At 42.7% G+C, this 288,358-nt stretch overlaps 2 protein-coding genes across 4 annotated transcripts; both read left to right on the forward strand.

Moving 5' to 3' along the window:
• Positions 1 to 6,849: 6,849 nt before the first annotated feature.
• On the forward strand, positions 6,850 to 243,297 carry NHS (NHS actin remodeling regulator). Of its 2 annotated transcripts, XM_035114638.3 has the most exons (9): positions 6,850 to 7,716; positions 220,517 to 220,669; positions 224,418 to 224,551; positions 228,387 to 228,449; positions 230,583 to 230,775; positions 235,200 to 235,331; positions 236,606 to 239,581; positions 239,984 to 240,110; positions 241,097 to 243,297. In XM_035114638.3, the coding sequence occupies exons 1-9, from the start codon at positions 7,260 to 7,262 to the stop codon at positions 241,731 to 241,733; spliced, it is 4,872 nt and encodes a 1,623-aa protein (XP_034970529.2). In that variant the 5' UTR covers positions 6,850 to 7,259; the 3' UTR covers positions 241,734 to 243,297. The 2 variants fall into 2 exon arrangements, with proteins under 2 accessions (XP_034970529.2, XP_088523893.1); XM_088667767.1 differs by lacking the exons at positions 6,850 to 7,716; positions 220,517 to 220,669; positions 224,418 to 224,551; positions 228,387 to 228,449 and adding an exon at positions 229,068 to 229,206.
• Positions 243,298 to 248,926: 5,629 nt separating this feature from the next.
• BEND2 (BEN domain containing 2) lies at positions 248,927 to 265,761 on the forward strand. 2 transcript variants are annotated; one of them, XM_035114642.3, is made up of 12 exons: positions 248,927 to 249,083; positions 253,377 to 253,538; positions 254,038 to 254,183; positions 254,720 to 254,788; positions 254,946 to 255,020; positions 255,288 to 255,392; positions 256,034 to 256,811; positions 257,550 to 257,750; positions 258,573 to 258,694; positions 259,165 to 259,357; positions 261,464 to 261,667; positions 262,698 to 265,761. In XM_035114642.3, exons 1-12 carry the CDS (start codon positions 249,071 to 249,073, stop codon positions 262,865 to 262,867), a joined length of 2,238 nt encoding a protein of 745 aa, XP_034970533.1. In that variant the 5' UTR covers positions 248,927 to 249,070; the 3' UTR covers positions 262,868 to 265,761. The 2 variants fall into 2 exon arrangements, with proteins under 2 accessions (XP_034970533.1, XP_088523894.1); XM_088667768.1 differs by lacking the exon at positions 248,927 to 249,083 and adding an exon at positions 249,286 to 249,447.
• The last annotated feature ends 22,597 nt before the right edge of the window (positions 265,762 to 288,358 follow it).

Genomic DNA, 288,358 nt, shown 5'->3' on the forward strand with positions numbered 1-288,358 from the left:
GTAAGGTCCATTCAACTCTCCTTCAAGAGGCCAAACCAAAGTGATCATGGCAGTTTGCTTTTAAAAGTACACTTCCATTTTTAAACACCAAACCTAAGAAGTAACAGGCAACATGTGGCTAATCATGTTCTAACAACATATATATATATAACCTATATTATTTCAAAATTTTAAAAGCAAAGGCATGTACAAGTGAAAAGAACCTTCTGCATGGCATCTCCCTCCCTGCAGCCTTTTTCTCCCAAGTGTTGTTCTTTTCATCAGGATCAGTTCTAATGTCAAAGTCAGGTAGGAAGAAGGTGGCTGAAGAAGGGGGGGGGGGAGTTTGGATTTGAAATCCCGCTTTATCAGTACCCTAAGGAGTCTCAAAGCGGCTAAAAATTTCCTTTCCCTTCCTCCCCCACAGCAAATACTCTGTGAGGTGAGTGGGGCTGACAAACTTCAGAGAAGTGTGACTAGTCCAAGGTCACCCAACAGCTGCATGTGGAGGGGCAGAATGAAAGAAAACAGTTCTGCTCTCCTGACCTGAGCACCTTTATTGCTTTTAAAACCCTTCCTCAAGGATAACTTGGAGACCGGGAGATGAGTAAAGGTTTAAACATCTTAGAGGCCAGAATATTTTTCTGTGGCAGAAATGGGGGGACGGGGGGATATATACATCAGGCTGTATTATTTAAGCTGTAAAATAGGAACTGATTAAAAAACACCATTTGAGCCTAAGTATCAACTGCTGATGATATTTGACATCTGCTGATGTCTATTTATGGCCCATTTGCTTGGAGTGCTTCTGCATCTCCTAAAGCAGGCTTCCTCAACCCCGGCCCTCCAGATGTTTTTGGCCTACAACTCCCATGATCCCTATCTAGCAGGATAGGGTCAGGATGATGGGAACTGTAGTCTCAAAACATCTGGAGGGCCGAGGTTGAGGAAGCCTGTCCTAAATTGTTGGACGGAAAGTTGGGATCCTTACAGAAAACTAAACCTACAGCAGCTGTTTATAAATGTTCAATGGATTTTGGTAAGGTAGAGGTTCAGGAACGTACAGAGGTCTGGGGCAGGGAAGTAGAAGGTCTTATATAGCCTAAACTATGGCAGTGATTGACAGAGCGCTTCGTACAGTACAGGCAAAGGCAGGAAATGAAAACCAAATCCCAGATGTTTGAAAGGATAAATGGAGATGTAGGCTCACTAATATTTTAGAGTTCTCTGAAAGTATCAACAAGTTTATAGACAGAGCTGATCCAATTGACAATGTGTAGTACTTTAGACTTCCAAAAAGTTTTCACAGAGTACCTTACTAAAGATTCTTGATTAAGCTTAAGAGTCATGAAATAAGAGGAAAGATCCAGTATAGATCAGTAACTATTTAGAAACAGGAAGTCAAGAGTAGGACCCTCTCCAGATTGGTGATCCCCCCCCCCCCGATGTATTCAGCAGCATGTTCTAAACACAGTAACAGCACATTAATGGTATTGGATTGTCCACACATTGATTACTTGTTCTGAAGTGCTTCACCAGCATTACCACAGTAGGGCTAGGTAAAGGTAAAGGGACCCCTGACCATTAGGTCCAGTCGTGACCGACTCTGGGGTTGCGCGCTCATCTCGCATTATTGGCCAAGGGAGCCGGCGTATAGCTTCCAGGTCATGTGGCCAACATGACAAAGCCGCTTCTGGCAAACCAGAGCAGCACATGGAAACGCCGTTTACCTTCCCGCTGTAGCGGTTCCTATTTATCTACTTGCATTTTGACGTGCTTTCGAACTGCTAGGTTGGCAGGAGCTGGGACCAAGCAACGGGAGCTCACCCCGTCACAGGGATTCGAACTGCTGACCTTCTGATCAGCAAGCCCTAGGTTCAGTGGTTTAACCACAGCGCCACCTGGGTCCCCTGGCCACAGTAGGGCTATAGTGTAACAAAAGCAAGACTGAAAAAAAATCAACAACCCAAGTACATTTGTGCTCTAAAAAGTGACAAGATTTCAGCAGGTTACAGGATGTAATTTGCTTGGAAACAGAGCAGAAACAATTTGCAGGCACCAGGAGTATTGAAATCAAGAGTTTTGTATGGACTTCCCAGTAACATGATGAGCACCGATAGTCACGAATGTACAATAACAAGGATATTGGGACCGGTCCTAGGATTAGATGGACAGTTCCGCCAATAGAAGCGGAATGTAGGAAGTAGAATACCCGAGGGGGCCAGTGCCTTTTACCTTGTTCATAAATGATCTGGAGTTAAGAGTCAGCAGTGAGATAGTCAAGTTCTCTGATTTTATACCATTCTCCGGACTGGGTGAATGGACAGTAAAATGCTAAATGCAATTCAATGTAAGCTGGTGTAAAGAGATGTATATTGGGGCAAAAAAATAAATCCTAATTTCATATATGTGCTCATGGAATCCAAACTATCAGTGACTGACCTTGGGGCCATAGTGGATGGCTTGAGGAATATGTTGACATTGTTCCTCTCTCATAATATTAGAATACTTAGAAAAGGCAAAAAAGGTACATAATTACACAGTGCATATGTTTACACCGCCTTGAGCTTCTAGGAGAAAAGGTAAGTTACACATGTAATAAATAATTTACAGTGGAATTTGTTCCCCCAAAATGTAGTGATGGCTGCCAACTTGGACGGCTTTAAAAGAGGATAGGGCTTTCATTGGCTACCATCCATGATGACAATGTTCTACTTGGGACCTGCTTCTGGGTTTCCCATGGGCACCAGGTTGGCTAATGTGAGAAAGGATGCTGGACTAGATGGGCTTACAGTCAGCAGGACTTACATTCTTATCAGAATTGGCACAAGCACCCTGACCTTGTGATGGAAAAGAATGGTGACTTCCTATCCAAAGACCCATCAAGACTTCAACATCTTTGGCTTTATATCTATCAACAGATGTAGGCCCACAATGAAAACAAATTAGGAAAGTCTGGTGGTGTTTTTCTGATTAATTCTCATTGACTTTCAAGGAATGAATTGAAAATGATGATTATGATGATAATAATAATTTATTAATAATAATTTATTAATACCCTAGCCACTCTGGGTGGCTTCCAACAAAATATTAAAAATACAATAAAATGTCAGACATAAAAAAACTTCCCTAAACAGAGCTGCCTTCAGATGTCCTTCTGAAAGTCAGATAGTTGTTTATTTCCTTGACATCTGATGGGAGGGCATTCCACAGGGCAGGTGCCACAACCGAGAAGGCTCTCTGCCTGGTTCCCTGTAACTTTGCTTCTCACAGGGAGGAAACCGCCAGAAGGCCCTCGGAGCTGGACCTCAGTGTGAATGAATGAATGCTCTAACTTGAAATAGCCAAGAATCTACTGTTAGTAGCCACTGACTGCTCCTTTACTAACTTGCTCCTTTACTAACTTTACGAAGGTGATATAGGACCAGGCCATAAGGAAGTGACTATTGCATGTGAAACATGTGCCTTTACCTTTAAGAAAGACCAAAGCACTCCAATTTCTCTATCCCACCTAAATCTCTCTTGGGTTCTCTACCCAGGCAGCCATATAGTAGCAAATTTCTTCCAAATAGTAAAGTTAATGTTCTTCTATCTTGGGCTGTTCCTTTTCTAGAGCAAAGTAGGTGGGAAATGTATAATAAAATAGCACCAAATTATCAAATGGGTTAATATATTACTCTACATTTTGCTTTACAGAGTGTCCTGTTTCAATTTATTGTCTCGTAAACAGAAATACCTTGGACTGGAGAAGCTTCTGTGAGTATACAAATCTGTTTCTTGGCCATAACAAACACATTTGAGATATTTGAGATACTCAGATCACGAATACATGTGAATCCTTAAGTAAGAACCAAAACACTGTAGAGATGGGGAAGCTGTAGGCTTCAAGTAAGTTGCTGGACTACAACTTCCATCACCCCTGATCATTGGACCCACAGGCTGGGGCTAATGGGATTTGGAGTTCAACACTATCTGGCTAGAGCAGGCATCCCCAAACTTTGGCCCTCGAGATGTTTTGGATTACAATTCCCACCATCCCTGACCACTGGTCCTTTTAGCTAGGGATCATGGGAGTTGTAGGCCAAAACATCTGGAGGGCCGAAGTTTGGGGATGCCTGGGCTAGAGCAATGGTTTCCTATTCCTGCATTAATAAATGAGTCAGGCCTTGGTGATGAGTTGGAGAGCTCAGAGAGCAATGAGGAACATTACCAAATTAAACAGCTGGTGCTCAGTTCATTAAAGAAACTAAATCAAAACCATGCCTAAAGAAAGTATAGAAAAACACAGCCTTTCAGAATGCATTCATTTTAAAATAATGATTCCAATTTACTGTAGTCCTAAGAGGCCAAAATGGTCCAAATCTGACTTGTTTAACTGCTGGTTTTCTAAAAAAAAGATATTGAACATTTTTGGGAGGGTGAAGGAGGGGCAACTACCACCTTAACTTATATGCACAGGAGGATGAAATGTCAATTCCAGGGTGGATAATGCCCCATTAAGAAAATATGAATATTACATAAGAAAATATGTACATATGAAACTGAAAAAGCAAAGGCTTCTGGGGTAAATGCTATGGTTTTTAAGCCAAATGGCATTAGATGATTTTTCCAGGTGCTTGCCTGAGCAATTATGTTTGGATTTTGGAGATATACAGCTTCCCTAAGGAGGCTACTGTTTTGGTTAGCAAGTAATAGTAATAGAAGCAATAACAGAAGTTACCTCTTTCTTCCCTGCACTTTTTAGTATAGTCATATAGTTAAAGGAAGCGTCTCTGTTCAGTGGCAGGATGCTGGGGGCAATGGCAGGCGTGTGTGCGAGTGCAACTTCAAGCCCTGTGTGTGGACTTTCTGGAAACAGTGGGTTAGCCATTGTGGGAATCCGAATATGGTGCATAAGATGGTGGGCCAGTTTTGGTCTGCCAGGGGATCCAATTTGGCCTGTGGCTCAATTTTTCTTAAACCATGCCCACTCACCCACCAGCTGAGATCATAGGTGATATCAGCTGATGGGCGGGAGGGCAGAATTTAACCCTGTAGTGGCTGTGTAGTCCTTCTAGCTCAGCTTTGTCTGTATTGACTAGTAGTGGCTCTCTGGGATTTCAGGTAGGAGTCTCTCCGTACCTGGAAATGCCAGGGATTGAACCTGAGATCTTCTCCCCTCAGAGCAGCTAGCTGCTCTACCACTTAGTTGTGGTCCTTTGCCAAGAGGTGCAAAGATAACATCTGTAATGCAGAGTTGACTCCCGACCTTTTGCTGCATCAAATGAAATTGACAAGATGGTGAGCCTGTCTCCTTTGAGCCCAGCCAACTGGGAGTTGAATCTGACTTGGTCAGGCTTGTCCAAAGGACAGACTGTATAGCACATGCACAGCTGACAGCTCTGTCCTCCAACACCTTCCCAACATTTCCTGCTCCCGGCACCTGAAGTACTTGCCACGCTCTGGCAATGATAGGGCTGGGCCTGCAGGATCTGTGCAAAGGATACAGACCACCTAGAGAAAGAGACGATTGTAAGTGCATACCTTGTGTTGCATTTATTTACTGCATTCATATTATAGCCTGCCTTTCCTCAGTCATTAAATCCACTGTATGTGTACAGGGGCTCCCAAGACAATCTCCCATCTAAGTTAGGTACTGACCAGACCAAGACCTGCACAACTTAAGCAAGAAAGCAATGCCAAATGCCCACAGGTGCATCTGTGTGTGTGTGCATAAAGAGGGGACTGTGCAGAAACTAGTGATCATTTGCCCATTTTGTCTCTGCAGATCTATGGTCCACCTGCCAGAGAGAGACTGTTTCAAACTGCTGCCATGTTTTGACCGTAACCTGGAGACTTGTCCCTAGTGTAATTACTACAGGGCTTGCATTCAGGATTAGAACCTTCAATCCAGTTATTTCATTGGCTTTAACTGGTTTATGAACTGCATCAAATAAGGCAACAGCCAAGTGAGGACCAGGGGATCCCCGAGCATCAAAGTCAGCAGCATCTTCCTGCAAAATAGGCCAATGAAGAGTAGCCAGAATGCATTCAGGGGAAGCTGAAACAACTTTGCATTTTATCTCCCACATGCTTCTCCAATGTCAAAGGACATCGCCTGTAATTCCTACACTGCGTTAAACTTACTAAATTATTCATTCTGAATTATGCTCTCAGATGCTCTTGTCCTTCTGGAGAAGGTCTTTTGAGAGTCCCAGGGCTGAGCGCTTTCCAAGCAATCCCTGGCTGCTGATTATTGACATTGTGCTGTTAATTTGCAAAGTGTTTTAAGGTACTCAGCCTGTTCTTGTGAAACTAGCCCATTTGCCAAACACCACTCACTGACTCCATGGAAGAGAGGTAGGACTTGACTGGTCTCTCCAGCTTGTGATCCTAACCCTTTGGAAGTCAGGAGCTTGGGAACTCCAAAACATTAGGAGGGCACTGAGTTGTCAAATGCTGGCGCAGGGCATGAACTCAGCCTGCAGTTCCTCCCTGGGGAAAAAAAGACTGCAGCCTTAAGCAACACAGTGGCAATCCTAAGGAAGGACCTCCTTTCTGCTTTTCAAAAACCCCTAGCTCTGCGCACACCTCTCCTCTCCGCTCTCTGGGAACATCTCGAAAGCGATGATGTTTCCCTTCAGCTGCCAAACTTCCAAAATCCTCCCTCCAGCTCCCAAGTTCTCATCCATTGATGGTGGTAGTCCGCCAACTAGCCAACCAACCAACCAGGCGCTGCGCGGAGCCTGCAGTGACCCCTCGCGGTCGCGAGGGGGAATGCCTCTCGGTGCCCGCCGCCGCCTCCTTCCCTGCGCCGAGTGGGTGTCTCTCCCTGCCTGCCTACTCTGCTCTGCTCCTCCTCACAAAAGAGCGGCGCGGGTTCCTTTCTCCGGGTTTTCAAGGCGCCCTGTTAAAATCCACCTCTCGCGCCGAAGGCTCGGGCTGCGTAGCGAAGCGAGGGGCGCGCAGCAGAGGAGGGAGCTTGCCGGGAGCAGCAGCTGGAGAAGGAGAAGGAGGAGGAGAGCGAGGCGGCGGCAGAGGAGGCGGGTGGGAAGGAAGGAACTGAGCAGCAGCGAAGGTGGCCGCGGCCGCTTCCCCGGACCCCGCGCGGAGAGAGATCATGGGAGACCCGGCGCCTTCCGATGCCGGCTGCTAGCAAGTGACGGGCGCTTGGGCAGAGGAGGAAGCCAGGCGAGTTTGGAAAGAGCCCGGAGAGACACACTCGGCGCCGGGGACGCGAGGGCGGCAGCGGCTTCTTCGGTGGGCGAAGCGCGGCGCTCGCCCAGGGTCTCTCCCCAGCCATGCCTTTCGCCAAGCGGATCGTGGAGCCGCAGTGGTTGTGCCGCCGACAGCCCGTCGCCTCGGTGCTGGACGAGGGCGCGGGTGGCGAGCTGCTGCCGCCGCCGCCTCCTCAGCTGGGGACCAGCCCGAGAGAGGAGCCGGGCGAAGCGGCAGCGGCGTCGGCTGCGACAGACGAGCCGGAGGAAGAAGCCGCGGGGCTGGCGGTGGTGCTGCCGGCCGATGGGCAGGAGAAGGAGGCAGCGGCGCTGATGGTGCTGGACCTGTGCTCGCTCAGCAACGTGGCTCTGTCGCGGATCCTCCGCCAGCTCTCCGATGTGGCCCGGCATGCGTGCGCCCTCTTCCAGGAGATCGAGGGCGAGATCCAGATCACCCAGCGCAGGGTCCGGGCGCTGCACGGCAGGATCGGCGGCGTCCAAGGGGTTATACACAGCCTGGATCCCAAGCAGGAGGCAGTGCGTAAGTGGAACCTCTCTCTGTGTGTGTGTCTGTCTGTCTGTCTATCTATAGAGCTCTAGATGCGCCTCTCTCCTTCCTTCGTTCCCCTTGGTGCGACCTTAGCGGTGGTTCACCTTGACCTCTGGCCACTTTCACATCAAGGCGGGCCTGATGGGAGGAATGGGGGTGTTTAAAGGAGAATGGATCTCTGGGTGGCTTTTTTGGAGGGCGGAGTGGCGATTTGCTTGAGGTGGCGAGATTGCTGGCAAGGAAGAGGGGTGATCCCCCAAAATTGTGGCGCTCGGACACTTTGGAGGTGTGGCCCTGACATAAATGGAGGTTGTCGAGTGTATATACAACAGACACACACCCCTCCCAGTGTTTATAGCTGTCCGTGAAGCTGCAGCTGCAGTGTGTACCGAACTTTTTACCCCTCTCCGGGGGAATGTAAAGCAAAGGGAAGGGTTTTCCTTGGTGGGGTGTTTTTTTTGGGGGGGGTAGGTAAGTAGGGGGGGGGAGGTTGCGATTGAACTGTGCGTAAAGTTTAGGGGTGTGTGCATTTGGAGAGGCTTTCTCCAGGACGCGCTACTGGTGTGGAAGGCGCCTTCGCTGTTGTTTTGGTTGGAGAAGCGATTTCCTTGTTAAAACGCCGTGGGTGGTATGGAGAGGAGCCGCGTTGGATCGCCTCTTCCAAACCTGCTCTCGCCTCCCCCCCTCCCTCCCCACCTGCCTCGGGCTCCACATTCCCTTCCGTGCGGGTAGCCGAGCCCCGGGGCCCTGGATATGCCTTTACCGAGCAGGATCGCGCCAACCCGAGTGATTTTCTGCAGGTGGAATGACTGAGCGGCGGATAAGGCGAAGGCGCCTGGTCTGATAGAGGGGTCGGGTAGGGAAGGCGGGAATCAATACCTAATCGCATTTGGAAGTGAAAGAGGAACGGAGGAGGGGATCTAGCGCTGGAGGATAAGCAAAGGGTTCCGGGCGGGGGGAGCAGGCATTTTTCAGCTCGCGACTACTCCCTGTGCAGCGAGCGATCTGCGTGACCCACTTTTCTCGCTGATGCTGGAGACTTAGGGGAGGGGGCTCCTTCGCAGCAGGCTAGCTCCTTCTGCCTGTGCGTGAAGGCGTGAGTCTCCAAAAGCGGTTTTTCTCCTGTGTACAGAATGGACACGCAAGGTGACCATTGCCAAAGCTGATCTCCGTCCCTCGTTACTTGGCTTCCCGCTTCGCCTTCCGAGGCAGCTCTTCGTAGTTTTTCTGTGAGGTTGCTTGCCTGGTTGCTTGTCTTGAAGTGCCTTCAAGGAGGTGATGATGGAGGGGGTGGGGCAGCTTTGAGGGATTCCTCAGGCACGTCTCTGCATCTCTCTCTCTGATTCCCCTCCCGCTTAGATTCCCCCACGAAATTCCCATTCGCCACCACCCTCTTTAAGCTCTCCCCATCAACCATCCTTTGAAGACTTGAAGTGGTGCCGGGTTCATTGCTAAGGCCAAGGTGGGTGCCTTGATCTTGGGCGAGCGACTGGCTGGCAACTGCCTTAAGGAGGGATCTCTGATGTTGTTTTGAACTGAGCTGGTGGCTCCCAACATATGTGTTCATCGTTCACAGCGACAAGAGCAAAAGGCAGGCACAGGACCTCCAGCTGTTGCCAACATCTGGATGTGGCTTGCAGAACAATTGATACCTGCAGGTTGGGTCCTCATTGTGGATCCTCCTTTGCAGCAATTTCATGCTATTGGTTTTATCTTTATAGAGCAGGCTTTGGGTCGACGTTATACACACAAAACAATGATTTCCTCCCCACCCCCTTTTGTAAAGGAGCATACTGTATCTGCAGAATGATGATCTGGGCTAGATGATTGTAGCTCTTGCTCTTGTAATTGTCTATAGCCATGGTGATGAAACACAGGAGGTGAGTCTCCACTGAGAGGTACCAGGGCTGTCTTAAGCATATATGGCGTCATGGTGCAAAGATCCCTCTAGTGTGTCTCCCCCCCCCCCCCCGTTTCCCAGAGTTGAGGACCTTTTTTCAGGGAGGGAACACCAGCAGCGGCAGAGGAAGCCTCTTGGGACGGGACAGCGCTGCCGGCGACTGTGGGGCTGAAAGAGGCGGCCTCAGCTGGCTGCTTCGTGCTGTGGTGGCCACGGCAGGTGGAAGCCCTGGGCTCGGTGCTGCTTTGGCGTGCCATGGTGGAGGCGGGTGAGGGTGGCAAGCGGGCCAGGGGAGCTGGCCCCGTGGAGATCCACAGCTCCTGATGCCCAGCTGAAAGATGAAGGCGGCAAGCAGGAGGGGCGCTGTGCATGCCTGCACCTCAACCCGTTGGGCGAGCGAGCACACCGAGTGAGCGGAGGTGCATGCGCCGCTCCCGCTGAGCATCGGCTCATTTTTTCCCTTTTAGCCTTCTTCCGCCTCACAGAATTTGGCTCCTGTAGGCGAAAAGGGGAAAAAAACCAAGCCGATGCTTGGCAGGAGTGGCGCACCCCGCCCCAGCTCACTCAGCGTGCTCATTCGGTGTTCCCCAGACTATTGCCTGGTGCCCTCCAGAACTTGGCGCCCTGCACCACTAGTGTCTATGGGTAAGACGGCCCTGAGAGGTACAGAAATCTGTACTTGAGTTCCAGGGCTGCTTTCCTGGCTGGCAGCTCCACACTTCCACTCTGTGGCCACAGGCAGTTTGTGGCCATTCAATGAAAGGGAAAGCTTACACACACACAGAGAGAAAGAAACCCTCCCACTAACATCAACTGTTCAAGGGGCTTTTCCTGACCTGAAACATCAACCAGCATGATCTGAGGAAGTGCAGGTTCTTTGTGTGCTAATCAGCAGAATATAATTGAGCATTAATGTAAGGCAGATAAGCTGGGCAAGTTGATTAGAGCTTCAGGCTCTGCTTTGTAGTCTTGCGATGTGGTACCATAACAAATGAGAACTAGCCTTATTTTTTTAGCTCTTTGTAGTGCCACCTAAAGTCTTTGCAGGGAATATATATGTACACAACAAACTTAGGTTGGTTTCATACCAGTTCAAATGGTGTTGCTTCTCCCAAAGATCTGAACATTCTCTGTTGAAGATGTCTGATCCAGAACTATGGTGCCAAGGGACCCCTGGGCAGAGTGACTGATTTTCATATCCAGTTTATGCTGCAACTCAGTGGTAGAGCATCTGCTTTGCATGCAGAAGGTCCCAGGTTCAATCCCTGAATTCTCCAGGTAGGGCTGGGAGAGAACATTGTCTGTCACCTCTATCAGCCTCTATCAGTCAGTGTAGACAATATTGAGCTAGAATAGCCCATGGTCTCCTGGGCCATAATCTAACACTAAGCCAGTGGTTCTCAAAGGGTGTGGCAGGTGAGGATGGCAAGTGTGGTAGGCAATATTCAAGGACAACTAAAGAAACAATTAAACATTTCAGAGTAGTATATTGTAGTATCAAAAATTATTATTATTATTTTTATTTTGTAGAATAAATAGAACAACTGCCAGAAGTTTCCCCCCCTGTGTTTTCCCATTGTATTTCTTATCAATCAAAAATTTGGTGGGAGAAAATTTTTATTCTGAAAGTGTGGCCCAGAGAAAACAGTTTGAGAACCACTGCTCCAACTATTGCACCACAGTGGTATTTAACTACACGCACACACCATTTTTGGGATGGAGTAAGCTGCCTCCTTTGTATCTTAATGGAGTTACACAAAAAATGGAAGGGTTCCCAACTCCCCAAGCTGGAGAAGAACTCTTTTTTTTATGGACTGTGGTAGAAACATACATAGCAACACAGCATCCATTTTTAAGTACAGTATCACAAATGGTAGGCAGCCAGAACATGCTGTGAAGTGACTGTGTCCAAACCTGATTCTTCTGGCACATACGGTATAACATGGGTCATCATGGGCCAAGGAAAATGGAAATGAATCATGTCTCACCAGCAATACAGCTGGGAAGGAAACACTGCCATATCCTCCCTTTAAGGATACCCTAGGCCAGCCTTTGCCATCCTGGTGCCCTCCAGATGTTATGGCTTATAATGCCATTGGTCCCAACCAGTGGCACACTCCAGATGTTTGGAATGACTACTCCTATCAGCTGCAGCCAGCACATTTGTACTGGGTGAAACTGATGGGAATTGCAGTCCAAAACATCTGAAGGGCATCCAGCTAGTGAGACTGCCCTAGACTCTCATACCATATTTTTCCTTGTACAAGATGTTGATTTTCGCCCATTTTTTTGTCAAAAATTGGGGGTCATCTTATACATGGATCTATACCAGGCATCCCCAAACTTTGGCCCTCCAGATGTTTTGGATTACAATTCCCATCTTCCCCGACCACTGGTCCTGTTAGCTAGGGATCATGGGAATTGTAGGCCCAAACATCTGGAGGGCCGCAGTTTGGGGATGCCTGATCTATACAGTACGTCTTGGGTGAACTGGTGGCTCCTGAGTCACCAGTGCTGTGGAGCTGGTTGGAGAGGCAAGATGGTGCCAAGGCGAGGAGGGAGCTTGGCCATGGTTCCATCAGCTCTCACCTGCTGTGCCAAAGCGTGGGGAAAAGCTCAACCACTTTGGGGGGGGGCGATTTTTCCAAAAAAAAGCTCAACTCTTTGGGTGATTTCCCTAAAAAACTGAACAACTTTAAAATACTGATTTCTTAATTTTGGGCTCCCTAAAGTAGGGTTTGTCTTATACATGGGGTCGTGTTATACATGGAAAAATGTGGTATATTTCCAAATCCCCACTAAGTGCATGTTTCCCGCTAAACGTCCTGTACTATAAAGTTGTTTGGTTATCTTTCCCAAGGCACTGAGGAATAATGTTTTTAATTGAAACTGCAAACACACACTCTCCACCCCCCCCCCCAATATTTTTTAAAATGTGTTATTAAGTCATTAGATTGTCACTGTTGCTGTAAAGACAATTGGTGCTATTTCACTCCTAATTGCAGCACAGGGAGCTGAGAATATTTCTTTTTTAAAAACAAGCAGTGCTGCTGAGGATACTTAGAAATCTAGTAGTGCTATATTTGAGCCCTCTCCCTCTCATACTGAGCACGTAGTTAGAAAGATTTAATTAGGAAAAATTAATTCTTATTACTGTGTGTCCTTGTCCATGCATGTTAAGGAATGCACATGTACGATACGAACACTTGTTCAGATCTTTAGTTTGAGTGACAGTGTGAGATGGGACGAATTATACACTTAAACAAGGGGCAGATCGTAGTTCAGAAGGGGTATGCTGTTTCTTACAAAACAGAAAGATCAATTAACTATAAAGGCCTGCTCAGTACCGGGGCAGCAATTATTCGGCTAAATACAGGCAGTGATAATTACACGATGGTCGTGATACTAAATATAGGAAGGAGAGGATGGTGGGTGCTCGATAGGTTAAGTGTAGAGCTGAACCAGGCTAGGTAAGGAAATTTGGGGTGCAAGTACACATTGCTGCAAAGCAGCACAGGTACCTGCATGAGAAGTGAAAGAGAGGAGCCGGGTGCAGATAGTGCCTATTCCAAGGCAAGAGGAGTGGGGAAAGGCTTGTCTTCAGGTGGTGACAGTGAATCAGCAGTTGCCCTCAACACTCTGACACTGGTGGTTGCTTGGAACTGCTCCTTGTGACTTCCCAAGCCTGGTTCTTGGAGAACAAGGTGCCTTTTTGGTGAACAATTGGGGAAAGGCTGTGATGGAAGGCTGATGATACCTTGGGCCCTCATAGGCTTCCTTGAGCTCAGTATGGTACGAAACTGCTTCGAATGCTTTGTGTCCTAACTTTAAACATGTAAGGAAATAGCAAAGATGTAGAGGATGGAAGGGATCACTAGGGGAAGGAAGTAGGAAGGGCAGCTAAGCTAACTAGGAGGGAGGAAACAGACCAGCCTCCTGTTCACCACGACTGAATGAACTGGGCTTGGCTATTGTACGACTTAACACTGAGGGTTTTGAAGAGAAACCTCTTGGAAGCTTTGCATTCAAGGGAGGGTTTTCTTCCAGAGCGAACAAAAAAGAGAAGGTGGATAAGGTGTCTGGAATATTAGTGGACCTAAACTTTCTTCCCATGGTTTCTGAGTGCAGAAGTGTGGAGTGCAAAAGCTGCAGTGTGCAACATATGGGTGTAGTGGATGATCACATGTATTCCCATGATGTGTCTACAGTACTGTTGGCTTGCAGTATATCAAGCGTAGAGTCTGCTCTGGTAGGGCTCTGAATAATGTTCCTTGAAGGGTTTAATTAGGTTAGGAAGCAGGTAAAGAGGAATACATTTGCTTGTCTTGGGAGTCTTGGGCTACTGCGCCTAACTGGCCAGAGTCTCTCCTTTTGATTGATGTAGGTCAGCCTTTGCCAGTCTGGTGCTGGCTGGCTCTGATGACAGTTGTGGTCCAGAATTGAGATTTTCGCGGCAAGCTCAAAATGATACTCTCTCGATAACGCCCCATCCAGGCAAAAGACAAGCGACCTTGAAATGGAACCTGTCCATGATTATATTCACACAGTAATAATAGCTTTGACCTACCTCTTCCTTTCCCTACCTGCACCAGTTGTCTTATTGAAGGACAGTACAACATAGCTTAATGCGACTTCTAACTGCTGCTCCCCTCCGTGCTGAACTAATTCTATAGAAATTAGAAATAACTAGCTCTGTTTGGTCAAAGGGAGAGCATGCATCTAGCTGTCATTATATTGTCATAGCAAGCCCATCAAGAATTGGCTTGACCTAATTTATTTACCGGTCAGAGTATTAGGGCTGCCTTTCCTTTAATCCTCCCAGTGGCTGCCCATCCAAATGGTTGACACGGAAAGAAAGCAAAGGGACACGGTGCCATGCTCTCTTTTTCAGTGCACAGCTGGGTCTTGTCTCCAGCCACATGTGGATTCACCATTGTGCTAAGTAAGCAATGGAGTGTTTCCCCAGTCGGAGGAGAGGTCCTGCTCTTGCAGTGCATCCCTCCTAGATGTGCCTCTTTTCCTACAATGGGAAATACAGGCTGTGTACACACTCCCATTTACTCTGCATCCATTGTGCTCCCACTGCTGGTTTGGCAAGCAGCATTAGCCACATTCCATATCTAACCTGTTGTTTCTTAGGAGATAGTGTGTTTGGATGCATTTTCCTCCAAACCAGCTTTGATCCAAACTGAGAAAAAGAATGATGTAGCTGTGTTTTAAAGCTTATAGCATGTACACAGTTTCTGTCTCTGAGCATCATTACACTGAACTTCTAAGTAGGAACAGGGTTTTTGGGGGGAGTGGATGGGAGGTTAACTAGTCATGTGAAAAATGAGTTGGGTTGATCCATAGGTGGTTCAGCAAGTAGTGAAGCACTAGCAAGGCTTCAGAATAAATACAACTCAACACTCATTTTAGTACTGATCTATACATGCAGAACAATTCCATAGTACAGTGATCCCCCTCCCACCCGGACCGTAATATATCATACTGATAGCAGGAGACAACTAAAAACAAATCTGTGATCATAGAAAACTAGGGTGTCTGAAAGAAAGAGGCTAGGCTCAAAGCATATTCTCCATGATATGTGTGAATTTTGTTCACAGGAAGGATTTTACTTTGGTGGGTGGACATTCAAACCGTGTTCGCTAGCCAAACCTACTTGAAGGTTGAATGGCCCTGTTGAGAAACATCAAGTGATTCTGCTTCCTGTGTATTTACATATTTAGCATCTGTGAAGGAGCCCCTGGGAATGTTTGGGCTTAGCCCTATTCCCTCAACATTACCCCAAGCACCAGCAAGTGCACTCCAATTGATGGGTTATCAGTGTCATTCAGAAAGAGACTTGTACTTCTACATGCATAGGCTTTCGAATATGGGGATGGTAAGCCTGATCCATTAGACTTTCTCTCTCTTCAGAGAAAACCTTATACATGTAGAAGATACCCCCTTAAGACTGATGCTGATCATTCATCATCTGGGTGCTTGTCTGACACATACATCATTGCTTAGGGATGACGGGACCCATACAGCCCCATTCCCCGGTCCATTCTCATGCTTGGTAGTAAAAGGTTCCAGACCCCCTTCAGCACTTTGTGGCAATGTAGTAAATGTGGCTTGCAGTGACAGAAATTTGGATGGGAGAGTGGATACTTATGACCCTGTCACACGGTGAAGATTAAGGACCACAACAACCAAGATTAGAGCAAAGACATTATTCTGAGAGTCTTGGCCAATTCATCTGACAGTATAACTCTTGGAGCATTGGGTAATAAACATCCATGGCCTCTCTGCAGTTCATAACCTCCATTCATGAAATGGTATCCACCTGACCTAGGTCATTCCCGGGTCAAATGGAGGAGATGCTGTCAGTCATTGAGGATGCCTGATTTATATGCATGCCTTTCTGTCTTGTATTTAGTGTCTTGATCCAAGTTGGCTGTAGTTGAAGCTGGAGAGGGATCATGCCCCAAAACCTTCTGAAATTGTTCATGCAAATAAGATGACACTAGTGTAGCCAGTTAATGATTGAAGAGCACCTCTATTTTCCCCCTGAGTTGCATTGTGTAAAGCAGCCTGGACAGAATTTGTATCTTTTGTACGCAGTAAATAAACAATGATATTGTCAGTTAAAGAGTTACAAAGTGAGGAATTTGCTGGAGAAAGTTTTCCTACAAAACTTCTTCTAGGTAGTTTCCGAATCCTCCTGATTCCACATTTACTTTGGCTCATCCCTGCGTTAGACTGGCCTGGGGCAGGTTTCAGGCCTGTGAAAGTGACTTGAGGATTACTTACAAAACATCCAAATGAAGAACATAGCTGTAATACCAAACTACTAGAGTTGGATTTAATTAATTTTAAAAACTGACAAGATAAAGCTGCCTAGCATAACAATGTTAACTTAATGCTATGATTTTATTTCCAGCCTTGTCTTTCCTGTAACAGACAAAACCTCATAAAGAACTCATGGCAGGTTTAGCTTGTTTGTTTATTTTTCCATTTAAACTTGAACTTTCCTTTTGTACTGAAGCCGTTTCCCTTCTTTTATATTAGGAGTTTGGAAAATCCACTGGACTCTTCTGAGCCAGAAGATTAAACCTGAAAGACATGGGGAAAGGTTATTGATCCGGAGCAGGAGAAAAACGTATTTCCATCCGACCCCATGCAGACTCGGGGGTGGGGTGGGTTTTGTGTCTGTGAGGCTTTCTGCCCAGGCACATGTTGTTAATATAATTCTTTTTAAATGAAGGTTTTCATTTTTGCACATATTGAAGTCTTGCTTGCCAACTTTCCTGCTTAATGCTGGCAGTATTAAGATTTTCTGAAGTAGGCACTAAGGTTTATCACCAACCCAGACCAAAACATCTAGAACTGAATATCTGGGGTCAGCTGAAGGCCATGCGGGAAAGTGGCTGCTGCTGCTGCTGCGCTACCGCATGAATTAGCTGTTAGACAAGGAGGCTGAGCAGCCTAAACTAAACCCCGCTGTGCCTCCGGTCCCTTCAGGGCCTTTTAAACCTTCACTGAAGTCCCCTTGAGGCTCCAGGAGGGTCTCCTTGTGAGCCATGAGGTCTCTCCCACCATTTCCTGGTTTGATTTAATTTCCTGGCACCGCATGTATACATGGTCGAGTGCAAATAGAATACATGTAAGTAGGGGTGGGGAGGATACCTGTGCACCAGGGCCGGCCCTACGTGCAGGCTGGGTGGTGCAGGGCACCACGGCGCCGGCCTGCCAGGAGGGCGCCGCGAGCTGCGCCCAGCTGCTGGCCAGCCGGCCGGCCGGCCCGCCTGCCACGCAGCAGCGCCTGTGGCAGCCGCGCTGCACACGGCGCCCACCTGCCCGCCGCGCTGGGAAACGGGGCGGGAGGGCGCCAGAGGGATTGGGTGCACCACGGCCCCAGGGGCGCTTAAGACGGCCCTGCTGTACACAATCAAAAGAAGAAGAGGGTGCAGACTGTAGCTGCTTGAAGTGTTTTAGTTGGCATATGTGTCTGTCATGTGTGCCCCCCCCTTACAAAGTGATGTGTGAAACAGCCTGAAGGAACTAGGGAAAAACCTTCATTGTTTTTAACTGTGTGAAAATGTTATAACCTGCAATACTTTGCTGAGCAAGTTTCTCTCCCTTTCTGCTGTTGTTGCTGGATTAAGAAATAAATACTCACGGGATTTCTCTTGCCCTGCTAACTTTCCCATGGCCTAAGCCTCCACAATGTGTTCTACAACTCCTGCAGGGACACAAACCCCAAGGATGAAATATGTCACCCAGCGTGTCCTTAGTTATAGCCCATGGTGATTTTCAGAAATAGGACCACAGAGTTGCTGTTTATTTGGGAATGCTGTGGACCTTGGGTGATACCGAGTGACATTTTCCTGTCTTCTACATTGCCAGGAGTATTAAAGTTACAATAGTCAGGTTGGGACATAATTTGTGAAGATGCTTTGGGCTTTATGCTTCAGCCCACAGTGTTATAAGAACCTGTCACTGCTTCATACCAACATAAGTGAGAAAAGGGATTCGCTGTGGTACAGCACGTGATAATCCCACGAGCAGATGCATATGGAAAAATGATGTTGGAACTGCTTTTGCTACTGAATTTTGACAGGATATTCTTCATGGATTTTTTCCATAAAGTTGCATGTATAATCATATATAATGTATGTACAGGGAACAATTCAGAGGAATTAGACTAGAATTTAAATTCCTTTTGGCTGTTAGAAATATGATTTCTATATGATTTATGGCTGCTGTAAAAAGCGATTAAGACTAATATGCATGAACATGCATGTTGTAAATTGTTTTCATAATATCACTTCTTATTTCTGTCTTTCGCAGTATGATTCATTTACAAGACTGTTTAGAGATAAATAATCTCAGTGTGAGAAAATGTAGTGTGCAATTTATCATGTGACTGCTATGTTGTTGCTAATAGAGCAAAATGGGCTTTGGGATTATTTTCACACATAGTTTGCATGAACCGAGACTCTCCCTCCCTTTCTACAATGAGATTATTTTTATACAGGAAAAATGTGACGTAACACACAATGTTGGTGGGATGCCTTTTTCTAAATAATAAATGCTTTAGCTTGACTTTCTGGGAGAAATTGGAAAGGAGAAATGTCTGGAATATTTCCAAAAAACTATTGTTTAGTATGAGCTGGGGCTGAAGGAATGGACTATTTGGGGGAAATTGTGAATATAAAACGTAATTGTGCCTTTCAAGCTCTGCTCTTGTTCAAGTGAATCGGATTTTGTTGACATTTCTTGCATAGTCTGTCTTGTGATTTATACTCCAGGGATTCGATTGTGTCTGGCCCTTAACACAGGTATGCAAAGGTGTGGGTGAGAAAGGAATGGGCGTAACAAATCACTTCGGCTCTGTGAAAGAATGGGATGATCTAAGGTGGCGGGGGGGGGGGGAGGTGTGTTCAGAAAAATGGAAGAGTTTCCCAAATGAGAAGCTGTGATTTTGGATCTAAATAACTGTGTTGACTCATGAAAGGGACTTGTGCTAGCCCTGTGGAGTTTCTGCTACCCCTCTTTTCAAATTGCAGCTTCCCTAAGTTTCTAAAGCATCTTGCCATGCCGTGAGTGGAGCAGAAACAATTCCCATTCTTGGGGAACACGTTGCACTGTCTCAGAGCCTGTTTGTGCTATTCCAAACACATTCCTTACTGCTCTGGAGACTGTAATGAGCCTGGCTGCCCAGATCTCCTTGCTCCACCCATTTTTATGTCCTGTCCAATGATGACATCTGACAACTGTCAGGATTACCACTCCCATGGCAATATTTGATGGCCATGTTATGATGTCTAAAGAGGAACAAATGCCATTGATTCCATCAACTTTTTTTTAAAGGCAGGCTTCTTTCCCAAAAGCTGTGCTTTTATATCCTCTAACCAAATGTGAATATAAAAACTTTCCGCTGGAACTGCATCAGCTATTAAACCCAAGCTATTAAATGGAGAAGATGAACTCTCTCAGCATATATGAGTGGTAGATAGGCTGCGCATGATGCGGTCTTTGATCCCTTTGATGTAATTAGCATGAAGCAAGATTAGCAGTGTTTCTAATTGCTTCAAGATTTGGAATTTTATACACAAATTCCTATGTGTTCAAGGGGAGACGATGTAAGGAAATTATAAGTGTATAATGTGCAGAGAAAGGGCAAGTCACAGGGTTTCTGTATGTCGAAAATAGTGTTTTGCTGATAGTTAATTTGGTTCGCAGCAAATATGTATATATACTTGTAATATTTCAGAGCAACTAAGTAGGTGCATGTGGACCATGTTTTAACTTGGAACTTTACATGGTCATGTAGGACACAACTATATTGAGACTGCAGTGCTTATCTACCAGTAAGTCCCACAGAACTCAATGGAATGGAACGTATTGCTGAGCAGACACACACAGATGGGGTAGACAGAGTTAAGTGTTGCTGGATCTACTTTGTTTTGACTAGAAACCCAAGATCTACCAACCAGGAGTGACCAGCTGCATGCCCACAGCTAAGAGTTGAAAACAACAGGATGCCTCTGAGCCTAGAACCTTATATTAGGTCACAGAACTGAACTGAGGTCACATCCCTTTCCCACGAAGGTTAGCCAGATTAAGGAAGAAAAAAAGTTACTCTGCTGTTGTTAAACAACTAGGAGTCGGAGACCTTTGCCGATCTACTGCAAATCAAACGAAGATCTACCAATAGATTCCAATCTACCCTCTGCCCGCCCCAGTATATGGGACTGCAGTGCTACCTGTTAAGTAGGAAGCCACCTTACCTTGGACTGTTTCACTTTTGTAGTCTAGCATTGCCAACTCTGACTGGTAGCAGCTCCCTAGGATTTCAGATTTTCACTACCAGCTTACCTGCTGCTTTTAACTAGATGTGCCAGAAATTGAACTTAGAACTTTGCATGCAGAGTGCCCCACCTCTGAGCTAATAGTTAGCTTCCCCAATAGTTGTTCTTCTGTTCATCATAGGGGGCCTAGCTATATATTATGTCAATTGATGTGGTTAGCATTCACATGAGTTGTTTGATATTGAACACCAGGGATGTGTTTGGTGGGTGTCATCGCCTACACCACAGGGCATAGGGAGGAGAGTTTTAAGTCCTTTGTCTCCAGCCATGATTTCATTAAATATCTCTGCCAATGAGAGTTTCTCCTCCTCCACAACAAAGCTAGTTGTGTAGTGGGGGAGATATTGCAAGATCACAGCTTGATGCGGACAACCCCCCCCCCCACTTGCCTGATACAGAATTTGTAAGAAAAATCTCACCACATGTTTGCGGATCATGCTGCCAGTGTAATTCTAGTTAGGCACTCAGTTTGTCACGTTGTTAAACTTTGTTTTATCCAAGTTATTGGAGAAAAAGCAGCTGTGAATGGAAATCAAGTGGTAATCAGGTGTCTTTTAAGGGAAAAGTATGTTTCATGCAAGCTTAGATTTGTATTTCACTTCTAACCACCTTCTTTACCGGAAAGTAGACCCTGGTGAATTCAATAGAATTTTCTCCCTAGCAATGATTGCCTACTATTGTGAGTTTAAGCGTGCTTAGTTGGGAGAATCATTCATCAACTTCATTCAGTTGCGTGGAAATGTGCTTAGAATCTGATTACAATTAATGAGTATGGTAGACTGTAAGGGAATATTTACTTACGAGTGCTGTACTGGGCAGCCTTATCCTGTGCAATGTACATCTGCACTGGTTATGGTGGTGCAAGCAGCAACGACCTCTGCTGAAGCAACCTCCATGGTCTAGCAACCTCCCTGCCACTCTCCCCAAGCACTTTCCTATAGTATGTGTTTTCATTTACCTGTTTGTGTCATCTGTAGCAGTTCACTCTTCAAGCACCTGACGGTAGTGGATCTTGAAGCCAGGACTGTGTATGTTGTGGGACGATGGGAATGTCTGGCTGGAGCAGTGTCCCCTCTTGGTGTCCTACCCAGGAATCTCTGAAAACCTGGGGCATAGTTCTCTGCTGGTGTGGGCAACATGGAACTGAAATTCCCCTTGGATCTGCACAGCAGGAGTATTGGCAGATGTTCATTTTCATAACCCATGGTTTTGCAACTCTCCATTGTTTGATTAAAAACAGAATTTCTGCTTCACCTATTAGTGCTAAGCTGAGATTCTTTGAAAGTGGAAGGCCTTGGCCAATCTAGAAAAAGTCCAAAGTGCTGACTTATGATGAAATATAAACTCTCTGAAATAGTTTTGTTGTTGTTATAGTCAGATCTTTACATTTGTAATACCGGTAGGTGCAACAGTAACATTTTCCTTCTAGTCAGGGCTTATTGAAAGGTTTTAAAAAATGAATGATACATCTAACCACCATAATTTTCACTACAACCCTTGGCTTATGATACTGTTGGCTCTTATGCCGTGAAGTCCAATGTAGTTCTCTTTTGCACATACTTGGCATCAAAAAGTCAATAGAAATCTCTTGCTCAGATTTGTGTAGGTTTTGTATGTGCAACCTTCTGCTCGTATCGGGGCTACAGCATATCCTTGTGACATACGGATATGCTGCCCCTGGTTTCCTCTCGGTCTGCTCTCTCCCCTCTCCCCTTCTGAAGACCCTTTCATGACACAGTTGCTCTGCTTCTGAACATGAGTATACAAATTCTGTTGGCTGTTGCTGTTGTAAGTCAGGGATTCAGGCTATATCATTGCACAAGGTGATAAGGTGAACACAGAATGGGGTTGTTGGGCTCAATCCATTAAAAAGGTTGCAAATTAACAATGTGGTCTGAATTGAATTATTATTATTAATTATTATTAAAAAGCTGATTATTGTCTGTCTTCTAATGCTCTCACAATCCATTTATTAGAAGGTGGATTGATCAGTCTATATCTGGTCCATGCTAACTTCACAGCATAGGACCGCAGTAGGCTGGTCTGTTCTGGTAATAGAAATGTGGAAGTCAGCAATAAAACACAATTGTCATATTAAAAACTAGGGTAGAGCCGTGCAGTGAAATTTTGCAACATAATGTTACAGTTTCGCATTTCCATGTGTTCCATGCCATCTGATAAATGGGAACTTGATTATTATTATTTTTTTAAAGTTGCTTTGGTGTCATTTGCACACTTTGCGGGTAGTTTGGAATAAAAGAAATGAGGTTATATGGCTACAATTAGGAAGACAGATTTTCTGGCTCTTCTCACAAGAAGAGGAAAAAGAGTGGGGGGGGGGTCCTCAACAGTCGTCCATGCTTTGGAGTGATCCCTTTGGATAGGTGTGCTAATTTCAAATAGAACAGAAAGATCTAAATTGATTTTCATTTAGGGGTGGGTTGATCAGTCTATATCTGGTCCATGCTAACTTCACAGATATTCATTCATGTTAATTTTGTTCTGTCCCAATTCCACATTAATTTGCATTGTTTTTTTTAAAAAAACCCTGAAAATTCATATTCAAATACTGATATTTTCTGGTACAATATATATGTATACATGTATAAAATATCTTTCAAATATGTCATTTATAAACATTTTATCTAAAATGCGAATTTCAACACACTGTGGTTCCTTTCCTTTTACATCTGTACCATAAAATGTTGGTGAAGTGCAAAATTGAACAGATAATTATGTTCTGATCAGCACATTAGTTCTGGAGATGCAGAGCAGGCCAGTTCATGCACTGTAATACACAGAAATCAGTTTTGTTAGTTTGGGGGCTGTAGTCCCCGAGAGCATGTGGCATAACCGATTTGTTAGTCTTTGAGGTTCCACAGGACTGCTTGTCACATTACTGTGGATATTCTCAGCATTATTCAACAATGGCTTTGCCTTCTGCTAGTCTAAATGCAAACTGGGCACAATCCCACAGAGCGGTCTGCTGCGCCATAGAAACGAATGGAAAAACTTATGCAAATACACGTGTCCTCTTCGTCTCAGTGCAGCCTGACTAGCGGAAGTTTCCACGGTTTAGTTTTGCCAGCTCCTCGTGATTTTTAACATCAAGTAATCTCAAATCCTTTATATTATATTTGTGTGTGAGTGAATAGACATTCAGCTTTCATTTTTAGGGCTTGCTAGTTTGGTTATCCTCTGTTTTCTGTATGCGTCCTTCTCTTCCCCACCTGTACCTATTCCATCTGTTGCCATTTTTTGATCTCAAGATGAAGGAGCATCAGTTCCTCTGATTTCTAAGTGCCTCCAGTTCTTGACATGGAGGTGGTTAAGGTTTGAGTGGCATGACTGACTAGTTTCTTTTGTTAAAAGTACCAAACCTACAATAGGTTCGAATCAAGTCCTTCTCTGTCTTTCAAATGGGGATTATTTAAAGACAGTGTAGCAACTAGCTGGACAGCTTTGGGTAATATAAATAGCTGTTGGATGTGGTGGGCTCCCTTTTGTGGCATGTATTTTTACTAGCACAGTCAAGTACATTTTCTTGTTGCCTAGAATGGACACACAGGGCAATGTGGCTTCAGACAGGGAGGACTTCCTGTCATACCTGCTCTGGAGCTTCCTCCCCCTGTGTGTGACCAGGTAGATGCACGTAACCCTAGCTGGCCAGATAAAAGTGCTGGCCACGCAACCATCTCTCTCTTCGGCTCTTACTCTTACGCTTGGACTCTCGCTCTCCTGGCTCCTGACTCCTAGCATGGCTCAACCTTCACGTAGGATGGAGCCCACAAGCAGAAACTCAGACTTCTTTTCACTGTAACCACAAGATAAAGCCTGCCTTCATATCACTGCTGTGAACTGAATGTGAGTAAAACCTTTTTCTTATTTTTAAAGAAGACTGTATTGTGTTGCTATTATTTTAAGAGGGAAATAAAGGGGAAATTTACCAGGAACAATCCAGACTAGAGAAGCCAGACTGGATTGCTTAATTAAAGGGTTCTAACGAATCATCAACTGGCTTCCAATAAGTTGCAAAGGGAATGTGCTCTGCTGTTTACTCACTAGAGTGAATGAGGAGGGATAATATCAAAACAATATATCCTCTCCTCCCTTCCTTATAACATTCCCACACCTTTTTGGAAGGAAGGACATACATTTGATGAATTAAATCCAGGTTCAATATAGAGCACTGACATGCCACTGGCAAGCCCCTCCTCATGCTAACTACAATGCAGGGCTCTTTTGAGGACAAAACAGCAGCTGCATTTATGCTACTCTGACCCCTTGCGCAAAGAGCAGGGTGCACATGTGCTAAATAAAACTATTCCTGAGGCCAAAAACCTGAAGTTTGAACTTTGGAGGCTTGTTCATGGAGCCATGAATCTGTAAAGGGTAACTAAACTCAAGAATTAGCTCCTTTTCCTCCCTAGTGTTTATTACAGCATATAATCAAGGCTGGCCTAGATATGCAGAATCATTACTGGTGTTCAGCAATGTCTCCTCCTGGATGTAGTGTGATCTAAGTACAGTTATATTTATTGATTAAAGTTTTTACACCCTGTGGGCTGTACTAGATTACATTGAGTTAGAGTGCCAATTTAGACTAAGCACCAAATATACCCTCCCAAGTATATTTGAGCAAATAAAATGCTAAAATAAAGGATTGTTCCTGAAACTGCCAGAGTGTAAGATGAGTCTGAGCTATGGATCTTCCTTTATCCTCCTTCCTGTGCCGTGTACCCACTGAAAAGCCTCTACAGAGGGGAGGGAACCTACTGGACTTCAGATTGTGTCTAACAGGGGGGCCTTGGGAGGAGAGTTCCCTCAAACCTGGGAATTGTTTCAGGCAATTTCATGCAGGATACTCTGGCCTGCTAAAATGCAATTCTGGTTTTGCTACTTCTGGAGTTGGCCAACAGTGTGGTTTGATGTGGTTTATGAGGCATTTCCATGCATTTGATAAATGCACGTTCTGCTTTTAGAGGATTTCTCTAACCTTGGTTCTGAAAACTGTATGGGATTCTGACAGTCCTGAATTCCTTACCTTCTACTTATGTATGTGTTACTTTTGCAATTATAATTTGCACAGCCAGTTTAGGGATTAGGAAGAATTATAACTCTCTCTCTACAGCTCCTGATTCCCATCTATGCTAATTTTTGTGCCTTGATTGAGTGTACTGCCCTCTTGAAAACAGGAGAGATGGAGCCTGTGAAACTGCTAGGGCTAAGTAAAATGCCCAGAGGTGGATGAGAGAGACTTCCTGGCCATAGCAATACTTTTGAATTGGGATTGCCTGAGTAGTGCAGTGAGCTGATTGGCCAGAGAATGGGATAGTGATAGACCCATGGGTGACATTTCGGTTAAAGTTGAAATAGAAGGATATGATTGGGGCTGTGGGGCAGTGGGACAGAAATAATGTGGCTTTGAGATTCTGGAGGAAATGGTGTGAAGCTTTCTATGTAATGAACCTTAGCAAAGAAATATGCAAGCACCAATCAGAATGCATTTAGATGCATTAGTTTGTTAGCCTGCATGGTACCAATCACTTCTTAAGAGTCTCTCTCTATGGAACTGAGTATACTCAGTGGGTTACCACCTCTCAAGTGGCAATGGTGAATTTTTTATTTTTAAAATAGCCATGTGTTTCCAGTTACTGCATTGCCCTAACGGGTTTGAGCATATGACTGGGACACAGGGATGTGATGATTTTCATTCCTTTCGCGAGCAAGCAAGCTTATTATTGACAACAACTGGATCCCATCTCTCAAGGGCAAAATAAAATAAAATAATTGCCGTTGTTTTCACAGTGATGGCACACAAGTCTTTCAAACTCTCCATCAGGAAGACTGGAAAGAAAACTCAATACTCATCCCCAGTGTTATGGACCACGTGTGCCGTTTTAATTACAGTCACTTTGAGTTGAGATGGTGCCATGGGAGTTAATTTAATTTTTAAAAAATAACAGTGACAAAAAATATATTAAAGGTCTGATGTGGGCTATATGACGGCTGAGTGCCGGAGGTGCTGTTTTTAGGAGACTTTGATCTCATGTCAGTAAAAAGCAAACAAACTTCAGATTCAAAGGACTGGGCAGGAATACTAATTGTAGACTGGCTGGTCCAGTTGTGTTTTGTTTTGTTGGTTCAGATTTTCATGCTAGCCCATCACATCTGTCTCACATTGGGTGTTATTGAAAGAAGCACAGGTTGGCTTAGCTCTAAATGACTATCCAAAGAGAATGGTTTTGCATTGCCTATATTTTTGGATCAGCCATCACAAATGCCTTTTTGCTAGGCCAGAACCAGCTCAATATGTTTTGCTGCCGTTGATCCACCACTGGGCTGCAGATTCCGGTAGGATTCCAATGTGGGAATGTGGCTCTTGATTTGACAATAGGATGGACAACGTGGGATGGATGGAATACTTCTTTTGAATTTGGTCAGCCACAACACCATTGGAAGCATAGGAGGTGCCATGTTTCTTTCCTCTGAACACTTTTGGAGGACGATTTAGGTTCACTCTGAATGCAGTAGACTATGGAGAAAAAGTCTAAAGAAAGACAAGGTTATTCACTGTAAAAGTTTTCTTTTTTTTACAACAAAATTTGATCAGGGTATGAATTACCACCCACAGGTGGCTTGTAAATTGTCATGAGATCACTGTTATGCATTCATTTCTAGCTTTGATCCCTTCAAAATATTATAGTTGTAGGGCAAAAATTGCCTGGGAGTCGTTGCTTAAGATTATATCATGTTTCCATCTGAAAATTCAATCAGGACTGAGACGACAATTCGGATATTAACTCTGTTTACCTAGTGGGGTGTTTGATTTCCCCCCTCTTCCCCCCCTCCTAAAAAACCCAGGGCACAGGGTGATTTGACTTCAAAAATTAACACAATTTTAAAAGACCATCTCACCTCTTATATGCCCAACTAATCACTGAGCTCTTCAGGAGAGGGGCTCTTGCAGATACCATCCCATCAGGTAGTTATAGGGACCAGACCTTTAGTGTGGTGACACCTACTTTTCCAAACTGTCTCTTGTTACATGTCAGACAGGCACTGTCTCTGTTGCTTTCCTTTTTCCCAGCAAGTCTTCCAAGTGGAATTTTTTAAAAAATCTCAATCTGTGTCTCTATTAGATTTGAAAATGTTTTCACAGGCAGAGTTGTTGTAATTGTTTGTATATATGGAACTGCTTTTATTGTTGATGTTTTTTTGCTGTGAAAACGCTTTGGGGTGTGTTTTATAGGAAGCGATTCATAGACAGAATCCAATAAAAAAATGAAAACCACCTGTAATGTGATACTTAGTGTGAGGGCTTCAGTTTAAAGACATCCGAAGTCTGCTTGGTACATGCAAACCTTTGGGTATACAAAGGTTTACAGGTTTGGGGTGCATGATAGGCTCAATTGCCCTTTCCCTCCCAATATAAGAGAAATGGACATAGCTAAAGGACTGCTTATTCTATGGTATCAACTTCTTCATGCATTAATTCAACTTAAGCTTGTTGGTTATACAATATGAGGCTGGTCATCTCACATGAATTGCGGTGAACTGGGAAGTCCATTTCCATGCAAGGGCTCTGTGCATTAGAGCACACTTGAGATTCTGGAGCATAATAAATATATGGCCTTGGAACCCTAACCTGTAACAAGACCCCGAATCTGTTTCATTTGCTCTGTTACTAGTCTTGGCCCTAATTTACAGCACAATCCCATAGATGTCTTCTCAGAAGACATGCATTTAATGAGATTCACTCCCAGATAAAGTGTTTGTTGATTGCAGCTTTAATTTTATGAATTGCTTTTATTGGATTCGACCAAAGCCTACCCTTGAAACTTCTCCGGGCACAATTTGTTGGCTCAGAAATTTTGTCAGTTCTTTTTGCGTGTTGCAGGCTTCTTGTAGAACCTACATTGTGTGTTGCTTTTAGAAAGTAACCTACCAAGCAGACGAAGTACTGTAGTCAACGTTAATGACGGGACCGTTGTCAGATTACCACAGCACTGAAAGAATGCTTAATAAAACAAACCAGAATCTGATCTTTTAAAAAGCATTTAACAAGAAAGGGAAATACTGTTTATTTTAGAAAGATTTATGGGGATGACATAATGTAGGTTTTCTTCGTCTTATCTCCTCACCTGTTTTTCCTCAGGGAGGCTATCAATTTTTATTAGCTTTCTAGAGCTAGAAAGATGAAAAATGATGGACAAATTTTAAAATAGGATAAAAATGCTGAAGAGATATGAAAGATATATTTGGGGGGGGGAATCCTCTTCATGTAATACCTGTTGAAGTTGAATTGAAAGAAGAGGTTCCGGTTTCCGCCTGCAGGAATGGCGGACCTGTTTTCCATCTCTCTGACCTTTGTAAGGAATTTGGCGGTTGCTAGGGGAGTAAATGGCAACCCCCTACCCTCTCCGGGGGTTACGGAGAGGGGCCGCTGGCCCGCGATGCCCCCAGACCCACTCCGACTGTTTTTGGAGTGGGGGGAGCTTGGGCTGAGCACTTACAAGGGCCAGGACTCCCGGACGCTAATCTGCATGGCGGGGATTTCCATGGTTAAAGAAGATAATTAGGCTTAAATCTATGGACATACTTCAGAAGGAGGGAAAGAAGCGCTGTTTACTGCTGAGAAATTTATGCTGCCGAGTGAGAGGAGTCAAAGATTGTACTGCATCTGGAAGAAGGATTGATGGGGACGGAGCGATAAGGGGAGTGAGTTTTTATTTTATTTTTTTTCTTCATATTGTTGCCTCGTACCTTCCCGGACGCGATGTCCTGGCTTGTTTGGAGTGAAAGAGAAGCAAAAGACTGTGTGAGTTGAACCTTATAACTGTTGTTACTGAGCATACTTTTTTAAAGATGTGGAGTTGCCGATGAGAAAAGCCCCCCTCTAGTCGGACGGAAGGAGTTCTGAATGCGTTCGGAGGATTTATGAGCTGTGACGCACTTTAAATTGGAGCAGCGACCTGAAGCTAAGTTCAGCTATAGGGCAAGGAGATCCATTAATTTACCAAGAGTCTATGGTTTGATGTTTGGGTCTCCTGCCTGGAAAAGCTGTAAATTCTATAATGATCGTAAATTTTCATGGCCATGAGAGGAAAGCGAAAGTGATTTGAGCTTTTTAAGATGGCGCTACTTCGAATTGCTTCAACGCAACAGGAGCTCCATTAAGAAGATTTATGGGGAGGCTGGACTGATTAACTCACACAGGAGAAAGAACATCTGTGAGACTTTGTTTGATATTTATATCAGCAGCTGGGAAACAATCGTGAAAGTGGAAAACATCTACGTGACTGTAAGGGGAAGATCTGGATTATTATGAACTTGAAGGACGATTTGAACTTTAGAAAAAAGACGGCAGTGGACAGTTGCGAGGAATTCCCAATTTCTTGAAGCATGGGAACCCAAATAAAAAATTCTTTAGATGATTTGGCATAACATTCGGTCTGATTGATATATATATGTGTATAATTTGAAATATTGAATGTGATATAATTGGTTTTAATTGGAAAATTAATAAAAATATTTTTTAAAAAAAAAAAAAGAAGTTGAATTGAAAGAAGGAGCAACTTCATGAGAGACAGACGATCTGATATAATAAATTTTTGGTGGAATTGGAATCCTTTGTAACAGAAGAATGTGCAAGGTTAGACAGATATTGTCCTACACTGTGGTCCCATCTAGAAGGACATCCTTTGAACTCCCAAGGTGGGCTTTGCTTTAATTCCTTAAGTAATTAAAAAAGGGGTGTTATTAAAAAAAACACAACCCAATAAAACTGTTTTTGCAGACATACATAAATACAAAAGCATAGATCTGAACTTTTCATCATCCTCATACTCTTAATTTTACACTCAAGATCACTTACCTGGGATTACTGTAGTTACTATTTAACACCCTTTAACCTCCCCATATGTACTCAAAATCTGGGCTAAAGATTCAGTGTTTCTGAGTGAAGTTGCCATTCTAGTCTGTGCTAGTGATTTGGGTGTGGTAACCTGGCAAGAGGATGCAATACAACCCTTGTCATTTATATAGTAAGTGAGAATGCTTGAAATGCTTAATGCAGGCATCCCCAAACTTCGGCCCTCCAGATGCTTTGGACTACAATTCCCATCTTCCCTGACCACTGGTCCTGTTAGCTAGGGATCATGGGAGTTGTAGGCCAAAACATCTGGAGGGCCGCAGCTTGGGGATGCCTGGCTTAATGTATATGCATTACAATATATCGGAATCCTTGCAACAGCCTTGTAAGGAACAGACATGTGGTAGTATTGCTGCAGATAGCAGGATCGGTTCATGACATCTTGCTGCCTGAGGTGGAACAGAAAATGCCCCCTTCCCAGATCGAGGTGCATAGCATGAAAGGCCGCCCGGGCTATTTTGGCACCCTCAGCACAAAATTCCATAAATGTTTCTTGTGGGATTAAAAATACAATAAGAATAAATCAAAAAGTAGCAATTCGCTGGCCTTCCACGATACCCACAGTCAGCTGTGTTAAGGTAGTTGCCTCACGTTACCTCAGCCTTCACCAACCTCCCTATGTTGTTAAACTGCAACTCCCATCAGCCCCGGCCAGCATGCAGTCCCACAACATCTGGAGAGCATCAGGTTGAGGAAGGCTGCCTATTGGTAGGCCAGCATGGTTGAAGAGTGTAATTTACCTAGGGCAGTGATGGGCAACCTTTTGAGCTTGGTGTGTCAAAATTCGCCAAAAAACCGAGCATAACTCGGGTGGTGTGTCACTTCGAGGAAAAAAAACCATAATTTCACGATATTTATAGTTCAAATAACAAAAATGTATAATTGTAATATATAACTGTATTTAATAAACCAAAAACTAATTATTTAACTTATTATTTTTTAAAAAAAATATTTTAAAAGGGAAAAAAATAAGGCAAAACTCAGAGATCTTTCCCAGTGGGACTCTGGGCTCAGGCCTTCCTCCAACGGGTCTGCTGCTGGGGAGGTGGGCTTGGGTTAGGCCTGTGCCTCCTCATGGCCCTCTTCAGCCCCACCTCTCCCCTCACTCAGCTATGCTTGCACGGCGGCGGGGCAACACGAAGTTTGGTTGAAGATCCGTGCAGTAGCTGAGGATGAAACGCCCTTCTCAGCATGCGGCTGCGTGTCACCGAAAATGGCTATGTGTGTCAGTGCTGACACACGTGTCATAGGTTCGCCATCACTGACCTAGGGCTTTCTAGGATGTTCATGGCAAAAGTCTGAATTGGAGGCTGTTCTGATTTATTTATTTATTTATTTCTAAAATTAAGATTTGCCTGCAACCTTTTAAGAGTAACAACCCTGTCCAGTTTATAGATCAGCCTCATGTAGCCTAATCCTATGCATGCCTACTCAGAAGTAAATCCCAGAGAGTTCAGTGGAATTTACTCCCAGGATAATATGGCTAGGACCTCAGATTTAGCCATTACATTACAGCAATTCACCCTATGTCCTGCAAGGCAGAACATGTCTCAACAAATGAAACTGATCCGTAGAAACTTGAAAAAAAAGAGACATTGCACAATCTTTTGCAAACCAAGAAATCTTTAATAAAAATACATTAAAGATAACGGAGATAAGGAAAGCTCACCTGAACACTCACAAAAGTCATGGAGATAAATGTTCAAAACTAGTGGCATCTTAGAACTAATGGCTCACTTTGTTATTTCTATGAATAAGAGAAAAATACACTTTTGTTTAACAGTTAAGGTATATACTGCTGATGTTTCTCATAATTGTTTTTGCTTGCCCTAAGCATATTGATACTGCCTGCTAGGCTTTCTGAGTCAAAGCTGAAACAACAAACGTATATCTAGTACTGACATAGGAACATTTGTCTGCGGTATTAGCTCCGCTCTAGAAAATTGCAGACCATAACTGAAGAGGCAAGAATACAAATTTTGCAGCGTGAGCCAGTTAAACAAATAAGCACACTGTATTTTCCGCTGATAGAAACACAGACATCAGAGAGTCCCAACCGTATGTTGGCGTGCTGCGAGGGAGGTCTGTTTGGATATCAGACTGAATTTCCTTTAAAATAAAAGAGAAATATTTTTCGAATGAAAGCAGTTGGATATTTATGGAGAGGCAACAAAAAAATCACTAGTGCCAATTAATATGATGCTGGACATGAAAGTCCATGCCAGCAGTTATCTGTGTGTGTTTTTTCACTATGGAAAAACCATCTACTCAGATGTGCACATCTACTCAGATGTAAATTCCACCAAGTTCAATGGGATTTACAGTCAGTAAGTTTGCACAGAGTTGTTGCCTTAATCATTCGAAGTCAATTTCTTATGGACATCTATCATATAGTTTCTTCCCAAATTTGAGGTTTTCAGAATGTTTTGATTTTTTTTTCAATAAAAAAATGAGTTGAAAAGGTAGGGAATATTATTAGGAATATTGAATGATAAATAATAAAATAAGATCCTTTAAGTATGTTCAGAATGCCTTTCTTCTGCAACAGAGTAGTGATGAGCTACTTCCTTACATTTGGAGATCTGGGTCTGGGAAGAGCCTTATTCAGGCATCCCCAAACTTCGGCCCTCCAGATGTTTTGGACTACAATTCCCATCATCCCTGACCACTGGTTCTGTTAGCTAGGGATCATGGGAGTTGTAGTTCCAACACATCTGGAGGGCCACAGTTTGGGGATGCCTGGCCTTATTGTTGGAAGGCGGGATCCTATTACCCAGCATGCCTTGCTTTAGAAATGAAGCACTTGCCCAAGAGCCCGTCTTTTTCTTTCAGCCTTTTCCAGACACTACTAGTGTTGTTCCTGTCTTTCAGGTCAGTGTCAGAAAATCGAAGGGAAAATGTTGGGCCTTGCCTCCCTCCCTCACTTAGCTGTTTTGAAAGCTGTATAGGTCAGACAGCTTCTGCACAGGACTCAACTAGGTGCTCATACCAGAAGAAGCTCCATGGTACCAAACATTCTCGTTTTAAATTATTTTACGTTTATTTTAAGCAAATTTAGATACCGCACAGCACAAATTGGGGGAAGCTAAGTCTTTGAGGGTTGCTTAAGTAAAAGTTGATTCACACAGCGCCAAACTACGGTATGCTTGTGCTGTACTCAACACAAAGGGATGTAAGCCACAGGGATTGGGTTTTTCAGTAGTGACGTGCCTTGTAACAAAGGCAGTACAGCTGCTGCTTTGCCAAGTGGGGTGGGGTGGGGGGCAGCAGTGAGGTTGGGGCCACACAGCAACATTGGAAGGGACTGTGCCTAGTACACTCTTGGATCTCAATACGTGTCTAGTAGCTTAATGGGAGACATGTCCAGCAGTACCTGCAATGAGGTGTAGGACAACTGGCTGCTTTTCCTTCCCGTCACATCCCTGGCTGCTCATCATGGTGACACCAGCCATTCTAGAAGGGAAAATGTTGGAAAGGACTGGGACAGGGAGTTGAGATGTCAGTAGAACAGTTTGTGGCTTCCTCACGTCTTTCCCCCTCTCCTAGCCAGAGTTCCTAAGCTATCATCTTTGGAATGGAGGTGTTTGCTCCATGATGATGTGGAAAGGCTGGGTCGTAGGCTGTGTGGGTCCAACAGGTGAGACCCAGGCAACAACAGTGAGCAGATCTAAAAAGGTTATTTTGCAACGCATCGCAGAACTGGGAAGTTTGGGCGTGTTGAATTCTGAAGGTGTAAGGAAGCGAGTAAAATGTTATCAAATCTTTTTCAATAAAAGCATCAGTATAATTGAAACATTTGTTTGGGTTGGGGAGTGTTCATTGGTTAGGGTTTATAGATCTAGAAAAATGTGGAGAGGCTTTGAAACTCCCCCCCCCATTTACAACAGTATGCCCCATTTCCAGTTGACCTTAGCTACTTGGAGACTAGAACAGATTGGAAAAGGGGTTCGTCGTTCATCACTGCCATCGCCAGCCTTCAGTTTTTCCTCTCATTGCCAGTAAAAATGCCTTACCTTTGCAAATGGGGAGCTCATATGCAGGTGCTTCTATTAAAAGGGCACTCCTGAGCATTCTCAGGAATATCAGTTCCTCCTGCAATCATGGAGTTTGTCGCTCTGAAGGAAGTGATATCAATGCTTGGGCGTATCGTTTTCAGCTGAGAATCAGACAGGTGCCTCTCTGTGAGCCCCTCCTGGCACCAGTTACCCCCCTCCCCATTTGAAAAGGCATTTTGTTGTTGAAGGGGGAAACAGCCAGGGGAGGTGGGGCTGTACTGAAACCATTTGGAGTTTTCAAATCTTTCTTTTCTGAATGTTCAAAAGGTGGAGGGTTTTTATTTATTTTTGGCGAAATAGTCTTTGACATTAAGGCTTATCTCTCTCCCTCACAACCCCCACCAATTCCCTCACACCACTAGATATACCGTGGTACCTTGGTTGTCAAACTTAATCCGTTTCTGGAGTCCGTTTGACTCCCAGAACCGTTCGAAAACCAAGGTGTGGCTTCCGATTGGCTGCAGGAGCTTCCTGCACTCAATCGGAAGCCGTGTCGGACGTTCAGCTTCCAAAAAAACCTTCGCAAACAGGAACACTTGCTTCCAGGTTTGCAGCATTTGGGAGCCGATCTGTTCGAGAGCCAAGCCGTTCGAGAACCAAGGTACTACTGTAATTTTACTTATTTAAATTATTTTTATCATTCTTCATTAAAATCTCAAAGTGGTGTAAAATGTCAGAAATGAAATTCCAGTGGAACCAGCACATATGCAAAAGTAATCATGAAAAGCAAGAACAAACTGGTATTAACTGACAGCATAGGCAGTGGGGGAAATAAAAATGGTGGAAATGTTAGCGCCTGCCACAACTCGGAGGGGAGCTTGTTCCTTAGAAAAGGCACTCAGACAGATAAAGCTCCCAGCTTGCTGGTGTCTACAAGATGGTAGCAGGACAGGGAGGGAGTCTCTCACTGATCTTCAGTGACTAGCAAGGGTGATATGGGGGGAAGTTTGCTCCCTAAGATTGTTTAAGGCTGTGGAACAATGCCCTCGCAAAAAATCTTCCAACATTTCAAAGTAAACCAGGGGGTGGTGGTTTGTGGATACAACTGGTGCAGCACGCTGAAAGTCTCCTGTGTAAATGTGGTACATTGTACAGGGTGCTTTTGATTCCAGGATTGTGCATGTGAGAGGGACTGAGGAAAATACAAGACACATTCAGAGAATTGGCGGAACGGGCACCCTTCTCTGTGGCACAGAGTTTTTCATGAATGTACAGTGCCACTGAGATTTCAGTCTCAAAAGGGAAGGCCACCCCATCATTAAAACAGTTGCAATATAATGAAAGTAATGATCCAAAGGCAATCTTTCAGTGGTCCTTCCTCTTAATGCCTGTCCTGCCAATCTTAAGAATTTCCCCGTAGTACAGCTTGATAGCTTAGCTACATTGTTGTCTTAGTTCCTCCCTTCACGGGAAGCAAAACAAGGCTTTCAAAGTGTACAGTTAGAAACCGGTGAAGTGTGCGGAAGAACACGGGAATGAAAACAGGGACTTGGTCCCCCCCCCAAAGACCCCAACAGCTGGGGCAATTTGCTTCTCTTGATTGTGTGACCTGATTTTTCTTCTGCAAACTAACACGGCCCAGACTTTTAACAAGGACCGGGGGGGGGGGGGGAGAGGGGTAGTCTTAAATCCACACATAATTGCATGGCAGGAGTCTCTCTCTCTCGAGAATGTAAATGTCTGTGAAATTATTAAGCAGCAGAAATCTGTTACAAACCCTTGAACTCTCTTTGTTGTTTAAATGACCACCTACAGAACCACTCAGAGAGGCACAGCAGCAGTACAGTGGCCTCCTTTATGTGAAAAGCTGTGTGCGCTGAGAAATTTCTTTCAAGAATTCTGAAACCAGAGCTGATTCCGTCCGTACAATAGAGGACACTAATTATAGACCTTGAAGATGTCTAGGCTGCAGAGTAGGAAAGATAGGCTGGTGCATGGCGATAATCAGGGCTACTGTTGCAGAAACTAAGAACAGTATTTCCTTTCTTCTGTTAACAATACTGGATTGTTAGTTGTTTCCTGTCTGTATGGCAGTGTCATTTTATTTTTTTAAAGCTAATTTAGGACACCTATGTAATGCGGTTATTGGCGGAAAGAGTAGAAACATCCCTTTCCCGTGTATAAAATGGCAGTCTGGTGACGGCACCATTGCACTCCATGTGGGCTCCAGGGTTGTTTGCTGGAGCAAAGGCTCGTTTAAAAGGGGGATTTCATGTGCCAGCTGTCAGACAAAACACTGTGCAAGAAGACTAATTATTCCAGCTCTGGAGGGTTAACTGTATTTTCCTATGTAGTCCCATGGGAATTGTTTTGGTATCTCAGATGTGGATCATGGATAGTTTTCAAATTGTGTTTTAGGGGTAACTTCGGGCTAGGGATGGGGGAGGAATTTAATGCAGTTTGCATTTAAAGCTGAACTTACTGAACTTGTACTTTCCGAAACAAAATGAGAAGCAAAATTCAGTCATCTTTTGAAATTTGCGCTTAATCTGAATTTTGTGATGTATTTCTCCAGCTGCACAATGTTCACCAAAAAATCATAAAAACGCATAAAAGAGATCAAGGGCACATTGTATCCAGGCAGTTCTCTCAAGAAAGGAGGCAAAGCAGGGTTGGTGCAGGGTGTGGCCTGGGGACAGTTCTGAAAGCCAGATACAGGGGACTAGAAAATCACATATAACCTTTGGGTGTGAGGTTCCCTATTCCTGGTCCATTTGTTCAGGAAATGTGAAGGTGCTAGGTTTGGTTGCAAACCAGATAGATTTCTCTCCAATACATATGAGGAAGACTAAGGAGGATTACAGCCTAAATATGATACAAAATGGAAAGGTTGATTGTATTAAAAGTGTTACCTTTATATACAGAATCAGTTGCTTTAATACCCATGACATGACTGTAAAAATACAGGAAGAGTTATATGTTTATCTGGTTCAGTACTACGCAAAATTTTTGATCCCTTGATGTTTTTTATTTTAAAAAATCCAAGCAAACAACTTGATGCCAGCTGCTAACAGTAACAACACAGAATCTATTTTTGCATTTGATGGGAAAGTATTTTAGCTGGCACTGGCAAGATTGCTTTTGCTCTCTCTTCCTAACCCATAATTATTCCCTGCTCACTCCTTTCTTAAGCTTTATTATGAATGTCAAAACATAGCCAAACATTAATGTACTGATTAATATACCCTGTAGTCATTGGGTATAATATTAAGACTTCTGGGGTTTTAATCATAATTATAGCCCATAGTTCAATTCACAAAAATGCCTGGAAGGTTGTCTAGGTACCTCTGCCCACACTTTTTGCAGTCATCTTAGGATCATGTTAATTTGTGTTTTTTAAAAAAAGTTTTAACAGGATTTATTATTATTATTTGCAAGTGGGTGGGGGGGTAGATTAGAAGCCATTAGGATTATTTATAATTAAACTCCCATGGTGATATCCACAAAGCCCTGTTGCTATGCATCTTATGCTCATGCCATTGGGGGCTGTATAACAACAGTAAATCAGCCCCACTGGAATAGATGGCCAGAGTGCAGCAATCAGGCGTGATGCTCACAAGGCAGAGCAAGTCATGTGTCCAAACCACAGCTCAGTGGTGCTTGGGGTGGGGGGCTTAGTTATGATTTTCATGACTTGTAGAAGTTCAGCGCAACCCTGAACTTCTATGAAGGAAAACCTGAAAAACATGAAGGATGTTTTTAAGGAGCAAGCAAAATGAAACAAAAATCGTTTGTGCATTTTCTCAAAGGTGTTTGTCAAGCTTAAAATGTACCATGTACAATGAGGGAGCACATGAACTTTCTGTTGCCAGTGACTCATCTTTCTGTTGAAAAGGTTATTAACTTTCTCATACGATTGGCCCACAAACTTCCAGATTGGCCACTCAGTAAGAAGCAAGTAAATATGTAGCCACATTTTTCACATGGCAGTTAACGAGTTCTTAATTTAGCGGCTAAATTTTAGCCCCTTGCATGTGTACAGGACGAAGCTGGCCAAACAGCCCTTCATAGCTGACATTCTCTAGTTGCCAGGGGCTCAACGCTGGTATTTCAGCGTTAGATGAAGAGACATTTTTAGAATGATGTTGTGATTAGGAACATTTCCACATAATCTCCCTTCACTCACTTCACTCACTTTCCAGCAGCTGTGCTGCATTACAACAGGGGCTATGGACTCAAAAACTAAAGTTCTGTTCTCGCTTATCTCCTGTTAACTTTAAATTGGATGACACCATATTGAGCAGATGCAAGATTGCAGTTCTAATGTCCTATATACCTAACTGCCCCCTTCAAAATACTATCTCCCGTGTGTGTGTGTGTGTGTGTGAGAGAGAGAGAGAGAGAGAGAAATTTGTGTTGATCTGGGATGATTTCACTAGCAGTTGTGTGTGGGTCTGTAAAGTAATTAAAGACAGCCTGAATCTCTTAATATGAGTGTAATTCCTCCCAGATTGTGTCAATTGATACAAGCAGTAGTTCCCCCCCCCTTTTTTTTAATGATGTGTTGTGGGTGTCAACACAAAATGGCTACCATGGGCAAAAAAGAGAGAGGCGTGGTGGTACTCTGCGCTGGTGAGTCCTGTCACAAAAGAAGCCCTGTGCCATTATCAAACAGTTGCAGAGTTTACCTTTGTTGACCACTTGAATGGGGGGGGGAGGGTTTCTGTACCTTTCAGGAGCTATGCAGAAGAGGCTGTGCTACGCAGGAGAAAAACTGCATGTTCTGACATTTTGTTAAGGGTACAGGAATACAGTTCTCTCCCACCATCCCACCCTATCTGTGTACATCTGACTGCTCTGTTTACAGTTCGAATGAATGCGCATGTAATGAAACTATGATTTACAGAAATTGTCAAATCCAGAGTACAATATTGCTCACATACATAATCCTTAAGCACCACATTTGACTTTGTAAGTGTTAGGCTGATGTATAGTCTGTAAATATTTAACCCAATGTGGAAGCCTTCATGCTGACTGTGTCTTGAGGGATGTCTTTTGCTTCATTGTTTATCATTTTCTAATGTTCCTCTGGTCACAAATGCCAGCAGGTAGCTTTCCTTTCACAACTGAATATGCCTGAAACGTACCAAACTAATGGTCAAAATTTGGCCAGATAAAGAGGATCTCTTCACTCCATGAGTGCATTTTGATTTAGTATGGCCCAGAATTTATGACCTCATTCTGAACTGAGAGCTGTTATACACATTATGCAGAATAAGGTAGTAGAATTCTGGGCTGTACCACATGAGACCACAGATAGAATATTGTAAGTATTTATTGTTTCTTGTACAGAGAAGACTTCCTATGAGTCGTGAATTAGCAGGTCAAAGACAGGACTACCTTGCACTTTCTCTCCGATGGAGTATTCATGCCACTGTCTACCACTTTATTCTGCACAGTGCCTTCAACCCAAGGCGTGCCTTCAGGCATGCCTTGGGTTGAAGACGCATGACGCAGTAACCATGCTACAGCTAAGTGCATCTGGGTCTCATCAGTGCCTGAATGGGATTTGGGAGTCCCATGTAGGTAGGCAGGCAGCCTTGAGGTCCATGATGGAAGACAAGTGGGATAGAAATACATTGAAACAGGCAGATTTGATCAGCACCTCTTATGGGAAGGCTATAATTTTTCAGATTCCAGAACAATAGCCAAGTTCTGCCGAATGCACAGTGGCATGTTGCAGAATGAGGTGGTAGAATCAAAATGTAGACAGGTGTGATACAGATCTGTTAGGAATGTCCCTCAATGGAAAACTAGCACACTAGTGCTGCACGTCTATTTTTTCTGCTTGTGGGGATATATTTCTGAAGGGGCAGCATGCAGAAAGGTGATCTCTCACCTGCAGCATTAAGGGGTTCTGCCTATCCTTCTACCACATTTCCACTTTATTCTGTTGCATGAGTCCATCCTTCATAACCTACTTCTATATTCTCTGGAACAAATCACACACCCACACAAATATGTAAACTTAAGTTATTTGCGTAGCTTAGCCTGAACAGCGTGGTATTTCCTGTGTTGGCTTTGCCATTGGGGGTGGGAGTCTCCAGCCAATGTAGACGAGGTATGGCTGCCCTTTTGGGGGATTGACATGCTCCCCCTGAAAGTCCACTGGGAACTGCACCTTCTTGTTTCTTGGCATGGCCCCCTGCTGCTATTGCTGGCTCCAGTGTTATCTATACTTGGACAAAAGTCATGTTCCCATGGGTTTGACATCCACAGTATTGCCAGGTACACAATGACCCGCCAGAAGATCCCAGTCCCATCCTAAAATGCAGGTGCTTAAAATAATGTGGTCAATCAAGAAAAAAGCAAATTTGTTTGTGGTTAGGATTGAGCTAGGATGCCCTGATTGGAAACGAAGCTCTATTATATGATCAATGTAACAGACCGTCCTCAAGGGAAATCCATAAAATCCCATTTATCCCACCAGCTGGAAGCAGTTGGATGTACTAACCAAAAACTGTGTTAGTCTGGGCTACAACACACTCTCTACAAAGTCTGCATTTCTGAGCTAACATTTGGACTTTTTGATCTAACCAATTTCAGTTTCCTTTTTAAAGAAATAGCTTGGTTTCATTCTAAATTTATATTTGAGGCTGCCCAGAGCCCCCAGCTCTTAACGAGTACATCATTCCATTGCAGACCATTTGCATAGACTTTTTAAGTGCAGAGTCTACCCAAGTTCTGCATGTAGTGTATGCATATTTAATTTTTTTCTTCAAAAATTGCTCATAGCTTGCACTCCATTCAGTTGGAATAAGGACTCATTAATGAGAAATTTTAATGGGAAAGTAAAAGTTTGGCCTAGAAATACACCATATTCACTTCAGACTTTTAATTATTTATTCTATATATTTATGGTAGTGTAATATTCAGTGCAATCCTAAAACATGTTTACCCTGAATTAAGCCCTACTGAGTTGAATATGGGCATGCTCCCTAGTGAGTGTGCTTAGGACTGTAGCACTGGATGCATTAAAAGCAGCGACTGAGATGGAAGAATACTGCAAATGGCACGGGGATATCCACAATCACTTCATCCAATGTGCAGAATAACACTTTGCATGTACTGTATACAGCACTTTATAATGGTCAAAACACTTCGCCTCTATTGTCTCAGAATTCTCGCAGCCACCTTGCTATAGTGTGCGTGTTTGTTTCTGAGACTGAGAGAGAGCGGTCGGGATAAAGTAATCATGAGAAGAGAAGACTCCCTGGAAAAGACCCTGATGTTGGGAAAGATTGAGGGCACAAGGAGAAGGGGACAACAGAGGACGAGATGGTTGGACAGTGTTCTCGAAGCTACAAAGATGAGTCTGACCAAACTGTGGCAATGGAAGACAGCAGTGCCTGGCGTGCTCTGGTCCATGGGGTCACGAAGAGTCGGACACGACTAAACAACAACAATATAGGAAGGCAAGTTCTGAACTTGGAACTTGCATTAGCCCATGCTTATCACTCTTGCACCAGTTGCATGTTGAAGTCTAAATTGTTTGCAATTTTAAAATGGTTACTATGGAGAGGTGTGTGTGTGTGTGTGTGTGTGTGTGTGTGTTTTAAAATGAAACTGTATTCCTGGCTGCGTTATTTGTCAGGGAGAGCTTGCATTTCCTCATCTGAGGCATCTGCCGATGTGGTACTCACACCCATCTCACCACAGTGGAGGGCAAAAAGAGATATTTAGATATTACAGCAGAAAGCAGAAACAGGAAAAGTGAAATCATGAATTGCTTGTTCATACACTTTGCCTGTTTCAGGGTAATGTCTGAATTTGCTGTTAGAAATCTAAATGCAGGATCGGGACCTGAAGTACAGTAGTCATATTCAGGGATTCTTCACTACCATGCCCAGCAACACAACAGCAAGACATGTGTGTGTGTGTGTGTGTGTGTGTGTGTGTGTGTGTGTGTGTGTGTGTGAGAGAGAGAGAGAGAGAGAGAGAGATGCCAAGTTTCCCTATCCCAATTTGGTGCACTTCTCCCCAGTGTCCACTCGTACAGTGCAAAGGTCAGTTTGGGGATGCCTGCTTTAGGGTGAAGGACAAGAAATAAATAATAAATTTACTGAAAACAAGAGTGAAAAATGCTTGAGTAGGGCTAATGTAGAGCAGCAAGTTAAACAATCCTTTGCATTCTACCTGCTTCCCATCTTCTGCAGCCCTCATTTTAGGTCCTCCCCCTCCTCTACAAAGATGTTTTGTGCCTTTTGCAAAATGGGGGACTCCTCCGAGCAGGCGGGCACCTCTGTATTGTTTCTCAGTGGCCCTGTTGTGTCTGCAATCCTGTTGGCGCTTGCCAGCTGAGTGTGCTTTTAGATGGAGGGTTGATTGTTCAGGACAGCTGTGTGTCTGCATTCTAGAGCCCGTGCAGCTTCCCTTATGCAACAGGCTTTGAGTAACAGCACTGTCTGACATGGCATTACTTGTTTATAAGAAAAGGTTGTCTGATTATTCCCCCAGATAGTGCTGTTGCCTCCCTTTACAGGAGTATGAAAGGATTTGTTCCCACTTCTACTATCTGCCTGGGCTTTAATGTTCTTGATTACCAGTGACCCAAAAAGTCTGCTGAACATCCCTTTTATGGAGTGTGTGCCAGCAAAGCTTGAAGTCTTTCCTTTTCCCTAGGCTTCACTCTGTTATTGTGTCTAGTCTGTCAGCTGAAATGCTGTATTTCGTTCATTGTGCTTTGCAGGGAAATGCTTGATCTAATAATGTTTTGAATATTTTAGAAAGGTTTCGATATCAGAAAACGCAGGAATATTTGAAAAGGTTGGAAGCTTTGCAGTGCATGTTTTTCATCATTCAGAGCTTCTAGTTCTGATTTTCCTCTTAAACTAGTTTCTTGCTCCCCGCCTGCAATACAATCCATGAACTGTATATTGTGCACACACACAATGTATTGTATGAAAGTGCTTGAAAGACACACCACTGGAAAGAGAAAACAGTTAACTGAATGAATCCATTTTTTTTATTACTCAGTGCTTTGCACATGGTTGCTCTGGAGCAGTTTCGCCCAACCCTAGGTCCCCAGATGTTAGAATCATAGAATTGCAGAGTTGGAAAGGACTCCAAGGGTCATCTAGTCCACCCCCCTGCATTGTTGTTGGCCTACAATCCCCTCCTCCCATTATCTCCAACTACCATGGTCCAGGAGTTAGAATGCAATGACATCTGTTGACCAAGGGTTGGAGAAGGCTGCTCTAGAATCATCTGTTTCAGGCTGAATGGCTTCCATATGCCTGTCTCTTCCTCAGGAATCCCATGGGCCTGCCAGTCTGAAGAAGCTGAGCCTTCAAAGCATGAATTTGTGAGGTTGGATTCACAGTAGGGGGGGGGGACATCCTTAAGCTCCTTCTCTTCACTCAGGTGTGCTCACAAACCATGAGCCCCCCTCCCTGGTTGCATGTATTGATGTAGGACAGAGAAGAAGGCCAGATGAAGCCCAAGGGCCCAGCCTTATCTGGCCTTCAATACTTCTGCTTTCTTACACACTTCGGTAGCTTTCTCATAAGCCAATTCATAGGCAGAGGGTTATTAATATTCCTCTCCTGCTTCCAGCATCTTCTGAAAGAAGGTAATCATGCTTAGCATATTTTCAGATTAAAGTAATGGGAACTTTTCACTCTACATGTCTTCCCTACATTCCCTATAGCAGTGTTTCCCAACCAGTGTGCCTCCAGATGTTTTGGGACTACAACTCCCATCATGCCTGACCACTGGTCTTGCTAGCTAGGGATGATGGGAGTTGTAGTCCCAAAACATCTGGAGGCACACTGGTTGGGAAACACTGCCCTATAGCATGGCTTTCTGAGATGGCTACGGTAATATTGTCAATATCAAGTGTGGAGGACATTTTGCCCTCCAGATGTTTCTGAACTACAACACCCATCAGTCTCAGCCAGCATGGCCAATGGCCAAGGATGATAGGAGTTGCGATTCAGCAACATCTGGAGGGCCAAAGGTACCCCCACATCTGATCTAAACTAGACAAAAATCAACAGGCCTTTTTATATGTAGTTCAATTCAGGCCACCCTTCGAATGGGGTTAAAAGCAGTGGGCAATTTCTTTCTAAATCAAACAAACTTTTTAAAATAGAAAAGATATTCATTTCATTAGAGGTGAAATGAGGAACCATTTCAGTGAACTTCTTTAGGATTTTAGAATTTATGATAGAAAGCTGGACATCAGCTGTGCTGCTCTTTGTCAGTTGGAATCAGTAAACAATCTTGTTTTTCTTCTGCTGAATAACTTAATTAAATATCATTTCAAGCAACTGGGGTTCTTCCCAATAACTTTCCTGTTTTTAACTGAAGGGAACATTGTGCTGCTTCAGGAAGATAAGGGTGACAAGAAGAATGAGAAACTATTTACTGAGAATTATCATCTGTTATTTTTTCTAGTTATAAAACTGCACAGAATAGTTTCATTGACTTATGTTTGGGAACTGCTCAGTAGTTAACAAGGTGTTAATAATGTGTTTGTTCAGTCCCTTCTGGACAACCTGGGCCATAGAAATAAAAGTTCTCTTATTTTATTTCTTTGTTTTAAATGTCATGGTTTGGAGAAGGCTAAAATTCTATCCTATCTGTCAATCAACCACAATATTAATCTGAGTTAGTCAACATTCACCAGCTCTCAAAAAGAAGGTGTTAAATTTAACACCTGATAAATACCTTAATTTAACACCTGATAAATACCTTAATCCTAAATGCATTTGTTTGGAAGCAGGTCCCTTTGACTTCAGTGGATATTCGTTTTCAGTAAGGACAGTTCCACTGTGGGGAAACGTTGATGTTTCTGGTAGAAAATACATAAAATGTGTGCATCATACAGGAATCTGGATTACACTGGACATCTGTGTACCCTATTAACCCTTTACACGCATTGCTGCTTTCAGTGGTGAAAAGTAGAAATTGTGCTGAAACTGCCCAGATAGAAGTTCTGAGGAAAGGTTGAGCATTACAGGCCCTCTGAATTCTTCCTCTCAGATTAAAATCTGAGCCAGATAAGAATTCCTGGTTGACTGGCTGTCCCTACAACTAATTCCTCCTCCCACATTTCACTTCAGGCTGCATGTGCTTGACTGAGTTAGTGGCAGAAGCAATGACTCTCTGACCTTTCTAGCCAGCTGCTGCATTGATTGACCCAGTGGCCCTTGGGGAAACCCAGTTTTTGCAAGGGTTAGTGAAAATAACATTCCCTGAACTCCTGTGCTGGATGCCAGTTCTGCTACTGGCCCAGCCAATAAATGTGATTTGCAGGAAATACAGAAGGGGGTGTTCTGGTTAGGGTTAGGCGCGGTGGAAGGACTGGGTGTGAGGTAGGAAGGGGCTGGAGGCTTATAGGAAGGGGGTTAGCCAGGCCAAAGTTGGCTTGGCTCACAAATGAGCCAAATAATTTCTCAAGTTTTTTGAATGGCTCGGCTTATTTCCAGTCTAAACTGGTTTCATCCACATACTCAGTTTGTTGTCCACACAAAGAACATGTTCAAATGTCTATCTTTAAGGTGACTTAAATCTCTTCCATGTGTAATATAAAGAAGCAAATCAGATTGAGGCAGGAGAACTGGAAGAAGGATTGGGGTGGGGGAAGAGAGAGACATGGTTTTGGCTCCTTCTGCTCAGGGCCCTAAATTACATTTTGGTGCATTTCTCATATTCTTTAATTTGTTCTCCTTCCGGTGCCCTGGGTTGGGAATTTTAAGTCATTTTGTTTCCTTTCCCTTTGAGCTTACGTAACCACTGCCTGCTCAGGTGGACTTTGCTTCACTCCCGTTTGATAATCTTTCAGTTATAGCCAAAGGAGAGAAGTGGGTGAGTGTGTGTACAGAGAGGAAAGAGCTGAGGCAGAGAAAAGAAAATGGGAAAGCCTCTCTCTCTCTCTCTCTCTCTCTCTCTCTCTCTCTCTCTCTCTATATATATATATATATATATATATGCTACTACCTTGGCAAAATAAGATAAAAATAAATTGAAGCTATGTGCTGTGCTCCAGGGTCTTTCCTGGGCATGAGATGTAACTTGATGGTGTTTTTTTAATATATGTGTATACAGAGAGTGCCCTGGAATAAAAATGGGAGCACTGTTTCACTTATTTATTTCCTTAACTACAAAATTTATGTACTGCTTGATTGTAAATGGGAATTACTTTTAAGTAAACATGTAGAGGTTTGCAGTGTTGGGTCAAAATTCTAGGCACACTTACTAGTGAGGAAGCCTATATTAAGTACTATGGGAATTGCTGCCAAGTAAGCCTGAAGACAGAAAGACAGACAGACAGACATTAGGCCATTATTAAGTTTCAGTGCAATCCTGTGTAGATCTAGTCAGACCTAAGTCCCACAGAGTTCAAAGGAACTTATTCCCAGATTAGTGTGTATGGGATGGGAGCCTTAAAATGTCGAAGTGAAAAATCCTATTCTCGACAGCAAATTAGAATTAAAGAACAGCTGCCAGAAAGAAATGATGGAGGGGAAGTCCAGTTTACTCCATTATGGATTTTGCTTCCATCCTATCATTGTTTTTATACATCAAGCTACTTCAGACCTGCAACATTATCACGGTGCTTTAATGTTTAATTCACTTTGATTTGGTTCACAGAAACAGCAAGTGTTTCTTCAGGCAAATCCAAGGCATCTAAGAGGTCCTGCTGAGAATTTAACTCTCTAGAAAGAACCGCAGAGAAAACAGAGGAGGAGAATTTATTGGTTTTTTTATTTCAGTCGTGAAATTGAAAACTTCTTAAAAATTATTTTGGGGGAAAGAAGGTAGAATCTCCCCACCTACCATAAAATAACTCCTTCATCTGCTGCACATGCAACCTCTCTTGGGAGAACTGGTAAAATAGGCAGGTGTGTAATTTTGGGAGAGGAGAAAGAAACCCATCAGTGTCGTAGAAAGTGCAGTGGAATATGAAGACTTAGGTGTGAAAGTGACCGTGCTGGTAGCAGCTCATTAACAAACTTAACAAACTTTGTGAGATTATTCTCACAAAGAGCTGCAGTTCTAGGTGGCAAGTCCCTGTGAAATCAGTGGGATTGGCTTTTGGGTAAACGCCACCTGTTTACACCAGGTGATGGGGAGCCTGTGACCCTCCAGGTGGTACTGGACTTTTAACTCCCATCATCCTCAGCCAACATGGCCGATAAGGATGAAGGCAGGCGCGCCGGAAGGTAAAAATAAGTAAAAATAAGTGGACAGTTTTTCCTAATGGGAGAAGTGGGGGGGGGATTGAAGATTACTCTATATTGTTCATAATTCTGTTAACTTAATGATTGGACTAGGCAGCGCACCACAAAACAGCCAAGTTTGCAAATGGCACAAAATCATTTAGGATGGTGAAATCCCAAGCACGTTGTGATGAGTTCAAAAAGATCTCTCCAGACTGGGAGAGAAGGAGGATTTTGTGTCAGCAGTGTGATTCATTTTGAGTCACAACAACAACAACAACAACAACAACAACATCTTTATTTTGTATATGTACTTGAAGTAGTTTAAATTGATTGCGGGACAAATTATGTGTTATGATCATCATACATTTCAAAAAGTATGCTTAAGCTAGCCACTTTTACTGAGAAGGGAAAGTGATACAAATTGGGCACCCATGCGAATTTCCTGCCAGCTCCTCAATGTTTCCGAAGGTGCCATTTGCACTAACCAGCACTGCTGGGGGCTGTTTGGGCAGAAAAGTGGTGTGGGTCCTGATTCAGATTGGCAGCACATTACAGATTGGGGTCCCACATAGCTGCTTTTCTTTCAAAATGGAAGTGGATAGCCGAAGCATATTTTTAATATGGTACTACTACTACTACTGATGTTGTTGTCGTTGCTGCTGTTATGTGTAGTTTGTAACAGCTGACTACTCTGGAAAGCTATCTAGTAGTTTGTGGTTAAAAGCCTACTGGAGGTGTCCTCCTTTGCAATGGGAATAATGGGGTATAATGCAATGTGACTGCTCGGAATGCTTTTGACGAAATTCTAGTCTCATTGGAGCCATGGCTACTTTTGTTGCCCTACTTGCAACCAATATTTCACCGCTTTTGGGACAGCATCCCATTATCAAGGATACATGGAAGGACATTTAGAACATAGCGAAATTGACTGCTAAAGTAGTTGATTTATGAAGGGAAATTACTGAGTGCTTATTAGCTAGGTGCTTATCAACAATAAGGCTCTGCAATTACTGCTGTTTCTTTTATTAAAAATCATGATGGGCCTGTTTTATTTATGGAACATCAAGAATGTGTTAGATTCCTGTGAAATAAAGCTTCACAGCAGGCCGACAAGGGAGGCAATTATTTTTGCATGTCTCTTGCAGATGAGTAAACAGCGCAAGTGACTTCTCCGTGGTGACACAATAAGTTATAGGCAGAACGGCGATTTGTATGTAAGGCTATTAACTCCTTGACCTGTGCTCTAAATTGTATGACAACAATACCATTTGCCTGAACAAAGCTCTGTTGAAATCCATGAACATTTCTCTCCGATGGAGGACGTCAATACTTGTCAACCGGGTCACCAGTAACAAGTCGGTCATTTATTTAGCCCATACAAGATGTGCATTGTCAACTCCAGATGAAATCAAGAAAATACAGAAAGCTCTTTTCCTCTTGAGATCTCTTGATATTGTTTCCTTGGTATGACGTGACTATCCCATCCACACAGTAGTATTTGGCATTGTATTGTCCAGGTCTGTTAATAATGGACTGCTCTTCTATAGGTGGAACAGTTTTCTCGTTGAATTCCAAGAGGGGAGGGGGAATAGCTGTATTTTGGAGCAGGAGCAAAATGATGGAATGTTGTGGCACCTCAAAGACTAAGTGAGTCCCTCTGGAATGTGCTTTTGCAAGCAATGGCATCTGCTTGCAAGTGAACAGCAGAAAAATGAGAAGGAATGATGAATTTACTTTGCTGAAATGCCAAGCTGTTGCTTTCAGAAGTCTGGGCACCACTCTGAACCTGCTCAAAGAGGAAATGTTTTAGCTCGGGATGACTCACTGCCAACTCCGTAGAGATGCAAATGCCAGTATTCTTCCATCCTTTTGAGGGTGTGATCAAACATAGTGGTTTTGCAACCAATGTCCAGACAATCCTGTGACTGTCAGTTGAGAGGATCAAAGTATGATCTGTGACCAGGCATGATGGGATTTGTAGTCCAACCAGGACCTAAACCCAAATTTCCAAAGCTCTTATTCTGACATGTGAGAGGTGCTGAGACTGCAGTCATGGAAAGGAAGCGAGAGGCAACAGAGTACAGCTATTTCCATTCAAATATTGCAGTGGTTCAATCACATAATTCTATGTGTACCTTTGTGGCTTATTTTTAAAATGAATTTGCTTGTGGGGCTTGAAATTAGAAGTGTGGTAAGCATATAGCAAACTACCAGAAGACCTTAATTTCACATCTGGTAGAAAGTTAGTTAAGACCCACAGATCTCACAGAGTTGTATAGAAGAGGATTACTTTGACTCTGGGTCACCAGACTCAACACACAGCAAGCTGCGCTCAAGAATATACCAGGTAGCAGCCACACCCTGCCTATGCTCAAATGTTACTTTTCCCACCCATTATTGCATTATTAAAAAATACATTTTTATAAAAAAATGTCATCCTTCCTCTAAAGAGCCCACAGTTTTATTCTCAACAACCATGCATAGGAGGTTAAGATGAGAGAGGTTTGTCCCAAGACCACCTAATGAGCTTCATGGCTGAATAGGGACTTTAACAAGGGCAATAGTCACTGTGGTGTAGTGGTTAGAGTGTTGGGCTTGGACCTGGGAGTCCAGGATTCAAATCCCCACTTGGCCATGAAGCTCACTGGGTGACCTTGGACCAGTCACTGCCTCTTAGCCTAACCTACCTCATAGGGTTGCTGTGGCGATTAAAGGAGTGGAGAGACCCATGTATGCCACCTTGAGCCCATTAGAGGAAAATGATGGGATATAAATGAATGAATGAATGAATGAATGAATGAAGAATGCGCTCTTGCCTCCCGGGTCCTCATCTGGCACTCTTGGTTTGTCACTGTGGCAGGGTCACTAGACATTTCAGGAGAATGTCACCCCCACTTCACTGTTTTTAAAAATTTAACATAATCTCTGGTTCCGTGGGGTGATGAGAAGCATCACATTTGCTTTCACAGTAGCTGCTGAAGTCATGGAGGGGAAATATGACCTCTTAATAATTTTTTGAAGTCTGATCCTCCAAGTTCTTTGTCGAAGCGAGCTTTGTAGAAATGAATGGAACGTGTGCCAGAAATGCCATGTAAGGTTACGCATCCTGGCTCCCCCCCCACATTTCAGGTTTTCAAAGAATCCAAGGGAGAGGGGGGAGGGCAGCCAACACTCAACACTTCCTGCTACATGTGGCACCAGCTCAGAAAATTATAGTAGTACGGATGGAATGTGCAAGATAAGGATTCGCAGAATTACTATAATTCACTTATCAACCTGATTTTTCAACAAGCTGTGCATGCAATTAGCATGATTATACATATAGATTGAATAACTGTATGTGCAAATAGGAAACTATGGTAATTTGCAAGCGCAATTAGCCAGTTTGGGTGTGCAATCACAGTAATTGCAGGGGCCTAAATAGTTTTGTTTGTTTTTTAAAAAAAACAAAAAGCCCCCCAATTTTGTCTTAAGTTTATAATGGTTCATGCCCTCAGAGAGACATCACTAATTAAATATGAAAGAAGCACCAAGCAAGCAGGCAAGAGAAGCTCACTAGCAGAACATATCCTTCTAAGCAGAAAGCACCAACTTCAAGCCTCAGCATCCCCAGTTAAAATTTTCGCAGCAGCTACGAAGGACAAATGCCTCTGACTGTGAGAAGTTACTACTAGCTGGAGTGGCAGGGCTGGTCAGTGTCCCATCAACTCCAGACAGCGTGGCCAATGGTCAGAAATGACAGCAGCTGTTGTCCAACATGGAGGGCACCATGTTGTGTATCGCCACTATTCTGGCTTGGTATACCTGCCATAACGTTGGTTTATCTCTCATGTGAGTCCTCTCATTTTTCCATTGAGCGTACTATAGTTTAACATCACCTTTCCCCTTCCCTAGCCCTTTGGTCTAAACCGCTTCTGCAAAAAATAGATCCCAGTATTGCTTCCCAATGTCTCTGCTCTCCCCATAGCTGCATCCGTTTCCAGTGGCTTCCAGCACTTTTGATGAATGGTGTGTTGGCCAGACTTGTTTTCTTCAAGTGGGTGTATTGAAACTTGACTCTCTAATAGTGTTGGTGGTCTGTCAGTTCTTTATCTGAGTGGAACACAAACCAGCTGTTTGTCGCAATTAGTGACCATCTATTCTAAAACATCCAGCTTTGGTTTCTGTCGAAGAAGTCTCTCCTTTTCACAATGTCATTTTCCTTTTCCTCTTTAATTAGCTATCCTTTCGTTCTGTAGCTTGTCATTTAGCCAGTTTTTGGTGGGAGACAGGGAGGAAAGCTTTATAATCGACCAGGCAGGTCTGTCAGGTATTTCACAGGTATGTCTTATATAATGAATGTGGGTTATGGAATTTACCCTTTTATTGTGCTTTTAATACTTTGTTGGAAGCAGCCCAGTCAGATGGGTGGCAAATAAATAACAATAAATTATTCTTATTCTTATTACCTAAGAATGTGTAAGGTGTTTTTTTTATTTACTCATATTTATATCTTTCTCTTGCATGACATTTACCATGCACAAATATTTATGGGGGTACACCATGACAGGATGCAATAACCTGCTTGTCTTTGGCCTAGGATGCAAAGATGTTTCAAGGAACTGGTATGTGTCTGTCTATATCATGTTAAATTGGAAGGGGGACTCTTGTTCAGCCCAAGGGTATAATGTCACATATCGAGGACAGTTTTCAGTTCAGCAAAAGCACTGGAGATGAGCTTGAAGTAAGGCTGGTGAGGAATGTGTCTGGGTAGAACCTGAAAGTCTGGATCAGGCATCCCCAAACTTCAGTGCTCCAGATGTTTTGGACTACAATTCCCATCTTCCCCGACCACTGGTCCTGTTAGCTAGGGATCATGGGAGTTGTAGGCCAAAACATCTGGAGGGCCGCAGTTTGGGGATGCCTGGACTGGATAAAGAGGCAGTATCCCCACACCCTGATACTTGAGGTTGCCCATCCCTACATTTAATATTTATTAGGACATGAGAATGGGAAGCCTGTAACCCTCCAGATGTTGGTAGACTACAACTTCCATCATCCCCTTGACCATTGGCCATGCAGGATGGAGCAGATGGAAAACTGGAGTCTATCTGGAGAGCCTTAAGATGTGATCATTAACAAGTTTACCTAAAAGTATGGTGCCCTTCGCATGGAGCATCATGTCAGTCGCATTTCTGTGGTTTGATCCTGTGACAACCACATACGAATGATGTTGCTGTGTGGACAGGGCAGATTGCATGGCGTCTTTCCTGCATAATTGGCAACCTCCCTCTTGGTGGGATACCAATTACACATGAACAGCCCATGCAATCTGCTTGACTCTCATTATTGTATCATAAACACAGTCAGTAGCAAGACATACAAGATTGCATCTCTCCAAAGCAATGGCAGCTTGGCTGCAAGTAAAAGGACCCGATCCCATTCATTTCAACAGAGCTAATTGAGCTGCTGTAACATAGTGGCCATAGCTGCCAAGTTATCCCTTTTTTACAGGGATTTTCCCTTATGCTGAATAGGCTTCCTCGCGAGAAAAGGGAAAACTTGGCAGCTATGATAGTGGCTAAAGAACTACTGTACCTCAAAAGAATTGCTGCAATAATGTGTATGAAGCACTTACAGATCTGTTTAGTTCTTAATTAGTATTCATTCATTTTAACCATACACACTTAGCTTTTTGGGGTAAATAAATATCTTTATAGTGGATTGCAATTTATGCCCCTTATGTTATTGTGCTGTAGCATAGCAATTTATTAGCAAGACTATGAGGCAACAGTGATATAAATCCAATAGATTTGTCCTTGTGTTGTTGTTGTTTTATTAAAACACCCATATTCTTGCTTTGTGCCATGACAAATGCTTCTGTGTATATATAATCACAAGGTGTTTTCACAACCTCATTTGAAGGGCTACAAAGAGAGCCATTTCCTGATGTTGAATAGGTCACATTTTCTCAGAGGATCAAAAGGGGCCTCATGGCTGCCTCGTTGGCAAACCCTTCTGAGACATCCTTCTCTTGGACAGCTGGTTCTTTTCACCTTGCAATTATAAACATTTTGATAATAGGTTTCCAGTTCCCATTTTAAATAATTATCCATGCTTGTTGAAGCAGAGGCCTCAACTAGGAAGACTTTTGATCCACAGCCTACTGAAAGAGCCACACTGGGGTGGGGGGTGGGGGGTGGGATGAAGAAGCAATGCTACTCTTGAGCAAGACAAATAAAATGTTTATTTGATCTCTCAAGTTAAGAGGATAAAAACCATTGTGTTAACAGCAGACACACACAGGAAAAACCTGACCATCACAAAATGGCCCTAATTTCACATTTTGCTAGGTTAAAACCTTTGCCTATTAAGGAAGAAGATGAAACTATTTGGGCGGGGTATTTTATTTGATAATATGGGATTCACATGTTGACATGGGTCTCAAAATGTTGCGGAGAAATGTAACCTGTTTAATTTTTGCCAGCCCTGTTAAATAGAACAGGAGCCCTGCAAGGAACAGATAGGCAGCCATAGTTGCCATAGGATTCCAAGATTAAATCTTACTTGCACAGGCAGAGCTTCCGTTGCATTTTTCAGTCAAGCTAACAAATATGAACTGTAGAATGAGTGATCTCATTGACTGTCTCTTGAATAAGATTTTAGGATGGATGAATGGATGGAGAAATGACACATGTAAAGTACTGCAGTTTAGTTAGTTAGGTGTGTCACATGATCTCAGGAAGCCTGGAGAACCATTATTTGTGGTGCAGAGGATTCATTTGTAGAGCTCTTAAATAGCAGGGCTGGAAGATACCCGAGAGCTAGTGAGTGGACAAATGAGTGGACATGCTCATGTCACACATGGTGGAAGGAAGGAAGGCGGACCAATGTCAGAGATGTCTCTAGGATATGGACTCGGTTTAGTAGAAAACATGCCTCCACCTTAAGCTAGGAAGCTATGTCATGGGATACAGTGGCATTTATCTTAAGTATGCAGTCATTCAGTAGCAGTATGGGCAGGGCCGTCTTGAGCAGATCGCGCGCCCTGGTGCTGAGGGGCGGAGATCGCTCCGCCGCCCGCCCCGCCCTCGCAGGGCGCAATTGGTTTCCACGTGGCTTTGCCGCGCGGCGCCCTCCTTCCCAGGCCGGCGCCCAGCTTACCAGCCCCGCGCCATGGTGCACTGCGCCACTGGGGGTCTACGACGAGCCGGGCCTGAGTATGGGCATTAATATTTTCTCCATAACCATCTCTGTGGTGGCCAGCGCATCGTTGCAATAACAATGATTTAACTATCAGAGCAACCCAAGCTCTCTCTCTCTGTGTGTGTAGAAGCCATGGTGATGCAACAGCCATTGTCTCTTGAGTCCTGCTGGGCATCTGTGGCCGGGGTGGGGCATGGGATGGTAGCTCCAGACTGGTGTAGTTTCCAGGCCTGTTTGGTGGTGGGGGGGGGGACATGTCAGGAGAATGTGGGGACTTGGGATCCATTGGATTCACAGCTGTCCCAGACATGCCCCAACACCCCGTTTTGATCTGTTTCTGGCAGGATACCTACACCCTTGGACCATTCCAGCCTGCACCCAGTGGTAAAGTGCTGCTTTATATGGTTTAGTTGGCTGAATGCCAACTGCAGGATTGTAGCTTTAATGCAACTTGAAGAAATGGTGCCTGAGCTTTCTTGTTTTCCTTTTCACACTCCAGTCCTTTTCTCTCTCCAGACATGCCTACTGTATTGTTAAGCCTGAAAGCAGGGCCTGTGTTTTTATTTAATCTTTGGTGGACAGATGTACTTATTCACTTTTATCTTGAGTGACTGACAATGAGTTCTGTAGGGAATTGAGGCACGGCAAAACCTTTCAAAATATGCTCTGAACAAAGGTAAAGGTGCGATGGGAAAAAATGGCACACCCATCACTGGGCATGATGAGGCAATTGCATCACCTTCACCTCTGTCTGTCACCCCCTTCCCCAAATGATATGTTCCAGTCCGAGTCTGAAGTGGAAGTAAACATATGAACCTTATCAGAGTGGGATAAATAGTGCATTGATCCGAGTAGTGTCTGCTACTGCCTGGCTATGGTTTTGCAAACCTTTAGACAGGGTTTTTTAAGCTTTCCTGCCTGTGTGAGGAACAGATGTGATTGTATTTCACCTCCCACCAACCCCTGACCATTGCCCTTGCTGGCTGAGCTTAATGGGAATCCCGTGGGCATTTGGACCACAGATGCTCTTCTGCTTTACAGAGATGCCAGTGATTGAACCAGGACTCTTCTATATGCAAAGGATATGCTTTGCCACTGGGCTTCGGCTTCTTCACTCATGGCCATGGGGGAATAGTATAGGCATGAGATGGTATTGGGAGTAGCTTTCCTATTGCTTCATGACAAAGGTGATTCCTGCTTCTAAGGATCAGAATTTGTCAGATTCCCATGGCCCATGGAAGCTATGCTTTTATGTTCAGGAGGACACCCTCCATCCACAAATTACTCCTTTCTGCCAGAATCCTCCCACTGTATCCCAGACACTTTCTTCTGAGACCTTTTCTTGACCCCTTTTCTAGCTTTTGAAGTGTCTTTCGCTTGCACCATTCTTTCTTTCTGCCTTTGAGAATGCTGCTGTTCCTAGCTCAAAAAACTTGAGATGCAGGAGGTTCTGAAATATTGAATAGAGGTCACCAAGGTCATGTGGCCAAATGTTTTTTGCAGAACCAGCAAAGGTTGTCCAAAAGGTGGTTCTTCATCCTTTCTATTACCCATTTTTGACTTCTCTTGGTTTGCTGGGCGACAGCAGCAGTTGCTCCTTGGAAATTGGTATGGTTATCTACTTCACTGTCAGTGTTCACTGGCATTATTGAGCTCCTCCATTACATATCCTCCATCCCCCCCCCCAATCAGCTTTTGTTATACATTCAGCCAACCCTTTAATTGACTTTAAATTTTACAGTAAGCCAGCAGCGCACAGTTTGTAGTTCAAGACAGACCATTCTCTTGTGACTTGCAGGCAACAGTTTGGGAACCTCCCGGGGGGGGGGGCGTCTTTCCTACAGATCCTCTGATCTCTGAGCATAACAGCGAAATTGGTTTCAAGTGTAATTTAGGTTAGTTGGTGGGTGAACAAAACCTTTTCTTTACTATTGCTACATTTGAGTTCTAGGGACCCTTCCTGGTTTGCAGTGCACTTTTTTTCATCCTAAACAAAGTTACAAGAAATTTGAGCAGTTATTGGTTAAATCAGTTATGTTGAGTATATGCTCCTTGTCAGCAAAAGCAAAAAAACATTTTTATAGTGTATTTCCTGAACGGCTAAAAGTTCTTCACCTTCAACAATTGCATACTTTAGCAATCGTTTGTAGCATGCTAGTAAGACAGGTTGGTAATACCTTCCCCATATTACACATGGGAGATTGAAAGACATGTTTTATGTCTGTTTATTTACATTCATATCCTGCCTTTCTTCTACCATGCATCCCCAGGTGGTGGACACGTGGTTCCCAGGTGGCCAGCTTTTCCAAGCAATGACTGTGCTCAGACCTGCTTTGCTTCAGCAAGGTTTTGGCCTCATTACCTGCGGAGTTCACAGACAAAGTGAAAATTGTAGCTAACATTCTTAATCACTTGATAGGAGCTGATCATTTGCTCACGTTTTTGCAGAAAGAGGCCACACACAAAAACCCACCTCTGCTCCCCCTAAGGGCTTTATTTAATGTTTTGCTCACGGAAGGGTATTCCCCATCCACTCTTCCCTAGGGCAGCTCTTTTCATTCCTGAAAGCCTCTCCTGAGTTCTGGAGAGAGGAATATTTTGTTCTGCTTGCAGGATTTGTGACACGTAGGGTTTGGGACTGTTGCGGGAGGGTGGAAGGTACAGGGACATAAAGGCTATGAAGGGATACTATTAATTTTTTTGCACAGAAGCTTTTGCCAGGTAAAGCCTGAATTACTTCATCGGGTTAGTTTGGTTATGCACCACTAAATTACATGCTCAAGAGGAGAAGAAACTAGCCTGGCGTGCTGTCCTCAACTATAAAACTAAATGTGAAATAATGTCTGGTTGGAGTCTCCATTGTTGAAAAGTCTTTACTTGTCCTGTTATGATATATTAAGGAAGAGGGATGAGGATCACTAAGCACTGGCTGTGCTAGAGAACGCTTTCTTCATTTTGTGACAGGTAGGTAGCCGTGTTGGTCTGGGTCGAAGTAAAATAAAAAAATTCCTTCAGTAGCACCTTAAAGACCAACTAAGTTTTTATTTTGGTATGAGCTTTCGTGTGCATTTATCTGAAGAAGTGTGCATGCACACGAAAGCTCATACCAAAATAAAAACTTAGTTGGTCTTTAAGGTGCTACTGAAGGAATTTTTTTATTTTACTTCATTTTGTGAGAATTCTTGTTGCACTTCAGCATTTTAAATCAATGACTTAACTTGGGGCAAGGTTCCAGGGAGAACAGAAACTCCTTGTTACAAAAGCTCTACTAGCTACCGGTCCATTTCCAAGCACAAGTCAATGTGCTGGTTATGTCTCTCAAAGCCCTATACAACTTGGGTCCAGGCTGTCTGAAGGACCATATCTTGCTATAGGAGCCTGTCCAGGCTTTGAGAACTTCCACGGAAGGTCTTTTTCTTGGCGCCACCAGCTTCACAGGAACATTTAGTGAGGACAGGCCTTTGACCACTAATGGGTTGTTGTTGCAAGGTCTTCTCAGAGTGGGTGTTGGGCTTTTCCCCCTCCTGTGTCCATGAATGATTTTTGATAGGATTATGTATGTATGCATTTGTTTGTTTGTTTGTTTTTTAAATGTTGATTGTGTGTTTTAAGCTGTATTTGTTCTAATTCATGTTGCGAGCCACCTAAGATCCTATACGGGGAGGAAAGGTGGGATATGAATAAAATAGAGAAGGTTGAGAGCAAACTTCTGCTACATTATAGCGTTCTTTGCTGGAGAGAAACTGCACTGTAAACCTCCCCAATTCCATAGGAACTGACGTTGATCTTTGGGGGCCCTGTTTCTTATTCCTAGCCTTTTGATGTACCAGCAGTGCCTACAAAAGTCAGGGCCTTCTCAGTGGTGGGGCTTGGTTTACGGAGCCAGGAGGCCTCTCTTGGGAGGGAATCCTCTCATAATGCAGTTCAGGTGGCTATTTAGTTAATACCCTGCTGTTTGAAAGGTCATCCGGGACAGAGGGCAACTAGTTGTCTTCATGCTCTTACTGAGGTCTGTTGCTTTATGTGATTACATTGCTTTCTTGGACTTGTATATATTATGCTTTTGCATTGATGTTAAGTTGCCTAGCAGGTCCTTTGGGATGGAAAGGTGAGAGGTGAAAAATGTTAAGTAAAATGGATAAACCAAATGAGTGCTATTCATACACAACTCTCACTGTACTTCCTTGCAGTGCTCATAAGCAACCCCTCACTGACTTGGGTTTGTCAGCCAGAAGGCAACAGCATGGGGGAACAGGGATCTCACTCTGAATTTCTCCCAAACTGCATGCAGGGGTGTCTGAGACCCTCTTCACCTTGGCTTTAACCTCTGTCAATGTTCCCTGTGATCTCCCAATGCCATAAGGCATTAAAACAAGTCCCAGCATGTTGAAGAAATGTAGCAGCACACTTCTTACGAGTGTTTTGGTACATGTTAATTATGAAATCCTGCAGCAGATTTTATTCTCTGGCAACAGCTCTGCTTTTTCATTTTAAAACGCCATTCTTGTCTGCAGAGATGAGTGTCTGCCTTCCTTTTTTCTTTCAGGCCTCGGGATTGACTGTCAAAGAGAGGTATAATACATGCTATGCTCTGATCAGAGACACCTTCTTTGTGTGTTTCTTTAAAATAACTTTATTTCCTTTATATTACAAGGAAAGCAATTCTGAGTAAATATTTCAATAATCTTAGAGAAGGAGTAGCCTTGCTGTCTTCATCCTGCATCAAAATAGTAAATTATGTCCCCTGACCAACATGCGGAGGAAAAGGAACTGCAGTTTATGCTGGGCAAACAAGAAGTGTGCAGTCTAGTGGAGACGAAAGCAACTTATCAAGCCAGTTTCAAGGAGGAAAGTGGTATGCTCCACTGAAGAGTGTGTGAAATATCCACTAGAAATCATACATTTATTTGCAGCCATGAAGCATGCCTTCATATCTTGAAAAGTCGTACATTTGTAGTCACACAAGAAAGCATCGTTCTTATAATGCTAACATTTGCAGCATTTTATGAAAGTTTGGCATGTGTCAATGAAGTTTGGGGGACCAGTGCTCTAGCAATATGAATGCCATGGACTAGAGATGGGGAATGTGTGGCTGCCACTCCCATATGTCCCAGCCAGGATGGTCAATAGTTAAGGGTGACAGGAGGGCCCAGGTTCCCCATGCCTGGTGTGGACTATGCTAAGTTGGATGGACCAATGGTCTTTTCTTAGGGTAAGGAAGCTTTATGTGTAATGCTGGTTGGAAATCTCTAATATTGGCTCATGTTCAGCTGATACCAAGAAGCTGCATACACTGTGAGCAAACTGGTAAAACTAAACAGAGGAAATTCGGTGAGCACCAAGTTAAGTCATGGCCAAGATCCACTTCTACATGGGCCATGTTCATCTGTGAGGAGCTGGAGAATCAAGTGATGAGTTGTCTGTGTGAAATAGACATTAATTGCCAGAAAGAGCGAGAGAGCAAGAGAGCGCTTTCATACTGCCACCCACATCAGTGGACCATGTTTGTACATACAGTTCGTTCAAGTCATTGGCTACTGGCTAATTAAGTAATCTGAGCTCAAGCATGCATGCGTGGACTTCTGTGCAAAATCAGCAGGTTTTAAGGTTTTAACTAATGTACTTAGGTTTTGTTGGTTTTAATAGGACTTAAAACTCAGTCCTATGCATGTTTACTCAGAAATAAGAACCAGCGAGTTCAGGAGGACTTGGCCTTCCACTATTTAGGGTTTCCACCTTCATTCTGCTTTGTTTGTTTTGCCGGATTGCATGTAATATGTAAAGCTGGAGCTCAGATTTCAAGTTGCTTTTATTTCCTTGACACGAGAAGGGGGGAGGGAATTGAATCCTCCTGTTTTATAAATACAACAGCAAGTTCTTACTGTTTGCCAAAAGGGAGAAATTTGTAACTTTGGATGGAGAATTTACTGTAAGTGAGCCCAAGATCTGGGAGATGATAGGAAGCTGGTCAGGAAAGTTCGCTGTTTTTCCTTCCTGACTTGGCATATTTTAATACTGGTCCAAAAAGAGTAATCTCTTGATCTCACTGGTGATTAATAGGAAGACTCTGAATGAACCTGATCAACCACCTTCCTCTGTCAAAGCCCAACTGTGGCATTCTTGTTGTTTAGATCCCTACAGATGTAGGTTTATTGAAAGTCTCCTTACTTTTTACACCCCCACACACACACTTAATGGTGGTGTAGTTTCCTGTGATTGAAGCCACATTTTTATATGTGTCAAAATCAGTTCAGCAGTTAGAAAGAAAATCATAATATAGATTGGATCATATTTCCTAAGTGGATGTCACCAGCTAATTCCTTTGTTATACCATTTAGCTACACAGGATTAAGAGAGTGTTTACCATTAAGCGGTTACATATGGGTCTTATTAGTTCGCACACTCTGGCATGACTTTTGACAAATATCTTGTCAAACAGGTTAACATTTCAAAATGACTCTCAACCACTGAACTTCAAGGACCCTTAAAAAAAACAAAAACCTAACCCTTTGTCATTGAGGAGTGCTGAGGAATACTGTACTATTTTAGATTTGAAAGGCTTTAGCTTTTTAAAAATAAAAAAAATCCTCTAAAGGTTTCTATGCTTTCTTTAATGGCGGTGAGGATAGGGGGGGCAAAAGGGGGTGTGCGACAGAGAAAGATAATGACTTAATTGATGAAAAGAATCCAGCATTAACTTGTTCTGTCTTCCTTCTCTAGAAAGCCTACTTCAGTCTCTCTCTCTCTTTTCCTCCATCCTTCTTCGCCTCCTTCATCTGGAGTGGACTCCTTTTTTTTCCTTTTTAGCATTTTAATTAGAGAAAAGCTTTCAAGAGCTTCTGTGCATAGTTCTTTGATCTTGGCTCTGTATGCTGCCTTGTGGTGTTTCTTTTGCCTGCTTGGGTGCCTGTTTTTGGACGCATTATGCAAGTGCCTTGGTCCGAATTACATGTCTGGAACGGCGCAACATATTTCTTTAGCCACCTCCCCTCCACTTCCTACTGCTTATTTTTATTTAGTGTCAAGATGGGACAGCTGTATACAGAATCGAAGCCATGTGGTCTTGGGTGGAGGAGGCATGGCAGTGGCTGCCATATGTGTGGTGAGAATGGGACAGGGGAGCTAGATGGCAGCAGAGATGTAAGAAATGTGGGTCAGGAATGACTATATAGGAAAGTTTCAATACTCTGCTGGGAAACTGAGGATGATCAGGAGTCATATTATGTAATTCCCACCCCCCTACCCCAATATTCTGGAACTCCTTCCTGGAAAACGTATGTGTACTGAGTTACTATATTACAAAGTGAGCCCGCGTACTAGTTTTTGTACCAAAAGCACAAATCTTTTTGCTATGAGCTATCCTAGCTTTTGACACCTGAAATGTATGAGACGTAGCTATGCTAAGCAAGTGGTGTCTTCTTCATACAACAGGACTTCCCCTTCCTTTCCTCTTCACACCCAGCCCATACCATGTCAGCTCCAGGGGGTCCTCCAGACCTTTGAGGGAGATCTTGGACATTGAGCAGTGAGGTGGTATTGAATGTAGCCCACCCTGTCCTTCTGATTGTCCATTGTTTTAACTGATGTTACTACTGTGTTTTTATTTAGTTTTAGCCCATCCTGGGACCTCATGGTGAAGGGTAGGTATGGAAACCAATAAATAATAGTAGTAGTAATAATAATCTGTCGGATTTATGTTGACAACAGCATTGCTATGGTTAATTTAAATGAATTAGATGGATGATTGGTATGCATGACCAAGGATTCTGTTCCTCTCCAATCCTCCCCCCCCAAGTGATTCTAGTTGTAAGATTGGCATTTTGATCAGGAGTGCATTACTGGAACCAGTTCGGATACTGGAGATAATTTTAATAGCTCTGGCAGGTGACAAAGTACCCACTCTTCATTATGGAGATGCCTCTCAATATATAGTCTCTCCAAGAAGGAGAAAACCGTTTGGTATTCTGGGCTGAGATTCTCCCCATCCTTCTCTCTACAGTAGAATGTGGTAGCACAATAGTACTATTGTCCTTTTATGTTGGGTGGAGCTACTTTGCATCAGTTTCAGGGACAAAGATTGGGTAGTGGTAACAGAGAATAGAACCAGCTTGGCGAGAGCACAGTCAGAATTGGAAGCCAAAACACTGGTGACAGTCAAGAAGACAAACAAGAGTTTTGGTGAAACAGGGTGGGATGGAGGCGACGGGACAAAGTGAGTTAGAACAAAGGGAGAGACAGAACAAGAAGAAAGAATAAATCCAAGGAGAACTGGAACTCCTATGCAGAGAAGCAGGAGTCCAAGGTGGGAAGGTTCAACATAGCAACCAAGCTGGAGAGTGCTGCTCTGTTGACCAGGCAAGGGTCAAAGCCTATGTTATAAGACACATCTTTATACTTGGGTTAGCAATCCACAGAAGCCTCATATACAGCAATCTGTGTCGTCCCCCCCCCCCCCCGGGTATGAGAAATGTTAATCAAATGTTTATCAAATGAAAAAAGAAGGAAAGGAAAGAAAGTGGAGAAATGGAAGGATGAATATTGAGTTCGATTGCTGAACCTGAGCAATGAATCTCTGGAGCCCTTATTAAGCGTGCCATTTAATAAAGGAGAAAGGCAATAAAAGTAAAAACTTCCTCTTTTCCAGTCTGTAAACATTTCCTGGAAAAGCTACTCTGTGGTTTTGAAAAGGATTCCTGAATCTTGCAATCCCTGTTCTCTTCATTTCACCATGACTCACTGGATAGTAGGAAAGTCCTTTCTCGTTTCCAAGAAGAATTGTCACTAAATCAAGCAGGGGTTTAATGGAAGCCATACCTTTTTCTTGGTTAGATGATCCTCTTGGAATCATAGCTGGATTTGGGCTGCTGAAGATTTTACAGGAAAAAATAAATTGTTTCTTGGCTGAAGTGAGGGACAAAGTTCAGTGGCATTAATGCAGAAATTGAAACCGTTTATTACTTACTCCACCAAAAACATGTAAACCTGTCTCCTGACCCCCACCCCAAATGATCATTAATATATTACTTATTAGGTTTTAACTTCATGACATAGCAAACTTAGAAAACTTATCCAATAGCATGCAGGAAATCATTTACAAAATGAACCTGACACTATTTTAAACAGTTTGTTCCAGTAGCGTATTATGAAACCACATCCTATCCCATTTATTGCTATTACAGCTACATAATAAAGTATTGTGGTTATGCAATTAGCAGGGATTGCACACAGATGAAACATTTCTCAGTCAGCCACATCCCCAGCACATTGTGCTGTTATTGACTTGGGAACCGTACACTATGCAAATCCCTGTGCTGTTTATGCATGTGGGCTCTGCTTCTCGTCACTCTCTGCAAAGATAGCTATAACAAGGCCTGCACTATTCCCTCATGAGGAAAGGCCAGTAGCACTATTTGCTCACATTGCCAACTCATGCAGCCATGTAGAAAAAGCTTCAAAGAACCATGGAACCATAGAATTTCAGAGTAGAAAAGAACCCTGAGGATTTTCTAGGATGAGATAATCCTCAGGGTTCCCTCCAACTTTGAAAGCAGCTGTCCCATACGGGGATTGAACCTGCAACCTTGGCGTTATCAGCACCATGCTCTAACCCAGGCATCCCCAAACTGCGGCCCTCCAGATGATTTGGCCTACAACTCCCATGATCCCTAGCTAAAAGGACCAGTGGTCGGGGAAGATGGGAATTGGAGTCCAAAACATCTGGAGGGCCGGAGTTTGGGGGATGCCTGCTCTAACCAATTGAACTCTCCAGGCAGCTCTGGGTCTGGTCAATGCTTGGATGGGAAGCTACTTGGGGATGTTACCTATAATTCTTTGGGCTCAATGTAAGAAAAGCTGGAGATAGATAGATAAAAAGCAAGGACAAAAATCTTTGACTGCCCATGTAGTATCTGCATTTGATAGGATAGTTTCAACAGCTGTTATGTACAGAATCTGAAATGAATTGCAGCAGAGTGTGTCAGTCATCTACTGAATATAGTTCCCCACTGGCAACGAGTTAACAGCAGGCCTCTCAACATAAAGTCTTCAAGAGACACCCGAAGGTTAATAGCAAGAATATATTCTGAATCTCTGCTGGACGAGTATTCCATAGCACAGAACCAGCTGCATTAAATACCTGACTCTTCTGGATTCTCTCAGTGGTCAAGCTGGGATATAATGGCTCAGGCAGTTCTTTCCTGGACCCAAGTTGCCCAGGGTTTTGTATCTTGATGCAAGAAGCTTGAACTTAACCTGGTAATGTATGGGCAGTTGGTGCAGATGTTTTCGCAAATTTGTCACATGCTGTCAGCTGTCTGTCACCATCAGCTGTATTCTGCACCTTACAAACTAGTTTCTTATCACCAGAATGGTTGTACGGTATATCTTTTTAGGTTTCCCAGAGAGACCACATTGACCTCACAAGTGGGGCTAGCATCACAGCTGAGGGTCTAGACAGCAGCCTGCTTTCGTTTCTAAGTAGAGGTTTGCCTTAAAATGCTTCCTTACAATAGCCCTGCATTGTGATATTTCTTTTCAACCTGTGGAAGAGGCTTGGGAGGTGCAGAAAAGTTCTTAGAGCCATAAAAGAGTTCCTTATCACAAATCTTATCAGGATGCTTCCTGCTCATGTTAGGATTAGCTCTTTCTCAGTTTTGACTGTGTATTTGACCTTGGGCTCTGAGCCAGTTGAGCTCAGATTACGGTGGTGTTTGCTCAGTTCCTTTTCTTTGAGGATATGTTTCAACTTTCATTGCATTGAATAGGAAAACCTCCATTGGCTTAGGCAGGGACAGCAATCCCACACCCCACTCCAACCTGTGATTTGCTCATATGCATGACAGGTGCACTGGAGACCAAAGAAAGGCAACATCCCCGTGTAATATCAGAGGGAGGCTGAACCCCTATTAATCTCCTTTGCAAACTGCAAACAATAGTAAAGAGGAAATAGTTCAACATAGACCGCAAGGGACTGAAGGCAGATGAGGAATTCTATGTCTTTGTTATCTCATCATTGTTCTCCCTCTGGGAACTACTGAATCATTGACTTACGTAACAAATTATCGGCCACTTAACCTTTACAGTTGGAGTTGCCATTTTTATCAGTGCTGTTGGATCTTTCCAGGGGTTACCTTTGGGTGGGAGCAGGCAAAGGAGGATCTCTCACGATTCAGTTTGCATTCTCAACATTCACACAGCGATTGAGCTGTGCCTTGCTGACCCAGGCAGCTATGAATAAAAATGGTGTGTGTGTAGGATGGGACTCTTCTTCAAAAAGAAGTTGGAGTTCCATCCCATGGAACTGCCTCTTGCCTATCCATTGTCACCAGTCTTGAAGAACAAGGTATTCATATTAATTCGAAGAGGTTCATTGCCTCAGAATGAATACTGTGGGCAGAGGTGGCACTAAACAAGCACAATTGTATTATACTGTCTTCTCACCTGCTCCCAGAATTTTGTTATACATTTTTGGGGAAGTGGGAAATATGACAAGAGAGCCATATCCAGTGTTGTCATACTTTCTTTCCTTCCCCTCCCATCTTATTCTGACACACAGTTCGAATGGCAGTTTGCGTCATGCACAAGTGCTTTGCATAAGCAGAAACACCATGTACTGTATCTATAACATCTGGACTTTGCTCTTTAAAACAGTTTCTGAAGTTTGTTCCAAGTACTGTACCAGAACTGCACTAATGGAGAAAGTTAAAATGCAAAAACAAACACTGAAAATTGTTGAGGCATTCTAAAAGAGGCCAAATACAGCATTGTTACTGATTGGCTGGTAAAGTATTCTGACTCAAGCAGTTTTGATTTCATAATTGCTACCATGGAGTTCCCCCCCCCACCCTCAACATTCATACCTCCCTCCCTCCCTTTTGTTTGTTATGGCTTTTCATTTTTAAGAAGGATGATATATTACAAACCAATTTGTCTGATCAAATATATAGCTTTGACAATTAGCACTGTGTGAAGTCAGTAGTCTAATCTTATCTGGCGACATCTACTCAGCCTTCCCTCTTTTAGATTAAATGGTTCAGTTGATATAATATAATAATATATAATCTGTCATTCCAAAAATATTTAAATTAATCTTCTTCTCGAGTGGATTTATTTATTTATTTGAAATACATACTAGAAGCGTTCTGTTGGGAAGAATCTGAAGTGCAACTGTTGGGAGCAAAACCATCTATATGAATATGGATCTGCTAAATTCTTTATTTTTGCACTGTTCAGAATATTCCAGTTTAAGCTTCTGCCATAATGTAGACTGGAAAGAGCTTGTTTAATAATGCAAAATAAATAAACAAATTCCAATATGCTATTGTCTGAAGTATCAAGAGTGAGCAGTTCCACTTAGGTTAATCCATGAGATGCACTTCTCTCTCATGAGACTGTCTTCCCTCTTGGAAGACTTAAGGACACATCACTCACCAGCTTCAGCATGCTTGCAGCAGCTGGAAGAGACTAAATACTAACGTGGATTCTAGCAAGTCATCACCTTTCTAGCTGCCAGCGATAAGGCCCTATAAGTGTCATATTTCAGAACAAAATTATTCAGACATATAAGAAGGTTTGTCTGGATAATTGTTGCTGTACTGGTGCCAAAGAACAAAAAGTGAAATAGACATATTCATAACAGGGCTTGCATGTGTGCGTGCATGTGTATGTGTGTTACACAGACGTTAATGTTTTAGGACCCCTTCACACTGGTTGTATTCACACCAGCAGTGCCTGCTTTTTCCATTAAGGAGGAGGAACCCTTGTTGTTGTTTAGTCCTGTCTGATTCTTCGTGACCCTATGGACCAGAGCACGGCAGGCACTTCTGTCTTCCACTGCCTCCCGCAGTTTGGTCAGACTCATGTTGGTGGCTTCGAGAACACTGTCCAACCATCTCGTCCTCTGTCGTCCCCTTCTCCTTGTGCCCTCAATCTTTCCCAACAGCATGGTCTTTTCCAGAGAGTCTTCTCTTCTTGTGAGGTGGCCAAAGTATTGGAGCCTCAGCTTCAGGATCTGTCCTTCCAGTGAGCACTCAGGGCTGATTTTCTTAATAATAGATAAGTTAGATATTCTCGCAGTCCATGGGACTCTCAAGAGTCTCCTCCAGCACCATAATTCAAAAGCATCAATTCTTTGGCGATCAGCCTTCTTTCTGGTCCACCTCTCACTTCCATACATCACTACTGGGAAAACCATAGCTTTAACTATACGGACCTTTGTCGGCAAGATGATGTCTCTGCTTTTTAAGATGCTGTCTATGTTTGTCATTGCTTTTCTTCCAAGAAGCAGGCGTCTTTTAATTTTGTGACTGCTGAGGAAGCCTAGACACCCCTATAACAAATATTCCTGTAGCTGAGCGATTTCCTCATGTGAGCACTACTGGTGTCCACGCCTGCTTCAGGAAGAAAGAATAGTTGCATCCTCTCAAGGAAGTCCAAGTAACTTTGCCCAAAACGATATTCTTATCTGGGGAAAAGTGGGGAGTGCCTTTTTTCATAAAGCATAATAAGGCAAGAAGTACCTGTTACAGCCCAGCAAGAAGAAGAAGAAGAAGAGTTTGGATTTGATATCCCGCTTTATCACTACCCGAAGGAGTCTCAAAGCGGCTAACAATCTCCTTTCCCCTCCTCCCCCACAACAGACACCCTGTGAGGTGGGTGGGGCTGAGAGACTTCAGAGAAGTGTGACTAGCCGAAGGTCACCCAGCAGCTGCATGTGGAGAACCCGGTTCCCCAGATTACGAGTCTACCGCTCTTAACCACTACACCACACAGCAAGATGAGAGGCAGATGCTATGGTCTGAGATGGCCCTGGTGGTCATGTTCCGGAGCTACCACTTGTGGACTCTTTACTCAGACTTAGTAATCAAACAAGGCTTTATTCTAGATTTCACTACAGTGTCCAAATATATATCAGACTACCGGTTACATAGTTCAGAAGTCACAGCAGAGCTCTAAGGTACATGACTAGGCTAAGACATGGTCCAACACCTGGCATGCCCCCCAGGTTGACCTTTGGAAGAGTGGGGCGGGCACATCCATTCATGTAGTCATTTCCCTAAGCCTTGGGATCAGGCAAGCAAGTGGGCGCTCCTACAGGTAGGCAGACTGCTGGGTCTACTAGCTGTGGCTGCTTCTTGGGTGATGTGGGTGGGCTTACAAAACCAGCTAACTGTCCAATCCATTCTACACTCAGGGCCTTTCGCAGGAGCAGGAAACACTTCACTGACAGGTGGCAGTGGCAGAGGCTAGTCAGGTTGCTGCTCTACCATGGCAGCCAGGGGATCCACTGCCACAGATTTAGGCCTCTCCCCTGACAACCTGCTCGCCCCTTCACCAGGCCACAAGGCCCCTCCCCAAGATCCAATTCTGCACTTTCTTCCTATTCCTCCTCCCGCTTGGACCAGCCCTGCCAAGATGTCTCCATGGGGCACGTGACAGACAAATTGATCAGACTAAAGAACCAAGCACAGAGCTGCAGTTAAAGAAAAACTCAGTCAGACCCTATTGGTTCCTCAACTCACCTGATTTAGTTAAGCTGATGAGCTGCCTTCTGTGGGCATTACGTGGATGGCTCTGGAGCACCGCAGACGTCAGGGCAGTCGTTCTCTTGGCCTGAGAATTGTCCCAGTGGTACAGGGGGTAAAAGTGTCCTGGGCTTTGCTGCCAGAATCCCTGGCTCGAGTGTACTGGTGCGTTAAAGCATCTCGCCCTTTGTTTGCTTTTGTTCATGTGAATTCAGCTGGAGGCAGAACATTTTTCATCCATTGTTAATAAATACCTAGTGCCCAGGGATGGGTGTATTACACATGAATTCCCCATCTGATATTGCAGAGGTCCCCCAGCACTATAAATGTTTTCCCTCCCCACCTTATATTTCTGGTTCTTACTGCACCTTTTGTTTGAAAACATACATAATATTTCATCCTCTTTTTTTATTGGTTTCTGCCAAACCTTTCCATTTTGTGGTCTCTGAGTTGAAGATTTTTGTGAATCAAATCTACCAAATGAAACACACTGATTAATGAGCAGCGGGTTTAAATTTGACTTGGTTTTGTTCCTGTTTATATTAGCTATCTTTTTATTTTTATTTTAGCTATTATCTTGCTGCTGAATTTTTTTTGTATGGCACAAACGTGATTATTGGCTTTGGTAGCTGACATTAGCTGAAGAATTCTATATCTACTGTGATAATACTATACAAAACATTTAAGAAACGGCTAGCAATATTTCCAAAGCTAGAGGGATCTCAGTAGGATTTCCATGAGTTAGGGGGTTAAGCCCTCAAGTGACAGTAACTCAAAGAATATTAATCCATTGCTTGACTCTTCTTGAATAGACTCACCAGCACCAGAGCTCTCATCTGGAGGTCAGGAGGTATCTCTGCCTTTGGACTAAAAAACAAACTTGGCCTTGAGAAACATGCCACAGTATTTAGACTCAAGACCAGCGTTTCCCAAACTTGGGTCTCCAGCTGTTTTTGAACTACAGTTCCCATTATCATTGACCATTGGTCCTGCTACCTAGGCATGATGGAGGTTGTAGTCCAACAACAGGTGGAGACCCAAGTTTGAGAAACCCTGTTCTAGACTAAACTACAAAGCCTTGGCAGCTATTGCAGGCTAGTGCTGCAGCAACTTTTTCTTTCCATCTCAACTGCAGGATTTCTGATCATGTTCTTACACTTTAGCCACTGAACTCTGAGCCAGCAGCTCTAACACTGTCTGGGGTTTGGAATTTGCAGCTGTATCAAACTGGCTGTGGAACCATAGTTCTGCATCTCTATCTCCATGTCACTTGGGCCATCGCCTCCTCTCAGTAGCAGAGATTATCATGGACCAAGAATTAGGGCTTTGGTTGCCATGACTAGAAGAAGCTAAATAAGTTATAAGTAAGCCCAGATATGGATGGACCTGAAAATATGCACAATTTATTCTAGCTGTAGAATCCAATTTTACTTGTGTTTTGAGTTCAGAACAGATTTGTTTGAAAACTCAGAGATTTGTGGGAAACACTTCATTTAAACACTATATACTGGGGAGGGTGGATGATGGAAACCTTTTAATTCATGCTACAATGAATACCTGCCCTTTGGAAGGTCTGTAAAACATTTTAATGTGGTTCTACTTTGCGTCAGTGTATCTGGTTCAAATTTAACAATGGTGGATCAAATTACAGATACTGTATTTCAATTCCCCCCCTCAATTTTTTTATGGAGGAGAGCACCCACTTAAAAAGAACAATGCACCTTCACTACTTAAAAAGAACAATGCACCTTCACTTCAGTATCTGAAGAAGTGTGCATGCACACGAAAGCTCATACCAAAATAAAAACTTAGTTGGTCTTTAAGGTGCTACTGAAGGAATTTTTTTATTTTACTTCGATCCAGACCAACACGGCTACCTACCTGTAACCAGCACCTTCACTATTTATTGTGGATGCCTTTTATTTGATGGATCTGCAGGCCAAAGGGAGCTGTGTCCTAAGGAACAAAGAATGGGACTGGTGAGAGGAAACTGAACCATCTGCTGTCATCAACATGTGTCTGTTCTGGTTGGCAAACTTTTCAGGATGTTTTTTTACTGGAACAGATGACGCCCATTGCAAGATGTATTGTACCCTATTAAGGACAACATGATAATCAGTATGAAAATAGGAACTGCAGTTATTCCAGTCTCGTATATTTGAAATGTTGCACCCGTATTGATAGCAGTTCTCCAACAATAAGGACCTGTAACTTTTTAAAGGAAGTGAGTGAAGAGCAGGAGGGAAAATTTATGTGTCATCCCAGTTGTGTAAATGGCTGCATTGCAGGGCACTGAAGGGTTAATGCAGGAGAGGGCTGGAGCACCCCCTGACCAGAATCCTGAAGCTCTTTAAATGATTCACATTTCGGTAAGAAGAGAAAGTTGTAACTCTTTGGGCTGGGCAATAGCAGGTATAGTATGATTAGCTGCCAAGTATTCATAAAGACGTGGATAGGATTTTTAATATATTCATGCATTTGATCATTTACAATGTGCATATGCCCTTGTGCGGATTCTATTTTTTGATGTTGATTGGTTCTGGCAAAAGAATAGTGGTTGACAAGGCTCAGATTGATAAATTTGTCACCTCCCAATATTCCCTCATCTGTGGCAGCTATTGAGACTATAGATCCATTGTGTGCCTGCACAAATTCTGGCTCTCGTTTACTTTTAGCTTCGTACTGGCAGGTTAATACAAACACTTTGGTGAGTGGAATTGATTAGATTGGCAAATGCAAAGGCACTTTCAAATACCATGTTGCACACACTGCAAAATTCAGTTTGCTTTATATTCTGTCCAAAGTTCAACCAAAGTCACAAAAGGCAGAGAGCTGTGTTTGGGCTGTATGGAGGGACAAGAGGAGGAGACAAATATACAAATGCTTAGGTGGCCTCTTCGGATGTGATTAGCAGACTTGTCACTATGAAGAGGAGTGGGGATGTGCTGTGTAGCTCTGTTACTGACTTCACCCACTTCACACAGTCCTCCATCGGATGGCATCTGTAGGTAGGGGGCCTTTGCATATATATTTATCCTCAGGAAGACTTCCAAAGAATCTGGAACGCTAAACAGTCAGGAGCTCCAGATTCTATGGAAGTCTTTATGTATTCCACTGTACGATTGAATACAGGAACTCAGGATAGCTCAGTCAACAAAGCATGAGAATCTTAATCTCAATGTCTGTGGGTTCCAGCCCCATTGCAGGAGGTTGCAGAAACCTGCAGTATACATGTGGATATTGGAGGAAGGGTTGAGAGGCTCAATCATCCAACCAGTTGGGGATGGATAGTTGCATGTTGCTCCCATGCATAGGTAATCATGCTTGATGGGAACTATGGGCATCTAGAAGTCTTGTGCCGAGTATAAAAGAAAACACAAAATAAGTTATCAAGGTTTGGAATAATATGAGAACCATAAGCCGTTCCTTCAGAATGCCAAAATGAGAGAGACCCCGCCAACCTGCATTCAAAAGGCAGAGATTAACTTAACTTGCCCTGCTGGTTTTTTTTAAAAGCCGTCAAATGTGAAGTGAAAGTTTAGAGAGAGAGATGTGTATATATAGTGCTGGATTGAGTGAAAACTGATCACTGCTCTCGTTGCCTGTTTTCACTGGTGCTACTTGGAACCCTCCAGCGGTAAAACTGGCAGAAATTAGGTCAGTTTTAAGTACGCTGTTGCTTGGGAAAGCAGCTGCACAGAGAGAGCACTGGAGTTCTTCAGGGGGGTGGGGACACTAGGATCCCCAACATCGCAGCAGCTACAAAGGTGGGGTAGGCACACGGAACAAAGGAAGCAAGTGCCCTTCAGAGCTTGCTGTGAGCCAGGAGGCTGGGCCTTGTAGCTGAAGGGAGGTCTCCGGTCTTGATAACCCCACACAAACATATGAGTGATCTTTCTTTCTGCAGGGGGAGGGAAAAAAGGGAGGCTGTGGCTGGCTTATCAGCAGACATTCTTCTCAGAGTTCTCACAGACCTCGTAGATGGGGAAGGAGTGGAGAGAAAGAAACTCTTGCTGTTAGACTGGGGGAATAAAAAAAACACCTTGCAGAAGAGAATCAGTAGCTATTCAAAATGATCAGAGGCTTTGGTGTGTCAGGCACAGCCTTAATAAGGATGGATTAGCAGAGGCATGCAGATGGATGTAAGCAGACGGGCGCGCCGTCGATGTGTTGGTTTGCAGTAGCCATCGTGAGGGAAGCAAATGGATTTGCTTTGTTATTTGGTGAATTAGTGTGAGAACAGGTGCTATATACCTCTTCAAGAGGTGCACTTGGAGAGGATGGGAGGTGAAGGCCAGGAAATGGCCAGCACACTTGTAATTTGGTGTTCTCTGGCATCCCTAATTAGCAAATGGCTGAGGCAGCTGTGCCAACGTGTGCACCCAGAAAGAAGCCAAACAAGCCATCTTCAACTGGCAGCATTCAGTTAATTATGTGGCAGTTTTGTTTGGGTTTATTTATTAACAGCTTCTTGTCTTTGGCCTATGTCTGGGTTTACGATGTGGTGGCTCTAAGTGAGTTTTTCTGCCCAGCCTGTCTCACCAGCTGCCAGCCTGAAATGAGGTTACATCCGAGTCGCTGCCCCCCAAAAGGATGACAAGTTGAGTGGTGTGTGTAACAGAATGGTACAATGCTAGTCCTCCATTGATCCTGCCAGCGTGGGTCTGGATTTGGGCCAGAGCTGCATGCGAAGAAACAAGCACTGCCATTGTCTGTTTACTTGCTAAGAGAAAAGAAGAGAAAACAACCTGTAAAAAAAAGGGGGGTCCTGCTGCCAGCGAGAGTCCTACCAGCTCACATTTGCCTATTGGCATTTGCTGTGGGCATATTTGGTGGGAGACAAGTCATGGAGAAAGCCAGCTTCAAGAAGCTAGTGCAGGAAGGCTTGTGCAACCTTAACAGTGTACATGGGGTTATGTAAAGGCCCCCCTCATCTCAAAAGCTCCTTGCATGTAGAAGGCTAACACCATATTTTTATTTTCCCCAATATTAAGTATTTTCAGTGTTGTCTTTAATAGAGTTACTTATGTAGCTGCTTTAAAGAAATATTTATATTGATTCTGTGTGTTTTAGCTGTATTGGTTTTAATTCATGCTGTGAGCCGCCTTGACTCCTTGTACTGGGAGAAAGGAGGGATATAAATAAAATGAACAAATCAATAACAGGTTAATGAATATCAGGGAGAAAACTGAACTTATACTTTTTCCAGCTTGCAAACTTTTCCATGTGCAGGCCATTCCTCCTTTGAGTTCTGAGTTGATAAAATAGGCTATTACCTCAGGTGAATTCTGAGGTGATAAAGCAGGCCATTCCCTCAGGTAAGTTCTGAAGTGAAGTAACTCCTGAAGAGTGGACTTTTGGGGAAAAATCAGTTGGCTGATAAATTAGGGAAACCATTTTAATATATAAAAGATTAATTCATTCAATAGTTCAATTAAACGTTGAAATACTAATAAGGGAATAGTATCTGGGAAGAATGGGAAACAACCTCCTTGCTTGATTGATAAGATATTTCTTTACCACACACAAAACAGGTTTGATTTTTCCACAGAGTGAGTAGCCACTAATGTTCCAAGATACCTTTGGAGTCCAAGGTCACCACTGCCTCATTTGAAAAAGGCTAGGGTACGGTAATGGGAATCAGTTCCTTCAAGTTTGTTCATAGCACTTTTAATTTGGCAAACATATTTGGGTTTTGCATACAAAGGCTACACAATCTGAGCCATAGCTGGTTACGTATAATTATTGGCACAGGCTGTGGGAGCTATTTCATTTCTTGAGTGTTATAAAGAAGGTAAAAGATAAAGGTCACTCCATCTGGGAAATTACTAGAGTGAATTAAAAGACATAAAGTTTGCTGGGAACGAGAAGAACATTCAAGAGTGTTTTAGAAAGGTGCTACATGTTCCTACTTTCTATATTCTGCCCAGAAGGACTAATAGAGTGTGTACATACTTCATACTGGCATGTCAACATAATAAAATTAAAAGGAAATGGTTTGTTTGTTTTTTAGCCAAGGTGTTTAATGAGGTTTCTTTTTCTTTTTTACAGACAGGTTTCAGAAACAGGAGTATTTTTATCTGAGCCAGTAGTTTTTATGGCTCGATGATTGAGATGACGAGTGTTAGGCGTGGCTGAGAAATTAGACTGAAGATTATCTGTAACATACTTCATGCATGTATACTGTATATCAAAACTTTCGAATCTGTGGTAAACATAGAAAAGAAAATTATCTCTATGTTCCTGGCCATATGTCTCTCTATAATATGCATATTTAAATGCAACGAGGTTTTGTCTCCTGATCTGGTTGGCTTGAGATTCACCTAATTTACTACACAGTTCAGAAAACAGTTTGAAAAACACTTGTCCCGAGAGATGTTATTAGCCTCTGCAGATAAATAAGTCTCTGCAGGTTGAGAAATGGGCCTCCCAAACGGTTGTGCAAATCAGCCCTCTATTCACATCCATTCAAATGAACTCTTGACATTTTATAATTTGTAAATAATTCAGAATCATTCATAGTTCAATGCTTTTTAACATAAACCAAAATCAAATGAAAGTAATTTTCTTAAGATTGCCAAAATACCCCATAATTGCAAGTCAGTCTGTAGCTAAATGGCCACTAATGAGCTGTAGCTGTGGCAGTAACAAATATAGACAGAAAATCCATACAGATAATTAAGAAATTATCCATGTGGGAAAAAGCTCGACTATCTGCCATCTCTGCTGTGAAAGCCAAAACATGTTACTGCTGCTTCCTCCTCATAGCTCTATCCCTTGCCTCCGTGCCAACTACTTAACAGCAACATTGAACTTGGACTTGCTTTGAAAATGGTGCTCTATTATGGTACATGGTGCAGTATTTGAAAAACTGGTGTGAAATGCTGCTCCAGGGACTAGGGTTGCCAGACTCAGTAGAGGACAGGACTTCTGTGCCTTTAATTGCCCTGCTCTCTTTTGAGTCTGGAAACCTTAAAGAGAAACCAGCAGACCCTTTGCTTGGAAATTAAACAAAGGGTCTGCTGGTTTCTCTTTAAGGTTTCCAGACTCAAAAGAGAGCAGGGCAATTAAAGGCACAGAAGTCCTGTCCTCTATTGAGTCTGGCAACCCTACCAGGGACAAGGTGTGGTGGCTATTAACCATTTTTGTCAAGTATTTTTTTAGCATCTCTGTCAGTGTTATCCAATGTGGTGTTAGATTAAAACTCCCATCAGCCAAAGGTTATTGGCCATGCTTGTTGGGGCTCATAAGTGTTGTGGTCCAAAACATTTGGAACACACCAGATTGGTGCTACCTTGGTATTTCCCCTATAACCACCACTTTTGCTTGATTATTTACAACCCAGCAGTCTTAATACACAAAGCTGCATAGATAACATACAAGGAGGGGAGACATGGGGAAATTGGAGGGATTACACAGTACTGGTTGCACAGCCTCTGAATGATCAGGTGCCCATAGTCAAAGAAGCATTCCATTACCTCCTGGAAGTTGTCACTAAACTGCAGAGCTCAGATTGTGAAATTAAAATATGCTGGGGTTCCAACCTTTGTGCCAGTAACTGACTCAGTTGCTTCAACTGCTAATCCTGCATTGTTTGGGTCACTGTAGTTATTCAGCAAGAACTGGGAATGAGTAATCTTTTAGTTTAAAGTCTAAGAAAAAAACCCATATTATGACTACACTAATCTATTGCTCTTTTAGGTACCTCAAGACCCTTTTTTCTTTTTGTTGCAATGTGTTAACATGGCTAACACTGTGGGATCACGGGTAAAATGTGTGGCCTGAAAGAATCTGTCTCTTTCCAGTTCGTGTCACTTTTGCCTGTGTTCACTCATAAATTGGTCCTGTTTCCACATTGATATGAAGTTAAATAAAAACACTAAAAATCTGCCCAAGAATTCACTGCTAGAAATAATGTTCAAATGTGTAACCTTAAAATATTTTTCTCTCAAAATGTTATCTCAAAAACATTGTTTTTGAGTATGCATTTTTAAAATGTATGTTGATGCATTTTTGAGTCAACACCTAAATCAGGAGATTCAGGAACTTCAAAAGTCAGAAAAATAAGCAAACTGTGATTCCCAGATTAGTCCAGGACATGCAAATGAGGTCAGATCATATTGGAATTTCAAATTCTGCAAGCATGGAGTCCTCCTCCTCCCTTGCCCCCCTCCCCACATTAGGGGAGATGGGGGAGACTTAAGCATCCCTCTCCTATTTTCTTTGAAAATTGCCCCTTCACAAAGCTTTTATTTACGGTATGGAGCCACCTCTGGGATTTAAATACACATGTTTCTATGTGTGAAACAGGAAGCTCTGACAGAGCAGCTAGCTCAGCAGTAATAGTTGCAATGTGGCCAATGAAACAAACTGGAGTTGGGCTCACTTTCCTATTTGTGTTACATTCAGTACATTTTCCTTTAAAGCAGTGTTCTGATATTGGCAACCTGGGCAAATGCACTCATCAAACTGGAATGAGCTCTGTCATCCCAGGATTTTGTCTGTACAGTACTTTGTCCTTCCTGATTTTTAGTCACCAGGAAACCATCCTAAAATTGTAAATCTGGGGCTGGCTTGTTGACACATTGAAAGGCTCTGTGTCTTGAGGCTCCAGTCACCATGTTGGCTAAATGGATTACCCTCCATCATCACAGGGATGCATTATTCATTAGAGGGAGAAGTCCTCAAAACTGCTTTATGATTAATGGGCTGTAATAGAAAGAGTTCCTCCAGATGTCACAGAGACTTCACAAATCTGTCTTAATCTCTGCAGCACGCAGGCACATACACACACTTCTCCCCGCTGTCTCCATAAGCAAACCACCTTAGGGTTGAGTACATTTGACCTAATTCTCCTTTTGCTTATGCTATGTCTATATCAACCACTTTCCATTGGCATCACTGGCTAGGAGCCTGATCTAGGATGACCTAAATGTCTCGAGAATTAAGTTCTCATGCGTGGAGTGAGATATCAACAAATTCTAGAGATATCAACACAGAGTGGCACATTGAATAAAAACAGAACGAAAGAATAACCAAGATGAAAATGGAATGTATTTCTCCCAAACTCTCTAAAGAAATACCAATTTAGTTACAGTATAGGTTTGGTAGTCTCACTGACACTTCTCAGGCTGGCTTTTCAACATTATGAGCTGCTGGTAGTAGATTCTTTCTAACAATGACCAAGATAGGCTTGGTGGTAGCTTCATTTGTTTTGAAGTGTGTCAGGCTTTTGTTTGTTTGTTTTTAAAAAAAGTTATTTAACTCTATTGTTTGTATGTCAAGATGTATAAGTGAAATAGAAACAATGTGTTCTCTCCCTCTTTGCTGCAGCACTCAAAAGAAGGGCATATGATATATGTGTTGTACTGACTTAAATACTGGGTGGGATTCACCTAACAGATACTGCCAACAGAAGCCCAGTGCAACTGGGCTTTCCCCCTCTCTTCCCCCTGTACCCCCCCAAAATTGGCTATTGGGGTCAGAAAAATGCCCAGAACAGTGGGTGTGGGGAGATCATTCCATCTGACAACAGGGCCGTGCGAGGGTGTGGTGCACCTGGGTGCCGAACTCGGGGGGGGGGGCGCCAAATGCACAGCAGTCCCTCTCGATTGGTGGCAGTGAAAAGCAATGGGGCAGAAGCCCCCGCCCCCCTCACCCATCACTCTGTTACTCTGTAGTGTCAAACAAAAGCAGTTTTTCCGCTGTGTCGTTATTACAGGATGAGTTTGCCCCCCTTAAAAAGTCAACAATTTCAGCTTTCCCCCTCCCCCAAAAGTTCAACAACTTTGAGTTTGCCCCCCCCCCAAAAAAAGGCACCCCAGCGGCGCATATGCTAAAGACAGCCCTGTCTGGCAAGCTGATATGCTTCCACAGAGGGAACATGTATAATAGCACAACATTGCATTCCACCCCAAGTTCAGCTACAAGTCGCACTTTGTAGCCTTGTCTGTTTCATGGGGTAGCTATGAGGCTGCAGTGCTATTCTTCTGTGCTGCTTTGAAGATAGATGTAATACAAATGCATATATAACAGGAATGGGGAATGACTTTGAGTCTGAGGGCTGCTTTCCTTTATGGGCAACCTTTCAGGAGCCACAAGCTACTGCTGGATGGGGCCAGAGGCAGAAGTGGGGAGATCAAACAATCTAAATTTTGCCTTTGTACATGCATCCCTCTCTTCCATCCAGAGAAGGAAGAGGCATGATCACAGTTCAAGGACACATTTTAGCGCATGTGAAGCAGGGCCAGTAGGAGGTATATGGCTGGGGAGGGAGTTTGTGCTGGAGGCCGGGTAGAGAGGCTTTGAGAGTCACATTTGGGCTGGAGATTCCCCACCTCTAATGTATAACATGAAATAGACCAAAGCCTACGAAATTACAGTCTTTGAACTATCGGTCTTGCATACTACACAGCTTAGAATTACATTTGATGACAATAATAATAAAATGGTAACAAGCACCTTGGTGCTGCCGTCCTCTGCATATGTGTGATAAGTGCATAAGTGGGACATCTCTGAGTAAACATCCATAGGTTCAGGCAGCAGTCTTTACAGTGCTAAATAAACATTAATTGGTTTCTCCACAGGACTCCTCCGTTGCAAGTGAAATAGTGTTAATATAACCATGCCATTTAGAAGATAGCCTGGTTTTAAAATCCACTTTAGCCACATAGAAATCTATAATGTCTGGCTGTCGGACAGGAGGTATTCCATTTAGACAGAAAGCTAGTCATTTCTAGCCTGAAACTTAAGAGTGCTTTCTGCCTTGCGGTTCCATTTCCCAAGAAGTATAGTAAACAAAGTCTCCGTTGAAGTGTGTCACCCTTCCAATTTCTACTCTTGCCATTTCCCTCTCATTTCATGCTGCCTTCGTGACAGAAATCTTGTATTGTTTCAGATTTAGCTTGTTTATGTTCCCTTTTACTCAGCCATGTGCTAGACAAGTTGCCAGCTTCTTCTGAAACCACAAGGAGGATTCAAAGCAGCTGTGTGTTTTCTTTGGAAAAGGGGATGGGGATGAGAGAGGATTGAGGGGAAGAGAAGCTGGGGTAGGGGTAGACCAACTTCCTCCAGCTGTTCTAACAACTCTATAGCTCCCACCAGCCCTAGCCAGCATGACCAGAGGTCAGGGCTATTGGGAGTTTTAGTCTGACACCATCTTGAGGGCACCATATTGGTACTCCTGAGAAAGTAAAGTGGCACCAATCAAGACTGCCATGTTCTGCACTGCTTTATTGTTTTGCAATTGTTCTTTTGTGGATTGGCCTGGTAATGGGATGGATATGCCATTTTGCATGGCATACAAAGGCAGGAGGTAAATTGGGATGGGGTTGAATATAAATCAGGCATCCCCAAACTGTGGCCCTCCAGATGTTTTGGCCTACAACTCCCATGATCCCTAGGTAACAGGACCAGTGGTCGGGGAAGATGTGAATTGTAGTCAAAACATCTGGAGGGCCGAAGTTTGGGGATGCCTGATATAAATGATTGATTTCACTTTTAGGTAGCAGTTTTTCACAGTTGAGAATGAACAATGAGTGTAATCCCTTTAATATATAAAACTTGAATGATCTTTTACAAAACAACTTCTTTGTGTAAAATAGTATAATAAGATAGTTTTACATATATGAGTGCACACGCACCCCAAGCATGGTGCTGTATTGGTGTCACTGGAGAATATGATATTCCCTATGTTGACTGGCCTCCCCTCATCTCTCTCCATCCAAGAACTGATCTGACAGGTTTTGTATGAATCAATGACAGTGTGAAAACCCTCTTCTTTAATTAGAAAACAGTTTGGCAAAGTTGCAAAATGAAACATTAAAAAATCATGAAGACCCACAGCTGCTGCTTCCCCCTTTCCCAAATCGTAAGATTAAAAAATGTTGAGTTCTGCTTATTTATCTGGTTTTCGATCCTTCAGGCTACAGCTGGCCCATGTAGATTACAATGTGGCTAAAGTGGATTTGAAAACTAGGTTAACTTCTTAGTAACATGATTATATTAATACTACTTGACTTGAATCATACGGGAACATTGTAGAAAACAGTTAAAGTTCATACGGCCCGGCAAAAAAATTAAGGTTGCTGGTTACTGTTCATTATTATTGTAATTATCATTATTCAGAGTATAATTTATAGTTACTTGTTCTACAAGAATGTAAAGAAATCCCAAAGAACAAACTGTTCTAACAGAATATTATGTTAATCATTGCAACAAAGGTGCTCTGAAAGTAAGGAGGTATGTGTTGTGCAGAGCTATAAATTGGGATTCCTAATACCGAATATATATGTGTTGCCAATAACTTTGGTCAAGAAGATCCTAAGTGGCTGTGCAAGGGGGTCTTAAACCTGGCCTCTGAAAGCTTGACTAAGACATATAATTCTTTCCACCATCATGGTAGTTTGTCCAAGAAGCTAACGGCTGCCTGCCTCTCTAATGCACTTTGGCACTGGTAATGGCAACTGGAATTACCAGTTCTACATGGGCCCAAACATGAGGAACCAACAGAGCTCCGCATGGTTCAAAAATCCCCTTAGGTTCTTACTGAAAGCAACATGCTGCTTAGGTGAAGACCAAGCTTATCTCAGGCCTCATTCAGACATGGTGCTCCCACTCCAACAAACACTGGTTTGTTGATCCCCTAGTGAATAATGACCTCCCTCTTATGGACCCAGTCTGAAAAGAGGCTACTTGGTTTGTTTAAAACTCATTTACAGCTGTGGTTGCTAGTTATGGTTTGAAGGTAGTGCTTAAGCTATAATTTCCTGGTTCAGATGTTATGGGAAACTTGTAGTTTAACAAACAAGCTGGGTGCACGAGAGGAAGACAGGTAGTCTGAGATCAGCTTAATGTTGTTGCTTCAACAAACTGTGGAGGAGAAAGCTGTTGAAATCACCACCTCTCCATGCTATAACTAACCTGAGTTTGTTAGAATGATAGCATTACATCTGAACCAGCCCTGACTTGACTGCCTACATACCAAATTTGCAAGGTTGCGGTTTCCCTGGCCAGTGTCTGTGTCTCCTTCAGACCTTCGGTTCTGAAAGTGTGCTTATAATTCTTTGTGGCATTGAATAAATGAGCTGTTGAAGTGATTTTGTGACCAATGGACGTTGGTATTTGAAAAGAGAACAGTCAATTTGGCCCTCTTTAAGGAATGAGCGCTGCACCCATGGAAACCTTTGTGTCTTGGAATGGAAAGCTGTACTTTTATTGTGCATCTTTATGGGAGTTTCAGACAGAAAGGTGGAAGCACACAAAAAAAACTATCAAACTACTCACTTTTCAACAGATCTTTAAATTAGATTCCAAGATTTAGAATGTAAGCTGTGCTATAAATGCTACATGTGCCACAAGTCTGTTAATTTTCTTGTGAGAACTTATTAGAGTCAAGAGTCATTACATCATTCTGTTTTGAAAACCTCAAAGTGCCTAATTCAAGAAAATTAAAAGATGCCTATGTGGAATTAGAAGATTGCTCATTATTTTTGGTCTAGGCTTCTTCCTTCCCATTTTTACAGTAATAATTAAAGTTATTATTTCTGAGCTACAAGGAAGTGAAACCGGTACTGTATCCTTATCCCAGAAGCAACTCTTCTTCATGGCTCTAACCAGCCTGAACCAGGAGCCTTGTAGAAAGTTTTCAAGTCACTCACTTGTGGGGACTTTAGGAGGGGGAAGAGGAAATGTATTTTTACTATCCCCCCCCCTGCAGGCCCTTATTTTTGGGGGGGTGATCTTGTTTCACTTCTCACCATCTTGCCAAAGGCACCCAAACCTGTCCATCTTTTGTTTCTCCCTGCTTCCCCAGGTTTCCCTTGTTTGTGTCTCTGTGTGGGTCATTCTGCCCACTGTGTGCCCTCATTTGTCCTTTTAGAAACAATTTGGAGGGGGTGCATTTGCACAAAAGCAACGTTATACACCAGAGCACATGAGCACCACGTTCTGTATTTTCACATGGCTTCTTTGCCAAGAAAGATTAATGCAATAGCGTGATAATTTATGTTCTAAAATGTTGACTGTAAAACTGTGTGAATAGTGATTGTCCTTTTAATTAATGTTTGTGCCTCTTGAAAGTGAACACGCAGCCATTTTGTTTAGGATTGACATTACTTGGGATATTTCCTTATATCTTCTTGCTCAGCGAGTTCACCTGATTCTTTTGTAGATAGCATAAAATATTTTTGTTTAGACAAAGTCGTGGTGCTCTGAGATCACTGAAGATTGTTTTAAATCACTGAGAACAGAACTGGATGTGATGCCAACTCTACCTTCCAGTTCCCGTTTTCTCCCAATGGCAATTAATTCCTGGTGTGTGTGTGGCAAGATGCGGTCGTGTTCTGTATTGCAATTCAGCAGCAACCAGAAATGTGGAAGTTGGAGAAAGACCCACATGTCCCATGCAGTAGGGCAGAACCGCCCTCCCAATTCTGGCATTGCTGCAGCTCACCTGGATGAGGTTGGTTTCAGGGCAGGGAGGTTGGGGCTACATGAATGCAGTGCTGGAGCATATCTGGCATTCTCGCCAGTGTGTCTGCACAGCCCTGCCCTGCCCCAGCCCCTTGCCGGGATGCTTCAGCAACATTAGTGTCTGGAAGGGCAGGTCTGTGGCTCTGTCCCACCCCACAGGCTGTTGCTTATCACAGTGTCACGCAAGATGTCTGACAAGCCAAGCCTTATGGGGGCCTGGCTCTGGTGTTTCTCCTTTTGGCTGCCTCTGATGTGATGTCTGTTTCCACCCTGAAACAAGTTTCTACTCACACTTGAAACCAGAATTTTGCAGAGAGACTTTTCTCCCCACCCTCCAAGTCATTTTTCAGTTAGCTCTCAAGATGTATCAATTGCATTAAAAATTATTAGTCTACAGGGGTAGCTCATTTGTGGGTGTTCATCCATACATTATGCTTGGTTATATTGGAGACAGGTTTCCTTTTTGCTTAGAATGTTTTCTAAATGCTGCATAGAGCTACTTGTTCCTGGCTTCTTAGCTACTTACAGCTAGGGGTGGAAGGACCTGTTGATTTCAGTTCTCTTAGTTTCTAATTTTTCCAGTGTTAAATTCTGTTCACATTTTTGCAGCAATTGATTAATTTATGGGATTTGGTTTTTAAAAAGCCTTATGAAAATTATTCAGCATTTTTGTGTGAATTTCTCCTAATACGGTTTTGTATGCAGTTTTTTTACTTATGTGCACATTTTCGCAAGCAATTTCTCCCAACACAATGCATTTTTGTATGTTAATTTCACGAATGAATTATTTTCTTATGCATGCTTTCCCCCAGTATATGCACTTTTCATGCATATGGAGAACTGCATGGCAAAATTTGGATTAGTGGAAATTTCAAAGGGTTACTGTGTTTCATTCAGTTCTCATATTATTTTGGAAAATGTGATCTTGGTAGATTTGCTTTTAAATGTAAACTGCATCGTATTTCTCCCCCATCTCTAACTATAGCCCAAGGAAACGGTCTTGAAAGCAGAAGAAAAGAATAAAACCATGTACTGTAATCTGAATCAACAAGTTGTGAATCAAATACTGTAACAAATCCGTAGAAAATGATAGAAAAACCAAGCGATACAAAAAGTTGTTTGAAATGGCTGGCAAATGGAGGCAGCTAATAGAAGGTCAGGTGAGGTTAGCTGTTTCTGGAGGTAGTTATCCTTGTCAGTTTTCGTTGCAAGAAGTTTGACTGGAACAGAACTTCATTTGACTGGGATTTCCAGTCAGCAGGACGCATTACTGGGCAGGTTGTGGTGAGGCTTCCCTGTTTGGCTGGCCGCCTTTCAGATAGATGACTGGAATGACATGCTGCAAAGTGACAGCTTGAGGACATGCAGGCAAGAAGCTCCCTGGAGTGCAGCTGCTCCACTGGACATTGCTAAGGTAAAACCTGGAATCTGCTCACATGCCACTGGCTCTTCGGGTTGCAGTGGAGAGGAATTAACACTTGGATGCCGCCAATTCAGCTCCTAAAGGGCTCTGTGGCATGGCATTTCACATTGCTAGCTTCGAGAAAACCACCTCTCTTTTTCCACACCACCTTTGCCTTCCTTGGCCCTGCACTCTGAGCAAACCCAGAGGTTTAAACCAGTTTGAAACCTTTTGAAATATTTCCCCCCAAAGCCAAAACTGTACTGATGCTGATGTACACACTGTGGAGATCCTGATCATTGAAAAGGTTCTTACCAAATGAAAACCACAGGTCATAATCTTGCCTCTTCTGCTGTCAAAGGTTCAGTGAGTAGGAAGCAGAAGACTTACCTATTTATTTATTTATTTATTTGCTTCCTTTGTATTGCCCCATAAGCAAGAGTTACCTGAGTGTCTCTCAGGGTTTTTCCATGTGTGTTCCCACAACAGTTGTCCCTATGACGGGAGGTATATCCTGCTGCAACTCCTCTGCTTGTAATTGGTGCCCTTGCCTGGATGGGGCTGGAGGAGGTTGGAATGCAGCAACACATATGGGGCTCCAGTTTGGCTATCCCTTGTGGACATGAAGGCTTGTGATAAATGGCAGGTCATTTTAGTAGACTGTTAGTAGAGTTCTATTATGAAGGTTCTGAGCCCTCTAGTGGAGATTTCTGCATTCCACTCAGGGAGCTTGCTGATTTAAGTCATAGCCCCAGCACATCCATAATAACAAGGCTTTGCTTCGTTGTGGACGCCAGTTTGCCCACCTGGTTTATTTCGATGGGTTTTTGTCTTTGCTTTCAATCTTTCTTTAGCATCACCAAGGCAAGAGCTACAAATAGATACAACAGACACACAGATTCAGCATAACTTTAAACCAGGTTAAACAAAGGAAATGGCCTGATAATAACAGTGCAGTTCGCATGTTACAGTAACTCATATTTGCCTTAGGCAATCCCCCTGGCACACATTGGTATTCTCACATGTGTGCACACCCAGGCACGCAGTCCCCTCAGCTCATCCGTGCATTGCCCCCTCCCAGGTGATCAATCTGATGATGAGGGTTGGGGGTGAAATCACAATTTGCATCCTGATCAAAGTGCTAGGCTGGTGGAAAGATTTAAGTTTCTTCTGCCTACTCCAGACTCCTTAGTTAGAGGTTTGTTTTTGCCAAGGTTGGCTTTGGAACAAATCAAAATGTGATTTTTTTGGTTGGATGGAACACTAAGCCAGAGACTATGGTTTGTTCCTTTTATCTGCAGGGTGAGAAGCAAAGCAGAAACCCATCTCCATGTTCTTTAAACCATTAACTATGAGTTTTTTGGGGTAGGGTTTTTTGTTTTGTTTTTACTTTTCTAATCCACCTTTCTTCCATCACCATAGAACTGAAGAGGCCGTGTGAATGTTGGTCACCCATCCAGGCACTAACCTGGATGTTAGCTTCAGTGGTTGCCTTCAGACTACACCTTGGGTTTACTGTGATATTCAAAGGGACACCCTGTTAATATAAATCACCCAGTCATTGCACTTTTACAAATTCACATATAAAAGGCTTAGTCGTAGAGCTGGACACCTTTGGAACCATTTCCACTGGGGCCAATAAAATGTTCTAGAAAGATCCGTTGCTCTCAGAGGAGTCATAAGCCATTGTAGATTTAACTCTTCTATAATATTTTCCAAGCAGCTAAACAGCACGTTTAGCAGGTGAAGGCACTTCCCCCTTCTTCTAGATATGACATAACTGTGACAGCTTTTCAGAATAACGATCAATGCAGAGCTGGGTAGCTTGTCTTTTATATGGGGTTCTATTATGGAAAGGCATCATAGATACTTTGGAAAAGAATTTTTAGAATGCACATTTCTGTATCCTGTTGTACGCACTGTAAATATCTGAAAATGAGGAAGAAAAGCTGCTGAGTTAAGCAAGTTGATTTGCTTATTCAACTGTAGGAGCTTATATATTTCATCTCTTTTAAATGACCAGCCAGATTATGTACACCCAGTAGAACTACCTTCTTCCGAGTATACCAAGAGTCAGCCCCTAAACTAAGGCTGTGTATACATTTCATCTTCAAATGTAGCTAGGCCAATCTTTTTCTCTGTTTGAATTGGTGTAGGGAAAAGTGCCTCAAAATGCACTACTTCCTAAGAAACAATAGGATTAATATAGATTGTGGTGAAAGTTGTGTGTACGCTGCTTCTCAAACCAGCAGTGGGAGGGACACTGGATGCAGAGTAAATGGGAGTGTGTGCACAGGCTTATATCAGCTCAGGTTGAACTTGCTCCATAAAATTAGGCTGATTTACTTGTCTGTCCATGGTAGCAAACAGGTTGGCTGACCAGCAGTCTCCTATTGTTACATTGCCTCCTCTGAGCTAGAGAATGTTAAAAGGGTGGCTGTTTCTAAATATTATTTGTTGTTGACAAGGGAGAAAAAAGGCATAGAAACTGCCATATGTGAAAAGAAGTTTTTTAAACTGCAATGTTATTTGGATTTCTTTGGATATATATAATATACACTGCATGCCACGCTTCTCCTCCCAATCTTTAAAATAGCCCTGGTGACAAATTACATTGGAGCCCTGAAATCGACTTCCCACCAAATGGACAATCATTATTCATTCTCACCCTATAAATGCTGTCAAGGCATTGTCAACAAATACCTCCTTATCAACACCTTCTAAATTCCACCCGAACACATTCTTTCAGCTCCACTCCTGGTTCAGGGATGGACTTCTGTGCAAGTTTGAAAACTGCGGGAACAGAGAGAGGAAATAACTTTCTTTCCCTACATTTCTTTCTAATATTGCCCTTTGAAAATTCAAGTGCCTTTTCTGACAAATCCCTCCCTTGCGCATTAATATATTTAAACATGCCTGTGGTTATGATATTCATTTATTTTCTGAAACACATTTCTTTCCAGTTACTAAGAATAAAAGTGGGTCAGTTTCCCCGAGGATGTAAACAGAGTTTGTAATCAATATGTTCTCAAGGGCTGGCCCAACATTGCTTGGGACGACAAAGGAAGCTGTCTAACACTGAGGTAAATCATTGGTCCACCTAGCTGAATATTGTCTGCACTGATGGGCAGAAACTCTCCAGGGTTTGAGACAGGAGCCCATCCTAACCCTGTCTGGAGATGCCAGGGATTAAATCTGGGACTTTCTGCAGGCAGAGTAGATGCTCTAGCACTGAGCTATGAAGCTGCCGCAGAAGAAAAACCTGGCTGGATTAGGCCAAGCGAGTGATGCCTTTGGAAATCAACAAGTAGGATATGACGGCAATGACATACCCTTGCTATCTGCACCCTTTTTAACAACTTTCTCCTGAACATGAAGGTTCCTTTTTTCCTTTCATGGCTCATAGCCATTGATAGATTTGCCCTCCCATGAATTTGTCTAATCCTCTTTGAAAGCCATCAAAGCCTGAAGCAATGACCACATCTTCTGGCAGTAGATTCTGTAAGTTGCCTTGCATGAAGAAATACTTTCTTGTGTTTATAAATGCTTCCTTGTTCTGCTTATAAGACCACAGAGTGTCTTGTTCTCTCCCTAGCTCAAGTCATCAAATGAGTTCAGTCCCACTGTGAAGGACAACTGCCCATTCACAGATGTCCCCATAGTTAAGCTCCTGCTTTCCCTTTCACACTGTGCGCTATAAGCAAAGGTGGTGGGTGCAGTGCTCTAGGTGTCTTCAGGTAGACTAATGTCTTAGTGCTTCTGTGCCATGTCTTCTGTGCCCCAGTTACGGGGGTGATATCCGATTGTGGCGTACCACTTGCGTGGCAGACTTCCGCTTGCACACATTATTATTTTATTGTATGCATTTATTGCATTTATGAAGCGGCTTCCCATGAGGCATCCTGAAGTGAGTTACAACATGATAGCATACATACAAGAGGTACTTATATAAACAAACACATTTGTTGGCATTCCTTTGTCTCAAGAGACAACGGAGTGCACCTCCGTGGGTGAAGTCAAACAGCTGCATGAACAGCACCCAAGTGACATCCCCAAGCCCAAGCTTGGACAATGTGTATGAAGGTCCTGGGCTGGCCAGACAACCAGACCTGGCTCTCAGCCTTGCTGATGTGGTCCCAAAGAAAGCAGAGCAATATGTTTGGCACCAGCTTGGCTGCAGGAGTTGCTGGAAGGAGGCGCACAAGGAGCCACCCAACCGTCTTAGGGACTCCACTCGGGATTTGTGTAGGGTTTCCTACTTGGCCTTTCCTTTTCTTCTTCCAACAAGGCAATGGAGATTTAGGATCAGAGTTTTCCTTCTCCTAGATGGGCTCCCTTCCTAGGCTGACAAGCCCCATCTGCCCCTCGCATCCCTCTACAACCCATGCAGAAACTGCCTTCTTGACTGTTGGATCTACTATTGGTCTAGTCCAGACATCCCCAGACATCCCCAGCCCTCCAGATGTTTCGACTACAATTCCCATCTTCCCCGACCACTGGTCCTGTTAGCTAGGAATCATGGGAGTTGTAGGCCAAAACATTGGGGGGGGGTGCAGTTTGGGGATGCCTGGTCTTGTCTGATCAATCTACCAGAGCCTGTCTTCACATGCAAGGGAAGTCTGTGCCCCCCACCAGAAGTACTACCCCTCCCCTCACACCCCATGCACAACACACACACAGAGAGAGGGGGGGTTAAAAACAACAACAGCACATACATTCAATCATTTCAAATTCAATTCATTCATCAATTGGATATCTGTAAATGAAACTTACCCATCCTCCCCCGCCCGCACTCCTGAAGTCCCTGCACCTCCACCTGTCTATATTTGATTTTTATTTAATTTAGCATTAGTATTAATCTAGATGATTAATCTCACCTGAAAGGAATTGTGCTGTTGTTAAGATCCGTCAAGATGGGGCTTTTAAAAACAGCACTTCATCCTTGCAACTGATTTATAAAATGTCATTATGTTAAAGAACTGAAGCTGAGAGAACGCATTGCCTGTGGTCACCCACTACCAGATCTCTCTCTAGCCATTGGAGTTTCCACCATCCACATTCTTCATTAAATATGTCTCCTTATCTCTTGTAGTCAGGAAATAAAATAAAATGAGGCAAAGAGGGAAAACATTAGTAGGAAGTGTGAACCAGCTCTTTAAAGTATATATGATTAATGCAATTAGTTTTGTCACACACACACACACACACACACACACACACACACACACATTGCCAACCGAAATTAATTGGTTTCTTGGGGATATCTAGAAATCCCTGTTTTGTATTTCAGATGTGCAAAGAGGTTGTATTTATGGGAAGAATACCTCATAAACATGCTGATATTATCACATGGTAGTGTTTGAACTATGTGCACTACTTTTTAACATCACGTTCGCTGTGGAAACATGTTCCAGGGAGCAGGGCTCAGTTGCAGCTGCATGCCACATGTTGCTGTTGTATACATGAATTTTTAAAAGTCGATGCGTCTGTCCTTCAAATGCTACAGTTTAAGCAGGTTATCAGCATGTGCCCATTGAAATCAGCATATATGAAATGCTCCTACCTGTTGACGAAGCTCTGTTTTGAAAGAGATGCTAATACTTTCATTTGTATCTTCCTGCATACTAATTTTGCTTCCAATAAAGCACTTTCATCTGGAAATATATCCCTTGACATATGGTAGATTCTGTTTGTTACTAGCAGGGGTAATATGACTCAACTGTTTTTGCATGCATTTCTCTTAATGCAAATAATAAAGTCCTAGTTTTCTGTGTGAGGCATTGGTGGGGGGGGGGCATCTCAAAATGTTTTGGCTGTGTTCTTTTGAAATTAGAATAGCCACAAAATTATAGAGCTATAAGGGATCTCTGTAAGGGATCTTGAGGACCATCTAGTCCAGCCTTCCACAGCTTTGGGTCCTCAGGTATTGCTGTTCTCTGCCTGTGTGACCAGTGACCAAGGATGATGGGGCTTCTTGTTCAACCTGATATGGGACCCTAGAGCTGGAGAAGGCTGATCTCGTGAAGCTGTTTGCTCATTACAGGATCAACAATGCAGGTTGAAACTGCAGCACTCCTGACGTATGGCTATCTACCGTAGCTTCTTGGTTAAATATCTCCATTGAAGGAGAGCCCATTGAAGGAGAACTCACTTACCAGGAGCATGTCAGTTTCCATATTTCCAACAAATTTGCTCCTCAGCCCTTTCTGATCATGCTGAGCTAATCCAGCTACATAATGGTTTGAGTCATTTCCAGCTAAAGAGACCTTGAACGTGGTGACTGTATCAGCTTCTTAGGGGAGGGACCAGAAAATTATGAGAAGCTGCAGTTTCTAGCTCAATTGGTTGTGTGTGGGATCCACTACATTGCACTTGTAGCTTTGCTTAGAGCAGGTGATGGCGGCTTCCCCCCTGCTTCAAGAGGAAGCTGGGGAAATTGGCATGAATTGACATTTGTGCTTATAGCATCTTCTGTGCTATGGCTGTTAAAAAGTAGATGCATCATCCAGTTGTGGATCTGGTAACCTTACCTTCGAGTGCACTGACAGCCAAGACAATGCCATGTGGTAGACAGTGTGGCAGGCTTAGCCCACATCACATAATATTATTATTATTTTAATCAGCAGAGCAATACGTCCTGTGTTAAGAGTTCATAAAAATATGTGGCCAGCTCTAAGCATTAAACAAACCAACCATGGGTGGGGTAGGAAGTTTCCTTTGTATAAAATTTATATTAGTCTCCGTTCCCCCCCCCCAATACCCTTCAATCCCCTTCCTCTCCTGAAACAAATCCTTGTGATTTAATACATTTTATGCTTCCTCTCTCAGATGCATGTCTCAGTAATTTATTCCACATGTTTATTGCTAAGATATTTTATCTTGGGAACTTCTCTGCTTAGGCTTCTAGCAAATCAATAGGAAGGAGAAGATGTCTTTTGATGAATGCAATGATTTCAAAAGCCTCCTGTTTGAACAAGGCAAGAACTGGATAGGTAATGAATTCCCTCACCCATCCAAAAATATGCTAAATTGTGCATTTTCTTTTTTTTAAAAAAAAATATAAACTAAAGCATATTTTATTTTCTGACAAAAGGTAAAAAATTGAGCACCAAATTGTCAGGGGGCTGTCAGGGGAACAGGTTCATCAACAGGTCAGAAGGGAGACTCAGAGACTTGAAGTAAAGTTTTATTCAGAAAATTAGTATACAACAGAGATCACTCAGGCACTACTGCCTCTGTGAAGGCATTGCCAAGACTGGCTCTGGGCACCTCCTCTTCCTCCTAGCTCTCTTCTTCCCGGATGTCTTCCAAGCAGATGCAAACGCAAGCGGGGAGAGGGGACCCCCCCTTGGGCTTTTCTAGCTTTCTGTTCAGCTATGTGTAAAGCTTTGCACCATATTGGAGTCAAGGGGGGAGGGGAGCTCCATGCAGAGGGGCCGGGTAGCTGCTGTGAAGCTGTTGCAGTGTCTGGCTCCTCCCTGTCCTCTCCTTAAGATCCTGAGCTCAAAGTGTGTTCCTCTGCATCCTGCCCTCCTGTCCTTGGAGGGCTCCCTGCCTCTGATATTTCTTGTTCACTCAAGCCTCCTGGTTCTTCCACCTCCCAGCTTCCTCCCTCCTCTGTTCCATCTTCTGTGTTTCACCACCACTCCCCTGGGTCTGAGCCTTCTTCCCCTGTTTCTGCCCTAGGGGGTTCCTTGGCTGGAGACTTCCTCCACTTCTCATTATCCAGCCAGTCCCTGACATAGATGCAGCATTCAGCATCTTGAGAATCTCAGCTTTCATATTTCAAAAAGGATATTTCTAGTCCTTATTGTCATGAGAACAGGCTTAAAAGTAGGGATGTACTTTCCCATGTGTTCACCTGTAATAAGTCTGACTGCTCCATTTTCCATCATTGAGAGGTATAGACCAGCTAAATGTGTAGAGATCAGTCTTCCAGCATCCTTACTTGGAAGTACATTGTGCTGTGCGCGGTAAAACCTAAAAAGGCAAAGCCTTGGATGTTTCTTCTGATCATGGAGTTCAGACTCCATGTCCTACAGTTCCCCACTGACTAACAGAAGCAGCATTATCCATTTACAGAAGGCTAAAATTCCATGCATGTAAGGTTTATTGAATACAATGGAATTTACTTCTTAGGAAACACACAGAGAATTGTAATTTGCTTCATTTACACTGGTTTCAGAATTTGGGCTTTGGGGGTTCAGAAATTGGCTAACACAGAATTTGTAATTTGCTGACTGTTGATAGCCTCATATGGAAAGTGAGTGATGCCATATTTCTAAAGGCACTGCTTGACATGCTGATCTAAAAGCCCTGTCTGTTCATTCAGAATCATTAAAGGAATGCCAAGTTCAGTCCAATAGCAGCAGGCTCAGTCCCTAACCTATGTGCAGTCGCTGAAAACTGAGCAGAGTCCCCATGCTTATATGCCACTCTGGTGCAATGCCACTCCATCCCACAAATGTCCATGAAATTGAATGACTGGATAGGGCTAAAGCCTGTGTGTTTTCTGGAAGAGTAAATAAGAGAAAGTAAGATAGAACCAAGGGAGACATGACAATGGCAGACAAGCCTCTTTAATTTCAGGCCTACCACAGTCACATATAAAATGGGGAGAGGATGCTGAGTTCTCCCCCTCTATGGCGTTCTTCCCTGTAGTTTGTCACATGATGTAGTTTCTCCCAGCTGGATTCAGTACTGAATATGGTACTGGAGCCCAGTTGCTGGTGGTGAGTCCTCTCAGATTGTGGGGGAGAATTGATCGATCCTCCCTTCCTGATATTAAAACAGGGCCCTTCCCCGGCTGTATTCACGATCAGGGGCAGATTCTGATTTATAAAGGTCATAGTCACCATCACGTTGAGTTTGGCCCTTACTGAGTTTTGGAGTTGGCCGTGGATTTCAAACAGAGCAGCTGTACCTCCTTGCCAAGTTACCAGGCCAACAAGGCATTCGCTTTATTCAGGACATAAATCTGGAGATAAATGTCTGTTACAGACAAATAATTGATTTGGCCAGCAGCTTAGGCCAGTCTGTCTGCCTCTTCCTGCTGCCGGTTTCTTTTTCCAGTAAAAAATACATGGTCTTCTGCATTGTTTATAGCCTTTCCTTGTTTTAATAGAACTTGTCAGACCAGTTAATGTTCTTCCTTCTAGGGAACAAAGGAGACAGAAATAGAAATGCAACCAAACCCTGCTCCTAGCATGGAAAGCAGAATGCAGTTGTATTTTTTTCATTGGCAACTTTTTTTTCAAAAGAAGAAAAGTGTGTGTTTCTAACTCACATAGGGAGAGAGAATTTAAAATCAAGGGTTTGTGGTTCTTACCTCTTAAAGCTGTATCCTTTTTGGAGTGATCCTGTTTTCACACTACACTATGTGTGTGCTGATTGTAGAGAGACAAAGCCTCTTATGATGGTGCGACAACCATCATATCTATGTATGTTAAGCCTGGGAAGAAAAGAAAACACACACTAGAAAATCCAAAAGCCAAGACTAGCTTTAAAACTTCAGCTTTCGTCTCCTCCTATAATAGGAGAATAATACCAACCTACTCTATAGGGCTGTTGTAAGGATTACAGCAGCCCTATAGACACCCACCTGGGACGCGGGTGGCACTGTGGGTTAAACCACAGAGCCTTGGGCTTGCCGATCAGAAGGTCAGCGGTTTGAACCCCTGCGATGGGGTGAGCTCCCGTTCCTCGGCCCCAGCTCCTGCCAACCTAGCAGTTCGAAAGCATGTCAAAGTGTAAGTAGATAAATAGATACCGCTACAGCAGGAAGGTAAACGGCGTTTCCGTGCACTGCTCTGGTTTCGCCAGAAGCGGCTTAGTCATGCTGGCCACATGACCTGTAAAAACTGTCTGCGGAGAAACGCCAGCTCCCTCGGCCAATAAAGTGAGATGAGTGCTGCAACCCCAGGGTCATCCGAGACTGGACCTAATGGTCAGGGGTCCCTTTACCTTTAAGGATTATTACTATAGTGTATGTGAAGACTTGAGACAGGCTATAAATATGGTCAGAGTGATTACAGTATAACTTTGTTATATTTAGCATTCAATAAGGACAGGTTTTTTAATTTGTGACAAATTGTTTGTAAATTAGAAAGCAAACTTCTTTAGGAAGTAACTTCCTTACTTTAGGAGTAAGCAGAAAAGGCAAGGGTAAACAGACCCTCTCCAAAAGCTTTCTTGCAATGTGTATGAGATACAAATCCATATGGATTACAGACAGGCTGTGTTTTATTCAGCGTCTGAGTCCAGCTATTGAGAGTATCAGTCTCTGCTGGTGATTGGTCTGCTTTAACTGAGGATGGCATAGTAATATTGCTTTGAAGCACAGCTCTGCACCAGATGGCATGCTGAATTAACTGTGTGCGCCTCTCCCTCCTTTCATTATACTATAAACTAAAACTGCCTTTTCATTGTTCTGTAAGCTGACTCAGCCCTTAATGAGAATCCCTGATTACTAGTTAGTGCCTTTCTGCATCCTTCCGTCCCCAAGCACTCGCATGCATTTTGGCAGATGCCAGCCCCTAGGGACAAGGGCAGCACAACACATGATCCGATACATCTTTGGCCTAGTTCTCACTGAGATGGTGAACCTGTGCATTGGTCGCAGTGTTTCAGACCATGGGTGCTTCCAAACGTCGACCATATGGGCAGTTACCCGGCCATTGCTGGTCAGCTTTGAGCTGCAAGTGGAAAAGAAAATCTGCTTCCAGAGTTCTAGAATACTAATAACATTCTTTAGTCAAGCAGGCAGTCCTCCTTTACTCAGGCCCAAATGTTGTTGTGGGGTTTTGTTTTGTTTTTGCAGGAAGGTGTTGATTAATTTTACTAGGAACATGGTGTGGCAAATACATTTGTGGATTAGAGTCTGTCTAAGCTAGGCCCAAACACAGCTAGGTCAAATTAAAATATTTGGGGGGGGGAGCATTGTGGGAAAACCTGTGTTAACTCTGTCACACGTGTGTTGTGTGGGTTATTTATTTATGTATGTAATAATATTCATAAGTTGCCCTATAACCATGTTATCAGATCCATTTAAAACAAAAAACAGAAATAGTAACAGAAATAATAATATATAAACTCCATGTTTTTTTAAAAAAAAAATGGCTGGGATCAAATGGGTTTAAAGCAGGGACATTATAAAAGGCCTGGAAAAACTAAAAGGACTTTGCCTGGCATCAGAATTATATCAAGGTAGATGCCAAGCAAGCTAAACTTGGGAGAGAGTTTCATCGCCGGGGTGCCACCATGGGAGAGCATTAAATACGATCACCTCCAGTTCAATGAACACATGAGACTCATAAGGGAAGCAAGCAGTGAGTAGATCCAGCAGAAAGGATACAGGACATTGGACAGCTCTAAGAGGCCCTGCTAAGGCACCTATTGAAGATGTTGCTTCTGCAGGGAACTAGAGCCAACTGAAGCCTGCGGGTGGCGCTGTGGTCTAAACCACTGAGCCTCTTGGGCTTGCTGATCGGAAGGTCAGCGGTTCGAATCCCCGCAACGGAGTGAGCTCTCGTTGCTCTGTCCCAGCTCCTGCCAACCTAGCACTTCAAAACACACCAGTGCAAGTACAGTAGATAAATAGGTACTGCTGTGGCAGGAAGGTAAATGGCGTTTCCATGCACTCTGGTTTCCTTCATGGTGTTCCGTTGTGCCAGAAGTGGTTTAGTCATGCTGGCCACATGACCCGGAAAGCTGCCTGTGGACAAACACCGGCTCCCTTGGCTGAAAGTGAGATGAGCACCGCAACCCCACAGCCACCTTTGACTGGACTTAACCGTCCAGGGGTCTTTTACCTTTACCTTTATGTAAGCTGACCACACCTGAAGTTTGGTGGGTTCCACCAATCTAGAGGAGCTGGCTGTCTGGTTAAAGGAGCCTGCTTTATTTTGTAATCTGTGATTTTTGCAAGCCAAAAGCACTCTGAATGAAGTTCTGTGGGTTTTTCCCTGCATGGAAGTAGCCTGAGTCCTCTGCCACTGAAGGACTGTGGGTTATGAGTAATACCCTGCTCCCTGTCACTGTCATAATCTGGGTCTACCAATCTTACCATATCTTCTAACTGCATCTTTTAAGATGGTACATTTCCATAAAGTTTACTGATGGTGTCTTCTGAACATGTGCCTGGTGTTAGGGTCTTATTGACTAATATGCTGGGCAATATTGTTTTGCTTGATAAAATGTGTGATTCTGTTGGTGAGATGTGTGTTGACAATAAAGATAGGCGTATGTGTGCAAAAACCTATAGTTCAGAATACTGGAGCATATTTTGGAGTTAGTACTCAAAAAAATCCTAGCGGGACATGTAAGTCAATCATATAGAAATTCAAGTATGCATTTTGTTTTGTTTAGGGACATCTTATCTTGCCTTCCTGTGACAAGCACAGTCAGGGTGGCTTACAATGCGCTACCGTATTTCTCATATTATAAGACACGTCTTATATTTATTTTTTCCTCAAAAAAACACACTATGGCTTATTTTCAAGGGATGTCTTATTTTTTTCCTCCTCCTCCTGCCGCATCCGGCATTGCTGCTGCGCCTATCACTATGTCTTATTTTCGGGGTATGGCTTATATTCCTTGAATGCTTAAAAATCCTGCTATGGCTTATTTTATGGGTATGTCTTAAAATATGAGAAACAGGGTGTGTGTGTGTGTGTGTGTGTGTGTGTGTACACACACACACACACACAGGATAAAACAAGTTAAATTGCAGTTGTAACCATGAGAACACAAGGATAATAGCAGCATAATATTTGTCAAACATCAACTTACGTCAAGTGACCTAAAGTAAGAGTATAATTTTTCCACCTGTAGGTCTTGAGTGGCCAAGCTGAGTATAGGGGCTGGTAACAGATACAGAATCCTAGGGAGCTGAAAGAGAAAAATTGTTTGTTTACTTGACTCATCAAAGAGACAGGGACCAGTGCTCTCTTTGCCACCTTAACTTTGAAATAATAGTGTTTTCAGAATGTCTTGCAGTTCATGTGCTAGTTGTAGCTGATGGAGTTACACTCTGAGCAGAGTGTATGAATGTGCCTAAATTAGTCATATCCATTAATTCCAAAGGGTCTGAGTATGAGTAACATTAGATGCAACCCTTTGTGTTTTAAGAGTTGCCGTTTTTGGTAAATAATAATAATGCTGATATAATGAAGGTGCAAGTTACAAATTTTAAAAGATGCTGGAGGGTGGCATGGAGGGAATGTCTAAGGTTCTGTAAGGGAGTTTGGTTTTAAAGGTGGTCTTCTGTTTCTCCTGCACTCAGATACAACTTAGGACAAAGAAAGGCATTATATGATAACAGATACTGTATCAGAATAAAGGCTCATTTTATAGGGTGAGGACTCCTGGTTTCCTTCTGACTTTGCAGCTAAAATGAAAGAGATGCTTACCAGAGAACAGAATGTATGCTTAGCTGCCAGACCTGCTTCCACCTTCAGGCAAGTTGTCTGCCAGTAAAAAATTTAAGTGCCACATGAATTATGCATACCATACCAAACTTTTTACAATTCACCTGTTTATTCATCCATCCATTTCTTCTTTTTCTTCTTGGAATCTGATGACATTGCAAGGCCATTACTTCTTATTTTGTTTAAAGGAAGCTTTTAAAAAGTGCTCTAAAGAGGAGATTTCTTTTTTTTAAAATATATTTTTATTAATTTTCCAATTAAAACCAATTATATCACATTCGTTATTTCAAATTATACACATATATATCAATCAAACCGAATATTATGCCAAATCATCTAAAAAATTTTTTTGGGTTCCCATGCTTCAAGAAATTGGGGATTCCTCGCAACCGTCCACTGCCGTCTTTTTTCTAAAGTTCAAATCGTCTCTCCAAGTTCATAATAATCCGAATCTTTCCCTTATAGTCACATAGATGTTTTCCACTTTCAACCGATTATTTCCCAGCTGCTGAGATAAATATCAAACAAGGTTTCACAAATGTTCTTTCTCCTGTGTGGGTTAATCAGTCCAGCCTCCCCATAAATCTTCTTGGTCTGGAGCTCCCTGTTGCGTCAACACGAAGCAGCGCCATCTTAAAAAAACTCAAAACACTTTCGTTTTCTCTCATAACCGGGTAGATTAACGATCTTTATAAAATTTACAGCTTTTCCAGGCAGAGACCCAAACATCAAACCATAGACTCTTGGTAAATTAATGGATCTCCTTGCCCTATAGCTGAACTTAGCTTCAGGTCGCTGCTCCAATTCAAAGTGCGTCACAGCTCATAAATCCTCCGAACGCGTCCAGGACTCCTTCCGTCCAACTAGAGGGGGGCTTTTCTCGTCGGCAACTCCACATCTTTAAAAAATATGCTCAGTAACAACAGTTTATAAAGTTCAACTCACACAGTCTTTTGCTTCTCTTTCACTCCAAACAAACCAGGACATCGCGTCTGGGAAGGTACGAAGTAACTCATATGAAGAAAAATAAAAAAGGACTCACTTCCCTTATCGCTCCGTCCCCATCAATCCTTCTTTCAGATGAAATACAGCCTTTGACTCCTCTCCCTCAGCAGCATAAATTTCTCAGCAGTAAACAGCGCTTCTTCCCCTCCTTCTGAAGTATGTCCATAGATTTAAGCCTAATTATCTTCTTTAACCATGGAAATCCCCGCCATGCAGATTAGCGTCTGGGAGTCCTGGCCCTCGTAAGTGCTCAGCCCAAGCTCCCCCCACTCCAAAAACAGTCGGAGTGGGTCTGGGGGCATCGCGGGCCAGCGGCCCCTCTCCGTAACCCCCGGAGAGGGTAGGGGGTTGCCATTTACTCCCCTAGCAACCGCCAAATTCCTTACGAAGGTCAGAGAGATGGAAAACAGGTCCGCCATTCCTGCCGGCGGAAACCGGAACCCTAAAGAGGAGATTTCTTGGTGACAACGTAAGTGTGTCAGCAAATCAGTGGTATGTACAGCCTCAAAAAACTGAGAAGCCGTGTGTGTATGTAGGTTTTAGCAACGAAAGCAGAAAGTTATCCTTCTCAGACCTTAAATATGCAGACATGGGGTGACAGTTTGATTGTCATCTGGGGTGCCAGATGGTGTTAAATCCAAGTTGGCCCCAGAGTATTTTATATTTGAAATGAAAAGAGCTAGAATGGAGCTTCTTCTAATTATGCCTTAAAAAATCAGGAAGTATTTGAAAGAGAAAAGGAACTACCCCTCTGAATATTGGTGTGTCTCTGTTAAATGGGAATGGCCATCTCTGAACTCTTTGAATTTAGTTTCTGGCAAGCTGATACTCATTCTTTTAATGCCTGTGACTTCTTTTGGACAATAAAACCCTCACTTTAAAGAAAGGAGGGGTATGAATCCAGATTTCTGTAATGTTGGGGTAATGTTTTTTTCTTGCCTATTTTCTTCATGTGCTTGGGTTCCCCCTTTCCTATTTTTTGTTCCAGGTGTTATCACTTTATAACTGTGTTCAAAAACAGGGTGTGTGTGATATCTATGCTACATGTGGTTATTGTTAACATAGAATAAATTCCTCTCTTTTCTGCAAAGAGTGAAATAAATTGCCTTTGCTGCACAATTTTGACCTTCTCACCTGTATTCTGCCTACTCAACAACCTAACTCTGCAATAACTTACATCTCACATTCCAGCTTAGTCAAAACTATTTCCATATAGCTTTTCTTTTTCCTTTTTTAAATAAAAAAACACATTTTATTTGCTTTTCATGTGCAAGCCCATCCTAGAGGTTGCCTTTACTCTTAATCCTCTTTGCATTTTCCTTCAAATCTCTGTTATAAAATGGTTGAAGCCCTAACAAACAGAGAGTGCACACGAAATATTCCTTCATGTGAGACAGGCAGAGAAGCATGTGTGAAAAACAGGAAAGTGGCCCTGAGAACCTATTCCTTTTATATTTGTTGTTGTTTAGTTGTTTAGTCGTGTCCGACTCTTTGTGACCCCATGGACCACAGCACGCCAGGCACTCCTGTCTTCCACTGCCTCCCGCAGTTTGGTCAGACTCATGTTGGTGGCTTCGAGAACACTGTCCAACCATCTCATCCTCTGTCGTCCCCTTCTCCTTGTGCCCTCAATCTTTCCCAACATCGGGGTCTTTTCCAGGGAGTCTTCTCTTCTCATGAGGTGGCCAAAGTATTGGAGCCTCAGCTTCAGGATCTGTCCTTCCAGTGAGCACTCAGGGCTGATTTCCTTCAGAATGGATAGGTTTGATCTTCTTGCAGTCCATGGGACTCTCAAGAGTCTCCTCCAGCACCATAATTCAAAAGCATCAATTCTTCGGCGCTCAGCCTTCTTTATGGTCCAGCTCTCACTTCCATACATCACTACTGGGAAAACCATAGCTTTAACTATATGGACCTTTGTCGGCAAGGTGATGTCTCTGCTTTTTAAGATGCTGTCTAGGTTTGTCATTGCTTCTCTCCCAAGAAGCAGGCGTCTTTTAATTTCGTGACTGCTGTCACCATCTGCAGTGATCATGGAACCCAAGAAAGTAAAATCTCTCACTGCCTCCATTTCTTCCACTTCTATTTGCCAGGAGGTGATGGGACCAGTGGCCATGATCTTAGTTTTTTTAATGTTAAGCCAACTATTAAATCTTTTATATTTAGCCAACTATTAAATCTAGCTCAGTACTGTCTACATGTCATCTAACCCAACCTGCATCTTTCCATTGTGTGCCCCAAGATCAGAGAAACAGATGAACAACTTGCAGCAGGGTTGGGGAAATCTCTTTCACCCCATGGGCCACATTTCCTCATGAGTGAACTCCTAGGGCCACACACCAGTGGTGGGTGGGGACAGAGGCAAAAATGGATAATGCAATGGAGGTGGCTCCTCATTGCAGCCAGGAAAAGCAGAGGGTTATCAGCACACATCTCTCCATCCAGGCAAGTGAAAGGCACTTTGACAGTAAAATAAGACATGCCTGCCAGCCAACAACATTTAAGGAGGGCAAAGAGCAGGGTTGGTGATGGGGGAAGAGTCTTGAGGGCTGGGCAATGAGGCCTTGAGGACTGCATTTGTTCCCACACCCCTGCCTTCTGGGGACCACCCTGTCATCAACAATAGGCTTCTGCTGTTTTTCAGTGGTGGCAGATTAAAGCTTTTTAGGCGCAACATCCAGGAAGAGATGGACATCCCAGAAAGCAGCAGAAAGGGAGAGGCCTTTACATTCCTCACCACTTTTGCTTTTAAAAATGCCACAAAAACATGGCTTCTGACCCTCCCTACACTTTTAGCAACCCAGCGGCCGCCATTTCATGAATCTTCCTTTTTTTGTATGCTGACATTTTTTTAAGGCTATGTGTTCAATCCTTGCAATGCCTGTCCTTCCTGAATGTTAAAAACAAAAAAAAAGTGAAGCCTTGTCAGATTCATATTCCCACTTCCCGAGGTCGAGGAAGTGAATTGACACTTGGTTCTCAGCAAGACATTCCATATATAATACCCCGTGGGGACTGGATATCGTACTAGTGTGAGGGGTTGTGCGTGTGTGTGTGTGTGTGGCATCAAGGTGGGACGGTGGGGGAGAGGAGAAATGTGGGGTACTTTTCGGGATTGTGCAGACAAGTCTGTAGTTAGTGTGTGCAAATGCACAATGGCAGCTTGCTCTCTCTCTCTCTTGCTTTTCTCCGTAGAAAAGGTGGCAAAGCAGCATGTTTTCAAATGTTTCCTATTCATTGGGTCGTCTGAGAAGGTGATGTCAGTGAGAGTCCCAGAACTGGATATAATGTCTTCTTCATGTCTGTGAGAAGACTGTATAAGTATTTGACAGTGAATATGAAGAATTGTGGGATATATATATATATATATATATATATATATATATATATATATAATCTGCAGAATGCCAGCTTTTGTTTTGCTGATGTAGCCTGCCAGTGACCTCGGGAGTTTTTGTTTTTAGGTCCTACAGCACAAGTTTTTATTTTTAGGATGGTCCTTTGGCCATGCATTCTTAACTTAAGTCCTGTTTTCACTAACTAGAACTGACAGACCAGAGCTTGCTTGCTTTTAGCGTAACCTTTTAACTTGAATTCGGTGCTCGCTCACTCTCTCCTTATTTCCACCCCAAGCCATTGTGTTGGTTCAACACAGAAGGCCCAGCAACCACTGCCATCTAGCATGTGGTTGACATTTGTCACGGATGCTAGTGATGGATAAGGTTATGAGCAAGAGGCCGATTGGGTTGTTGCTTTTCTGACAGGTCCCTGTTGGGAAGGCACTGTGGGTGGGGCTTTCAGTTCTGTATTCCTTCCTAGCCAGGCCGCAAAAGCCACTGCAGGGGAAAAGAAAGCTACTATTGAGTGTTCCCCTGAGGAAGGGGGAGACCTACAGCATTTTTCCTAGCGTTCCATGGTCTACAACAACATGTAGAGAGTTTGAGCTGGCAATAAATAGGAATGGTCTTGTGTATCTTTTTACAAACCAAACATTACACAGAGCCTGAGTGTCTAAACTACAAATTATAAGCCAAGGTCATTTCAGAACCAGCATGGTATCTCAAAAATTGTATTGTTACAAACTTTCAGACTTGTGTCTTCAGACAGTGTCTTCCATTGATGTAACTGTAAATTTAAAAGAGAACCTTTATTTCGTTACTCTGCTGTTTTCTGTAACATCTTTTTGATGTTTCTTAACCTTTTGTTGCTGTTCTCCATTTTGTTGAGTGTGCTTAAAATCTCTGCATTTCTGCATTTTTCCGTTCGAACAATATCTTAACTGCATTTTTTTTTGCTCTACCTCTTTGCATTTATTGTTTAATAAACTGATTCTCTTTAGTGGTCTCTCCCTCATTTCTTTATTTCTTCTCTGGTTGTGTGTGTATGTATGTATGTATGTATGTATGTATGTATGTATGCAACAATAGCTTCAGAGAAGACAACAAGTGCTCAGAATCCCACGCTCTGGCTTGAAATATCAGAACTCTGCCACACCAAATATAAAATATTTGCCAACTATACGTCTTGCACTGGGCTCCTTAAAGCCAATATCCTATAGCTTAGGACACTCTGATATCAAAAGGCAAAGAATCAGTGACCAAAATTCCTAGTTACAGAAGTTCAGATTGAAAGTTTACCTTGGCCAGCATGCAGGACAGAATGTTGCTGGCAGACTGAGATCTCAGGGTGGGGTGAAAGACAAGAGAGCAGGCTAGGAATTGGGAAATATCTGTGTTTGTGGACAGTATTTGCCTGGGCCTGTCCTTGTGAAAGCTGATGGAAGTGTTTCATGGTCAGAGCCAGCAGTTAACAGTGCAAGCCTGTACATGTCTACTCAGAAGTAAGCCCCATTCGGCTCAATTGGATTTACTCCTAGATAGGTGGGTGTACTAGGATTGCAGCTGAAATCTCTGTGTTCTTTAATTGCCTTGATAACCTCAGAGGTTTTTTTAAAGCATCAGGAAGCTGATGTCACGTTTTCACAGATGTTTTGCAGTCCTTAACGTTGCTAGGAAGAAGTCTGGTGTTTGAGAAATTCTAGGGCAGGCACCCCCAAACTTGGCTCTCCAGCTGCTTTGGGACTACAGTTCCCACCATCCCTGACCACTGGTCCTGTTAGCTAGGGATGATGGGAGTTGCAGTCCCAAAACATCTGGAGGGCCGAGTTTGGGGATGCCTATTCTAGGGCATCGGTTTGCCTGGATCTACCAGCCAGTGACAGATAGTTTATTGAGCCTGGGACTTTATATTCTTCAGCCATTTTCTGCCACAGGAAATTTTACCACAAAAAAAGCATTAAAGTTTTTGCGGGACGCATTTGCCTCTGATAATTCTGGCTTGTATCCTAATGTCAGTTAACTCAGGGAAGTTCAGAGAAGAAAAGCTTACCCCTCCTTCTTTTCCCCCTCACTCAAAAAGCCTCTCTGGGTGGTTGGAATCCCTTCTGAATAATGTGAAATGGGGCACCTCCAGAGTAGGGAATGGGAGAATTCCCTTCCACGAACTTCCTTAGGTTGACTCCACCCATTGCAGCCTGCAGGTCTTCTTTTAACTTTATGCAGCAAGGACTAGTCCTTGGAGAGGGATCTTCTGATTTGGATTCCACTCTCCCTCCAGTTTTTATGGCAAAGATGGAGTCCTGTAAACCACAACAGATGTGCAAGAAAGTCAGAAGGGTGAACAGAGTTGTTTTGCTGCAGAAATGCTCTTATGGGAGAAATGGCCCCACCGAGTTTGTTTAAACCGTAGAGACAGCGGCAAAGGGGCAGGGGAGGGACGAGCAGCCCGAAAGCAGCCCTTTCGGGCCGCTCATCCCTGTGCTGCCTCTGCCACTCACAAGAGCCGGCATAGGAGCCGCGGTTGGGAGAGTCACAGTGCAGCGCCTCTCCCAACCGCGCCTCCTGTGTCTGCCCCAGCGAGAGGCGTTGGCAGGACCAGTTGTTTATTAAATAGTTTAGTACAACATTTGTTTCAGAATTTTTTTTCTTGTTTTCCTCCTCTAAAAACTAAACGCGTCTTATGGTCAGGTGCGTCTTATGGTGCGAATGATGATGATGATACTACTACTACTAATAATAATAATAATAATAATAATAATAATAATATATTATTTATAGCCTGCCCATCTGGCTGGGTTTCCCCAGCCACTCTGGGCGGCTTCCAACAGAAATATTAAAACGCAATAATTTATTAAACATTAAAAGCTTCCCTAAACAGGGCTGCCTTCAGATGCCCTCTAAAAGTCTGGCATTTGTTTTTAGGTGTTTGTGTATGTGTGTTGAGTGTGTATGAAAATATGCATATCGGGCCTTGCCCATCCCCCCCACCCCCACACTTTGCCCTCTGCCCCTCCATACCAAAAGGGCACTGGCCATAGAACACAGAGAAAAGCAGGTGTGTCTCTTTTGTGAGCCATGCAGCAACTGAGAGTAATAACATTTGTCCAAGTTTGCCGTAAATCCTGTTCCTTAGTATTTCACCCCAGCTCACAAAATGAGTGAGGAAATTACAATAGGGAATAACTCACACTTTTGGCTCAAGCTGCCTCTTATTAGAATCTTTGATGTCAAGGGGGGGGGAGGTTGTTTTGGGGAATTTGTGTCCCTGTGTGTGCAAAACTATATAAAACGCCCTGGGATAACTGTGTGTGTGTGTGCTTGTGCACAGGCGCATGCCAATGTGTGTGACTGCCAGTGGGCAAATTTAAAATAGCTGCTTGCTTTTCAGTATTAATCATGTTAATTTATGGCTAAATGTGACTCATTTGATTACTGGTGAAAATCAAAGCCAAGTGGTTTTCATTTTAAGGTGCTGAGGGAGGGAAGCAAGCAGGGAACATCTATGTCTGCATGTGGAAAAGATTCTTTCCCCTCTTGCATTCTTCTGCAGCCTTTTATCTTCCTGAGACCATGAAACGGGAATTAATGCAAGCACAATTTTCAGTGCTTTGCTTTAAGCTGCAGAGAGAGAGTAAGAGAGAGAGAGAGAGAGAGTGACTTCCTTTCCTTTGGCTCCATTAGCTTACATAGCTGACAGCAGCAAAAGGCTTAAAATTTACCACAAGTAGCAATCTCCTGAGGAAATTGTGGGTGACCTTAAATTTACCACATCATGTTATTTAACCTCTTTGCTCAGAGTAAGACACGGAGTAAGACTGTGGCTTCTAGATATATGTTAGGGCTTACAACAATATGGCATCAGTCTCTCATCTACTAGGAATGTTCTGTGTGCTTGGGATCAATTCAAGGTGCTTAAATCAACAATAGGAACTCCTAAACCACTTGGGCACCAAATATCTGAAGGATCTTCCCATGTAGACCTGAAGGGTGGGCTGTGAATGCACATAAACAAATCTTCATTTTTATTTTTACTTACATTCCCCCCCCTTACATTTTAGGGGGGGAGGGGGGACAAGCGTAAGCAGGAGCCAGGGTCTAGGGATTGGAGCTAGGGTGAGGGTTTGATCCAGTTCATATTTAAAGGTGAACCTACCAAATCCTCACTTTCTGAAACAATACAGTGGAACCTCGGTTTATGAACACCTCGGTTTATGAATTTTCGGTTTATGAACGTCGCGGACCCATCTGGAACGAATTAATTCATTTTCCATTACTTTCAATGGGAAAGTTCGCTTCAGTTTATGAACGCTTCAGTTTATGAACAGACTTCCGGAACCAATTACACCCATGCTTCAGTTTATGAACATTTCAGTTTAAGTACTCCGCGGACCCGTCTGGAACGGATTAATTCACTTTCCATTACTTTCAATGGGAAAGTTCGCTTCAGTTTATGAATGCTTCAGTATAAGTACTCCGCGGACTGTCTGGAACAGATTAATCCACTTTCCATTACTTTCAATGGGAAAGTTCGCTTCAGTTTATGAACAGACTTCCGGAACCAATTGTGTTCATAAACCAAGGTACCACTGTACGCTAAAACACGGCAGCAATCTGAATTTTGCAATGCAGTGCTCACGTGTACAAAAAAAATGCATATGATGAGGTAAAGTGTGACTAGAAAAGCATGTGCAGTGAATATAGCATACAAATAGCCTGTACGTTGCTGAAAATTGCTTCACTAATATGAGTATACAGTATTAGGTGAAGTTACACACACACAAACATGTACAGTACACTGTGAGAAATTCAACTAAAATGCTAGTGAATTTTCATGAGAAGTTAAAAAACATCATAAACAGATGTGGAAATATGGAAAACTGAATTTAAGAGTAGAAAAATGAGGATATTGGTAGTGGTGTCCCTCCCTACCAGGGTCTCCAGCAGGTGAGAATCGGATTGTGGCTGCTGAGTAGGGATGGATTAAGAGGTCTGGCAGGTCCCCACAAAGCTCCAGGATCCAGAAGTGAGAAAGGGTTTGGCTGGGAGATGAGAGGGGGTTTACTTTTTACCCACCTTTGTAACTGTATGAGAAACTAGCACAGAACAACAGAAGGTACTGTTTGTTGCCATTTATTAACACTTCCTCTTAAACATCTAGCTCTGGTCAACATGAAACACTTAATGCTTAGCTATGTACAATGGACTTTTTTCAGTTAATTCTCCTGAAAAGAACACACTGGGCCCAAGACACTATGTGGTTCTCATTAGTTCTAGTATAGAACCTGCTCTGGATAAGTTCCCCATGGGCTCGTTCACGCTTTTGTCCTAAAGGTTGTTGGATAAATGGGTTACTCACATCTTTGTAAAGTCACGCTGCAGATGATGTGTGGTGTGTAGTGGTCCATGCACATGAGCATCTCCAAGAGCCACCACCCAAAACAAAGAAAGGGTGTGAAGCTGTCTCCAAGTACTGTGAATTTTGGGAGTTGTGGCAAAAGCACCCACTCCTCCTCCTGCAAATATTGGATTATATCCAGTGAATTTTACAAATTTGAGGTATGTGTCATATCTTGATTATGCGGCTAAATCTTTGTTTTGCTTTGTTTAAACTAATAGCAAATTGAGGTCAGCTATATCCCCTCCCCTAAATGATGCCATTGAAAGTGGCTAGACCGCTAAAAGTATTGATGGTGCTGATTGATTGGGAAAAAAAGAAAAACAAACGTGGCTAATTCATTTAGATAAGTCCCCCTGCTGAAACCTAATGAATTTTCCTGCCCCAAAAGTTGTCAACTACCCCCTGTCTCCTTCCATGTGGATGATCACATGAAAGTTTGTATATGGTGATGTTCGACCCAAAGAAATCAATGTGGGCTATGAACATTTCAGTTAGATGTTAAGCCATATCCAGGCATGTAGAATTCTCCCCATGATCAAGAACATGTATTATCTAGATTCCCAACCATAAGAAGGATTTTAAATGCGTTCACCCACACATGCTTAGCATCCTCCCTCTCAAAACGGGAAGATCTGACATGAAGTCGGAGCCTTTGGGGATCTGGGGGCTGGACTTAAACCCTCATTCTTTTGCCACAAACACCTGATGAGTGCTATTCTGTCCCTGGATTTCTGCCAGTGGGTAGAGTGAATGGTAAATACAGTTCATGCTGATGAGAATTCTCCTTCCAGAATGTGGATTTTGTTCAGTGTTAAATGCTTGGTGAATTGAATTGAATTAAAGAATTAGCTCCGCTATATGTGCCCAGGTGTAATGTAGTGCCGCTACAAGATCTGATTGCCTGTTTGTGTTTGATTATCTATTGTTCAGCCGTGCTACAGAGGGTTTGTATATTGGGTATAAACCCTGCAGAAAAGAGCTCAAAGTACATCGTTAATGATCATTCTTGTAGGGGGCACCGTGTTGTAAACAGAATTCACAATCATAAAAGGGGGTCATTTTACCCAGGAGACTTTCATAACCTCCCATTGGGGTGGGGGTAGGGAAACACATGCATACGTAAAATGAAAAATTGCTGCTAAAATAGATTATGTTCCTCACCCAGCTTCTGGTTTTCTGCAGGGAATTTATCAGTAGGGAGTTTAAAGAATAAATCTGGGACACTGTAGTTTGTCGTCATACACAGAGCCTCTCTGCAGCATAGATGAAAAAGAAGAGAGGAGTCCTGTCCCCGGGAGCTTATTTAAGAGCATCAGAAGAGCCAGTGGCCCATTTAGTCCAGTACCTGTTCTCACAATGGCCAACCAGGTGCCCATGGGAAGCCCAAAAGCAGGACCTGAACACAACATCACATTGCCTTCTTGTGATTCCCAGCAATTGGCATCAGTGGCAGAGCCCACGCTGGCTGGGGTGGGCTCACGGTCTGCGGCCCCATGGGTCTGCGCCCAGGAAAGCTGCTACTAACTCTTCTTCAGCTTTCTGCCGACGGGTGAGGCCTGAGCTGGCGGCAGAGCTGCTGCGGCTGGGTCTGAGGTACGCTTGTTTGCGCCCCCTCACAAATTTGCACCCGGGGCCATGGCCCCAAAGCCCGCCCCCCACCTTACACCTCTGATTGGCATCCAGAGCCAAACTGCTTCCAAAAGTGGAGGATAGAACATCAGAAGCCATTAATAGCCTTGTTGTTGTTTAGTCATTTAGTCATGTCCGACTCTTCGTGACCCTATGGACCACAGCACGCCAGGCACTCCTGTCCTGCACTGCCTCCCGCAGTTTGGTCAAACTCATGTTGGTAGCTTCGAGAACACTGTCCAACCATCTTGTCCTCTGTCGTCCCCTTCTCCTAGTGCCCTCAATCTTTCCCAACATCAGGGTCTTTTCCAAGGATTCTTCTCTTCTCATGAGGTGGCCAAAATATTGGAGCCTCAGCTCCAATAGCCTTATCCTCCACAAATTTGTCTAATCCTCTTTTAAGAGCCTTCCAAGTTGGTGACCATCCCCTGCCTCTTGTGGAAAAGAATTCTAGAACTATGGACTGTATGAAGATCAAGTACAACGTGCATAGGTACATCAGCTGCATTTCTGCTCTTCACTATATACTATAAATTGGTAGAATTATATAGTGAGCTGTATCTGGTGGCATGCAACTGATAACTGGGCACACTTTTGGCGTCACTGTCTAATACAAATTACTGTATTGTCCATTTCCCAATTCTGAGAGGCACAAGAATATGAACCTGACAGCAAGCTGGCTACAAACCAGATCTCTACTTGTGTTGAAACTGGAGACTCCACTCTTTTTTGGCTTTCAGACTGGCTCTGGTCCAGGCTTCACCCTCATTCTAAGTAGTCTCATAAGAAAGTTAGCCTTACGTAGCTAACTTGGCACTTTGCCCACAGCCCTGTTACATCTGTCTAGTTCATTGTCTCCCGTGGACCTGCGGGTTGACAACTGGTGGGTTGTGTCCAAGATCCACCCAGGAGCCTAGGCAACAGTGGTGGAGACGCCTGATCCTGCAGATGGAACGTCAGGGTCTGAAGTTTCTGAAGAGAGGTTAGGTTTTCTTGGGTCACTCCCAGAAATGGAGTTTGCTGTGCATTTGTGTGTCCCGCTCTTTCTCTGAGGGGACCTCAGTTTCAGAGTGTGAACATGACTGGATCTCCTTTTCTACTGGCAGTGTGATTCTCCCATGCACCGTTGCACTCAAAACTACTGCTAATAGTCAAAACGTCCCTAGATTGTGTGTGTGTGTGTGTGTCGAGGGGTTGATTGGAATTGACTATAGAATGTGCATATTCACATGAAGGCATAGAAAATATGGACAGATTGGCCGTATCAGCAAATATTTTCACCCAGGTGTTTGTTCAGTCTGCATATTCCCCAACTGTTGTTAAAGAACATGAATTCAAACAAGGGATTTCACACACTGCCCAATCAATATACCTAGACCAGGCATCCCCAAACTGCGGCCCTCCAGATGTTTTGGCCTACAACTCCCATGATCCCTAGCTAACAGGACCAGTGGTCAGGGATGATGGGAATTGTAGTCCAAAACATCTGGAGGGCCGAAGTTTGGGGATGCCTGAATAAGGCTCTTCCCAGACCCAGATCTCCAAATGTAAGGAAGTAGCTCATCACTACTCTATTGCAAAAGAAAGGCATTCTGAACATACTTAAAGGATCTTATTTTATTATTCATCATTCAATATTCCTAATAATATTCCCTACCTTTTCAACTCATTTTTTCAATGAAAAAAAATCAAAACGCGTTGAAAACCTCAAATTTGGGAAGAAACTATATGACAGACGTCCATATAAAAAAATAAGAAATTGACTTGGTGGAATTTACATCTGAGTAGATGTGCACACCTGAGTAGATGGTTTTTCCATAGTGAAAACACACACACAGATAACTGCTGGCATGGACTTTCATGTCCAGCATCATATTACATCTGGAGGGCCAAAGTTTGGGGATGCCTGACCTAGACCTCAAGTGGAACCATTCATATTGATTAGGCACACATTGCACAATGGCCTTTCCACTGTCAAGTTGTTCATATATTCCCAGTATCTCTTGGAGGCGATGTATGTATCTACCAGACAATATATGAAAGATGTTGTGCTGTCAGCTTGGGTACGTTTCCTTGCCTTGATTTGAATGCGCACAGTTGCCTGGGGTTATGTACTTTTCTTCATCCAGCTCTTATTAATTGCAACATATACATTCCTAACAGCAATTCTGTGTATTAATCTTGTTCCATTGATGACAAAACTGCAGTTTTATTTTTACAGTATTTTTAAAGTGCAAATGACAGGCATCCCCAAACTTCGCCCCTCCAGATGTTTTAGACTACAATTCCCATCATCCCTTATCACTGGTACTCTTAGCTAGGGATCAGTTGTAGGCCAAAACATCTGGAGGGCTGCAGTTTGGGGATGCCTGGCATATGAGATGCAACAATGGTATCTGTAAGCAGATGTGCTGCAACTGGTCCTTTGTACATTTGCTTCTGAAAACTATTGGAGTATTATTCATTGCAGATCTCTAATGCTGGCTTGTGTTCTTCTGATGTGCCTATGAGATGATTGTCCAGATAATAGGAGCTAGAAAAGAGTTGAGACTGTGCTACAGCCATCTCTGGAGTTGTTACAGAACAAACTGAATACAGCGGTACCTTGGTTTACAAATACAATTGGTTCTGGAAGTCTGTACTTAACAGGAAACGTACTTAATAACCTGAAGCGAACTTTCCCATTGACAGTAATGGAAAGTGGATTAATCTGTTCCAGACAGTCCATGGAGTACTTAAACTGAAGCATACTTAACCTGAAGCGAACTTTCCCATTGAGATCCCATGGTAAAGATATCTAAATAAATAAATAAAGTCACATTACCATTTCCAACCCCTGACATTAGTTTTAAAAAATACAGTTTGGGAGACCACAAGAGTCCTAGTTTTGCTGTCCATCCATAAACACATAAACAAACAAATAGTCTGAGAAAATGTATTACACAATGCAAACATGGCAATATTTATCTCTGCACATATTATTGTAAAAAAAAAATAATCTGCTAATTTGATGAAAAATGCATGTCTTCCTCCATCTCAAAACAACAGGTTTGTGCAGTACCTTCTTCATGCATCATTTTGGCATCCAACCCATTCATAATTGTTTACAAAAATATGAAATCTGTGATATGTTGCATTGAAATAAGCAAAGGCGACAAATTCAGAAGTGCATGGTGACTGCTTTCTGAAAAGTCAGTTCCTTCAGTCACTTATATGGACTAGTAGAATAACTTTGGTCTTTTTCAAACAAGTGTGCTTCATCATGTGGTTCATCCGTAAGACATTTTTTCCAGGTGGCTAAGCATTCTCGCCTTGGGAGAAATGCCTTTCGGATATCAATATGCAATCAAAGCAAAACATATCCACTCTGCAATGTCTCTTAATTTTATATTTTTGATCTGGCAACCTTGTGTGAAGCTGTCTCAGCATGAAGCCAATAATCTGACACACTCCTTTCTGTTTTATGTAGGAGTTCTTCTGTTTAATAAATACCAGTTGCTGTTGGTCTGGCAATATCTTTTTGCTTCTTTCTTTTTTTTACTGTGGGGTCTGGTGTTTGGGGTTTGGAGAGGAAAGAAAGGAAACTGTTTGTAGTTTACAGTTTGTATACATATATATTGGTAATTAAAACCCAAATAAAAACTGCAATAACATCAGCTGCTGTTGAACTTCTAACATGAATGTGGTTTAGGGCTGACGATAAAACCACTAATGGGATAAGGGCCTTTAACGTTACACACTTAATAATGGTAACGCCAGCAATACATTCTCCCCACTTTTTGTGTGGGCTTGAGTTCATATAATGAAAAACAGATTGTTAGGTGAGTACAGAATCAATGTTGTCATCTTGAAAATGACACAATATGTCTCTGAGGAATCTGGGGTTCTACTCTTCTATTCATGCTGCATGCATAATATCATATAGACTGATGAAATGAAGTTGCTTTTGATTTTTCACATCTAGACAGACAATGAGTTCACTTTCCTCCCCTGCAGACTGCAATTAAAAGTAGAAACCCATGGGAAGAGATCTAAAAATATAGCCTTTGCTGAAGGAGAGGTGGTGTCCTCCTTGTGCTATGGTACTCAGGTGGCATGATAACACAAGCAACAGTCCAAATATATTGTGCAATGCCTTTGCACATTGCCTTGAGCTGTGAGATTGGCGGGGGCGGGGGCAGGGAGAACACCCAATCAATAGTAACATAATGACTCCGCTTTTCAACTTCCTTTTAAGTAATCCTCATCTTTGGAGAAATTTCCTCTTCTGAAATTAAATGTTGACTGCATTAGACTTTCTAGGCAGTTTCCTATTCGTATACATGCTGAATCTTGACTGTGTTTTGGGGGTCGTTCTTTCCAAGTGGCTTGGCAACACTAGTATCCCTAGCTAGATCCTTTCAAAATGAAATCGAGGGCTGCTTGATACAATACAATCCTTAATATGTTGGTTCATAAATAAATCTGCCTAGTAATTGCATTAAGAATTTCTACCTGACAAGACAATCCTTTGAATGTTTACTCAGAAGTGAGTGAGTCCCAGTTCAGTTACAGCACAGTCCTAACTATGTTTACTCAACAATAAATTCCTTTGAATTCAATGAGAATTATTTCTAGAAACAGAGGGTAAGGATTTCAGCCTTGCCCAGGACTAAGTCTCACTAAATTCACTGGGTCTTACTTCTGAGTAGACATACCCATATACAGTAGTCTTGCATTGTATGCATTGTAAGACTTTCTTTTTTTGTACCTGTAATTTTTTACTCTTTGTAATAGGGCGGCTTGATGCAAATAATGCTAGGGCTTCTGTGATGTTAAAAGCTGAATGTGGAAGAGAGATGTAGCTTGAATGACAAGCTACACCCACTGCAATTCCCTCTGCTATGCACTATTGACTTTGGAAGAGCCCTGTCCATAGTAACAGACATCGTGTTAGGGTGCCACAGCTCATCTGACCTTTGCTGCTGCTTACCAGGAGGCCGAGAGGGCGAGATGGCAAGGATGTTGGTGCAGAGCAAATGCACCAGTAGGGATGCCAGATTTACTCTGCTGGTGCATTTGCACCATGCTGACCTTGTTGCTGCCTCGTCATTCCCCCCTCTCTCCTGGAAAACAGCAGTGGCTCAACTGATTGGAGCTCAGGTGTGTGGGGCGGCCTCACCCGCTAATGCTGTCCTCTTCTGTATCTGGTTACTCTTTTATGATATAAACGACAAGTCATTCGAGCCAACGGGAGGATGATTAAATCACCTATTAACTCAACATTTTCTCCTTGGGATGCCATGCTACCTGCTCTGCCCTTCCTGTAGATTCAGTAGCAAGAGTAAACTGTACATCTTGCCAATGATCACTGCACCATCAGGTTTCTAGTATTGCTACTAACAATCTACGTTATCCTCTAATGCCAGGCACTCTGATTCAGTAGCCTTGGATCTGAGGCTTCTTTGAAGTTCATAAGCTTTTAACAGCCCTGCAGGATTGTTCATCTAATCAAGAGAGACCACTAACTTGTCCAACTTGCATACACTGCAGTGGTAATATGTGCAGGCAGTTATTAAAAGCACTTCCCACAAGTGAGTTGGGCAGTTACCTTCATTCTCCTGTCCCCTCCATCTCTGTCATAAAATTCTTTTAACACTGTGTGTGGGCCTTTTTCAGGTGTGTGTGTGTGTGTGTGTGTGTGTTCTGTCTGCTGCCCTTTCACTTATTTTGTGGCTGCTCCTCTTGTGAGTTGGTTATCCTATTGCACCCCAACACATGCCTTTGACTGACTAGTAGCTTGCTGAATTCTAATCTACGTTCAGTGCAAACACTTTAAATGTATAGAGAAAGTAGATGCATAGGCTACTCTCATAATAATAGAATGTCCAGCCATCCAATGAATCTGGATGTTGGAAGATTTAGGACAGACAAAATAAAGTACTTGCTCACATAGCACATTGCTGAACTATGGGATTTGCTCCCAGTAAATGCAGCAATGTCCGTCCACTTAGGTCACGTCAACACATCAATCTAAAGTACATGGGCTCCTTCAAAGAATCATGGAGAATGTAGTTCACACTTCACAATTCCCACCACCCTTACTAAACTGCAGTTCCCAGGATTCTTTGGGGGGAAGCCATGGTGTGGATGTGACCTTGGGTGACTTTAAAGGGGGATCCAACAAATCCATGGAGGATAAGGCTACTAGTCATGGTGGCTATGTTCTGACTCCATTGTCTGAGGCCGTATGCCTTTGAGTACGAGTTGCCTGGAGATATAAGTGCAGAGAGTTCTCTTGCACTCAGGTCCTGGTTGTGGGTTTACGTTCTTAAGATTAGTAGATTGCAACTTGTATCATTTTGGTGCCAAATAAAGACATATCTGTTTACCCAACCACATGTAGGATACAGTATTAGAGTCTTTATTTATTGAGCAAGAGTAGCCAACCTTGTGGTTTTTCAGTAACCTTTATAGTTCTAATGTTGTATGTTAAGCTGTTCTAATAGTTTATGTTGATTTATAGTTTTGATTATTTTTCAGCTGGTTTTATGCCACTTGTGTCCTTTGATGTGCATTGAACCCTGCCTGGGCACTATTGTGATGGAGGTCTGGCTGGCTAAAAAATATCCTTAATAAGCACTAAGCTGGCATGTTTTTCTTCGGGTGTGTGCATTTTTTTGTGGGCCCAATCAGCACTTTCCCCCCTCATTGATCTTATCTCTCAGGCTTCTAATTACCTTATTTTGTATGAATGGAACACTGAATGTGGAATAACATCCACGCCTTCCAACACTTCCTCCTCTAACCAACCTGAAAAGAACTATAGAAACTGATTTGAAATGGCTCTCATTAAAAGCTTTCCCAGGATGTTTGTTCTGCTTTTCTTTTGACTACTATCTCACCTTTTAATCTCTTCTTGGCCACTCCCGTACCTGGATTGTAAAAGCAAACATCTATTATCCCTATAGCCATAATGAATCTCCAGAATCACTTTCTTAGAAGTGCTTCCTCCTCTTAAGTCTCTTTTAGGTCAGTTATCTTAATTATTCCCCCTGTCCCCTGTGATTTTGTGTCTTTGACCATATCAGCTGTCTGCAGTTAGCAAGCAGCGCTTTGTTGTAATTTTGTTTTCCCTAGGAACATTGGGAGTGGGGGGCAGGTAGAAGAGGGTTTGCTCTCATTTCCTATGATGCGGATCAGACTGATGCCGTGGGCTGTAGTTTATAGGTGTTTACATCTGTTTCAGCCAGAGCAGAATTGTTCCCTTGTGTATCTTCTATCCAGATGGAAAGCCATCCACATCTGCCATTACAAAGTGTGTAGGAAAGTACCTTGGTGTGAGAGTAAGGCATACCAGGAAATAAATAAATACCCATTGGAGTTCAATGACTGGGCACTGTAAATATGCATACACTTAGGTTGTAGAGGCACTGTCTATTTCACACTTCCTGTTATTATGTGGTACGGAACTTTGTTGAATAAGGAAACAGTGGAGGATATAGAATATCTCATGTTATTATAACCACTAGACTTGCCAACACAGTGGTGTGCTACTTCACATTTGATCATGGAGGGTGGTGTGAAATAAAAGGTCCTCTGAGCTCAGCGGCATCATGAATCAACAAATACTTCCACCTCTGAAGGGTTATTTGGCCAAGAGTTTGCAGAGTGCAACCTATTAGAGATACCTGCAGGCAAAGAAATATGTTTAGTGAAGCTCCTTTGGGAGATCTGGACAAATAGCCTACTAACAAGAGTTGGAATCCCCTCTGGCTTGCTTACCACCTGATTGAAAATCCATGCCCAGATTCACTCACTGCTCTGGGGCCAGGTTGATGGGAGAAAACTATTTCATACTTTGTTTAGCCCATTGTCTCACAGTGATACTAGGTTGAAAACAAAGGTGTTCCAAAGGCAGAAAAATCAACATTGAGCAAGGAGCAGCTTGCATATTTTACAGGGTTACTCTTCTATATTTTAGAGCCTTAGACAAAAAAACTAGACCGCAATCACCCTGTACTTTCACCATAGTCTCCAGTTTGGGCATCCCTGGTGTCTATAGTCCTATTCCATCCATGCTTACACATCTCCCTGGCATGCAAGTTTCCATTATTGCCTAAATATACTGTATGTAAGATGGAGTGAATTGAGGCCCATCTTTGGAGAGCAACAGAGACACGGGATTAGGTAGGTGACTTTGCTGTCATATGGAAAGGCCTTGCCTTAACAGTGTTATCCTGGGAGAAGGTAGATCGCTGGACTTCTCAATGAGATTGTCCTAAAAATCCCTGGGCAGCTGTGTTGGTTGTGCTGGGGTAATGGGGCGTTGCTTCGCCCTGACTTACACCTCTTTCCTTTGCCTCATAATTCCTTTGGGTCTAGCAAACAGTGGAAGGAGCACATGTAGTAATGTAGTATCTCGGAAGGCACAAGTTGACCTGTATGTTGGTGGAGCAAAACCTACCGCCTTCTGCCATATGCTGTCCTAAACTGCCACCTTGGGGTTGATAGGGTCAACATGTGCTGAGTTCAGCTGGCAGCATCTCTTCCAGAAAGGAAAAATAATAACCAAGTTTTCCCGCATTTGTCAATTAATTTACAGCTGTGCAAATATAACGTTTGCACATTGCGATTCAGAGATTGTTCATTTTCCTCGCTATATTTATTAATTCTGAGCTTCTTCTTTTTGAAACCACCCTGAGTCTTTGGGATGGAGTCCAAATAAGGTGCTTCTGAGCAGGAACTAAATCTATCAGCTATACTGGTTAAAGACCTGTGTCAGGCGGCATTGCAGGGTAGGAGAGGGGATGCTTAAATCTCCCTACCACTGTTGATTCTCTTCTCCAAATCCCTACTCTGCCAAGCCATTTTCTTTGCAGGGAAACTTCTTCAGGCATCTCGACCCATCAAAAACAAAACAAAAATAATAATGGCTGAGGGCAATTGCAGGGGAGAATCAGTGAGTGGGAGGGATACGGGTTAAGCATCACCTTCCCCTGCCAGTTCTCCCCTATAATGGCCTCCTGCTTCTGCATGAACGATACCCCAAAACCTCCTGCAACTTGTCTGGTTTCCTTCTAGAGGTGCAGGTCTCTGGCCCAGATCATTAAAAAGAAACTTTGATCTAGCATGGGGTGTGGTTCTTGAAATTGCTCTCCAATTAGTATTTTTTGGCAGCACCTCTATCCATATGTGTTTCTAATCGCTTTATAAATGCCTCCTTTTGAAATACCTTTCAGAAGATACCATTGGCAGTAGGTCACAACCACAGGCTTCTTGAATGTGCTGCCTGTAGGGAGGAGGGAAACGTCTGGCTTTTCTTTCAGGGCGATTGTGGCGCTGCTTTATTTATTTATTTTCCGAGTGCATCAGAATTACTCGCGCACAGCTTGGGGCTCTGTGTACTGTCAGCTACTTTGCCTGCTTGTCAAGCAGGGTGCTATGTAAGCTGAAACACTGCTCCATTTTTTCTTTCTTTCATGTGTGTATGTGATCATTCTCCTTGCAAATGTGGTTATTTAATTAGGACCAGGCGGTACTTTCGTCGGGATGCACTGTTGACCGAAGGCATAGGGGCTGGCGGTGTGAAATGATTGGCTTTTATTACACGCAGACTGCTTTCCTAGCAGAAAAGAGCAAGTTGTGAAGAAGCAGGGAATCGGTGGCTCGGATCCAGGCGAGAGCGGGTGCCTCGTTTTGCTAAGCCATGATCCGTATTTGGCTGTGAAGGGTCGGCTCCTTCATTGCAAGCACTGCCATAAAAGGACAACTAACCAGTTGTTTTTCAGGGGAAAGGGACTGCTGATTTTTATGAGTTTTAAAAATATCTGTTCAGAACATTTCTGTTTGCACAAATGGACTCATCTCCTTTCATACATATATATATTCGTTTTCCGTGGAAACACAGGCTTTTGACAGTTTTAAGAAACAGCTGTGTTTCTTTTTTTGGTTGGGGGAGGAGGTTGCAACAATTATTCCTGAGTTGTTTCCTAGTTTGAGGATGATTCAACCTTCTTTCAAGAACAGAATGGTGAGATGGGAAGAGATTAGCAGTATCTTCCCAATCTTCTCTTAACCATTGTCAAATAATGAACAAGCTAATTTGATTCTGAGGTGTAGCTTTACATCCCTGGATGACATTTCCATTACTGTTTAGAAAGAAGGCTGCACAGCTGATGCCCCCTCCTGCTTCAGGGAATGGAATCACATGGAAGAATTCCCATGATGTTTCAGCAAGTTGGCTTCAGAGTTCTGCTTCTGTAATTGCTCGTATCTCCTGAATCAAGTAGCCCATGCTAAGGTGTGTGTATGATGTTGCCAAGACATTTCCCCTATGATTAAGTGCACTTGCTGTTACTTTTTAAGATCTGTAAATGAAGGAATATGAGACTGACAGCAGGACAGGCGACCCCATTCCCTGTTCTTCCTCTGTATGGCACAGCTTTACCTGTGACCCGAAGGTGTCAGCGGCTGTGTTCGCATGTAATGTGAAGCCAAACCATGCATCAGTATCAACAAACTGGTTCCCAAGGAGGAGATTGTATCTGTTTTGCTGTTCCTTGATGCTTTTTAGCTCAGTACAGTACAGCAACTAAACTAAGGTTTGGCATAGCTTGAGATCCGAACCTGGGATTGTGGTTAAGATTTCTTGTCCTTCACCAAGACCTGTAGCCAAGTTTTGTCTCATGGTTATAAGCCATGGTTAAGGAAAAGAGATTTTAACCAGGATTCCACATTGGGCAACATGCTAAGCCAAACCTTGGTTTAGCGGTCATGCTGTTCTGTCCTAAAGGAACGTGCAAAGTGGGTGTGAGCCAACACTTTTGCATGGTCCCAGTAACACATACTTTGCCTTACTATGGCATATGAACCAGGTCACTGTGTTGTCTGTTGAACTTTAACTACTGTTCAGGCTCTGTGGAACCTGATTGCTAATAGGAAAGGTTGATCAACCAGGGTTATACAGCTCCCTGGCAAGGCTCTTTACATAGGTCTGCAGCAGGATCTCTCCCATTCTGTTGGGAAAGAGAGAAAGACAGGAGAACATGGGAAGCTAGGCTGCAGTTAAAGGAATATGTACAATTAATTCACAAGGTCAGTCTGTTAATTTACTTACACTCAGTGTAAGTATATGCATTTCTCTCCTTGCCAGTCACTGCCCATGATGTGAAACAAGTACAGTGGAAAACACAGTTTAATGTTGGGATGCAGGAGTACCCCAGACTAGAGCAGAGGAAAGAGGAGTTTTGACTCAGAGCAGCCATTTTGGGTTTCCTATAACATGTAGCTCAACCCTGGAAAAAGAGAGACTTTGCAGGGCATTTGTCATGACATAACATATGCCAAGATCTCTGGCACTGAGCACGGGCTTGCTGAAGCATATAGCGTCCTAAAAGGCTCAAGCCACAGACAAGGCAAACAATCTCCTGGCGGGAAGGTAACAATAGACAGCAGCTGCAACTCCAGTGGGAAGAGCAAACTGAAGCCCAGCTAATGATGAAAAGAAACAGGGAACCGCCGAAGCTTGAAAGGGTGTGGAGAGAGGAGGGAAGGAGCTCCGCAGCCAATGTAAAGGAGTTCAAGCAACAAGATATGCATGAGAGAGAAAAATGCAATGGGAATAGTACAGTGAAAAATCTCAAAAACCGTGGAGGCTATCCATAGTCCTGAAAGCTAGACGATAGGTTCTCCATTATCAATGGTTTACTTCAGCTCCATGTACGGTGGAACCTCTGTTGTTGAACGCTTCGGAATCCGAACAATTTGGAACCCGAACACTGACAACCCAGAAGTGAACGCTTCCATTTTCGAATGCGCTTCGGAAGTCGTTTCTCCATTTTAAAAAATTTGCCAACCGGCAATTGCACCTCGATTGTCGAACGTTTTGGAAGTCGAACGGTCTTCTGGAATGGATTAAGTTTGACAACCGAGGTTCCACTCTATTACTAGAAGCAATCACTTGTGTACTTGGAGAGCAAGAGTCCCACGCACAGAGTTTGACAGTTAAAATATTTCTGCCTGGGATTTAATGCTAACAATGGAGTAATTTTAGAAATGTAAGCAGAGTGATAATCTCCATCAGCCTGGAAAAGGTCATAGGAGGGAGAAAGTATTTCAAACACTAGTTGTTCCTTTGCTTTCTGGAAGGAGTCAGGATTTCTCCCATTCCATCTTACCTCTCAGTAACTATGTACAACAAACCTCTTTGCTTTCCTCCCTCTCAACCACTGTTCTCCCCATCACCACTTAAATGTCTATTTGCAAGTGAATTTCGGTCCCTTAGAAAATTCAGTTGCCAGGACTTGAGTTCAGCCAGACCTTGCTCACAGAATCTGACAGGGCTAAGACCTGGAAATAAAAGTGTCTCTGAGCACATTGTGCAATTTAAAAAATTAAAAACAAGCACATATTTATCATTGCATATAGAGTCTGTAAGTTGCTAAGGATATACAGTAATGACATTTCTTGCAAAAATTATTCCAGCCAAACAGGGTAAGTCTTGGAACTTCTACAGTATTTTGAATGTAAAAATTCTGTGGGAAGCTATCATTCTGGCATAGTAAGTAGGAGCTAAGAAAGGTTTAGCAGAGTATTTTTAATTGAGGAAATGTTCCAAGTGATTCTTCGCCCACACACAATTTGGCTTCCCTCTTGTTAAAGCTGCTCTGAGTTAATTCAGAAGTCTGGGGTAGTCACTGGAAACAAAGAGGATGCTATTTTTTTGCACTGTTCAGTGAACATTTGTGAACATTGAAAAGGGGGTTGCACTCTTTTTTGTAAAGCTGAGAAAATAGATTTCCCAGTGCATTATTTAAAAAAAATCAGGAAGAAGGCAGAAATGGTTCCTGTTTCTGTTGATACTTACTAAAGTAAACTCGGAAGTTTATTTTGACATCACACAGGTTGCCACTGAAATTTGAAAGCCCCAAGTTCACCACTGCACCCAGACAGGAGTGGTTCATCAAGGTACAATAACTAGAGCAGGCTTCCTCAACCTTGGCCCTCCAGATGTTTTGAGACTACAATTCCCATCATCCTTGACCACTGGTCCTGCTAGTTAGGGATCATGGGAGTTGTAGGCCAAAACCACCTGGAAGGCCGAGGTTGAGGAAGCCTGAACTAGAGTGATATGGTTGAACCTTTGCTTTACATTCTTTCTAGACAAGCTTCAGAATACCTTCCTTTGATTTCCAAAGAAAAATTGAAGTCTGCAGGTACCGGTATAACCATAAGACATTCAGTGCCCTACCTTAGGACAATTACCGGTAATTGCTTCTTACCTGACACACACCAGCTACACACTTCCTACAAGAAACGTTTATGGTTGCAATGCCTTCTGCCTTGGCCACCTCAGTCCTGTGAAATTTCTTTGGAAGTATCATTCATTTTTATGTCAGCCAAGGCTATTTCACATTTTACTCAGGTGTGCCACAAAGTGTACACTTAGCAGGGACCTGTATCCAATCAGAGCTCTCTGGCTATTATCTGTATGATGCATGCAGACCATTCTCAAATAATGGTCACATTCACAATATGTAGTATATTTTCAGTGTATGCTTTAAAATATATTAGATTTTCACATATTGCTTATAAGATAGTAGATAGTAGCTTAAAATGCATGATTGTCTTCTTAAAGTGATTTCTCCAAAACTTCCCATCGTCTTTAAATTATATCAACAACAATTTGTATTCCACTTAATCACCGCCATCTCTAAGCAGTGTATGGGTTAAGGTTACCAGCCATTGTAGTATCAGAAAACTCCAAATTTTGTTGCAATGTAGCATAATTAACAGTAATTGCTCAAGACAGATTCTTGGCCAGAACAAAATAGCTTCCTGTGCAATTAATGAATAACAATTAACTGAACTGGTAAGGCAACCATGTGTTAAAATCAAGACCAGCATCTGTTCTCTGTTATCGCAGCTTGAAATTGGAGTAAACATACAGTGGATTTTGCAGTAGTATTTTCTTACTTGTTTGTTTTTCAGTATTCCTACTTTCCTCAAATCTACTCACGGAGAATGGTCTCTGTGTTAAAGGTATGCAAGTTGCATGGAAATGTTCTCCAAGAAGGAGCTTGTGCCTGCCATGAAATATTCAGGTAGATTTGCACCCCAAACCTCTGTATACTACATTGCAGCCTAAATTGGGAGCAACAGAGGTGTGGGAAAATTGGATTCCATTCACATTTTAAGGTGAACTTACCTTAGTCGCAGTTTCTGAAACAATATGCAAACTTAAAACAGAAAAGTCTGCATATAGGTGCATGTATTAGCGAAAATAACAGAAAATGCATTATAATAGGAGAGCTGCTTTGCAAAAAAAAATTGCATATGAGGCAAAATTGTATACAAAAATGTGTATATTAGGAGAAATTTGCATTGAAGTGCTGGAGGATTTTCATGCTGACTTTTTAAAAAAAACATGAACTGGAGTGGAGATGTGAAGAACTGAATTTAAATTTGGGGAAATGAAAAACAGAGAAGAACTGAAATCAACCCATCCTTAGTAATAGTATAGCATTCAATGGGGTGTCTCGTCCCCTGCCCATACCTGCTATGCAGTACTCCCTGCCAGCTCTTTCCCCCAACCAAGCAGAAAGGAACCAGATAGGTGCCTTTGCTGGCTTCTTAACTAGAAGTGCTACTCCTGTGCATTTCTTGCCAGGAAGAATTGAATGTATAGTTTCCCCTGCCTCCTGATTCCATTGTGGAGAAGGGGAAACCACAGATCTCCTGCTCCCTGTAATGAAATGATGCTCTTGAGCCATGGCAGCCACAAGAAGCATTGACAGGCATACAATCTCGCTAACTCACCCTGCCATGTCCATATGATGCTGGTTTGAGCTGGCTACTGTCAGATGCTCCTCTCTTGCACTTATTTTTGTACTATTCTCCTTCCACCGGTGCTGCTGTTTTCACTACACTGCCTACACAATGAGGTGGGCAGGGGATCAGAACTGCTCAGAAGCCTGTGATTTTACTGTCACCTACCCACATCATGTGGCAGGGTGACCCAGACCAACAGGTACTGATACTAACTGCTCTCCACAGTGATATATTTTTATGATACAGTGGTATACTAATATTTTTTTTATTAAAAATTACATTAATTAAAACCTGTCACCTATGGAAGTCTAGCATCGGTTGCTGTCTTTGGGGTTAGTTGGGTGAGGCTCTTTCTCCCTTTTTTATTACATTGGGATTCATGTGAGGTTTCTAATGTAGAACAACATTGCACAGCAGCCACAGCCTTGCCTGGTGAGTAAGTCGTTAAAAATAATTATAATACTGCGCTATTTTGTTAAAATGCAGAAACCTGTAGACAATTACAGTAATAGACTCTAAAAGTCTGCCAAGGTGCATCACGCAGTTTTAGTAAATGTAGTCCCATCTGCACTTGAGAATAGTTCTGTCACTGTCGCTATGGTAGACAGAATGTTTAATGTCTAAGCAGCCTCACTTCTGCGGCAGACTGAGGACCCCCCCTCCCTCCCACCACGCTGTCAAATCTTATATCAAGTAAGTACACCTTAATCGGGCCTCTAGTACATTTTCTTGTGAATGAAAAACTACTGCAAGTGAGAAAAGTGGGAGGACAGACGTAGAATGCCAGGGGTCTGTGGGTTCTTTTTCTTTATGTGATTTTTTTTTTTTTGAGTAGAGGTCAGCAAAGCCTTTACCATTGAATATAATTTTTTTAAAAAAAGGAACGAGAGAAAGAAAGAAAAAAGCCCAAGTTCAGCTCCTTTCAGTGTGTGGCTGCTGTCAGAAGGATTTGCCCAGCTTTGGAGGGTTTTGTTTAGGGGGATTGACTGATTTATTAGAGACAATGATTGGCCGGCTGCTGGGGTGCAGAGCAGCAGGAGACAGGAAAATGGCTGGTGAATTGATGCAGTCACTGAGCAGATGGAGGGATCAGCCAGAGAAACAAAAGTAAAGCTGCTACTAGCACATTGTTGTGGGGAAAGAGAATGGAATTGACGATTGGTGCAAGGCCAAGGGGAGAACTTCCTGGCTACAACTAGCATGTTTGTTTGTTTGTGTGTGTGTGTGTGTCTGTCTGTCTGTCTGTGTGAGAGAGAGATCGCTCTCTGGACAGGAACAAGAAGGCTCCTGTGAGTTATGGCATGCAGACAGATGAACATTCCTGCCTGCCACTCTAACTGCTGCTGCTTCCTGGTCTTCAGCTCAACATTAGGAAGAACTTCCTGACAGTAAGAGCTGTTCGGCAGTGGAATTTGCTACCAAGGAGTGTGGTGGAGTCTCCTTCTTTGGAGGTCTTTAAGCAGAGGCTTGACAGCCATATGTCAAGAATGCTTTGATGGTGTTTCCTGCTTGGCAGGGGGTTGGACTGGATGGCCCTCGTGGTCTCTTCCAACTCTATGATTCTATGATTCTATGGTTTGGAGGCAAAACCACACCATGGCGTGAGAAACCGTTTCAGTGTGTGTGTTTGCTTCTGTGTGTATGTACTGTTATTATGTGGCTCTTTTTTCATATTTGTGGTCTAGTGTGTGGCATTGTAGCTTGAGGGTGATTCAGAATCAGTTAGATTTAATACTAGGTTATTTTTCAACAGCTAATGGATGTCTTCCAAATACATTCCATTTATTTGAGCTAGTTCCTGATTAGGCCGCAGGGGGGTTTGCCGTGCATTTCTATAGTACTGAGTGACTGAGGAGAGTATTTAATTATTTATTTGGGTTTTTGGATACTGCCATTCCCAACAGTCACAGGGAGATGTACAGCAAAATAAAATACAACAAAAGCCAATCCATTGAAATCAATTCACATAAAATACCTACAAGTAATATGGTAGCAGTATCATACCTGAAGTAGACTTCACCCATCATAACACTTGGCCTGTCTTCAGCTGTCACTTAAATGAATACATTGCAGAGGCAAGGCACCCTTCTGTGGGGAGGGAGATAATTGCATAGCCATGGAGCCACTACAGGAAGCTTTCAACTCCTCATCCCGGGCAGATCTCACAGTCCCTTTCACCACATGGAAAAGCTCTGCTGGATGGCTACTTGAGAATGCATTGATGGCAGAGAAGTAATTCTTTTCACCACCACCACCACATGGTAGGCATGAAGATGTTCTTGTACATAATGGATCCTGGGATTTGTGCCACCTATCCTCTCTCTCTCTGGTTTCATTGTCTTCAGCTTCCCAGAATTCCAGTGAGCTCTGCAGTGCCAGAGCGGGCACCTAGGTGTGATCCTGTCAAGAGCCCTTTCAGCCTCAAAAGGAGTGCCAGCCAGGAGTTATGAGTCCACTGGATGGACAAGACTGAAGACTCATTTGCAATATTTGGAAGGAACAGTTTTTCCCCTTTCTCTTTTACTTTTTTACATAGTAAAAGTAGCGCAACAATGGTGCTTATTTGGTTATATTGTGGCGTTCCAGGTGTGCCCTTGCCTTATTCCCTCTGGTGAGTGGCAAAGCCTCCTGATGGAACAGGTAAGCAGCAGAGTCTCCTTAACTCCACTTCTGTCCATTAGTATCCCTTTAAAGCCAGGCATTTGTGGTAGCCCCATGGCATACCCCTTGGGTTACAGCTTCTGGCTTAGTATAGCTGATTTTCACCAAGGTTTCACCCCTTAGAAATACCTGTTTCCCAGATTTAATGGGATTCTTTATTCAGGTCTGAAATGTAGACTATTCTTGCAAGTGACACTGTTGTGAAACCAGAGCTGGCCCTATCATTTGACAGAGGGAAGCAACCGCTTCAAGTGAAAGGTGCCTGGGGGGCAGCAACAATAGCCTGCAGCTATTCTTCCGGAGCGCCCCAGCCATTCTTTCTCTTGCCTTTCCTGTGGCTCTGAATATGGCCTGGTGCCTCAAGTGATGCTCTGACATCACTGGCGTTGAAATGAAATTCAAATGCCCGTTCAGTTGGCTTCTGCGCATGGAATGGGAAGCGGGAGCCCTCTGGTACTTCGCCTCAGACAACAAAATGTATTGGGCCAGTGCTGTGTGAGACATTGTTTTCCTATAGATCACATTTTCTGAGGTTAAAAGGAGCATGTTTCACTTTTTTAATGGATGCCCAGCAAATTATATATCTTAGCTGTGAGGCATTTTCTCCCCCTGGGACCCATTCACTCAGGGGCGTAGCCAGGATGAAAATCAGGGGGGGCAAGGGGCGGGGAGCAAGGGGCGGGGGCGGGGCCACATCGGAGCAGCCCGAAATCGGGCTGCTCCGACTCCCTCCTCCCCCTCCGCGATAGGAAGGGACGAGGGGGAGCCAGGATCAGCCCGAAATCGGGCTACTCCGACTCCCTCCTTCCCCTCCGCGATCGGAAGGGACGAGGGGGAGCCAGGATCAGCCCGAAATCGGGCTGCTCCGACTCCCTCCTCCCCCTCCACGATCGGAAGGGATGAGGGGGAGCCAGGATCAGCCCGAAATCGGGCTGCTCCGACTCCCTCCTCCCCCTCCGCGATAGGAAGGGACGAGGGGGAGCCAGGATCAGCCCGAAATCAGGCTGCTCCGACTCCCTCCTCCCCCTCCACGATCGGAAGGGACGAGGGGGAGCCAGGATCAGCCCGAAATCGGGCTGCTCCGACTCCCTCCTCCCCCTCCGCGATAGGAAGGGACGAGGGGGAGCCAGGATCAGCCCGAAATCGGGCTGCTCCGACTCCCTCCTCCCCCTCCACGATCGGAAGGGACGAGGGGGAGCCAGGATCAGCCCGAAATCGGGCTGCTCCGACTCCCTCCTCCCCCTCCGCGATAGGAAGGGACGAGGGGGAGCCAGGATCGGCCCGAAATCGGGCTGCTCCGACTCCCTCCTCCCCCTCCGCGATCGGAAGGGACGAGGGGGAGCCAGGATCAGCCCGAAATCGGGCTGCTCCAACTCCCTCCTCCCCCTCCACGATCGGAAGGGACGAGGGGGAGCCAGGATCAGCCCGAAATCGGGCTGCTCCGATCCCCTCCTCCCCCTCTGCAATCGCTGGGGCAGGTGGAGGGAAAGCCCCAGAGCCGCGCAAAGCGGTTGCCTGGCTTTCCCTCCGCCCGCCCCACAGCCAGCCGGCTAGAAGGGACATCTCCCTTCTCCCTTGCTGGCTGTGGGGCGGAGGGAGGGAAAGCCAGCCAAACGCTTTGCGCGGCTCTGGTGCTTTCCCGCCGCCCGCCCCACAGCCAGCCAGGGAGAAGGGAGACGGCACCGGGCGGGCAGTGGGGCAGGCTGGCCAGTGGCCCTGCTTCTAGGGGGGGCAATTGCCCCCTCCTGCCCCCCCTGCCTACGCCCATGCATTCACTCAACAATCTTGGAAATTCACAGGGCCTCTAGGATTAGAATATACATCTGGATGCCATGTTTCTAAATCAGTAGCTGTGCTGTTCCTGTATAGGTTTGGGGGGGGGGGGATAATGAACGGTTCAAATTGCATGGTAAATGATTGAAAGGAATACAGGCAAGACCCTTTTGCTGGGATTTCTTCATTGGAAGCCACCGATCTGTCAGTTGCCATTTTGGATGCTAGATCCATGGGACCACAACTTGGCACTGATACAGATGGCCACACATAATGTTTAGTTGTGGTCGAAATACACACAGTCTTCTTGCTTTATACTTCACTGGAAGAAGTATTTGAAGAATTCCAGAGGAATACGGTTGTCTTTGGCATCTGCAACTCTTGGGAATCCAAATGGCAGGCTGGTCTGTTTTGTGTGTTTACTGTTGCCATCTCTATATCCATTTCTTCTTGTGCCCACAGCAAGCATGGACTGACCTTGAGAGAATGGAAAACTTACAAGATGTGGAAATCATAGCAAGTGCCCCTTTCCCCACCCCCAAATGGCTCCATATGTCGCATATCCGTTTTGATCCAGGAAAATTGCATTGTGTCCCAAAGAAAGCCCCCTTTAACAACTAAAGAGATGGTTATTTAATTTTCATAGTTCTTATTTTTGAACATTTAAAAAAAATGTTCCTAATAGGTAGCACTGGTGATTTACTCTCAGAGAACTCTGTTAACAATAGGTTCCTTTTATGAGGAAGCTTTTTCCATTCATCTTTTCACATGAAACCTGAAAACATTTTAGCTCAGGCAAGCCTAAGCCCAAACATGCAGAAGTTAAATGCATTTTAATATGTTTTTAGCTTTTTGTAGATTTTAATTAGCATTGAAATGTTTTTAGATATCACTTGTTAACTGTCTTTTTTGATGATTTTAATGTTTCCTTTTATTTGTAAACTGCTTTGATATATTCTTACAATCAGACAGTATATAAACTTTGCTAAAATAAAATAACATGAGACATAGTATCATGGATGTCAAAACACTGTAAAGCCTTCCTTCCATTGCACATTGAAATATAGGGATCTTTTTTTAGACCCATGCTATTAAGCTATTTATGCCATCTCCCCTATTTCCACATACTGCAGCTGCTGCTGAGAGATTCCACATGAACGCTTAATTCTTTCAGTTGCTCAACTCGGGTAAAATATTTCCAATGGAAACTACTAACAGCCAATCTATTTTTGTCTCTTGTTGCCGTTTGTTTTCTTTGTCTTAGAAAAGAAAATGCTACTAGTTCTCAATCTGTGAGACTAGTACACTTTGGCATGTCCAAGCACTCATTCAGAGGCACCAAAGCTGTTTTCAGATGGTTGGGAACACCCAGTCAAGCCTGGAGCTGGTAGTCCTCACCTTATAATAAAAGATCAAGCATGTTTGTGTGAATATCTTCTCTCCCTTGCCACATTTGGTGGTTGTGGGGAGGGGTTTAGGGACAAGTGCAGGAAAGAAGTAGATAGGAACCTGGTTGGCGAAGGAAGAGGAATCTTGCAGACCTAGATATTGTGACATCATTGGGAGAAGAAGCAGATATGTGGTCTCAAGAGTTTTGGAGATTGGGAGGGGGGTTACATTAAACTTTTTGCAAAGAGATGAAGGTGTTGTTTTGGAGTTTGCAAACTTTGGGTTGGTGCTCTGAAAAGCCACATAACTGCATCTAGGTCTGCTCAGCTTTCTTTAAGTGTTATCGTAGAATGTCGCTGGCACGATTATGTTTAATTGGGCTCATAATGGTTGTTCTAGCACAATCTGGTCACAAGTTGTTTTTGTGAGCAATTAGCAATGCAAATAGGATGATGGTGGTCATCAGTGGTGGACTTTGGGCTTCACAAATTCAGCGGCTCCCTGCACAGCACCTCCCCCTCAGCCTCTCGCCTTCCATTGCTCGTTATTGTGGCGCCCTGTGGCGCCCTCTCGGCTTGGCGCTCAGTATGTGCAAACTGGCCACGCACCCCTAAATCCGCCTCCGGTGGTCATTGAGGGAGTTGGGTATGTTTAGCCTGAAGAAGAGAAGGTGATAAGATAGTCATCTTCAAATATCTGAAGGTCTGCCACATGGAAGATATGGAGCAAGTTTTTTTTCTGCTGCTCCACAGGGTAGGCCCTGATCTAATGGCTTCAAAGGAGAAGAAATGAGATTCCAACTAAACATTTGGACAAACTTTCTGATGGTAAGAGCTGTTCAACAGTGGAATGCACTACATCGGAAGCTGGCAGGCTCTCCTTCATTGGAGCTTTCAAAGCAGAGGCTAGATGACCATCTGGCAGGTATTCTTTAGTTGTGATTCCTGCATTGCATGGGGTTGGACAGGGTGACCCTTGGGGTCCCTTCCGACCTTACAGTATAGTTGATTTCAGGTGAATTGTGCCAATTGACTGTATCTTCTTTCTACAGAAGGATACACCACTGCATGAAAGTCCTATAGTGATCATGCTGTATTTTTAATACTTTTTTATATTACAAAACCAAATGGTTTCCTTCCCCACCCCCCAATTCAGTTCCATCGCAGTTAGGATAGCACAATAGCAGTTCAGCATCCTGTTCACAGAGTGGCCAACCAGATGCCTTTGAGAAGCCTGCAAGCACGACTCGGATGCAACAAACTCTGCCCATCTGTGATTCCTAACCACCCAAAAAGCCTAATCTTCACAGGGGAATGGATGACCCTGTAAAAGCAAGGGAGGCGTTGGGGGGCACACTTTTAGCACAGGTAGAGCTCTATGTGTGTTGACTTTATGCTAGATGATTGAAGCGGGGATTTTCAAGCCCTCATAGCACCACCCAAAGAACAGCTGTCTGCAGAATGCCGTAGACCCACCTATAATCACCTCCATGGGAGGCACCAGCAATTCAAAAGTAGTGTTGCCATGAAAGAGTTTCAATGATGGGTCTGACAACCAAATCCTAATCCAGAGGAGAATTAAGTATAGAAGCACGCTTGCAACTCAGCATTCTTAGAATTACGGCTTTACCTAGAAATCCAGTGTCTTAAAAGGTGTTCCTTTATGTGCCATATGCTTTGAAACTTTTCTGTTATCTTTTTTCCCCTCCCTTCCCCTTAAATCTCTGGTACGAACTACCCTGCCGTTTATTTATTCAGGTGGTGGTGGATTGTCACGACCAGCCTGTGCGGTATAGCAACATTGAGCTTGAGTATGCTTTGAATTAAAAGAGTGATGACATGAAAGATTAACTCTTTCCACTTATCCACACCCTTTCCCTTGCACCCCCACCCCACCACATAATGTCGTCACCACAAAAATAAAGAATTCCAGAGCCCACACAGGAAACATTTCTTCATTCCTTCATGTTATCGTTACATCCTGATTGCCAAACACAACAGGAATCAGACTAAGTGCTGTGGATTATGGGTGACAAAAACAATCCATTATTTCATGGCTCCTCCCATAGGCTCCTGACCTCCGGAGTTATCCAGTCAGCTTGTGCTCTTTGGCTGCAAAGTTCATATTCAGCATGCATGCAGCTCAGTGTAGTTGTTTTCTACTTTAAATGAGCCTTTTCCCTTCCCACTTTTTGCACTGCAAACAGCAGGTGTACTTAGCTTTAAATCATGTGAAGATTTAGTGTACTGATTACCCTCTCCCCTTACTTCTGATGGGCTATATACCTTTTATATTGCATAAAGGTAAAGGTAAAGGGACCCCTGATCATTAGGTCCAGTCGTGGACAACTCTGGGGTTGCGGTGCTCATCTTGCTTTACTGGCCGAGGGAGCCGGCGTACAGCTTCCGGGTCATGTGGCCAGCATGACTAAGCCACTTCTGGCGGACCAGAGCAGCACACGGAAACGCTGTTTACCTTCCCGCTTGGAGCAGTACCTATTTATCTACTTGCACTTTGACATGCTTTCGAACTGCTAGGTTGGCAGGAGCTGGGACCGCAACGGGAGCTCACCCTGTTACAGGGATTCGAACCGCCGACCTTCTGATCAGCAAGCCCTAGGCTCTGTGGTTTAGACCACAGTGTCACCTGCATCCTTTATAATGCATAAGTGTAGGCAATTAAAAGCTCATTCGGTGCAATAACCAAGAATGGCTCCTCTCCATTGCTACTCAATGCAGTTGGCCAGAGTGGCTTTCTCCCAATGCTACTCATGCACTTGGTCACAGTGTCAGTCCCACCCAGGAATAATGGACCATTCATCTCCTAGGAAGCAGTAAGCTCAGTCAAAGTGATCAGACTACTGCAGAATACAAGCTGTTCTTAACTACAACCAGGCTTATGTAGGGCTCAGGAAGTGTAGGAATATGACTACTCTTCAATGGTGTCTTGCTTCTAGGTGTGGCTAATATAAAATACAGCAAGTCAAAGAGAGGTATTTGTGGTGAATTTATTGTTGGTGAACAAGAAAGGCTTTCTGGATTGTGAATGTGGAATGTGCCGTACTCCTTTTGTCTAGCTGGTTTTAAATGAGATCCAGATACCTTTCTTAACACCTGTAAAAAGAAGTCAGACTAGTGATCTTTGTGTGTGCATGTAATGGCGTATCAACAAACACCAGCCCAGTTGACCTTGCTTAGTTTTATAACAAATATCTGCCAGCATTTGGTTTTTAATGAACCATGGCAACAGACATGAGGAATCTGTGGGATGAAAAGAAATAGGAAAAGGGGGAAACCTTATTTGTATACCTTATGGCACAGCTCCAGTTTAGACTAGGTTTCCAATGGCATAACAGTTTGCTTGAGCAAAATTATTGGGAAAGATTTACAATCCGTATAAAATGTCAAGTTTACACAATTTGTTTCAGATATTTTGGCTGCCTTGTGTGTATGTGTAGGCATGGCTTTGGGTGGGATAACTCACAGCTGATGCCATTTTATAAATACAGTGGTGCCTCGCTTAACGGATGCCCTGCTTAACGAAATTTCCGCTTAACGAAAGGTTTTTTCTAGAGGAGGTTGCCTCGCTAGACGAATGCGTTTTATGAAAAATTCGTCTAGCGAATCGCGGTTTCCCATAGGAATGCATTGACATTCAATTAATGCGTTCCTATGGGCAAAAAAATCCCAAAAAAATCCAATGCATTCCTATGGGATTCGCTAGATGAATTTTTCGTTATAAGAAAAGACCCGTGGAACGAATTAAATTCGTCTAGCAAGGCACCACTGTAAAGGCTGGTCTCTTTTTTAAGTTGCAATAGCTGAGAAGTTCTTCACACCCCAAAATTGGGTTCCTCATCCTATGGAAAGGCAGGCATGTGAATGCATGAGGAACTTCCATGCATAGTATAAAGAATACATCATGTATAGCCTTCCACAGATGGATACATAGCAGTTGAATTACCAAAGTTTATAATGTGGAATGGACTGGTGAACGTTTTGATGTGTTTAAACAAAAGCATGTTTGACCTAGATAATCATGCAACTGTGTGGCCGCTATGGCAGAAGCTGTCACATAACTGTAGTGCTTATTGCTAATTCACCTAGAGGTAACGGAGCAGAGGCCTATAAATTATTTTTGCAAAAATGCTTCCCTGTCGTTCTTGCTTCCATGACTGCCTGCCCACCCCCACCCCCAAAAAGTGGCTCTACACAGAAATGTCATATGTCAAGCTTGCCTATGTGCCATCATGTACCAAGTCTTCACTAGAATCCCTCATCCCAGTGGCTGAGTCAAAGATGCTCACCTGCCCATTGTTGTTGCTGAAAGCAAATCTTGTTTGGTGTTGTTATTCAGAGTAATATTTGGAAGCCTTCCCTCTTGCACCTGGTCAACCTTCCCTGCTGAATATATCAAGGATGGCGAATCTGTGGCCCTTCCCCATCTTGTTAGATTCCAAGTTCCCTCATCATCCCCAGCCAGCATGGCTAATTCCCGGGGGTGAAGAGAGTTGTAGGCCGCAATATCTGTAGGGCACCACGATGGCTACCCCTGAGTTTATGGCCTTGCTCTTAAGATTGTATGTCTTTTTTATATTCTTTGTTGTTGTCATTAGCTTACTTTCCTCCCTGTTTCTCCTGTTTCTTGATGGAACACACCTGATGGCAAGGCTCCTTGTTGTCTTCATCACATTAAGGAAAGAGGTCTCTCCATTTCCGTAGGGATGCAGGCTGAGAAATGTTGCTTGACTTCCGACGAGAGCAAGGCAGGGCTGCAAGACCCTTCAGGCTACACAAACTCACATCCAAGCTGCAAGAGTAGCTGGGCTCCCTGCATCTGGCATTAAGCAAACTGACTTTATTTATTTAGAGCGGCTGGAAAGTCAGGAGGCCCCGTTGTTTAGAACTACGTTCTGTTGCTACAAGAAGAGGAGTCCCACTTGATCTAAAATGTAAGGTGAAGGATAAAGCAAGGCGATATAATAAGGATTTAAACACTGCTCCTGTACACAATGGCAGCAAAAATAGCATTAGAGCGCTGCCTGGAGACCTACTTGCTGCGCAGGGTCGAGGCTGCCTACTAGTGTGAGCAATCCAGATTGATTGAGAGTCTCTTCACTCTTTATTCAGCTACTCTACTTGTCTACTACAGATCATAAATAATACCTGTACTGCATATAAAAGAACAACAAAAAAGAGATCAGAGCAAACGGTATAAAAACCCCATCTGGATATCTAATTATAAGGTGTCACCTCATGAGAAAGCTTCCTGCAATAGCAGGATTTTCAGTGGACACCTCGAATGCCTCACTGATGGTTCCAGTCCAGCTTCTCAGCTTCTGTAATCTAGGGGGCCACCATGTTAAAAGCACTACTGTGAGTAGATAAATCTGCTATACAGTTGGGTGCCATCAGCCATGTATCCATTGCAGACTTTAAGGACAGGGCAGGGGTATTGTAAGGAGTAAGGCTGTCTTTGAAATACACTGCTGCCTGGTGTGCTTTACATACCAACAGAAAAACCTTGAACTTGGCTCAGTAGTAGAAGATAGGCAGCCAACACACATCTCTCAGCACAGAGGTTATATGATGGTTGGTGCCCATCAGCATTTTGCACCTGCTGCATCTTAAGGATAGCCCCCACATAGAGTGCATGACACTAATTGAACTTTATTAGTGCTTGGGCCACCAGTTGTGCAATAGCCCCACATGTTTGCCTTTACTCAATGTTCTGCTGGATCCATATGTAAAGAGTAGATGCATCTGGGATGCCCCTCTTACCTTTACATTTTGCCCATTTACTCCAAGGTAACACAAATGTTATGGCCGACATTATTGCTATGTGAAGCAGCTATAGTGTCTGTGGCAGGCAGCCTTTACAACCTCTTGGAGATGAAATGTTTCGAGATTTCCTGTAAGCCAAGCCTATAGAAGAGTTTGCTTGATCTCTATGGATCACTCTTCCAGCCCAGGTTTGCCAATTCTGTTGATCACACATGGCAAAGGGTGTGGGTAGTTTGGAGGAACAAATTGGGTGGGGTGGAGTCATGTAGCAGTGTTTGTTTATATTAGGTCACAAAAGATAGAATCTGGTTATCTAGCAGAGATAGTTAAATCCAGAAGATTTCAAGTTATTTATAAACTGTATATGTTTTGTCTTAAAATGAGAGCGTGTGTGTGTGTGAGAGAGAGAGAGAGAGAGAGAGTGCAGAACTATTTAATGAAGTGGTTTCTGCAAATCTACAAATTTGGGACTGAGAGAGGCCCAGAGAAAGCCTTTGATTTAAACCTCCAAAATAATGGTGCACTCAAACATCCAAGATCTTCATAATATCTATGCAGACAGCATGCTCCCCCACCCCACCCCACCAGACTGCTTTTTGAAGTTTGTTTATATGTCTACTGAGCTGACAAGTTATGGGATTCCTTTTACCCTATTATTATGTTCCCTAGTACACAACATCTTAATTATTGGACACTCTCCAAATACTTTTTTCTTTTGAAGAGCCTTCCATCAACGGGAAAAGCAGCAGATAATAGTCCTTAAGCAGAGTTAAACGCAACATGATTACTACAAATGCATACTTGTGGCTTAAGCCTGGGCTGATTTCATTTAGTGTTAAAAACATTGGCTTGGAAAAAAAAGCAGGGGCATTTTACACTGCCGATAGGGCATTCCCAAGCTAAACCTCAGATGTTTTGGTGGTGGTTCTCTATTTGGAGCAGAGAGAGGCTCTCATCCTGACTACACAGCAAAAATAATTTTTGCAGACTTCGAAAAACCACTCACTGGAGTAAGGATTTGCACAAACACTTCCTTGTGTTTTGATTGACATCTTGAAATGTTAGATGATGGTGATATGTAGCATACATGCAGGCTAAGGGCTGGTTGATACAACCATTATTTATGCTGATTAACAACTATTCAAACCATCACTTTATGGGGATTCCATTCAAGGAAAAAATCAGCACCCAGCACCTCTTCCCTCTGATTTCTCCTGTTGATATAATTTTTCAGAATTTGGGCAGATACCTAACTGGCCTAAGCTTTCCTGGCTCCTCCTGCTTATTTTATATTGTTTAAAAGCTTTATTATTATTATTATTATTATTATTATTATTAACTATTATTTTATTGAAATAAATTCATTCATTTATTTTTTTAAGGGATAAAAACGGGGGTGGTGGGGTGAGGAAATCTTAATCATACAATAAAGAATATTCCCTACTTTAATATTACAATTTAAAGGGATGGAGAGTACCTCCTTTTGAAGGGTCCTGGCTTCTAGGATAAGTAGTTTTCAAGATTCATCTGAATTTAACTACTACCCCTCATCAAAAAATATATGCATACATACCCTCTCCCTTCCACCTTCCCCCAGGTGCCAATGTCTGTTTTCTCCAGACTTTGTTGTCATATGACAAGCTAGGCCGGCAAGCTGAAAGGTGACTGCTGGAATCTTCCCATTCCTCTCAGCTGTCAAGTTGATTCAGCTCAAGACCTGGCCTGTGGAAAGCTGTGCATAAGAGGCTGAGGCTGTGTGCACTGTTTTCCCACTGATGTATAATTCCTGGCAGAATGGCTACAGTTGCTGTGTTTGAGGAACAGAAATTTTGATTAATAGAATAGACAGGAAGTAGATTGGGGGGGGGAATCCGCCTCTCGCACACTGTGTCTTGCCCTTTTTTTGAGAAGATCAGGAACAAAAGTACCCTTGAGCTAAATTTTTCAAGAACTGTCTCTTCTTCTCCATTGTTGGGGCACCGAGAGGGTTCCCACAAGGCAGAAATGCAGCACGGTATCCAGATAGACAGTTAAGTGAGTGTGATGCCTTTTAGCCATGCAGTGTGATTTCCCTGCCCTCCCCTCTCCCCGCACCTCCTACATCTTCTCTGCTCTTTCTCTAGCCCTCTGGAGCAGATTTGAGGGGGGGGGCACATGGGGAAATGAGAGGATTCAGAAATTACCATAGCCTTGGAAGCAGGTTGTTCTTACCTTATTGCCCTTTTACCTGCAAGGCAACTACCCTTGTCATTAGGAATGGATGAATCTGTCCATTTTGCTTTCTATCAGTTTCTCGTTTTTCCCAAAGCTTACGTTCATTTTTGCGTTATACACATGTTCATGCTCATTTCTCCAAAAAGACACATTTTTGTACATAATTTTGTATGCAATCATCATTAACACCATTAACAATATATTGCCTAATATTTTATTATTATTATTATATTTACATCCCACCCTTCTTCCACGAAGCAACAGGGTGGCAGTTTTTCCAATCATTTTCTCTTAATACATTGCATTTTTATATATGTGTTTCTCTACTAAATTCTCTTTTACAAAATAATAGTAAGTTTTTAAAAATGTTATTAACATAAAATCAAACACTTGAACTAAATAAACAAATGTATTAAAAGGTACAAAACATAGCAGCAGTACAGAGGTTGCATTTTCCAAATAAATGGAGATCAGATAATGTAAAAATAAAATAAAAGTAGCATAACACATTATAAAAGACAAATTTTGTGATTTGGTGAATAAGATATGTTTGTTTATCTGAATTTGACACGTAAGAAATGAAATCCCATAAAGCAGTGCAGAAATATTCCAGCTCTTCCTTACCTCTGGAAACACATAATTTGTGAGTTCTTTTCTGTGTAATAGCCAGAATCCATGTAGTCTTCTACCACAATGAGAATTTTGAGTCCTGCAGCATCTTCCATTTCTGAGCCAAAGAAGCTGTTAAGAAATTCCTTAGATCAGAACAGTACTGTTTGATCATCCCACAAATTCAAAAGGGCAAGTTGTGGGGAAGCTTGGATGGGGCATTTACTTCTACTTTTTTTTTATGTTTGTTCAAAAATATCAATCCATTCTCTTTTTGTATGCGTCTTTAGTTAGAGAACTGCATGACAACATTCAGAGGATTTCGAAGGATAGCTGTGTTTTAGTCTGCAGATTGGTTTAGGTCTAGAATATGCAAACCAGATGGGTTTGAGTTAAATTGCGAACAGAACAGAATTTGTCCTCCATCAATACTTGTACCTTACACAATCTAAGCATCTTCAGAATCTAAGACCACCGTCCTATGTAGTCCTACATACCAGGAAGTAACCTTTGTTGAGGAATTGGTGGTTAATTTATGGAATGTGGGGATGACCAGCTTTTAAAAATTAGATAAATTCATGGAGTAGAAGTTCATTAATGATTATCAGTCATTATAGCTATAGGTAACTACCAGATTCTGCCTCTGAATACCGGTTGTTGGGAATGACAGGTGAGGAGAGCACTGTTGCTCTTGTATCCTGCTTGAACCATAGGCACCCAAGTTGGTCACTGTGAGGATGCTTAACATAATTGGATCTTATCTCGCTTTATTGGCCAAGGGAGCCGGCGTACAGCTTCCAGGTCATGTGGCCAGCATGACAAAGCCGCTTCTGGCGAACCAGAGCAGCACATGGAAACGCTGTTTACCTTCCTGCTGTAGCGGTACCTATTTATGTACTTGCACTTTGATGTGCTTTTGAACTGCTAGGTTGGCAGGAGCTGGGACCGAGCAACGGGAGCCCACCTCGTCGCAGGGATTCGAACCGCCGACCTTCTGATCGGGAAGCCCTAGGCTCTGTGGTTTAACCTGTGGATCTTACTTCTCATTAAATAAAGATACATGGGATTGTACACTAAATATAAAAACACAACCTAACAATAAAAACTGCTGCCACCTTGTTTTATGCTTTTGTTATGAGAGAAGGGCAGGCAGACATTGAGTCAAAATTGTGATGCCATCATCTCTTTAAACCTAAAACAAAAACAAGCACCATGAGAGCAAAGTCTTTCAAAGGCCCAAGTACCAGCTGGTTCCCCTTGACTTAGCTGACTCCTTTTAAAATGTGAAACCAAGCAACCAAAGCAGTCACTTTCACAAAAACGGACACAGCCCTGAATATGAATCAAAACGTTTCAAAGACATAAAATGAAATAACATGAAATGATAACTTCTAGCCCATTACTTGGCTACAGATAAAGAACATCAGCCAAGCCTTGCAAGCTTGTATTTCATCTCTCCATCCTTTAGCTCAGGGCACTGGCTGCCAACCAAATTCAAAGTGTTGGTTTTTGCTCAGGACCATAATACCTCCAGGACTGCTTCTCCTCATATGCACTGACCTGGACCCTGAAATAATCATTGAAGGCCCTTCTTCAGGTGCCTTCTCTACAGAGGGTGGCAGCACGAGAACGGGCCTTTTCTGCAGTGGCTCCGTTTTTGTGGAATGCTCTTCTGGTGCATCTTTAAGCACCAGGTGAAAATGTTCATCTTCAACCACGTCTTTGACTAATTAAACAATCTGTAGCCTTTTAAACTTGCGCGCGGGGGAGGTTGTTTTGTTTGTTACTGTGATATGTATTTTTCTGTTGTATCTTCAGATGAAGAGCAGCATAGAAATTTAATAAATAAATAGATTAGATTTTAAAACTCCAAGGTGGAGTTTCCCATGTAAGGATTTCCTTTGCTGTTCCAGCTGATGCACAGTCATTAATTGTTATGCCGTTTTCAAGACACGTAAAGACTAAAGACCTTTCTCATTTATTTATTTTTAAAGATACACCATGCAATGCAGGTTAGCAGGCATGGCTTCCAAACTTCCACTGCAATAATCCAAGAAAGTAAATAGGAATCTTATGGTAGGTCACTGGGTGATTTACAGTAGATCTTTGAGGGTGTCTGAGTCTCAATAGTTTCCTAATAGCAAGCCAAATTAGTAGTATGGGGAGAGAAACCTCTACAGTTGCTGCCCCACTTCTCCCTCAGCCTCAGTTTTCCTCATCTGTATAATAGGCATATTCAGTGGCTGCCTTTCACCAGGTGTTTGTGTAATTCTATTCTCCTGTAGTAACTGAGCAGCTTTATAATGCATATATAGGTCATCCCAACATATGGTTCCTGTTGCAGCAGGTCATTTATTTATTTATTTATTTATTTATTTATTTATTTATTTATTTATTTATTGGCATTCATATTCACCATGAGGCCCCAGGGTGGGTTAGAACAATTTAAAAATGTTTTTACCTCCTAGCACACCATTTTGCACCTTGTTGCAGTGGGTGGAATTTAGCATACTGGTTATAAAGACAGGCGGAGAAAGATTAGACCCTACAAGGCTGATATCTGCCTTTCTCTGCAAGAGGCCCGTTGGCATCTTAGATGCTGTTAGTGTGCCCACCTTTTTGAAACTTTTTTAATATTCTAATTGAAAATCCAGCAGGAAGGAGAAAAGTGCTACAGAATACAACCCCTCCCACAGGCAATGAGACTTTCTGAGCTCTAGATAATCCAACAATTAACCAGCCAGGAGACTGGATAAGGGAGAGGAAAGAGAACGTTATTTGTGACATGCAGATGGATTATAGAATGACTGAATTTGCAGACTGATAAGCCTTCCTGACTCCCAACTGAATTTGTACTTTAAATACGGCAATAGAAGAGTGCCAGGCATCCTTATTTTATAATGCTGCTAATATATTTTGAATATTGTGCAAACGGTATCAGTAAAACTTTAGTTCTCTGTGGCAGGTTTTTTCCAGATTCAGCATGCTGCATAAGCCAGGTCACCTACCGCAAGTTGATAAGGAGGGAACTAACTCATGTGAGGAAGAAAACAGGTGATAAAAGAACAGTTTCTGAACTGGAAACTCACAATGATCAGCTTGCTGGGTGGGGCAGAGTCGCCTGGCAAGTAATAATAACAGTAATTCCAAGTAATTATTATTTATTGAATTTAGATGCAGTCATACCTTGACTTTCAAGGTATGACTGCATCTAAATTTCAAGGTATACCTTGCAGTCAAACAGAATCCATTCCGGAAGTCAGATGTTCAGCTTCCAAGAGAATGTTCAAAAACCGGAACACTCACTTCCAGGTTTTGATCGTTTGGGAGTGGATTTCTTTGGGATCCAAGGCATTCGAGATCCAAAGTACGACTGTACTGCCCTATACCGGAGGTCGCAGGGCGGTTCACAAAAAAGAGTAATAATAACAGTAACAATAACAATAATTTTATTATTTATGTCTCGCCTGTCTGGCTGGGTCACCCCAGTCACCCTAGGCAGCTTTCAGCACACATAAAACATCAAGCATTAAAATCTTCCCTGTACATTATGCATTTAAATCTTCAGATGCCTTTTAAAAGTCAAATACTTATTTATGTCCTTGACATCTGATGGGAGGGCGTCCCACAGGGCGGGTGCCACTACTGAGAAGGCCCTCTGCCTGGTTCCCTGTAACTTCACTTCTCTTAGGGAAGGAACAGGCAGAGGTCCTTCAGAGCTGGACCTCAGTGTCTGGGCTGAATGATGGGAGTGGAGACACTCCTTCAAGTATACAAGTACAAAGGTCAACATCAACACTTTGAATTGGGCTTGGAAACAGTTTTCTCGCACAAGTTATTCTTCCAAGATGTTTCGGCTACACGTGGAATTGCTTGTGGGCCACTGTGAATTCCACTCACCAGAGATAACTGTGAGGGACATGTCAACTCAAAATCAATCCCCAGAGGAGTTCAGAGCATGTGAGAGAACATACAGTCACTGGGTGACTCAGAACCAGTCACATGCTCTCAGGCTGACCTACCTCACAGGGTTCTTGGGAAATGAAATAGGAGAGGGGGAAATAGAACCATGAAGGCAACCTTGAACTTCTCAGAGGGAAGACAGGCTATAAATTATAATAATTATAATTAATTAATTATAATCATGGGCTCAGGTTGTATATTTGTGAAAATAAGCTGTAAATCATAAAGACACCACAGTCTTCACTGTCCCTCACTCCGAGGAATCCAAACCTTGGGTAAGCGCCTGGAATCTCGCACCACTCAGAGATTATCAGCCCTTTTCTGTTGCCAAGCAGCAATATTTCATCACATACAGAGTCAGGCTTTCAAGATAACTGACATTAATAGCAGTGTCTTTGGCTGCATCTCCATGATATTTCGTGATGCGTGAAGCGCACAGGGGCAGAGCTCAGGAAGCGCTTGCTCTTTGCGCCAAGTGCAATAAGCACGGTGAGGGGCCGGGAACTTTCTTCCTCCTTTCACCGCACCGTCCAATCTTGCAGTGGGAAAGTTTCAGCCGACATGTTATTAAACTCTCTTGAGCTTTGGTCAACACGACGCAGCACACACTTATTGCAGATTGCAGGTTAGAAAATTATCTCGGGGAGACGAAGCTTTTTCGTTACCAGCTGGGCTTTCAACAGCGTAAGGGATCAAGGCTGGACATGGGTTTGGGAATGGTACCCGCTGCCGAAATATTACCACTGAACAAGGATTGGGAGGGGCACGCCCTTCGCCCAGTTTGAGGTCAGCAGAAAAAGCCTTCCATGGAAGATTGCTGCCTGGGATCCCCTGCAGGGAAAATGTGTGAGCTGTTTCGCTTGGCTAAGGTTCTTCCTGCATTCGATGGGCTCCTGGGGTCTCAACGATTAGGCTGGAAGTGGAGAGAAGACAAACGCCTTCTACTGTGGCTAGGAAACCGCTCTATGCAGCTTGCAGTGTGTGTTCGAGCTGCAGGAGCCTCCTCTCTTTATTCCTGACCAGGGATGAGGGAGAAATGTGATTCAGTTCGCAATTACAGGCAAACCTGCCTAATTCGCTCTTTCCGAAATTATATATATGACCTGAAACACAGCCATCCTTCCCAATTTTGCAATGCAGCTCCCCAGTACAAAAATGTATATGCATGAGGGAAGCGTGCAAAAAAAATGCATATGTTAGTGATACTAGCATGTCAAAATGCATCATATAAGAGAATTTGCTTAGCAAAAATGTATATATTAAGATAAATATTTGCACAAAAATATTGGTGAATTTTCACAAGGACTTAAAAAAACAACCCACAAACGTATGTGGAAATCTGGAGAACTGTACTAAAGAGAGGAAACTTGAGAAAGAGATGTCAGATTCTCCCATCCCTGATGCAAAAGTTGGGGCCTTGAGTTCCCCCCTAGCGGGGCTCAGACTTCTACATCCTGCTTCTCAACCCCATGCCTAGTAGAGGGAGCTACTGGAGGCTGCCACTTTCATTGTGTTTCTGTGATACTGATCTCAGTTCCTTGGCAGAAGTGTCTTTCCTTCCTTGTGTGGTTCTTGAACCCTTATCCCAGGCACGCCCTGTGTTCACTATTCAGCACCCCAGCTCAGAAAGTTACATGGGTGCTCTGTTGTGTGTCTTCTCCTTCCTCCCCTTTGTATGTATTGTGCTCATGAAAGGGGGGGGGGTTGTGAAATAATAATGACCTGTTTGTGTGCATTCCATAATGGTTGTAAAGAACGTGCAAATTCAAGAGAGACTATAGAAGATGTTTGGTTTACTTATTTATACGATTCTCTGGGATTATTAATCTATATGATTGCTGTTATTATTCTTAGGCAGCCAACACTAGCCCAGCGGTGCAGCTGCTTTTTTTCTAGGCTTCTCTATAATTCAGCTGTACGCATTGCCAATCTAAAAATAAACATGACTGAGGCTTTTGACACTTCTTCTTGTAGTGAGATCTCTGGAGCCTAGCATGGTGCCTGTTTCTGTGGGGGGTTTTTTTTGCAAATGCTTTAGCACTCCAGCCCACTGTGGCGGGTGGGCAGAATGGGAGTCTGAGGTAGTTTGGGCCTATATGACAAGTTCTGAAAAGAGACTGGACTTAGAGATGCAATGTTGTGGTTTTTTTTTGGGGGGGGGACATGTGAGAGCTTTTCTAATGACTTCTTAACTAATTGACTTGACTTTTGTTGGGAGACAGCCAGAGGCTGAAAGGGATTAAAACTGTTAAAAATGAAACACTTTGATGTGGCTGAAATCCTATTAAATTTTGGATAGAAGATTTCTTTAGCAATGTTATATCTTAACCACAAAAGCCTCACACGGAGAGCTGCTCACATAAAATTCTGCTTGATTCCCCCCACCCCCACCCCTCTCCTTATTTTTAAGGAGGAAAGGAATCTGCTAAGGAGCATACTTTTAGGAGAGACTCATTTCTAGGTGTTCAGAGGGCGTGTCTGACAAAGCTTCAGTGCAGTCTAGGATGAGGAAGAGCAAATGCATAGTCCATTGTCCAGAACTCTGATCCAGAATAAGCCTTTCTAGAGGCAAGGAGACTTTCCTGGCCAGCATGCTATTTTGTGTGCCATTGCTCCCTTTGTCAAAAGCAAGGAGGTGGGTGAATTCATGGCTGCCATCCTTAAGGTCACCTGTTGCAAGCCTGATTCCAGACAGGGTTCCAGAAAGGTTTTGTTGTGTTTAACCACTGTGAAGCTGATAGTTTGTGGTCATTTCTAGGTATGTGATTAGGCATTTATGGTGATCGTTGTCGCCTGGTTTCCTCAGACATCATCGTTCTTTTGTTAGCTTCATCCCATTGAGGTGTTGCCTGATGCAGAATGTACAGGCCCAAGGCGTTCTACCGCCTGAAGTGAGGCCCAAATGCTATGGTCAGTACCATTCAGACACCTTATTGCAGGGGTCCCCAGACTTACCGTGCAGCGGGCCGGTGCCCTCCGCGCCGACCGCGCTGCGGGCCGGAGGGCAGGGGAATGCGCGCGCTGCGGGCCGGAGGGCGGGGGAGTGCGCGCCCGTGCGCATGCGCACACGCGCACGGTCGGGGAAAAATCGCTGAAAATCACTTGTGCGCATGCGTATGGGCCTCCCCCGACCCGGAAGTGCATCGGAAATGACCTCTTCTGGGTCGGGAGAGGCCCATACGCATGCGCACAAAGGATTTTCGGCGATTTTTTGCCGATTTTTAAGATCGCCGCCGCGCCGCGCGCCGTAAGAGCGGGCGGCGGCAGCGGGCGGCGGGGGGCGTCGCGGGCCGGATTGGGAGGCCAATTGGGCCGCATCCGGCCCGGGGGCCGTAGTTTGGGGACCCCTGCCTTATTGTTTATTTAGAACAGGCATCCCCAAACTGCGGCCCTCCAGATGTTTTGGCCTACAACTCCCATGATCCCTAGCTAACAGGACCAGTGGTCAGGGGTGATGGGAATTGTAGTCCAAAACATCTGGAGGGCCGAAGTTTGGGGGTGCCTGATTTAGAACATTGTAACAGGTTATCATAACCAATCTCAGGGCAGGATACAATAGAAGTAAAGCTCATCCAAATGAAACAGTCACAGTAAGAAAGGCCACTTAATGACAAAAGCAGGCAAGGCAGAATATAATTAAATTCCCGGTCCCTAAAACACAGAGCTGGCAACAACCTCCAGCAATAACAAACTAAAACTAATATCCCGTCGACGCCTAAGCAAACAAATGGGTTCATCCTATCCCCCAGAGGGCCGCCTGAAGGAGGTCACTTCATCCTGCTGCCTGGCAGGTCCGGCCCTCCTTTTCAAAGTGCCAGCCTTTCTCATCATAATGTTAAGTATGCTTCGGGTGACCTAAATTTTGAGACATTTGGAAAGGAAACCAATTTTATTTCATGCACAGTAATAAGAGAATCCCATAATAAAGCCTGAGAGAGGAAGGCTTCTAACTGAAGGATTTCCGCTCCACATTACATCTTGTGTAGTGACCTAAATGGCAGAGACAGACAGTCATTTCCCGATCAGCTCAGGCTGTGCAGTGACTGTGTTGAAGTCACTTGTGTTGGTAATATGTCAAAGAGGCCTTCGGTGCTATAAGTGGTTGGGTGTTCATACTAACCATGCTCTGCCTCCATGGTTGGAGGTGGTTTGCTTCTGAACAGCAGTTGCTTGAAACCGGGAGGGGTTTCCCACAGGTAATCTGCTTGGCCACTGTGAGAACAGGAAGTAGACAGGTGTTGTCCTGATCCAGCAAGCTCTTCTGATGTTCTGTCCTAAAAGCATGGCTGTGTGCATGCCATGCTAAGTAATGGTTTGGAAATAGAGTCCACAGGCAGAGCCCAGAAAAAACCAGGTACCTAGATGGGATGCAATAACCTAGGAAGCTACCCCATAGCAGATCAGTCCTGCTCCTTGCAGTAAGACTTCTTTTGAATTTCCCTGCATCTCGGAATCAAGTGGATGCTTTCTTGGCAGTTGAAGAAAAAAATCAGAAAGCAGGTGGTCAAGGCAGGATGAAAAGCAGGAAAACTGTTGTACTCCAGAACATTTTAGGACGATGGCCCAGTAAGATGGGGTGGTTGGAATTAGGGCACCTCTCTGTGCATGCTTGCATCTGAGTGAATTTGCCCTTGTATGTGAAACTTTGCACATGAGACTGTGATTTATGGATTAAGTGTGGGCCAACAGAAGAGTTAATCTCCCCATGCTCGTAATAGCATCACATATTTCCCCCTGATGGTACAAAAGATGTCTGGCGTTTGTTCTGTTGGTCAGATCTGTAGTTTCATGGCAATTGTGGGAGCTAAGATGTTTACCACAAATGCTTAAATCCAGAAAATTTGAAAACTTGGATTCTAGAGTCAGTTTTAGATGACCCAACGTAGTCTGTTATTATGAGTAACCCTGGGAAATACACTTTCTGCTCCTTAAGGGAAAACGTGGAATAAATGCAAAGTATTATGTTAACAGAAGTTCTAGCATAATGTATGATAATATGTAAGGATGCACCAACAAATTAAACTGTTTCCTTTCCAGGAACCACAAGCCTTTGTGCCAGTGGTCATTTAACATTTCCTGGCAAGGGACAAAATGATACAACATTCGCTTGATGTCGATCCAATTCTCTTCTATTGGACGAATCCCTGAGAAGGCTGGCCTGTGATCTGTGCTAGCTGCGAATCTCCCATTCCCTTTGTAGTAGAGTCAGCCTCTACCCTTCATCCATAATTTAGCCCATTTTCCATCCCCAGTGTAACACGCAGAACAAGCCAAAAGTGCATTTCCTTAAGCTTCCACAAAGGGTGATAGGAGTTCACTCTGCGCCATGAGATGAGTTCTAGAATGCTTGAGCCAAGATGGCACAGATCTACTTTGATAGTTCAGAGGAATAACATCCACTTTATTAAGATCAAAGTTTGTGACATTTGATGCTGCTTATGGTCCTCTGTGGGGTTTTTTATTTGTTATGAGAGCACTATAATAGAAGCATTGATTCAGGACTTCTTGTTGTGATAACCCTAAACATTGTTTGAGAAAAGGCAGGCAAAGAGGTAGACAGTATTTTTGTTACCTTGGGTTGTTGTTGCTTTTGGAAGGGATGCATAAAAATGAAAAAGGCTCTTGAGTTTCACACAGATTTAATGCATATGCAATTAGAAGAAAACAGGAAAAACAATATGGCATGGATGATGCCTGTACACTGATGTGCAAGATTAATCTACATCTCAAGTACTGTATTCTGGGAAATGTCCCACAAGACAGAGTCTGGGTCAACACTTTCCCTCAGTATGTATGTCATCACAGTCCCTGGCCCTATCATGCATAGAAGGATATGCCTTGTGACTCTCTCATGGTTATACTAGCAGCAATATTGTGCATACTTTTTGTTTCAAGATTTTTAACGAATCCCACATAAAAAGGAGCCATACAAAATTCAAGAGAGAGGTAAGTTTGAAAAGTGCTGATTTGTAATTCTCTTATTACAGAATTATGATTGTAAGACCAAGAGGGTAGGCATTATTTTGACTTGTTTTCATGTGTTGCTAGATCTTTCTGTTCTTTTGAAATCCTTCATGTAGGCCTTTCTCACATGTATATTCACCACCAAGTTCTTACACATCAGCAGCAACAAGCCTTATGAAGGGACTGGGCATGTTTAGCCTGGTAAAGAGGAGACTAAGAGAAGGTGTGAAAGCCATCTTCAAATATCTAAAGAGCTGTCACAAACAAGTCCATTTCTAGTAAACTGGGATTGATGTTTGGAATACCCTTAAATTGTTGCTTTGTGTACATGGGCGATGCCAGTGTATGAATGCCGCAGATTATATAAATCAGCCTTTGCCAAAGCTGGTGTCCTCAGAAATTTTGGGCAGCAGCTTCTGTCAGCCCTAGCTAGATGAAAGTTTCCATTTCTGCAAGTTTTCAGGTTTAATTTCATCCAGTATTTGGGGGGACAAACCAAGAAGTAATGGTTGTGGGAAGGATTCGGTGCACCGTGGCTAATTGTGCATGGAAAATGATCAGTGCCATGTAAGGTCCAACCCTCTCATGCATGATCAGAAAGTGTTTCCACATGTCACCAAGGGTGGGGAGTGGGCGAAACATCCTTCTGACTGTAGCCCTTTCTGCTACTCTGGGGGGCTCCTGGCTGCTGGAAGCTTTCCAGGGGGTGGAGGGATCTTCCACTAGGGAAGAACTCCCGAGCAGTTCTTGTGTGAATTGCTCTGGGATCCTGTCCAATGTGAGATTTTGAGTTCAAGGAAAAGAGGGATGAGAAAAAAATTCTTAAAATAAGTATATGCTTCCCTAGCACTGGAATCAATGCCTTCGGGATATGCAGAGTCCAAGAGTTAATGTGTGGTTTTATGGTTTAATATGTTTAGGGCTTTTCTGCTGCAGTTGTATAAATATGTATTTTGCTTGCATTTGTTATGTGCCTCGTCACCTGTTTAGAGCTTGATGCATTCTCTCCTACAAGTATTTATTTATCTGTTGTCCTTCCTCGGGAAGAGCCTGGGGTGGTTGACTTAAGCTAAAGCTACAAATTACTGTGTACATAGAGCTAAAAACATGTCTGTACCCAAGAACTTGAACATGAGTTTGACTGCTTCTTCCTCCTCTCTGACTCCTTTACCTTTTGTGTTATGTCTTGGGGCTCTTGTTTTGGCTGAAAATTGGGATAGAAATTATACAGGCAACCCCCAATTTGTGCTGGAGTTGCGTTCCTGGCCCCTGCACACATCAGCAGAGCACACATACGGTAAACCCACCCTGCCCCGTTATGCCCCATTATGCCTCACCCCCATTCCACCCCCCCTTCTGCCCTCTTCCAGGTCCAAAATGACCTATGTGACAGCGGTTACGCATCAGTTGAACATGCGTTAAATAGTCACCAGCTGTATTTCAGTGAATGACTCTTTTTTCTGCTTCCTTTTAGATTAGGTTGGTTTCTCGGCGTGTGGTATTCTGTGCCCCAGTTTATGCCCTAGCCAAGGCACTGTTCTTCCATGCATGAAGAAGTGGGGTCTTTCCTCCGACGACTAGGGTTTCCACTTAATTGCATGAAGAGCATTCCAATGTGATTTCTCTGCCTTTTCTCATGCAAGCGGTTTGCTAAGTGTTGACATGAAGGGTGTGTGCCACCTGCATGGAGAAAAGAGGTGTGTGTCTGTCCCTCCTCCAATAAATCATTTGTAGCCACTCCCCAACCGAGGCTCCAAATCAGGCTTGTCAGCTACATAGAATTTAAATATGTGCTGAACAACCACATGCCATTGATTGTGAGAAAAGTGCGCAAGATGGGAGAAGTGCCATTTGAATCTAATTTATGGATGACATGATTCATTCAAATTCAGAAGAGAGGTGGACCCAGAAGTCAGAGCAAAGCTTTTCTTACAACTATAAATGCTGAACTGTGTTATGTTTTCATGAATTAAGGGCTCTGGCCCGGATTTGGTGTTGCTGAAGAAGACTGCTTATGTGTGTCTAAAAATACAACACATACGAGGGGGCCATTTGCACATGAATATGTGAATCGGCCCCAAGTTACTAAGCAAATGTGAATGCAGACAGTGCAACTTGCAGCATGTCGGGCTGCTGTATGGAAAGAAATGTCAAGCAGCGTAGCATATCTGAAATATGCCGCATATTTGATATCCAAGGAGCGCAACGGAATGAGACAGATATGCACGTTGTAAAACAATCATTTTTAAAATACATTCGCTCGTGATATAGAATAAGCAGATGGTAGGTTAAAACTGAAATCTATTTTTGTGATGGTGTCGCTTGCTCTGTCACCGAGGTGCAGATCAGCTTATTACTTGTAGAGCTGGAAGCTTGTGGATTTCAGCTATCACAAATGGGACCTGTCTGAGCCTCTGAGGGTCTGTAGATGGTGGTTTAGGTGGTACTTGTGCAAAGGTTTGTGTTTTTAAAAAAGTAACAGTTTTTTCTGAACAAATGGTTTCTTTTCCATTTTGCTATAACTTTAAAAACAAGCAAGCCAATGCTTATTGTTCTAATAATCCTATGCAAACTACTTTGTGAGATCTACCTGAAAAGCAGCATATAAATACTGTAAATAAATAAATACGTACATCTTTACATTTGCCCAAATATATAGTTGGGTCAAAAATTGAAACATTCCAACAATACTTTACTGATTGATTGACTGAGTGACTGGTTGATTTAGCATAGTCTGGTCTAAAGTGCCTTGCCTAGAAAAACCAGTGTGAAACATTGTCCACATTTGTTTGAAAATACTTTCCTATTGACCTCTTTAGAATTAGCCTTGCTGCAACTCTATTCCGCCGCTGACAAATCTGGGTTGAGCTTCAAAAGAATATTCAGGGTTTAATGCAAATCTCAGGGTTGTGGGTTTGAGCCCCACTTTGGGTGAAATATTCCTGCTTTGGAGGTGGTTGGACTACTAAATGATCCTCCTGGTCCCTTCTAACTCTAGAGTTCTGTGATTCTGTGAACCCCATATGCATAGTGCTCAGTTAGACTGCTTTTGAAAATGTGCTTAATTCTCCCATGCTGAAAAGAAAGCAATACATAGGACACATTATTTTAATAACTGCCAATCTATTGCATGCTCTTGTGCCCATTTTACATCCTTGTCCAGACCAGATGGTGTTCAGGGAAAGATGCTCTCATATTGGCTGGTGTCAATGGGCTACTGAACAAAACTTCTACATCATAGATAGTATATAATTAGGAGAAGTGGGCTGGAGATTTAGGCTTTGCCTTGTCAGTCTAGTAGCAACCTGGGGGGAGAGTGGACTTTTAGAAAATATCACATTCCCATGAAATCCAGGTGAATACACATAAACCAAAGAATTTCAGTTTGAATTGAGTTATCGCTTCCCTTTAGTAAATGACAAGTCAAATGATAAAACCTAGAAGTTAAAAAGTTATAGGGCAGAAATTTTTATACAGAGGAGGTAAGATTCTTCCTAGAGTCCTAAATTTGTTCCCTGGCTTCACAAGAGTTAAAGAGAAATATTTTATTGTGAACAAGTACCAAATCCAGGCTCTAAAAGTTTTTTAAAAAAAGACATGGAGAGGCTTTTGATCTTATAAATAATTACTTTTTCTCTGATGAAAAGGTATACTTGAAAACAAAGCCTTACCCTAATATATCCTTAACTAAGCCATTCCAAAAGACACAGATAGGCTCAGCCAAGTCTAGGGAGGGAATAAACAGCATCAAAAAAAGACAAGCAGATATGTTGAAGGAATTCTTACAATGTTTCTCATGGGCCTCTGTGTCTCTGTTTCTGTTTCCATCTTTTCTTATGCTACTAAAAATAACGGTTTTTACTGAAAAGGATTAGGATCACATGTCACTTGTGGGAGTGCAAGAAAGACTCTGTGATGACATGGAATTCTGAAGATACCTCAGGGGAATAATGATGTTCTGACAGTCATCTTGGCCATCTGTCGGTATAAAGAATGAAGTATAAAGAAATAACTTATCGAGAGTTAAACCCAAGCAAGGCTGGTGTGTAGTCAATCATGCTGGGAGGTGGACTTTCCCAAGAAAAGCAGCAGCATAGGCTGCTGCTACAGGAGACCCAACTTTTACCTTGGTCACTCCCAGCATCTTTTATGGGCTTGTGGCTGATGGACCAGGACTCTGCTGGCTTGCGTAAGCAGCAGAGGTTAGCTTAATCTCCCATGTGTCTGCTGAAGCCAAAGGATACACGTCTCTATGACTGCATTGGAATGTTACCCTGAACCAAATGTGAACAAGCCTGGCATGCACCCAATCCCACACACTCTTCTCTCCTATTTCTGCATGGCTAAGGGAAGGAATTCTGAAGCTTTAGTGTCTGCTTTTACTGAGCTGCAGTTCTCCATATCATCCAAACCAGGAATTACCATAGCAAGAACCCTGCTGAACCAGAATGCAAGATTCATCTAGTCCAACTTCCTGTTCTCACAGTGGTCAACTAGCAGAAGCAGGACACGAGTGCAACAGGACTCTCTCAAGCCAGCTCCATAGCCCACCATTTGAAGTTGGCTAGTTTGTAACGAGCCAGTGTTAGGGCTAACCACAGTTTGTCACGCCAGATGACACAGCAAACTGCAATTAAGGAAAAACTAAAGTGCAAGTAGACTAATAGGTACCGCTACAGCGGGAAGATAAACGGCGTTTCCATGGGCTGCTCTGGTTCACCATAAGTGGCTTAGTCATGCTGGCTGCATGACCCGGAAGCTGTACGCCAGCTCCCTCAGCCAATAACGCAAGATGAACGCCGCAACCCCAGAGTCGGTCACGACTAGACCTAATGGTCAGGGGTCCCTTTACCTTTAAAGGTTCCTAGTACCTCCAGGCTGGACAGGGAAAGGAAAGTCAGGAGCTCATGATCCAGTAGGAAGCGGAGCTCGTTCACATCACATTAAACTGTGGTTTAACATGACATCCATATGTACCCTGTGTGTTTGGAGTCAAATGAAATTTGCTTTCACTAAGTGTGAGGGAAGCTCAAACCTTTCCCCATCCTTATTCGGTTTAGACACTGATGATTAAATCATGGGTTGAAAACACCATGAATAGGCTCTTATGCACAAACTCTCATTCTCAGATTTATTCCTAGGCTAAAGCGTAAAACACTAAGAAAATAAAATTTCCATAAAAAGTCAGCCGACATGATAAAGATAAATAATGTGTCAGTTCCTTTGTCCACAACATGACAAATAGTTATAGTTAAGCAATAAAACAACAACCAGACTCTTATAAAGGCAATCTTGACTGTGGACAATGTTGCCAGTGGAGCACATCAAATTCCCTGCCTAGTCCAATGTCCCTTTTAATGGCTGTTGCTAGAGGATGGCTTCATTATCAAGGAAAACTGGTGGGAAGAAATAGTACGCACCTCTTAAACAGGTTGCCATTGTTTTTGTTAAATGCCTTATGGTAGCTTTGGTGAACTTCTTTGATGACGTATATCCTTAAAAATAATGTGGCGTGCAATTCCTGTGCCATAATGAGATTTAAGGTAAAAATAAAAATCCACAAGCCTCCAAGGTTTGTAGTGGACTTTCAACTCTGCACACTCTCCTTGTTGCATTTTCCCTTTGCAATGTTAACTGGTCAGGCTGTATTCAAAAGGCGGCAGCAGCGTGCTAGCTCTCTGGTGCCACCTATCAGAGCTAAGTGGCTTTGCCACTTGAGTTCTGAATATCCTGGTTGCAATTATAAATGCTTCTGCAGAATATTGCGTCAGTGTGTTCTCACATTATTTCTGCAAAATACACCCCATGCAAGCAAGCACCACAAAGTCATAACTGCCCCTGGGGCCTTGATATGCCATCCCAAGAGCACAGGGTTGCCTTTCAAATAGAGCTAAAGCCATGTGCATTGGGCTCCTGTATAGTACAGCCAGTGGTTTCTGTGCAAATAACAAGGGTATAAATACCATTTATTTCCCAGCATCAAGCTAATGCTAAGCTGTGTATTTTGGGGAAGCTGGTGCACCTTTCACTGTGATGCTAGTGGTTGTGGTCATAATCCTACACGCTGAATCAGTGGAGAGGAGGAAGGTGTGGAGCAGCTACTCATGAAGCTCCGTTTTACCTTCCCACCTCATTTCAGACCTGGCCGTGCTCCTGGCCAGGTCTGAGAAGGGTCTGGTTGCTCTAATGCAGTCTTTGCCAATCTGGTGCCCTCTGGGCATCTGGTTGGGCACTGTGAGAACAGAATGTTGGACCAGATGGACCATTGGCCTGATCCAACAGGCTTTTTATGTTCTTCTCACTATAACTCCCATCATCCATGCAGAGACAAAGCTTGGCAGATCCCCATAGTGCAGTGATAGCCAAACTTGGCCCTCCAGCTGTTTTGGGACTACAACCCCCATCATCCCTAGCTAACAGGACCAGTGGTCACGGATGATGGGAACTGTAGTCCCAAAACAGCTGGAGGGCCAAGTTTGGCCATCACTGCCATAGTGACTTTGTACTCAGGTCCTTCCGCAGCATCAGCCTAGAGCTGCTAGCACAGTAAAAATAATGTAAAAGTTGGAAGAAAGCTGCCTTCTGCCCTAACAAGCAGAAGCTGGCAGGTCTTCAGATGCAGTGGTGAATCTGTCACCTTGTAAGATATGTCAATTCATTAAGCCCCTTTATTAGGTGGGAGTTAGAAGCTTTCCTAATATAGACCGAGCTGAGATGTGGATGGGGAACTTCCAGAATATAGCACATGTTCTTAATTACTAGGCCTGGGGTACTTAGGGATGGGGGAGAATTTTTCGTTCAGTTCGCATTTAAAGGCAAACTTACCAAAACTTGCACTCTATGAAATGGTATGCAAACCGAAACACGGTCAGCTTTTGTTTCCAGTTATCCAGCCAAGTAACATGCTTAAAAAATGTATGCACTGCAGTAAAGTGCACATTAAAAAGCATACGTTAATGAATATTATATTTTAAAAATGATTTACATTGTTGTCCGTGTGTGTGTGTGTGTGTGTGTATATATATATATATATATATATATATATATATATATATATATATATGTGTGTGTGTGGCAAAACTGCATACAAACACTTGTATATTATGAGAAGTTCACACTTAAAAGGATACAGCATTTTCATGAGGACTTTAAAAATATGTATCACAAACTGATATGGAAATGTGGAGACCTAGGTTTCAGGTGGGAAAAATGAGAAAATGAAACTGAGCATCCCTAGTGATGCTCAAAGTCAACCAACCAGCAGACTACTTGAAAATTAATGGTGGTCTCAGCAGACCACTAAATACTTTTTATGTGCATTCTACAAATGAATGCACATATTAAACTAATATAATAAGCATAGTCTTTCCTTTCTATTGTGATGAATGAGCCTGTATTTGTAAGCAAAGTTCTATGAAGTTTCTCTCTTACACTGAAATGGAGTAGAACACAGACCACTAGCTTGAGAACAGGCTACAAAGTCATTTCAAATGTTTATTGTTTCCTGTGTTGGTTCTGGTTGTTGCAAAGTGTGGGCTTGGTTTTTTTTAAAAAAAAAATTATAAAAAGATACATTCAAAATACATTGCCATTGTTATTGTGGTTAATGTTTTCTGGAGCTGAGTAAACAGCCTGAGGGCAGCCATGTTCAGCCTCTAGCTGGATTTCATCTTGCACACGAACGTTGTGGCTATATATTAACCACAGTATTTCTCCAGCGATGCAATCACCCCGTCTGCCTGTTTACTTGGAAAATGACAACATACGAAATGCAATTTCATCAAATGATAGCAAATTTCTGATGGCATGGACATTTTTTCCCCTTTGGTAGCCATCTCCAACAAAAGTTCATTGTGCCTATTGAGTTCCAGTTTGTGCAATTCAGTGAAGCCACAAAGATTTTGGTCCTACATAAGTATGGAGGACGAAAATCTGGTGAAAGAAGGAACATCTGGTTTTGTCAGTCCAAGCTGCCTTCTGAAAAGAATAATAATAATTCTTCTCCCTCTCAGAACTGATGGCCCTGCTGCCAGCAACTCTCTCAACACATTAGTTCCAGTCATCTGAAAGGTCAGAAGCATTGACCTTAGACTAGAGATGTTCTTTACAGTAATGACTCTGTTTGATCCCCTAGTGTCTGTTGAGACTATGGAATCAGCTACACAGCTGTAAATAGAAAGCTGTAAATGTGTTGTAAAGTGCAATATACAAATGTGACAATAGATGGTGATAGTGAGCTATGCAAAATTCAATGTATCTTTCAAAACGTTTTTTAAAAAAGCATTTTCACAGGTTTTTTTAATATGTGTGTATATTCCACCCAACAGCAAGGCTTTGATCCAAATCCTGCCCACTGCCCTTGGGTGGTTAGGTAGGCAAGTGTTTGAAAAGAGCATTTTGTGGGAAAGTCACTTGTGATGCAACTCTAGCATTTCCTTCCAGGACTCAGGGCACACAAATCTGCATAACATTTGCATAGGCTAATTTATAGGTGTAGGTGCCTCTGGGAATCTCTGGGACACCAACTGGATAAAGCAGGAAGTAGCATCACCGAGGGGAATATGATGTGATGTTGATCCTATTAGACCTGGGAGTAAGTTCCATTGAATTTAATGGGATTTGCTTTTGAGCAGACATGGCTAGGCATGCCATGGTAGCTGCAGAGCTAATTTCCTGAAAACCAGTGCTACCACATTTGGAGTTTTCCTCCTCCTTGGTGAGAAATAATAGGTCCATGCCATAAACCTCTGGGGGTTTTGTGTATGATTATAGTGGAGAGGAAAAGATGCTTATGGGATGATTATCAATGTCTTAGGTCTGCTTAACACATTCACATACAAAACTGCATTTCTGTGCACTTGATTATTGGCATCTGAACAAGTGTGCCAACTCCATTGAAAACCATTGAGTTGTGGGTGGTTGTGCACTCTCTGAGGTTTGTACTGCGGTGGTCCATTCACACCTGCATGTTGATGTTCGGTTATCTAGTGATATCCAGCTCTTGTAAGGACTTTCACTGGAACAGGAGTTTAGTGAAAGATATATGGGATTCTAAAAATTAAAGCTGTTTGAATGAGTTACGCTTGCCTGCAGATCCTATCCCTGGCATGGAAGCCCAACATTTAAGTTGTGGGGCAGCACACTGGTTGTTTCTACTCAGTGGGGGGGGGATTTCATTCTGCATGTGTTCAAAGGCACTCTTGTCTTTATTACTCCAATGGATCATGTCCCTACTTATCATAAATCCACAGGCCCTGGTTTTTGTTATAAGGGACAAATTAAGCCCCATGTCCATAACCGAATCGTGAAAGCCTACAACAAAAAACCTAATTGGTGGTACTCATATTCAACTTATAACTACATAAAGGTAAAGGTAAAGGGACCCCTGACCATTAGGTCCAGTCGTGACCGACTCTGGGGTTGCAGTGCTCATCTCGCATTATTGGCCAAGGGAGCCGCCGTACAGCTTCCAGGTCATGTGGCCAGCATGACCAAGCCGCTTCTGGTGAACCAGACACACAGAAACGCTGTTTACCTTCCCGACGGAGCGGTACCTATTTATCTACTTGCACTTTGATGTGCTTTCGAACTGCTAGGTTGGCAGGAGCTGGGACCGAGCAACGGGAGCTCACCCCGTCACAGGGATTTGAACCTCCGACCTTCTGATCAGCAAGCCCTAGGCTCTGTGGTTTATGTAGTTTATGTTGACTACATAAAAAGGTAAAGGTAAAGGGACCCCTGACCATGTTAACTACATAAACCTGCATAAATGGTCAAAATCTCCCCAATAATATAATTCTTTGCACTTTAGATTTAGTGGGTGGCATTCAACTAAGTTTAGTTCGGTGTAGAGTGGCTCCATTGAAATTAATTAACATGGCTAAGTTAGGTTCAGAATCTTTTTCAAACTGTTGGGAAAATTGCTTCCTTTAGTGCCCCCCCCCTCTGTGTGTGTGTGTGTGTGTGTGTGTGTGTGTGTGTGTGTGTGTGTGTGTTTTAAAGGCTAAGCTCAGTAGTATTTAAGTGTAATTTTTCCTCTCCTTCAGGCAGTGTGAATAAAGTGAGAGACAAAAAGCTATAAACTGTGAACCACAGTTTGAGGGGGCTGATATGGGATGGGTGCTGGCAGGATCGTATATGTGTCATTTCTGTGTCTGTAGAATTGCATCCAAGAGATTTCTGTTCATCTCTGTGCCCCTCAAAACAAACCTGGGCTGTGGATTGATGGTTAAGCCATGTCAGGTTCATGCAGGGGCAGATGCAAGGGTTCATTGTTCATGATCTTTCCTGTATGCCTGCATGCAGAAGGTCTGTATATGGGTGTGAGATGTAAGGAAGGTCTCAGAGAACAGTTGCACTTCAAGGAATTCTGAGAGGTCCCCACTCTTTTACACACTCACACTTTCACTGCTGCACAGGAGATGTATATTCCTTTCATGTTTGTTTTCAGCATACATGCATCGCCTGAAAAGCAGGTTCCCAAAGAAAGAGCAAGAGAAAAATTTGCATATTTTTAACATTTCTAATCTGCTGCCTTAATTCCAGGCAGCGGCAGCAGTAGCAGCCTTCTGCTAATGGCAGCAGAAATCACCATAAGAGAGGGAGCCTAGAAAGTCATCCATTTTGGATATATGCGTCTGGTGTGCTGCAGGTATGGCTTCGTACGAGTTAGAATACAGAGTGAGGTTGCCATATTTGACAGGGTTTCTGGGATTTTAATGAGGGGCAAAGCAAAGGGAAATTTTTTACATGATTCATCTCCTTGCCCCTTGCTGCTCCGTGTTTCGCTGTGTTATGTAGGTCTCCACTTACCCAAGAACTAAGAAATGCTGAGATGGAGAGGGGGAACTATTTACCGGACCAGTTTCTTTTAACATTTTTATAGCATCTCTTCATTTATTCGTTAGTTATTATTTATTTATTAAATTTCTATTCAGTAATTTAAAAATCCACAAGTTGAGCAAGCACCAAAACAGGTAACGCTAGCTTTTAAAGTACCAGAAAGCTTTCCTTCGCAAAGCACAGCATATCCTTGGAACTGCCTGGTCAACTGCAAATCCTCCAGTGTCCACCTTCTTTGCTGGCTACATTCAGTTGCAGACGTTTTCTTCAGGGCATGATAAATGACTTCAGCAGCTAGGGACCAGTCATTAAAAGCCATTGAGCAGGAATGTTCCAACCACGAGTACCCAGTGAGAAAAAAATAAAATAAAATCTGAAGGTGTTAGCTAAACAAAAGCTTGAAGTAGTTTTCTTTTTATGTGGAACTGCACAGCTCTGTTAAGGGTACTACCATGCACATAATTAGGCCATTCATATTCTATTGAGGTCACTGTCGAGGAGCTCTGCCCATGACTTCGTTTGCCCACAGTGCTAGACCAAACCATGGTTTAGCACAAACAAGTAAACGTGCAAGCTCCCAGAGAGGAGCTCACAGCTGTTTTGCTCTCTGTTTTACTGCTGTACTGCAGCAAGCTAAGCCATGATTTGGTTTAGTATTGGTATTGTCTGAACGCAGGCTCATGTTGGTGGGGCGTTTTATTCCCAAAGCATCGGGAGCATATCAGGCTTGGGTGAGGGCTGATTTCAAGGAACGTTCTCGTTCACGTGTCCCCACTTCTCCTGATTTAGGAAGGGGAGCTTTCCAGTTCTGTATTGAGTCAAAGATGGCTCATGGGTTTTCAGAACAGGGTGGAATGGAAACATGTTATATATTTTTGTTTGCTTGCTTGCTTGCTTGCTTGCTTGCTTGTTTTTTTAATGGCAAAAGTAGGCATGGCTAGGAAATGGCCAGAAGGATTTTCTTAATCAGAGGTCGCTATTGTTTGCCTTGTTTGCTCTGTGGCTAAGCATTGCATTAAAGATTACAGAGTTAAAGTGTCACCTCTGTCATTGGGCAGCTAGAAACTGAAAGCTAACTCGGTCACTGAGAAGAAGGCAGGCGTAATCGGATGGAGGGGGATTAACTGCTCTGTCTGTTACAGTGCACAATGAAGTTAGTATCTGCAGAGGAATAAGACCCAAATGACTTAGGTGTGTGTGTGTGTGTGTGTGTGTGTGTGTGTGTGTGTGTGTGTGTGTGATATTTTGCTCTTGCTTTCTGTACTGCAATATCTTCAGACGTATCTTGCCCCTGTTGCTTACCAGCATGCAACTACTGCTACAATTACAAAAATAAAATGGATTTCAGGCTAGTTTTTCACTGACGTATCGCACACGTGGAACTTTGTCTGACTGCTGAGTGTGGCACACAAGATTCAGTGGAGTCCCTCATTTAAAGCCTCTGCCAGGCCTGAGCTGGGAGCATGTGTGATGCTTCTGCATCTCCCTAGGGCTTAAAAGCAGGAGGCCTACCAGCATAGGTTACTCAGTGCTTGGGGTGCATGTATGCATGTTAGGACCCTAGTACAGACTGAGCTATCTCATTTCTGAGCCTCTAAAGGCATGAAACGCCCTGCAAATTTATGTTGCGTATTATACATAGCTGTTGAAACAGGATAAAAACTAAAAGATGGCAATCACTGAATTTGCACCAGTGTCTTGGACACAAGTGCATTTTGAATAATAAAACCTAATAATAAAATAATAATAAAAGCCTATTCTATCCCCAAAAGTCAGGGCTGTCAATGTTTTGGACTGTGAGTCCCATCAGCACCAACTTGGTGGTCAGGGATGATAGGAGTTGGAGTCCTGACAACTACATTGGTTCTCCTTGCAAATTAGACATCTTTACTTAATTGATGGTGTCAAACAGGACTGGGAGTTCAGTTTTCAGAATTTCCTTTCTGTCTGAAAGCTTAGGAGAAAGAACCTGTTTTATATGTACCAGTAAGTGATGGGAGTGGGAGGTTAAATTCCAGAGCTATGAATTTATTGACTTTAAACACTGCACTTTCAGTCCCACGTTGAGTTAGCAAGGCATGCTGAAGCCAGTTGAAATCCAAGAGTTTAAAGACACTTAATTCACTACTGGATTGTAGTCTTATTTAAATGTTGGAGAAGAGCCACGTGGCAGTAATTTTGAGGCCAGGATTGATCTACCCGTTCAGTCTACTATTCATTGGCATGCTAGCAAATAGAGGATTGGCATGTTAGTATGCATAGTTTTCAATGGGATGGAGGACCTGAACCCCACCTCCCAATATGTTGTTGGACTCCATAAACCTCAAGGTGTGTTCACCTTGGGAGCATTAACAGGGCAGGATGTCTTTATGCGGATGTTCATATCTTGGCTAGGGATGAATTAGGAATTGCTTAAGGACTCCAATCTGTGTTAAGCTAGTTTGAGAAACAATGCCTTGAACGGTAATATCTTGCAACAAGCTATAGGAGACACGTGGTTTAGCTTGCGCGGACAGAACATTTGTAATCGTGTGACATTGAATTCCATCTTATGTTGATAGATGCAGCAGGCATCCAAAAGGATTTCGGGGAAACTACTTTAATGTTTGCACCTTTAACATTTCACAAAGCCACACACACTATGTAAATTTCTACGTATGTGTACATGAACAGATTCGTTCTAAACTGAGAAATTACTCGCAAATTAGCACAATAATAAATAGGGTCTCCAATGCCTTCCCATTAACAGCTAACCTTTAATCAGCAAGCAGGAAGCCAATTTCAAACCTGAAACATGAGCAAAGGTCACGAGTTAAAGGTCACATCCCATAAATGTGGAGCTAATAGACCAGGTACAGCTGAAAGTTGTGGATAGAAGCAGCTGTCTCTGAGCTAGAAGGCTTACTCAAGAGATCAAAGGCAGCTGTTTCACAGCTGGTTGTTTCATGAGTGTCCTGAGGTAATCAAGATATAAGTTATAAGGTCTAAAATCTTCATTGCTCCCATCTTGAGGAGTGATAGAGTTTCCTACAGGTAACTAGTGCGTGTAGCATGAAGCAGGGAAAGAAGATATTAACTATGTCTGTTCAAATTAATTTATGCAAGTCACGCATATCGTTAAGGTACTTGTTTTAGGGCGAAACCACAAGGAGATTCTGCTAGGTGGAGATCCATGACCAAAAAAAGTGTTACTTCTTTTCTTTTCTTTTTAAAGAAAACTAAATGGGGAACTAAACTAAATGAGGGCAACAGCATGAGGACCCATTTCTTCCCCATCTCCCAAGGAAATAGCCCATGGAGACAGGGTGGAGCAGATCAGTAAAATGACCAGAGGGAGAAGTTACACCCCCACCTGCTTCACTGACTGACTGACTGATTTATTTATAGTTACAGGTAGGTAGCCGTGTTGGTCTGAGTCGAAACAAAATAAAAAAATTCCTTCAGTAGCACCTTAAAGACCAACTGAGTGTATCTGATGAAGTGTGCATGCACACAAAAGCTCATACCAAAATAAAAACTTAGTTGGTCTTTAAGGTGCTACTGAAGGATTTTTTAAATTTTGATTTACTTATTTTAAAAATTATATACTGCTTAACTAATTGCCCCATAAGGGTGTTCGAGTAATAAAATGCAGGAAAGATTTTTTAAAAATGATTAAAATGAGATTTCTGTTAAAATGCTGACTTGAATTTTTTTTTTTTAAAAAAAAGGTTTTTGGCAGGTGCCAGAAGTTCAACAGGGAAGGGGACCTGTCTGACCTCCAATGGAAGGAAGGGTTGTGCCTACAATACTTACTGCACAGCTCTTGGTGGATAAGGGCCATAAATATGAGTAAAACCAGCCCTGGGGCTAGTGGCAGTCAGGGGGCCTTATCTGATCTCCAGCTACTGGAGGCACTGCTAAGAGCAGGTGAAGCAGTGACAAGGTTGGCAAAGGAGCCGTTTTCAGTGTTTCCACCTTGCAGACACCTTGCTCCTCTTCTTCCCAGGAAGCTGCAGTGACGCATAAGATGCTCTGCCAACCGCTACTGCCTGTGGCTATACTACATTCAGATAAAATTTGGCCTCGAGCCTTCTAGTTATGGGGAATGGAGAAAAAAAGAAGCCCGAAATAAACTACTGACTGGAGACTAGCTACATTTGATTTAATATAGAATTCCTGAAACGTTTATTGGTGGTTTTTATAGAAGTATTCAGTGCCATATTGCCATGCCACACCAGAGAAGAAGCGCAAGCGCTTTTATATATTTATTAGTTTGTTTTCAAAGAGTGTAGGCATTTCATTCCGGGTTGTTTTTTTGTTTTTTGTTTGCATTGGGGGTGGGATTGGTTTTTGTTGTCACAATCTGCAATATCCCTGCATTGCTGGAGTCTATTAAGATGACACCGTGGTCAGATCTGTTCGAACTGTTGTGATAAATCCTTGGAGAAGGCTTGTGGGGGAAAGAACGGGAAGCAAGAAAAGAAAACGAGCAGAGCAAGAGCTGTTAAGAGTGAGGATGTTTTCAAAAAGTAGGTCAGAGTTTAACTTTCTTTTAAAACAAATAGGTCATATTCATGGGACGGTATCTATCGCCCACCCTCTTCCCCTGGGGTTGAGAAGTGTAACCATCACTTTTGCTTCCAGAGATCATCATGTGTGACATCGCTTAATGTTTGTTTGTGTGAGGCTTTAAAACTGGACCAGCTTTAACTTGAGTTTGTTGGCCTTCATAACCAAGCAAAGAAGACAACTTCACATCTTCTCAAGGAACTTCTTCCATACCTACTTACTGGAGCTACAATGTTCACTCAGTTTGTTAGACCAACATGATTTTCTTAACCAGGTGACGATCCTACCAGTTACTATTTCAGTTACAGGTAGGTAGCCGTGTTGGTCTGAGTCGAAGCAAAATAAAAAAATTCCTTCAGTAGCACCTTAAAGACCAACTAAGTTTATATTTTGGTATGAGCTTTCTGAAGAAGTGTGCTTGCACACGAAAGCTCATACCAAAATATAAACTTAGTTGGTCTTTAAGGTGCTACTGAAGGATTTTTTAAAAGTTACTATTTCAGTTAGGGAAAATGCCTAATATAGTCAACTTAAAGCTTGCCACCACAGAGTATCTTACCCATACAGGCACATTCTACTTATTTTAATAGGAAAGGTGCATGCAGAGATGGAGATTTGCATTGTAACGCGTTTTACAATACTTGGTGTTATGGCTTTGAAACAAAAATTGCATTTGGTTCTAGTGTTTCCTCGGAGAAGAACCTGTGCTTCCCCCTGTCTTTTTCCAGTTGGCTGGATATTTATCATTTTGTAAATCAGAAGTTTAGTATGGACCGAAGGAATAGAGCCCGAGGAGGCTGCTCAGAGGCATCATAAGTAGTCTGCTTTTCGAGTCATCCTGACTTTGAAAAAGAAACATTAAGGTATCATTTACTCCATTGACCTGACTTTCCATAGAGAGAACAGTTAATGAAAGACCCCCATTGTGTGTTCATACAGTTAAGTACAGATTACTAGAAAGCTTTTATGGACATAACCATAAAAAGAGCCTGTAGGCCAAAACTGATCTTACAATTACTTTTCTGTTATACAACTGGAAGCACCTTATCTGTACCCAAGTTACCCCCTGTAATGATCCACTGTATTCCATGCATGTCTATATGTGGGAAGCTATTCAGAATTCCCAAGTTATTAGCTGCATTGATATTTGAAATATGGACTTGGATTGCTGTGCTTATTTCACAATATGAGATAGAAAAGTCAATATAAGGTTGGATGATTGAAGAGCCAATATAACGGTGGGGGGATTAAACACTACAACTAAGACCACATTCCTGTGGACACCTTATTACACACAGTGGGATTTTACTTCTGAGTAAACATGCATAGGATTGTCCTGTTAATGGCTCTTCTGTAGTACCAGGAAGCCATGTTCTGATATGTGGGTGGAGCAGGAAATGATGTCACAGAAATTGAATTCTCACATGTTGGATTGTTGGAGTGTAAGGTGAAAATCATCTTTCTGCCATTTATTAGCCATTTTATGATAGGGACCCAAACTCTGTGATTTTGGGGGGTTGGGTAGTGGTTTAGATTCTTAGAGTAGACCCATTGAAATGAAGGAGAATTGTTAGTCCTTTTGATTTACGTGGGTGTGCTCTAAGCCTGACTATGTCTGGATCCAACCCAGAATATAGTGCAAGGACATCTGTTGTTTGTCTGAGCTATATTTGAAAAGCAGGGGAGATTTTGTAGCTTCCTACTGCACTTCTTTGTAAATCTGTTCTCACCCTAAATAAGTCTCTTCTGAAGCATGTTGCTTTCTTGTTTGCCTTTATTTGTTTTGACAACTTTGCCAACATGTTATGGCGGTGTCTGGCTTTCTAAGCTTTTAGTAAATCTTGATAGAACTGAAGATGTACAAAGTAAAGCCAAAAGGAGAAGATTACACAGTTCAGTCAAGGACAACAACAACAACAACAACCCCAAACTTGCTAGATAAAATAAACTTCAAAAGTGATGATACATTCTGCATTTCAGAAACTATTTTTATCTTGTTCTTTAGGGAAGATTACATGGTTCTAGATTAATACAGTATAGCAAAATTGTGTGCACGACAAAGAGTTTCCTTAGCCATTGGATGATGCTTCTGTGATTCATAGGTGTGGAACTTGATTATATAAACACAGTTGCCACCTCTATCCTCACTTGAAGGGTGAAATTCATAGCAACCCCCGTCAAGTGCAAAGAGAGATCTAAGGGTACTGTATACCAGGGGTGGCCAACTCCCAAGAGACTGCGATCTACTCTCAGTGTTAAAAACTGGCAGTGATCTACCCCCTTTGGGGGGCTTCAGGTCAAATTTGTTGAGCTTTCTTTTGGGAAGAGGAAGGCCCATCTTTTAGGGGTTCAGGTCTAAATTGTGTAGCGTCACAATTTTAGGAAAGAGGAAAGAGGAAGCCAGTGATCTTTTTTTAGGAAAGAGGAAAGCCAGTGATCTACCAGTGATCTACCATAGACGTCCAGTGATCTACCAGTAGATCACGATCTACCTGTTGGACGTGCCTGCTGTATACCATATAAGTCCTTCATCAAGCACCTAATATTGAATCCTTGATTTGAATGGGGTTTAATTGTGACTCATTTATTCCGAATAAAAATAAAAAAATTCCTTCAGTAGCACCTTAAAGACCAACTAAGTTTATATTTTGGTATGAGCTTTCGTGTGCATGCACACTTCTTCAGATACACTCAGAAGTGTGCATGCACACGAAAGCTCATACCAAAATATAAACTTAGTTGGTCTTTAAGGTGCTACTGAAGGAATTTTTTTATTTTGCTTCGACTCAGACCAACACGACTACCTACCTGTAACTCATTTATTCCGGATTGTGCTTGCAGAGACCAGACAAAGGTTGTCTGTTTGAGGTATGATGCACATATTCAGCAAAGCACACGGGACAGTCCTATGGAGATACTACCAGCTCAGAGATATTTGAATACTCTCCCGTGTGAAAATCTTTCTAAATGCTACAATGCATCTCTGGAATGCTGGAAAGGGCAAATTCCGTGCTACAGATTATCTGGAAAGGGATGGAAAAATAAAACTTTCAGTATTGCTCATAAACCAACTGTAAATCTATGGTGAAACCACTCTTGGAATACTGTATACAGTTCTGATCATGGCGTTAAAGGATATTGTAGAGCTGAACAAGGGTGGAAAAGGCAACTGGTATGATCAGAGAGTTGAGTCCCCATTAAGGGTTTTTCAGTTTTAAAAAGAAGCAACAGTGTTTTGTGTGTGAGAGAGAGAGGGAGGGAGGGCCATAAAATGTATGTGTGGTTAGCAAAATGAGAGTGGGCCTTTTCTGCAGGAAAGTTTTTATGACTATATACCACATATCCTATTTAGTTTTGTAGGAACTTTAATAGGACACATCCCTTCTTCTTGACGCATTTGCTTAGTGTTAAGCTCAAAGTTCCCTGAAAATGATAGAAAATTCAGCATGTTTGCAGATGATGATGATAATAATAATAATAATAATAATAATGCCAACAGAGTTTGAAACATGCTGTTTCCATAGAAGCTTTTTATATTTCACATATAATGTAAATCACACAATCCATATGCTCTTTGCTGGAATTGGGGGTGGGGGGAGAGAGGGATGTGTTTGCCCAATAGAGGGCGTGCCTCTTCAGCATGACAAAGCACAGGTCAAATGCTTTGGTTCACAAAAATATCCTGAATCACACAATGGTGTCCGATTAGGATTTCTACCTTCCAATGTTTAAAGTAGCATGGGGATACCAATGCTCCATCTGACATGACGGGTTAACATTTTATGTGCATAAAGTAAAGTGTAAGAAATTGTTTCTTCCCCCGTCCCCTAAATTAGACTTTGATTGGTTATTAAATTTCTGGAGATATTTAAATCTGCTAACTCGCTGAAAACTCTTCCCTTGCTGTCTAATATGTAGTTTGAACAAGAAAACTAAAAGCAAATATTGCTCTCATGCTCTCTCTCTCTCTCTCTCTCTCTCTCTCTCTCTCTCTCTCTGCTATACATTTTTAATGTCTCTATGTCTGGTGGTTATTTTTAAAGGTCTGCTCCAGATTCTAAAGTAGCCTTAAAACGGCTGTCAACACATTACAGAATAAACAGAGTTGCTGCTTTCTCAGAAGTCGATAGAAGAAATAGAGCGAAAATGAATATATTGTTACAGATCTGGGTAACGGAGTTTGGAGGTGCAAGGGCACCCATAGCTGCTAGAGTTAGGGACAGTTAGAAATTAATAAAGGGTAGGATTTAGAGAATATTTGGAGTACTGAAGGGAAGAAATAAATAAGCAAAAACCTCAGACCAAACTAGACATGAAGTCAATTGCATTAATGAAACTAATGGCATTTAAAAAAATAAATGATGTAAATAGCTGCGAGGAAGGAAGCCTGAACAACCTTGCAAAGGGCAGAGGACTGGTGGGGGTAGGGAAGATTTAATGCATTCTCTGCATACCTGGCCTCAAGAAAAACTACCTCTCCAAAGCTTGTTGTTTGCATTTCAAAGCAAGCCCTCATCAGCAATGCAGCATTGGAGTGTCTCTCATTGTAGAGGCCAATTCATGTGGCCAAAATCCTGTAGTGATGCCTATGTGAAACAAGGGAGGAGAACATGAGCTCCCTCGCCTCCTGTGTTTTCCAAAGCGTTGCTGCCTGTCTATCCTACAGAGCTGTGGATAGACAAGGTTGGGTCTGCCATAACAGTAATCTTCTCATATTTGCTTGTGGCTGCTCTGTAGTCCCACGCTGATGTGAAAGATCTACCCTGTGTATCAACATAGACATCTGCACTGGCATAGGGCCTTCTTGGAGGTGACTCACTACGCAACAGCTAGTGTTGTGAATCAGACTCTTAAGTAAGCTTCATCCAGCAGGGTAATATTCAGATGGAGACAGGAATAACATTCCAGCTGCAGTGGAAATTATTTGAATACACATTTGCTGCATTCCAAGGCATTTGTTTTCAGCACAGAGAATAATTGTTTGAATCACATCCACCATGTTCAGAATGTTTTTGTTTCACCAGCCTTCACTAACCTGATGTACTGCAGATGTTTTAAACCCCCACCAATCTTGACCTTTGGTCAAGTGAGCTTGTAGACCAAAACAGCCGAGAGCATCAAGTTGGGGAAGGATGGTTTTCTGCCTTAATAAATTGTCTATACAGTATTTGAACTCGGTCTAGTAGACAGAGTTGCAGAGATGGATACAACACCAACTTCGACTTTGCCTAGGCATCTTCAAGATCTGTGCTCAACAATGTTTGTAAAACCCAGGTTTTTCTGCAACAGCAAGATTAGCACCTTGGCTAGCACCAAACTGCCACCTTGGTTAGCACCAAACTACCAAGCATCAGACCAGTGTGGGAGTTCCAGGTTTTGCAATAGTTTTGTTGCTTCTTTCCTCTACACTGCATCTGTAGGCTGCTCGGTTCATCTCTTTTTCATCTGAACGTTGTTGGTCTGTTGGACAGAAGCAGAAAACATTTTGTGAAAATGAGCCTGTCATCTGCTACTGTTGGTGGGGCGGGGGCGGGGGAGCGAGCGCCATTGTGCTGTAGAGAGGATTACAGCTTCCATCTGCTTCATAATGTAAAAAATGTGGGTAGGCCTCCATTGTCAGAGCTTTGAGTCTCCAATGAATAGTGGCAGTTCAAGGTTTTTGGTATTTGATCTGAAGCATTGCCAGATGTTTGTTTTATCATTTAGTTTTCTTAATAGGCCAGCACCCCTTGACATGTGAGCAGAACATTGACTTGCTAACTTTAGCACTATGGTATGTAGAAGAAAGAGCATATTTAAAATGGACATGTAGCGGTAGTGCTTATGGCACAAATTTTCCATACTCTCTCTTAAGTCAAGCTGGGATATGCTGTATTATAATGCCTGTGCCCTGACACTGAGCTTTAGTCCTTCCCCAAGATTGCAAAAGAATTTCTGCTGTTTCTGTCAAGGCCACCACAGCATTTGAACAAAGGGTCTTTTGTTCAAAAAAAGTTGTTTCTGGGTATGAGAGAGGAGCCTTTTGCAAGGGATGTTATCCTACAGCCAATTTAATGTTTGAAGCAAAACAAATCTTCCGTGACTGTATTGGGAAACCTAACTTGGATTTAAAATAAGGGGCGGGGGAGGCGTGTAATCATATTTGAAGGATTTTCTAGCTTATGCCAAATCCAACATGGGTTAATTCATTTGACTTATTTTCCAATCAGCACAATCTTTTCCTGAGGCCTGGTCAGGAGGTGGTAGATAAATCCATGACTGTGCCTCCCTCACTGACGGCTTTTCAGAAAAACAACAACAGTAAAATCATTGTAATACAAATACTTTGTTTAAAAAAAAACCCGGCAAAAAAGAAGATTGTATGTCTACTGTCTTGCATTATGCCACACAAAACTACGGTATGTGAAAAAGCTACTTTCAAATTAATGTAAATTAATCGGCATAAGGAGATTTGGAGTTAATTTCTATGGACTCTGTTTTCCCCTCCTTTGATTCCTCATCCAGAGCCTTATCATTTGACCTCTTCACCTCAGGAGAGGTTAAGCAGTTGGTGTTTTAACATAGCTATGACTATTTTCCTTCCTTCCTTCCTTCCTTCCTTCCTTCCTTCCTTCCTTCCTTCCTTCCTTCCTTCTTGTTCCCAATTAAAGCCATTTTAGATGCTACTGAAGCACAAATATTGTAGCTGTGTTGCACCTGTCAAATACTTGACTTTCTGTGATGGTACTGTTGCATGCCACCCCAAACGCTGAGCAGTGAGAGAGTCTAAGCGTGCCAGGCACTTAACCCAGGGTTTGGTTTCCTCAGAATGAGGGACAATAGATACTGTGGTGTCTTTATGATATGTGGTTATTTACGCCTATATACAACGTGAACCTGAGATGGAGGGGCTCACAGCATTCATACTCCAAGGGGGACTTGCTTCTCTCATAGCCACAGCCATGGATTCAAACAGGAATCAAGCATGCAGGAACCTGCTGCTTCTTGCTTCTGCATCACACACAAAACTCCACTCTGGCTTTTATCTTTCTAACTACCTATTTTTAAACATTCCCAAAGGCAGAACTGGGAGCTTGCCATAAACATCGATGAAATGTTTTACTGTCGCTAGGGTTAGGTACAAGGGTGCCCTTCGCATCCAGCCCCAAAATGAAGAGAAGAAAACTTCAACATGGAGGGAAACACCTCTCCCCAAAATGAGCTGACCAGGACTGAGCATGGTCACTGGGTACGTAATACTGACTACTGCGTGGAAGAGGAATACCAAGACAGGATGGAAGGGAGTCGCTCCACCTGCTGAAATATACTCTTCTATTAAAGGTGTAGAATTATTTTATTCCATTTTATTTTTGCATTGGGCCACCCTATCCTGAAGAAAAATAGATACAACCACGACGACATCTATTTTATTTAACAGGATTTTCACACACTTACTAAAACAAAACAAAACAAAAAGCCCTATAAGCAGTTTATAAACAGCATTCTCTGCATAGAAATAAGTGTACTACGTTATGTTTGTATGCTATTCCTTGATGTTTCCTTGGGTTTATTTTTTTTGTTATATATTGTGTTATATGAAGTCTTTGGAAATGGTATTTTTTATTAAAGCAGCAACACCTCTGTGGAGCTGGGGACTTGTGGTGACTCTGTGGAACTGGGGCACCAAGTAGCCGTATCCTTGGGATTTACAAACAAGTCAAAGATCTAACACATCCCACCAAGAAAATAGGTGCCAGACTCCTCTCACATACTGGTGGAGTGGTGCTGACTTCATTGGGAAGGATGCCATTTATTCAAGCACTAACACCCTTCCAAGAGTAGATTCTAGGTCTGCTCTGGCTTACATGGCCTGAAGATGGCCTCAGGCCAAGAAGATTTGGCTGCAAGTCAAGTGGGAATTCCCTTTCAATCAGAGAAAAATAAAAATGGGGCTTAGCCAAATCTGTTGCATCCATGTCTCTCTCTTTTTAAATGTTGAAGGCTGTGTTGTCCTGCTTCCTGAAGATCAGATGCTAACGCCATGTTGAATGGATGGAATAAAGTTTTACACCCCTCTTGGTGCAGCGGCTGTTCCGCTTCAGGCTCGGCAGACTGGGCTGTAAATCCAAGCACTCGTGTAAGAATGAACCAAACAGTATTTTATTGGCAGACAAGCAGCAGTTTGCTTCACACACTGGAACAGCTTGTCTACAGCTGATGGATCAGACCAGCTGTGTTAGGTTGCTTTGAGTCAGTTTCGTGATGCTTTGGCAGGAATAGACAATCACAAGAGTTTAAATGGAAATGTGGCTGCATTGTTGTTGTTGTTTTGTGAGTCTGTCTATCTAGACACACACACACAGCAGCAGCAGCCATGCAGTGTGGTAGCGCAGGACTTCCACCTGCACTAGCGTGTTATACAAGTGGAAGTCAGCTTGCTCAACATTTGAGCGTCCTAAGGAAAAGCGGGACATTCTGGGATCAAATCAAAACCAGGAAGGCTTCTGTAAATCCAGGTCTGTAAATCCAGGACTGTCCCTGGAAAACAGGGATGCTTGGAGAGTCTGCCCTTGGAAACCACAGCTGAGTTTTCACATTTGCTAATCCACAAGTCTTTCTTCTTCTTCTTCTTCTTCTTCTTCTTCTTCCTATGCAAATCCTGTAAATGTTTGTCCCCTTTTTATTGATGGAGCGAGTATGGAATAAGAATCTTGCTAAAACAGCATCTCTCAGGCAGGGGGATGGAACTAGCAGTGAGCCGCGCTTCACTTTCTGGTGGGCCTCAGTGCCAAGGCCTGTTCCATGCTTCCTCACTTGTAGCCATTCGTTTGCCCCAGTGGTAACCCGAGCAACCCCCCAACTGCTAAGGAAAGGTGGTCAGGAGGGGATGTGAAATAAGAACTCTGCTTCCTCTGAGGGGAAGGTGTGAGAAGAGGTGTTGGAGGAACTTAGAAAGAGAAATACACTAAATATTTCACCTAAGAACAATATACTGGGAGTAGAAAGGAAGGGGATGAGAGATGAAATATAGGAGGAGGAAGTGAATGTAATAAGAACAGGGAAGACAAGATCAAATAAACTGGCAGGGGCAAGGAATGGAATACAAGTTCAGTGTGGCAAGAACAGGCAAGAGAATTGCCAGCTGATTATGACTCTGCCTCCATCCACCATTGTTTTGTGACTGGTTGCCATGAGGTAACTGGTGGGCCTCATTAATTTTCACCCCCCTCAAGTGGATCTTGGGGGCGTCAAAAGTTTGAGAAGCCCTGCACTAAAGCATGTTCACCTACAACTATTGCTATAATTGTCTTCTGGAGATTGATTACAAATGCGCAGCAGTGCTGTAGTCTATGAACACCCTTGTCATAAGAACTCCCAAGAGATCACTGCTTTGAAACTAAAAATAATGAGTTGTGGCCATAGTAACACATCGGTTTAGAACTGTAAATGTTACATGATAAGATGATAGCTGATACCTGTTTCTCATAACAACCCATAGTAATATACCTACAGTGGTACCTCGATTTACGAACAACTCGACAACCGAATTTTTCGACTTATGAATGTCTGGACATCCGAAAGGAAACCGTGGCGGTTTTAGATAGGGATTTTTCGACTTACGAATTTTTAGATAGGGTTGCTTCGACTTAAGATTTTTTTCGTTTCCAATGCATTCCTATGGGAAATCACGTTTCCAATGGCGTTTTTCGACTTATGAATTTTTCGACCTATGAAGGTGCCTTCAGAACGGATTCAGTTTGTAAGTCGAGGCACCACTGTATAAGAATCGCAAAGCAATATTTGAGACTCACTATCCAGAAGTTGTGGTGTGAATGTGATGGGCAGCAAAATAGTGAGAAGGTGCCCTTAGAAGCTCTGAGAACTTTCCAAGATGATTTTGTAGGTAATGAAGGTATTATAAAATGACAAATGATTATAATAGGAATATGACACCCACATCAAACGAGCAATCAGTATTACAAAAGCCAGCCATGCAGGCAGTCAACACATCTATGGGCATGTGCAAATGTTTTATGTGTAAGATTCCTTCCCACTGAGGAAAGTTGGAGGAAGGATTGTGCACATAAGTGTCCAAATGCATGTGCATTCTTTCTGCATTGTACATTACAAATCATTCAATAACAGTAGCGAGGATTTTACAAAGGATTCCATCTGTTTGAAACAAGGCCTGCCAAAAGTGCTTTATCTTCGGTGCAAAATCATGGTCACCTTTTTCCATTTCCACATTGCAGCAGCACCTTTTTGCATTTTGCAAAAGCTCTTTCTGACTGATAAGTTCTTAGCCTAGATGCAAACCCAACTCTGCTCTACTTAAGACTGAGAACGTCCAGTCACTACTTGCATCTGTGGCCACCAGAAGGATTATGACGCTGTCAGCTACACTCATCTGCTGTACTCTGACAAACATGCTTGAGGAAACCGAAGAGATTCTCCTGCAACCTGCCATATAAACTGGAATGAGGAGAGAAGTGAAATTAGGAGCAGGCCCCAAACTTCTATGTTAACATATGCACATGACTATTACCTGAGTAGCAACTATCAAGGTCCTGCAGTAATATGCTGATGGAACAAGAAAGCAGCAGTAGTTCTGAATTCATTATTTATGTGTGCACTGCAGACTGTGCTTTGGGGGATAGCATTAATGGTGATACATTTTCAGGCAAACAGAGAAAAAGGCTTTCAGCCAACTTCATACTGAAACCTTGAAGGAATAAAACAGGTCAGAGATGAATATTAAATTAACTCCTGGCTATCTTCCAAAGTGATTTGGCCTACTTAGGAATCAACAAAAATGAAGAAAGCTTTGCTTCTTCACATCCTGATTTCTCCAGGGAGAGCAGAGCTCTCTGCATGGATTACAAACTCAACCCGATTCCGTAAGTCAACAGCTTTGTCTTGTACACGTACACCCACACACAGCGTATGCAGCGGAATAAATAACTGTATCGATTTCACAGACCGTTAGCAATTGGAATGCTCTCTGATACATAAAGTACATGTTTATAAGGAGGGGAGAAGGAAATTGCAAGGAGGGTCTTAGCAAACTTTTTGCAATAACACACTAACAAGGAAGGGGGCAAAATGTACTCGCTTTTCCTTTTGCAAGCAGCCTGTGTTGTTTACCCTGTATTTGGCGAATGGCAAACTCATTGTACTGAGACACTTTCATGAAATTTAGCCGTTATACCATTGTAGTAGAAAAATGTATTCATTATATATGAATGAAGCACTACACTGCTAGCCATGAGTGTGAAGGACCCAGAAGATGAGACAAGTGGTGTCCTGTATCAAGCGATGCACATGCATGTGTAATTCAGAACTAAGTGAATTGGAGGAAAAGCCCATTTGAAATCCCAATATTTATTGAGCAACAACTTTATCTTCACTGTAGCCTTCCTTTTCCAGTGATAGAGGCGAAAAAATAATTAAAAGTACAGGAGGTTTGTTTGGGAATGATGGCCAGGAGAAATGGAAGCATCTCTCATCTACAGAAGGAGCTAATTAGAGTGGTCTCAAGAGATGAGCTTAAAACGTGGTCCATCATACTGTTGGAATGTATAGTCGTACCTTGGAAGTCAAATGGAATCTGTTCCAGAAGTCCGTTCGACTTCCAAAACGTTAAGAAACCAAGGCACGACTTCCGATTGACTGCAGGAAGCTCCTGCAGTCAATCTGAAGCAGCACAAGCTGCGTCGGATGTTCAGGTTCCAAAGAACGTTTGCAAACCAGAACACTCACTTCCATTTTTGCAGCGTTTGGGAGCCAAAATGTTTGACTTGCAGTATGTTCTTCAACCAAGGTACGACTGTACCTTGTATAAAGTCAAGATGTCTCTTGATACATACATTGGAGAAAATACTTTCCTACAGCCACTCTAGTTACCACTTCAAATTTTACATTTATGACATGGGTAATAATAGTTGTGTTGGACTGTGTGGAAAGTATAGTATGATAATGGTTTCACGTGTGTGTATATCACTTCCTATACATGCATCAGAACTCGGGGCTACTCACAAGTAGAGAAGGCTATTAAAACTGACTTGTATCCTGTCAGGAGTCTGACCTCTAGTAGGTATGGTGGATCTGCTTCAGTATTTTTGGGTTGGACTGTTTTAACCTGCAGGTACAGAAGTATAAGCTTGAAACAAAATGCCATAATTCATTATTACATTTTTATTGCACCTGCCCTCTTAAGTTGCTCAGGGCGGCAGGCATGGTTCTCCTTCGCTTCTCTTCATCCCTAAAACAGCCCTGTGAGAGGTGAGAGTGACTTTGCATATTTTCATTTTTCATCGCTTATTCGCTTGTGACTCTCGCAGGTTGGCAAACATACTGAAAGGGGGGGAGAGAATACAGTTCCATAAATTGGCCTCTTCTTGCATTTGAAAAGAAATAAGAGGTTCTCCCTCCTCCAGTAGTCTGGAGGTCTGTTTATGCAATCCTATCCAAACTGCTGGTTAATTTTGAGATGTGTGCAAATGTGCACCAGATTGAGGGAGACCATCAAAGTGACAGGCCCCAGCTCGCTGAGTTGTCCGACTCCTCGTGTTATATTCCCCACATCTGGATGGGTTGTCTGCAGAGCAATTGCATCCTTGCCATTAACAACACAGAATTAATTCGCTGCGGTTTGTTCAGGCACCGAGAGCAAGTATGTTTCCTTTGGTATTTGAGGTCACTTTGAGGGGAAAGCAGACTTGTTGATATTTCAACCTTTTAAAAATTATTATGACTTCCTAAAGAAAACAAAATGTCAAGCACCTTTTCCTTCAACATCTCTTCACCAATATAATAATCAATCTGATGATTGGGGAGGAGGTAGTTTCCACCATCTTCAATGTGTGACTACTTTTATTTTCTTTTTCTTTTTTTGCTACCACCAAAATAAGCAGGGGGCTTGGAAGGCGGCATAAAAAAATTTCTGTGGACTGAAGGAGGACTTCCAACTAGGAAGCAGTGACTCTAGGTTTCATAGATGTTTAAATAAAGTTTGTTGGAAGACACGCAATCTCTCCCCCTCCCTTTGTTTACCTTGATTTCATCTCTTAAAGCATTGACTTATCTTTCTAGAAAAGAAAAGAAAACCAGAGGGAAGGGAAAGAGCAGTCTGTGGGGGCTACAATTACAAGCCTTTTAGGAAACTGTGCATGGCTGTGTAAACTGCTGATTCCTCTTATTGGTGTTTAGATGGCTGAAGTATCTTATCTAGGTCATGTTCTCCAAGCCCGCTTGCCTCTGTTACAGCCAGACTTTCTGTTGACTTGGGCTGTCTTAATGCATCAGAGAACCTCTGCTATGCTTCAGTTCCTGTTATGAATCAAAGCTGCACCTCTCGGATTTGCCTAAACAACTTTTTTTTTTTGCATGTGCTTATCATTTACAAAGGAGAATTCAGATTCTCTTTGCGCTTTTCTTACTCTAGTACCTATTTCTCTGTTTACTTAATAATCATGTCTGATTTGCTGCCTTCACCCCTTGACACTGTTTCTGCATGTCATAATCCAGTTACTTGACAGCAGAGGTGAAAGATGAATCATAAAGATCAGTTATGTTGGCTTTGTGTATGTGTGTGTGAAACACTATCTTGAAATAAAGGAAATGAGATGGACGAAAATTTAGGTCAGGGGTGAGTAATCTTGACCCTATGGCTGTATTCCCTCAGGGGCAATTGGTTTGAAGCCTGGCTCCATTCCACTTTGGGGCGGGGCAAAAGCCCAAAGTGGGAGGAGCCTGTACTATCCCCATTTTCTCTCTGTCTTTCAAACCACATTTTCCCGATGTTTCCTTTCGTGATAACTATTGAGTTTTAAGCGATATTTTGCATGACGTAAAATACACCTCCAGAAATATAGGAGAATTTTAGCACTCATGTACATGTTACTTGCTTCCAGGAAAAAAAATATGTTTGCATATTTTAACCCATCCAGAACATTTCAGAAGTTTTGCACTGTAATTGCCCCACAGTTTTCGTGAAACATTCCACTGTTGCTCATGTGATGAACTTTGGGGTAGTATTTCAGCACACTTCTCTTTCCCGCCATTTTCATGGGTGATTCATAGGGGTCAGAAAGAAGCACTTGTGCACATGAAGGGTGTGGTTTTATTATCTGCTGTTTCAAATTGTTTGATATATGCTATTTTATTTTATGTTTCCCTTTTATTTATTTTTTACTAATGGCAGAAATCTGTTATGGAAAGGCGTAATATAAATCTTTTAAAAACAAATAGTGACAGAAGCTTCTGAATTTTTCTTTTAGTCTCCTTCTCTCGGGTAAATGGTCTTTTCTCGTACTTCTTGGGGGAACCTGGATAATTCTTTCCAGGCCTATCACTTAACAAGCAAGGTCTTAAAACACACACAGAGAGAGATAGAGAGAGAGAGATTCCAGAGATTCTTTCAGGCCACAGAAGAGTTAAACCTCCCCTCCCCCTTCCACCTCCATGCGACAGAGAGTGAGAGCAGTAGGATTACTGTTCACTCTTCTGATTTACCATTTGTGCTGGACAGTGAAGAGATTAGAAAGACCCAGTACTTGGGCTGAACCATGTGCTTGTCTAGAAGGGGAAGCTGGAGGGCGTGCAGATGTTCATAAAAAATCTGTGCCATGCGTGTTTCCTGGAGGGATTTTCCCTCGACCCTCTGATCTCCCCCTCACTTCTGCAGGTCAGTTTGCACATACTGTATCACTGGGACTCTGAGATCCAGAGAACAGAATGCAGGAGAAGCAAAGCCTGTTGGGCATTGGGAGATTTTCTTAAGAAGCACAACAAAGTGATCAAAAATGGCCCTGGGCTGCTGTCTACTGAAGAACGCAGGTATATATATATTTATATATATACTCTTTTTTCCTTGTAGACAGGGTTTCTGTGTAACCGGGAGATAATAAAGCTCTCTCTCTCTCTCTCTCTTTCCCAACTCCTGCATGCAAAACTCATTTGCTAAGTAAAGATGTGGGAATGTGTGTTGTATTCTAGCAGTTTGTTTGTTTACAAAATGTATTTGCTGCTTGAGAGCAATAAATAAATAAAAAACCATAAAGATTAAAGCAGAATAAAATTAACCTCAATGCAAAACAAACAAACAAAAATCACCAGCAGCAAAACATATACATATACAGCAGGACCAAAAGCATGAAGATGCTGTAACATTATAATACCTGGGAGAATAAAAAGGTGGTCACCCAATGCCAAAAAGGTGAATACCAGGTGAGCCCCCTTTGGTTACACAAAGAAAGTGTAACTTATATATCAGCAACAGGCATAAACATGGTTAAAAAGTTGGACACATTTTTCGGCTTTGCTCTTTGCTAGTTGGTGTATATTCTCAGCTAATCAGCAATAAATATAATTTTCTGTTGTGACTTTCACTTAATAGGGACACCAATTTTATACAGATAGATAGATAGATTAGATAGGTAGATAGATGATAGATAGATAGATAGATAGATAGATAGATAGATGATAGATTCTGAGGACCTCTGTTGCTTCTTTGTAGCTGACTTGTACATTCAAGGCAATCTTGGTTTTAACTGAAAGTCGTTAGTGATTGATTGATTGATTGATTGATTGATTCAGCAATCAATTCATAACTCTTGAACAAAAATGATAATTATCTATTTATCTATTGAGCATTGGTCACTTTTAATTAAAAAAAATCGGAGCATTTCAAAAGGCACTATGAGAAAGTTAACAAAACATTCCATTAAAAGATAAAATCCATTTAATATATGGTAAAAGAACCACAACAGCATTAATAATTAGAAAAGGCTCTGCTGATTAAAACAACAACAACCCCAAAGTCTTCACTTTGGGGTGAAGCTAGAGCACGAAGGTGTCTTAGTGACTCTCCTTGGACAGAGTGTCCCAGAAGGTAGTCACCACTGAAAATATGCTCCGCCCAACATCACCTTTGAAATTATTTTACTAAGTGGCTAGTTGCTTCAATTAATTTGAAGGATTTCGCAAAAGTTTAGTCTATATATAACAGCTCACCTGTGAACCCATCTACTACTTTAAAAATAACTTCCCTGTGAGAGAAACAAATCTAATAGATATTTGCTAATAAATATTATGGGGGGGGGGAATTAAGGCGATATGAGAAATGGCATTTATATTATTGCTTGAGATAACACTACTGAAAAGAAATGCCCCCTCTCCACTTCACCTCAAGAAAGCCATTTCCCCGCCCAGATATTGCTAAATGAGTCACCTTTTTAAAATGCAGCCTGTGTTGTATAGCTGTACAGCAGTTTCAAAAACTTATTTGCTTGCTTCTGTCCTTCTCAGACCCCTTGAGCGGAATTCCTAATGCCTGGCCTTGAATGTTTTCCTGCCCCTTTAATGACTTTGTCAAAGGGAAATATTCAACAAGTAAAATTTTGTCCTTAGCCTCAACAAGGAGAGGAACTGTACCTACCAAGCCCTATAGCTAGAGGTTTTTAAAAGAAAAAAAGGTTTGCATTACTATTCTGGTCACAATGGATGCAAGCTATAAGACCTATTGTGGCATTCCAAAGAGGGAAGAAGAGAACTAGCTCCAGCCCCATCGCTGTTACCTTCTGCATGCTCCCATCTGCAGCAGGAGGGTTAAGATAAGCAGTGAAGCCTCTGGTTTGAAACCTGATTTTTTCCCAGGGTTCCAAAACACATGAGAGGCTCCACAAGCACAGGAGTCTTCCTCACTGCAGAAGGTGCCCTTCAACCTGCAGGTGCCAATGAGTGTAGTGGCAGAGTTGGCATGCCTCTGAAAAGTCACCGTTCCTTGCGTATTTAAGCCCCAAATGGAACACACGATTAGGGCTATAGATGGCCATTACATCTGAACCTGCTTGTCATTCAAACCAGGGTTGATCCAAGGTTTACAGCCATGGTTTGGAGGGCAAACCATAGTTGCGGTACAGATGTAATGGCGAAGGCGTGGGTGAGCTTTGGAATTAAGCCATGGCAAGAATCAACCCTCTGAGCTTACCCCTGTTTATTAACACGGGAATTGCTTCCATGGTTATGGAAATACAGGACAACCCCTGCGCCTTGAGATGTGACCTGCTGTGTCTAATTCAGAAAATGTTTAATTTTAATGCATGTTGATAGTCTCATTGATTTGAGATTTTTTAAAAATATAACACGTTAAATCTACTGTGCAATCCAAGGCCTGTCTCAGCAGAAGTAAGTCAAATTCAGTGGGAATTTACTCCCAGGTTGGTGTGTATAGGATTGCAGTCATAGTCACTGAGGCCTATGGGGTTTTGTTTTAAATGTACAAACCATTTTGCTCAACCTTAAATTTATGCCATTTTAAGCTTAGAGTGTTTTTTCCATGGACAGTGCTGCCTGCACGACCAGGGTGCACTCCTGCTGACCTGAAACTGACCTGGTTTAGCAGTCTTTGATGAAAACAGTGTGCCTGGTACCTTGGAGCTGAATGTGTACAGCCCTAAGGGATTTTTAGAGTGGGGTTACAACTCGGGTCAGGTTGACCTTTTCCGAACCCATCCTATGGGGAAACAATTACAGTCAAAAGTAGTATCAGGCCAAACCCCATCTGCCTTGGTTATAGGTTATCTTTTCACATATGTGCTCTGAACTTTGATGACACCTTAGATTAGAAGAGTTGGTACTTCAGATCTCAGGTGTTGGTCCCCTTGACAGCCAACCATAAAGCAAGCTGCATGCTTTTGTGAATTCTGTTGAATCATCTGAATAATAGCATTAAACAACTCTTGATGCCGGCTCAGTGTCCCTGACACTGATTCATAAGCTCCGCTTTCAATAACAAGAAACCAAATTAATGTTTATTATTTCCTTAATTGCTGGGTAGAGGTGCAACATTAGATTAGTACTCACCTGTCCAGTTCTGGGCACCACAGTTCAAGAAGGATACTGACAAGCTGGAACGTGTCCAGAAGAGGGCAGCCAAAATGGTCAAAGGCCTGGAAATGATGCCTTATGAGCAACGGCTTAGGGAGCTGGGCATGTTTAGCCTGGAGAAGAGAAGGTTAAGGGGTGATATGATAGACATGTTTAAATATATAAAAGGATGTCATATAGAGGAGGGAGAAAGGTTGTTTTCTGCTGCTCCAGAGAAGCGGACACGGAGCAATGGATTCAAACTACAAGAAAGAAGATTCCACCTAAACATTAGGAAGAACTTCCTGACAGTAAGAGCTGTTCGGCAGTGGAATTTGCTACCAAGGAGTGTGGTTGAGTCTCCTTCTTTGGAGGTCTTTAAGCAGAGGCTTGACAGGCATATGTCAAGAATGCTTTGATGGTGTTTCCTGCTTGGCAGGGGGTTGGACTGGATGGCCCTTGTGGTCTCTTCCAACTTTATGATTCTATGATAATGACTTTTTTCTTGCTTCTTAAAAAGAACTATTATGGCTTTACTGTGTTGTAACTGGACTTTTCCGTAGGTGGCCCACTAAACAGGACCTCATAGCACCAGGCGGTGGACCGTAGTCATTTTCTGACACAAATGCAGAAAGCAAAAAGAACCTTTACAATCCCCCAATAATTTCATGTGTGGTTTGCACGCAATGTTCTTCTACAAAGGAGGAGAATACTCATAAGAGATTCCCACCCATCCCCAAATAATACATCCTCTTTGGAATGCAGCATAGAGTCACTTCTGGAGATAGCTGATCACTTCAATATGGGGCTACTCCTATCCCTGTCCCTAGCAGAATACATTAGGTATAAACATGGGTTCTCTGCTATCCATTTTCTGAGCCAGCCACATTGCTATTGAGGATAGGGCAAGGCAAAGGCTAGGCTACCTAGGGCCCAGGAGAAGGACAGGTTAGTCTCTCCTTTGGCCAGAGTTGTCATACAGGCTAAATCCTTTTCTGTGGCTCTCTGGATGCTGCCGGTCCAGTCATCTGGCAATCAACCACCTCATTTGTTGCTTTGTTATTGTACAGGGTATGTGATGAGGAGAGGTAGAGAAGGGATGGGGTGACAGACAAGAGAGGAAGGGCTATGCAGTCATGTGATGCTGAAACTCCACCTACTTTTGGCTGTGGCTCCACCCACCACCTGATCTGTTTCTGCCCTGATCAGCTGCAGCCCTGACCGACTTTAACCCTCAATCAATGACCTTTTATCAGAAAAAGGTTCCTCACTGCTGCGCTAGAGGAAGACTCCCATCAGAGGCATGAAACATTTGGATCCATCCTAAAGAGTGTTGGGGAAATAAGAGCTGAGTGCTGTTATTATTTTGGCTGGTGGGAATTCATAGACAACGAAACAAATGTTTTCCTTTCTGAAACAAGTCCCAGTGGGTTTTGATTAATGACGTTTTTGGTTGTTGTGGTTATTTAAGTTTGGCTTGTTGCTTGGTCAGTTTCCAGCACATCCCTTCACTGAGATGCTGGGAGCTTGTAAGTTGGGGCATGGGGAGGCCATGATCTTGTTTTCAAGAAGTAATTTCTCTGTGACTCTGAAGACCAAACTTGTCAAACACTGATCAGAAGAAGGAAACTAATGCCTTGGGGTAGGGCGAATGGCCAGGGGCCTTCATAGAAACATTACTCTCTCTCCTTGCTTGATGGAATCCATGGCTGGCCAACAGGAAATTGTGATTTACATTTTCAGCGCACAGAAAATTACCCTTCTTGCAAGCACCTTGCCCTCTGTCTAAAACTGGCCGAGGATGGCCTCTGGCTATTAACTCCGGTTGCCACCCCCGTGATAGCCTCTCTGGTAATTTAGAGGTGGGTAATTAATTCTGAACTAAGAATGTGCCTGGGAACCTACACCTGGATAAACTCAGCTGAAATGGGCTTTCATGTTAAAAGCCTTTTAATACAGAAATGAGCTGGAGGGGTGTTTCATTTGTTTTTGTTCTTGCTGTATGTTTTGCCCTCAGCCCTGCATTTCCTGCCTGAAAGCAGGAAATACGGTAGTTGAACAAGCTAAGGATCTCATGAGAGATGCGGAGACCCGAATCCCTTTCCAGATTTGCATGTTGCATTCTAGCTCTTAATTACTTGGGTGGCTATTTGATGCACAACCAACACCTCTGGTCTGTGCTTTCCTTTTTGACTGAATAGTCTGAGATTTCTGAGAATAAATTGGGAATGAAAGTCATCAGATCTTAAGGAAAGGAAAATTTGTGTGCATGGAACAAAAGAGTACTGTAGAAGACCTGTGGTGGGAGAAGAAGCTCTCAAAATTTGCCTGCCTGCAGAGGAGCTAAAAGCAGCAAAATATTGTTACTGAATTCTGCAATCTTATTGACAATCCAAACTAAATAGCTGGTTTCTCTCTCTCTTTTTCCCCTCACAGCCATGTTCTTAGGTTCTACACCACACTGGGGACTCAGCAAACAGAATTTTAAATGTGTTATAAGCATGCAACACCAGATGGTGCCGTAGAGCACAAAATATTTCTATGGGATTTTACATTGGGTTTCCCCTCCTCCCTTTTGTTATAATAATTTAATTTATGACTTATTTATAGTGGGTTTTTCCTGTGTGTAGATCCACTCTGGGTTAATTGAAAGAATTGAGTTGCATTAGCTGCAGAAGATCAGGAGAGAGGGTTCTTCTTTCCTGATATGAAATCTACAACATTTGTAGAATGCCACTTCTTATTTATTTATTTATTTAGAGCATTTGTACCCCGCTGTTCAGCCAAAAAGGCTTCCACTGTGGCATACATGAAATCAAAACTAAGACACTCCCTACCTGTAGGCTTACATTCTAATAAATAAGTAGATACAAATACAGGGCTTTTTTTTTTCCAGCCGGAGCTCACCGAAGCCAGTGTGGTGTAGTGGTTAAGAGTGGTAGACTCGTAATCTGGTGAACTGGGTTTGCTTCCCCGCTCCTCCACATGCAGCTGCTGGGTGACCTTGGGCTAGTCACACTTCTCTGAAGTCTCTCAGCCTCACTCACCTCACAGAGTGTTTCTTGTGGGGGAGGAAGGGAAAGGAGAATGTTAGCCGCTTTGAGACTCCTTCGGGTAGTGATAAAGCAGGATATCTATTCCAAACTCCTCTTCTTCTTCTTCTTCTTCCGGCACATCTCAGGTGAGTGCCATTCCCATTATAAGAGAACAAGGGAGGTGTTCATGGTGAGTTCTGGCACCTCTTTTTCTAGAAAAATAGCACTGTAAAAATGCCAACACTCAAGGGAAATGGGATAAGGAGGCAAGAGGAAAATAAAATTCAAAACTCAGGCACCGATTTCTAGGCAGCTGTTCCTACATTGACCAGCTGGCAGAGCTGATGAAATGGCCGCTCCCAGTTGAGGGAGAAGAGGCCTGGTAGAGCTGGCCTGTCGAAGCAGCAGAGCCAATGGAGTGAGCTCTGCTTCTCTGCTCTCCCAGTGCTGGAATGGCTGCCTCCAGATAAAAGCTTTCCTGGTTTGATTTGATTTTTTTAATGGATAAGCATGTGCATGTGATAATAACATCCTCACTTATTCAAGCCTTTGGGGTAGAGGGGCAGGAAAGTCAAACGAAAGGAAATAATGTGTTGATAATTTGAGAGATGGCACTGATAGTGTGTTTTTTAAAAAATAAAATAAATCAGTGAGCAGTGAAGTGCTGACTTGGAGCAATATCTTCATGTACAGTATGTATATATTCTATGTGAATCAATTGCTCTCTGTCACATCATCAAGGTTTACTGCTTTCAGAGACGCAAACCGCCTGTACTGTACTGTATCTATTGCCATCTAGTGGTTGAAAAGCAAGTTCTGCATAAAAGGTAGAGTGATGGTATCCAAAAACAGCAGTCGTGTAATACTGTTAATTAGGAACTATGAGAAACAATGCAAAATAGTTCATCCTGATAAAGAAGGACAACTGCTGTTTCTGCCCCCCCCCCAAAAAAAAAACCTCATGAGCCTACCTGCCCTTTTTGTCTTGCTTTGGAAAAAACAATTGTATATTTCAGTCCTGGTTTTCTGGCCATACTAAAAAAGCGGAAAGGACTGCTTTTCCAGTCAAAAATGTGATCCAGCTCTTTAATCAAAGGACCACAAATTGATAGGGAAGCTTTTAATCTTTCAGAAATTAGTGTATTTTAATATTTCTGTTGGAAGCCGCCCAGAGTGGCTGGGGAAACCCAGCCAGATGGGCAGGGTATAAATAATATATATATATATATATATATATATATATATATATATATATATATTATTGAGTGCAAACATTAGAACTCTGCTGACCCCTTAGAAAGCTTTCTCAGAAAACAAGCCAGTCTTGGAGCCCTAATGGGGACGCTTGGAATGTGTTTAAATGTAGACACAAGATCTACACTTTTCTACAGTAAGCAGTATGCACAACATTCAGTTGCTAATAAGTCTGACATTTCTTTAAAGGGGGAAGGGGAAGAGGGCATGATAAAAGTCTGTTTTTGTATATGAAATTACTGTGCTAAGTTTAGTATTTTTTCTGCTGAGGGGGCTGGAATAGAATAGATTATTCTTAGGTCTACTCTGTATTTTTGGGTGCTTCCAGGTGACCTGATTCTTGAGCATCCTGATTAATTTGCAGGGGGGCATTGGCTCCTGAATGAGCATTCATTCTGATTTGTTTGTGGGGAGGTTAGATGGTATTGACTCAAAGCAGGGATTATTCCACACATTCCAATGCATTTTCCTGTCACTTTCTTGATGGCAAAAACTCAGATCAGGAGGCCTTGAGCAACAAACCTGCTTCCCCCAAAGATCTGTTATAATTGTGTGGCCTGGATTTCCTAGTACTGTATGCGATTAAATCCCAGCCAATAAATAGTGGCAGTCTGGAAGTGCCCTATGTGTGTGTCTTACACTGTTTTAAGGAATGTGTTAAACTGAACTGAGAGCACTGCAGCTGCTGTTTATTTTGGCAGCTCAGAATATAGCAGTCTAGAACATGCGACTTGCGGGATTTTTTTTCTTTTTTTGAGATAATATTAGAACTGTGTGGCGGAGAATACTTTGGGTAGAAACTGACAGGAGGTTGAGTTTGCTTGCAAAAATGTGTCTGCATTTGTATTGGAATTGCTATATAGATGTCTTTTTAAGATGGGTTTATTGTTTTCTCTCTTGTTGTTTGCCACCTTGGACTCTTTGGGAGGAAGGGAGAGTGATATAAGTTGATTGATTGATTGATTGATTGATTGAAGTCTTGATTGAAGATGCCAGGGGTAAGCTGAAGAGTCTGTTGTGTGTTGTCTCATCACTAGCTTCAGTGCTGGTTGTGCCAATAAGAGAAAGAGCCTTCTCTGTGGTGGCAGCCAAATTGTGGAAATCCTGCTTCAGAAACTCAGTCTTCAACTATGAGGCTTCCTGCATTGCAGGGGGTTGGACTAGATGACACTAATGGTCCCTTCCAACTCTGCAATTCTATGATTCTAGGTGAGGGCTTCTGCTTAGGCAAATAGTTGCTTTGCCTTCTGATTGATTTTCTTTTAGTCTCCCTCCTGAGTTTGCTTTGTGATCCTCCTCTGCTGTCCTTATAAATTTAAAATATTGCAAACCGCCTTGAGCACTGTTGTCAGAGTGATAAGTTGGAGCAATAGTTCCATAATAATAAATAGCATAAATACGGTACACTTCCACATTTCTACCCCGGTACTTTTGGATATGCTGTATACACTTAACAAGAAATATCCATGCCATCACATCCAAGATCCAGAAGGATCCAAAAAAGAACAGAAGTGGGTGATCAGTGCAGTTGTATTTCTCCTTTTTTTAATTATAAGGTGTTGTTAGTCTCCTATTTTGGATATATAGCTGCTCATACTCAGCACTCGGAATCAGCCATATTTATTTGATGATGTTAGTTAGTTCAGCACCAGACCTGACCACAAACCTGAAACCATAGTGAACCACAAGGAAAGAACTCCCATTAACATAACATTTATCAGCTTATGTATTCATGTAATGTTGGTGCTTTTGATTCATCTTTGATTCTTACACACCCCCAAAGACCAATAGACAAGGTCTGGACTTTTGCAGTTTGTGAGTCGACCATTAGGGAGTTGCTTGAATGTGCCGCCCATTCATGTGCACTGTTACACAGTGCTTCTGTTCCTACATTTTCATTTCATAAATCCATTCATGCAAGTTGCGTTATGTCTACAGCTGATGCAGCATAAACGGGGCTGCAAAGTGGGGTGTCCCTCATCAGGGGTCCTTGGCTTTACTAGCCAGCTTCCATCACTGGCAAATGCAGAAGGGGTTTTTTTGGGGGGGGGGGAGAACCAGGGCTTTCCTTCATTAGGAGCAAAGGCAGACCTATTATACTGAGTCAGATCATTGTTCTATAAGGCTCAGTTCTGTAGACACTGACAAGTAGCATCACTCCAAGGTCTCCTACAGGAATCTTCCCCTTCTCCATCGGGCTATGCCAGAGACTGAATTTCAGAACTTGTACATGCAGAGTACATGCTCTTCCCCTCAGCCGTGACACCTTCCCTGTGGCTAGGGCATAGGACAGAAAGTCAAACAGGTAGACATCTAGCCCTCCAGAAGTTGTTAGGCTGCAGTTTCCATATGCCCAAGCATAGTCAATGGTCCAGGATGATGGGAGTCCAATGATGTCTGTCGTGCACCAGGTACAAAATAGATTCTTGTTTGACCTGGTCTGGTCAAATAACAGACAGCCCCCCACCTTTCTCCCACTGAGAAAAGACCTGCGGCACAAGTGAGAGCTCAAGGGCCCGGATGTGTACTGCTGTGCATCCTTCTTGCCGGAAGATCTTGCTGGGGCATAAGACTCTGGTGAGTTGGCTCATAGGTGGTCATTGGCCTTAAGCAAACCATTGTTTCTGAGCCAGACCCTCACAGCTCCACTGCTTTACAGAATCACTGTTAAGAGTTCTTTTATATATAATGGTTTAATACCAGCTCCTTGTTGTTCTCTTCGCTGGAACATTAATGTACAATAAAACAATAGTTCATTTAAATACAACTTAAAAGTAAGAATGTGCAGCATGCTAAGAACGTAACTACATCAGCTAGGCGAGGGATGCCACTCCAGGTCATATGCTTGGAGGAGCCACCATGATTTTAACAGGTCTTTATTTGATTCTATTTTGTAATATTTTAAACAATATAAATAAAGAGATTTTTTTAAAAAAGATTTTAACAGGTGTTGAAACTCCATCAGTGCTGGAGCTGCTCGTATATGAGAGGGGAGGGAATTTTAGAGTCAGGATGCCATATTGGAGAACATCCTCTGGCAAGTGGCCACGCACCATCTCTCTGAGGACTGTGGCCCTGTTAGAAGAGCATCTCTCTCTCCCCCCCCCCCCATGATCTCAGAGTCTAGCCAGGAGAATAAGGGACCAGGTAGTCTTTCAGCGGCGGGGAGATGAAAGACTATGACTATTGGCCGGGGTGGTTGCGGATGATGGAAATTGGAGTCCAGCCACACCTGGAGGACCACAGATTCCCCACACCTGAAGTACTGTGATAGTGTACATGAACATTCAGGGAATGAATGTGCTGTATAAATTAAAAGCACCATTTTGAAATGTAAATAAAATTCATCTATTTTTAGAAGTCTATGAATAGGAGATTATTTGAATCTAACATGCAGAGGGGGAGCCCCTTCCAATCAGTGAACAGAACCCAAAGGAATTTAGGATTGGGGGTGGGATTTATACCAACCAGAACAACTTCACTATAAACAGAGACTGTCTTTGTAACGAGAGTGGTAATTAGCAAATTGTATACTTTAGTAGTGGGTATGGCCTGAAATAAACAACCAGCTATTTAACAAAAAGAAGCAAGAAGGTTGTTTCTTTTCACAGCTGTGTTGTTTTCGGAATTCTGGATATATAATTACAGTAAGCCAGTATTAACCGAGTTTCTGCCTTATACTTGTTCTTTGAAAATTCTGTGGGGAAACCTTCAAAATCTACAAACTCCAGGCCTGCATCCATATCACCAATGAGTCTTTCTAGAGCAGCATTTTTTTAAAAAAAATGTATCCGGGGCACAGGGTTAACATGGGAAGGCACATTCAAATCATATACTAAAAAATATGCATGCACAGTTTTTATTTTATTTTATTTTATTTTATTTTATTTTATTACTCAGATCCCGGAACAAAGAAACAGGCAAAACTTCTCTGCAACTACGAAATAATCTAGTTAAGATTGCGTCCTCAGGCCCCTCCCACTGCTTTCCCTAAAGTGTCAATCAGAGCTGAAAGATGGGTAGGGCTATGCTTTCTGGGCAAGAGTGGTACTGTACTTCTGGGATTTCCTTGTGGAATCCTTAATCTCTCCCTTGAGATGATGTCACTGCCCATATATGGGTAGACAGAAGGATCAATGCTGTCTTCCCAACCTGAGGGGTATAAACTGATGGATGAATCACTGACAGATGCTGAATAGACAGAAGCTTATTTTTTTCAAGGATTATTTCAGTACCTCTCATAGCACACAGGTCAGGGATTCCTGATTAGAGAGAAGTTTAAAAGCTCCAATGTGACATGATGATTATTTGTTTTATATTGACAGCTTTGACTAATACATAAATAGAAACAGAAACATAATCACATACAATTTTGACATTGTATAATCTATTATTATCATCATTTTTAAACCAAGGAGCCAACTACATCTGTGTAATTCTCTTATTTGTTCAAAGATGGTTCTCCCAGCTGGATTGATCCTGGGATCTTTGACATACAATGCGGGAGCAATTGTGATACTTTTGGGTCTATAACAGGAATGCAAATCAAAGCAGGAGAGCTGGTAGATGTCACAGCTGGACCCAATGGTGGCTGTTGCCCATTGGGTCTGGTAGGGCAGAAGGTGGGGAGTCCAACAGTAGGTGGCGGTAGAGCCAATGACAGATTAGCCAACTATGGTAATTCTACCCCTGCTGAGTTCAATGAGGGCAACACTGAGACTAAGGAGTAAGAACTGATTGTCAGAGCCACCCTGTCATGGAACACAGTATGGGAATTGTAGTATGGACAACTCTGAATCCTTGGTTTGAAGCAATGTATGCTGGGAGAGGCAACAGGGCAGTCTGGGTCTTTAACAGCCCTGGCTGTGTGTCTCTCTGCTTCCCAATTAGTTGTCTGCATAGCTGCCAAGTTTTCCCTTTTCTCACGAGGAAGCCTATTCAGCATAAGGGAATTTCCCTTAAAAAAAGGGATAACTTGGCAGCTATGGTTGTCTGCAAAGGAATGTGTTAATTGCCCTTTGGCGGAAAGGAGACCCTGGTGATACCTGTTACCTCCTGGTATGTAAAGGGAGGGGGGATGAAAGGCCAAATTAAAGAATCCCTTCCACCTGAGGTCGACTCGCCCTCTATGGAATTAAGAAGGAATGAGGGAAATGTCTTTACCACCTGCCAATATACAATTAGAGAATAAAGTTAAGACAGCTGAAAATGGATGGGTTACATCTAAGGCCATTGGTAAAAGTCAATTGATGTGGTGTTCTCATTGGTGGGATTGTGTAACCCCACCTGGTACCTTTCGGGAATAAAGAGGGAAGCCTAAGGTTAAAGCTTTGCATCTTTGCTATCTGCAATCCTGCCAGAGACTCTGTCAGCATGAAGCTGTAAGAGGGGAAGCGGAGCCTGGGCGCTCTGCCTTCTGACTGCTTGCAAAAGGATGATATTTACTGCCTTACGTATGTATTCTTAGCTAGAGCGAAATTATATGCTTACTTTTATTATTTTCTATATCTGTAACCTTATAAGAAATGTGCACCGCTATTTTAAGTTGTATGTTTTACACCTTTTAAATAAATCCTTGGAAAGGAATATTGTTTGGACCTCGAGTGCTTGTCCAGGGTGGGGCAGCTAGTCCAGTCCCTTAACCAATTGGTCGCATACTGAGTGTTAGGCTGTACAAGTGAGTGGGCCTGGGTTTGAGTAGAGAAACCAACCAGTTGAATTTCTGCCTGCTTCATAAGGAGTAGCCAGAGGCTTGCAACCTAGTAACAAGGCGGAGAGCTATCCCTTTTAGACTCTCTGGCCAAGTGCGAGTAAGAAAGGGTGGTGGTAGCGAACTACTGAGAATTGTTTTGACTACGGTTCACAAGAGACGTGCCGGGTTGTGTGTTTCCCACCAGCTGCCCAAGTCAGAAGATTGGCTGGGAGGGGCAAGTAGGAGCCACCGTCCATTACACACCCTTTGGACTGGTTGTGAATAAGCCAGATGGGTTCACAAAAATCAACACTGAGGTTGGTGGAGCAGTGCCTCATTTGCCCTAACGGACTAGCCTCCACTGGCTACGCAGCTGACAGAGGCAGAAAGCAATGGGTGAGGAGGGCATTAAGCAGCTGGTTGTACCTTTGATCCTATGTGAGCAGCATACCCGCTTTTCCTGGTAATAATAGTACCCTGCCCATCTGACTGGGTTGCCCCATCCACTCTGCTTCCAACAGATATATAAAAGCATAATAAGACATCAAACATTGAAAACTTCCCTATGCAAGGCTGCCTTCAGATGTCTTCTGAAAATTATATAGCTATTTATCTCCTTGACATTGGATGGGAGGGCGTTCCACAGGGCAGGTGCCACTACTGAGAAGGCCCTCTGCCTGGTTCCCCATAACTCCACTTCTTGCAGCAAGGGAATCACCAGAAGACCCTTGAAGGAGGACCTCAGTGTCCAGGCGGAATGATGGGGGTGGAGATGCTGCTTCAGGTATACAGGTGCTAGACTGTTTAGGGCTTTAAAGTTCAGCACCAACTCTTTGAATTGTGCTCGGAAATGTTCAAATGAACTTTCCTCTTGTTTCTGTTTTTTAACTTCCGTGGTCTGCTTTTTTATCCCCTTTCCATTTACCACCCATCACATTTTGTTCATATGCGTTTTCTCTTTGTTTTCTTAACCTTGTAATTTCATTTCTGAAACCCTTTGCGTTTTGTATCACTCACAGTTCATATTTTACTGCTTCCCTGAGAGTGAGTGTGCAGCCAGGCACCCTTTAACCCCCAGCTAATCTGTGTGCTGAACTCCCGAAGGTTCAGATGCAGAGTTAGGCAGTGAAAGGGAAGCCACTATAGATACTGACAGCAAACCCTCTCCAAGGTCACCAGCACACTAGAATTACCTAATCAAAAAGTGCAAGACCTTTATGTCCTCTCCCGGTGACACAATCCACATTAAAGTTGGAGATATTCACTCATTTGTGCCCTCGGGCAGTTTCTACTGCAGTTGTAGAAACACCCTAGAGTTAAATACTGTACAGTGTGAGCCAATCTTGGTGGTAGCAGAAGAGTCGCATATTGTGTGGCTGATATCGTTGTTTGATTATTCCATCTAGCTGGGGAGTTTTGCGCTCATTTTTAATAGTGGCAATAGTCGTGCCAAAATAAACCTGGTTTATTGATGGTGCTGGGAACTGTAGCTTTGCGAGAGGTAAACTACAGTTCCCAGGTTTCTATGGGGAAACTATGTTCCGTAAATGTGCCTTAAATATATGTTGTTGATGGGCTGGTGAGGAATGAACACTTTCTTCCTCCTCTTTCAAGGTTGAAGTTAGAATGGCAAGACAAGGATGAGACCGATCTTTTCAAAACATTGACTAAAGGCTTAGGGTGAAAGATGTTTCACAGGGATGTTGGGCTAGTCTCCTAAGAGCCATAAAAGCTAAAGAAAGGATGTTAAAAATCAATCGATGTTTTACAAGGAAGCAGTGTAAAGGTTTTAGGGCTGCAGTAATTATGTCACTATGTGTGTCTGTGAGATGGTAGCTCCTGTTTCCTAAGTGTGTTGCCTCCTACACAGGAATGCCCTAAATAAAAAACAAACTCCATAATGATTGCACTACCTTGGCAGTGCCACGAGGAAACAGTATTGTTGCCTTCCTCTTCACCGTCATTGTCTTCTCCTTTCACACTTTGCTTGTGTTGTACTTACTATGTTGAAGTGTGCAGAAGGCAGGGACCAATTGGACCAACAAACTCGGGGGGTTATGAGTATCATAAGGAGGGTGTCTTCAGGGGGTGTTGACCAGAATAAAAGAAATTCTTCTGAAGAAAATACAGTAGAGGTCAAGGGTGGTGTGTGGATCATAATCTGTAGGGGTGGACAAATGTAGCCTAGCTCATCTCATCCTGTTTCCATATGTGGACATCTTAAAAGCTTATCTTGTGGCCCATTTCTATGCAGAGAAACAGTCTCTCTCTCTCTCTCTCTCTCTCTCTCTCTCTCTCTCTCTCTCTCTCTCTCTCACACACACACACACACACACAGATGCCTGCACCCATGGTGTTCAGATAGGGGATGGGGACTCTGTCCGTTGCATGTACAGGTATACGGGAAATGATGTGCAGTTACTTGCTGAACTGTTTTTGAAAAAGTGGTTTACCTGGGACAGCAGAGGTGTTCTAAGCAGCGTTAGAATGTTAAAACAAGGCAAGGGAGAGAGAGGGAGAGAGAGCAAGCTCTTGGTTTACCTTGTTAAGTGCAGTGATCAAACCAGCCCCCACCCCGAAAGGTTCATAGATCTGCAGACAAAACCAAAAATCTACATTCCATTCCAGGAACTTGCTCAATGAGCTGAACGCGGGGGTGTGCAACAAATTCTGACCTGGGGGGAATTTTCTGACACGCCCACATATTTGTATAGGTAGCCAATATTGGCCTAGGTGAACACATGGGTGTAGGCAGGAGGGGCAGGAGGGGGCAGTTGACCCCCCCTAGAAGCAGGGCCACTGGCCAGCCTGCCCCGCTGCCTGCCACTGCCCGGTGCCGTCTCCCTTCTCCCTTGCTGGCTGTGGGGAGGGTGGAGGGAAAGCCAGCTCCACCCACCCCGACGATCCTGCCGCCCCCTCACCCCTGCCTGTCAAGGAGGGGGTCAGAGCAGCCCGATTTCGGGCTGATCCTGGCACCCCCTCGCCCCTGCCGATCGCGGAGGGGGAGGAGGGGGTCGGAGCAGCCCGATTTCGGGCTGATCCTGGCGCCCCCTCGCCCCTGAACGACCATGGCTTTCCTTGCCCCCCTGTGGCCCCTCCCCCCGTGCCCCTTGCCCCCCCAATTTTGATCCTGGCTATGCCCCTGAGTGAACAGGTTCCATGTGGTCACCCAGTGGACTGTAGATGGCTTCTCATATGTTCTGGGAAGATCTGTGGGGATTTCCCCGCCCCCAGCCAAATTGACCTTCCCTCCCCTTCAAGGGAAGGTGATTTTCAGCCCTTTTGTGCCTTATAGTTTCCACCCAGCAATCAGACCATTCATGACCACCTTCTGGGCCTATTAAGATGTTCCCCTGAATGCATGTGATTAAACGTGGGAAGGAGGTAGGAACACAAACACACACAAGCCCTGCCCTCAACATCCCAAGGCATGCTGGCTCCATTTCAGACCTTCCTGCATTGAGAGCGAGGTCCTGGAGAGAATGTCAAAGAGTGTTTTGAACGATCTCTGTGATTGGGAACCCTGTCTTCTTGGGGTTCCAGATCAAGATGAGGGTTCTAAGCCTATGTTCCATACAAGCTGGTCTCAAGTATAGGCAATGCCCTCAGGGATATGGAGGGGTAGGGACTGTGTGTGTGCTTCCTTTCCCCTCTCAGCCCAAATGTGTTCATCCCAAATGCCTGACCATGACAGAATATGGGGAGAATATTCAGAACGAGATGGTAGCTGGGTTTTAATTTAAGCTTATCATACAGTTTTTTGCACTTCACAGGTTCCTTCATCCATTGTCCCCAAGTGACGAAAGGGTTGTGAAATGCCTGCTTTGAAGGGTCAATAGCCCTTAATGTTGAAAAGAGAGAAAAAGATAACCCTGACCAGCATGCCAAAGCAGCGACGGGTTCCTCTCCACCCCTCACCCAGATTTAGAGTTTGGTGATGGAACAACTCTGTCTCACTTTGCCTTCAAGTTACAATGGAAGCAGAATTCCAGCACATAGCCTGGCATGCTAAAGGCCAGGGCCGCCTCTAGGTATAGTCCCGGTGGCGCGGGGTGTCAGGGCACTGAGAGGGCGGGGGCGCCGGAGCGATCTCCGCGCCTCAGCGCCAGGGCGCCCGACCTGCTCGAGACTGCCCTGCTAAAGGCATGAGGATTTCTGCCAGCGTTTCCATTAGATTCATTGTTGTGAACCGCCCTGTGAACTTCGGGTGGAGGGCTGTGTACTTACTAAATAAATAAATAAATAAATAAATAAATAAATAAAAGGCCCCTGGTGGGTCTAGTAGTCTGAACTCCCAAAATAAATTTCCCAACATACTGCATATTCCTGTGTATAAGACTACTTTTTAACCCAGGAAAATCTTCTCAAAAGTCAGGGGTCGTCTTATACTCGAGTATATCCCAAACTCTATATTTTAATTGGAAAAGCTGGGGGCCGCCTTATACGCCCAGTCGTCTTATACGCCAGAATATACGGTATACCTAATGTGATGCATGTTTTCTGGTAGTAATGTACACATAACAAATCCATGTCAGTAAGTTGTGCTATAGAAGAATAGGACTCTCTCTCTCTCTCTCTCTCTCTCTCTCTCTCTCTCTCTCTCTCTCTCTCTATATATATATATATATATATATATATATATATGGAATCAGGGCTCGCTCTCTCAAGTCCCCTTTAGTGATGCTTTAGAGAATATATATATATATATATATATATATATATATATATATATATATATATATATGAGATCTGCATAGGCTGAGGCTGCCCATACATATATAGTGATTCCCCTTTGCTGCCGGTCCTGCTGCTGCTGCTGCTTCTGACTGACTCTGACTCTGACTGTGCTGCTGCTGCTGCTGCTGCTGCTGGGAGGGAGGGAGGATGCAGTATCAAGCACCTGCCCTCCATTAGGCCACTGAGACTTATCAGGGATGGGTAGTGCCTGGCCACATCGTGGATGGGCAAATCCCAATGCAAGCTGCCGCGGTACCCAAGGAGAAGATGCACAGGTATGGATTGGGGAGGTGGAGGGGCGTGGAATGGGTGCCCATAGCAACCAGCAGCCCAGCTAGCTATGCAGCAGGCCTTGCATTATAGCCGGCCTGCTTTGCTGCTGGTTTTGTGGCTGTAGAGAGGGTGCCATGCAGCCAGTTTCTCTGCAGTGAGTGGCAGCAATGGAATCGGGGTTCTCTCTCTCTCTCTCTCTCTCTCTCTCTCTCTCTCTCTCTCTCTCTCTCTCTCTCTCTCTCGTGTCCCCTTCAGTGATGCTTTAGAGAATGAAGGCTTAGGAGAGCAGCAGGGCGGGGGGAAGAGAGATGCTTCCAAGTATTTCTGCAGTGTGCTCGCAAGCCGGCTTTTTCTCTCTCCTGTAGCTTTGCCGGTCAGAGGATTTTACTGCAACATCTTCTCGGCAGATAAGATAGGCAGGGAATGCTAAATGCAGCCCCAGAATGCTGAATCAATCCCCTATGCATTCTCCAGAGGAATGTTCTGGATGGAGCCTTGCATTGCTTGCAGCCAGTGCTTCTTTGCACAGCTTGTGGTGGCAAGCAAACTAATCTGGTTTCAATAGCATAACAATGAGACATTTCGCTTTTCAGCAGATGCAAGGTTATAAAATCCAAGCAGTGCTATGTCAGGCCAGAGTCTTTGTGTAAAACTGCCGGGATTCAGACTTTGGCACCACTTGAATTCAATAGATGAGCTCACCGTGGGTAGCTCCCATTCAGAATTATTATTTTTCCCAGTTCCATAGTAAGAGTTGGAATCATGTATTGGTGATGTAATAATCAGAGGGAAGGGGGATTAAAAAAAAGAAGATATGTTGCAGTTCTGATACAAGAAAGCTACAACACAGAGAGAGAGGAAATAAAAGTGTGTTAAATAAACACATACAGGCAGAATCCAGGCAAGGTGTTTTTCTCTCACTGCTGTTTAATGATGAATTTAGGTGTGGCATAATCTGTTTTTTATACATCCTAAGATTGGGACAAATGGGATTTCTTAGGAGATCTCTGGATGTTTCTGGGGCCTCTTGACAGTGCATTTTAGCAAAATGCTGCTGCAGGAGACTCAACAGAGATGCACTTGCAGTACGGTACTGCACTGACATGGCCCGATGCAGAACCAGGAACTTAGATAGTCGTGTTTCATTGGCCAACGCGGGACGATAAGTGTAGGAGCTTCAGCTCTTTTGGCAAGTGAATGGGGGTGAAGACTAGGAAAGGCAGTGAGTAGATCAGCAGTGACGTCATTTTTAACCAATTCCTTACACAGTTGGGGAATGAAGTTAAAAGGAAAAGCTGCAATCTCTGGGTGACTCTATGCATTGGCTGGAGAATCTAAATGAGCAGGAGTTTCCCCCAATGGTAATACATTTTATTTCCTATGTTAATCCACTCCTTCTAATCCTTTTATTCTGGTTAAATCAAATATTTTATTTTATTTTATAATTGCAATGTGACTTTGTTTGCTTGTGGCTTCTTTTTTAAAAATGTCTTGCATAGTATTGTAAGTTTTATCTTAGCAGTCGTAGTAATGTGTTGCTCCTTTCTGAATCACTGCCACTGGCTGTAAGAGTTTAGTATGCAGCATTTATGCTTACCAGCAAGGTATGGAGATGCAGAAGCTGTCAGGCACCGAGAAATCTCTGGCATGGGAACAAGGCTGTACTTTTCAAATTGCAGGTGGAAGGGAAATTATTTGGGTATTAAAAGCTCAAAGGAATGGCACTAAATCTGAGTTTTGTTTTTTAAAAAAAGGATTCACAAATAAGAAAGGAAAATGAATTGTGTGTGTGTTTGTGTGTGTGTGTGTGTGTGTGTGTCCTTAATAGAACTACTGTATTCTAATAACCTAAATGAGTACTACTATCCATGCTGGCCCCTTTCCCCAGAGCCTGCTTCTCTCCCCAGCCCTTCCATAAAAGGGTATTGAAGGTGAGACTGCCCTTTGGCCATTCAGCCACACACCTGGGATTTTCTGAGTGCTTGCACCTAAAAATAAAATGTAATGTTCATCAGTAGTTTCTGCTAAGGTCATTGTAAGGGGGTGGGGGTGGGGAATGTCATACATGGTGGAATGATTGAGCCAAGATGGTGGGCAGTTGCTAAGTGGTGCTGGTCTTTGCAATACTTCTGCTACTTTGGTCGATTCTCCCTTTTTAGTGGTTTATTTTTATTTTACATTATTTGGTCTGACACAAGAGCTTCTAATGCCTGCCCCTGCAAGCCCAATTATGATTTGCAAAACTAGTGCTTGAATCCTCTCTACTCCTCCTGATTAGGGCTAGATCTGTTTCCTTCTTACTCTGCAAAGGCACAGAGCTGACTCACGGAACCCATTTGGATTTGTGTCATGTTGCTGATATATATGATACAGAAAATGCCAGTCCATTTATGATGGCAGCAGCAGCTAAGAAGTTAGGAAGGGCTTTTGAGGTGTGTGTGTTTTCCTTCACAGGAATGCAAAAGGCACAGAGGAAAATTACGAGCACAATAAGAAATGGTGACCGTGATTGACAAATCCTCACCACTTATCCAGGATGCAAAATATTGAAGGGGGTTGTGAGATTCATTGCCACCAGTAAACATGCTCAGTAAAAAGGCTGGCTTTGCAGTGATTATGATAATGTTAGAGGCTCGTATCACAGCAAACTCTTCTTTCTGCAGTGTGGTGCATTGTATGACAGGGAGTGGATGCCCCCTAATCACTCCCTTCTCATATCCTCAGTTGCCCTTGGAAGATAGAACAGTATTTTTATTTTTATTTTAAATGGTCGGTTCACAGCTTAGCTTTCAGGTTCCTGTCCTACAGAGGCACCTGTGTTGCCATTTTCTGGTTATAATGGAAGCAATAGGAAGGGGCAAGTGTGGTTCCATGGTGACTGAATGGCAGAGGGCAGAATCGTGTGTGGGAATGAATGAAGGGGCAACCTCAATGGGTTCTACCTGTATAATGCAATTTCCTCCCCACCCCCCACCAAATGCTATCTATAGTTAAATAGACTTTGACTTCCTTGTGATCTTCATACCTCTAGTTTATAAATGATCTGTATTATTACATTCATAAATTAGGTTGACAAGCATTATGGACGTGGCATATGGAATAATTAAGCTGGCTGTGATGGAAGAGTACAGGAAACACTAGGCAATGTTCTCTTACAAATATGAAACTGCACAGTCGCCTGTAGGGGGGAATATTCCCTTGGGCATTGGGTATTTCTTATACCAGATGAGCCCATTGGTCCCTCTAGCTCAGTATTGTTGACACTGACTGGGTTTCAGGTAGCAGTGTTCCCCAACCCTCCCTGTTCTTGCTATTTCAGTTATTTTTAGCATTGATGATACAGAGTTCTTGCTACCTGACATTCATGATACTAATATTGTGGATCTGCTCCTTCATGAACCTGTTGATGAAAAGGATCGTATGCAGGGTGAAGTTTATATTGAGTAATATCTCTATCTATCAATCATCTATCTGTCTATATATTTATATCTATATCTATCATCTATCTATCTATCTGCGGTATGTCTCATGTGATTGGTGTTGCAGCAGCAACTTAGGATGCTCAGTGGAACATATTGGTGAGAAACTCAGAAAATTGCAAAAGCTCAAGGCCAGAAAAGAAATAGGAAACCAAGTACTGGGGTGTGCTCATTGGCTGCTCAGAGTAACCTCAGCTAAGTATCGGCAAAGAAAGAAGTCATTCCAGGTTCAGGTCCTTGCGAATGGGCAGTGCTGAAGCAATACATACAGTATTTGGAAACTGGTTAAAAGACACTGCATATTTTCTATACCTTGAAATACCATAGTTGCCCGCGTGATTAATAGTCTTGCAGAAGAAACATATTGTTTTTGTAGTGATATTCAGGAAGGTTTCTGGGGACACCAATAGAAGGCTTACCGCCAGCTCTTGAACAAGTTTGCTTGGATGAGCTATACATTACACATGATAAGTTGAAGTTGCCTGAGGACTGAACCACTTCGGGGGGGGGATATGTTTTGCAGGGCTCCCCCCTGTAAAAAAGAAAACCCCAAACTTGTGAGATTGAAAATAACTGATCAGGGAGAAAGGTTTAACTTAGATGCCAGCTCATTGCATGTAGGGACATACGTTGATGTTTTTTTAATATGGCCAAGCATTGAAAAAAATTAACCACCTATCGGTGGTAGTATAGTCTGAATTCTGTCACTTCAGTCCAACAGATTCAGTGCAATGTCTATAATGGTCATGAATCCCACTGAGTTCCATCTGACAAATTAATTATCATTGTTTTTTGCCAGGGGTGGACCTGATTCTGCCCATTTAGACCCAACAAAAAGTTGCCTAAATGTTACTTCATGTCACGAGAACTGCTAACTCAGGGAAAGATGGTTTTGTATTGAAACCTTAGTGTTGTGACCCAGAGTCCAGCAGCAATCAAGACTTGGAGTTGGAAGCTGCAGAGTCTCTAGCTAAGGAACCAGACTAGGTGCCGGGCTCTGAGTCTGCTATGGGAGACCATGAGACAACGGAGGCTGAGGAACCCAGTGCTTCCCACTGCACCTCACAGTCCAGCGATGCTGGGAGGTGGGAAAGGCCCATTAAGCAAGCTGATGGACTGATTCATTGAATCCCATCCTGTATTAATAGCGGAGAATATGATCTCATACTTTAGTAGCGCCTGAAACATTTACCGGTACTCCTGCTCTGTGACACTGACTCTGTGCTTAGACTTATTGGGCTACAATGAAATATGTTGAACAGCTGCTTACAAAAATATCTGTCTGTTAGCAATGATGACACAACTCCCACAGATGGAATTGGCTGACACCTAGTCGGACAAATGGTTCTAATATTGTAAAACTGAAAAGAAAGAAAGAAAATGGACGATTAACTTTTATTTTTTTTCTGTGAATTGGGAATAATCCAACATAACTTGAATTCAGTGGCTGCAAACCTTGGCCCAGTTTGTGGAACACAGCATAGGAGCATATTTTGGGAAGCCATGAGGGGGCAGAGCCAGGAGGGGTAATCTGGAGGCACATGCTTTAAAAGGCTCAGTCTTGCTCTCAACCTTTGTTGGGTCAAGTGGCTCACTTGGAGCTATCCATGGTCCTGCAACCTCTCAGCTGCCTTCTCCATGGGATTTGGTATTGGGACAGAACATGGCACTTAGGATAGATTTGCATGCCATTTGCATGCTCGTTTCCATATCAATGTTTGTATTTTGTGCTTACACTTGTTGCCCCCTGTGGCGATCACACAGGGTCCCCAGACGTTTCACCGTCTATTGATCCCTGTGCCACCACTGAGTTCTCCCGCTTCCACCAACCAGTCTCTAACTGGTACAATACTGAGTCCAGTCAGGGTTAAAATTGGAACACAAAATGTTGTTTATTAGTTTGCAGTTTAACAAGCTTGTGGTTTCAAATACAATTGTTTCCTCTACCGGCCTATACCTTCCTAGCAATTAGCTGTTTCAAACTCCCCTTATTTCTCCTAAGTCAGCCTACCCACAGACTCTCTAACTCTCTCAACAACAACCAACTCAACTCAACTCAACTTCCTTACTACCCCTCAGGGCTGGTTTTTATAGTTCCTCTGACTCCACCCCCTTGGGTTCTGATTGGACCACCCAGTTAACTCTTTTCCCCACCAGCACTATACACAGGTAACCGTCAGGAGGGGTAATCTGGAGGCACATGCTTTAAAAGACTCAGTCTTGCTCTCAACCTTTGTTGGGTCAAGTGGCTCACTTGGAGCTATCCATGGTCCTGCAACCTCTCAGCTGCCTTCTCCATGGGATTTGGTATTGGGACAGAACATGGCACTTAGGATAGATTTGCATGCCATTTGCATGCTCGTTTCCATATCAACGTTTGTATTTTGTGTTTACACTTGTTGCCCCCATTACACATACATCTTTCCATGGTGTATATGTGATTTTATAGAAACATAAGCTGCCTTACATTGAGTCAGTCAGATGGTCCATTTAGCTCAACATCTCTCAAACCTAGGTCTCCAGCTGTTGTTGGACTATAACTCCAATCATCTCTGATCACTGGTCCTGCTAGCTAGGGTTGAGGAGCATTGCAGTCCAGCCACAGCTGGAGACCCAGGTTTCAGAAACACTGGTCTACACAGGCTGGCAGCAGCTGTCAAGGATTTCAGCAAAGGGGTGTTTGTGACCCTACCTGGTTATGCCAGGGATTGAACCTGGAACCAAATGTTCTACCCTGAGTGATGGCCCTAACAACACACAACAAGGTAGCACAGCATTGATGAGCAATGGAAGTTTTTTTCATAGTGAACTCTATATCTTTTACCTACAATATCAGAAGGTGCATGCTCCTGAATGTCAGTTGCTGGGAATCACAAGTGATTCAGGTCATGCCCATGAGCTTCCCATGGGCATCTGGTTGGCCACGGGGACAATAGGATGCTGGGCAAGGTGGACCTTTGGCCTGATCTAGCAGGTATGTTGTTAGTCCATTTTGGAATGTAAGCCAAACGCTGCCAATCACAGCTAGCAGGGAAAGGCATGCTTAAACTAAACAGAGATTAAACTCAATCTGTTCTCTGAATCACCCTAGTGCGCTTCACACAATATAGTTTGCTACTTATTATTTTACCTGTCCACAGGCAATGCCTCTTAAACATTCCTAATCTTAAATTAGCATCACTTTACTAATGGCACAAGAGGAGCAGGATTGACTGCTATATTCACATTTACGGTTCCACAAGTTGCCCTCCAATGGTCCTGTTTCAGCCAGGACTGCCATGTTTATCAGAGTGCCGGCCCCAGGGAAAACTCCAACCTCCAAATGTCCCAGTTGTCAGGATGCATTTGCCTCTCCCTCCCTCCCTCCTCCTCTTCTACCTCAGCTTTTGCATTGTAAATGTCTGTGGTAGCTAAAGCTGAATTCCAGCATAAGCACCATTGCTGCCTAGGAAGGTGGAATGTCTTGCACGTATTTTAGGAACCTAATTAGTTATGGAGATACTGAAGTATCATTGTCACCTAACTGGTAGGGTTTTTTTTGTTAGAGGCAAACGGTAGCAGTTGGTAGATCAGGGGGGGGGGCACATTGCTTACCTGCTTCCCAGCGTGGAGGTGATTGCCAGTAACTGAGGGCCTTACCCCTTTCCCTCTAGGTAACCAGCAGTGATGTGCAGTGTTGGGAAGCCAGGTGAGCAGCGCTACCCACCTTGCCTGCCACTACTGGTATGAATAGGTGGGGAAAGGCATTAGGACAGTGATGGAGCATCTGCTTTGCATGCAGAAGGTCCCAAGTTCAACCCCTGCCATCTCCAAACATGGCTGGAAATGTCCCCGTCTGATTCCGTCTGAAACCATGCAGTGCCGCTGCTGGTCAGTGTAGGCATTCCTGAGCTAGGTTGACCGATAGTGTATTCTTCCCCATAAAGTACAGGCAACTCCCAATTTACCTGGGGGTTACATTCCAAGGCACGTTTAAGTGAAATTGCGTATATTTGAAACACCATTGGAAAAGCCTGCAAAAGCCCCATTCTGTCCCCTGCCCATCCTGCCCCTTTTTGTGAAGTTTTTGGGTCGCTTCTGGGTTCGGCACGGTCATGCACTTATCAGATACGCCTAAAACACAGTTGCTGCCTGTACTGCAGTACTTTCTGGTGTACTCAAGAACTAGCCTCTTTTAAGTTATTCTGAGTCACGCAACAGGTCACAAAATAAAATTTTAAAGTTTTGTTACACTTTGCAGTGTTTCTCACATGCCTGTCAAGTACAGAATCGCTTGCTTCAAGGGCTTTTTTTTAATCGGAACTCACCAGAACTCGGTTCCAGCACCTCTCAGGTGGGCACCATTGCCATTCTAAGAGAACGAGGGAGGTGTTCATGGTGAGTTCTGGCACCTCTTTTTCTAGAAAAATAGCACTGCTTGCCTCCAGTAAATGTAAAACTGCATGCTACTACTATTTGAATTATCGGGGGATAGCTCAATCGGTAGAGCATAAGACTCTTAATCCTAGAGTCATGAGTTCGAGTCCCACATTGGGCTAAAGATTCCTGCATTGCTGAGGGTTGGATTTGATGTCCTTCACACAGTCCCTTCCAACTCTGTGACTCTATGTTTCCAAACTGAGGCATTTCCTGAGTTTTATCAAATGAATGGATGCCGGCTCTATCATGGGATTTTGCCCTGATAGGTAAATGGATCCTCCAGGTTCAGAAGCAGTATACATTGGAATGGTAGTGGGGTGGAAAGTGGGAGAAGGCCTGCTTCCTTCCTGCCCTGCTGTAGGCACCCCAGAGTCCTCTGGCTTGCTGCAGTTGGGAACTGGATGCTAAACCGAGCTGACCTTTGGCTTCTTGGCTCTTCTCCTTCTTATGTTCTAACCACATTTGAACATTTAGCCTCAGCCATCCATGCAAAGTTGGGAGATGCTGCAGACCAAACAAATCTTTCCACAAGTTAGGAGGCCGCCTAAGTGCCTTGATACATGAAGATGTTTGTAACCATGGAATCTTAGCACTCACAGATTTTAGTTATTTTTGGCATGGCACAGGCTATCAAAATTTATCTTCCAAATGAGGGATGTAATTATATTTTGATAAAGATCCGGCAATCCAGGGAGAATGAAAAGTTAAGGGTTGCTGGGATACCAATGACTCTCGGTTACGAGGAGGTGGCTGTGTGTGGAATACTAATAGGCTGGGGTTGCCCAGCCTTCCTTATCTAGACTTTTCCAATAGTGTTTGATAACATGAGCAATCGAGTGCTGTTATTCTGGCAGAGTGATTAAAGATACAACTTGTCTTTTATGAATGAAAAGGTGGCATGCGCAACATGGAAAGCAGAGATACATCCTGCCATTTGATATATTGCGAGCATTCAAGGGTTTGGCATTATAAATTGTGCCTGTATTATTGAGGCTGCAGAAATAAACTTTTCTCTGTGTGATTTCATGCTTCTGGTTTCCAGGGTATGGCACAAGTCTGGAAACACACGAAAGAATAAGGATGAGCAAAGGACAATTATTCCTTCTTTGTAGTTTCCTGCTTGTGGCAAGATACCGTAGGCTACCACAGCCATTTGGTGATTTCTGGCAAGATCTTGCGAGATCTCCCCTGAAATCAGTGCCAGTGCCGGCATCGCTTCTTTGCCATCACCACAGGCAGCAGTGGCTGGCACTTCCTGATTTGCCTCAAACAGCAAAATGGGATCATTGGCCCTAACCACAGCACATCTTATCATGATTCAATTTGTTACCCATCCTTCACTATCAGATGCATATGCCATAAAGCAAGGATGGGGGATCTCAGGCCCAGATGTGGCCCTTGGGATGTTCCTTAGGCTGCACCCCTTCTCCCCAGGCCATGCCCATCACCTGTCCTGCTTTGCACCCTCCCTGAGTGTTTCTGCCTGATTGCAATGTGCCCTTGAACTCCCATAATGCTTTGTGTTTGCCTGCAAGGAGACTAAAGAGGGGTGTTTCTGTAAAAATTAGCTTAGTGTACAGAGGTAAAATTGGCATGAATTGCTCTCTCCATTTTTGCCTCTGATCCCACCCACCACTGGCATATCTCACCTCACAAGGTTGCCCAGAAGGGGAAGTGACTATTGGGCAGAAAGGGGTTCCCCATCCCCGACATAGGATGTATAGAATGCAAATCTTTGCTAATTGGAGCGAGCTCAAACAAATTAATTTGTGGTCTGTGGTTATCAAGTCTGTTAATGAACATTGAAAATCCACCACAAAGAAATGCTCGAAGAGTGAGAGTATTTTAGAAACGTATCCAATTTTGGGTTGCATAATTAAAGTTTCAGTCCTATGTACTTCTCCAATTGGGAGCAAGTCCCATTGAAGACAGTGGGATGCACTGCTAAGTCAACATCCAAAGAAGCAGGCCATGAATGTTTAAATAAAGAGAGATGGGGAGACAGAGGAAGGGTCGCAAGGGACCCGTCCTCTCGCCCAAGTCAGGGTGAAGGGGAAAGGGATGCCTTTCAGATGGATCAATCTGGTTCTTACTCCTATTTCTGATTCTCATTCCCACCAATTAAAACTTAATTTTAAAATCTCAGGTCCTCGTTCCAGAAAGGGACATTCAAAATAGAGTCTTGGGGAGGGGGAAGCAAATGTCCACAATTCACTCTGCTCCCAAGCTTCCTGTGTCGACTAGGAATGTATGAAGTGGATTTCTAAGTGCATTTGGAAGAGCACAGTGACAAACATTCCTGCAACTGGGAGCCCCTCCTTATCAGGATTCCCAATCATAAGGAACTTCACCCAAGTATCATAATTCAGACCTGGAGTGGCTAATGGGTGGCCCACAAACTGGATCAGTGTTAGCCAAATCCTTTTTTGGCTAAAAGTCTCTGATACAGGTTCACTAATATCATTTCATTGTCTTTTTGCAATAGAGTATGGCAACTTTTGTAATGTGCTGTGCTTTGGGCTCTACTGCTCTAATAAATATATACCGCTTAATGCCTCCCTAGTTGTTAAAAATGACTGGGTGGTCTCCGTCTAATACTTAATGAACAACATCCTCATTATGAAACTCAGCCGACCATAATTGCTCTCCTTGTTGGCAGATTTAACAGAGATGCGAAGAAGTGTGATAAGTGCTGAACACAGATTGCCATGTGGCGGCAGTGCCTTCAATACAAAGTTCAGGAATAGAGATTGTTTGATGAAGCTCTGGAGTAGCTGAATTTCAAATGCTGCTGTTGTTGTTATTATTATTATTTATTTACTAGCTGGCCCTGCACGCGTTGCTGTGCGTTAGTCTGTGAAATGGAGGGTAATAGCCCCCCTTCAGATCCCCCTGAGCCTCAGAGTCCCCCTGAGTCGAGGCGAGACACTGTGGAGAGGGCAGGTTTCATCCCTGTGTCTCCCCCCACCCTGTTCTGACCCATTACGTATCCCTGCCCTCTATTGCCCCCCCCCTTACCTCCACTTGGCCTAGTCTGGAAAGCGGCCTAGTCTGTCTGATAATGGCTGCCTGTGTGGTTTAAGTTGCTTGGTTGATGTCATTTGGTTTGTGGGTGTGGCTTAGATTTCTCAGGAAGGGAGGGGGTGTACTGTGGGAGGAATTCCACTTGAGGGCGCTGTTTGACTTGGTGGAAAAGCGGGTCAAATCCTGCCGAAGTGTGTGATTTGAGGTTTTTCATGTCCCCTACAACCCTCGGGGAGTGGCCTGGATCGCTGTGTCAAAATTTCAGGACGATCGGTCAAGCGGTTACGGAGAACATAGCGGCCGTCAATTTCAAGATTTTTACATTTATATATATATAGATTATTACCCTGCCCAACTGGCTGGGTTTCCCCAGCCACTCTGGGCGGCTTACAGCATATATAAAACATAGTAAAATATCAGACTTTAAAACTTCCCAATACAGGGCTGCCTTCCGATGTCTTCTAAAAGTTATGTAGTTCTTTATCTCCTTGACATCTGAAGAGAGGGAGGGCGCCACTACCGAGAAGGCTTTCTGCCTGGTCCTCTGCCTGGTTCCCTTTAGGCAGTTAAGTAACTTTTGTAATTTATATATTGCAAGGATTTCTCAAAGAGGTGAAAAAAACACATTTTTTGCCACACTGTATTGTCACCAAATCTTGTGACTGTCTCTTCATGTGAAGTTTCCTGAACATAGAGGACACTTCTGAAAACGTAATATGACTGAACCCTAAAAACACATGGTAGAAGACCAACTGACTACTGTATAGTCTAACAGAAGGCATTATACTCTTAGTTATGTATTAAACATGTACAAATTATAATGCATCAGAGTTCAGGTTTAGATGCAGGCAGTAAGTCTGCAAATATATCCACAGCCATCCAAAACTTGTATCATCTTGCTGTATCTTCAGTGAATGCTCACAGCACTGAATTCTTGTATTTTGGACTGGCTTTCGCTAGGGATGGATGGACAAATCTATAAGTTTTGGTTTCTGCCACTTTCTCATTTTTCCACCCTTAATTTCAGCGTCCTCCTTTTCACATGCATTTCTCCTGATATATGTTTTTTGTTACGTAATTTTACCTAATAAATGAACATTCACAAGCTATTTTCCTTGATACAGGGTAGCTTCATAAGTTCTTTTCACTACAACATGCATTTATGTGCACTATTTTGGATAGAGAATTGCATCGCCAAATTTTGGAGGAGTTTTAATTTCAAAGGATAGCTATGTCTCAGTTCGCACGTTGAGTTGGGAATTCGCAAATCAGTGCAAGTTTACAATACAAGCAGAATGAATTCCTTCCCCTTACCTAGCTTTGGCTGTGAGGGGAAACATTCTGCAGAAGAAACAGTTGGAGTGTGTGAATTGCATGTTTCTTTCCTTATTTCGTTGGTGTGTGTGCTTCCATTTCTCTGCTGCTTTAGAAGAAAGGTTCATTGGTGTAGGAGGCAAGCATCAATTTTTGTAAGTCAACTAATTCCCAGCTAGTCTGCTTAGCCACAGAAGTAGAGAAACAATAGAAGGCTTTCTCTGTAGGCAGTTACCTTGTTATCCACTGGTAGTCCAATAAAACTGAAGAGAGCTCTGACACCGTGGTGACCTTGCTGAAATTCTTTTACAGCCTTTGCTTTGGGAAAGGCCTGTTTTGTTCCCTTGTTCCTTGTTTGTGCCAACATTTGTATTTGATCTCTTGCTGGTTGTCACTAGTAAGCCAGGACCTGAAAGAAGTTGCTTTCAATTCCTCTGCATGATCAAAGTCTCTTCGTGGAGTTTATGTGGGTTTCTTGCCTCTCTGTTACATAACAAAGCAAAAACCTGCCACTTAAAATGACATCTTCAAATTTCTCAAGGAAGGGAGGGATGATGGGAAGGGATCGTTCCAATCACTTGAAGAATGTAAAGAGGGGCGGGAGTATATATATATATATGTGCTCTGGGGTTCGTTTGTGCTGGCCTTTGCGAGGGAAAATGAAAATGCTGCAGTTTTATGCATACAAACCAGGAAACCTTCAACTGTCTTGGGAATTATGCCGGAGCTTTCCTATACTGGTGTGGTGTTTTTTTTCCCCTTCTCCATTTTGCTTACTAAGCTGCTTCACCAGACAGATTTGCTTCTGCATGTATCAGGACCAAGCGCAGAGCGCGAGTATCGCAGCACATGCATTATTGATTGTTTCAAACATATATTAATAGATAAGCATGTTGCGGTACTTCTCAGTGTATTCTGTCACAGCGCATTAGAGCTGATGAGTTGCAGAGGGATTTGTTCTTTGCGGAATACAGTGGTTTTTTTCAGATGGGAGATTCCCACCGGCACAGGAAGGCACATATGTGTGTGTGTGTGTGTGTGTGTGTGTGTGTGTGTGTGTGTATCTATTACACTTGAATGCAATGCACATGCAAGTAGGCAATCCATTTTTATCCCTACTCCTCACTTGGACGGAGGGATTAGAAGGGCAAATCCATTTAGGGAGACACCCTCCCATCTCTCTTCAGCCTTTCACTGCTACTCAGCACTGGCAAAGTGCTTCTGTGCTCCACTCCCCCAGCTCGAACCCTTTCCTCTTTGAAGCAATCTAGGTCATTAAGTAAAGGAGGCAGGGGACGTGGAGAAAACAGAGAAAAGGAATTGGGTTATGGTGGAACTTTCTAGGAATGAAGCCTACGTACATCTCGGGGACAGGTGTTATTTTGTACACAAAGCCTTTGAAACAGCTCACGCTCATGGCAAGCTATTTGCAATGCATAGATATTACATTCAGGTATGCCTGATTGAAGTGGTAGGAATGAGACTTTGGAACAGGGTGCACTCCACATCAGGATCCCTCGTCATAGGGCTAGAGAGCACCTGCTTTGCATTCAGAAGGTCTTAGGCTCAATCCCCGCCATCTTTAGTGACAAAGGTAGCGGATTCTGCAGGTAGCAGGTGATGTGGAAGACTGCCGCTTGAGACCTTGGGAAGCCATCGTCAGGTAGAGTTGACAACACTGGACTATTCCCCAAACCTTTAGTCACATATTTTGAAGCAGAAGGTTCTATTGTAGAATTTGGCCCGAAGAGCCACACTCCCATGGATGCCATTATGAGATACTGTACCTGAAATCTGTTCATTTTGGAGAGCCTCTGTGGAAGTATTTTCCCTACCTCCCCCTTCTGTCTGTGTCTTTTTCACCTTCCTCCTTCTGTGTAAGATCTACCCACTGCCAATGTTCCTGCGAGAGTACCACTTCTGTTTTGCAGCTGTGTGTTGATCCCTTGCTGAAATGGCAATGGTCCCTGCACATCAGTAAACCTGACCTCTCAGCTTTCTCCAAACTGCCCAAGTGAGGTCTGAAACCCATCCCTGGCATTGATTCTTCCTCCCTGCTACCATCCCCACATCCTCCAGACCATCACAGGCCTCAGTCACATTTTTCTGGTTTCTTTGTGTATGGGCTTCTTTGTTTGTTGTGAATGGATGGTCTCTACTCTCTCCAGTTCAGGCATAGCTGCCAAGTTATCCCTTTTTTTAAGGGATTTTCCCTTATGCTGAATAGGCTTCCTCGCGAGAAAAGGAAAAACTTGGCAGCTATGGTTCAGGTAATATTACTGAAATATGGCCCATGGGGGGGGGGGTGGCTTGATCTTCATGTTTCTGTTTATAGTGATTTTGCACGAGTTAAGTGGAGGCCTCCATCTTCTCTCAGTTGCGAGGTAGGATAGCAACAGCATTGGAGCAAACTGTTTTTCATAAGCTCATGTCAGGTTAAGCAGATCAAAACTTGGAAGCTCTTTTATTATACTTGTTTACTCCCCTGCCCCCATCCCTGCCCCAAAGATAAAGAAAACATACTGAAGCAATACAGATGCATATGTATTTATTATAATGGGTCATGTGTGAGTAACAAGGAGGGCTGTGGGTAATGACTGAGATGAATGTTGCAGGTTGGTGAGATTTCACTACTGACATCTGCCTCTGTTTTCATGAAGCTACATGCCTGAGACTACCCACCTGAGATGTTTGGGTGGTATCCAACTATGTTATATTCTGCATAAACCCACTGAAAGTAACCACAGTCAGTCATGTCCATTCCTTTCAATGGGTCTGCTTCCACTCCTACACTAGTCCTACTCAGTGATGAGTACAACCCTTTGTGTCTTGTTTTTGTTGATTATTTGTTTTGCTTTTTTTACATGTATCTTTAATAATGCTAATATGGTTTGTTAGAGTGTCAGAGTAAACTGAGAGGATCTAGGTTCAAATCCCAGAGGCAGACACTCTTGGCCTAGCCTACCTCACAGGGCTATTGTCAGAATGAGAGAGGAACAAAGCACACTGTCTTGAGCTCCCTCAAGGAAAGATAGGGTATAAATGAAACATTTCAAAAACAAAATTCAGTAATAATGTTTAACATGTTTTAAAACAAAAATATAGCAATTTCTCACAGTTCAGTTTACCAAACAATGACAAAGGATATGTAAATAATGTGGTGTATAAACTCAACCTGGTTTTAATCCCTGGAAGCCTTCATACTATGGATATCTTTTTATTTTTAAAAAGGCATATTTGCAAATGTTTGCACTTGGGTGGCTTTAAAATTTATTTATTTCTATTCAGAAAAAATCTGAATGGCTTAATAAAAAAACCAACCCATTTCAGCGATTTACATAAAATAATGATCAGCAATATACAGATAAAAGCAACAAAATGGCAAAACACAATTATACGTAATGAAACTATATGTCTCTTACAGTATATTGAGGGTGCCTGCTTAATGTTAATAAGCAGGGAGCTCAAAAGCATAAGAACTGCCATGCTAAATAATTTTTTTGACTCCTCACAGATGTGGAACACCATTATATGGCACTTGCAAAACTGCACATTCTGCAGATTGAAGAGGTTGAGTAGGCAGGTATTTGTGCGGTATTTGCGTATTTGGTCAGGTTTTTGAAAAAACCCAGACCCTAATTAGTCACCTAGGAAAGAGCAAGAAGTGGCTGCACATATGGCAGCTTCCAATATAGCGGAAGTGGCCAACTTTTCAGAAGAGCTGAGCAGCCTAGGTGAATGGACTCATAACTCATTTTGGACCCCCACAAGGGTATTGAGGCCTGTTGAAAAACAGGCCCGCTATAGCATCCTGCTTCTTGACAGGATAATTGAAGCATGTGGTTTTGTTGACCTTTATAGTTATCAAAGATAGCCATTCCCAGAGCTATTAACATAAATAAAACACCCTTTCAGCAAGCGTTTCCAGATGCCACATAAAATGGCCCATAAGCTCAACTGATGTGAACAGCTGCTTTCCGTTTCAGCGTGCTTCCTCTGCTGCAGGTCTCCGTGAGCTCTGGCTTGGAGCGCCCTTGGAATGGGCACGTCGAGGTGAGACATGAGCAAATTCCAGAAGACCTTTGGAAGCTTCTGGAAAGTTGTTTTGGCATGTCTAGCAGCTGCTATGTGCGTTCATTTATTAGCCTGGGGAGGCTGGTCCTTAAGGGCAACTGGGGCACTGCACCACCAACCATAGCCTGCCCCCAGCAAACCCTCATCTGCTTGCCTTCTTACTTACATCCAGTCCAGGCCCTGGCTGCCTGCTTCCTCCTTTTTAGCTTCAGGGTTGACCTTACAGAACTCAGCAGGAAGAAAGATGGGTAGAAAAACAGAAGTCATTGGCTCTGCCTTTCATTGGCTTTGGCTCCTGTGGGCCCTCTTGCCTTCCACTTTATAAGAGATATCAGCCACCATAGCTTATTACTAATAGTTCCCTATGACAAATTCTATATAATACTGCTAAAATGATAATAATATACAAATATATGTTTGTTTGTACAGTTCCAAATATTCTAAATGCTTAATATACATTAGCCTCTTTCAATCCTAGGAAGCCAGTCCTTTATTACAGATGGGGGAACAGAAACAGGCCCAGTGCCAACTTAACACATTTCCTGGTCTCTTAACAAGATATTAGAATTTATCCCAAGAAAATCTTTCATTAAAACATTTTTTTTACAAAACCCCCCACAAGATATAAAATTGCCACTTACTCTGTAACCTTCCTCTTCCCTTGTGCATGATTTCCTACCCCCTTCCCCTTTCAATATCATCTATTATTATTATTATTATTATTATTATTATTATTATTATTATTACCACCCTCAAAGTGGTTTACCATAATCCACTGTAGTCTTAACACATGATGATCATGACTGGCTTTACAATGAAATGTGAAACCAGAATTTGAAGCTGTCTTATAACTCCTGATTAATGCCAGCTATGCCTGCCCAATGTGGATGTAACTGATGAGCACCAAACCATGGTTTAGGGAATCCAAGTGCCCTGTGAGTTTGCACACTCCTCCCGTAATCTTCCTATCCTCCCTGTTCCTTTCTTGCATGGGAGTTCTCCCTCCAGTTTTTTAAATACTGACAATTAGAGCTGATTATTTTTGCTAACTATAGTTAGTGCCAAGCCATTGTTTTAAAATCTAGTCGGAAGCACTGTCCACTCTGCATGGGACTCTCTCGTGGCAGGAGGGGGCCCATGGGGGGGTAGAAGAAGGGGGATAATATGTTATGTATGTCTTAATGTGTATAATCAATAAAATTATTATTTTAAAAAAATCTAGTCGGAAGCAGGATTGCAAATTGTGTTTGGGTTACATATCACACTACTATGTAAACTACATCAGGCCACAGATACGGATTTAAATATGGTGATAAAAGGGGGAATGGAGGGGGAATTTGTGTGGGATAAAAAGAAGGGGAGGAAGCTGCTTCATACTAAATCATACAGTTGGTCTCTCTAGCACATTATTTTGTCAGCACTGACTGGTATTGGCTCTGTAAGGTTTCAAACAGGAAACATTCCCAGCCCTGCTCGCAGATGTTCTTCATGCAAAGTACTGTAGATGATCTGCCACTGAGCTAGGGCCCATCCCCTGCAAATATAGGGGGATCTTCCGATCTCTTAAATATGCTTAGGAGATCAAGAGAGCTTGGGCCATATTCAGTGCTACAGCTCTGCCGTCACAACAGACTTAAATGAGCACAGCAGTTTCCTCTATCCGGCTATGCATCCTCAGAATCGGCTCCAAAGGGTTGGGGGACCCTCCAGAGCATATTGGGGGTGTGCAAATGGAAGATCCATTGCACCAACAGAACTACATATGTTGAGCTTCAGGTGAAGCCCTATTGCCTCTACACTGGGCCATGGCTGTTTGCCTAAAGCCACCCAACAAATTGGGAGGTTTACTTCTAGCTCATTGATTTCCACCATTACACCAAACTAGTTCTACAGCACTTCTAATCTGCAAAGTGCTTTACCATTTTTATCACACTTTCCTTCATCTGCATGTGAGATTAGTCACTATTGTTCCCATTTTACATAGGAAGAACTGAGGCTGAGAGATAAGTGCCTTTACTTGCCCAGTAGGTAAATTGGTTATTGTCAGAATCTGAATCCAGAGACCCAAGTCTAATTTTCTAGCTAATGGATCGCAGTGGATATTCCATGCTGCCTTGGCTCAAGAGGTTTAAGAGTGGCTTCTGCAGAATGAGAAATGACTGCTTTGTTTAGCAGACTGAGCAAGCAGCAATGTATATGCTTTGCCAGCACTATAGACGTTAACTTCCAAAATATGGCAGCAAAAGACACAAGCTCTTGCGAGGGGGGAATATCATTGAAGGCATCCTGGACTATAAATAAAATGTGCATCAGTCTTGGCACTTGCCTCCATGAAACATTTATGCACTAATATGCTTGATGTAGTTGGATGTGTTCCCAGCTTATCTTGTATCTGAGATGAACTGCTTCTGTCTTGAAATTAATTTTCTGTTTTTCTTACAATATTCTGTGGCAGTCAATGCTAGAAACAAACCGTGCTCCTGTTGACTCATCATGCAGCTAGATGTGGAAGAATCGGTCCTCCCTCAGGTTCAGCTGAGGGCTTGTACAGACATGGAAATACTTTTGACTTGGGAAACATAGGAAGCTGCCATAGAGCATAGCTGTCCACTTTCGGATTTGAAATTAAGGGATCAGCAGCAGGCTCACCTGTCCCGGGGACAGTCTACGGTATATCTAACAATCCAGGATAGCAGCGGGAAACGGCGCTGGAATAAGGGAATTTCCAGCAAAAAAAGGGAAAGTTGACAGCTGTGGCTTGGAATAAGGGAGTTTCCTGCAAAAAAAGGGGGAGGGTTGGCAGCTATGCCATTGAGAGTCAGAGCAGAGCTCCTTCTGAGAATTGTCTACGGACTTGACAGCAGCTTTCTGCAGTTTCAGAGAAGGATCTTTCCCAGCCTTACCTGGAGCTGCCAAGGGGGGTGGAAGCTGATACATTTTGTGTGCAAAACAAGTGCTCCTCCCTTCACCTTTGCCTTTCTCTTGCAACAGGTTGCAGTTTGGGGACTGTTTTAAAAGGGGTTTAAAATTGTATCCGTGAGGTAAAAGAATATCTGATTCCTTCCCATAATGTTCTATTGATTCCATAAATTTTTATTTAAAGAATGTGCATGCTCCTTTCCAGCACTGGAGGACACACTTTTAAAAATGAGACCCTTTCTCCTGCATTTCTTAAAGTATTGGTGCAGGATTGGGAGTTCCACCAGCACTGCAGTATGGAGGAAGTTAGGACATGGGTTGCTTATGAATTATAATATGTACAATTCCCGGTTCAGTGGCTTAGTAGATCTGCATGGAGGAGCCCAGGGAATTTGCTGCTTTTAATTAATTAATATACTAATTAGAAAGAATATTTCAACTGGTTGACTCTTCATAAGAGCAGGAAAGTGGCACTGAAGAAAAAAACCTGCCTGACCCACAGATTACATCTGTTGGCTTTTAGATACCTTGGCACTGTATTACTGTATCCTGTTGTGAACAGGTGGGGAGTGTTTTACTTCGAATTACCCCCAGTTTTCTCACACATTTTTTGTATGGGGGGTGGTGATTGATCAGAGCCAAATTTTGTGGAGTACTCTTGTTTACGAAAAACTTGTGCACTTGCATAACTACCCTTAGATTCTTTCCTTTAAAATCTAAGAATCAGAACAGATATTGTCTTCCCGATTTCTTAACCATGGCTAGGAGTTTAGAAGCATTGCCCTGATTTACATGCTTTCCTGTTTTTCCCCCTTTTTTCTAGATAAAACCTCTCCTGTGATTTTCTTTAACCCTGTTCTAATGCATAGATGGCTAACCTTTGGCCCTCCACATGCTGTTGCGACAATAACCCCCATCATCCTTGATTATTGATCTTGCTGGCTGGAAATGATGGACGTCATAGTCCAACAATACAGGCCACAGATTTGTTACCCTAAACTAGAGTGTAATCAAGCCACAGTTCCCTGAGTTAGGATGTACAGTGATACCTTGGTTCTCGAACTTAATCCATTCCGGAAGTCCGTTCAACTCCCGAAATGTTCGAAAACCAAGGCACGGCTTCCGACTGGCACAGGCGCCCCGGAAACAATAGCTAACAGCTGCATCAGACATTCAGGTTCCAAAAAATGTTCAAAAACCAGAACACTTACTTCCGGGTTTTTGGCATTCAGGAGCTGATTTGTTCATCAACTAAACCATTTGAGAACCAAGGTTCCACTGTAATGGGAAAGTGTGATAGGTTTAAAATAAGGAAATGAGCCCAAAGCTGGCTGCCACAACTTGTTCACGAATCAGAACCCATGGTTTCAATTCCATCTGCACTGGGCCAATGTCTGCACTGCACTGGGACTTAACCCTTTCAAGGATGCATTTAAGACTTCCCAATTACAATGTGGCAACTTGATATTTTACATATCCGTCCTTTCCATCCCTTCCTGCACTCCATCTGCTGGAAAAAATGTCACTGACTTTTAAATCACACACACACGCATTATTTTATTATTTATATACATAAAAAAATATGCTCATTTGGGACACTGGCTAGAATTCTTTTAAAATGTATTCTCCATTTGGTAATTAAGGGTTGAGAAATTGTAAAAGAAGGAAAAGGGAAATGTGAGAGTCTAGGAAAGCAGACAGAGCCGTGGGGGTAACCCCTTGGATCTATCAAAATAAATAGAGCAGAAATCTTTCTTGCTGGCCTTTGTGTTGTTATTATTAGAACAAACACGCCTGAGTGAACTAAGCCATACTACCTTCAAGCATCCATACACAGCTTAGCTACAGTATTAAAAAGAAAGAAAGAAAGCTGAGAGCAAAGGCTATGAATGATGGATGTTTATGATCAAGAGTGAAAAACTAGAAAATCTGCTTTTCTTCATGCGTGGGAATTGCATGTAATCATCAATTGCCATGTAATCAGAGAGTGTGGGCCAGGGTACATGGCATAGCCACTGTATGTGGGCAGCTGTAAACCAGTCCATGTGGTGCCTGTCTTCATGTGACGAAGCTGTTCACATACATTGGCTATGTGCCCTGTACCCAGTGCTATTTTTCTAGAAAAAGAGGTGCTGGAGCTCACCATGAACTTCTTCCTTGTTCTCTTACAATGGCAATGGCACCTATTTAAGAGGTGCCAGAACTGAGCTCCGATGGGCTCCGGCTGAAAAAAGCACTACCTGTATGTAGATATCTATCAATCAGTGACAGAAGCTGATGCATTTTAAGTGTAGGGAAGAAGGATGATAGTACAGTATAAAATATTTACATCCCACATTTCATCCAAGGAATTCAAGGTTAAAATACAAAAGATGCAGATTCTCAAAATCTCTCTATTTAATGAAATTTCTATACCACTTGATGGGGGGGGGAGACCTCAAAGCAATTTACAAAGAGAATAAATTAAATTACCAATAAATGCACTCAAAAGATAGAATCAGCAATAAACTAAAAACAGATTAATGCATGCACCAACATTTTACATGTCCGGATAGGCTTGTTTAAACAAAAGTGTTTTTAGGCGCACAAAAGGGTACAGAGAAGGCAGCAGCCTGATGTCAATAGGCATTGAGTTCCAGAGGTGCTGCTACACTAAGGTATCATTTCTTACCTTGCTCCAGTTATAGAGTTAATAGAATGGCAGCGTCACCTGCATTAGCCACTGTTGACAGCAAGGGCACATTGGCTACTTTCAACACCCAATCCTGCAACTCCCATTTGCAGACTCCAGCATGCAGGATCTCTTTACAACTAGTTTCTCCTGGCAACTTCTTCCTCCCACCAACTTCATTGCCTCTTTGTACCACACTATGCCCCTTCCCTTCCTTTGCCAGACTCTGCCAGTACCTGCATCTTGTAATCAGGACCCTGAAAGTGTTTGATTATGAAATACGGAGTGATGGTTTTAACTGTGGTCAAAGATGGGGGATTTGAAGGTATAAGAAAAGAGAGAGAAAAGCTACTTTAAGGTGCTTTATGTATTTCAAGGCAACATAAGTTGTTGTTATAATGTTACAGCCTTTTCTGTATTTAAAATATATATTATTTTTTAAGTAAAATAGGGTCATTTGCTGAAGGTGCTTAGTGGACTCAAGTTATACCAGTGAATGTCAGAGACCTCCATGTCACAAAACTTATTTTTGACATTTACACCCGTGTGTCTTCATAAATGTCCTATACCAATAATGTATGTAAATTTACTCAGAGATTTACTGGTAAATGTCAGAAATGTGTTAGGACACTTGCTTGGTTTGCAAACCAGTGATGATTACTGTCATCTTTTATTAGTGTATCATGGGAATGAGAATGAGATCTGATCATTGATCAGCTAATATAATAATGGTCTTATATTTTCTGATGGCTTTCTAAAATTTTAAAGATTATTGGTAAATGTCAGAAATCATTATGCTTCTGACTGACCTAGATAAATAAAAATAAGCCAATATATCTGACGGTAAAGATATTCTGTGTCTAATTTTGTATCCATTTTATTCATGCTGTTCTCAAAATGTTTCAGTGAGTTTATTCACATCCATCTCCTGATTCATTTATTTTCATTCATACATACAGGCAGTGGGTACTCTTCAAAATGTTTCTAAAATCTGGTGGATTCATGAACCCTGGCATTTCTTAAACTTACGGATTTGAATTACGACCAGAAATCACCTCCCCTGTTTCAAATTATAATGCGTTTTTAAATAGTTTTTAGTGGGTTGCATTGATTTCTGAGCAGATTTGATGCATTTGAAAAGACTTGACTGCTCCATTATGAGTGTGGGTTAAGTGTCCTTTTCTCTTTGGTTCTGCAGCTGTCTCAAACCTGGATGCAGAGAGTAAACTGAGCGTCTACTATCGCGCCCCTTGGCATCAGCAAAGAAACATTTTCCTTCCTTCCACCCGACCAGCTTGTGTAGCGGAGCTGCATCGCCACGCAAAGCAGAACCTGCGAGCCTTGAGGAAAGGTAAATCATTTCTGTACAGTCAATGAAACCGCTTTGCATTCCAGTACCGTAGCTCACAGAAGGTATAAGGTGGTGTCCAACAAAGTTAATGCCCAAGAAGAATCACTTCTATTTATGCAATGCAACTTCCCTTCTCCCCGCCCCCATGCGCTTGCCACATACCCCCCCCCCCCAAATCTGCTCCAGAGGGGTGGAGGAAACCCCAGAGCAGGTTTGGGAATGACAGCTCTGTTAGGCAAGTATAAGCAATTCCACTCAAACCATTACTTCACTAGACTCCATCGTATCTCCAGGAACAGCATGTACTTTAAGCTATTACCTTAACTGACTCTTCTTCCCTTTGATTAACTCTCTTTTGCTCGCTGAGTCATAATTTTGACAGAAGACAAAAGTACATGACTGCGTTTGTCTATGGCATTCTTTATTTTATTTTTTACAAAATGCTGTGGAAGCTGTAAATTGAAGTGAGGGTCTGGTCTGGTTTTAAATTGGATGGGGGAACCGCATGTTGAGATTCCTGCATTGCAGGGGGTTGGACCAGATGACACTTTGGGTCCTTTCCAGCTCTACAATTCTATTATTCCATGTATGTTGGGGGAGGGGTTTAACCCTTTTGTCTCCTGCTGTTTTCCCACAAAAATATCACCCTCCAGGTACTTTTTGCCTCACAAGGGACAAGCCCTCTCTTGCACCAGAAAATGCTGAGCATGGTCTTGCTAGCAGTGAAGTACCTGAAGAAGCAATTGTGTAGATCAGGGGTCAGCAACCTTTTTCAGCCGTGGGCCGGTCCACCATCCCTCAGACCATGTGGTGGGCCGGACTATATTTTTTGGGGGGGAAATATAAACAAATTCCTATGCCCCACAAATAACCGAGAAATGCATTTTAAATAAAAGGACACATTCTACTCATGGAAAAACCCGCTGATTCCCGGACCATCTGTGGGCCGGATTGAGAAGGCGATTGGGCCGCATCCAGCCCATGGGCCTTAGGTTGACTATCCCTGGTGTAGATCAATGTTTTACTATAAAGGCATGGAAAAATTTAAACACACACAAAAGTGTCTTGAAGTTTGTTAGATAAATCAAGCACCTATTAGTCTTCCATCAGCTTTGATCTGTGTAATAATTTTAAGGCCTTTTCCCTAAGAAAACTGAAAACAGGTTGTAAGGGTCTAATCTGATTTCACAAGTATTTTATCATTCCCACACTTTTAATCATAGTTGAACACATGTCAGAGAATCACCTAAGCTCCAAATTGCAGCCTAGTCTTATTCTGGTATTCCATTTTTCTTTTATGAAAATGGAAATGTCATAGGGGCAGAAAGGATGTGAGGGGAGAGAGTCTTTGTGCCGACCACCACCTTCGCAATAATCCTTCAGAAGGGAATTGCTGCCAGGGGCATTATCTGCTGATATATTTTGATGCATTGAATAGAATGAAAGTTTATGAGTCGTGGTGGGGAGAGCAGGTATACAAATTCAACAGGGGTTTGTTTGTTTGTTTGTTTTGTTGCTATGTTTGTTTGTTTTGTTGCTATTTTGTTTCTGTTAATATTGTTTTATAGATATGGCTGCTGTAGTACTTTGTGAATCCTATAATATGATTTTTGGTGTAAATGTGATGTTTAGCGTATTTCTTTAGTTGTTTTGTTAAATAGTGTTGCATAGATGGTAATTGTTTAATTTGTGATTTGTGATTGTTTTACTGATGATTTGTTAAGTATTCTATACAATTTATGCTCTATTCGTGATGTTCCATTATGTTATTTTTATCTTTTGTTTGAGAGCCGCTTTGGGATTTATTTGAATAAGAAGCAGCATAGAAATATAATAAAAAATAAATAAAAGGAAAATACAATCATAGTAGTGTTAAAATTAGAATACAGTGGTACCTCGGTTTATGAACACAATTGGTTCCGGAAGTCTGTTCATAAACTGAAGCGTTCATAAACTGAAGCGAACTTTCCCATTGAAAGTAATGGAAAATGAATTAATCCGTTCCAGATTGGTCCGCGGAGTTCATAAACCGAAAATTAATAAACCGAGGTGTTCATAAACCGAGGTTCCACTGTACACACATTTGTGTGTCTACATCACAACTGCTTTGGCTAAATTTAATCTTCTTCTGCCACCTTGTGGCCAAGAAACAAAAAGTTGAGGAAATAGTGAAATAGCAGAATGATCATAATGGATGAATAGGCCTATTAAAATCAAAGGACTTACTATATAGGTCTGAATATAGATTGCACTTTCCACAACCAAATCTGACTTGTATAAAACTTGTATGTAGCCTATCGTTGTGATTTAAGCCGTGATTTAAGATATCTCAATTTAGGGGTGTGGCCTATATTCAGGGGTAGCTAATATTTGAACCAATATGGTAAAGTAACTTGATTTATTTCATTCAGTCTACTCTGGGTATATCTTAGTTGAATAACACTCAAGAGAGACTAAGTAGTTAATTTCTTCTTGACAACTTCCTGCTTAAATTATTTTATATCCACTAAAGTACGACATCCATCATTTGGAGCCATTTGCCTTAATTCACCTGCACTTTGTTCTTAGCAAGCGACTTGGTGGTTGCAGGATTTATATTCAAAAACTAAGAAAATTTGTCTTCATCTGTCTGTGTATGTGTTTTAAATGTTCTACCAGGGTGCAAATTAGTTCTTTCTTGGAGTCCAGTACAAGTAGGGGGAGAAGATGCGCAGGAGAAGCATAATATCACTTCAGTTTGCCATCTTTCAAAAAACTGCTGATACTTTTTTTCATTGTATGTTGAGAGCAGCTTAGAGGCTGAGCTTGAAATCAGGCTTCTCAGTTCCTGCTGGGTGTTCACTCTACCACCTTATGGCAAGGATGGGGAACCCCAGGCCTGGAGGTCAAATACAGCCCTTCAGGCTTCTCTGTCTGGCCCTGGACCAGTCATATCTGCTCTCCAGCCATACCTCTCACTAGCCCTGATTTTCACCCTTCCTTGAGTGATTTCTCCTGGAATACATGCGTAAGTGAAATTGCATTAAGTGGGGAGCACCCTCTAATCATCTTTTAAACACCCTCTCTGCTGTTGTCTCTTCAATCCATACCAAAAATGCTATATCCAAAAATCTCCACAGCTGGTAGGAGACTAGAGGTGGTGCAGGAAAGCAGCTGCTACTGCTGCGCTACCCACACACCAGCTGTTAGGTGGGGAGGCTCAGCAGCATAAATAAAGCTCTGCTGTGCCTCCAGTCTCTTTGAGGCTTCCTCCACCCACACTGATATCCTCTTTGGGCTCTGAAGATGATCTCCGCACGAGCCATGAGGACTCTGCTGCTCTCTCCCGCCATTTCCAGGTATGAAATAAATTCTTTATTTCCCAGCACCACACATATACACTGTCGGACGTAAGTCGAAGGAGTATAACCAGTTATCATTGCTATTGTTTGCTAAAGAGACTGAACTTTGAGACTGCCTCTTCCTTGCCTGAATGTAGGATAGAGAGGGGTGTATGAGGATGTGTACTGCCCATTTTTGCCAAATAAGGACTTCTCTTATTAGTGCTTTTAAGGATGCGGATCCCCATCACGCGAGAACTGGTCCAGTAACAAAGCTTCCTTCCTCCTATGAATATCCTCGAGATCATAGCAATGTACACACTTCCCATGAACTGCATCTTGACCAAAGTTTAGGCTTTTCACGGCAGATTATTTTAAAATACACATCAGTCTGAAAAATTTTCTTATTTCCTGTTTTTGCTAAATAGAGCAACGAAACTGGAGTGATAACAGGGAGCAAAAAGTCCTGGGCCAAATCTCTGTGGTGGCTCCCCCATTTCCCTCCCTCCCTGTGACCTACACCCAGAAGAACAAAGAGACAAAGAACCATCCCTTGCTAAAAGTAAGTTATTCCTCTTCCCCCAATACTATCGGTTACTGTGGCAAGGGTTGCCAGCTTCTAATCCACACAGAACATCTTTGTCTTTAATCTTCATGTGACTGAGAGAGATTTGCCAGATAGTGGCAGGAGAAACAGCATCTGCTAAACCTCTTATCATACTGCTACTGAAGGCACAGAGATATCTCTTAAATGTCAAGACTAATTATCAGGGGGTTACAATAACTAATCATGTTTATTATTAACTAATTTTCCCAGTCCCCTCATTTTGTTTCTTTAACCATCCCAGGCATTTTAAAAATGTTTACAGTATTCTTTGCCTTGGTATTAGTGTAAGCTGTAAAATTAAAAACAGGCCTATGTCCAGCTGATATGCAGTCGCTCCACTGGGAGAGCAAGGCTTAGCATTCATATTACTTATGTAGAAAGGTACAACTCTAAGAGTTCAGAACTGAGTAGCCATATTAGCCCATTAAAATGGAGGGCACGGTGCTGAGCTCTCTCTCTCTCCACCACCACCACCTCTCACCTTCCGTTGTTCATCATTGAGGCGCCCACTTGACTTGGTGCCCAGTGTGGGCGAACCAGTCATACCCCCCTAAATCCACCTCTGGGGGCAAGTCATATCCTGCCTCTTACTTTATTGCATATTTTCAAAGTGTGCCATTTCATTTACACTATGAACTAATTCTGCATGAGCAGATCCCAGTAAATGTACATTACATTGCATCTATACATGCACATGTGCGCACAAACACACAGACAGACACTAACAAACTATGCCAAAGTACACAGATGATCTTCTGGGCTCAATGTTGAAAATATGCTGTTCTGTTACTTTAATTAAAAAGTCAATATACAGTCATACCTTGGTTGTCAAACGGAATCTGTTCCGGAAGTCCGTTCAACTTCCAAAAATGTTTGACAACCAAGGCTTGGCTTCTGATTGGCTTCAGGAGTTTCCTGCATGCAATTGGAAGCCACAGAAGCCACGGCGGACATTTGGTTTCCAAAGAACATTTTCAAACCGGAACACTCACTTCCGCGTTTGCGGCGTTCGGGAGCCAAAACATTTGAGTCACAAGGTGTTGGGGATCCAAGGTACGACTGTACTCCTTTTTCACACGTAGGCCATGTTGATATATCATTGTTCTTTTCTTCTGGAAGTCACCTAGAGTTGCTAAGGCAACCTAGTCAGGTGGGCAGGGTACAAGTTATAAATTACATTATTATTATTATTATTATTATTATTATTATTATTATTATTATTCTGCTTGCATGCAACTGTAAGCCAAAAATCTTGGTTTAGGATATACACGAGCAGCATTCAACCCATTTGTAGCTGTTGAACAAGCTGTAATTCAGCACATAGCCACAGTTTCCTGTTACGGGGTTGATGGCTTCAAAACAAGTCAGGATATGAAGTTATGTTTTAAAGTTGCCCTTATGCCTTATGCCAGCCATGGTCTGCAGGGCTTGCACAAGTTGCAGTTTGCCACATCAGATGTTTTATTAATCTGAAGCTTAACTGAGTAGAAATGTTCTGTTCAATAGGGCATCCAATGGCACATGGACTAAAAAATATGTTTCTTGATAGAAATGAATAATGATTGAAAATACTACCATAAACACTGATCAGGAGGCATATTATTTTTAGATTTATATGGCAACAACGGGTTCCTGAACAAGTCCAGATTGTCAAATAAATTACTTAAATATACATCAGATTATCCCAGAGGCTCCTTGACCAGGCTGTAGATACATTTGGTGTGATTGGCAATGTCAGTACATCAGTGAATACTCTGGACAAATTGCTCTGGAAGTTCAAATACTCATTATTTGTAGGGACACTCTATCAACCAGACTCAAAATCCCATCAGTCCATCAAATGCTAAATGTGAGTCTCAGAATTGATGGAAATGAAAACCAATTTCCCCAGCAGTTTATTTAGATTCCCCCCCCCTTTCTTATGTTATCATACTGTTATCATCTGAGTAGGCAGGTAGTTAAAAAATTGAAAGCTAGCCTACATCCTATAAACGGGAGAAGCCTACTGGAGAAGTGTTTTGTTAGGCTAAACATAATGTACCCCATCCTGTAGACCTGGATCTACCTAGAAGACTTTGTTGCCATAAACCTTTCTGACAGCCTCTTGAGCTGAAAGCAATTCATATTCAGAAACCTGTTTTCCATAGCGGTAAGTGAACTCCCCTCAGATTCAGACTAGAGCTCAGGTATTTCCCCCAGCTTCCCTGATTAGAAACTTAATTTGATTAGTAGTAGTAGTAGTAGTAGTAGTAATTTCACCCTGCCCATCTGGCTGGGTTTCCCTAGCCACTCTGGGCGGCTTACAGCATATATAAAACATAGTAAAACATCAAACATTAAAATCTTCCCGGTAGAGGGCTGCCTTCAGATGTCTTCTAAAAGTTATGTAGTTCTTTATCTCCTTGATATTTGAAGGGAGGTCGTTCCACAGGGAGGGTGCCACTACCAAGAAGGCCTTCTGCCTGGTTCCCTATAACGTCACTTCCTGCAGTGAGGGAATCACCAGAAGACCCTTGGAGGAGGACCTCAGTGTCTGGGCTGAATGATGGGGGTGGAGACGCTCCTTCAGGTATACTGGGCCAAGGATGTTTAGGGCTTTAAAGGTCAACACCAACACTTTGAATTGTGCTCAGAAATGTTTAATTCCACATTCAATTCTGAAAGTTGGACCCTGCCATACATAGTCTTGGCATCATTAGGAGTCAAACTCCCTCCTCAGTTGCCTATGAGTCTTCACAACCCTCCACAAACTCCTTTCTCCCATGCAGCTGCCCTGTCCCATCCCAGTTGCCTGGCTGGTAGCGACTATGAGGTCTCACTGCTAGGTACCTAGGACACCTGCTAATCATGATTACAGTATCGCAGGTGCAAGTGTTCTGGAATAATTCATGTCCAGGGTGTCTGACATCCATACTAAGGAAAGTATCCTGGGAGTGCCACACTCCTAGGTGCTGGCAATGCTGTCGTTCATGGTATTAGGAAGGCTACAGCACCTCAGCTTAAGATCTGAGCTAGAGAAGCACTTCACTTTGTATTAATCTGGGTGCATTTTTTCACGTTGCATTAAAATTTGTATTCTAAGTCAGGTGAGTAGCAGCTTTGGTGGCATCACTAGTTTTCTGAGACTCCCCAGCTAGCCCTAAGGTTATGCATTTAAAGCTTTTTACATCTCTACTACCAAAAGTGTACTAATTTCTTTTGCCATTTTTGAAATGTTTCTGTTTCAACAGAATAAAATCCAACCTGAATAAAATCCATAAATAAACAACACGACCATCACAGGAGATGATGGGGGGGGGAATAAAAAAAATCTTAAGACTCCCCACACATATTTCAAAGGTTTGAGAAGTACTTTTGAGAGGGGGGAAATCTTTAAAATTCTGTGTTGGTATGTCATAAAACCACAAGAAACACCAAAGGGCCTTGTGGCCAATGGGTAGAGCCTCATATGTTGCTTTAAGGGCTGCATTGTTAGCTATCAAAAGGCTGGTGTGGCAAAAATATAATAATAATCTGCGCATGTGATGAATGCAAATTAACCTCCCTCGCTAACCAACCACCATGTGTAGAAGTTAAGCAGATGGAAAACCAAGGAGCAAATTCTGATTGACAACACAGATCCTCATTATGAGTAAAATTTTGCAGAATGACCACAGCTTGCAATGATGATACATTTTAAATTCAATACTGTCCGGCCTTGGTAAGAGTTTGGCCCACACCACAGAAACATTTTCAGCTATGTGTTTTTAATTTTTTTTAACCACTTTCCCCCCACATTTCATGTTTATAGTTTTACAGCACCCGCTCGCCCTCCCCCACCGAGTGTTGCCACATGACCCCATGGAGTCGAAAGGTATCAGAAAAAAGACTAACATAACAGCCTCTCATTCATTCTGTCCCTTTCCATCACTAATCCTTTCTCTCGCTTGCTTTTTTTGGCTGACTAATTTTGTTGTCTTTATATTATGCTCTTATCAACAAGGAACACCAACTTTTCTCTCCCCGCCCCCAACCCGGTTTGGTGTAAGTTTAATAGGTTTTACCAGCTCACAAGGTTTCCCTTCACTAATTAGTTTTAAAGGCCCCAACCAAATTTGTCTCTGAGGGGTTTTTTTGTAGGGTGCTGAAAAGAATTAGACAGAGATTTTGGATAACCACAAGACGACATCCAAATCATAGCAGAGCAAAGCATGAATTTGTTCTATAGACTGTTATCATTGCTATTGTTTGCTAAAGAGTAGCATTGGCAGACAGTCAGGGAGTCTGTGGTCAGGTCACTTCACTTTCTTTGTCCAGAAAGCTATTGTTATGCAGGGGAAGGAATCAGCAACAAAGTACAGGCTATGTGGGTCTCTCCTTCCCCCCCCCCCCGCCTTTTTTTTTTTGTTTGCACGCATCAACTTTTTCCAGAGGTTACCTAGGAAACAAAGTCTTTTGTGCTAGTAGTTTATATGAGCTATTCATGTCTGCTGGGAACAGCACAAAAGCAGAACAGATAAAGAAAGCTGCAATGTTTTCCTAACCCAGGGATGGACAAAAATATTTTGGGGGAAGACTGGTTCCTCTTGTTATTATTTTTTTGTGGGTTATTTTGCAGATGATTCAACAAGGTAAGCAAGCGACTTGCTTCTATTTTATATAAATAGATGTGAAGTGTGGCCTTCACTGTACATGTAGGAAGTTAGGAATGCCTGTGAGCCTGTTCAGGGCCTTCAGCCTTGTTAAGATATTTATTTATGAAGAGAACTATAGCTATTTGAAAATAGTACATTAGAAAATAGTACAATATTAAGCACTCTAGATAAAAGCAATTGTTGGCCCTTTAAGTCACAGCTAAAATAATTAAAAGTTTTTCAGAGTAAATAGAGCCAAGGACAAAAAAAAATCGTGTTAGCAAAGTAGGAAATGGAAACAAATGGAAACAAGAGGTGAAAATGTTTAGAACAGAAAATGCTTAGAACTAAATTCCTCCAAGGCTGTGTACAAATAACAGAAACCAGTTAAATGGAAGCATGAGAACTTTATAAAACTCTGAAGGTAGTATTTCTGCCCTGTTGCTGAAGTAATTGCTGTTTTCTCAATAAGCATAGATTTCAACAAACTGCTTCTGATCTTTTACTCTCATGACAGTCCTGCTTTCTTTTCAAAAAGTTATTCTTGGAGTTGGTTAACTAATCTCTCTTTGTGCCTATTTATCTTTTTGTGCCTTGTAGCTTGGGTAGCACATTCTGAATTACTTTGCATGATCTTCTGAATGTTATTCTTAAGACTTGAAGGTGGTGGCTCAACTTTTGCTTTTTCATTTTTCTTTTAATATACAGTTGCTATTGTGTGATATAAAACATATGTCCTGATCCTACCCATGTTTCCTTAGAAGTCAGTTTCATTAATACTAGTGAGACTTACTTTGAAGTTAAGGATAGGATCAGGCTCTTAAACTGCAATTCTAAACCCATCTGATTGGGAATTTCTGCACAAACACTGAATTTCTGAACAAACAATACTTTGGGTAATGCTGAATTCCATTAAAACCAGTGTAACTTGCCTTTAAGTAATGTTATTCAAGATTAGCCAGGGTTGTTGTGTCAGTTATACACTGATAGACAGAAAGTCTGCATGGAACTGATTTGATATGTTTATTCAAGTATATGTTTATCAAACTAAATACAAAAATGGGACTTAAAATTTACTAAAAAGTTGCTAAAATGGCATGTACATATGGATCATATGTAGCAGGGTACATCTTTGCAGAAGCTAAGCATTGACTGGAAGCTGTTTCCATCTTCTGAAAATTCATTTTAATCTACAGCTCCTAAATGTTTCCAATATGTGAGATAGTTTGACTTCCTGTGTTGAAATTGCAACGCGCTCTTCATTACTGCTTCCCTGCAACCTACTTCCCAATCTATTTTTTTCTGATATTTTTAAAAAGTAACTTTATCTCGTAAAAAGAGTAGATACTGATTTTGATTGTATTCATTTACAGTCCCACCCTCCGGAGGAAGAAGATACAGATGTCATGTTAGGGCAGAGGCCGAAAAATCCAATACATAATATCCCTTCTACACTGGATAAGCAAACCAATTGGAGCAAAGCACTACCTCTCCCAACTCCAGAGGAGAAAATGAAACAAGATGCCCAAGTGATTTCCTCTTGCATTATCCCCATCAATGTCACTGGTACAGATCTCTTGTACTTCTTTTTTTGTTGACAAAAAGGTGGTTCAAGTCATTAATTTTATTACGGTGAGCATATCTCTAAACACAGGAGTTTATGATCAGCAAATGTAAGGTTTCCAAGGCAAGAATGTAACAAAGCTTTATAGCTTCAACCGTCAAATCCTATGCATGTCTACTCAAAAGTCAGTTCTACTTTGTTTAATAGGGCTTTCTTCCAGGTACGTGTGCATAGGATTGCAGCCCAAACAAGCTATATTGGTAATCTCATGAGTATCCATCACCACTGGTGCTGTTATATCTGGTTGCCTACAGAAGAACTGTCCCTGAAGGGCCTGAGATATTTTTTCTGTCTTACATTCCTGTTAAGAGATGAGTCTTGGGCTAAACATGCTTCCTCTTCCCTTTCTTTCATATGCAAGAAAATTGAAAACTTCTGCTTTCATTTGAGAAACAACCTTGGTTCTCCATTATATCCAACCTCCAAGAATGGCAGTTAGTTTACAAACCAGGAAGGATGGTTTTGACTAACCATAGTTGGTTTTAACTAACCGTAGTTAAAATAAACCACTGTCCTCTATTGCTATATCAGGGAACTGTGGTTAGTTCTAAAGCAGAAGCTTCTGGGAGGAGCAGCTATGAAGTCTGAGACTCATACTGCTTTTTTCTCAAAATGGCAAAACCATGGTTTACTAAGCACTATGAACTCGCCAATTCTCTTGTTGGTTCATTATCTCATTCCATGGTGAGAGCATTACACTAAATAGAAATATCCATGCAGTCTTCCCCTAAAAAGCTTGTCTATCAAAAGCAGAAGTGCTTAGGAGAGTTAATTATATTACCCTTCCAAGTAATATATTCACATTTATCCTTGCTAATAAGGCAAGTTGAATAACCAGAACAAAATATACTTGTGCTCTATTGTGATAGAATTTATTACACTGGGCTTGTGGAATTATCAAGGGGCGGGGTATCCATTTATCTGAATTTGTGTTTTGAAATTTCTATAGGAAAGGGGGAATCAAATGTGTGTGTGGACGCTTTGCCCAAACTACAGTCAGCTGTTGCACACATAACATAATATGTGATGTAAAGTGTAAGACAAGTAATGGCGTAGCTGCACAGAAACAATTGGGAGCCTTAAAGTGCACTCCTGATTTTATCCTGTCCCAAACAATACTTGCTATCAGCACCAATCAGGTGATCGGTACTGACAGCATGCCTCATTGACAGCAAACCCTACAGGGAAATGGTACCTTTGCCCATACGGTTTTATTTCAAATTGCACATGCAAAGGATGCAGAAAAGGAAAGGATCCCATTGCCACAGCAGTTTCAAATCAAACTGTGCTGGCAAAGGAAGTGGGGTTTGCAGACCAGTGGTATCTGCAAATCCCATTTCCTTTGCCTGCGTGGTTTGAAATCAAACCACGGAGGCAAGGGAAAACACTTCATCTGATGCCATGTGATAACAGGTGGAGGGTGTGAATATTCTTAGCTCCCATTCTCTTGGAGCATTCTTTGTGGATTTTTTTAATTGCACATATCATCATAAAGAAGAAATGTGGTTAAACTCATGCTGCAAATTTATACAGTGCTTAAAGGATGGGCAAATTTTGCTCCCTGGCCCAGCCAAGCCCCCCAACAAATTATTTGGATACTAGGCTCATTTAAGACACTCTTTTTTTCCTGCCATGTGGAATGGACAAAAATAAAGGTCAGTATAAGGATAAAGCAGCTGAGGACCAAACCAGACATTACAAAAGGGGGCAGAACAGATAGGTAGTTGTACCTTGGAAGTTGAACGGAATCTGTTCCCAAAGTCCGTTCCACTTCCAAAACATTCAGAAACCAAAGTGCAGCTTCTGAATGGCTGCAGGAATTGAGCAGCCAATCAGAAGCCGCGGAAGCCCCATCAACCGATTCCAAAAATAGTTCGCAAACTGGAACAGTCACTTCCAGGTTTGTGGTGTTCGGGAGCCAAAACGTTCGACTTGCAAGGCGTTTGGGATTGAAGGTACGACTGTACTCTGTATTTTATTTCTTACTAGATGGGGAAGTAGTTTTGAGGGGCCGATTCTGAATGGAGAAATGGCTGGCAAAAAGGAATTACACACAAACCGCTACCATGCCATCTCACTTTTGGTTGGATTTTGGTCTTGCCTAGTTGAATTTTTGACACTATTATCTGAATAGCTGATCCCAGTGTCATATAACAAACTGCTCTTGAAATTTAGCTAACATTGCCCCCTGCCCTCCCCCATTTCAAATCAGTTTGCCACATGGCATAGGGAGTAGGTTATTATTTGAGATTTATTAAGTCTAAAGCCACCTTGAGTTCACAGTTCACAAAGATAGTTTCGCTGCTATTTGGATGCTAGCCAATGTGTTTAGGATTAGGGCTCAAATTTCACTTTTGAAAACTCCAAGAAATGCTGTGGCTTTTTTCTGTGATAAAAAGAGGTTCACAATGACACCAATTTAAAAACTTCTAATAAAATCTGTTTCCACTCTCCAAACTATTAGAGATTATTCTGTTCAGTTGTTGTGGGTATCACTAAGTTTTCAAATAATAGAATTGCCGGAACATCTTGAAAAGTACAGAACCATTCCCCCCCCCCCCAATGCATTAACACTTGTTCTAAAATAAAGAAAGGCAGTAGGGTGTCGTAGTGCTTTTGTTCAATGTTAAAGATTTCTGTTCACTTATTGCAGTGGTGTTGGTGATGGTTGGAATATAGGATTTTTGTCTGGGGTCTCCTGTAGTAGATTTCAAGAAGAACTTTTACAAGAAAGTTACTTTTTGGTGTTTTACATTTGTATGTAATGTACTCTGTATGTGTATGTCTGTGTATAATTATGGTTGATATAATTATACAGCATTGAAAGTACAGGTTTTCGAATCAAGATTTTTGGTTTTTATTCCCCTCCTCTCTACTTTTAGTTCATATTGTTGCCTTTCAAATTACACCATAAGAACCTTCATGTTTAGCTACTGCCCCGACACATTTGTTCAGAAGGGATCCTTGCCAAGTTATAACTCTTTGATGAAAGGAAATCTACTGTAACATTGGATGGTTAAATGGAAACACAATGTTTAATTTGTAAATGCATTTTTAGCCAGATGAATAGCTGACAGGGTTTTCAGATTTGTTTCTAAAATTTAGTCTCCAATAACAAGTGGAAAACAAATTATTTAGACTCGTAACACATTTTTTAAAAAATAATTTGAATCTCCTCCAGTAATCCTTTTTACTGGTTTTTTGCATGTTACCTGTGTCCAGTTAAGAAGCAGGTAACAGGAAAGCTCCCTGCCAGTCAGAACAGATAGTCCTGGGTTGGAGGGACAAATAGTCTGACCTAGCTAGCTTCTAGGTGGAGGACACTGTTCTTATTTGTTGCTAATCTCTTCCCAAATTAATTAGGGAAATACTATGTACCATGGAGCAATGTATACTAGATATCATTTGCATTAGAAGTGATGAAGAAGAAAGCTTGTAATAAGAAGACTGCTCCTTTTTAGAATCATACTTTTAGTTCACACTTTGCAAATGCCCTTTGCAATGACAATGTCTTGCATCTGGAAACATCCCACCCTGTTCTTCATGTGTTGACAAATGTAAGGGTGTTGGGAGAAAGGGACATGTAGGAATCTATACAGCGAACAGGAAGTCAGACAGGACAACCTTACAAGGTAAAAACAGATATGTGATGTAATGACACACAAGTGATGTGGCTGCTCTGTAATGGCAGTATCACCATTAGTTTAAGAATTTAGCTCAATTAAACACTGGTGGTAATTACTCATTACCAATCTAATTTACAATTACTAAACCATGAAATCTGTGTGAACATTTAGATATGTCTCAGCATCAACAATGTTCTCTAAGGACTGATATAGGGAAAACTTAATTGCATCCTGCTCTTGAGCCATCATTATTCTGAAACATGTGGTATAATAAGATAGGCTTGGACTCAGATTTTTACCACTGCCCCTTGGCTTCCCCACAATTTCATTGCAACGTAAGCATTAAAATAAAAAAGTACGGCTGCCCAATTTCTGATCATCATCATGAATGCTACTGTTCATTTCATAGATGTCAGTGCCTGTATATCCATAATAAATGGACAAACCATTACAGTAAATGTTCCTTGCTAATGAGAGTGCCTAACTTTCCCTGCATCCCTTTCATTCCCCTCTCCTACCTTTTGTGACTTTTGGCAACGCAGGCTGATCAGAGGGAACAGGGATAATAGAAGCAACGCTGTGGTACACGGTGATTTTTTTTCCATGAGAGTTGTACAAGGTCTGCCTTATATTTATTTGCAGGCACAATCCAAAGTGCTCACATGACCTCCACTGTCTTCCAGTCGTAACAATTTGTTTACTATTTCCAAAAGCTAATGAGACCTATTTATGGGTTGCAGGAGTTGGTTTTGACAGAGAGGCTAGTATACGCTGCTCTCTTGTTCACTCACAATCCGTACTACAGCGGAGACGGAAATTGAGAAGGAGGAAAACCATCTCTGGCATCCCCAGAAGAGTCCAACAAGAAATAGGTGTAGTATCAATAAAACTCTTCGCTAGATAGCATTCTTAACTGCCTTAATTGCAGCAATAGCCTGCCTTCCAAACTGCTTTCCAAGGAACACTTCAACTTCAATGATGGTGGAGTTTCAAATCTAATGCGTTTGGGTATTACTATTTTTTGTTTTGTCTTTTTTATTATTAAATACTGCCAGCCAAACTATATTACTTATTACAGCCTCCAGTCTTGATGCACAGTAGGCCTTACTGAGTAATATAGATATACGTGTCCAGCCCTTATTGTTTAAGTGTAATGAGTTACTTAATTTTTGTTGTATTTTTTATTTTTGTTTGTTTCGATACCCATAGTGTGTACATAAAAAGTAACTAGATTCAGTGAAAGTTTATTCTTGTAGCCAAGGGACCCATAAGGTAAAGCAGTGACAAATGATGTGATGCAAAGTGATGATGAATTGTCACTGATTTTATACAGAAGACCAGTTGAATATTTATGCCAGATAACGCTCAACTTGTGAAAACTTTCCCAGATATTTTTCCTCTTTTCACGTTTGTCTCCTTGACTTAAAAAAAAAAATGTATCGATAACATACATGAGATGTGCTAACTTGGCTCTTTTCTATACAAATGTTAAGTCAGTGGTAATCAGGATCAAGTCCACTGGACCTAAAAATCACAGACTTTTTCTACTGGCTGCATACACACCGTACATTTAAAGCACATGAATTCCCCCCCCCAAAATCCCAGGAACTGTAGTTTGTTAAGGGTGCTAGGAGTTGTAGTTCCCTACTTTGGAGAGATCTGTGAGTTTTAAATGTCCTTTAAATGTATGGTGTGTACACAGCTCACATCTGTTGTACAATGACAGACAATGAACTGAAGATTCAAGCTATCATAATCTAATAAATACTCAGAATTTAGATAAGGGTGGTTTGCTTATTCCCTTGCATTTTGTACTTCACAAAGGAAAAGCCACCAAGGAGGGGGATGACTTGGAGTGATGAGTTTGGCACTCACTCCCGATGCAAATTGCTTGTTCTAATAGACACCCCCCCCCCCCCGAAGCAGCTTTCCCTGTTTAACAAGGGATATAATGCTTAAGCACATCTGCTTGAACCATCTCGTTTGGCCCATAGCAAATCCTTTTTCTTCATGTTAGTTACTGTTGTTCAAAGGCTTGGGCAGGGAGGAGAAAAACCCTAAGCGATGCATTTTTAAGGCCAATGTAAGGGACATAGCTTGTCAGCCAACTGAAATGGTGCCTCACAGAGTTTTGTGTGTGTCCTAGATTCTGACGAATCACCAGTAGCAAGAGAGCGGAATGTGATTGTGCATGCAAATCCAGACTTCTCTAATAACGTCAACAGGAGGTCAGGTACCAGAGACTCTGAGTGCCAGACAGAAGAAATCCTTATTGCTGCCCCATCCCGGAGAAGAATTCGAGCTCAGAGGGGTCAGAGCGTAGTAGCCTCCCTGTCTCACTCAGCTGGCAACATACTGGTGCTGACAGACAATGGTGATCCCATGTTTACAACATCAGTAAGCAACCGCATCAGATCTAGGAGTCTTCCTCGTGAAGGTGCTAGAGCCAATGAAGGGGACCACAACGCTAGTGCCAAAATGTCAGCGTACGATGCAGAACACTTTCTAGCAAGCCAAGAAAGGATCTCCACAAAGAGTAAAGATATCATCAATACCCAGTGTTCACAAGAACACCACCCCATAGGTTTAACTTGTTCTCAGCATCTTCATAGTCCAGACTGTAATTCAAATGAGAGGGGGAGGTCAAGGTTGTTAAGGATGGTAGATTCTGGAAGCTGTGATATTTCATCAAACTCTGATACCTTTGGAAGTCCCATTCACTCCATCTCCACAGCTGGGGTTCTTCTTAGCAGTCACATGGACCAGAAAGATGATCACCAGTCATCCAGTGGAAACTGGAGTGGAAGCAGCTCAACATGTCCTTCCCAAACATCCGAAACAATTCCTCCTGCTGCCTCTCCCCCACTGACTGGTTCTTCACACTGTGATTCAGAATTATCCCTGAACATTGCCCCTAATGCCAATGAAGATTCTAGTGTCTTCATAACCGAACACTACAGTGATCAGCTAGATAAGGTTAGAGGACACAGGACAAGTTCTTTCACTTCCACTGTAGCGGATCTACTCGATGACCCTAATAACAGCAACACGAGTGACAGTGAATGGAATTTCTTGCATCATCACCACGATGCATCCTGCCGCCAGGATTTCAGCCCTGAACGCCCCAAGACAGACAGTCTGGGATGTCCAAGTTTTACAAGCATGGCCACATACGATAGTTTTATAGAGAAGACACCATCTGACAAAGCAGACAGTAGCTCACACTTTTCAGTTGACACTGAAGGCTATTATACCTCCATGCACTTTGACTGTGGTCTCAAGGGAACTAAAAGTTATATTTGTACCTATGCAGCTGTGGGCTCTGAGAGTGGCCAGAATGCAAGCATTGCTTCCAATCTCACTAACTGCGCCTGGCAGGATTACGTAAACCATAGGAGGCAAGGAAAGCAGAGCATCTCTCTAAAGAAACCAAAGGCAAAGCCAGCCCCACCAAAACGCAGTTCATCTTTAAGGAAATCTGACAGCAGCATAGATCTTCTTGAGAAGAAAGAACCAAAGATAAGCAGTGGGCAGCAGCACATGCCTCACACTTCCAGGGAAATGAAGCTGCTCCTCGAGTTTTCAAACACACCTTCAAGAGCAGAAAACACTAGTCTGCCGAGCAAGCAGGAACTCGCCTGGGATAATCAGGATGAGAGCGGATTAAAAGACCCTCCATTTGACACCATGGACATCCCATCCTTTAAAGACGAAGGTGCTGAACAATCTCACTATGCAGATCTCTGGCTTTTAAATGACTTGAAATCGAATGACCCTTATAGGTCTTTATCCAATTCTAGCACTGCTACGGGTACTACAGTCATAGAATGCATAAAGTCGCCAGAAAGTTCTGAATCGCAAACGTCACAGTCTGGATCAAGAGCCACCACTCCCTCCCTCCCTTCTGTTGAGAACGAGTTCAAATTGGCTTCCCCGGAAAAGTTGGCTGGCTTAGCTTCTCCTTCAAGTGGTTACTCAAGTCAGTCTGAAACACCAACATCATCTTTTCCTACAGCTTTCTTTTCTGGGCCCTTATCCCCAGGGGGGAGTAAAAGAAAGCCAAAAGTACCAGAAAGGAAGTCCTCATTACAACAGCCTTCTTCTAAAGATGGCAATGTATCTCTAAACAAAGATCTAGAACTTCCAGTTATACCTCCTACTCATCTTGACCTAAGTGCTCTTCATAATGTCTTGAATAAACCATATGCTCACAGACACCAACTACATGCTTTTAATTACAATAAACCGAGTATGGTAGAAGAAGCACTGAACTCCAATCCTCCACCAGCCCTTGCTATCACACCTTCAGTTCTGAAGTCTGTACATCTTCGATCCATTAATAAGCCTGAAGAAATGAAACAAAAAGATCATACAGAGCTCCATGTTCAAGGAAACACTTTAATGGTTACTGCCATTTCTGGTAAAATGAAGCCACATGTAAGCAAGAAGCAAATATCACGTCAATACTCCATGGAAGAGGCCATTGTGTCCTATGTTGATGTTTCTCCAGTACAGATAACCCCAGAACAACTTCACATGGCTAACAGTTTGTCTTTCAGTGAAAAGAATACCTGCAAACAGATGGTGACCTCAGGAAATGTGGGTGCTCCAACAGCTAAATATGTAACAGATCAAATGCATCGGGTTCATGAGTTTTTACTAGAGAGTACGCTGAATAAAGCCTGTGGCAGTTCTGCTGAACCATTCCCACAAGGCTCAGATGACCTTTCAAGCAATTCTATTGGGAAAAGAGCCACTTATGGATCAGAGCAGGAGAGGAGTCTTGACCTTGTGCAGCTTCAGCAAGAATTACCTGCATACCGTGAACAAAAGTTGGAATACGGACCTATACATGAAACTATGTCCCAATCTGGCCCCGCAGGTGGGGGAACAGACATTAGTCATCATGTAAAGCATCGGCTTGATCCAAGTCAACATGATGACAAAGTGCCTGGGAATATCAGCTATGAATCAGAGATCTCAACTGTAGATTCACTCAGTGAAAAATCATCTGAGCAGGAAAACGAAATTGTGTCAGGTTTTCCAACCCAAAGTGCCTCTGATGAGAGTGACAGCAGAGCAGCTGAGTCACAAAGGACCCCAGATGATGATGTCTTAAAAGGTACGTTCATAACTATTTTTGTTCTGTTTGAGTGAGGTGGCTTTCTGTGGTGGCAGTTCACAGAGATCAGCCTGCTGACAGCTCCATTTATTTTAATGGAGCTTTGCCAATACTTTTCAGCAGAGAGGAAAACCTTCCATGCTTTGCAGAAATATATATATATGTGTAGGAATTAATTTGCATTTCTTTTTACTTAAGTTCAGCTATGAAAAGAGCAGTAACCCTTTATAACTAAGCATTATTTTGACAGATCATCCAATATTTAGACTAGATTGTCTAGTGCCTGTCATTATACTAGCAGCTCCATTAATTATTGAGCAAGATTACATTAACCAGCTCTATTGTAACGTGTGGGAAAGTGTTTGATGAAGTCTCAGTAGGTCTTTTCTTTTTGTTTTGAAGAATCTTCCCCAAGTGATGATTCCATATTCTCACCCTTAAGTGAAGATTCTCAAGCTGAAGCAGAAGAAGTTTTTGTGTCTCCAAATAAGCCTCGAACAACAGAGGATCTATTTGCAGTTATTCACCGGTAAGCTTGTTTTAGGGTTATTAAAAACAGCAACTGTGCTATTTTCACGGCAATAGGAATAGACCTAAAGTAAATCAATCAACTATCCAGAGCAGCGGTGATAAACAACTAGCTTTGAAATGTGGATTCTTCAATCCACTGCATAGGAATGTTTGTCATGGTCTTCATGATATGCCTGATTTATGTTTTTCTAGTTCTCATTCATGAGCGAGTAACCTTGTTACTGGGAGTTAAACTGAGGACAGGGTGAAGGATCAACAGGTCCAAGTAGCAGTCGAGAGGAAACAAGAATGAGAGAGGCTGACTTTCCAAACCTGGTGGAGACATGGCAGATTTGCAATAAAACCTCTTCCAGCTGCTGTTAGGACCTGCTCTGAAGAATACATGAGGGCTGTGTAAATGGATGGACATATACACATATATGCAGTGCATTTTTCTGTGGGGACACAGGGGTATGCGTACCCTTAAACAATTTGTGAATCTAAGTTTGGCTTCATTGAGGGGCAGTATTTCAATAGGAGTAGGAAAAAGAGAGTATCCCTAAACATTTTTTTAGGGGGAAAAACACTGCATATATGTATGAGATCTGCAATAGCACTGCTAGGTCTCCCTGCCCTCTACTTGTTTTTGAGGCAGGGCAGAAATTATTTTCAGATTCCTGTGTTGGTCAGAAGCTCATCCCCCTCTCTACTGAAAGGACAGGGAACTGTGTGAAGCCTGACCCTTGGAATCCTAGTCATCACCCTTGTGATTTCTGCGCCTGTTCTAGGCATTGCTCACCTATATTTGTTTCTCCTGTAAATGCACAGATGCAGAAGCCATTATACTGTACTGTGCTGGTAAACATATTAATATAGTTGAGTTTTATAGAGGATGCTGTTTACTGTCTATATAATTGCAAATATCTTGTGATCTTGCTCAGCAAAAACAGTATGAGATAGGTATCAAAGCTGTGAATATGATGGCTTCTTCCCTCCCCATTACAGTTCAAAAAGGAAAGTTCTTGGAAGAAAGGACTCTGGAGAGGTTTCTGCAAGGAACAGATTGAGAGCTTCATCTAGTACTAGCAGCGTGTCTTCTAGTGCCAGCAACACATCACCTGCGGCTTCAACTAATGTTCCCCCTACAACTGGTGCAGCAAGCCCAGCAAGCAGCCAGCGATCTCCTGGGCTTATTTACAGGAATGCCAAAAAGTCCAACACGTCTAATGAAGAATTCAAACTGCTGCTCCTGAAAAAGGGCAGCCGGTCTGATTCTAGCTACAGGATGTCAGCCACAGAGATACTAAAGAGCCCTATTTCACCCAAATCTCCTGGAGAACTAATTGGGGATGCTCTTCAAAATGCTGATGAGTTTCCCCAAGCCTCATCAAGTGCTGAGGCATTAGCTCCTCTCTCTCCTTCCACTCCGAGAATGAATGCAGAAGGGTTTTCCTCAAAAATCTTTCCAACATCAGCATCTTCACGAGTGGGGCGGTCACGGGCACCCCCTGCAGCCAGCAGTAGCCGCTACAGTGTCCGCTGCAGACTGTACAACACCCCGATGCAAGCCATTTCTGAAGGAGAGACTGAGAATTCGGACGGGAGTCCTCATGATGATCGATCTTCTCAGAGTTCCACATAGGCTACACCTGGGCCAGAGCACACTTCTGACTGTTAAATGGGAGGACTCTGTAATCACTTGGCTCACCTGAATATAAAAGGCCAATTCTGTAGCAGTCAAATACCATGCAGGGCAATATTGATGCTTGAAAATGCTAAGGGTTGCTTAAGAGACTGGAAGATGAGAAGACGATCTGTAGCTATTTATTACTTCACATTTTTCTATAAGTAGAAATTTACTAAATGGTTAACTTTCATTTCATTTGTCTTCATGTTTCTCATTGTCAATGTAGATTTACATTATCCAATTTTCAGAATTCCCTCTGCCCCTCCAAAGATGTCATTTAGGATCAAAAACATTACCTTCACTGTTGTGCTTCCTTAGGGAAAAAACATTAATTGCTTGAGGAATTGGTATTTTTTTACATTAAAATGAACAGAAACAAAATTTAGAAGAAATGAACAAAACAGATGTACATATCCATATTTTTGATAAACATGTGTAAATAGAATTATCAAAGAGAAAAATAGTTGGTGGCAAACGATAACCTTGTTGAAAGACAAAAAAAGGATTTAAAAAGGTACTGACTGTATTCTGTGAATACAATTTTAATATCAAACATAATTTACATATCTACCACATGTAATTGAATAATGAAAGCCTCTAACACAAATTAAACCCTTTAATTTGGGGAAATCTGAATAAAATATTATTATAAGATTAATTTGATGTTATCTGATCAATTTTCTTTCCAAAAGTGCTGTTCCAAACAAGCTAATTTTGAAGAGCAGCTTGTGGCAAGAGGCTTATTGGCAGGCACTACAAATACAAACTGTTTATAAACCAGATTTGCAGTTGAGGCTTCTCCCAATCCCCTGCCAAGAATCTAGAGAAGTATAGTTAGTCAGACTGCAGTTGGTAAAATGAGAATAATATCAGTCTCTTAAATCAAGTTAATCCTATTGTCTCTTCCCAGACATCTTCCTCCCCATCATATTTGGCAGCCTATGGGGAGTGCAATTTATATAGCAAGGAAGGTTCACAAAGATGATTCCCTCTATGTGTCTTCTTTTGCATGTAAACAGCAAAATTCAGAAGCATTTGGGGGGGGACTCAGCAGTCCAAAGGTTGCCCACACATGCCATAGAGATTCTTAGCCCCATCACACAACTACAACTCCAGGATTTCTTGGGGGAAGCCAGGTCTGTTAAAATGGATTTAAGTTTCCAGTGCCGCCATAACCATAACAACAACAAAAACAAGAACAATTGTTCGGCTAAAAGCACACCATAAATAGGAAAATAAACATCTCCCCCCTCTTCTAAATGCAAAATATCAGCTGTCAGACTTTACTCTGATGTTTGACACTTAATTTGAACAATGACTGTAAAGAGGGGGCAAGTATAAGGAAATGTTTTCATATTACTACTACTACTACTACTAGACTGTTGGGTGACCTGGTCATAACCTGGTAACGTAAATCTTGAAACAAGATTAGTTTCATGTTCATAAAGTAAATAACTATTAAGCATGCAACAAATGCTCTTGATTCATCAATAAAATTGTGTAACAACTTTTCAGTGAAGCTTTGTGCGGACAACATTCATGCTACCTAAATATTTAGAAAATGACACTGTGAAAAAAATAGCTGAGAAATAGGTGTATGTATGCATACTTTATATAGCTTACTAAACTTGGAATGGGGAAGCTCTTTGGTCTATTACGCCAGCCACATACAGCTCAGTTTCTTTTGGTCCTGGCTTTACCAGAAATGCTTAACAGGGTGGGAATATATAGTGGGTGGGGTGGAAAAGGAATCCAAGCAAATACTTTGAATAAATGAAGGCAGGGAAACAAAAGCTGGATTACTTGAAATTACTTGAATTTTCTTGTCGGAAGACTAGGAGTGAAAACAAATTGATATGAGATCAAGTACAACAGGGGTTTTAAAAACACACACACTCATATGCACAAAACAATGTCACTATTTTTAGAATACAGTAGAATATTTTCCATAGATGCATCAGTTTCCCCATTGCAATAGACTCCAAAATCAAATAGACATTCAGGCCCAGTTTTCTAAAATGCAGTCCATTGATATTAACTGTGGAATACAAATGCAGGAAGGTTTAGTGCTGAGGGCAGTTTTAAGGAGGAATGTGTTGTGCAGTACAGATTGAATCAAATGTCAGAATTAAGTTGATAGTCACTAGTAAGTCTACAAGTAAGTTGGCTTCAAGCAGAAATAAGTTTTACTAGGAATTTAGAATGGGTGGAAAGCAGAGGGAGGATTACTTTTTAGTTTGCTTATAAGGATAAGCTTAAAGATAAATAAGGTTTTCTCTTTTTTTAGGTTTTCTTATAGTCCTCCAGTGTGGCAAAAGATGAATGGTAAGCATGTGTGTAAAAAGATTAGTGAGAACAGGAAATCACTGGCCCAATTCTAAAATTTGCCATGCTGGCAAATAAAGATTTAGGATGGGCCATCTGCACTTCTGAGCCGGTATGTCGTCACTATGACAACATTCTGGCACACTGCAGAGATGTTATGGAGGCAGAGTAGGTAGATACGCTGGGGCAGACATTTAGGATCTGGACTGCTGTAAGCAAAACCTAACCTAAATGTTTGGTACGAATGTCTAATAGAGAGGTGTTAGTATTACAAGCAAGTCTAATGGTGCAATCCTATGCATGTTGTCTCAGAAGTAAGTTCCATAAAGTTCAATGGGACTTACTCCCAAGAAATGTATTCAGGATTGCAGTCTAATAGAGCTACTAAGCAAGCTCTAAAAAGTGGTCAAAAAGCAAGTGAAGTAGAATGCATTAGTGGGTTGACAAGATTCATGTAGTTTTAAAAAAGAAAAGAACAATATAATAAATTTGATATGGGAGGCACAAGTGCCATTTGAGGCCACTTTTCAATTACTGCAAGAGTACCCTTACAAATTCCTGATGCTAAGACAACTGAGTCTTAACTCTTGGTGCTAACAGTGGAGCATCACCAATGGCATTGCTTCAGTGTCACAGGCAGAAATATCACCACCACATGTTTAGGATCCAAGTGCCAAATTCATTTGTTTAAAAAATGCTAATGTGTTTTATAGCAAAACTGTTATAGAAAACAGCTGAATTGGTTTCTCCAAGATGTCAGTCTTGTAGGTGCCATCCACAGTGCATTGAGGTTGGCAAACGCCTCCATTGTGGATAATACTCCAAGGCATTTAATGATTTCGTATTGATACCACAGAGAGCTATATAAATATAGAGAGATATATTTAAAAAATACATGCAACTTGAATTAGAAGGCAGTGAAACACCTTCTTATGTAATGCTCACAAAACTATCATATAAAAAACTTATTTTGTTTACTCAAAAATCTATGACAAAGTGTTTCTATTTTCTATTTATCAGATTAAAAGCCCAAATGAAGATGGATTGTAAATCCACTTAAAAATATATATATTGGCAAACAACCCCTGATTCAGCAATAGGTGGTTGGCAAATGGAGCTCTGCTGCCCGCAAGGGTTGCTCCCATTAGAACTGAGGATGGGGCATCACTTTATGCACACAGTGATGCCCTTTCATTGACGTTAATGGGAATAACCAGCAATAGCTCCTTGCCTGTGTATGAGTGTATAGATCTCTGGACCAGGGTGACAAAATTCGGAGAAAAAAACAACCTAAATCGACAATCTTATGCACACTTTCCTGGGAGCGTGCCCCATTGAATGCAGTGGGACTTACTTCCAAGTAAACATGCATAGGATTGTGCTCACAAGTGGTGTCTTCAGAGCCCTCAAAACACATCCCATCTTGAAACAGGGTATAAACACATAAGTAATTTGTGAGCCATCATTCCAACTTGCAATTATGTTGTTTGCACTGATGTTACAAGAATGGTTTTTGAAGTTATGCAGCTGTTTGATTTTTTTCTTTCAATAACATTTTTTTCTATTTTAATATTGTGGCAGCATAGAGAATATGGATTAGCTGAAGCAAATAAAGCATGTTTGCATTTGCCAAAGGTCACTGATAGAGTGCATTTGCTGCAATTGTGGCAGATTTAGAGAAATACTGTAGGTTATGACTTAAAAGTTTAAAAAAAACCAATTAAGAAGGTTACAGTGTAACTATTTTGATACTATCACCAGTTCATGCTGGCAGAAGAGACAATGGTTTATGGACTTGCATCCATTTTGTATTTTTGTAATATTTGTAAATATGAACTTTTTAAATTGTTGCAAAGATTGTTTCTTTTGTAAAATGTTTTCAAAGTTTACATTAAATCCAAGCCTTTGTATATTTTAGAGCTGTGCAACACTTTAAGTCTTGTATTTATTTTTAGTAAAAACAGTGACAGTTTCATTGTGAACCCCCTCTCTAAAATGTGTCAGAAAAGTTTGATTATCTAGGAAGTGTGTATAGAAATGGCAAATAAACGTGACTGCAATTAAACTGCTTCATTCTCTTCGCTTCACTGCAATCAATGCAAGAACCGCTGGGTCAGACCAAAGGTCTGCCTGGTCCAACATCCCTTTCCTACCACAGCTAACCAAATGTCTCTGGCAAGCTCACAAACAGGGGCATGAAAGCAATGGCCCGGCCTTACAGTTGCTCCCTAATAGGTGGTACTTCAAATGTACAGTATGCCTCTTCTAAACCTGGAAGTAGACTACAGCTCTCCTGATCTATAACCAACGATAAGTCATATACTGTAGTGCAATCCTCTGTATGTCTGCTCAGAAGGAAGCTCCATCCATTGAGTTCAGTGGGACTTACCCCCAAGTACATGAGAACATGCAGCAGACTCCTCCAAGGATTTGTCTAATCCTCCTTTAAAGCCACCTAAACTATAGGCCAGGGATAGCCAATGTGGTGTCCTCCAGATGTTAGACTACAACTCCCATCATCCTTCCCCATTGGTTATGCTGGACGGGGCTGGTGGGTATTGTAGTCCAAAAACTTCTGGGGGGAACCACTTTAGCTACTCTTGCTATAGGTCATCATAATCTATTGTGGCACCAGATTCCACAAATTCATTATGCAGATTTCATCTTTGCTCAGTATTATAATGTAGGAGTTTTGGATTAGGACCATTAGATGCAAGTTTAAATCCCAACTCTGCCACGAAGCATTTCCAACAGATAGGTGCTAGAAACAAGAAAATTAAGCAGAGGGTAAAGTTACACGAGTGTTCATCAACCAATAGCAGAGCCCCAGCTTCATCATACCACTTGCACACACAGTCACCTTTATTATTCTGAATTTACTCTTACTATACCCAACCCTGAGCACAGACCACCCCAAAAAAAGATCAAATACCAAAACCAGTTTCTTAAAAGCTATTTTACTCAGATTTTATTTTGTCCTTTTGTACCATTCAAAGTATAAATAGTCCACTTCCAGGGTATATGCAATCCTATGCATGTTTAGTCAGACTCAGAAGCCTCACTGTCTTCAACAGGCCTTACTCTCTAGCAAATGACTTCAGAATTCAAGCCTTTGTTCAAGTTATTGCTTACTAAGCATGCAGAGGCTTGTGTGCTGTCACACAAAAAGTGGTCAAAAAGTTTGGAATCTAGATTTTAGGGGTTTCATTGCTACAAATAATATCTGAAAGAAAGCCCCAGTAATCACACATTGGTTCCCACAGTTTCCCTTTTATGTCTGTCTTGTCAGGATACGGAAACAAAATCAAATTGTGATCTAAAATACTTTTGTGCAGAAACAGCGCATTTCAATCTTCTGTTGTTGCTAAATGCTAAATAGTAGAAATTGTCTAAGTGTCTTATATATGTAAACATGTTTAATGCACCTACAGTCTACAAAATTGATCCAAAACTTTGGGTTACATTATTTCAGTCAATGGACTTGGGTCACAGGCTCACACAAAAGTTCCACTAATATTTTTGTAACTTACACCATTTGTTTATTCTCATTTAAAATATTCATAGGCTGTCTTTATGAGCAGAACTTTCTCATGGGCGGTTACACACAAATTAAAATATAACTTTATAAACAGTAATAAGATGATATACAAACTACCAATACAACCACAACACATCACTGGTACACATCTAGCCCAGAAATAAAATACAGTTTTAACAAAATACACCAGCCAAACAGCACACAATAATATGCAACACTTACTCTGTAGGTAAGCCAGGGAGAAGTGGGTTTTCAAGGCACTTCCTGAAAAGTGTAGTAACTTTACGGAGCTCAACTGGAAGTGAGCTCCGTACTCCCGAGGAAAGAAATACAGGGCAGGAAATAGCACTGCTATTGTCAACCCCTTACCTAGTTTTGCATGACTTGCCAAAAACATGAGACAAAAAAGAACATTCCAGGCTAGTTTGAGTTCTAGACCTCATTTCAGCCCCAAAAGTAGAATATTTATAACGACTGAGAAGTCAGTGTTAGAAACTATATATCTAAGCTAATCGCCAAGTGGCACCTTAAACCTAGGTCGCCACAATGGAACATCTAGGTGCCTTTTTTGCAGTGGGATTTATTATTACTATTCATTTCTATATTCTGGTTTCTCTTCAGATCGCATAAATCTTTCGCCTTTTATAACTTAACAAACGTGTGGGGTTTTTACTGTACTATGGGAAGGAGGATACTTGAAAAGAACTCAACACACACACACACACACCAAATACTAGTGCTGGGCTGCAAGGGATCTTATTTTACCATTTTGAATGTAAGTACTTATGAAAATTGTAGGTAGCAAGCACTATCTTAAAAGAGGCACTCTTCGGAACTCAGGGAAGTCTCCTAGTAGCTAATGTCTACTACAACATCTGAAAACAGTGAGAGCACACTTCATGCTCAGTAAGTATCTCCTTAATGGCAAGCAACTTTGCGAGCCAATTAACCTGCAACTCACATGATCAAGGTACAGTACTGGTTTGTTTCTTTCATTTCTTGAATCCCTCTGCAGTCCCCTCACAACCGAACCAAGTGAGCAGCGAGGGAATAGTGGCGCTGCTGTGCCAGCCACGGCTGCATGTGCCGCAGAAAACAGAACCTGTTGAACGTGTGCTTGCTGTCACCACATCCTGAAAACTCGTAGGGTGGGAGAGGCGACGGAGGAAAGGGCACTCTCTCAAGGCCGTTTCCCGCAAACGCTGTAAGGGACAGGGGAAACCACCACCTCAGCGCGCCCTCCCTCGGGCGCCCGTTTGCCAGACGCGCCCAAGTCCCTACTGCGCAGCCGCAAGGGTAACCGAAACTGTTTTGTGCCTCGCGTCGTTGCAGCCGCTTCCGCGTCCCGACTCCGGGTCTGTGCCGTCGCTGGGCCTCGCCGCGTCGTGACCGTCCGCGGCTCCTCTCCCTCCTCCTTTCTTTCGGCACCATGTCTGCGAAAGGTAAGAAGCTAGAAACGGACAGGGAGCCGGGAGCCCACCCGCCGCCTGGTCGCATGCGCAAACAAGAAACGTTTCCAACGGCTGGACGCGCAAACGGCCGTTGCTCAAGCAGCCGAGCCGTTCGCGAGGTGCCACTGCCGTGCTGCTCTCTTATTGGCCCGCTCGTGCTCAGCGGCGCTGCTATTGCGCAGCGCGCTCGTCTGTCAGCGTTACGTCGGCGCTTGTAATGGAGTGCGGGGGAGGGGGGAACCATGGCTGCTTGAGATTAACGGGCGGGGGAAACGAGGCCGGGCTTAAGGAGATTTATTTGCCGGGCGAATAAAACCTTATTGAACTGAGGGAATAATGGAATCTCGCTATCTTGGTGAGCGCGGAGTGTGGGGAGGACGCGGGCACCCACCTTCTGTAGCTGGGTTTGTGCTTACGCGAAGGAACTGAGCATGTACGAAAATGCTTGCCTCGCCATTGCGCGTGCGTTGCCGTTGAAGAACACCGGGAATCCGTTTGTATGGCAGGCGGCTCAAGGAAGCCGTTCTCGTGCGGAGAGGGCGGGGAGACGCAGGTCCGTGTCCCCCTGTGCTCGGTGGGGCTGAAGACTGCAGTCCCCTTGAGCAGTCTTACGCGTGTTTCCTCAGAAAGGAGGATCACTCAATTGTGTGTACAACACAGCGCAGTCGTCCGTCTAACTCTAAACTTTAGGCTAAAGCTGAGAGTAAAAGGGCCGTTCTGGCTGCGCAGACAGTGCCGGATTTACGTCTAAGCTAAACAAGCTATAGTTTAGGGCCTCACTAAATTTAAAGGGGGGAACCTGGATGTACATTTCCAAAATATAAGATTAAAAATAAAACCTACATACAGCAACAGTGTTTTGTGTTGTGTAGGCTCCTATTTGTTATGTGCAAATGGCTTCAGATACCTATTAATTAGGTCCATAAATTACCATATAGCATATATTCAACACAGTCACAGAAAAACAGACAATTTGTTGTTGGCAAAGGACAGCTGGACTTATAAAGGGCCCCATTACCTTCAGTACCGTAGCTTAGGACCTCATCAAACCTAAATCCAACCCAGTGCTCAGAACAGCAGCTTCCTGAGAGTTGTAGAAATTATACCTTTGTGGTGTGCTTAATTTTCCTATAATTTTGTAAGGTGCCTTTGAAAACAAGAATGGAAAGGTGAAATTATTCCTTTCAAAGGTGCTTAATTTGCCCCCTTTCATTTCCAAGCTTCTATTTCAAACAATAATTTAAACAAATAAGATAAAATAAGGACATCCAGGCAGTATCCAAAAGAGCCAGTGGTGGGAGATCATACCAAGAAATTGTCTCACACCCATGTTGAACACAAAAGTTAACAAAGAGGGGGTTTGCCCCCAAAAGCATTGAATGGAGCCATATTGAATGGTACAGCTGTCATCTTTGTTCCGATGTCTTTTTCTTTGGCTGTCATTGATCCTTGTGTTTTGTGTCCTTAAAAGAGGTACACTTATTCTTGTGGTAAAATTTAAGTGCCTCATCCTATATAATAATGTCCATGTTGTCCCTGCGTCCAGATGTCCCGTGTGTCCCTGGGTCACTGCGCATGTGCCCCAGGGATACAGGGATTGGACAGCAGAGACTGCGCGCGCGCACTCTCCCCCCACTCTGCCTCCTCCAACCGCCGCTCCCGCCGGGGTGGAGGCCAGCGAAGGCCTCCTCACAACCCTCCCTGGCCGTGAGGAGCGGCGGTTGGAGGAGGCGGGGGGGGGGGAGAGTGCGCGCGTCCTTCCTGTCGGCGGCTGGGGGAGAGGAAGGAAGGAGGAGAAAGCGCCGCTTTCTCCTCCTCCGTTCCTGTCCCCCTGCCGACGACAGCAAGGACGGGTCCCAGGGTTCGGAGAAGCGCTGCGCAAGCGCTTCTCCGAACCCTGGGATGTCTGCTTCCTGTCGGCGGCTGCGGGAGAGGAACGGAGAAGGAGAAAGCAGCGCTTTCTCCTCCTCCGTTCCTGTCCCCCTGCCGCCGACAGCAAGGACGGGTCCCAGGGTTCGGAGAAGCGCTGCGCAAGCGCTTCTCCGAACCCTGGGATGTCTGCTTCCTGTCGGCGGCTGCGGGAGAGGAACGGAGAAGGAGAAAGCAGCGCTTTCTCCTCCTCCGTTCCTGTCCCCCTGCCGCCGACAGCAAGGACGGGTCCCAGGGTTCGGAGAAGCGCTGCGCAAGCGCTTCTCCGAACCCTGGGATGTCTGCTTCCTGTCGGCGGCTGCGGGAGAGGAACGGAGAAGGAGAAAGCAGCGCTTTCTCCTCCTCCGTTCCTGTCCCCCTGCCGCCGACAGCAAGGACGGGTCCCAGGGTTCGGAGAAGCGCTGCGCAAGCGCTTCTCCGAACCCTGGGATGTCTGCTTCCTGTCGGCGGCTGCGGGAGAGGAACGGAGAAGGAGAAAGCAGCGCTTTCTCCTCCTCCGTTCCTGCCCCCCTGCCGCCGACAGCAAGGACGGGTCCCAGGGTTCGGAGAAGCGCTGCGCAAGCGCTTCTCCGAACCCTGGGATGTCTGCTTCCTGTCGGCGGCTGCGGGAGAGGAACGGAGAAGGAGAAAGCAGCGCTTTCTCCTCCTCCGTTCCTGTCCCCCTGCCGCCGACAGCAAGGACGGGTCCCAGGGTTCGGAGAAGCGCTGCGCAAGCGCTTCTCCGAACCCTGGGATGTCTGCTTCCTGTCGGCGGCTGCGGGAGAGGAACGGAGAAGGAGAAAGCAGCGCTTTCTCCTCCTCCGTTCCTGTCCCCCTGCCGCCGACAGCAAGGACGGGTCCCAGGGTTCGGAGAAGCGCTGCGCAAGCGCTTCTCCGAACCCTGGGATATCTGCTTCCTGTCGGCGGCTGCGGGAGAGGAACGGAGAAGGAGAAAGCAGCGCTTTCTCCTCCTCCGTTCCTGTCCCCCTGCCGCCGACAGCAAGGACAGGTCCCAGGGTTCGGAGAAGCGCTGCGCAAGCGCTTCTCCGAACCCCAGGATTCTAGCGCCCGTTATTGAACGGGCTGAAAACCACTAGTACCTAATAATAGGGTACTGTAACTCTTAGCATCCAACAAGACATTTCATTAACTCCTATTTTGTGTATCCAGGTCAAACTAGGATTCTGTGTGCTTTGCTCAATAGATTGGCGTGAGTGGGGAGGGGGAATCTACTCAGGAGACAATTAGGAGCATAATTGGGCAAGCACATGCATGTGCTTTGCATAATCTAAAAGTCTAATGAACACATCATCCTTTCCAATATTACCACTGGAAAGTCTTGTTTTTGTTTTTGTTTTTTTGCCTGAAGCCTCCCTCCTAAAATAAAAAGGGAGACAAGGGAAAAGTGAAGCAAACACAGCTCTAATAGATACAAAGTGAAATGTACCCCAAGCAATTAATAAGGAAGTAAATGAGTGATGCAGTCCCTGGGTCCAATCCACAATCCAGCATTCCCTCCACTAAGTACAATACAGTGCTGATTCTTGGTTTTGTTTCTGCTCTCACTTCTGCCCCTTTGTGATATTGCAGGCTACTTTTATGATTAACTTATTGCATTGTTCTTTTACTGGGCTTTTCCATATGAATCAGCTGCACACTGTTATTGCTATTATACCTGCGAGTCTCTTCAAACCTGCAAAACAGGTTCACTACACTTCCCCTCTGCCCCACCTCATCTTTTTAACCTCAGGTGAATGAGAGTTAATCTGTGGGAATGAAGTTTTATTCTCAGTGACTGGATGGTCATTTTAAAAAAATAATTTAATCCGTTATTGATCTTCCTTCCATATATTACAAAAATAAGAGAACACAGACATACATAAAAAGAGGGGGCGAGTAAGAATATATAAATCTATACATCCATTCTGCTATACAGTACATTCATTGTACTATACTTTCATTTGAAAATCTTTATAAGAAAGAAGAATATTTACAAACAGTAAAGAAAAAACCCCTACCAACCCCACACTCCCTCCATCCTGTGATGACTTCCAGCCTTTTCTCTACAGTATTTCGGTTTCTGTGACTGGGTGGTCATAACTGCTTGGGAGGAGCAGTACTTATCATGTGGAAAGTGGAGGTTTGTGATAGTAGTGCAAGTCAACCGAATCCCTCCATTAACTTGAATGGGGAGAGAGAGAAAAGGCTGCTTTATTTATGTTATGTTAAATTATAAAGTAAAGTAGCCATAAAATCTACTATACAGTTCAATAAAAGGTTTTTATTGTAGATACATTGGGCTGTTGGGTTTATACAGGGAAGTGTAAACTACTTAATAGCATCTAATTCATCTCCCCTGCTGTGTACATGTTTTAGGCTATATTGCAGTGCACACTGAAGATGATGACAACACTGTAATAATTGATGATTCAGAAATGGAAGATACAAACAATGGACCTGAAACACAAGGTTGTCTGTCAATGGAAAAAAACACTCAAGGAAAGTGTGGTGGTCGCCATGTAACTCATCTTACATATGGTAATTATGTTTAATTTCATTTTGAAAGATGATTATGACTTTTCATCCTAGTTCAGCGATGTTATCTAGGGAAGCATAATTTTTGTCTGGCCTTGGTCCTGTAGCCAATCCAAAACTTGTGACCTGCAGATTTCTACCCTTCCAGTGCCAGATTGGAAATCTTACCCACAATGAATCAAATTTTCTAGAAAAGTTTGGTTTTCAGAAAACCTGATTTCTTATGGTTAGGATTTCAGATATTGCATAGCAAAGTTCATGCTGTCTTTCAAAGTAATGGTAAAATGCTGTATAGATACTTTAGATAGTACTCTGCAAATCAAAATCAGTAACCTTTACCTGCAAATTAAATAACTGCTATTAGAACAAATACTTTTTAAATGTAGCATTCTATTAAAAAAACTAACTAATTGGGACAGTGAGGTATAAAACTAAATTAAATCTTTCTTGAGTGGTATCTAGGGCATTTATTAAGACATTTATTAACTTACATTTTTATAAGGTGATGAAGATTTATTGGATATAGAGGAGCAAGCTGAATCACAGGTAAATCTTTCAACAAGTGGGCCAAGGCTCAGTCGCAATCCAGAACAAATGGAATTAGTTTATTTACGTAAAAGGCGCCAACTTGCATCCTCTCTAACGGGGGTAAGTATATTCCAATAAATTACTTGTATTTAGGAACATTACTTCTTCAATTAGCGAAACAAATATTACACTCAATTAAGACGGGTTAGTTGTGCCTTAACTGTAAAGGAGCCTGAATATTCACCCTTGCTTTATAAATTTAAAATAAATACATATGTGGGTCACAGAGATTCTAGGGGGTTAAGGGAGTTTTTTTTAAGTAGATTGCAAAAGACTGAAATCAGCTTATCCCAGCATTAAAATATAAACTTGTATCTAATATGACTCAAAAATATAACAATTCAGATTGTTTCTATAAGCCCTGCTTACTATCTTTCTATGAACTATTAGCAGTATCTGGTGAGCACATTGATCGTTTCCATGTAATGGATTTCTTATCCACAGTGTGGCACCAGCGTTCTGTTTTTCTTAACAAAACTTAGTATGGATTAAAATATTTTTTCTTAGCCCACGGAACAATAATAACAAATGATTATAAGTGCCATATCAGCTATAATTAATGTTATTTATATTATTTATTTCAATATTTTAATTAGATGAGAGCCAAAGAGCCTGAATATGAAGATGGAGATGTTATTTATGAATACGACCCTGATTATGAATGTGTATGTATACTTCCTAAAAATATTTATAGCCTTTCTGTAGGAGGAACTGCAGAAATTAAAATATTGCTTTCTTTTAAATTTGAGAGCTTTATTTTATCATTTTTGTTTCCAATTCTTCCTGTGATTAGGGTTAAATTTTCATTGTTTTTTACACTAGGGAAGTGTTGTATCTGAAGCTTCATGTGCAGGAGATCAGCAGAAAACTCTTATGGAAGTCCTTAATTATTGTCAGGTACAGTGCCATCCTTCATTGTTTGTTTGAGAAGCCGTTTGTCATGGATAGGGAATGTGTGGCTCTCCAAATGTCATTACACCCTCCCCATTGCCTGGGGTAGACAGGAGTTTGAGTCCAGCAACTTCTGGTTCTCCATCCTTGCTTTTATAAGTTCTTCCAAAACAAGAAGTTGGTTTAGGCACCAGTTTCCTGGTCTTCTCCCTTGAGTTCCAGATGGCTTTGAATCTCTCTTCCAATTTGACATAAATAAATGTATGTTTGCAGGCCATGTATGATGCCATTCTGAAACTGGATGAGAAGTTTGAGAGCCTTCATCGCAAGGTCTCAGAAATTCAACACACCCGGTTAAAGCCTTTACTTTTAAAACCAGTGAGTATTAAATTGCTGTAGTTGCAATTAGTTTTTGTTGATGTTTTGTTAATTTTATTATTGTCTTTAATGGTGATTTTGTTATTGTCTTTCATGGTGATTTAAAAATGGCATTAAGCTTCTAATCTGGCCATGCACTAGAGCAGGGATGCGCCAGCATGGCCAATGGTCAGGGGTAATTGGAGCTGTAGCCTAACAGTATCTCTAGGGCACAGGTCCCCCATTCCTGTGCACCCCTAACCCTGTACCAGAGGCAGGTAACTCTGTACAGCTTGGGATAGCAAAGTACATCTAACAGGGGCCAAATTTGGTTTCTATTACAATGCTATATTGTGTATATAGTAATAGGAAAACATTGCACAAAAACATAATGTTTGCATACAAAAGGTTAGCCTATATTGTATAACTTTTTTCAAAGTTGCTGAAATAACTATATAGCTTGATTAAGATTGCTAAAAAAAAAACACCATGATGTAAAACAAAGCTGAACATATAAATTCAGTTTTGTTCAAAGCACAGCATTTGCGTGTTCCTGCCTCCAGTATGTACCCACCTGATAATCTCCACTGTTTCAAATCTGGCTAATGCCAAGCAGTGTGGCAAATTGGGGTGTTTGCTCAATGTTTTTCTGTCCTTTTCAGAGGCCACTTGGGTTTACGTACAGAAGTCCTAGAACTCTCTCACATGGAAAAATCAGAATCCAGAAGGCAACAGAAAGAAGGCCAAGTCAGATCTTACCCCCTGGGCGTGGATGTCAGGGCCAACCCATGAAGGTTAAGCTACAAAGAGCTCCTATTTTGACCAGATCTGCAGTCAAGCCAGTTCCACACACCCTTCAACCTGAATCACAGCCCCCTGCGCACAGGCAGAGTCCACCACTTCCTACAATTGTTTCCACCCGTTCACTGTGTTCCCCATTCAACATGGCTAGTGACATGCCTGATATTCCTTCACAAACCAATCTAGCAACCTTAGTCAACGAAAGCTCTGTTTCTGTGGCATCTTTGGCAATAGCCTCACCTGTGGTGTCATCAGTAGCATCTACACCACCGGCAACTAGTTTGGAGAGAAACAATAGGACAGTGACTTATAAAACTTCGTCTGGAAGTAGAAGTATTTGTAATGAGCCACCCTCGTCATCTTCTGTTTCTGCCAGTTCAGCTGTTGCCTCTAGTTGTTTACTGTATACACCAGTTACAGCTAATAAGATGCCTGACCTTCCTTCACAAGCTAGTCTTTCAGCTACAGCAGTTGATAGTCCAGCTCCGGTAGAATCTTCAGCTGTACCCCCACCAGTGATATTACCTGAAACCAGTTTGGAGAGGAAAAAAATGCTGGTAACTTACAGAACTTCAACCGGTGGTACAGATATTAGTAATGAGGTACCCTCCTCTTCTTCTTCTATGAGTCATAATTTTGGTGAGTTACAGTTTTCATAAGAATAATGTGTTTAGCACTTGTAATCATGATTTACAGGCATACTCTTAATTCGTTCTTTAATTCCACTCTTTTGCATGTACAGGGATCCTTACATTAAACTGAAAAGTAGCCACCCACTGTTTCTCATAGCACCAATGTTCTGCTTTCTCACTTCCTGCTCCATAAAGGCAAAGGGCATCTCTATTGTACCTGCTCTTTGGTCACAAGGGCATAATGGCAGGTTGTATTTTCATAGCAGCCACTATCCTCCAACCATTTCCCTTTCCATCACTCAGCCTGTCACTATTTTAAAAGGTGCTTCTGTGTTTCATCCTTTTCCTTTCCTTTTTTATTTAGTGTTATTCTTTTGACTGAATATTTAGGAGGCTTTCCCTACAGCTCACTGAAGTTTGCAACCAGACTTTGCAAGGATGGTTAGCATTACTATCTGGGTAGAAATAATACTTCACTACTGTTATTTGTGGAAAGAGCAGGGATGGGGAAGTTCATGTGCTGCAGGAGAAGGGGTAAGGAGTCTATGGCCCATTCCCAGTGTCTTAATCATGGTTAAGAGATTAGAAAAATTATGTCTTTACTGGACCTCTTGGGGGGCAGAGCTTCCAAACACATGGACCATGTCTGTGAAATGTTAGAAGCCCAGAATGCCACTTCGGAGGACTTTCAGTGGGTGCAGTGCAATTTTGTTTTGATACTCTTCGAATATTTTCTTTTATCTAGAGTTTATTGGTGATCCAAAGCGGAATGTGAAGGTCCTTGGCAACTATTTGATGAAAGCGTGGCAAAAGACTGTGCCAAAGTATGCTGCACGCTACTTGGTCCGGGTTTTATTCCCAAAAGAAACATTGCTATGCAGTGTTATGGGTACAAGAGCTCGAGGACGCAGGACACTAGACCCAAACACGGTCGCTGCAATCAGAGGTATGTCACACAGTAGCGGAGCAAGGTGGGGGCGGTTTGCCCCAGGTGTCATCCCTGAGAGGGGTGATATCGCCCCAAGGACGCTCACCGCCGTCTGTTGTCACACTGGTTTAAGAGAAGGAGTTAGATTTTCAGCCCTTGGTAGTTCCTTAGGCCAGAACTACATAATAAGACTCAGACAGGGTTTCCAGTTTCGTGTTTTCTCCCAATATTTAGATAGTAGAACAGTAGGTAGGAAGTAGCCAAGAAGAAAAGTGCTTAATCATTTCCCTGCCAGTTCTCACCCACAATTCCTTCTCTCTCAAGTGGTTTTCTCCTTTTTTTATCCCCAGCTGCCTAGAACAACAGAAAGAAATATGGCTAGGAGACAATGGAAAGGGGTAGAACCAGTGAATAGGAGAAGGTTTAAGCACCACCCTCACTGGGCACTTTTTCTCCTCTGCAGACATTCTTTCCCTAATGTTGCCTTTAACTTGCAAGTCTGATTATACTTGCAAGTATTTAAAAAACTGCATTTTTTCATACATTCACACACAAAAATGGCAGTTCCTATTGCGACTGGAGCAAACAAATTTGCCTGGTGGTATACATGCACTTAATTCAGTTCAGATGAAATAGGGTTTTCTTTGCTTGCTGAAATACTCTTATCATATTTGACTACCTAGTCGCCTTTGTCTGGTTATAATCAGGTAATCAATATTTATTTTCATAAATATTTCAATCTATACAAGCTCTCAAAATGGTTTAATTAAAACAGAAGCGCAGTGTTTCATAGTAACGTAAGTGTGCTTTAAAAAATAATAATTGTGTTTTTGAATGCAGAATTTCTTGCTGTTTCTTTCCCAAGTTATGATCTAAGTGAGCATGGGAAAGACTGGAAAACCTGTATTACAAATGTGAATGCAATGATCCGCTCCTTACGTTATGAAAGCAAAACAAGTCCAGTAAGTTCTTTCTTTGTGTTGACGCCTCTATAAACACATCCTAGCCCAGACTGCATTGCTCTGAGAGCAGTTATTTTAAGTTTGAAATCAGAAGTTAATACAGTAATAAACACTGAAATCCAGAAAGTATTAAGCATGTTTCAGGCTTGTTGATACAAAATATTTATAGATCTCTAGTTACTGAAGTAGTAATTCACGACCTTTGCTCCAAATGTTTCACATTGAATAGAGAATTTACAGAAGAATGCTTACCTCTTTTGCTACTGTGTCAGTGGACTCCTTCAACTGCTATTGCCAAGAGCAAAAATAACATAGCTTACTGAATTGAAAATACTATGAAATAAAACAATAGACAATATTGTTCTTGCTTTAATTCATTTAAGTTTCTTCCTTATGGTATTTGTAGAGGTTTATTACTGCACTTTTACATTAGTTATGGAAATATTCCTCCCTGCTGCATTGCTTCATAGATCACTGAGGGAAAAGAGAAAGCTCCTGAAGCTCCAGACACATCCATGTGTGTAGATTTAATTGATATTGAGGAAGAGAGTGACATCAATTCTCAAACCAGTTCAATATCAAACCAGCTTCAAAATTCAACAGGGGATAATAATCTCCATCACGCACCTTCTTCCAGTGAACCGCCTTCTTTAGAGCCAATGGGTAAGCTGCTGAACCTTCATTTTCCATGTCAGAACTGTGCAAGCCATATGCAGTACGCAAACACAGTAAAACAGTCCTCCAGGCATTTTAAAACCTGCATTTCCCCCCTTATCTGCCTAAGAGGGAAAGAATGGGGTGCTGGGGATAGTGGTCAAAAATTGTGCTGATCAACCAGCAGGGGTCCTGACAAAGATTTTTAACATCTTCCTGCAAACGGCTTGTGTTCCATCATGCTTAAAAGCAGCTCCTATTGCCCCAGTTCCAAAGAAAACGGCAGTTACCTGTCTGAATGACTACAGACCTATTGCATTAATATCTGTAGTGATGGAATGCTTCGAAAGACTGGTCCTTCAACACCTTAGAACAGGCATCCCCAAACCCAGCCCTCCATATGTTTTGGGATTACAATTCCCATCATTCCTGACCACTGGTTCTGTTAGCTAGGGATGATGGAAGTTGTAGTCCCAAAACATCTGGAGAGTTTGGGGATGCCTGCCTTAGAACTTGCTTTCCACCGGACTTTGATAAACATCAGTTTGCCTATGGAAGAAATAGGTCCACAGATGATGCGCTAGCTACCACCTTTCATCTTGCAGCAAGTCATCTAGAGAAACCGGAGAACTATGTCAGGATGTTGTTTATTGATTATAGCTCAGCTTTTAATACCATCCTTCCGGACATCTTCATTAAAAAGCTGACTGACATGAACCTTTCTTCTACCATATGTGGCTGGATTAAAGACTTTCTGATAGAGTGGACACAAACAGTGAGGACTGGACAAGTAACATCTAATTCCTTAAAAATCAGCTCTGGCACACCACAGGGATGTGTGCTAAGTCCCTACCTGTATTCATTGTATACATACGATTGTATATCATCTGACTCGTCTACTGCAATTATTAAGTTTGCAGATGACACCACCATAATGGGTTTAATAACAGGTGGAGACGAATCAGCATATAGAGGGGAGGTCCAAATAATATCTACATGGTGCCTAGAGAACAACTTGCACCTTAATAATAGCAAGACAAAGGAGATGGTGTTGGACTTTCGGAGGAAGAGAGGAGAACTAGCCCCGCTGTACATTGGGGAGGGCTGTGTAGCGAGAGTCTCTTCCTTTAAATTCCTAGGAGTTTATCTCAGTGAAGACCTTACTTGGAAAATCAATACAACCCAGGTGGTTAAGAAAGCCCAACAGAGACTCCGTTTCCTTAGAGTATTGGGAAAGAACGATGTCAATCAACATTTGATGATCTCCTTCTACTGGTCCACAATAGAAAGTGTCCTTTCATACTACATCATGGTGTGGTATGCTGGCTTGACATCAACGGATAGGAAGTGCCTACAGAGGGTGGCAAATACAGCACAAAATATTATGGGCTGTCCCGTGAATCCACTGGATGACATCACGGAAGACCGTTGCCTCAGGAGAGTGAAGAAAAATCGTAGGAATGATTCACACCCCGGCCGGCACTTTCTTGATCTCCTGCCCTTGGGCAGAAGATATAGAAGCATGATTAGTCGCACCAACAGGGCAACTGACTTTCGGGTTTGGTGGGTTTGCATCAGTAAACGAGGGGAATTAAGACTAAGAGAGTGGGGGTGCCTGTGTAATCTCACTGTATGCAAGTTCTACAAGTGACAAAGTATTTCAATTTCAATTAATGGGGGTGGGGGGGATCAAGCAGCTTGCAGAGCATAGTAGTGGCTGGTGGGTTAAATCTAGCTGGGTAGCTCACAAGTTAAATTACTTTTAGCAGTCTGACTGATAAATCTTCCTTCATTTTTTACCCTGCTTCAGTTTAGACTGAGCATGCAGACATGGGTTTGTTTTAGTTATCTACCTTAGGCATTTATAGAATTATGAGAAATCTGCTCACTAGTCACAGAACGCTTCATTTTTAATCAGTTTTGAAAACAAACATGAAACCATTCCACTTAGAACAAAACAGGATAGTTAGATTTCTAAGCTTTTTAGATGGTCCCTGCTTTCACGCTGACAATCTTAGGGCTGACATTTGTCAACCATTCTTGAGCCATTCTGCTTAAAGAACAGGGTTTGAAATCTTTTTCATAATAATGATGATAATAATACCTCCTCTCCAGCACACCTTGGGAACCCATCAAGGAATGTCCAGTTGCCCTTTTCAGTTATTTATGCAGCCAAGGGAAAAACTCGGCCAGAACTTTCAGCACGCTACCTGATACGTCATCTGTTCACAGAGAATATCCTGATAAAAAGCAATGTGTATGGCAATCTGGACCGTGGCACACATCCACTGGACTGTAACAAAATAAATGCTCTTAGAGGTCAGTAACGGTTTCAATAGGAGAGATTCAGACTGCAATCCCTAAAGGCAATTTAACGGGAGAGTAACCCCCATGGAACTCAGTGCAATTTGGTTCTGAGCAGACATTATATAGGACTGAGCTGTGAAATATTTATTCAAATATTTATAAACTGCTCTTTAACAAGATATATCAGGATGGTATACAAAATATAATAAAATCAGTAAATGTATCCATAAGATTTAAAACATTGGTAAAACATCAGGAGATACTGGTTGGTGAAAAAGAGAAAATCATATTGTGGAGCTCTGTCTAAACAAGACCTCTTTCAGAATACTGTATGTCTAAAAGGAGGCAGGGAGGCTTCCTGCCAAACCTCTACTTGTAGGGCGTTCCAAAGCAGGGCCTGCCACTTTCAAGGTTTGGTCTTTGCTGCATAGGCCAACCAAATCTCAGGCCAACCCACCAGAAGTGCCCCATCAAGAGATTTCAGTGGTCAAGGTGGAATTGTTACAATAATGGCAGCATCTAAATTGCTGCAGTGACAAATTACTTGATCCTCAAAATAATGAACCAAATGGTCAAAGCAAGCCTCCAAATGCCTGTCCCCACCAGCACATGAGACCAGATTCCAGATGGTCCATAAGAGTTCTGCTGGATGATTACTAGAGGCTGTGAAGTAGGACTTCTTTGCTGCCCTTATTGCCACACGGTAGGTCCAATTATGCGCCCTAATCTCTGCTTTGGAGCGCGTTCTGTGCCACCATCTTCCATCCTGTTTCATCACACGCTGCTCCCTAGAATACCAGGGCTCCACAGCACCAGAGGAGCAATCATGTTGATGAGGCTGTTCCAAAAGGCATTTATTGCTCATTTGTAGGATTCCTGATTTAGTAGTTGCTTGTCAGAAGCAGTTACGGGTACTGTAGCATTTTCTCTTCAAAGTAGGATGCCTTTAATTTGTCTGATCTGAACAGCGTATAACTCAATACCTACTAAGCAATATAAAACTTGAATAAACAATAATTTGTAACTTGCTTTTTTTTATTAGACTTTCTGCAAGAGACTTACCCATCTTTTGAGCTGAAGGAAACTGGATCTGACTGGAAAGCATGTGTTGCAGCTATAAACAGCACAATTCGCAGCCTGAGATTTGACCATAAAAAGGCCTCAGCTGGAGTCCAAAGCAAAGTATCAGCTAAACCACCTCCACTGTCATGAAGTTCAAAACATTCCCTGTGAAACCCTGTCACAGTATAACAATATAAAAGCAACTTTCTAGTCTGTCAGCCATAACTGTCTCAGATGTAGACTCTGCTACAGTCACAGTGGACTTTTTTCAAGATGTGGTAAACTAGTTTATTTTCAGTAGCTGTCAACTGAAGAGTTTTAGTATTCTTAACAAGATGAAATTTAGTAGATCAGAGTAAGAATTTGGTTTCTATCTTGTGTCAGTGATGCTTCTGTTTGCTGTAGAGGATGACAGGCATTGAGGAAACTCATTCTCGATGCACGGTGTCTTCTGCTGAGAAATGCTATTCCTAAGAGAAATTACATGCAAATGGTGTGTGTATGTTAGTTACACTGGAGATGGTTTACAAGGTAGAATACAGTGGTACTTTGGTTCTCAAACGCCTTGGTTCTCAAATGCCAAAAACCCAGAAGTAAGTGTTCCGGTTTTCTAACTTTTTTGGAAGCTGAAGGTCCGTTGCGGCTGTCGGCTATTGTTTTCGGGGCGCCTATACCAATCAGAAGCTGTGCCTTCGTTTTCGAACATTTTGGAAGTCAAACAGACTTCCAGAATGGATTATGTTTGGTTAATTTGTTTTTGTGACTGTGTGGAACCCAGTTCAGCTACTGATTGAGTGACTGCAGAAATGGATAAAAGCCCCCCATCCAAACAATGACTATCATCAGTGCAGGTAAGAAGTTTTTTTTTAATCATCTACAATACTGTCTTATTTCTTTTATAGTACAGTACACTGATTATTGACCCAGGTGGCGCTGTGGTTAAACCACTGAGCCTAGGGCTTGCTGATCAGAAGGTCGGCGGTTCGAATCCCTGTGATGGGGTGAGCTCCCGTTGCTTGGTCCCAGCTCCTGCCAACCTAGCAGTTCGAAAGCACGTCAAAATGCAAGTAGATAAATAGGAACCGCTACAGCAGGAAGGTAAACGGCGTTTCCGTGTGCTGCTCTGGTTTGCCAGAAGCGGCTTTGTCATGCTGGCCACATGACCTGGAAGCTATACGCTGGCTCCCTCGGCCAATAATGCGAGATGAGCGTGCAACCCCAGAGTCGGTCACGACTGAACCTAATGGTCAGGGGTCCCTTTACCTTTACCTTTACACTGATTATTGCTTTCATTTTATGGATCAATGGTCTCGTTAGTAAAATTCATGTTAAATTGCTGGTTTAGAGGTTTTTAAAAGTCTAGAACGGATTATTATTATTATTATTATTATTATTTATACCCCGCCCATCTGGCTGGGCTTCCCCAGCCACTCTGGGTGGCTTCCAACAAAATATTAAAATACAATGGTCTGTTAAACATTAAAAGCTTCCCTAAACAGGGCTGCCTTCAGATGTCTTCTAAAAGTCTAGTAGTTGTTTTTCTCTTTGACATCTGGTGGGAGGGCATTCCACAGGGCGGGTGCCACTACTGAGAAGGCCCTCTGCCTGGTTCCCTGTAACTTGGCTTCCTGCAGTGAGGGAACCGCAAGAAGGCCCTCAGCGCTGGACCTCAGTGTCTGGGCAGAACGATGGGGGTGGAGACGCTCCTTCAGGTATACTGGACCGAGGCCATTTAGGGCTTTAAAGGTCAGCACCAACACTTTGAATTGTGCTCAGAAATGTACGTACTGGATTAATCCATTTTGCATTACTTTCTATGGGAAACCGTGCCTTGGTTTTGGAACGCTTTGGTTTTGAATGGACTTCCAGAACGGATTGAGTTTGAGAACCAAGGTACCACTGTAATGGAAGCCCAAGGAGGAGCACAAAGTGGCTGTTTTCCTGAGTTTTTGAAGGAATACAAGTTCTCTGTGGGTTAATTCCTTGTGCATCTATACCAGGGTGGTTAGACTTCTTTCTGATGTGTAAATTTTTCACATGGGGTATAATTTTAATTTGGGAGCACTTTCAATAGATAGTGAAATGTTGTACAATATCAGAAAGTGAATCATGCAGTTGATGCAGGGTCTGCCTAAACAGTGTTGAGTCTGAGGGAGTGGTAGCAGATATCCACAACTGAATAAAGGACCAAAAAATGCTAACTTCTTTTTCCTGGTACCAAAACTGGTTTGCATCTTTTCCCTCACCCTTTCCCTTCACCAGTCATGAACTGGCAGGGCGACGGGGAGAAGGAAGAGGATCCCAGAAAGGGGTGTAGCTGGGATGGGGACACCCTGGGGCAAGCAGGGGGTGGGGAAAGAAGTATTCACAGGGTGATGGAGGGGATGGGGGTCAGTGCACAGGAACCAGCAGGGGAACCCCTGTCTCCATGAACACAGTGGGCTCTGAGTGGGAGTGGGACTTTAGGAGGCTGAGGTAGGCAAGGGCCCATAGCTCACTAGCTGGCCAGGTAGAGGTTGCTAGCTCTGGGAGGAAGTGTATGATTTCTCAGCTGGAGTAGGCTTGGAACAGGTGAGGGTCGCATGCGTCATCAAGCCCAGATGCTGCAATCAGCATGCAAAGTACAAAAGTGAAGCAGAGCTGAAGTGCTGTGTCTGCTCAGCAGCCCATGTTGCTGGGCCTTGGATGTTCCTGGATGTCTACAGGACTGTGCTTTGGGTTTGACTCTGGACTGTATCCTGGCTGCTGGACTTCAGACTTGACTACTTGGATTGACATCTGGACTGTGTTTCCTGACTTTTGGATTTTGGACTTTGCTTGACCCCAGGACTTTGGACTTAACACACTGACTTGCTGCCAGGTAGGCCAGGGGTTCAGGACATCACCTCACATTTGAATATGATGTAAGGATGATAGCTAGGCACATATTTTTGATAAAGTAGAACATTTTTATTGTGGGTTTCAGTTCTCGTTTAGAATAGGTTTTGTCTGACATTTCTGCATAAATAATCTGAAATATTTATTATAAACTATAAATGAGTTTTCTTCCTCTTTGTCTAATGTAACTCCAAGGTATTGCTTTCCAAGTTACAATCACCTGTCCCTATCTTTTTCCTTTTTGTTGTTTACATTTAACACCTGGTAGTTTTATTTCATCATATTATACAAACCAGCTCAGTTGAATGTGTACAATCTTTTATAGTTTTTGGGATTATTTGGAGAAGTTTATATTTCAGTTTGCTGCTTAAGGCCTAAACTCATAGTTGCATTTACAGCCTCAGCTGTGCACCTAATTTTGCTGCAATAGCCTTCACATGTGAAGCTCTTCTATTTATTTAGTTATTTCAGACACTAGATCTGAAATTCCTAGAGGCCTATTGCCCCCATCCGGAGGTCAGCCACATGGCTCTAGTGCTGGTTTTTAGAGTGCGTCCATTAAAATGCCCTTTATATATTTACAGTTCTTTATCCCAATTTGCAAGCTTCATGTTCTACCTGAAAATACAATGGTGGGGCTGGGAATCTGAGTTATGATCAATGGCCATGTCCCTGCCCATCCAGTTCTAGTTGAAACTGAGGAAGCCAAGCCCTTCAGAATTCCCCTTTTCAGATTAAAATAATTGGTCTCCAATGCATTGTGACAACATTATACAATCATTGGTCCTTATGTGACATTTAATACAGTGCAAGATGATGTACAGGCAACTCTCCATTTACATAGGGGTTATATTCTGGGACTCTACATTTAAGTGAAATCGTGTCTATTGAGAACAGCATTGAAAAAGCCTGCAAACATCCTCTAAAGCTCTGGAAACCCTTGAAAAACCCTTTTAAAAACCAGCAGCACTTACCAAATCCGCCAAACTCAACCACAATCTCTCCTTCCAAACTTCCTTTACCTTCAATTTTGACCAAGATTATCCTTAGCTGGAATCTCAAAACATTTCCAGCTTGCTATGATGTTACAAGGACATTGAGACATATAATGTATATAAAACAGTATCCTGGTAAACCCATTGTTTAATGTGCTAATGCATTATCCAGTAACAAGATGACAAAATTATTTTTTCCCCTGAGCAGGATAAGGGTTAAGGGTTTGGGTTAGTCCCCCCCAAAATATATGGGACCATTTCTGTCCCATCCCCCCGCCTTCCATTTCTGAATGATGTGCCTGAGTCCATGTATTTGTAAAAAGTAGCCTATAAGACCATTTGTGTGTGTACAAATATGTATTTGGGAGGTAGGTATCACTGGAAAGTATACAATATTGCTATAGCAGAATTGTCATCAATCTTAAAAACTCATGATAGTAAAACAGCCTCAGCTGGAGAGCAGAAGAATCTACCGGTGGTATTCCCAAGCTCTACTATAGTAAAACTGTACAAAAGAAACGCACCCTGATAGTAATCATTCCCAGTTCTGCTATAACCAAGGCAACTGTAACTCTATTTTAAAATAAATTGTATTGGCAGACAAAAACAGTTGGCTGTTAAGTAAGTACCTGTCTGGTCTGGGGAAACTAGGTGAGGTTTAATCCTGAGGATAGTGAATTAGACTTTTGACTGGCTTAGTGGACAGAAAGTCTTGATCATTCATTGGACAGAATAGGTAGTCTGATGAAGGCAGGGAAATACTATGCCTGTCAAATCAGATTGAAGGATAGGCTGGCTGAGACATAAATAGACCTATTCTACTACTGTTGGGAAGCAGACCAGAGATTAGATGAGAGGATGACAAAAGAGAGGGAGCTTGGAGGAGGGGGTGGTGGAGAAGTACCGAGCGGGAAGCCTGGAGCAGCTGGAAGAAGTTATCCGGCTGGAGATACTGTCTGCCAGTACTATTTTTCTAGAAAAAGAGGTGCCAGAACTCACCATGAACTCCTCACTTGTTCTTATAATGGCAGTGGTGCCCACCTGAGAGGTGACGGAGCTGTGTTCCGGCAAGTTCCAGCTGAAAAAAAGCCCTGTTGTCTGCACCCAAATCTGCTGAATTGTCTGCTAAATCATTAGCGGTGAGGTCATATAAGGGGATTAAATAGTAATTTAAATTTGCAGTTTGGTTTTGGCCCTCCCATGTTTACTTCAGCATCCAATCACTGTGATTGGAGTGCACTGGAAAATAATTCAGAGTGACTTAAAGCTAGACCTGTCTGTCAAAACACATGATTTCCAACCCCCTCCCCAAACCTTTCTACCTGTACCATCTCCTCCCTATCCCTTCCTCTCTAAAACTCTGGATATTTCCCAATGAGCTTGATTTCATTTCTCAGAATAGAAAAAGAGGGAGAGAAAAATGGTTTAGCTTTATGGAAAAACTGAGTCAACAGAGTGACTTGGAAGGTTAGGCACTTTTTGAGAGCATGGTCAATGGCATGAACTAACTCAGTAATGTGAAAGACTGCCATGAATCACATCAATTCATATTATACAGTATAGAATACACACACAGCCGACGCACATCCGCTACATTTACTAAATGGTGTCTAAAAGAATAGTTTAAAAAGAAATCTGAATTTAAAACAAACTAGCACGATCAAGTCTTAATCTCTTAAAACTGAGTCGGGACCAAACATTGAGCTAAAAGCAGTTTTTCTTCATAGAAAAGGACCATTGGGGGAAATAGTTGACTTCTGCCGTTAAGGCTTGAAAGTGACACAATAAGTCATATATTGAATTTATTATTATGGACTTCCTACCAGAGCCAGGGATTAGTAAATCATCATAGGTGTTAAGAGACAGAACAAGCTATCTTGTATATCACCAGGATCAGCCACAGAACCCATGTGGATAATCTTAAATCTGCTTTATGCCCCTCTAACAACCCAGGCTCTGTAGTGTAGTTACAGCAGGATGTCTCTTAGCAAATATGTGCCTTTTATTCTGAAACCGTGAAAAAGAAGCAAAGAAGCTGATCGCACAAAAACCAAGCCCAGGGTGCTAATGAAGTCCAAAACAGCACCAAAACCACTATCTGTAAGTTTCCTATCTCAGAGGAATCTTTTTAAAATTTTGGGATGAAAAGCAAAGTGGAATCTTTGATAACTGGGACACTAAGAAGAAAATGAAGGAAGGGGGAGGATTTCCAATGAAAGTCAAGCCACTGGGATTTAAATGCACTATGCAGCCATTATAAGCCAGATGCCTGAGCTGCTTGCCTTCAGAAATTTGATTTTAATCCAGAAGGTTTTACAGGTGTAAAATTAACCTCAGGAGGCTTTTAGTATTGTTCTTCAACAGCACAGCAGAACAAAACATATGGTGCATGAGAAGGGAAAATACAGAAAGCTTTGGGGCCTCAATCCAGCGCCAGTATATTTATTAAAACTTACCACTGTTCAGAGTTAAGGCTGCTTGAATCTGTCAATTTCAGTTTTTCTCGGTTTTCCAAGCTTAAATTCAGTTCACTATATTTCCTGCCTCCGTTGGTTTAAAAAAAAAAACTTCACATCAGCATTTTAGGGCACATTTCTCTTGATATATTTGTTTACATAGGCATTTTTACCTAATACACTTTTTTAATTACTCCATTATGTATTTTATATGTAGTAATAATAATAATTAATAATACCCCGCCCATGGGCAGCTTCCAGCAGAATATAAAAAATAATAAAATGTCAAGCATTAAAAACTGGGCATTTTTATTTACACCTTCCCCAAATACGGTATGTGCATTTGGTGTTGAATGATAGGTCCTTCAGCTAATGTTTCAAGAGGTGTGAATTAGGAAGAGTCACTTTTAAAATATGAAATGAACTTAATATCTCTACCATTCCTGCCAGGGAGTTGTTGCGGCTACTCCCGAGTAAAGACGCTCCAGTCCGTTGTGTCTTTAAAGGTTTTATTGTGCATACTATTTACAGTGCAGAGATAGCAGAAAACATGACCTCCTGGTCACTCTCAAAATCCAGCAATGGCGCCCGTCTGCTTTGGGGCCAGCATAATAACCTGGGCACCCCGAAACGCTGCCTCTTAGCCCTGCGTTTGGGCGCATGCCTCAATTCAGGCGCCGGAAGGAGCGGTGCCTCTTCTTCCCTTTGCTGGCTGGAGCCGTGTCTGGGCTCCGACGCGTCCCTGAGCCGTCTCTCCTCCACTTGTTGGCCAGAGTGGTGCAGGGGCTCTGATGCCTCGCTGAGCCCTTCCTCCACCGTCTGTTCCCCAGAGCGTTATGTCTCACTGAGCCTTCCCTCCTCCAATCCGCTTCCCCCTGACCCGCTGCTAGCGCTGTTGCTGGGCGAAGTGCTGGTCAGGATGATGGGGGGAGGCTCCCTGTAGGGAGTCCCCCTGACAATTCCTGTGCAGGGTTATGGCGCAATATTCCTGTATTCCTTTTGTGAAGGTGAGATCTATGAAAATAAAGGTACAAAGCAAGTTTGTATCACATCATTATTGTGGTATTCCACAAATCTAAAAATTAAGCACATTTTCCAGGCCTAAAAAGGCCAGTTTCTATCAGAATAGCTTTAAACTTGGCTGAAAAGAAACATGTTTTAACAAAGTGACTGCTGATACAGGTACATCCTTTTCTGTGGTGGCTCCCTGATTGTGGTCTGCTCTCCCCAGAGAGGCTCACCTGGCACCATAATTATAGAATCATAGAGTTGGAAGAGACCACAAGGGCCATCCAGTCCAACCCAGGAAACACCATCAAAGCATTCTTGACATATGCCTGTCAAGCCTCTGCTTAAAGACCTCCAAAGAAGGAGACTCCACCACACTCCTTGGTAGCAAATTCCACTGCCGAACAGCTCTTACTGTCAGGAAGTTCTTCCTAATGTTTAGGTGGAATCTTCTTTCTTGAAGTTTGAATCCATTGCTCCGTGTCCGCTTCTCTGGAGCAGCAGAAAACAACCTTTCTCCCTCCTCTATATGACATCCTTTTATATATTTGAACATGGCTATCATATCACCCCTTAACCTTCTCTTCTCCAAGCTAAACATACCCAGCTCCCTAAGCCGTTCCTCATAAGGCATCGTTTCCAGGCCTTTGACCATTTTGGTTGCCCTCTTCTGGACACGTTCCAGCTTGTCAGTATCCTTCTTGAACTGTGGTGCCCAGAACTGGACACAGTACTCCAGGTGAGGTCTGACCAGAGCAGAATACAGTGGTACTATTACTTCCCTAGATCTAGATGCTATACTCCTATTGATGCAGCCCAGAATTGCATGTCTTTAGATACCAGGCAAAAACATGCCTCTTTACCTAGGCCTATGGCTATTAAATAATCCATGGCCTGTGAAAGTATGGGACAGAGGACTGCTACTATTATGATTATTTTACTGTTAGACTGTCTTGTCAGTATGCTTTTTACTATGTTTTTATCATGGATGTTTTGTAATGTACACCACCACCCTGAGATCTTTAGATAAAGGATGGTATATAAAATTAATAATAATAATAATAATCTACTACAAATTTTAACTGCTCCCCAAATTCACTAGATAGCTTCAGTTTACTCATAGACTGAAGTTGCTGCAAGCTGATTACTCAAGTGATATTTAATAAACTGAAAGGCTTCCTTAATTTATATGCATCTAATAAAAGGGGGGGGGAAACAGCTGCAGAGCACTAAATTGCTTTCATTCATTTATGTGTTACATTTATTTAAATTCATAGCCCACTCTGACCTAGTGGCTTAGAGCAGATAACTAGGAAATATGGGAGGAGATATAAAATATCCCATTAAATGCCCATTAAAATATCATTTTTTGCAAGAAATATCCTTTAAAAAATCCAAAGCTCCTCACAGAACTACCAGTTCAAATATACAGCCTTATCCAATAGATGCTCAGTTTTGTGATTTCACATGTTACATTTTAGGTGTACACCTAAACATATTTAATATAGACCTGTGGTTGGCTGTAGCTCCCTGTTGAATGTACAGTCATTGGCAAATCCAGGTTTGCTATTCTGCAATGTGTAATGGTCCTCAGTGGGCCATAAAGAACTTGGCAGGATGCATTTTACTATGGCAGAAGGAAGCAGTTGAGTTGCAACACCCAGGGGGAAATACACTGGGCCATGCACATTGTTGATGCTTTTTATAGTGGACTGTTTGTCACAGCTATCTACGGTACTACTATACATTAGTACAGTATTTCTAGCAAAAACAACAAAGCAAGAGGGAGAAGCACAAAAGAACATTCCAGGATTTTAGCACAGTGACCAAGATTAGAATTTTTAAAATTCCAGATAAAATTTATTGACTAAGATAAAGGTCAAGGTACCTAGATGCTGGAACAGCTGGGCAACATCTGAAGGCAGCTTACATGATTTGTAAGTGGTATGTTTTGAAAGTCTAACTGTTTCCCAAAGAGCATGCTGTTGCAGAACTGAAAATATTATGTACATGTCAGAACAATAGAGAACGTAAAACACATGCCACATGAGTGCTTAGCCGAAAGCAACACTAGCAGAACTTGTTCCCTTGTCTGGAAAAAGTCTCTTCCACAGCTCCCACCACACACTTTAAGGCTGGTCATTTTCTGACAAGAATATTTTACAAGCAAACATATTGGCTATGGTCCAGATGCACACATGCACATAATCCACATGCATTCTGGACTTTTTCCTGATAATTTCTCTCTAGCAGTTGTACTAGAAATACTCCCATCTGTGATACAAAACCTCTCGTTCCCTGTAAACATGACTTCATAAAAGCTGTGGAAGACCACTGCAGTTCTTACCAAGGCATGCTTCATATTATTCTGGCCACATAACTCTTATTTGGGCATTCAGTCTCCTTGCATGTAAGCAAACATAAGAAGAAGCAAGAGCTTGGTGGCAAGTTCCACCCCCTCCAGCACATTGTCAATACCTATCAATTTAAAGCCCTCCACAATTGGGGACGTGAACATCTGAAGTTGTGAAGCCTCAGCCTGCAATTTAAAACCCTGATTGTACAAGAGACCTAAGCAATATACAGGAGAGATTTCTGGAGGGCTCTGCTTTCTGTCACCTTGTAAAAGGTAAAGGAGCCCTGACTGTTAAGTCCAGTCGCAAACAACTCTGGGATTGCGGCGCTCATCTCGCTTTACTGGACGAGGGAGTCGATGTTTGTGCACAGTCAATTTTCCCAGGTCATGACTAAGCCACTTCTGGCGAAGCCAGAGCAGCACACTGAAACGCTGTTTACCTTCCCGCCGGAGCTGGACCTATTTATCTACTTGCACGTTGATGTGCTTTTGAACTGCTAGGTTGGCAGGAGCTGGGACCAAGCAACGGAAGCTCACCCTGTCACGGGGATTCAAACCGCCGACCTTCCGATCGGCAAGCCCTAGGCTCAGTGGTTTAGACCACAGCGCTACCTTGTACTTGTCCCATATTCCACTTGAGCCACAAGACAGCTATGATGATGCAATTCTGCATCATTCATAATGGCCTTTTTACCCAATCTTGACTGTTTGTACAGGTGTCTCCCATTTTCCCTTAAGCACATGAATCTATAAAAGTACAAGAAGTTGCCTTTGCTGGTACCATTCCTAACAGGGACCTCAGAGATTTTAAGCTGCCCCTCTTGGCTCTTTCAAACACCCTCTTTTATTTTTCTTTCTTTCCCCCTTAAAATTACACCAAGCGCAATTGTTCTAAAACATAAAAAGCAACAAAGTAGTATTACACCAGTCTCCTTAGAACAGGGGTTCCCAACAAAATTTTCTCGAGGACCCCTCATCGAGCCGCTATTGTGACAAGGACCCCCATTAATTCCTAATCCTAAAATTAAAAAGTGAGAGCCAAATTAAGAGTCTTTTTATATTTTATATTTATACGTTTTTTACAGTTACAACAGAGTACTCCATCAGTATACAGTTAGTTTTAATTTTCAGTTCTTAATGAGATGAGTTAAATCTGTCCTTTTGAGTCCATTATTTCTGAAATATTAGGTTCCAAACTTGAAACTTTCACTCTGAAATCCGCCCGCATGTCGAGCCGATTCCTATATTTGTTTTTCATGAAACACATGGAAGAAAATGCTTGCTCACACCGATATGTGGTTGCAAATGAAAGGATATTTTTCATTGCCTTATCTCCAAGTTTCTTGTAGTCCTTGCGGCATACAGCAGAACTACTGCCTCTATCTAATTCTAGTTTTGCGCTAGACTCTGCTCATGCAGGAAGCGGCCAAAACAAAAAATCTGTTATCATACAAAATATATTTAATATATTTTTTATTCTAATAGGATCTTGAGGACCCCTCTGGCATAGCTCGCGGACCCCTGGGGGTCCCCGGACCACCTGTTGGGAACCACTGCCTTAGAAAAAGCCTCTCCCACATGTGGTAGTGTGGCTGAGGAAGGGCACTTGGTCTGGAAACGTCTCCTCCTTAATAAAGCAAAAGGGGAGACTGGGAAGGAATGTGGGTTGTTAAAATACAAGATGTGATTTGAGAGCCTTGTTGTGCTTTCCAAGAGAAGGCAGTAATGCTTGCTCAAATGTGTTTTCCTGCATAATAACCAGCAAACCCCCATGCCCATTCCCTTGTTGTTATGGGATGTTTACCCCATCAAGCCTCCACCTTACCAAATGGGTAAGACAATAAACTGTGCTCCTGACCTCAGCATGTCTGTTTTCATTGTTTCCTACCCAGATAATTTGGAGTAATTACCAGGAAATGTATTGGGCGGAGGGGGGGGGTGCGTATTACAATGCACTATTTAATTGCTAGCACTGGATGAGTTTCGGCTCTATTTGTTTTAATTTCTTGGGGTTGAAAATTGTGTGTGTGTATATGTGTGTATTTCCCACAAGTCTGCATGAAGCATTCCAGAGAACTCTAGGTATATCAGTGCCAAGAAATCTTGGTGGCAACAGGAATTAGAAAGTGTTCCGTATGTCACACTGCATAGTATTGATAAGCCTTTGCCAACCTGGTGCCTTCCAGCTGTTTTGCACTATACCTCACATCAGTCGCAGTCAGCACAACTGTGCTAGCTGGGACTGGTGCGAATGTAGACCAAAACAGCTGGAGGCTTCCTGTTTGGCAAAGGTTTCTTTATATCATGAGCAGAGGGGTAGTATATAAGCTGCATCCCTCAGTATGTGAACACAGGGAGGGACTTGCTGTCCTCTGAGTCATTATCATCATGAGGTAAATGACAGATATATCACACCAACTTATGTTCTCCTGACGGCCTTGGAGTAGCACATCATTGCCACATTTCCTTCCATTTGCAAGTCTGTAAGGTTTTCAAAGTTCCCATTTTTTGGTTCTCTGTGAAAAAGGACAAGAGCTGCCCAACTGCTGCCCCTGTTTCTTGCCCCTTGAAAATCACAAGATACGTTCCAGACCAAAAAATAACTTGTTGGAAGTGTAACAGCAAGGATCATTCAGTTATTTCTGTTGCTTCTTGGCCTTTACCCACCTGCGCTTCCATTTGGCGCTGTAATTGCAGTCGTGTATTTACAACAAAGGCAGTAAGCAAGGCTCAGCAGCTGACCAGCTTCAGGGCGTTGGATAAAAGCTCTCAATCTACTGCTCCATGAGAGCCCTTTCAGATCTTGCCTAAAGCCATGTGCTCAGTCGAATAATTCCATATTTTATAGCTGGTGCTGGCATCTATTTCTTGGACAGGACTTCCCTGTGGGAACATGTATGATCTGGTGTGGCAAATCTCTGAACTGGGCTTCAAGTTCCCCTTCTTTGCTTCTCCAAGGAACAAGTCTTGGTCAGTGACTGGCAATGGCTCTCCAGACATTCTTAGCCCTACATGGAAATGTCAAGGATTGAGCCTCAGATCTTCTGTATTCAAAGGAGATGCTCTACCACTGAACTATTCTTTGTGTCTTTAAAAGTAGACCAACGTTTCCCCTTAGACACATAGCTGGGAATCCAAACATTTATCCATAAATATGCTTTACCCATTTTATATCCTTGTTCCATTTTGATGCACTGCAGCATTGTAATGAAGGAGTTTCATATCTGCATCTTGCCATTAGATTACTGCTCGATTAGTGACACAGGATTGATAATTAACACAACTGTCATGTTTTCAGCTTCAGAAAATGCTCATATACAAGCAGATGGCACATTTTCAAAATGGGGGGGGGGGTAGTATTTGGCTAATTGCATAAAGCATCTGCAGTAACAAAACCTTTTTGGAGTTCATCCTGCTATTCGAAACCACAATACCCAAAGCAGGACTCCTACCATAGTTTGGTTTGCACGCAGCTGATGATGTTAATGATATCCTGATTATTACACATGAATTTGTCTCGATACATGCAAGCCAAAAGAACAGGAGCTGCTCAATGAGTTGGCATTTCTCCTTTTCCTTGGGGATATAAGATAATGGCTCCAAATAAAATGCAAGATCATTAGTTCCCATTCTGAGCAACATCATTTCCAATGGAAGCAGTAGCTAGCTATTTAGCTGCCAGCTCCCATTAGGCTGCACAGTCTCAACTATAACAAAAAAAAAATTCCAGCTTGACTCCCCTCCCCAATCAGCCCTACGTTTATGGAGATGGAGCCAGCTGGATGGAATTTCAGACTTCCAATAAAACAACAAAAAGGGTAAAAGTGGAAGGTAGTTGTTTGCAAATAAAAAGTGCCAAGAACCAGTGTCAAATTTCTTTGAAGTTCATGGGATAAATATACAAACCCAGTTCTACAAGGCCCCTTTAAACCAGACAGCAACTCCTAGAGGCTAGGCCAGGCTTCTGAGCAGACCTGCGCAGCTCCAGCAAGATAAACTCTTCCTGACTTTGCTTAACCAGGCACAGAATTGTAATCTCCCTCCTTGAATTCTGGAATAATTCTGAATGCAAGAGCAATCTGAACCCCAATTCTCACAAGTGACCATGGAGTTCAAGTTCTAGATCACCCATGTGCCATTGCATCTATTATCAACATACAAACCCAAATGGGTGCAAGCCAAGTGTGTGGGGCAGGCATCAACATGGACTATATCAACATGTCAATAATCTGTTTTCCTTTTTCTCATAACCTCTGTGGTCCCCTGAAAGTTCTTGGACATCAGCAGGACATAAGTGTCTTGCTGGTTCATAGCCCCCCATTCTGGTCTAGCAACCAGCAGGTCTAAAGGGCCAGACTACACATTATATATAATTGTATGCTTGCGTGGACAACTAAGCATTCCTTCTGCTGCAACTCAATCTGAATTTTTGAAAATGGTGACAAAATAGGAATAGGGATTGGTTAGGAAAGCTAGGAAAGTTGATGGAAGTATGGTACTGGCAGGAAAAGCCAGAAATGACTGGGACAGTCTTTAAAAGTAGACCAATGTCACTAGAACTGTTGTGCTTTTTTAAAAAAATAAAAAAATGGAAGTTTAATTACTGCCATCTAAGGCTCTTCAACCCAACAGTTCCATATTAATCATATGATCAATAAACACAAGACAGGCCCTGCCTGCAGGGCTGTGGAAGAGGGGGAAAAGCAAACTCAGGCACTAGTTCTTGAAAGATAAATTGTTGTATTTAGAATGACCAGCTGAAAATAAAATAGTTTGGGAAGGAGTCAAATGTAGCAGGTGTTTCAGCAGAGCCAATGGGGTGGTCTTGCTTCCCTTCTCTACTTTTGCCGTGGCTTGATGGAATTGGAGGGGGTGTGTGCTAGCAGGTGACCATTGAGGGAAAGAAAGTATGATAGAGCTCTTCTTATAGCAGAGTCAATAGAACGATCCTGCTTCTCATCTCTCTCTGACAATTAGTGTTCTGTCTGCAAAAGTGGTCATGCTGGATACTAAAGTCATGATTTTAATTTGAAGTGGTGGCCTTTTGCACTTGCTTTCTGGGACTGAATCAGTTAAGCCTTAAATCCGAGTGTCAAGTAAATTGTAGATCATGGCCAAAAGCGAAAATATTCCCAATTAATTCAATTAAATTTTCTTGAAGTGAATGTGTTTAAGATGGAGGTGCTATCACCTCAGGTTGTGTTGTAGAAATCGATGTATGCCGTTAAGTTGCAAGTCTTACACTGCTAATTAATAATACCTGGCTCATATATTTATTGATTCAAAAGCGCTCTGTAAGGGAAAAGCAATAGTCTTTGCTTGAAAAAGGAAGGAAACTGAGGAACGCTGCAGTTAAGGAACTTGCTGAAGCAGGTACAAAGGAGGTTGAGCAGAACTCGAAATGCTGGTGCGAAATGCACTGTGCACACTTGTATGCCATTACATTAATCTTTCTGCTCTGTAATCTTATAGCACAACTATTAACAGTCATTTGTAGTCAAAGATCTATAAAGGATAGGGGAAAGGGGGCAGGTTTGGAATGTTTCAGGAAGAGCAGAGTTTAGCTCTAGGCCGCATAAACGCCTTTCCTTTTAAAATACTATGACACCACATTAAAGAGGAATGGCTTCCTACCAAAGAATTAATAGAATTGGAAAGGGATCCCCAAGGCTCATCTAGTCCAACTCCTTGCAATACATGAATCTCAATTAAGCATTCATGACAAATGACTATCCAACCTCTGCTTAAAAACCTCCAAGGAAGGAGAGCCCACAACCTCCCAAGAGTGTTTGTTTCACTGTCGAAGAGCTCTTACTCTCAGAAAGTGCTTCCTGGTGTTTAGTTAGAATCTCCTTTCTTGTAACTTGAAGCTATTGGTGCAGGTCCTACCGTCCAGAGCAGAAGAAAATAGGCTTGCTCCATTTTCCATGTGACATTGTGACAACCCTATTTGAAGATCGCTATAATTTCCCCTCCCAAAGCTACCATTGCCAGAGTTCCCTGGGAAGAAGGATTGACTGTTGAATTTCTGTGCTCCTTGGATTGCTGCGGGGTTGAAGGGTATGATTACCATAGCTCAGTGCAGGGGGGGGGAAATGTTCCACAGTTTGATGCCCCAATTTCAGTCCAAGAACAGACTCAGCATGGCTATCCTTTAAAGGAGGGGGCAGGCAAGGAGAGAAAGAGATAGAGGGTGGTTTCACAACTCACAGTTTCTGAAAGGGTTCTCAGCTGTGCCTCAGAATGGGCAAAACACTGCTTGGAGGGGGGGGGGGAAACAGATAGAAGAGGGATTGCAGAACATAGCTGCCAAGTTATCCCTTTTTTTCAGGGATTTTCCCTTATGCTGAATAGGCTTCCTCGCGAGAAAAGGGAAAACTTGGCAGCTATGTTGCAGAATAACATTGCAAATGTGTAATGACTATCACACCCATGAATAGAGCACTCATCCTGTCTTGATTGCACCTTTTCTTGTCCATAGAGCAGAGTGATTGCACAGTAGTTTTGTTAACAACAGCAACAAGAAGATAGTTTTCTGTTTTTGTATTGTGTTTTTCTTTAAGGCAGAGGCACAAGGAAAACACAAGAGGACAACAATTTGATGATTATTATTATATTTTGCGGCTGAAAAGTGGACTTTACAAAAGTGGTCATTACAAGTATACACCCCATTTGGAAACACCCTTAATATTAAGAAACTGTTCTGCTTTTTAGCCACCAGGTGGCATATTTAGGGAAGCTTACAATCAATGCCTGTGAATTAATGAAGTGAAAGAAAGGAGTTGCCCTTCCCATTATTTCATAAATACTTTCTGAACCATGCGTAATTCAAGTTAAATGTTTGAGCTTTAATAGGGAGCAGACTGATACAAAATAAGACAGGATCTTCACAGAAATAGGTCTGTCCTCTCCTGCTTGTTTAATTATCTCGATGTTAGCTGGAGGTATTAAAGTCCTACTAAGGCAAATAATAGTACAGTAAAGGTTCCCAAAACATCACACACACACACACACGTATTCCCCAAGACATTCCTAAATGGGGTTGAGCTTACTCCTTTAAGAGTAAATCTATTGCTATAAAAGTTGAAAAGCCTGATTTCCTAAACCAGCTTTAATTCTGAACATCTGAGACAGGTGTTCTGTGTACATTTTCGTCTGTCAATATGAATGTCCTAATATGAACTTTTTGTAATGCTCAGAAAGTGTGCTAACTTTTGTCCTCCTTAGAAATCGGTTAATGCTTGAATTGTATTCTTCCTTCAGTATATTAAGGCTATCTCTCGCAAACATTCACTTAAAGCTTTTGGCTTTGCCATAGCTGCCAAGTTTTCCCTTTTCTCGCGATGAAGCCTATTCAGCATAATGGAAAATCCCTTTAAAAAAGGGATAACTTGGCAGCTATGGGCTTTGCAAATACATACATACATACATACATACATACATACATACATACATACATACATACATACATAACTTTATTTGTATACTGCCTTTCTATAGTCAAAACCCATGCTCAAGCCAGCGCTGGGATTTGAGAATGAGGAGAGAGGGCTCCGAGAAGGTTCTTGAGTCCTTCTTCCTCTTTTCCAAGGCCAAATAAGCATTTTTCCAGCTTTGGGAAGGAGGTGGGAAGGCTGTAGGTAGGACACTGCCGGAGCCCCACACCTCTTTCCCAAAGCCCAGCACCTTGCTTATCTGGGTTTGTGCTTCCCCATTCTGGGGGTCGGGACAAGGCAGTGTGTGGCCTGCAGATTCCATTTTCTAAGTACTCTTGCAGCCCACTTGGTATGAAAAGTTGAATCGCCCTGATTTAGTGTGTCCCTCCCACAGGGCAGCCCCTCATTAATTTTATCAAAACATGGGTTAAGTTGAACTACAATATTGCTGAATAGGAGAGGGGAAATCCAACAGGGAGCTGCCATTTTTACGCTTCCTTGACAGAGTAATGAGTGGATTTCTGTGGTCTTTCTGCATCACATTCCTATGCAGATACTGGATCAACTATCTTCTTTCCGTGGAGGGATTGCTGTAAAGTATTAGGTTTGAAAGAACTGTTAAACTGTGTCCCTCTTTATAATTTTGTTTTCAGTGTTCTGTGTACAATTATATATTTTATCATTGCTAGTAGTTATTCCTAAAATCTCTACTTATGTCTGAATATTTGGCCTTGACCTGTCTTCCAGCTAGATCTAACATTTTGTTCAATTAGGATACAATCCTATAACTGGGATGCAGGTTACGCTGTGGTCTAAACCACCAAGCCCCTTGGGCTTGCCAATCAGAAGGTCGGCAGTTCAAATCCGCACGATGGGGTGAGCTCCCGTTCAGGGGCGTCTTAAGCCTATTCAGCACCATGGTTCAGAGATCCCTCCAGCTCCCTGCCCCCCCCCCAAGCAAATGAAATCCACAGCACCCATCTCAAGAAGCCAGCTTCTCCAGCCACCCCGACTGGAGGACACCCCCATTCCCAATGCACCTGTCCCCCTCCTGGCGCCCACGTTGCTGCGGCTCCCACTCCAGCACTCCACCTTGGGGAATGCCTGGGGGGGCTCGTCCCCAAGCGCCGCATCACCTGGCCCAGAGCAGCGGCCAAGGCTGCCACATCCTCTCCCTGCACCTCTGCCAGGGAACGAGCGCCCGTCCTCCGCCTCCCCAAGACGCATCATGGCTCTGTGCCGGGACACCGCCGGCTTGTAGCCTGCGCGCAATGTGCCCTCTGCCCAGGAGTCGGGCAAAGGGAGCCGGACAGAGGGCGCATTGCGCGCAGCCTACGAGCCGGCGGCATCCCGGCGCAGCGCCATGATACATCTTGGGGAGGCGGAGGATGGGTGCTCGCTCCCTGATGGCGCCAGAGGTGCGGGGAGAGGAAGATGCGGTGGCGGCGGGGAAAGGGGAGGCTGCTGGCAAAGCCGCGCAGCTCCCCCACTCGCTGGGGCACCCCTAAGGCGCCCCTGAGTGCCTGCCGCCCTGGCGCAATGCACCAGTAGCCCCAGTAGGAAAGATGGCTCTGCTCCCGTTGCTCTGTTCCAGCTCCTGCCAACCTAGCAGTTCAAAAGCCCGTCAAAATTGCAAGTAGATAAATAGGTACCACTGCGGTGGGAATGTAAATGGTGTTTCTGTGTGCTCTGGCTTCCATCACGATGTTCCATTGTGCCATAAATGGTTTAGTTATGCTGGCCACATGGCCCGGAAAGCTGTCTGTGGACAAACATCGGCTCCCTTGGCCTGAAAGCGAGATGAGCACTGCACCCCATAGTCGCCTTTGACTGGACTTAACCATCCAGGGGTCCTTTACCTTTTACTTTACAATCCAATAGACTCTTAGTAGGGAGCAAGCCCCACTGAACTCAGTGGGACCTACATTCGAGTAGACATTCATAGTAGTGCATTCTTAAAAGTTGCATCCAATACTAATCATACGCAAAGTGAAATGAGTCTACTCTGAGTAGCATTTACAGTAGTTTGCTACATCCTTAAACTTTGTATGCTGCATGCATAGATTTAGAAAAAGTCAACTCTACCTTTTTTCTTTTGGCTTTCATTCTCACACCTCCTTTAATTGACAGGCAAGGTCCATATAACATGACATGCTGAAAAGCAGTTCCATTTGTAACTCTGTAGGGCTTTGTGAGTGTTGTGGTTGTTTAAAACTATGAACTACACCTGACTGCTGAACATAATGTACAATCATCTCTGCTGCACCTGGTCACCCTTGGGAGCTTGTTACCATTAGCCAGGATAGGATAAAAAAATAATAATACATATCCTAGGCTACATTTTGGGAAATTGAAAGGACTGTTTAGGGATTTCAGAGCCTTGAGTTGATTAGCCATTAATGGGGTGTGTGTTGTCCAAAAAGAGAGAGCAATGGTAAATACAGAGAATGCCTGGTTTTGTGTGTGTGGCAATACTTTTATTTTATAAGCGTTCTGAACTTCAGCTGCAGTCACATTCCCCATCCCCCCCCCAATTAAAAAATAAAGAACGAAGCAATAGTTTCATGCCTGTAATTGTAGTTTCAATGCATGGTGGCTTTTTAGTAATATCTAAAGAGAAAGAAAGACACCCCTTGATCTCAGTTTCTAAGGGTCTTTCTCTCTGCACAGTTGTAAAAAGACAATATTTCAAGGGCTACCTACACAATAATACTTGATGCAATAATCTGTGTGGCTGTTGTTCTTTCGCTGCAGAGGAGCCAGGCATCATTCCTCAGAACAGGAATATCCTTCTGTTTTGAGGTTATCATAGGAACAGAGGAAGCTGCTTTATATTAAATGAGACCATTGTCCTATCTAGCTTAGCACCGGCTCCACTACCATTTGCTGCAAGTTTAATTGTTTAGTCAACACTGGATGTAAAAAAGTAGAGAGCACTGGTATAGGGGTACATAAGCATGAACATACGGTACTGTTTGTATAACCTCTCTATTTCCAGAAAATAACAAGTCAACTTACAATATCTTTGGAACCATGCCATTCATCTTCAACAACTGTTGCTTCTTATAATAAAACTAGCTGGCCCTGCCACACATTGCTGTGGGTTATTTGTGTGATTTCCCCTACCCTGTGCCGATCCATGACATATCCCTCTGATTCCCCCACTCCTCCCCTCACCCCCCTGGCTTATCCCTGTGATTCCCCCCTCATCCCCCTCCCTCATCCCTGTTAATCCCCCAACTCTGTCCTGATCCATGACCTATTATGCTCCCTATTCCCCCCACCCCTGGCTTATCCCTGTGATTTCCCCCCTAACCCCCCCCCACTTACCCCTGTGATTTCCCTCCTCTCCTCTGTCCAACCCCCCCTGTTATCCCTGTGACCCGTTCATTTGGCACACAATCATTCCCCCAATGCGCGTGTTCTGTAAAATTTTGCCCTGTCCCAACCCTGACCCTACCCACGTGTGTTATGTGAAATAACATTTATTCTACCCAAAGGCACGGCTCTGTAAAAGGCCAATATTCAGTTGATTCTATGCTGCAGCCTATTCTCCCCCCCCTATCCCCCACTCAGGCAGGCCCCTAAATCCACTCAGACTAGTCTGCAAAGCCGAGGCGAGATACTGTGGAGAGGGCAGGTTTCATCCCTGCATCTCCCCCCACCCTGTTCTGACCCATTACCTATCCCTGCCCCCTATCCGCCCCACCCCCACCCCTGGCAGGCCCCTACCTCTACTTGGCAATGTTGGGCCTTGCTGCTGCAAAAGGCCTATTTTCAGTTGGTTGCTGTGGAATTTTGTGATGTCATCTGGTGGCACGGCTTTCGAGGCAGCAGTGGGCGATCTGCCTTTCTATTGGATGCTGCTGGAGTCTTCAGAGCTTCTGCTGGTGACGTCTAATTTGGACGACACTTTTTTGTGTTTAATCATTATTTTAGGTATGAAAGGTTTGCTTTTGGGGGGGGGGGGATTATGCCAGATCCCTCACTGATGGGCATGGAACACTGTGGCCAAATTTGTTATGTTACAGTTCAGCGGTTATGGAGAAAGGCTGTGATCTCTGCGCAAGCAATGCCTACATGTTTATATATATAGAAGATGCAATTGGCATTATCACTAGTGCAATTTTTTAGTTTATTTTAAAAGAGAGGAGATGCATATACACACCCGCAGTAGGGGAAAGGAGAGGGGAAAGTTGTGGTGACTGAGCAGGTATGCCAGCAGCCAAGTGTTTAGTCACAACATTTAAACATGGATTCCAGAAATTTTCAAATGTTTGTAATGCCTGTCTGCTTTTATAAGCCATCTGCTCATCAGAATCCAAATTTACCATTTCTGCCACCCAGGTTTGGATTTCTGGGAGGTCCTTGGCCTATCAAGCTTTTAGCCCTAGACATTTGGCAGTACTCAGCCTCAGTGATAATGGCCTCAGACACTTTATTGCTATTTTAATCCTCTATCTCTATGCTTTTGTTGTTGCAAATCAAACCTTTGGATCTATTTGCTTAGTTGCTTGTGTTCTAATTAAGTAATAAAGCCCAGTGCCTATCTTATGGATTAAGTCTGACTCGGAGTGTTGAGGCAAAGCCAAGAGACATTAACTCCAGCTGGTCATTAATTCCCCATGAGATATGAATGCCAAACACATCAGGACCATTTCTAATAACCTTCCCTCCACATCTTCCTTTTTAATGAAGGAAAAATTATACCTTTTGCATTCTATGAAATGCCACAGGGAAAAAGAGCAGTTTCTGGAATTATCTACATTGTAGTCCATCAAAATGGGTGGGGGGGGGATAATATATTCAGCATACCCTCTGTAATTAGAGTATTATTTTGATAGGCTTCCTGTCACTTGCAAGTCACCTCTCTGCCCTTGCTGCTGAAGAGCTAGTATGTCGTGGAATGTTTATAAACACTCTTAACATCTGCAAGGGAATGGTGGAGACTGATTCAGAGCTTGCCAACATGTTAGAGCACCATACATACACACTGAATTTTATTGGTATGCAACCTTTCCACGGCGAGCTTCTTTGGGAAGCAGAACCTACCACACGCCAGGTCTTGTCAGCCTATGCAAGGTTTCAGCTGGTTCTACTTATTAGCAGACAACATCTTCTGTAACTGCCTTGGGCAGATGATGCTTTAGCCAGCAGGGCCCGTTTGGAGTTGCCCAAGGTCCTGCTCTTGTTTGCCACTTCACTTTGACCTGACATGGACCCAGAATATGACAGTAGGCTTGCTGTGTTACTTAGGAACAGTGGACGATCAAGGTCTTAAAGCATGCAAGGAGCCTACATGAACAGAAAAGCTTTCCCACTGCAGATGTTCGGCCCCCAACATTTGGAGGGGCTGCAGGGTTGGTGAAGCAGTCATGATGGGGGCAAAGCCCTGTTCTTCCTCCTCATGTGATAGGAATTGCATGAGGGCTGAATGCCTGAACTGGCCTTGTATGGATAGTAGTGAGCTGATAACTTTTTATCATCCAAAAAAACACACACCTTGGTTCAGACCTCTAAATAGAAAACAAAACACAGATGGCATTTTGAATATAAAACAGCTGGACATAGCTGGACAGCTCTAGGGGCCTCAACAATTTCCCAAAAGCTTCATAGGCAAAAGGAGCAGGAACAACATTTGCAACTGTCTAAAGCAATTTTGACAACATCTAAGAAATTTCACCCATACTTCTTGTATGTAAATGCGCCTTGCTTTCTTCAACTAGGAGGGGAAACCATTGGTCATGTTTGTACCAAATCCTGGTATCTTGCTATGCCACAGCTTAGACTGCTACATGAAAGCATTGCATGATTTAGATTGATAGCCAACTATTTGAGAACCTGCATGGAAACTTAAAAGAAAGAAAATGTGGTTGTTATTTGAGCCATAAATTTTGAGAACGAGATAATAGCCCAAGCTTAGAGAGCAGATGATGTGTTATGGGAAAGCTTTTTTTTTTTAAATCCTTTTAGAAATATTTATGCTCCTCTGTTGTATTTTAAACCTCTCTGGTTCTTTGTTCTTCATTAAAAGACAGACAATGGGCCGAGTTTTCCTTAAAAATGATCAACTGGTATATGTAGAAGAATTTCCTTCTCCTTATTCAGATACTCTTCCTCCCATTCTAACCACCTTTCCTCAGGCTGTTGTTGTTCTTCATTCTGTTGGGCTTCCATCAGTATAAACTTTTCCTCCAGCTACAACTCCTGCTCTTTCCTTTTCCCTTCTCTTTGCTCTTACTGGATTTGCCAACTCCTGTCGCACACATTCTCTCTGGATCTGCAACCACATCTCCAAATGGGCCTGTTTCAGATCCAAATGAATGGCGTTAGACAATACTGGATTAACAGTTGCATCATCACTTTTAAACAGCATAACTTTAAGTTCTTTACTGACTTTTCCTCGTAGTCAATATTCTCTTCAATACGAGCAGCAATTAATGCCTCTTTATTCATGTCTATGTAGTCATCCATTTTCTCTCTTCAGTTGTGATGGGGCTTATTTTAAGTTCCTTCCTTTCTAAAATCTCTTATTCTTCCACTCTCTGTCTCCATATGGTTCCAATAAATATTGTGTCACCACGATGTCCGGAATACTGAGCTCCTTCAGCCTCACTTCTATAAATGCACAGGTTTAGGTATCAGTGCTTCCGTAATTTTCTGTAGGATTGAGTCTGTCACCCATTAGCTGATGAGCAGCAGATTGAATCCTGTTTGGCTTACTGGCAGGAAGCAGGATTGAAAGCTGAAGAAAGCAGGATTGCTCCCCTCCCAATCCATTGATGGGCAGGGAGCTCAATCCTACTTGGGTCACTATATCCCCACACCACTGCTGGGTGGAACTACCCACCAGACAATCACCTGACTTCATTATGCCAGATGATTGACAAGTAGGTGGTCCCACCCACCTCTCAAAGTTGGCCTGTAGAGATAAAGGAGTGGTCCACCCCGCTGTATAAGGTCATAAGAGACTACACTAAATTGTATAGTGCTGGAGTCTCATTAGTGTTTACCTCCAAGCCTGAGAGTTTCTAGATCATCACATGTAAGAGCTAGGGCTGTAGACTTTAGTTGATTAATTGGTTAGATTAATTTAACATTCTCTTCCACAATATCCAGATTTCAAAAAAAAAAAATAGTGGAAGAGAATGTTAAATTGTTTTTTTAAAAAGCATATAGTATTTTATTAGAGTGGGAAACCAAAGATGAAGAAGTTAAATCAGTTATGATTAAATGGGCTCAGGATGTAGGACACAACATCCAATTTGAAAGTTGGGAAAAATTATGGAAAGTTGATATAAAATTCACAGATTGCATACTATTAAGAGAGAATTACATGAAAATCATGTACAGGTGGTATATCACACCAGTGAAAATGTCAAAGATGTTTAGGAAAGAAAATAACAGATGTTGGAGATGTAAGGAAAAGGAAGGAACATTTTATCATATGTAGTGGGACTGCATATGCATTAAAATATTGGGAAATGATATACAATGAATTGAAAAAAATGTTTAAAAATGAATTTTGTCAAACACCCTGAAGCCTTTTTGTTAGGTATCTCAAATCAAGAGCTATCAAAAGAAAAAAGGACATTATTTATGTATGCTACAATAGTGGCAAGAATATTGGAAGATGGAAGAAACACCATCAAAGTAACAGTTTGTCAGGAGGATTGGTTTTGTTAATCACCCCCCCCCCACAAGCCTTTATGGCTTAGAAACAGGATAGCTGAAGGGCCACCTGTCTCCATCTGTGCTTACTGATGTGCTAAGATCTTATGTGGAGGGCTTCTTATGCATGGATGTGCTTGGCATCTGAGGTCAGACTGGTAGCTATCAGAGTCAGGGCCTTCTCAGTGGTGGCACCAGCAGTTTCCCCAAAGAAATTCCCCTGGCACTTATCTTACTGTTCCTTTAGTGCCAGACAAATATTTTTTTCCCCTGAGCTTGTTTTATACAATTTTTATCCTGTCAACTGTTTTAGGCAGATTTCATGCTTTGGTGACCTTTTGCTTGTTATTATTTTGTAGTTACATTTTATTTGTTTTGTTCTTTTTGTAAATTGTCAAGGGGGCAGTGCTTTTTTCTAAAAAAAAATCGGGGGGAAATAAATACAGTAAATAGACAAAAGTACAAAGATTCACAAAATGTTTAGGGGTAGGCGTACCCCCAGAAAAAAGCACTGCAAGGGGATATACCATAACTGAAGTAGATTATAAGAATATTTAAAATAAAGACTGCAATCCTATTCAAACCCTGTTGAACACAACGGGACTCATTTCTGAGAAGGGACGCTCCTGGTGCCTTAGATGCTTTCAGTGTTCTCCCATTCAGATGCTGATCGGGTCCACCCAAACACAGCTTCAACAATCGCACATCTTAGGTTACTCCCAGATCTTCCCCAGCTAGTCCAATTAGAAAATGAGTAGAATGTTATCAGGACGCGGGTGGCGTTGTGGGTAAAACCACAGAGCCTAGGGCTTGCCAATCAGAAGGTCGGCGGTTTGAATCCC

The sequence above is a fragment of the Zootoca vivipara genome, chromosome 4, assembly GCF_965207765.1.
Source record: "Zootoca vivipara chromosome 4, rZooViv2.hap1.1, whole genome shotgun sequence".
In the NCBI taxonomy this organism is placed as follows: domain Eukaryota; kingdom Metazoa; phylum Chordata; class Lepidosauria; order Squamata; family Lacertidae; genus Zootoca; species Zootoca vivipara.

Coding starts and splice junctions, on each gene's coding strand:
- NHS (XM_035114638.3), top strand. CDS start 7,260: ATGCCTTTCGCCAAGCGGATCGTGGAGCCGCAGTGGTTGTGCCGCCGA. Junction 228,450..230,582: donor TGACCCCATGGAGTCGAAAG/GTATCAGAAAAA, acceptor ATTCATTTACAG/TCCCACCCTCCGGAGGAAGA. Junction 235,332..236,605: donor AAGAGTCCAACAAGAAATAG/GTGTAGTATCAA, acceptor TGTGTGTCCTAG/ATTCTGACGAATCACCAGTA.
- BEND2 (XM_088667768.1), top strand. Junction 257,751..258,572: donor CACGGTCGCTGCAATCAGAG/GTATGTCACACA, acceptor TTTTGAATGCAG/AATTTCTTGCTGTTTCTTTC. Junction 259,358..261,463: donor GCCTTCTTTAGAGCCAATGG/GTAAGCTGCTGA, acceptor CCTCCTCTCCAG/CACACCTTGGGAACCCATCA.